This window comes from Chiroxiphia lanceolata, chromosome 2 (assembly GCF_009829145.1).
Source record: "Chiroxiphia lanceolata isolate bChiLan1 chromosome 2, bChiLan1.pri, whole genome shotgun sequence".
Taxonomy (NCBI): Eukaryota; Metazoa; Chordata; class Aves; order Passeriformes; family Pipridae; genus Chiroxiphia; species Chiroxiphia lanceolata.
The window spans coordinates 84567758-84840621 of record NC_045638.1 but is presented as its reverse complement, the minus strand read 5'-3'; the positions used below and the strand labels follow the sequence as shown (position 1 = coordinate 84840621).

General features: G+C 39.3%; 2 protein-coding genes across 3 annotated transcripts; one reads left to right on the top strand and one right to left on the bottom strand.

Annotated features, from left to right (window-relative positions):
* Positions 1-29056: 29056 nt before the first annotated feature.
* On the bottom strand, positions 29057-33581 carry FZD4 (frizzled class receptor 4). The gene is made up of 2 exons (XM_032680038.1): positions 33334-33581; positions 29057-32189 (listed from the first exon to the last, which is right to left on the bottom strand). The coding sequence occupies exons 1-2, from the start codon at positions 33463-33465 to the stop codon at positions 30861-30863; spliced, it is 1461 nt and encodes a 486-aa protein (XP_032535929.1). The 5' UTR covers positions 33466-33581; the 3' UTR covers positions 29057-30860.
* Positions 33582-52408: 18827 nt separating this feature from the next.
* Positions 52409-223068, top strand: TMEM135 (transmembrane protein 135). 2 transcript variants are annotated; one of them, XM_032679423.1, is made up of 15 exons: positions 52409-52607; positions 65736-65863; positions 71539-71631; positions 90236-90269; positions 124333-124398; positions 160816-160862; positions 203809-203850; positions 205557-205703; positions 207819-207888; positions 212659-212826; positions 215357-215420; positions 216121-216197; positions 217793-217891; positions 219013-219080; positions 220697-223068. In XM_032679423.1, the coding sequence occupies exons 1-15, from the start codon at positions 52467-52469 to the stop codon at positions 220827-220829; spliced, it is 1377 nt and encodes a 458-aa protein (XP_032535314.1). In that variant the 5' UTR covers positions 52409-52466; the 3' UTR covers positions 220830-223068. The 2 variants fall into 2 exon arrangements, with proteins under 2 accessions (XP_032535314.1, XP_032535315.1); XM_032679424.1 differs by lacking the exon at positions 124333-124398 and having other exon boundaries at positions 52416-52607; positions 220697-221122.
* Positions 223069-272864: the final 49796 nt, after the last annotated feature.

Here is a 272864-nt window from a genome sequence, read left to right as displayed (position 1 = left end):
CGAATATAGCTGGAAATTCCTGCCCCTGGGAAGGAAGAACTCATTGTAGTGTTGCATGCTGGGCATGACTAACTGAGAAACATCTCTGCTGAAAAGGTCCTAGGAGGGCTTGGTAGAAAACAACCCAAATGTGAGTTGGTGGTGTGCCCTGGAAGCAACAAAAACTAGCAAGACACTCTGCTGTTCTAAGTTAGATATTAGAGGGAAGTGATTATTGTTGCTTTCTACCCATCACTTATTACGTGGCGTATTATGATGTGATGTGATCAGTTTTTGGGCCCCCAGTAAAAGAAAAATATTGATAAACTTGAGCAAGTCAAGTGGAGGTCCATCAAAATCATTAGGGGCATGGAGCATATATTCTGTAAGGGGAGGCAGATGAAAACAGGCTTGATAAGCCCAGAGAAGAGTAGTTTTTGGAGGTACTTAACAGCACCCCTCCCATTGCCATGGGGAGGTCATCAGAAAGACAGAGCCAGACTCTTCACAATGATTCATGGTGGGAGGGTAAGAGAAAGTGAAAAAAGAGGAATGGTTTTTCAAGAGTGATTTGGTTGTATATCATTCCCATAACATAAATTTTTGGGTTAGGGTATCCTGGTATTTGGCACATTTTTTGTTTGGATATGGGATTTTCTTAGTATTGTAAGACAATATTTCAACATCCAAAAGGCAGAACTGGAACGTAAGACTTGGATTGGATGTTTTTAGTTTTCTTTCCTTTTTTCAAAAGCAACAAGCAAAACAAAAATCAATGATTCCAAGAAAAATGTTTTTATATGAATTTTGACAGTTTGGGCAATCACATAAGTAAAAAGTTGCCCCTGTCTTCTGTAACAGGATAATTAGAAATGTTCTAGTTTACTAGCCTGGATATTCTGTGCAAAACTGATGACACACTCACAACATTAACTACCAAACAGTCTGCCTCATGCATTTGATTTCAACCTATTGGTTGATTTCTGCTCAGCACAGAAGTTTATTTTGCAGGAGTAAAGAAGTAAATTCTCAGAACACAGTTGGAACTTCTGGTGACCTTTTGGTGTTATTTTTGTTTGTTGTAGAAATATGTTGGAGAAAAGTACTCAGCATTCTGGCCTTAGTTCAGCAAAGCAAGTGCCTGTTCAACTTCAATCTCAGACACCAGTGCTTTGCTGGATCAGGGCCAGAGGGGTTGACAATCCATCCCAAAGGTATGCTTACTCTATAGCTAAACAAAAAATACAGTCTTTTCAGTGGCTCTCCTTGCCTAATTTTTCAATGTCATTTTTAAATAAAAAAACCCAAACAAATTAAATTAGCCATCCTTCTACAGCTATATGACAAAGACTTTCTCTGTATGGACTTGGAGCAAGCTTGTCATCTCACACGGAGAGGCTAAGAAAGGGGTGCACAGGCATGTGATGGTGATGATGTTGGGATTGTGACACTGAGTTTTCATGGCAGTGTCTCGTTCCAAGGAGCAACATAATTTTATATGATGTTAGCAGCTATTTAGTCTTAGTTCAGGTTTTTCTGATGCACCCCAGCACTGCATTTTTGTAAGAAAAAAATTATAAATTATCTTTTTTATACACCCGAATAAGCTTAGTTCATACCTTCATTAAAAGACAAGCTTGTAGTATATTTCCTCCTCCATATATATATATATAAATTATAACTCTCACCTCTAGCCTGTGTACGTTTTTTGTGCAATGTGGGTATATGTATTGTAGGGTTGCAAAGAGTAGGAGTACAGATACTTCCCGAAAGCACAGAGAGCACACAGTTGCTTCTGCAGCACTTGAATGCTGGAGCCAGTGGAATGACGAACACACTCCAGTTTATTCTTATATTTACAGCTAAACACCACTAGATGTCCCCTGTTGCCAGCCCTGATGGGATAGCCACAGCTGGGGTGCTGTTAGCAGAGCCTCTCCGTGCAGTTATACCCCTACACTGAAAAAACACATTATTAATTCCAGATTATTGCTGCCTGGAGAGGGTTATGGGGAGACTTTATTTTGGCCTTCCAGTACTTACAGGGGGCATATGAGAAAGATGGGGAAAGACGTTTTAGTAGAGCCTGATACCAGAGGACAAGGAGTAAGGGCTTTAAGCTAAAAGAGGGTAGAGTGAGACTACAGAAATAGAAGAAAATTTTTACATTGAGGGTGGTGCCGAGATTGGTGGTTGATGCCCCATCCCTGGAAACCTTGAAAGTCAGATTGGACTACCATTGCACATTAGTGTCATATAGTTTGACTGAATGTGCAGGAAGGTAAATGGAAGATTATCCTGAGAAAACACTAGTGATCTGAATTCTTATCATAAGTCATCATCAAGCAGCCCAAACAACCTTCACTTGTCCTTAAATCTGGGGTCATAAGAGAAACAAGTTAATGCAGCTTTCTTTCGATGGAGGTGATTGTCCTGCTCTGCTCTGCACTGGTGTGGCCTCACCTTGAATATTGTGTGCAGTTTTGGGCAACCAAATATGAGAAAGATATTAAGCTATTAGAAAGTGTCCAAAGGAGGGCAATGAAGACAATTAAGGGCCTTGAGGGGAAGCTGTATGAGGAATAAATGAAGTCACTTGGTTCATCCTGGAGAAGAGGAGACTGAGGGGAGACCTCATTGCAGTCTACAACTTCCTTGTGAGGGGAAGAGGAGGGGCAAGCACTGATCTCTTCTCTGTGGTGACCTGTGAGAGTACCCAAGGGAACGGCCTGAAGTTGCCTCAGGGGAGGTTTAGGTTGGATATCAGAAAAAGGTTCTTCACTCAGAGTGAGGTTGGGCCCTGGAACAGGCTCCCCAGAGAAGTGGTCACAGCACCAAGCCTGATAGAGTTCAAGAAGCGTTTGAACAATATTTTCAGGCACATGGTGTGACTCTTGGGGATGTCCTGTGCAGGGCCAAAAGTTGGACTCGATGACCCTTGTGGGTCACTTCCAAATCAGACTATTCTGTGATTCTATGATTCTGTGTAAACAGAATCACACGGAAGTGAAGATCTGGTATGGACTTTTTTAACCCTATAATTCCTCTCTTGAAAAATCAACCATAAAACAGTGTAATCACTGACTTAGCTGCTTCTTGGTTATCCACCTAAAGAAGGAAAACTCCTTTCTTACAGAGCTCAACAACTTGAGCTGGTTCTGTTGAGCTCAACATTCTGCAGTTGATGAGGAGCAGCTGAGGGAACTGGGGGTGTTTAGCCTGGAGAAAAGGAGGCTGAGGGGAAACCTGATTGGTCTCTACAAAGGAGGTTGTAACCAGGTGGAGGTTACTTCTACCAAATAACAAGTCATAGAACAAGAGGAAATGGCCTCAAGTTGCACCAGGGGAGGTTTAGATTGGATGTTTATCCACTGAAAGGATAGTCAAGCATTGAAACAGGCTGTCCAGGGAAGTGGTGAAATCATTGCCCCTGGAAATGTTAAAAAAATGTGTAGATGTGGTGTTTACAGGCATGGGTTAGAGATGGACTTGCTGGATTAACAGTTGGGCTCAATGATATTAGAGGTCTTTTTCAACCTAAATGATTCTATGACCTTCAGGTGAGTTAAGAAGCAATTGACCTCAGCAAGTCCCATCAGCTTATTCATCTCTTTACCAAGCCTGGTCAACAAATCCTGATGGGGCAGGATGTTTCAGGCAAACACTACCAGGCACAACCACTTTTCAGAATTTCAGAATTTCTCTCTCTGTCTCCTCTTATTGCCTCATAATTAAAACCACAGTGATATAGAAAGTATTTGTATGATCAGGCTCATATGGAGTTCATTTTCAATCTTTCTATACATTTTAATGAAGGTCATATCGGGTCCTGACAATATAAATATTCAACTTTCCAGACTGTTTCAAGATCTCATGATGTTGGCTTTTTTTTTTCCTTAATTACCACTACAGAAACTTATCTACTCAAGTACATCTGAAATGTGAATATTGCCAAATACAAATGAAACCATGAATATTAGCTAATAACTGCTCTGAGGGCACTAGTCTGAATGATACACAAATTGCAATTACATCCTTTCACCATATGCCTCTTGCCTTAAAGAAGTGAGTTAGGAAAATAGTTTTCTTATGGTTTATCTAAGCTGCCACTGACATTCCCTTTTTCCCTAATTGACGATGTCATATGAGATAAAGCTTGTCACCATGCCAACCAACTTAGAAAGGTCTTGGACAGGAAATACAGCCAGTGAGGGACAGAAGTTCATGAGAAAGAGTTTCCAACATTTGTCCATTGACAGGAAACTACAGTTACCACAAAGGATTTCTTGATCTATTCGCTCCAAAATATGGGTCAATAGTCAGACATTCAGCTCATGACTCAAGCATGAAAAATGTAAAACATCTGGCTCAAATCTATGCTATGTAGATGCTACAGAGAGATTCAGACTTTAACCTAGAGGCTCATTAGATTGACTTTTAAAGACAATCAGTTTTATTTGAAAAACAACTGTGTAGCAATATTTTGCAGTATTCCAGTTGTTAGGATTGATCCTGCGAAATGTCTTCCTTTGATCAAGAGCAAATGAAGAAATAGTAGAACATACCACTATTCTGCATTATTCAAAAATAGAAAATAATCCTTATTTTTTCATTCTATTGTATTAAGGCTCATAATGACAGTACAATAGTGACAACAACAATTGCATAGAAGTTGAAGCTAATAGGAGGTCTTACTTGCAAGGTGGGTGCTTACTTTATTCACAATCACTGTAATAGCAACCTAGTTCACAATCACATTTCACATGACAGATGTTTTTCTAAACCCAACTTCAGGTGAGGAAATATTTAACCTTCTTTTGCAGATAGAAGAATAAATGGCATGTCTGAAAACAGAGCCAGTATTAGGTGTGCTAGGGAACAGACCTAATTCTCTTCAGAGACAGTCCAACATCTGTATAATAGATTCACAAACTGAGCATTGATCCCTCAACACACTGTTTCTCTTGAAAAATCTTTTAAGTAGAAGATAGTCTGAAATGCTCATTGTGCAGTCACAAACAAATTAGTGCCAATATGAAAACTAGACCTGAGAAGGTAATCCCAGAAATTTGAAGAGATGTATACAGATCTGGAACAACAAAACCACATTCATCTTGTTGATACTTGGCTAGTTGACAGCACAGCAAGGCAAGCTCTCACCAGCCTGTATGTGTCTGTGTAGACATATCCATAAATTCCAGCTTCATGCCTAATTCTCTCACTTGCACTTCATCAAGAGTGATGCAGAAGTGTGTTACTCCTACTGTTCCTCACCATCACTCAGACACCAAAAAAGGAATGCAATGGAGCAGTTTTATTGGCTCCCTGTGCTCAAGGCTGATTCACATCCACAGATTTGTGATTCAGGCAGCTGGAGGAGCGGCTTGAAAAAGTGCCTACAGAATCTGCCTGCTTATGCTCAGTCCCTACCTCCATTTGTTTTTTGTGGCCATGCAGCATAGGAAGAGATGGCTGTAGTGGGGTCTGGGATTCAATGGCAGCATGACTTTTAATTACTGATATATTCTTCTATGCATAATCAACTAGCTTTTCAATAAAGGATTCACAATTATGGGAAGAAACACTCATTAAATATCTCTAGGTAGTGAATTTTAGGCCATTATTGTAGCCATCCTGTGAGCCTTTCTTTATGTGGCATGGCTTTGTTTGGAATTTCAAGGTCCTCAGCCTATCTCTTCAAGCAAACCCATTTCCCCTTGTTCCTGCTTCTCACTAAACTCCTTTTCACAAGAGACTTTTTCAAAGGCTTTCCCAGTCCTGGTGATAGTAATGACTTTCTCACATTGGTTACCCTTAATTTTCTTAAAAAATGAGAGCAGAGTTGAAACCGGGACAGGGTAGGTGGGAGAAGTGCTCACTCAGTACCAGGATCTGTGCTGGTTAGAGGACAGCATTTAATGGAAACAATAAATAGAAAAAACTCAGGAAGTGGTTTTAAATGTGTATATTGTTCAAGATGAAAATATTCCCATGGGAACCAGTGCATCAGCTGCTTCAAGGCTGACAGGGAAACATAATTTGGATGGGAACAGGTGCAATTCTTCCCAATGTGTGAGTCATTTTTTCTCTGGCTCTCCTTACAGACTTTGGTAGAGATCCTAATGCAACACACACACTATTCTCTTGAGTTCTTTGTTTTGTTCTAAACCCAATCAAATGGGCAACATGCATGATGATTAAGCGGGTGGACAGCACTGTATTTTTCAACGTTGTTGATTTTGGCTGAAAATGAACTATCTGGGGTTTGTCTCTTTGCTCAAACAAAATACAGATGGATAACTTGGGCTGAAGATAAACTTTTTTTCCTCCAGAAAAAGAAGAAAAAAGAAAAAAAGGCTTATTTCATGCCTCTCTGGATCATGAGCGCTATTCTTACAGACTGCGAGAAAGACCAAAGAAAGATGTAGTAAAACCAATATTATTTGGTCATTCCTGAGTAGTCAAAATTTGATAAAAAATTTAAAATCAGATCAGGATCTGAGATCATGAAACATCAGGAATGTCTGCATTTGATATTTCATTTCAAATGAATTACAGGTCCTGGAAAGGCAAATAAATCCTGCTGGAGAAATATATTAAAAAGGTTAAATGTAGCATACTCCTTTGATGTGTCTGCCACTGTTCCCCTAATACTGTTTCTGTCAAGGTCCCATCATTGCTACACAGAAACTGGGAATGGTATAGATACTACAGCACAGAACAGATGAGATTTAATGAAAAATATCCAACACACTGAGATCCCCTGACTGCAGGAGTCTCTCTTCCATTGACTGTCTTGAGTGTTAGCTCTGTGAGAAGCTTGTTTCTTTCTTAAATTTTCACATGTGGATTTTTTTTCCCAAGCAAGAGAAGCAAGGAGCATCATATACTCAAGTACTTCTGAGATAAACAGAAGAGAGAGAGCTGCACCATGAAGTTTCTCACGCTTGTGGCTTCTTCAGCTCTCTGCTGCTGGCTCCCTCCTTCCCTCAGGGTACCTGAAATGTAAGAGAGCAAAAGCCCTGAATCTTCCTATTTAGTGAATTTTCTCCAAGATTTGAAGGGAAGTGGCATATGAGTGGTGAAAGTTCAGAGAGCTACAATGGGAAGTTCCCTCCTTAGGTGGAGCTGGAGGAGCAGGAAGCATTGGTAACCAACACCTCCCCTTACAGAACTCTCCAAGAGCAGAGCCAGTGCTTTTATGGAGCTTCCCTTGACAGACGTTTTTCACAGAAATCGCCGTTCCATGAGGAAGGATTTCTCATCTGAGGTTTATGTCATCTGAGGTTTGTGCACAGTGCCATGAGGCTCTTGTTGCAGTCAAGGTTTTCCTCTGCTTCTAAAGGTGTTTGCTTTGCCTGAGTGAGAGATTGGAAACACTTGCGCACCATGAGTATTTTCACTGAGGGCAGGAAAAACATTTCCTGGTCAGCCTTAAATATAACCCATGTCTAGAAGTGAACTCTATCTCAAAAATCCTCTAGTCTGAAAACATCAAAAAAGAAGAAAACAAACTCTTCTGTCCCAGTTTTATAGGCGACAGGCAGATGCAGATTTCGAAAAACTTACCTGAGATGAAGCATCAATGCAGCATTTTGTAGGCTGCCAGGAGCTTTTGAAGGCTGTCCAAAATTCACATGTAGAACAGTTTGGGCATTCTCCAGCCTATCTAATGGGTGATGTGTCAGTAGGTACATGTCAGTCACTCATCCCATACGGGCATCAGATGGGGAAATTACTGGCTGTACTGGGCTTACAGCTGGTCCCATATCTGCCCACAAAGAGTGTCATGGATCCTCCTGTGTCAGTCAGAATTTGAACCTCCAGCTCATTCCCATACAATCGTCCTTCAGACTGTTAAATATAGCATAACTAGGTGTATGGAGGTATATTTAAAATTCAGTGGGAAGAGATTTTTTCCAACTTACGAAAAAGTTCACAGTTTCACCAATGCCCAGGATGAAACCAACACCTTCAAAGGTATAATAGAGATAAATAAAAGCAACTACCATAGAAAGCCTTGAATTTCTTGAGTCTTCTATTGTGTATGTGGGAAATCTTTCTTCTTTATTTGAAAAATACACAGCAAAAATATGTACTTATGTGTATACATTTGTATTTATAAACATAAGTCTTTTTCTGAACACATCTGAAGTTACATTTGCAGGGATGCTTATGTCTAAACCTAGGGCTGTTTTGACAGGGAATATTATGTCTGGATACAAACATTCTCAATGAACTTTTTTTTCCAAAATAAATGTACAAAGCAGATAAATCACTGATGAAACTCCCCAGAAATTAAATAAGAGATTAAATTTTGTCCCATTTTCTTCTTTATTAACAGCTTTCAACAGCAGAGTTGGTTTCTTTTAAAGGTTGAAAGACAGAAAAACCTACTATGCTGAGTGTTGCTTGTGCTTCTCTATGCATTCATTTTATATAGGCTGGCATTGGAAGAGTTTTCTCTCAGGATAGTGCATCCTGATCTGGGTTTGGTGATCCTTGTGTCTATTGTGCAATTTTCTCAGGAGCATTGTGGAAAAATCTCACAGACAGGCAGGTAATGTGGCTATATTAATGAAAATATAGTTATAATGGAAGAAGGCACAAAGCCTGTGAAAGGCTCCCATTTGACATTTCTATTATAGCAGTTGTCTAGCAACACTGCCTGAACTCCCTGGAAAGGAGATTTCTGTCCAATCTCCTCTATAGTCACGGTTGCCAAATGGCAACTAAGACCTTTGGATAATGAAAAGATTACCCATAAGTGTTGTGGTGTGGCGTAAAATCTCTGCTGTTGCCTGAGTTCTTTCTTACCTGGCTGTATCCTTCAACTCTGACCTCGAACAGCTCATTAAATAGGTCTTCTCAATTGAGAAGCTCACAAGAAGTACATTCATTTGAAGCCTTGAGGTCTTATTCCCTTGGCAAGGCTTCTCTCGCTGCAGCAGTCCTACCAATGCATCTTGAGCATGATCTGCCAGCCTGCTTTTCTCTCACAAGTAGTAGATATTCAAATATTAATTCTGCTTCTCATTCTTACAAGGAGTGAGGCCAATCCATGTTATGTCAGACTATAAAACGGACTCTCCAGAAGTTTGCACCCACATGGCTCCTAGCCAAACATTATACAGTTCCAGCTCTGAAAAATGCTCTTAGATCTCATTTTGTAGGCAATTTTGCTTTTCCTACGTTGTGGGCCTTATTTATTCAGGCTGCAATTTAATTTTTCTGTTTTAAAGATGGTGGGGGATGTTGGTTATGACAATTTGTATCTGGTATTCTGGTATGTTTGCTTTTATGGTATGTGGATGGGAGTTGGTTGCATTTTAGAGAGCTATTTGTAAAATTATGAGGTATAAATAGGATTGAGGGAAAAGGTATGCCAGTCTCTTCTTCTTTATTCACCACATTGTACAACAGTGCCATGGATGGGAAATGTATGCCTTAGGATCCCTAACAGATTGTGGGGTTTCCAATCATAATTAATATATATTTGTGATTGATTGGGTTCATCCTTCAGAGTTAGCTTTGAAGGTTTTCTCCTCAAAGGCCACTTCAGTGTTACCTGTCTAATTCCAATGATATAGTTTTTCTATCTAGAGAGACTGAAATCTCTCAGTTGATGAAACATTGGCAAGGCTTGACAGATGTCTCCTCTAGGCATAGAACAGTATTCTGTTTGGCTTGCAATGTGAGTGGGAGCTATAGAGATATGGAAGCTTGCATTTTGTGGGATATATTTCCAGGAAATATATTTTTGTAGCAAACATTTCAATGGTCGAACTCAGTAGTAAAAAATTCAGAGTCAGCATCTCAATTACATTCCCATCCTATGAATTCTGATGAACTAAAATGTTTTTTTAGTTAGTAATCCCTTATCAGGGATGAAGTTAACATCTTCTGGAGTTTGTAATGAGAAATATGAGACAGATCACCAGAATAATCAATAATCTGGGAACGGGGACACTTTCCTCTGACTTGATGGAGCAACCTAAATTTAAGCTTTTGGTCTGAATTAGGCAGAGTTGGAGCTTACAAGATACTCTTCATGTCCAAGATGCATAGTATGGTCAACCTGTTGTTCTGGGTCAAAAGTCAATCAGTTTTGACCAGTGAAGTTGAGGAGAATTTTACAAAAAAATTTGAGAGGCCTTTGGAGTTTGATTCAAAGATATGAAAAAAAGTTCATACCAGCAACTTTTTCCAGTCCTCAGATTATAAACCACTGAGTAATTGCTGACTTGTTTGAGTTCTGTCCCTGGGTGCTATCTAAAAAAAAATAAAATCTTTGTTTTACTCGCTTCATGTCCTCAGCTTTGGAAGTGGAATTCAATTTACTAAACAATCTGTTGAAGCTAGCAACACAAACATACACCTGATTTCCAGGAAAAGCACAGGCTCTTACCTAATTATATTCTCTGTGCTGAGTTGGAGGGCTCCTGAGCCTTTCAACAAGTAGCTTTGCTTAGTGATATTTGGCACTGAGTCTCGATGGACAGGATTTTCTGTCCTACAAATAGCACAGGGACTTGAGACCAGCAATGATAAAAACTCATGAACAGACTGGCTGCCCACACAGGAATACAACACCCTGCAGAGAGCTCGAGCATTTGTATGTTGTATTTTTCATTATGCTTGCTTAATGTTAGGACCAGCTGCCCTTAAATAGCATAATTAATTTCTAAAGATATAATGCTAAGCTGGTTAAGCTACATTGTCACAAAATTTATAAACACAGTCCACATACAAACCTAATTTCTTTCGAAGTATTTTGTTCAGTTTTCTTGTAGACAGGCATGTCGAGCATCACCAGTGCCCCCACTTCTGCTTTTTAAATCATTTCTTAAAGCTTCATCTTGTATAAATAAGTAAAATGGACTGTATGACTCATAAGTGAAAAGAAAGAAACACAGGTTTATTTATGTAGCAAAATTCAACAGACTTCAATTTTAGCTGTCAAGGGCTCCATATAGAAAGCAACCTTATCCCAGAAGGCTTCCTTCTGCAAGTTTAATTGCAGGCTTCTGACAATTTATTCCCTAATTGGAGTACAGCAAGTTCTGTTCATTTCTCCTGTCCTTTTAATGCTGACTTCTGTGCACTTTGCATGTGAAGCCATCCAAATAGATTTGCAAACTCTCTTGTTTTCACACAAAGATAGTGCTCTGGGATCCTGGCACCTACATGAGGCAAACACCCACCAGTGCTTCCAAATCAGAGGAGCTTGCAATGCTCTCTATCAGATCACTGCTGCACTTGGTGGCCTTAGCTAAAAGGCAGAAAGGAAAAGACAGCGTGCCATATAAAAAGGTGGTGTAAAGGAGGAGTGATGTTGAGATGCAGTGAGATTAGATGATTGGCTGATGGACAATCCATAACAGGACTATGAACCACAACCAAACTGGTATTCCATTCTGGGATAAAGACCTCATCTCACACTAGCAAAACTCTTGGCAAAATGCCATAAATGCAAGCACAAGTTATTGAAGCTGAATGCAACTCTTGCTTGCATCGCAAAATGACAGCCTCCTCTCTTATTTTGTTACATGCTTCCTGTCCTTGTATGCCAAATCACAGTGAACCATAGCAGTGAGCCCACTTAGTTTCTCTAGGAGTGAAAATCAAAATGATGTTTCATTTCATTAAACTGTTAGAAAGAGACAGAAAAGCTATTAGGCTGTCTGAAGGCTTATGCCAGGAAGCAGCACGCTGTGAGCTCCCTGTGCTGACTTCAGTTTTCTGAACACAGTCTGATAAGCGAATGGGCTCAGGAGCTCCCTCTGAAATGCTGGGAGGATGGGAACAAGTGATACTCAGGCATGTCAAGCTCATCTGCTATTGTCATCATTATTTCTCTGGTGCCAAGTCTGTCTGATGTTAGACAATAGACCTTAAATTCACCCATGATGTAACTCTGCCAAAGGCCAACACAGCTCTGCCACTGGAGGGATTAGTCCCTCCTAAATCTTTTTCAGAGTGTTAGATGTGCTGCAGCTGATGTGTTAATGACTTCTGACATACGCTGCAGGACTGTCCTTGCAGAGCAGCTAGCAGGGAATCTCTCAAACAGCTCAATTGCTATTAATTTACATTACTTGGAGGTGGTGTGCATTTCCCACATGTCATCTTGAAAACAGACCCCAAAAGAAGCTTTACTAATGAAGCGTATCACAATGGGAAGCAGCTGATCCACACAGCCTCCCAGTGAGGGTAATCCCAGCTCCAGCAGCAGAAAAGTAAACAGAGGGGCTGTCTGAATGTGGGCATGTGGACTGTGTTAAAAGAGAACAGGAGACCTGCAGGGTGCTTGGTATCATGGAAGAGGATGCTTCAGGGATGGAGTAAATGTTTGAGCTGCCTCCTTTCTCACTGACGCAGCCTAGATGTATGAAATCTCTATCATAATCCTGGCTGAACACGACAATATAAACTCATAGCAATGCCTTTAAGAACCATTTCTCCGAAATGCTGGATTAATGGTCTGTGTGGAAATTACAGTATGTAAAGTATTCATCACATTTCCTTTTGTGGAGAAGCCAAGTACCATGGTTTAACTCCAGCCAGCAGCTCGGCCTGACATAGCTGCTTGCTGACCCTCCACTGGTGGGATGGGGAAGAGAACTGGAAGAGTAAAAGTGAGAAAACTCATGGGTTGAGATAAAGACAGTTTAGTAGGCAAAGCAAAAGGAAAACAAGGAGTTTGTTTGCCACTTTCCATGAGCAGGTAGATGTTCAGCTATCCTCAGGACATCAGGATTCCATCAAGTAATGGTGACTTGGGAAGACAAATGCCATAACTCTGAATGTCCCCCACTTCCTTCTTCTCCAGCCTTATCTGCTGAACATGATGCCATATGGTCTGGAATATCCACTGGGGTCGGCTGTCCTGGCTGTGTCCTCTTCCCAACTCCTTGCGCACCTTCAGCTCCCTTGCTGGTGAGGTGGGTTGAGGAGCAGAAAAGGCCTTGATGCTGTGTAAGCACTGCTCAGCAATAGCTAAGCTATCCCTGAGTTATCAATACTGTTTCCAGCACAAATCCAAACCATGCTCCATTGTTAACTATTATGAAAAACATTAACTGTATCCCAGCCCAAACCAGCACACAGTGTTTAAAACATGAATCAAGGAAGCTCACTTTTGGAAAATACACCACAGAAAGGGAAAAGGTTTGACACTCTTAATAACATCATTGAAGGATATGTGTGAAACTTAACCAGAAGCACTGGCTACAACACCCATTAGACATGTGAGAGAAATATTAAATTTTCCTGTAGCATGCACACAGACTGTACAGAGACACTAGGGGAATATGGATGCTGTATATGAGATGGTTTGCCTTATGGATATACTTTTTCAAGTCAATCTGAAAAGTCAATCCTGGAACTCCAATCTCCCGCCCTTGGCATGCTGTGCTGAGCCAGGACATGGCTCTGGTGACATCCGGAATTGTCCCACCTTTGGTACTCTCCATGGAGGCAGGGTACGGCCAGGCACGGGCTCTGCCTCCTCCGCAGGATTTTGTCAGGACTGTGTGGTTTCTGGCAGCTGCCAAAAGGAAGGGACTCTCGCTGCTTCCTGGGCTGTGAGACAGGGTGGCTTCTGTGGGACAGCCGTGACACCTAGTGGTGACACATGCGAGGTCCCGGGCAGCCAGCAGCTGCTCCCACGGCACTCGGAGATCACCTCACAGGTCTTCAGAGCCCACCAGGTATAGGGAAAGGGCATCAGCTTTTTGTAAGAACACCAATGAGAGCATCAGAACATATTTTCAAAGGATCTCCGCATATTTAGGAAGTTTTGCTCTGCTTGGACGTCCTGCCAGCCTTTTGAGGAATCCTGTTTCCTGGTGTCACCCTCCTGATCCACACACTGACAATCCCTGTGAGCCAGCCCCCCTGCAGTGGGCACACAGCAACCACTCAGAGACCCATCTGCACACCTTGAAACCAGTCTAGATGATGGTGGTAGGTGCTGGGTTTGGATCTAACATCCACATTAGCCTCTGTGCAATAACATGTCACTTAGAGTCAAAAAACTTGTGCTCCGGCTTGATCTAAGCAAGTTTGGGATGTTCTGCATGGTTTTTGGATTTTGTGTCCACGTGCTCTCGAGTCTCTGCAGTCCACCTGCAGTTTTGTCAGGCAATGAGTGCTGTGATAGTACTTCTGACCTGTAACTTAATCCCAGGCTCAAATGGTGTGGACAATAAACTCATGAACTTGTACTGGTAGGTTTGCCCTTTCACTCGGCAAACAGTTTGTGTATCACAGTGGGTGGTTTACTTTCCAGAATCTTATCCCTAATATTATACTAATTTTTCCAGCAATGAGATGAGCTGCTGGTCTTGATTATTCTCCTAAAATATTATTTTAATATCCTAAATTCCACTACAGAGTGTAATAGTAGACATTTCTGTTGGCAATCTCATCTAGGCATTCAAAAACAAGGAAAAAAACTAGGAGACTTAGATGCAGCAGTACTGGGAAGTGAAACATTAAACTTGTAGTTTGCAGGCATTCAGAGTGGGTTCTAAATGCCTGGTTTAGGTCAGATGCTGTGGCGATGCGTGATTACAAAATCATAAAATCATTGAATGGTTTGGATTGAGAGGAATCTTAAAGATCATCTTGTTGCCCTCCCACTGCCACGAGCAAGGACAGCTTCCACTAGACCAGGTTGCTCCAAGCCCCATCCAGCCTGGCCTTGAACACTTCCAGGGATGGGGCATCCACAACTTCTCTGGACAACCTGTTCCAGTGCCTCACTATCCTCTGAGTAAAGAACTTCTTTGTAATACCTATCTAAATCTCTCCTCTTTTAGTTTGTCAGCTGACTGAAGACATGCACGTGAGCCATGGACAGAGACAGGACATTCTCTCTAGGTCTGGTTGTGTTTCTTACCATAGGTCTATCTGGATCACAATAACCCCAGGCAGTGCTACCGGCTTGGGGCAGGATGGCTGGGGGTACTGGTCAACAGTGACATGAGCCAGCAGTGTGCCCAGGTGGCAAAGAAGGCCAATGGCATCCTGGCTTGGGTTAGCAACAGTGTGGCCAGCAGGACCAGGGCAGTGATCGTTCGGTGTACTCGGCACTGGTGAGGCTGCACCTCAAATCCTGTGTTCAGATTTGGGCTCCTCACTACAAGGAAGACATTGAGATGCTGGAGTGAGTCCAGAGAAGGGCAATGGAGCTGGGGAAGGGTCTACAGCACAAGTGAGGAGCAACTGAGGGAGCTGGGGTTCTTTAGCCTGGAGAAAGGAGGGTGAGGGGGGAACCTTATCACTCTCCACAACCATCTGAAAGGAGGTTGTATCCAGGTAGAGGTAGGTCTCTTCTCCCGAGTAACAAGCAATAGGACAAGAAGTGGCCCAAAGTTGTTCCAGGGGAGTTTTAGACTGGCTATTAGGGCAAATTTCATCAAAAGGGTGGTCAAGCATTGGAACAGGCTGCCCAGGGAAGTGGTGGAGTCACCATCCCTGGAGTTACTTAAGAAGTATAGTTGTGCTGCTTAGGGACATGGTTTAGTGGTGGACTTGCAGTGTTGGGTCAGTGTTGGACCTGATGATTTTAAAGTTCTTTTCCAACTTGAATGATTCTAAGATCCTATGATACTACCTAAGGCAGTCTTCCAGAACTGTGTGCCAGTGATCTACACTCCTTCATTCACATGAGCTACTGCCCACTGTGCATTTATACGTACCACAGTTCATGTCCAGAATCTTCCCAATGCAGCCAATCACCTGCTATACTGAAGATGAGAAGCAAGTGCTGATGCAGCCAAGGAGATGTGCATGAGATGCCAGAAAATCTCGGAAGCCTAAACCAGAGCAGAACTGCAAGTGAGCTGTGCATGCCTCGAGGGATACACTCAGTGCTCTGCAAGTGCTGGGTGAATCATTTACAGCCAATGGTAGTGTGATGGAGATGCTGGGGCAGGTGGGAAGAGACAAATTAGACCATGGGAATGATGGACCACAGGTAAAGGTCACAAAACTCTGTAAATGTATGGTAGAGACTGAGTTAATGTGGCGAAAGATTTACAAGGCCTGATTAAGCACAGGAAGAGGGCTGGGGGTGGCAAATTTTGGACCAGTAAAAAAGTTGACAGCCATTTATTGGCAGGAGATGATCAAGCCTGGTAGATCCTCAGTAGCAAAGAACCAGACCTTAGTCTCCAGTGTGAGAAGGGAGTGGCACCTTTGGAAGCCCCAGTTTGGACGGTCTATGGAAGTCTTCATGTCACAGATTGTCACAGCCTTAAATAACTTTTAAAGCATTTCCTTCTGGTTCTCTGTGTAGGATGGCCCTGCTAAGGAGGTGCCTCAGAACCTACTCTCAAAATGCCCAGAAATTGCATAAAGTAACATAGTTGAAAAGCATGAGGGAAAAAATGATGAAGAACAGCTTGGGAACAAACTTTCATACAGGCATTGTGAAAATGCCAGCAAATGGAGGAACTAGCTGAGGCATAATTCACACCACTGAGAGCAAAATGCAAATAAAATGAGTTGGTTGTGAGCATGGCAGCTTGCTGAAGTGAGCCATATGCAGTTGACATGCCAGACCCCTTATCAAAGGCCCTTTATCTGCCCAGAGCCAAGGCAGTGGGTGCATTTGTGCTACTGGGACGGAACAAGTAGAGGAATAAGTTTCAGCTCACCCATCAGTTGGTCCCACCTGTCAGTGGAGCATATGCAGGTTTTAGAGCTGAACACACTTTTGCCAGTAACCAAGGGAGCTCCTGTGTGCCTGGGGCAGGGTATTTGCAGCACTAATCTACAAAATGCTCATCCCTTAGACTTAAACCAGGAGAAAATAGTTCCAAACCTATCCTGAATCAAGATATGTTAGATTCCTATTCTCCAAATACCATTTTCTTTTAGTTGTGCCAGGAGCAATAAAAATTTCTCTTGACAATTTTTGTGGCAATAAGACTTAAAAGTCATCTTTCCATGTCAGAACTTACACCAAATATTTTTACTTCTAAGCAGTGTAAATTGCCTTTGTAATTTCAAAAGTGTCAAGAGAACAAGGACCCAAAGGGTGGCTGGAAATGAATGCCACTGAGCTGGGATTATAGAAAGCAAAGAGGTAGAGAGAGTGGCATCTCTGAGCAGTCCCTCTCTGTTTGAAGACTTCATTTGCATACCCTGAAACTAGGTGAAATTCCAGGCATTCTTACTTCATTTGGCAAATTTTTTCCTCTTTCCAAGTAGTCAGCCCTGTGCCTTGGAATAAGGCTGTCCTTTTACTACTGAGGGTTAACCTCTTCAGTTGCTTCAACAGAAAAGCTTTCTACACAATCCATCAACCTGAACACTTAAAACATTTAATGTAAGTCTGAGTATCCTAGGACTTGGAGAAATGCACCTCTTGGTTCCCTCTGTAGAGGGGATGGGATAAGGTTGCTGTGTTCCTGCCTGTAGGACCACACTGCTTATGTGTAGCTGACCACAGAATTGGTTCATTATTCCTCATTCTTGGATTAATGTATAGTCAAAAAGGATCATGACAGATGCTAACTGGAACACAGGCTTTAATCTTATTTTCAGTTTTCAGATCCCCACAGATTTTCAAGACATGATGCAGGCTGCTGATGAACAGCAGACTTGTTTTCCTGTACTTGCTCTTGCAGGCATGGTGGAGGTTACATACAGGACTGAACCAGTCTGTGATCACCAAAGGAAAGGGGCTGCTCAGAAATTAGAAGCTCCTCTTGAATTTGCAGCTCTTATAGTCTGATTTGGTGAGAAAAAAAAAAAGAAAAAAGAAAAAAAGTGTTTCCTCATATTCAGGTGACACTTACTGTGTTTCGGCTTTATGCTCTGGTACTGGGCACCACTGAAAAAAGTCTGAGTTCACATTCTCTTTGCAACCTTCCTTCAGGTATTTATATACATGCATGAGATTCCTCCTGAGCCTTCTTATCTCCAGGCTGAATAGTCCCAGCTCTCTCAGTTTTTCCTTACAAGAGAGAGGCTCCAGTTCCTTGCATCGCGTTTGTGGCCCTTTGCTGGACTGTCTCCCAATGCAGGGACATACTGGAGAGAGTCCAGTGGTGGTTGATGGCATGGGGCTGCCTTGGCTCTGCTGCTGAATGTTGAATGCAGATTCAGAGGGGTTGTTTTCTCCAGACTGATGTTCCCAGAAGGGAAAAGAAGTCATTCCTTTCCCTTTCACTGAAACTGCCTTGATGAATGAGCGATAGCGAGTTAGTGGGCAATGAGGTCTGTCAAGCCCACATGCTGGTTTCTCACGTTTCAGTCAGTTGTTTTCACTTTTTGGCCAAATATAAACAACATGTTTCCAAGGGGCTTTGAGTCTGGTGATGTGGGAAGAACCACCTGTTAAAAAAACACCAGAGAAGTTTTCCTGCTAATTTGTCAAAGGCAGAATTTTAATCTATCTTTGTGGAAAAAGGACCCTTGAAATCATTGAACCACCTGCTTGCTGGGGGGCTTGACATGTGACAAAAGTTACAGGAGCAGTCAGGAAACTGTGGCAGTTTATTAATGAGGGTTTGCAGCAGTTCACTGAGTGCTCTGCTAAGGTCAGAGATGGTTTTCACCTCTTATTCCAAGGGAGTGACATCATGGGTTACAGCAAAATAAAGCTTTCCCTAGCTCTGATATGTTTGGTGGAAAGATCCATCCCAGACTGGGCAGGTTGGTGTTATTTAGCTGTGTAGGGTACACCAGCAGGACAACCCAAGCTTTTGGCTTTTGCTGCTTTGGGACACCCTTTTCCATCCATGAGTAGGTGGCCCAGCAGGCAGAAACCCTGGGGGATGCATCTGTGTATGGGCTGTGCCTGGAAGGACCATGTGGGAACATGGGGAGAGAGTAATGCTGTCACAGCAGTAATATCCTCTGTCCCCTGGACACCCTCTCAACACCATGTGGGTCTGAGCAGCCCACTCACATTGCATACTGGGAGAGTCCAACCCACAGCCTTCCCTAAGCAGTGAACAGGGCCAAAGTCCTGCACCCCAAAGGAACTCAGGGCCTCCTACTTTATTTAATGGTAGAAGTACGACTATCCTGCTTTTTCTCGACAGAAGAAATGGAGGATGGGAAATGGCTGAGCTCCATAGTGGATCTCTAGAATATCCAAAGCCTCAGTCCCAGTATGGGAAGCATTCTGCTGGTCTTCAGGATCTAAAACTGAGTTTTCAGGGCTCACTGTTAGAAAAGACTTTCTGTTTAGAAATAGACAGAAATTAAAAGTCCAGCTATAGCACTGGTGGGATATCAGTGGGGTTTCAGGTCTCACCCAGTTATTTGCAGTGGTGATGTGACATCTCCATGTGCTGGTAGAACTCAGGCAGTGTTGCTCAGCCAAGCAGCCACAGTTCCCACTAGCACAAGTGCAAGCAGGTCCATATCCTCGTAGAATGATGTTCCACTAGAGCTTTTGCAGTTAGAGGTTTTGCTGTCTTTGAAGAGAATATGGCAATTCTGCACAAGGTTATCATTAGGATAACTTTTAAATTAAAAATACAAATATATACTATATGTATACATATGTACCCTGCACTTGCTACTTACCAACTTACGATGTTTGTCCTCAGAAACAGAGGCTTCCATATCCATCTATTTCTCATGATAGATCTGGCCTATATCATCTTAACTGCAAAATCATTATGCTAAACAACAAATTGCAGGGAAATTTCATGGCATAGATAAAGACGACACTAAAAATAACACATACAAAACGTACAGATGCCAGATGCTGGACATTTGGAACATTCAGCTTATTTACACACATAAAAATGGTATTTCTTTGCTTAATCCAGTGCATGCTTTCTATTATTTTTTATCAAACCCAAAATCTGTTGCAAATGTTTCATGTGTCTTTCCAAGGACACGCTAACTGTCATTTGAATAAGCAAAGTGCATTTTCCTTCATCCCTGCCTCTGCCATAGACTTTATCTGGAAACACCCATGAGGAACTTTTGTTTGCAAAGCTAGTCACAGAAAGATAGCAGTGTGAATTCTGTCCAGCAGTGTTTGCACAAGCACTGGTGGCAGAACTAACACAAACACTCTTGGGAATTTGTTTCTGCAAGGTTAATGTCAGAAATGATTTATTGAGGCCTTCCTCCTGCTCACCAGTACAGCATCCATCAAGTGAGTAAACAGCCCCCCCCATGATTTCAGATTGCTCTAAGACTGGTCAGTGAGCAAACACTTCATTTCAGAGTCAATGTTTTGGGAATAATCAATCAGATTATATTTATTGCTACAAAATTTAGGTTAAAATACTTTGAATCAAGAGTAAAAATCAGAAGATTTTGAAGATAAATTGAAGGTAAATTCATTTTTTCTGGTTGATGTGGAAAAGTTGTTTAGCAAAGTTGGTGAGACAGTTGATCCAACTAAAGTTACAGTCACATTATGCGGAATAATTTAAAATCCCCCATTTTTTAATTTATTTTTTGTGAAATGACAGAAATGAATATGTCTGTCCTCACGTGTTCCCATTTCAAAAAGAAATAGGATTTGCATGGTTTTGCCACACATTTGTGACATGAAAATGCCCCCTCTAATGTTTTCACTATTACTTCTTGTTCCGGAAAGTTTGATACTTCTTTTTCTTTGTTTGTTTCTCTCTTTCTTTCTTTCTTTTTTCTTTTTCTTTCTTGCTTTCTTTTTCTTCCTTTCTTCCTTTCTTTCCTTTCTTTTCTCTATTTTCTTTATGAAGTGTACACTGAAATGAATTCTTCCGTTTCCATCATGTGATAAGTATAGAAATCAGGATTTATAGGGCCCTGCTTAATTGCAGGTAGAGCTCCCAAAAGCAAGGTAGCCCTCAGAGAATTTAATTTATACATTCTAGTCACAGCCAAAACCGCTTTCCCTCACCCTCAGCAGATTGCAGGTGGTTTAAAGTATCAAAGAGGAACCTGAGATAGTGGCTTAAAGCTGGCAAGTACTTCTGTGTCAGTATTCATCTCAGATTGAAATTAAATGCTAATTTTGCCCTGTTCAGATGCCAGTTTAAAGTGTTCTTGTTAGTGTGAGAACATGATTAGAGCATGTTAAGCCATAAATAAGAAAGGGATAAAGGGTGTTAAGTTTATGGTTGGACTTTATGATCTTAGGGATCTCTTCCAACCCAAATGATTCTGTGATTCTCTGATCAACTGTGCACAGACATGCACTTGGCAAATGGCTGCATTTATTGAAAACCTTTCAGTTTTTGGCCCTGCTGGCAGCTCCTGACCCTTCAGCTCTGCCAAGACCTGGGTGCTGCTCCATCTGCTTTGTGCAGTGATTCCCAGATCAGTTTAAACACCTCACGCTCCGGAGGTGTCCTGCACTGTCCCCTTGCTGGCAGCCCTGTGGGAATGTTGAGCAGCCACAGCTGGCCTGGGACAGACCTGCCCACACTCTGGGGCACCTTGGAGCTCTCCTTCCATGCTGTTCTAGTTTGCATCTCTCTGGTGTCTTCCTGCCTCCTTCCTCTGCTCTACAGGGCTCAAGTCCAGTTTGCTTTCCAACCCCTGAGACAGGAGTATCTAAGAGTTGTCTATGTGCATGTCTGCTTGAGTTAAAAAAAACCCTCTCAGTCAAATTTGTGTTTAAATTCATAGATGAAGTAGAGAAGTTAGATGGAGAAAGGACTTTGCAGTATTTTTTCTTTAATAAGGTAGATTCTTAACCTCATCTTGTAGAACAATTCTCCTTCCTTAAGTGTAAGGTGATGAGCCAACAGGTGCAGTAGGGAATGGGATGTGAAGTACCAGGTTTTATTTTTGCTGGGAAACTATTCACATGGAGATTCTTCTCTGCTCACCCTACTACGTGTGCCTCTTTGGATCAACAGACCCTCAGACCTCTTAGTCTTTCTTCTGTTGCCTGAAGGTTAGTTAAGTACTTCTACACATTTTTTAAACACCCCCAAGGATGGTGACTCCACCACTTCCCTGGGAAGCCTCTTTCACTGCTTGATAATCCTTTACATGAAGAATTTTTTACTAATGTCCAGTCTAAACCTCCCTTGGTGCAATTTAAGGCCATTTCCTCTTGTCTTATCATCACTCATGTCCCAACAGCCATGACAGCTCCTGGACCCTACTCTGTCTATCCTAGTTCACCATGGTGGGGTCATCTCTTTTGTGACACAAGACAACGGCTTACCAGCAGATTTGGGAATAGGGTTGCAAACTCCTGGCAGGAGTCCAGGCTGTCAGAGGTAGTTGTGGGGCTGGAGAGTACAGTTACTGGAAAGGCCACCCAAGGGAAGAGGACTGGGCTGGTGGTTGTGTCTCTTAGACTTGACTTTTCACAGCCAAAATAAGAAAAAGTACCTGATATCCAGAGGAGAAAGGGAGGAAGGGATATGGCCCTGTGCAGCCTCCTGGTGTATTCCGAAGGCAGCAGGGCTCTGGCAGAAGCAGATGCTGGTCTTAGGCATTTTGGAGAGCGAGGGACCTTGAGAGTTCACAAAAGTGAAACCCAGCTCATCCTGTCACAAACACAGGGCTGTCTTTGCTGATGCTGACAGGGTGAATTACTGGTGCTTCAGGATGAGGCCTGCCCCTTTCACTGCTTTGGTTATAAAACCATCCTCCAGGGAGGCAGGGATGGCTCCTCCCTTCTTTTGGCTCTTCTTGGGCCACAGCTGTAGAAACATGATTGTTTTGTGAGGGGAATGGTATTATTGTTTGTCATAACTTTCATACGCTGGGGCCTCTGCAGCTGATTTTTTTGTCAGTGTTTTATATATATATATATATACTCCCTCCTCCTCTAAGAATCCTCTTCCACATCTCCAGGCCTCTCCCACACCCCTATCTTTAAAGATGTTACAGTTGTATTGTGGTTCTTTTGTGCGTGCTTTTTGCTTTCTTCCTGAGGCTGACAGCCTTTTGCACAACTGCCAAATGGCAGCAGAAAGAAGAAAGGCTGTCATTCCAGGCTGGAGGCTTTCTTTTCTGCTGTCCTCACCCAGGTCTTTTTTTATATAAAAATAAATAGTGTGAGGCCAAGGAAGAGGTCCTGTTAAGTCTTTCAAATGACCTTTTTGGACTATATATGCTGCTGGCTTCTGCCAAGAGCAGCTTTCCTCACCACAGCAGGGGACAGATGTCCCATTGACCTGTTTGCCATTCTACTTTACCAGGTCTTTTTTTTTTTGGTCCATTAGCACTGTTATCAACCCTACAAGAACCATGCCAGTCTTGATCTCAGGGCTGAGAGATTAGGAGAATCATAGAATCATAGAACGGTTTGGGTTGGAAGGGACCTTAAAGATCATCTTGTTCCACTCCCCCAGCCATAGGCAGGGACACCTTCCACTACACTAGGTTTCTCAAAGCCCCATCCAGCCTGGCCTTGAACACTTCCACAGCTTCTCTGAGCAACATGTTCCAGTGCCTCACCACGTTACTGTGCCTCACAGTAAAGAATTTCTCCCTAATATTCCATCTAATCTCTTTCAATTTATTAAACAGAGGGTGAGCTTGTGATTTCCTTAGCTAATGCACTTAGTACAAACCATCCTGTATAGCCCAGAGCTGGTAGCTGTGCTGCTGGACAAAGCCTTCACCACCAGCAGCTCAGGTACCTGCCCTGCTTTGCCCTCACTTTTCCATGGGCTGTTTTGGAGCTTTGATGGAGGGAGGGGTGGATGGTCCTCCTGTTCCTGTACACCACTGCCTCTGAACACCTGAGTAAGGGGTTCAATATCAGGAGCCAGGAAGAAAGCCAGGGTGGTAAGGCATTGGCACAGGCTGTTCAGAGAGGGGGTGGATGCCCCATCCCTGGAAACAGTCAAGGCCAGGTTGGACACAGTTCTGAGCAACCTGACCTAGTTGAAGCTGTCCCTGCTCATTGCAGGGGTGTTGGACTAATGACCTTTTAACGTTCCTTCCAACCCAAACAGTTCTATGATTCTATGAAAGTCTATGGTGTTGTTGATTTTACCAAGGAGACAACCAGCCCTCCCAGGAGAATCCAGCAGGAGTCGCAGTGCAGCCTGGCAGGGCTAGGGAGCAGGCAGAGGTGAGGAGCCCCACTCTGGTAGTTTTCCCACTTTATGCCCCAGCCCCTCGGTGCTACGAAAACCAAATCCGTCCGGGAATGGCAGAACACAAGGGGAGCAGGGTTGTGAGCGGCATCGAGCAGCTGGGGCCAGGGTGCAGCTGCCACTAGATGTCAGCCATTCCTTGCTGCAAAGCAAAAACTTTAAAATGCAAGAAAAATCCCTGAAAAGCCCTAATTGCTGCTTTTCCATGGCACTCCTTTTATCATCCCTTACCACATACCTGAGTGAGAGTGTCTCTGAGTTGCTTCGGAAGAAAACACTTAAGCCATTAAGACATTTACTGTTAGGCTGTTTCTCTGCATAAGAGTATTTTAAAACTTAATATTGTAGAAGCAGAAGCAGATTGCCGAATGATTGCACCTATTTTGCAGGAAGGATGTTTTTCCCTTTCTCAGAATAAACTCAGGAAATGAAAGAATCAGACAGGAAACTAGCTAAATGCTGATGGAAATATGAAATGAAGATATTTATATTGCCAGTGTATCAACAAGCCATGGGTAATTGTTTGGGGTATTTGGTTGGGTTGGGTTTTTTGTTTGTTTGTTTTTGGTTTGGTTTTTTTATGTTTTAAGCCACTGATTTAAAAATGGGCAAAATTAAAATCTCCCTTCCCTGAGCACTCTGAAGTTGGTCTAATTAATAAGCATTTTTGCTTCTGGCAAGAAAACACACTAAAAAAATCAAAGTTACAAATTACAGTAAACTTTGTGTACAATACTTGCCTTTGGAGTTTAACCTGTTTCCTCTGGTGTTGTACCTAATATCTGGCACACAGGAGTTCCCTGCTCCCCCCAAAGCTAGGAAAAGAGAACAGCAGTTGATACCTTAGCATGTGAGTCCTCGTTTGCTGTCACTGCCCTCTCAGCCACCTTTGTGCTCTTTCAGCCCCGTGATGACTGTTTGGTAGGCTGTTCCCAGAGCATAAAACAAAACATCTGGTTGCTAACAACACAAAGCTGTTACAACAGCTGGAGTCTGCCAGGATGTGCAGGACCTCTGGCCAGAAATCATTTCCCAGCTGCAAGAAATAGCAGTGATACAGGATCTATTGTACCGGCTTGGCATCAGACGGGAGCTGCCTGGCCTACACCCATCCTCTCGTCCATTCCTCTTGGAGAGGTGCAGGAAGATGGCAGGATGCAGCTCCAGCCTGGACTGTGCTCTACCTCATTTCTGTTGCAGTCAGTGTTGGCTTTGCAAACATGAAGAGATGCTTTGCTTTGCACTCATGCTACATTAATATTGGAACCATCCTAGGTTGAGAAAGAGGCTGCAAACTCCTGGCCTATATTATGAGCCAACTAGTCTGAGTGTGTCAAAAAGGGCACTGTGGAGCATCAGTGTGACACAGCTGCTATGGGGCTGCTGTGAGGGCGTTCACCTATAGGTGAGCAGTTCAAAGATGGACTCAGTCATCCCAGTTAAAGAATCACACTTAGGGAGTTACCAACAGCCCTATTGAAGGCTTTGTTATTTTAGCCAAGGCTAGGGAAGCTGGAAGTGGTCAGGTAGTTGTCACTTCTCTCTCTTCCATTCCTACAACCTTGCAGGTAGATACAGCTCTGGCCTGATGGGGATGATGGTGCAAGAGGGCTTGAGGAGCAGCTCCATAGGATAATGCCTGCAGGACTCAAAGCAGTGTAGGCCAGACCACTGCTCCCCCTGCAAATCCCGATGCCTCACTTGCAACAGTACAGCCCTAGGTGTGTCTGCCACAAGACCCCTGACATGATCCAAGTTAAAATTAAACCTCCATCATAAAACAAAGCAAAAACCTTTGGTGTTTATTTTTATCCCGGATCTTCTTGCTGATCTGCTTTGTAGCACCACACAAGTTATTGTACTGACAAAGTGAAGGAGCTGAAATGCAGCGCCATTGTGGGAATGAGCGGCTGAGGACAGAGGAGGTGTGGTGGAAACTCCACCACTGAAGTCGGGGTCTCATGACACCATATTTTCACATTACTGGAGGTTAGGCTGCTCCTGATTTTTGGCAGCAGAAGTCTGGTCTCCTTTGCTATGAACTCCCTAATATTTGCTTTCTTTAAAAGACAGATTTAAAAAAAAAAAAAAAAAAAAAAGACAAAACCAACCAAGCAAAAAAGCCAAGGCTAAATAGCAAAACAACCACAGAAAGGCCTTATAAAGGCTAATTTTTTGAGTTTTGTATGCAGATACATACTCCCCCCAATAGGTAAACCTGGGCTGATTTGTCATCCCAGTGGTTTGAGGAGGTTGTTCACCATTCAAAGCCACTCCAGAAATCTACCGTCACTTCATAGGTGATGCTCGGAGACACCTTCTGTGAAGGACATGTGTAAAGGCAAGCAGCCATAAGAGACCTGGAGCTGCCAACACTGTCTGGTATGCCACACCTGAGATTCTCTCATGGTGTGAACAAGAGGGAGGTCCTCCTCCCTTTCCCAGAAGCTCTTTTATGTTTGCTACAGTTAACAGTAGCTTTATTAAAGATTCCTTACGATAAGTTTCAGAGATCTCATTAATCACCAACCTGAGAACATTACAATGATGAGCTGCAAAAGGCATGAGCAAATCACTCATAATTACCAGTTTTAGGTGCTGCTCTCCAAAACTTGATTAGCTACAGATGCACAGGTGATATTTCCTACTGTCTTCTTTATAGCACACCCTCACTATTATCCACTCTAGTCTGATTTAGGTTCTTATTAGAATAACATTGTGCTAATTAAGTTATCGCACACACAGAATGTTTCATGATGGAGACGATTAAGTGGGTTAGATGACTAATATTGCAAACCGTCCTATCAGTGGCAGAGAAACTGGTGAGGGATGCACACAAAAATGAACTCCTTGCTGTCACCATACATCCCAACTGTGAACAGAAATGAAAAAAAGCAATGAAAAGCGGAGCAATAATAAACTTATTTTTTAGAAAACCATTGCTAGAAAATGTAAACATTCCATTGAAACTGTCCTCTGAATGGCTGAAATCACTGAAATCGCCCATAGGAGTGAACTCATTTCAAGCACATTATTAAAATTTGCCCCTTCCAAAAGCTACTAATATTTCTGATATATATATTGACGCTGCCCTCCTCTACCATATACCTTGAATTTGAATGCTCAATGCATCTCTGGATGCACATATTCCATAATACCTGAAACAAAAGGGAGCCTTACAGGAGGTGCTGCTCTTCTCAAGAGCCACATCACAGCAGTGCTAGAGCAGCAGATGGCTATGCTTTCATCTTGCCATCCCATTGGGATCCTGGGACATTCTCAGACAAGCCTAAAGTTCCAGGTGCATCCCCAGCCAGAACCTGGGACACGTGCACTGTCTTTGAAAGGGTTTCTGTCCCCACCATATGCAGAAGCATGAACATACTTTCACTGTTGCCCAATGATGTCTTGTTCTCTTACTCCTCACATTGCACATTTAGATCCAAATCATGCTGGATCAACCCATTCAAAGCATCATTTCATTCCAGCATGAGCATTTCAGCCCTTCTTCCTTCAAGGGAAAAAAGCACTTCCAAAAAAATGCTGAAGCTAATTTAAGAAACAAACTTACCAAAAACGTGAGGGCTGCCAGGAATTCTTTAGTTATCCACAGAGGTTAAAGTTTTATTTTTATATAAAAATTAAATAGCAAACTTGCTTTGGGTTTTTTTTACAGTGATAAATTAGAAATTTACAGTACATACATTGAAGTAGATATATTTTTTGTACACCCCAAAATAATCAGTATCTATTTCCTTAAAATTCAGAAAAAGGAACTGACATGTCTGTTTAATGTAAGAGCTAAGCTTGTACCTCTCAGGCAGACACTTCCAGAACCTGCAGTGAGAAGAGCACATGCTGAGGGGGGAGATGGGAGCAGGGACTGCATAATCCAAGGAAATGCCTGTAAAGTTTCTAGTTGTATAACCACAGCAACTGCGTTTCCAAGACAGGATTAGTCACACTGGTTTTGGCTTCAAATTCATAACAACGCTGAGATAAGAGAACCCAAGAGTTGCTGGTACCTACCCTATAACCACCAGTTTTTAGGCTACCTGCTGTGACTTCCCACTCATACAGACATAAAGTGGAGCAAGGTAAATGCACATGGATGAATGCATTTATGGAATGGTTTAATTGCTGCAACAACTAATTTCACTTTGGGTCAGTACAGCTTGCCCCCGACTGCTGGGGGAAGATGTTCAGGAATAGCAGCTGGTGTCTCCCCCCAGCCCACCTCCTTCCCATTGCATTTGAGTTGCTTACATGCTTTAAATGGGGATATCTCCCCAGGTCCCTCATAGGGCTACACAGTGTCATCCTCATCCAACTCACATCGTCTCACAATACCAGGGGCATTCCTCTGTCACAGTTCACAGGGTCACAGGCAGAGATGCAAGGATTTGACAACAAGGTACTACTTAACATTCACTTCTGTATAAATAATGTGGTTAAAAACTTCATTTATTGAATCAGTCTGGTCAAACACGGGTCATATTAGCCAGGAAAGCATCCAAAGTGTTTCAGAGTGAAGGACACTTGAGTGAACATGACACATTGGCACAGCCCAATACTACTTTACCAAAAAAGACTCATACTGCATCCTCCCTCTTTGAAAGCCAACATATAGCTGCTGACTTTACATTCCTTGCTGCACCAGCACAAAGACTGCATGATGGAGAAGCTCAGCCACCTGAAGATCTCATACTTGCAGAACTCCTTGTCCACAAAGGCATAACCAGACCCAAACAAACCACTAATAGTGAGAGACTTTATGGAAAGGATGAAAAGGCCTGGCTGGAATGTGGCGTTGACCAAGACAATGCTTATGAGTCTTGAGTAGAATGTGTCAAGTTGTCACTTGTTCTGCTGGAGAGGGAGCTCAGCTGTTAGGGTTTGGTTTTTAGTTTAAAAAAAGAAGTGCTCTAGCACATGTTTTGACACTGACACCGAAACAATACATGCTTGGACATATTAGTGTTCACTTCCAGAGCTGGAGTGAACTGTGGTTTGGGAAGCACATGGGCACCTGTGTGAAAAGCAAGTACTTTAATAAAGCAACATCTGTTCTCAGCTGCCCTTGAAGGTCATGTGAGTTGGGACACCAGGGGGAATGCTCTGCAGCAGATCAGGTTCACACAAAGAAATGAAGTAAAACTTTAGAGCACACACATAAAACCAAAGGTCTTTCAAAGGGATAGAACATCAGAATGGTGTTCTCTTAAGTGCTTGTGGAGTATTTCTATTTGTATCATCTTTCTTATTAGCCAAACAAACCCCTGACACTAGGTTCAATCTCCCAATAAGCACAAGCTGATGCCTCCTCAAACAAAAGGATAAGAAAACTCAACAGTTGCTTTGAAACAACATTATTCACCAAGAAGTTGGATCCCTTTACAAAAACTGGAAAGGTCTTTGTTGTTCCTGAGGACTGAATGCCTGCTCACATTCTGTGTGTAAATATACATTAAAAAAAACCCTCTCCATAGCCACTAGTGAGCAACTGAAGCATCACTGTGAGGCAGTCAGCTGTACTGCAATGTCATGGGCTGAGAATGTTCTTTTAATTGGAACTGACACACATAATTATACAACTGATCTGTGTGAACATGAGGTTACCAAGGAACTTAACATTTTGATTCTCCCCAGACTGGTGTCTGCAGAGATACCATCACACTGAACAAAATATATTAAGACTTAATTGCTTTATGCAATGGGTCTCCAGAGAGAGAGGGGTAAGTTTACTTGGAGAAAACTGGCATTGTTTAAAGGTACCCTCAACTCCTTTTTTCTCTTTCCTTGAGGAAGGAACACTATATTGTAAGACTTTATTTAAAGTTATTAAATGCAGCAGAATAAAGTAGTCTGCTGGAAATAGCAGGAGCACCTGAAGGGACAGGAATGGAGGCAGATGGATAATAATAATTGATGTAGAAGACCATACACAGTTTCTCACTTTCTGCTGAGTCCTCTACATCTGGCATTGACCTTGAGTAAAGCTTTTAAAAAATGAGAAATATTCATAGAATCATAGAATAAATCAAGTGTGAAGGGATGCAGGGAGGTCCAAATTCCCACGTGGCAGAATCAACACTCAATTCAGACCAGGTTACAAATGGTAAAAAAAATGAGTTGAAATTATTATTAGGCCATCAGGTGACTTCAAGAATAATCCTCACTAATACCTCACTAAATCCTACTCATCATGGATAAAGCTCAGACCTGGAAAGCCCACTTGCTATTTGTTGGAGGACTGATCCTTGGCTGACTTGTGCAGTGTATAGGAACAACAGAATTCCCCAGGGTATAAAGACATAATCCTCATCAAATGCTTCCTTCTTGATGCTGAACTAGGAAAGAAGACATCTAACTGAGGTTTGGGTACTTCACCTTCCGGTAACTGGACGCTAAATAAGCCCAAAATTTGGCCCTGGACTGCCTTTCCTCCATCAGCTATAAGATGATGAAAGAAAAATATCATCCTACAGCTGTGGGCTACAGCCCCTCAGCTTCTAAGGACTTCAAGACTTCAGCAATTGCATCCTGCTTTAAAAAAAAAAAAAAAAAAAAAAAAGGAAGATAACACGTTTGTGTATTTCACAGCTTTTAAAGCCTCCCTGGGCTCTCCTATTTTGGGCAGCATGGTTTATGGCTATTGTATCTGCAGCATGATCTTTTTGCTGTTTATTCTTTAAGGTTTTTTTTTTTTTTTTTTTAATCCCCCAGAGAAAGGTTGTGTAACCGTCTCCCTATTCTATTCCCAAAATTTACATGGCAATGCTTACACACCATCAGTCCTTCACAGGAGAGCAGTCAGACCACTGGGGTGTCGTCTTTTTCTCAGACCACAGTCTCGTTCCCTTTGCCGGGTTTCACCCAACCATCTGCTCTCTTCTCCCGTTTCACTTTCCCTGAGTTCACCAGTCTGTTCGAGCACTTCTGCCACGTGTGCAGAGTTTTGGCTGACCAGATCCACATACCTGATGTAATACCCACCAGAAGGGACATGAAAATTTTGAGCATCTCCACTGCCATATTGGAATCATCTGCTGAATAGCGGAAAATGGCCCAGTTGGAGATTTCATAGAAATAACAGGCGATGACACACGTTGCTGGGACGGTGTACAGCACTGAAAAGACACCAATTTTGACCATTAGTCTTTCCAGTTTGTCAGTTTTAGTTCCATCTTTCTGGAGATTAGACCTGATTTTAAATAAGGCCACGAGTCCCGCTGCAATGAATAAAGTCCCAATGACCAGGTAGGTAAAAAGCGGAGCGACGACAAAGCCTGTCAGTGCATCCAGGTTCTGGTTCCCGACATAGCAAAGGCCGGTGAGCTCGTCTGCATCTACTAGTCTCATAATTAAAATGACGATGGTCTTCACCGCCGGGATAGCCCAGGCTGCAATGTGGAAATAGGAGCTGTGCATTTCAATAGCTTCGTGGCCCCACTTGAGTCCTGCAGCCAGAAACCACGTCAGTGTCAGAATAACCCACCAGATGGAGCTAGCCATCCCGAAAAAGTACATCAGCAAGAAAATTATAGCACATCCTGTGTTCTTAAGACCTTCTTGGATAAGAACAGGTTCTGCTGCCTCCTCAAAATCACAGGATATCCTTTCCCGGCCCACAGTTAGCCTCACAATATAAGCAATGCTATAAATATTGTAGCACATGCTCAAAAATATGATTGGGCGCTCCGGGTAGGAAAATCTGGATGAATCAATCAGGAAGGTCAGGACTGTGAAGGCAGTTGAGATGAAGCAAAGACTAGCCCACACAGCCATCCAGATATCTGTGAATTCTTTAGCTGACCTGCTGTAGAGACCAGCATCGTAGCCACATTTCAGGACACAGTTCAAGCTTCTCTTCACCCAAATGTACTGATCTGAGTTAGACCCCATGCTGTGGCACTCTTCTCCAGGCTGCAAGGAGGTCTTGCTGTGAAGGGGAACCTCTTCATCTCCTGGGCCCTCCATGCACATGTGGTTGTGATCATTCTGGGGTGGGAATTTGCTGCAGTTTAGGCTGTCTGGCCAGGCAAATCCAAATTCTTTTAAAACGGGTTCACATCTCCTTTTGACAGAGAGGCACATGCCACCACAGGGACCTATGGGGATGTTAATCTTCTCTGTGCACATTGGGACGTAGACTGAACACAGGAAGAACTGGAAGAGAGAAACAAAAATCACAAGTGCGTCCGAGGAAAATTAGACAAGTTGATATATAACAAGTTTTCTTTTTTTTACTTTTTAGCAGTAATATTTGGTCCTTTGCCTTAAAAAACAGGAAGCAGCATAAAACAAATAAACCAAGAACAATAAAAACAAAAGAGAAAAAATAACAATGTTGTCTTCTTCAGTTCAAATGTGGTCCCAAGCCAAAGCCTGAACGTTTTACTCCCTAGATAAGCTCTATGTAAATTTAGCCCATCAGTTTCAATGAAGCAAGTGGGATTCAGCCAGACTTGAAGCTCAAGGGTGCAATTTAAGAAAGCAGAAAAAACAAATTAAAGTGGCTTAAACAAATACATATATTTGTTCTGGGCATTGTCTGGATATTCCAGTTAAGAAACAAATAGAAAAAAAAAGGCATTTGTTGAACTACTTTGATTCGTGATCCTCCTAGAAGAACGTATTTCTTTTACAATGACTTCACGCATGTATTTACAACGGTAATAAAACATTGTAGTTTTCTCCTCTTTTGAATAATCGCAATTCAGCGACGCGACACCGTGAGAGGAATTGCGTGCGGACTCGGGAACTCTGCCCCATGAAACAAGTTGGGTTTTGTTTGATGAAATCCATGCCCGTGGGGAGGACAGCGATTTTGCTATTCGCTTGGGAAAGAAATTTCCGCGGTGAAGTTCCCGGGTGGTAGGGGGGGGGGTCCCAAGTCGCCACAGCTTCCTGCAGCCAGCTCCGCTCGTTCCGCATGGAAGCGGGCGCGGCACCTGGGGCACGGCCGGGACAGAGGGCAGAGCCTGGGAAAGCTCCGGGAGCCGCTGCAGCCTCCGCAGGAGGGCGGGTGGGGAGCACCGCGCCGCGCTCCTTGCCGCGGGCAGCCGGGACAACGCCGGGACGCCGCCGGCTCCCTGTCCCTCCGCCCAACGTGAGCCGTGCTCTCCCCAGCCAGCCAGGAGCGGCACTGCGAGCCGGCGGGACTTTCAGGTTGGTTTTGTACTGAGTCGAGGGGATGGGGATGAGGATGGGGATGCTGGGGGACAGCAGCCGGCCCGGGGACCACACAGTCCCGCTGCGCGTCGTCCCCACCTCGCCCGCGCACCCAGGTCCCCTCGGAGCCCCGACCCACCTGGAGCTGGCTGGAGCAGCCGTACTGGATGAGGGGGGTGAAGGTGGTGAGCTGCAGCTCCGCGTCCGCCTGCAGCTCGTGCCCCACCAGGTTGGGCATCTTGGTGACATTGTATCCCAGGTTCTGGCACATGGCGATGCGGATGGCGTCGCAGCGCCGCTCCTCCTCGTCGCCGAAGCCCCGCGCCCCGCCGAGCAGCCCCGCCAGCAGCACGGCCAGCAGCCGGGCGCGGCCGGCCGGCCCCCCGCCGCCCCCCGCCATGGCCCGCGCTGCGGCCCCGGCCCCGGCCGCGCCGTGCCGCACGGGCCGGCTCCAACGGGGCGGGCCGGGGGCGGCCCCGCTATTAAACAGCCTCGCCGAGAAACGGCCCAGGGGAGGGACGCACCGCCCGGGCCGACCCGCCCCGCGCCACCGCCCCCGCCGAGGGAGCCCGCCCCGCCGCAGCGCCCCCGCGGCACGGCGCGGCAGGGGAGGGCAGGGAAGGGGGTCCTACCTGCGCCCCTCGCCCCGGCACCGAGGCGTTCGCCTCCATGGGGAACGCCGACCCGCACCGCCAACCCCGAAAAGCGCACTTTCACCGTCTGCATCCCACCGCTCCTCGCAAGGACCCCTTCTCTTCCTTCCTGGAAACCCCTTACCTGCACCCCCCATCCTTCATTCCTTCATCCCTCAGAAACTCCGGGAAGCCTTGCCTTCTCTCCCCACAACAGGTCCCCCCTTCCTTCCGTCCCGCCCCTGGGGGACGTCGTCACTGTCTCCAGTGTTCCCACCATGCCTCCCCACCATGGGTGCTGGTCCCAGGGGTCCCGAAGTCCGGCTCCCCAGGGAATAGGGTGGGCTGAGCCCCTCGCAGATCTGTTGAGGCTCACCGTACCACAGCCCTCCCTTCACGTCTACCCTTTCTTCAGCCCAAAGTGATCAGCTTCTTCACTCAGGTTAAAAATATCCGAGGTGGCTTTCTAAGCTGCCACTTTGTCTTCCTAATGGCTTAAACTGCACCGCTGGGTCACATCTGAGCTTTAGCATTGTTTGTTTTTTCACTGGGGCCATGAAACCTATAGAGCACTGCTAGGTACCTCCTGGATTTGTATAAATCCCCGTAAAATAAGTAAGTGTGGATGAAGCATTTGTGAATTTTGGAGGAAAGGGCTGGATGATCAAGCAGACCTTTAACGTGTCAGCAGGAGGAGGGATTAAGAGGAAAGAAATGAGGCTCACATTTAAATTCTCTTGCTATTATTTACACCTGTAATAAAATCTGGTTGAGCTGGTTGTGCCTTTAGCAAAAATATGTCATCTATTAATGAATTGTTTGTAAAGCACTTTGAAAATATTTGTAAAGCCCTGGTTAAGCGACCTCTTACTGTGTGCTTACGGCATGTGGCATGTACATGTGCTCCTGAGCATGTCTGTCCCGGGCAGCTATGCCTCCGAACGCACCTTGGGGCCTTCGCTTCTCCCTGACATCCCCTGGCCACATCGCTCAACTAAGACTAAGATTTACAGACTAAGGCAGCTCTCAGCTACGGCTCCTTACAGAGCACGAGATTGTAAATCACGGCAAAGCCCATGCTATGAAGTGCTCCGTGCTCACTCACTGCGGGTTTCCCCTCTGAGGCTCCGTCACCATTGGGGTTTTCTTCACCTCTGAGAGGGGGGAAACGTGTGTGAGTCGTACCATGATGTTGTGGGGACTGATGGGCATTAAGTGTGCTTTCCTCTGACAAGATGGATAGTGCTATAGCTGAGGTTTCACGAGCGTAGGTATTTACACAGCTCTCATTGCTTTACAGCTAACTCCAATAAACAGTGCCTCTAACCTCACAAAATCCTTGTGAGGCAGACAAGTAAAATTATCTTAACTTTTTAAACACAGAGACAGACAGTGCTCCAGTCCCAAGGTCAGACAAGGAGTCTACGATGGAGCCAGCAACTCAACTGTATCTTGCAAGGCCCATATTTACCCACAAACATTGCTGCCCGTACCCAGCAGTGCTCAGCTGCTAATCTGGGTGGATGATAATGCTGTGAACGCACACAGTGTGCTGCACATGTCCCAGCATCGCCAAATTTACCATCTAATTCCCATTAAAAAAATCACCTACTGCATATTCAGAAGTTACGAAGAAAAGCCCTTGGTCCTTGGACTCAGTAAAGCTACAGTGGACATAAGTACCTTTGTAGAAAAAGAACTCTCCCTCCCAAAAGAAAACCCTACCACTATTGCCTTTTCTTTGAGAATACAAAATAAATATTAGAAAGTGCTACACTGCTGTGTTTGCTTTGGAAAGTCTTTTAGATAACAGGAATTAGTTTTCAAAACAAGAGTGCTGGGAGAGGCGGTGGCAAATCATACAAGAGGTCGGAACTGGAAAAAATGGTAATTACCCTGCTTTGAACCTTATGCATATATTAACAGTGATTAAATCTCACCATGATAAGCATGTAGATAATAGTTTCCTTAAACAGATCAAAATAAGAAACCTCCTTAATAGTGGATTTATAGATTGTGAAATTACTGGGCAGTGTGAGACGCTAGACTGAATCTGGCCCAGCACAAGCCATGTTCCTTCCTCAATTATTGATTATCTGATTTACAGTATATTTTTTCCTAATAAAACTGATTTTGAGGGTTCTTTAGTAAAAGAATCATCAGCCACCCTGATTAGTATTTATTGCTGCTGCCAATAATTACATTTGGGTTCTAGTTTGAGTTATCTTCAGCTTCCAGCCACTGACTTTTGTTCTGTCTTTGGCAGACAGATTGAGAGGTCATTACTGATATTATCCCTGTAGTAATGTCAGGGTGTGATTATGTCACCCTTTGGCCTTTTCACAGTAAGTAAAATAGATTGAACTTCCTGAGTTTCTTATTGTAAGGTGTCTTTCCCAATTCTTTAATCATACTTTTGATTTTAAAGGAGCAAGATTTGACCTTGCTGTTTGAATATCACTTTCAGCCCAAAGGATCCTTTATGATATTAATGAATGTGTCTGAATTAGAAGCCTAAGCACCCCTGGTCCTTTTAGAGTCAGCTAGGATAGGCAGACACTTGAAGAAGGCAATTCACATAATAGGCATTACATGAATACAAACTTATTATTTTCTTGTTATTAGTATTTCCCCCTTAAGTTTGTATGGAGTTTTTTTGCATATTTATTAAAGCTACAAGCATATTTTTACACTACAAAAATAAATAATGCTTACCAGCATCTCTCAGTCTTCCATCATCTTGCAGGGTAGCTGAGAAGGTTCATAACTCTTCTCTGAACATTTTCAATGCATCAACATTTGCCTGAACTGTAGTATTAGAACATGGCTCAGCTTTCCCATTGGAGAGACACTCATGTCAAAAGCCCAGTCCTATAGAAGATGACCTTGCTTAGACCTCCAAGGACACGATCTACCCCACAGCATCACGTGGAGATCCAGGACCAATGTCTTGCAGGCAGATCTGAGAAAGCTTAGGCATCTTGTTGGTTTTTTTAAAAGAAGTGGATACCACATTAGGATGTGATTATTTTAACCAAATAGAGATGTGAGCTTTTGGTCAGATGAATTTCACTCTACAAATGCCTCTACCTCTCAGTTGACTGTAGAGAGAATGTAGGATGACCAGCCCAGAGGTGAAAACTCACAAAGAGGTGTCTAGTGCTGGATGAGAACAGTCCCTGCCTCCCAGCCAGTCTCCTCAGACTTGGTCAATGACAGAGAATATTGATATTGCCTTTCAAAGAGTTCTTCTAAAGATCTTGGATATAAGCTATCTGAGCAGGCAGGGTTTTTAAAATTTGTAACTTCTAGAGCAATTTTGGGAGACTGAAATTTTAAGAATGCATTAATTACTATTAGTTATCTCTATTATACAATCAATATTTTTTTTTTCAATATACAACAAAAATGGCTGTTGGACCCCTCTGTTACCTGTTTTGTTTACTGAATATTCTACAGCTTCTCTTAAGTAACAGACCTCTACCATTAGTGACTTTCTCTTGGTCTTAGTTTACATATAACACTATTGTCTTTGACTATCTGTCCATTAATTTTTTGGTTTTGCATATTTTATCACATACTTGTCATTCCTTTTGGATTTATATTCCTTTTTACTCTGTGATGTTTATGCTTTTCTTAAACTTAATTATCTTTATAATTCTTTAAATAATAATAAAGATTTTTTCTTTAATTTTTCCATCTGAATTCCAGTTGAATTTTTAAATCAAGATCCTCCTTCTCAAAATCAAAACCTAAATAAATCATCTTCTTTATTCAATCTTTTCAACCATCTAGTAATATATTTTAAATGGATTCTTAGTTACCATTCACATACTTAATATAAATTCTCTCCCTTACTTCTGTACTTCACGAGGCTGACTTTTTTAAAGCAGGAAATAAATATTCCCCAATATGCATTTATCCTGCTGTATTATCATCAGCATTTCAATTGTCCAGTAACAACTAGAAAAGAAATTGTATTGTCATGACACTTCCAGTGAACATGCTCTACTCAAACTCAGAAAAAAAACCAGTGCAGAGCTGCATATGTATTTATGCATCTATCTATTGATCTATTGATCTATGTATAACATAGATATCCATATGTATAACATATCTATCTATGTATAGATAGATAGATAGGGCAATAGATAGATTGATAGACAGATACACATGCAAATACATACATATATATATATATATATATATATATATATATAGGGTTATATATATAAAGTATTCATAGAATCATAGAAACATTGAAGGTGGAAAATACCTTTAAAATCATCGAGGGCAAACACTAACCCAGTCCTGCCAAGCCCACCACTAAACCATGTCCGTAAGTGCCACATTTACATGTTTTTTGAACACTTCCAGGGATGGTGACTCAATCACTTCCTTGAGCAGCCTCTTCCAGTGCTTAATCACCTTAAAAGTGAAGAAATTTTTCCTAATATCCAACCTAAAGTTCCTCTGGTGCAACTTGAGGCCATTTTCTATTGTCCTATTACTTCTTACCTGGGAGAAGAGACCAACACCCACCTGGCTACAGGTAATGGTAGAGAGCATACACAATATAGGTAATAGCAGTGCACAGTGTATTCAGTGACATTGAATCAATCAACATTGATCTCAGTGGGGCAGAGCGTGTCCCAGACTTTAAAATAAAATGTATATTATGTGCAAATTTACCTGCTGTGGTGCACTGCAGCATCATTCTGGGCCTGATCCAGTGGGATTTGAAGCCTGATGCTCTTAGGATACTTTAGGTTTCTAGCCCTGGTGTCTCCATATGAGCCATCTCACTCTGCAAAGGGAGACCCAGACAATTATCAGCAGTGAGTCTAGAGGACAGGTCTCCTGACAGGCTGTGACTCTCTGTTTTCATGCAGACATGACTGTAACTTACTTTAACATACTTTGGTGCAGCTAAGCTGTAGTGCATAGATCCCGTATCTAGATTCAGATGTGTAATTCCTTGCATGCCAACATGGGTCAATAGTTGTTCCATGACCCCTGAGAGTCAATATTTGCGTTACACAGAGACCTCAGAATTTGGTTTTATAGCATTGCAAACAGGAAATTTCAGTGCTACTTAATATGTATCATTTTGAGAAATCCTTTGCGTTTAGATAGCATCAAAACATCTGACAATGCAAGAGGATTTTCCAGATGATGGGTGGGGTTGGAAATCCAGGAGGCGCTGAGTTATCACACACAATGTCCCATGGGGCATGGGGAGCAAAGCTGTGCATAAATTTCATAAGACGAAAGGTGTCCATAAAAAGGTAATTTTATCTATGTTAGTATCCTTTTTCACACAGGTACTTCTCCTTCTAGGCTTAAGAATAGCTTTAATTAATTTTTTAACAGTTTTCCCAAAGCCTCTTTCCTCAAATAATTCAGAGATTGATATACCTCTCCGGCCAGATTAGCGGAATAGACAAGAAGCTGCAAGGCAAAGTCACTGTCAGAATCTGGTGAGACAAAAGCACTTACACAATGAGTTTTTCACAGTGTAGCTACATTTATAAAATGTTTTACTAAAATATAAATCCCATCCTAAAAAAAATCATCCTTCTTCCAGTGTAGCTACATTTATAAAACGTTGTACTACAATCCAAAACCCATCCAAAACAACCAGTCCTCCTCCCTTGCCTAATTTTGCCAGACTTCTCTGGAAAACTCTGCTGCAGAGATGCAGCATGACCAATTTCAAGAAAATCTCTGCCCTCTGGGAAAATTAGTGGACTGTTTTGAAAATCAGACCCGCAGTAGAGGCAAAACTCAGCCTGAACTTAGGAGTTAGTGTTTTTGTCTCCTAGAATGACTTTCAGTTCGAACTGCTACTCACCATTACTTCTGTAGTGATCAGAGATTTACATTTTGGCTTGAAATTTCCCACACTTGACCTCTGCCCAAGTGATTTTTTTTTTCTGGAAAATGATGAACAGTTTTCTTCTGTTCTGAAGCCCTTTTTTTTGGATGCTCAGATAACTCCAAAACAGCTTGGATTTATAACTTCAGATTTGGCGTGTACAGAGTGCAATCCTGAAGGAGGAATGTACTTTTTGTCTCGTTTGAAGAAATTTCATTTCACAATAGCAAATTAGCCTGAAAATTTTGGAAATAATAGACTGATCGTTCACAAGGCGTGATTTAGCTGTGGTAGAAAATGACTGAGTTCTCTCTCTCTGAGAGGTCACGAGTCTTGCTTTATAAATAAGGCTTAGTTTCCTTTTTGCAGAGTCATCTTTCCCACTAAACCTTTCTGCATCCTGTTTTGCTTTAATTCTAAGGCAGTATCAAAGGTTATTTCCTGTATGTTTGCTCTCCCTAAGCAAGGTTGTACTTGGCTCTTGGTGCCATCTTGCATATTCTGTAAAGCAAATTTCACTGGACATGATTTAAGAAGGACTCTTTCTGCCTCATGTGGCACACTGAGATAATTTACTGCTCCTCACTCACCCAGGTTGCACCCAGTCCTGGTCCCCACATCCAGTTGTCACCTGCATTCCACAAACCTGCTTTTGGACATAGGGGATAGATGTTTTTGAAAGCATCCTCTAGAGCTTTCTCCTCAAATGTATTACTCAAGAAGTAACCACTAAGATTTTAAACATTTAAATTAATTAATTTATTACCAAAGAAGCAAATATCAAGCTTTTAAGCACAGAATTAAATAATTTTTTTTTTTTTTTTACTTTGGAAATTACATGAAGCTGAGATACAAATCCATAAAAATCAAAGGTGAGAAGGTGGACTTGCTGATACACTTTGGCTGGTTTGCACTGCTCCAGCAATACCACAACAAGCTGGTTTAATCAATCAGTTATTGCAGGCTGAAGGCTGTTCTGTGTCATTGGAGCAGCACAGAGCTGTCAGGCATGTGATGAATCTGGCCACAAATCTTAAAAAGTACTATTTTCCCCCATTAAAAAGGCCATGTGAACTGATATGCTGTGTTTAGTTACATAACAGCGAGTATTGACTTGCAGGGCATGGCTGGAAAAAACCCTTCTTTGTATTGTGTTAGGCAGGCGGTGGGTTATTCTCCTGAGAAAGAAATTTGACATTTGCCAGAAGGTGAAGTTTGCTGCATTCACTTCACTTTTGTAGTGCCTGTGAATAAACAAAGAGGGAACTGGACACAAGAGTGAAACCTGTCCCAGTGCGGATTTGGGCTGTTGGCACAGCTCTCTTGAGGAGCCATTCATGCACCCATAACGTGGCTTCAAGTTATGCACACAACTGCCTCCAGGTCCTTATAGAATCGCACAGAACTTTAAATAAGCAACAATACTTGACTCTTCCAGTTCTGGCTGGACTGTCCAGTTTACAGTGGCACTGTTCTTCACTTTGTGGGCCATTTAAAACACAGTCACTGAGTGTTGATCATTTCCAAATTCCTGTATCCTCTGCAATGCTTCTATTTTTTTTTTTTTTAATTAATGGTTGTTTGCTCTTTAAATGATCACAGTATACACTCAGTTTGTGAGCTGCTATAATAATTTCATTTAAGGAGATGAGTTTTTGCTAATATATTTATACACCTAGCATAGATGCAATTGCAGAAGATATCTGCTTTATTCTACTTCCTCTTCCAGGATAGTTTATTCCCCTTTCTCACACAGACAGAGTTGCTCTTCCATAAACCATTTGTATACAACAGTCATGATTTTCCTTTTTCTTTACCTATTCCCTCCTATACACATAAACCAGTACTCCATTCACATGAGGACAAACACATAAATGTCATACCAGACAGTGAGAAGGACTGGTTTGGCAAGTCTTTGGCAAACAGGTTTCCTAATTTCTATCCAAGCTGGCAAATTAATCATATGGATTACTGTTACACTAACCAAAAGACTTGTAAATTAGTCTGAGCATAAATAATGTTATTCACTCTTGTCCAGAAGGCTTTGCTGCCAGTCTGCATTTACCTTGTGTTCCTTGCCTGTGTACAGGTGATTAAGTGGACTGCAACCCACCTTACCCGTTGCACATATATGCTCTTCCCCTGACTCACTGGCAGGGCAGGGTAGGTCCAGGTAGGTCCAGTTAGAAAACTAACAAAACAAAAATCCCCTGATGACAAGGAGGGGTGGTGTGACCACAAAAGGAAACGGATCAGCTTAGATTGGCTCCAACTGTCAAGGAACCGCACCCTTATTCTTTTACATTGTGCTGATCACGATGGTATTTTTGCACTGTACTGAGGTTTTGTTATCAATGGAACTAAAGCAGAATTTTATTTTTATTATTGCTGGATCTGGCATTTGAGTATGTACTGATCTTTCATTCTTGAGCAGTGTAATTTATATTTGGAGGCTGCCAATTCATCTAGTTCCCCACAGACACATAGATGAACTTAGAAAATAATGAGAGTTTATGTGAATTCCGTTTTTCTCAGGCATTTTTATTCCTGGGAGAGACTTCTATGGGCCAAATTACCATGAAAACTAGATTACCATGATATTTTAGTTCCTTATAGTAAAAGTTCATGTCATTTATTACTGTTGACACTATACACACATCCTTGGGGAACAATGGAGAATATAAAAAGAAAACTCAAAAAAATGTGCATAAAAAACATAAGAAAGATGCCATTTAACCCAAATGTTCCCAGAGTAAAACTAAAGTCAATTATTTCTCAAATATGAAAATTTCAGGCCAGACCTGGGCATAGTGCTGAATTGAGAGGTACCTGCTTGAGAAATAAAGTTATTACTCAGTTTATGACATAAAATCACTTCATAAATATCAAGAAATTAGTTGGAAAGAAGATCAACACACAAACAAACTCCTCTGCTCTTAACATACGGTCCAAAGCAGTGAAGAATCAGGCTCCAAATTTAGACAAAAGCCACTGTACTGCTCTTCCAGTGCAGCCAGTTCCTGAGGCTAAGACCTAATTGACCCCTCCTCATTTTAATCCTAGAGGAAAGGCTCTCAAGGGTACACTTTCCCACCATACCAAGACAACTGCAGTGGAGGACACTCCACTGCAAAGGCCAGTGATGCTCTCCATGCTGCCACAAAGCCTGCCTCTCCTTTCTACACATCTGATATAGGGGTTGTGCAGCCAAGGGGAAGTTTTTTTGTAGGTTTTGCTGTTGCTAGGTTAGTCTCTGTCAAATCCTGTGTAGTCAAGGTAGAAAAGGTATTTGAGAGTCCAGATCAGATCTGAGGTGGCTGCACTGAAGATGCTCCACTCTCCCTTGACTACCAAAGGATGCATATCTCATTCCTTAGCTGCTCCAGGTAGTTGGGTAAAGGTAAGATGAACTAGCATAGGGTCAAGTGTAATAAGAAGAATTTATGCAAGAACCCTTGGGCAACAGTGCAAGGTTGATTCTTGATTTCAGCCCGACTAGAGGATCATTTTAACACCTTTATTGTAAGCCTTGTAAATAAAACATAATACCATACCCTCCAGCCTTTGAATTATGAAAGGATGAACTGGGTCCAAAAAGTAAATGCTCTGAGTAAAATGCCAGTATTTCCAGAGATCATTGATTAAGTAGACATATGGGAAAAGAGGATTTCAAAAGTCCTTGTAGTCCTTCTAGAAAGTTGTACTGGTAAGAGATGGCCCTGGGCTTTCCTTTCTTCAGCTAAAACAAACTGAGATGCTGGATGTTAAGTTTTGAGACAGTGAGTTTCTGGTAAGCCTGTAAACCTGTATATCTCTTTTTTTGGATCATCAGTAATTATAGCTCCTTTGTACAGTGGTAAAAGCTGCATACTCTTTCAACCCGGACTATTTAGCTAACTTAAAATTTCACTTCATTGTATGAAAATATGCTTTTCTGGACTATTTTTACATCTCTCTCCCTAAGCAGAGATGGATACAGTTCAGTGGGTGTGAGAGTGCCAGAAAGAGGTATAATTTCTTGTATATATCTTGTGATTTCCCATGTGAAGTTTGCTAAAGTTCTGCTATGAAGGAACTTATTTGAAATATATCATTTGGATTAATCCTTTTCTGTGGCATTGAAACATAAATTGGACATCCATGGACATCAGGTCATTAGCCACCCTTGCTGCCTTGTTTTTAGCATATCATCCCAGCCAAGGCTGTATCCGTTCCCCTCTGGGCTTTTGATCAAAGAAATCTGTATAAAACATTACCATTACATCTCTTCTACAAAAAACCAAACAAAGCAAAATTATTTTATTTTCTATTAATAGGATGTGGAAAGGAGGTGCTTTCCTGGTGTGGGAGGGGAATGTAAAATGATAGTATGTCAGACTAGTTACCTTATTTCTATGCACAGACATATGCATATGCATACCGAGCTCTAGCCAGTGCAGTAAGCTTTCTGCTATCTTCAAAATCTTCCAATGCTAAAAACCACTATAAAAATGTCAAGAGAAGCCTTCTGATGGTGGCATACATCAGGCTGCAAAACGACCTCTCCCAGGGAGTGGTGAAAGCCCTATCGTTGATGTTACAAACAATAGTAATTCTTAACACATGATGTGTACAAAGCTGGACATTAAACGATCTGCAAAACATGCCTTTGAGATGTTACTGCCACACAGAAGCATGGATGTAGTATTGGGCTTAGGGCCCAGAGAGGAAACCTATTCTTAATAAAGAATTTACAATCAAGTTCATCTCTTCTAGCCAGGTACCCAGATACTAATATAACCCCACAGCATTTACTTACAACTAGACAAAGAAATAACCTATTACTTTAAGGAGGGGATTTTTTTTAGTGACACAAGGTTAGGTGTCCAACCTGCAGTGAAATTCAATGAGATCTGAACATCTAGCTCCCACAGGGTTCTCTGAAAATCCTGACCTTAAAATATTAGGTTTTTCTCTTGGCCATGCCAGAGTAAGTAGGAGGGAAGCCTCTGCAGGAGGTGTCTGTAAATGAGATCAGAACTCAAGCATAACAGTGACAAAGTCATCTGGAGCACAAAGAGCTGTGCTCAATGATAAGTATTTAATTTAATTTCATTATTTCTGTATTTATTACATTTTTTTCCACTTGTGTTGGTTTTGGTTTATCAGCAGTTTTTATTTTGCTTTGTATTTTATTATAATTTACCTTCATTTGCTAGTTCTCAGTCTATTTACAGAGAACAAAAGAATGAACAATGCAGAACAGTAGAAAAATAGTGTTTATTTTCACAAATTTGGACTGATCAAATAACTCACAAGTCCCAAAGTGGAACCATGCTTGAGGTAGGTTAGGTCATCTTGAGTGTGGGGAAACAAACAGAAATATCCTATTCTTCACTATTGTTTATTATATTTATGCCACTTGAGAGTTTTAACAATACCACATATATAAAATATTTGTGCTTTCTTTCTGCACTATTCAGAGTTTTCTCAAGGCTCTTTGGTGCTTTTTTTTTTTCCTAGGGACACTGCAATGTTGCTATGCTTTAGTGACTTTCTCAACTGATTTATGAGAAATGTAAGAAATGGCTCCTAGGAATGAGCCAGAGGTGCTGAAAAGGAGGTTTTGTTCTCTGAATGCTTCTGTGTTTAAAAATGGTTCTTTTGAGAGTTTTAAGTAGTTTCCTTCATCTTATTTCCTTGATTCTTGTTCATATACATTCAAAACTTGGTCCAGCAGAGAGGAACCAACAGCAGAGTCTGATGCTGCAGTCCCATCAAATCCACAACTGTTTTTTATACTGCCTTGATTTTTGACAGGAGGTCTAAATGTGGATGTCTAAAGCTACATCTGCCCACCTAAATACAGTATTTCAAAAGCTAATAGTATCCATGGGTGTATTGTTTCTTTGATTTGCAGTTTAAAGTACCTTCAAGACACCTTGCAGCACAAGGTGGCTGAGCAGCCACCCTGCTGAAAATAAAGGCAAAGAGAGCAGTTTGCCTCAAAGAGCCTTCTCGGAGCCATTCACCCTTCTCACAGCTTTGGACACCCATAGCCCTGCTGAAGGACGATGTAGTTTATTAGCCCAAGACAACTTAAAGTCACTGCCAGCTTGCTTGAAAATACAAATCTGCAAAATGAAATTGTTTAGCAGCTGCTGCTTAGGCTGTTGAATTCTACTGCTGTGATGTCCAAGTGCTGGCAGCAGGAGTGATCAGAGGATATTTCAACATGAGCATTTGAAAATGACATGGCTGAAATTTACTGTTCATTATTCTTATGGTAAAAAAAAAAAAAAGAAGGCTTAAATTGAAAGCCTTTTCAAAAGTTTCCTAGAAACTATCATTAATTTTCAAAGGAGCTGTTGGGTGCTCAGTTGCTTTAGAATAACTAAATTTCTGTCTGTGGCCTCAGCAGCCCAACTTGATGGACAGACCGTTTTGTTACAGAACCTTTAAGTACACTAGAAATGCAAAACACAGAGAAAAAATGTCATCTTCTGAATGTTTTCAAAAAAAAAAATGCTTGTGCTTGAAGTATAAATAATGTTGCAATAATAACCTTGAAAAAGTTGGGAATGGGTGAAGAGGAGGGGTAAACAAAAATTTTTACGTGAGGATGTCATCATTCATTCCTGCCTCCTTTTTCTCTCCTATTTTCTGAAAGATTCTTTGCATGGACACTGCTGAAGAACACCCAACCATTTACTGCTGCTCCTATAAGCAAATGGCAATGACTGGCTGGTGTCTACCCTACTTAGGGCCAGAGCTCTTTATAGCATATTGATCTCAGATACCATTCAAAAGACCCAAAAAAGAGCTAGAGCATGAATTAGCAGTCAGATGTCACAGACAATAGAGGTGCAAAGCTCTACTTCCCTTCTTGGAACTCTTTAGGAGTGGAGACCCACCTAATGCTGCCCCTGAGCTTCCTGTATTCAGCAGCATGCAATCCCAGCCTAATCCCATCCTTCCCAGCCATAGTCTTGGAAAGGTGAATATCAGCTGTATGTTTGAAGGCTGCTGCCCCCACCTGGTAGGCAGAAATGGAGGATGTGGAAGCTAAGTGGGATAGGTCTTTCCTGGCTGCTCAATCTGATAAACATTGAGACAGAAGGATGGCAGAGGAAGGACATGAACAGCACTGTGACTGTAGAGCATAAGCAGACGAACCTTTTGATAGCACTAGAAAAGATTTTATTTTGTCTGGGTGGTGTAAAGGTGGGTCGTAATGGTTTCAGTCAAACACAGGTAGGGAACCAGGCAAGGGAGTTTCAAGCACAGGAGTATGCTGAGGTACCCGGATGATGCAAGGTGTGATTTTTGCATTCTTTCCAGAACTGCAGAAGGCACTTTCCTGGAAAGCAGGAAAGCAGTGAAGAATCAGCAGGGTCACAGTTGCTGTTCTGGGCTGCTCTTGGGATGGTGTGTCCACGTGCACTGCCTGTCATTCCTTCTCTAGTGAACCCAGTGGCTTATTTTAGCCTTTAATAACCCACTATGTCACCTGATTTAGAAAGAAATCACTGTCTCCAGGAACAGCAACACCATAGGCTAAATACAGTTGAAGTACAATTCTACTGATGCCAGTACCATGAATATGGCTCAGTATGACATCTCTTGGTTTGGCCCACAGAGTCAGCGTGGTGAATGTTATGATTTTGTTTTCTTAATATAACCCTTGGTACCTCTGTAAGAAAGACTGCAACATTTATGTCTGGAAAAAATCCATATTCGTATAAACAAGAGGGTATTATTTTGTGTATTAAAGGGTTCACAGCATATTATCCCACAGTCCATCTTGTATTTACTTTGGACATTATTATATCTGGAAAATGGGAAAACTTCCAGATAATTCCTTTACCTTGAAATATCAGCAAACACAAGGGTATTTTGAGATTATCTGCTGCTAAAAAATGAACAAGTATCATTCACGGTTGCAAGCCAGAAGAGAATCCCTCTTCAAATAATGCAAAATGGGTTAAGTTTAAAGTGTAAGTAGTTTTGGGGACAAGGGTGAGAAGTCGTCCTTAAAGAGTCTTTCTTTCCTTGAAGGAAGGTAAATCAGCTCCATTAATGGCCATTCACTCCCATTCAATACAGCCATTCCATGTAGTAGTGATGTATGTTACAAGCTTGTGGTTTATTTCTACAAAACTAACTGTATACTCTACTTACCATTTGTCCTGGATTTTGAGAAGAGATGGAAATTGGAGCAACATCTCCAAGTTCCTATGCATTTTACTGAAGGAAGTAGATATCCGCATGTACACATCGTTACCACTAAACTATGAAGAAGGATGAATTGAATCCTTAGTTTTTTAGCAGCAGAATATTTTTCAGTCTGGATTTCATATTCGTAAACTTTATGATGGAGGCATGAGACAACGGCACAGATGGCAGGAGAACAAACTGAAGGGTAATAACAATGAAAGTGGAAGAATGAGAAAAGCTGGAAAACAAGTGAATGCAAAATACCCTTCTGCTGGAAAGAGCAGTTCTTATCATCAGACAAGAGAAGTTACTTCCAGAACCAAAGTTCAGGCACTGAAAACTACATGAGTAGCAGGGAAAAGCCAGATCACCTGCCCCAAGGGAGAAAACAAACACGTAGCAAAAAAAAGCACACAAGTTGGAAAGCAACATGAGGGACCAGAGAGGGCAAAGCATAACATTTCTTCCAAGTTAAAATGTTTCCAGACTGTTTTGATATTTAAAAATGTTTAGAAGTAAGATTTCCCAGATCCCGATGCATTCGAAAGGCCAAGCCTCCTGCAATGTCAAGTTCCCCGGTTGGCTTTTTTCCTCAGTTTATTTTTTTCTGCCTGATTTTTTTTAATTAGTTAAATTCTTTGACTCAGATTCCCAGTTAGACCACTTCCTAACACTGATAGCTGCTCAGTGTGAAGGCAAGAGAAAAATCTTCACACCTCCAGTTAGTCTCATGGGCTGAGATATGCTAATTATTTGCAGATGTCAGACTCAGCAGATGCTGCAGATAGCAGCAGAGAATGTTCTCAGACTGCGAGACCAACTAAACCCTGGAAAGACAGGCCCTACTTTTCTTCATTCAGCGATTGCTACCCAAGCCATCTGACTCCCTAGTATAACCAGTACAGGTAAACTAAAGGATTGCAGTGCTGTCCATCAGTTAAGGTATCTTGCTAAAGAGTGAGTCTGGGACTTCTGCTGAAAGTTGTGTTTTGTTAACCCAGCTTCAAACAGGTATGTGGGCAACTGGAACAGAGAGTCTCCATGCAGTGAGAAGCTGCCACATCGGTCCCTTCTGTGGCACAAAGCATGGAGCCTGGGATACTGTTGCTCTCCTAGTCTAATGAGGCTCATGCATCCGATATTCTTGCCACACTATATTTTTCTTCAGGTACATTGCTATATCTGACACTGCTACATCAACAAGGACCAGGGAGTAAACTGAGCACTCTCAACTCCCCCACCATTTTTATTGCTTAGCAATTAGCTCACTCCTGGCTTTGTTTTTGGGACTACACTGAGTAGCATTCTTTAAGGCACCTAAATATTACAAGGCAAGTCCTGGACAGTGTGTGCCACATAACCTGGCTTTATGCCACAGGACTTACCACTAGTGTTTGTTTAAGTAACATTATAGACACCCTCTGCTATTCCCAGTATAGAGCCTTGTTCATGCAATAAGGAGTGTTCCTGAAAACCTCATGTACTTACAGAGCAAAACTAAAGGTCCTCAATGTCTTTTTAATTAATGAGATTCCATCCTTTTCCAAGACTATTCTGTCTCTGATCCAACAAGGGTAGGTTTCTCCCAGGACAGAGTATCCTGGAGTGGCATCCAATGCCAATTGGGCCATCAGCAGTATTCCACTGCTGTTTTACCCCCAGGGCTTCTTCCCAGAATACTGCAACCCCATGGAAAAGGGCCTGGAGCAAGGTCAGAGCTGTGCTGCCTTCTTTATCAGTGCATCAGCAGAGGCTTCCTCAGCTGACTCAAAAGGAGAGATACAAAAGCCTCCAATTCTGAGCAGGCAACTGTTCATCCAGATCAGCGGTGCTGCACAAATGAACAAAGTATCTTGTAGAGTCCCTCTTTACGAGTTTTCCTTAACTTGAGCAGGGCAAGTCCTCCCAAAATTAAGACTGTCTGCAAAAACGTGTGTCAGATGTGAAATCACTGGTTTGTGCAATTATTACTATCATACGTGCCACAGCTCCCTGCCTACAAGGGAGCAAGCAACCCTTAAGCCCAGAGTAGTATCAAAGCCAAAACATGCAAGCAAAGAGAGCCAGAATCCGTCACTTAGGCAATAATTGCCTTTTCTGCCCACAAGCAGTTTTTTTACAGACTAATAAAAAACCAGCAAGCAACGTCCCAGCCAAAGTCCAGACAACACTGTAGCAGGTTATCTTGCTAAGGCTGCTTCCCTACGAGGGTCAGCACACAGCAATTTCCACTCCGTTAGGCAGCCACACAACCACAGCTGCACCTCAGCACTAAAGCTGAATTTAAAGTTATCTGTAGGGTCTTCTACTAAATTTTAAATACAGACTGTCATAGACAGAGTTCTACCTAAAGCACGCTTGACTGAAATAGCATAATTGAACTATTTAGGCCAACAATCTCCTACTGCAGATTTATTGGGAGTTTGCAAACAGTCTCTCAGTGGCCCCAAGTTCTGTGAATCATCCAACCTACACATCTATAGGCTGCTAAAACTGAAATGCAAGTATGTTCTTGCACCTACAGCAGGCTCCTTTGGAAGAACGGTAAACGGGTTTGCAAAATCAGTGACAAATTTGCTCTGTATTTTTGGCAGTGCTACAGGCTCAAGTAGCACTGGTCAGGGAGGGGAACTCAGCAGGCTCAGCAGGACAGCTTGGAGCCAGGCTGTAAGGAGGATCTGTTCCAAGTCTGCATTTGACTGCAGGTTCGTTTGCTGATCTTCCTACAGACCTCAGGATGTATCTCTCACCTAGGTTTTGAAACAATATCTTCCTGACTTCACCATGGCACAGGAGATAGAGTGTGTACTTGCTCCATCAGAACAGAGCATTTGCAAACTGTTGCTTAACAAATACCCAAGTAAAATCCCCAGGTCCTGATACACACAGCCCATTTAGGACCTAAATTATCAAAATTTAGCTGGAACCAGATGCCAGTTTTGCAACTGAGCTGTAACCGTGTCATCAGTCATTGCCTTTGTGGTTTTGTAAAAACTCTATCGTATCCAAAGGTAATTAGGAGACTGAAGCATCTCTCATATGAGGAAAGGCTGAAGGGAGCTGAGGCTGTTTAGTCCAGAGAAGAATGAGGGCTCCTCATCATTGTAAGTATCTGAAGGGAGGTTGTCAAGAAGATGGAGTTAGGCTCTTCTCTGTGGTGTCAAGCAGTAGGACAGGAGGCAACAGGCAGAAACTGATGCACAGGAATTTCCACCTGAACATGAGGAAGAACTTTACTGTATGGGTAACCGCACACTGGAACAGATTGCCCAGAGAAGTTGTGGAGTTTCCCGCACTGGAGATATCCAAAAGCTGCCTGGACACAATCCTGAGTGATGTGCTCTAGGGGACCCTGCTTAAATAGGGATATTGGATGAGATGACCTCCAGTCCCTTCCAGCTTTAACTCTCTGACCTTAATTAATCACCTCCCTCTCCATCTGTCTGTCTGTCCGTCCTGGCTGCTGCTGTGGCACTGGAAGCTGCTGCCAGCCCCACTTCATGGAGTGAGCTGTGGGAGGCTTCTCTTTATGCTCATTCCCTGCAGGAGTAACAGGATGCAGGGGGCACATGGGACATGCAGAACATGCACATGTGTGTGTGTGTGCGCGCGCGTGTGCACGCATTTTTTCTATTTTCTGGTATTACTCTCTCTCTTCATAATTAAGCAGTTTCGTTCTCTGAAGACTTTGCACTTAATACATAGTTCTACACTAGGACCCATGCAAAGGGCCAATCTGCTTCTCAGGAAGTCTATCAAACTCTAGTCTAGAGCTGGCCTACAAACATTCTAATCACAGGAGTGAAACCTTAAATTCGTGAGGAGGCCACACCATTTAAGACAGGAAACAGAGTGTTTTGACACGACCCAGGGGCTCAGGAGGAAATGCAGAATGACATGAAAAACAGGAGGAATAGGACTGAACAGGTGGAGCGAGCCGAAGGAGATGTTGCTGCCCTTGCAGGCTATGAGAAGACTGCGAGAAGGAAAATACTTGAGCCCCGTGATGACCTTTGATGCTGAGCTCCGTGCATACCCCTTGCCTACACACCGGAACCTTTCACCAGCACGGCGAGAACCGGCCAACTCGCGCGAGCCACTCTGGCAAGGGACATCCCGAAATCGGTACCGCTGCGATTCTGACCTGTTCGATAGGCAGAAGCCAATCGAAACATACAGGGCACCTAAATGCCTGTGCCGCGGGGGTTGACGGGCCACAGGGGACACAAGGGGGACAAGAAGGGACACAAGAGGGACACGGAGGACACGAGGGGACACGAGGGGACACACGGTGCCCGCAGGAGGCCTCGCGCCCCCCCCCCGCGTCCCCCCGCGGCTCGAGCCACCCCCGCCCCCGGCCGCTCCCCGGCGGCCGCCGATTGGCTGCGGGCCTCACGCGAGCGGCGTGCGGGGGGGGGGTGTGTGGGGAGAGCGGCCGTGCCCGCGAGTAACCCCGGCGCGCGCAGCGCCCCGCGCGACCTCTTCCCCGGCACCGGCGGTGACGCGGCGGCCGCGCGCGCCCCGCGCTCCCTCCCTTGCGCTCCGCTCCGCGCGCGCGCTGCAAAGATGGCGGCGCTGAGTAAGTCCATTCCCCACAGCTGCTACGAGATCGGGCACACCTGGCACCCGCAGTGCTCCTGGGCTGTGCTGCACGTCACGCAGAGCGCCCTGGCTGAGTCCCTCCGCATCTACGGCACCCTCTACCTGGTGGGTGTGGGTGTGGGTGTGTATGTAGGGCGGCCCGGCCTAGAACGGGGGCTGGCCTGGGGGGACAAGGGCAAGAGGGGTGTCAGAGAAGGGGGAGCTTGGCCTTGGTTTTGGGTGGAACGTCGTGAAGGATACCAGGGCAGGAAGGAGCCTGGCCTGGGGTGAAAGAGGGGAGTATAGAGGACAAGGTGAGAGCGTGGCCCGAGGCGAGCAGGAAGGGCACTGGCGGTGTTTGGGAAGGGCGAGGGGAGTCTGCCCTGGGGTGGGTGGGAATAAGTTGTGTTAGGAGGGAAAGGGCAGGGGAGAAGTCAAGGGGCAGCCTGACCTTGGGGTGAGGGGGCAGAAGAGCAAAAAGGGTGCACTGGAGGGAGGAGGAGGAGGTCTGGTGCTGGGGACAGAGGGATGGCAGTGGGGGCAGCTTGGTTTGAGGGTTGGAGGATTGTCTGCGGGGGAGAACCAGATGTCTGAGGGGGGAAGAGCATGACGGGAAGTGTGTTGAATCTGGGCCTACGAGGGCAGAATAAGGGCATAGGGGATGGTGGGGTCTGGAGGCATAACATGCTGTGAGAGGGGTGGAGCTGGTGGGATAGGAGGGCATGGGCACAGCCTGAACATCATATTTTTGCCCTCTTCCATTACATATGATACCTAGATAAAAAGACTTAATGTTTGCCTGGGAGGCTGGCATTGTGTCTTCGGCAGTAGCAAGTGTAATGCACGTGTGTCTTGCTGTTGGAGACACCTTGGTAATCAGTGCCTTAGGATCTAGGAGAGTCCATTGCATAATGAAGCAAGACTAAAAAAAAAATACATCAAGGCTGAAGGAGTCTAGGTACTCAGAGAGTATCCTACAGGTGAGGTATCTTAGCTTGGGCATGCAGTTAGACTTGGTTATATCACCTCAGTTGCAGTTGGTACACTTCCAGCAAATTAGGGTGTCGGTAGAGGAGCTGGGATCTATTTGCATCCGTCTGTGTAAACATATTCTGAAAGCCAATCTAAGCTGGAATCGCTGCAGGTGAGCACTTCAGTCTGTCTTCACCTCTGTGCTTCTCCTGTAGTGGCACTTGGGGGATTGAATGGGAAGCTGGCTACTGAGCTGCCTCCAAACTCTGCACTTTCAACTCTGTACCAGGGCTGGTGCAACAAAATTATCAAGCTATGTAATAAAGAGAAGGGAAGGAGTGGGGCTGCGGCAGTCCTGACATAACTCAGTTAAGGTCCCATTGAAGTGCTCTTTGAGTAAAAATTGTGACAACGTTCATTGGTATGATAAAAAAGAGAGTAACTGGTAGCAGTGTGAACCCGAGGAGTTGTCGTGTCTGACAGTAAACATTTTCACTCTGAACTGATGCAAACACACGTGGCAGCTGTTTGTGTGAGCATACAATGAGCTGGATCAGGAAATGAATGTAAAGAACACTCCATCTCCTCCTCTCCCTCTCCCCAGTATTATTTTCTTTGTATCTATTTTCTGATCTGCTTTGCTCTATGGGAGCATAAATACTTGTACCAGCAGAGAATGGACGTGAAATGAGCCATGAGAGGTATAGTGGTGATCTGTCAGACTAAAGATAAAGCAGCTTAAACAATTCCATAATTAAATCAAAGTTCCCCAGCAGCCAAACCTGGTCAAGAGATTCTGCTCGTAACTCTGTTACAGTTGACTCAGTTGTGCAGTCATGGGTTAGGGAGAAAACTCCCGCTTTTTATTTCTCTGAAAAAAACCCCAAACCTAAAAATCCAAAATGTTTTCCTCGTATGTTTTGCATTGTGACCCCATAAACAGTTATATCTTGTCAGAAACCCAGAATGGGGTGGGAACCTTCTCAGCCAGTATACTGCTGTACTGTAAAACCTCTGCATCAGTTTTTACACTGCCTTCTTTGCAGTTTTTAATTTCTCCTAGGTTTTTGTTGACAGTGTTTAACTTGATTAAAAGCTGAGTTGCTCTAAAATCTTGCTGCTATCTAATGAGAAGGGAAGCACTTGCCAGCCTCTATTCTCAGACACATAACTGTACTTCTTCCTTTGTGTGTCCTGGACCTCATCTTTCCATGAGCAGGTTTGATTCATTTGCTGACCTGGAAGAGGCTACTACCCTGCTTTTAGCTTGGCTAATTTTCAGCTACATTAATGAATAGAACTGATTTATTAAGCAGAATTTGACGAGCATCAGAGCCAGAAAGGGTGCAGTGGGGACTGCAGAGGGGGAAGCAGAGGCTTTCCACATTAAGTAGCTTGGCAGGGAAAGGACAGTCCTGAATTAAGAGACTCATCACAAAATTCATTCTTTGCTGGACTTACAGCTGTACTTGAAAACCTTGTATTTGTAAATGAAATATCACAGTTGGACAACACAAATGATCAGACCTTTTCTGTATTCTGAGGTTCACATAAGGGGATGGACTTAAGTTATTTTATCTTAATAGTTATATCAGTGCATGTTCAGAATGTTTCTGGTAGTGCTTAGTCCCAGTCCTTTGTAGAGCTCAGCAACAAAAAAATGCACTTCATTTTTCTATGTCAAGCCTGTAAAATGGCTTCTGATTGTTCCTCCTGTTGCCACAAGCTAATAACTAAGGAAGGGAGATGAAAGAGTTTCCTTTCACAAAAGCTTGTGTAGAGATGAATGAGAATGAATAGATGAGAATAAATTGTCAGAAGTTGTTCTCTGAGAGAACGTGGTTAGGGACAGTTACAATCCAGAGTCCAAATTCAAAACAGTTACACTCCACAGCTCTTAAATGTTTTGTTGCTCTTCGGTCAGTGGGGACTGATGGAGTCAAATTAAGTGGTGCTAGTATTTGATAAGTGAAATACCAGCTCTCAGTAAGTGGTTGTATAGAGTCTTTGCTTATAAGTAGTTCTGTACTGTTTGTTTAGTTGTTTTTTTCCCCCTCTTTTTAGTAATTGTGCTTGAGTTTTTTTTTTTTAGTTGGGAAAAGGATAGCCTTGAGTCGTACTTTCACTGCCTTTATTTTTGCTCCAGTACGAATTGATTGCTTTAGCAAAAATAGGTTTTACATCTAAATTTAATTGCCCCTCCCCTTACGAAGTGGCTGACAAGAATGCCTGTTTTGTAATTAAGACTGCTTGTGTTTCACAACCCAAGTGTCCCAATATGCAAGTCTTCTGAGACCCACTTAAAAACAACAGTTAAAGTGGCTTAACATTTATACCTCCAAAAGAAACCCCGAACTTCCATAAGCCTTATAATTACAATTTTTAAAAGCTTTCTGCCTTGATATCTTAAAACTTCAATGAAGTCCTTTGTCAGAGTTTGCTGTACTTCGTTCCATTTATACTTCTTTTTTAGATTAGTGAAAGCTACACAAAACGTGAAGCTGTCATCTTGTATTTTTGAAGTTGAAGAATTCAGGTTTCTAGGAATTCAGAGAGGTGAGGAAAAGAGAATGATTGGACAGGGAAATGGCATGAAGTTGGGGAAGGGCTGCAATACTGGCTTTCAGTTGTCTCTGCTTCTGTTTCCCAAGATTTCTGTTGATTTCACATGGGTAATCTGGCATTTATCACATGCATTAAAGCAAAGTCCACTCTTTCCTGAGTGTTTTTATGTTTTAGACACTCATTTGATGATAGTTTTGCAGTAGATAGGTGTACTTAGTTGTTTTTATGAAGTCTTTGTAGGGTATCAGAGATAATCTGATCAGGTGGTAACATTTTCTCCTAATTAAATAAGGTAAAACCCATTTGTTTGCTACTTTGCTGTTGAGGTAATTCTTCTGTCTTTTTGCCTGCAGGATGGCAAGGGTCATTTGTGCCATTCACCTTTTCTTTCTCTTAGTCTGATCATGTATTCTCCTCACCTAATTTAAGATAGGGTCCTTCCCTGCCTCTCCAGTTTAACTTCTGTCCTTCTCCTTTTCCTTTCAAACACAGGTATTCCTCTCCAGCACCAACCCCTCCGCACCCTACACCTGCTGCCTTTCCTTCACCTCTGCTGCTGAAGGACACAGCCAGGGCACAGCTTGAGCACTGAACCATTTTGTGGTTCAAGCTGACCCTTGGCTTGCTCCTGGCTGACTCCAGACGCGTCTCTCCCAGGCAGATGTGCTGGCATAGAGAGGAGCAGCAGGCCCAGTGCTGTGTGGGTGCCAGCGGGTCTGTTTCACATGTCCTCTGGACCGAGGGATGGTTCAGCCAATTCCTTAGGAGAACAGATGTGACCAGAGTCTGCTGCTCCAGTACAGTTTTTAATGTTCCTTGGGGCTTGCTCTATTTTAATATGTCTTCATACTTGCACCATATCTGCTTCTTGCTGTGCTTATAAATAACCTTCAGGTTCTTAGATGCCAGTTGCTTTTTTCTCTTTTTGTGTCAAAAGGTTTTTCTCCTACTCAGGATTCCAGTGCTCTTGTCTTCCTAGGCCCTATTTGACCCCTCAGTATCTGTATTCTGTATCTTAATCTGCATTATTTATTTTGTAAGCTTCTTAGGAATAGGACAGTGTTGTATATCATACTGTCAGAGACACAAATGTTGCCAGCAATGGACAGTATCAGTGGGAAGGACGTGGGTACGAGTACAGCATGGGCCAGGGAGCTGCAGTGCAAGGTGCACGTGGCAGCTGGCAAGTCCCTTCACGGGTAGATCACTAATTGACTGGAGGTAATAACAAGAACAACTCTAATTATTGCACTACTGAATTATTTTGAGAACTGTTGTATGGAAGACAGAATCACCAGCCAAAGGTCGAGGTGAGGCAGAGTGAAGTGTGAGTCTCACATCACTTTCCTGGCCATGTGCACATTGCTGTAGGGTTGGGCTGGAGGTTGTCCCCAAGGATGGGCAGTGCACACTGGCCATGCTGCTGCTGCTTCAGGTGTGCTTTGTGTGCAGTTTCTCTTGGGCAGAGCTGTTTGAACTGGTCCTGAGCAAAGCTGGGGAGCCAGCTCACACTAAAATGGATCCTCTCTTGTCTGCCACTGTAGGCACGGTCGTCACGTGTCATCTTTCTGAGGTGTGCGAGAAGGCTGCACTGGCCACATTGTGTTCTAAAATAGTCCAGAATTGCTGGGTATATTAAAATGTGCTTTTTGTTTGTTTGTGCTGCAAACCAATGTGTATTTGGAAGTAGGGTGGGGAGACTAAGAAGGATGTTATTGTTATTCTGGAATATGCATCTGTGTGCCCGCTTGGATCTCTGGGTTGGGCCATTAAGAATCTCTGTTCTGTCGGGACAGCAGCTACCTGTAGTTGCTGTGATAGTGGTGTGTGATTGCCTTGTTTTGGATATCTGCTCATCTTAGTACTGTGCAGTGTCCTGTATCTCTGCTGTTTTATGAATGACATGCAGGTCAGTGTTTTCTTGCCCTTAGATTCTTCTGGAAACTGGGTTAAATATGACTAAAACTAGCCGAAACGTTGCTGAAGTAAGAACCTGAGACTTCTTCATTTCAGGCTGTGATCGTTCTGCTCTGCTCAGGTGGCTTTTGGGCCACATTATAAAATTCTTTCATAAATTGAAAATAAGCTTTTACTGAGGTACTGAGAATTTAGAAAGAATCACACAATGAATTTAGGTGGACTGAAGAATTAATGCTCAGAGATGCAAGGAACCTGCATCATGGAATGGTGGAAACCAGGGAAAGCCTCTGCCTTGACTGAACTTTGGCTGAGCAAAGATCTTGGTAAAGACACTGCAAATACTGGGAACCAGCAGAAGTTGTTAAAGCATCTTTTTATGGGGGAGATGTAAATCTGTTCCCTTAAGTTGTTACAGCTGTATAGTAGAGTGCAAGATTTTCAGGGTGGGAGGAAGATGCTTGGAAATTATGCTGAGTTAGACACTTCAAGAGGAATGAGAAATAGTCCCCTACTCATTTAAGTAGAAGGGAAACAAATGGTAAAGATAAGTTGTCATGGAATGAGAGTGATGCCAGGATTGAACATAGTTTAGGTGTCTTTCAAAGAGCACATGAGTACTGTTTGTTTCCTTTTTAGATCCATTGGATGATACGGAAAATTTTAAAAAAGCTGAACTGAAACAACCCAACCCGCTGACAGAGATCCTCAGATAACATCTTGCAAGAGACAGGGGAACTCAGAGAGCAGGAGGCACACACTCTTCCTCAGAGTATTGCAGGAACTGAGTTACGAAATTAAACAATCTGGAAGCCAAGTTTTGTAATCTGTGAAATCAGGAGGGACGAGCTAATTGACGAAAAACAAATCTGAGTGTTTCAGAGGAGGCACGAGAAACAAATTACTGATTTGAACAAGTGTCTTCAAAACCCAAATGTTACCTGAGGGCACTTTGAGGTTAGGTCACTCCAAAGCACTTAAAAATAATTTTTATAAAGCAAACGACTAATGTTCTTGTAAAATTCATAGAAAATTGCAAACGGATATAAAAAAATGTAAATAGTTAAGTATAATTATGAAAAAAATCTGACATAAATTTGTAGCTCAGCCTGCCACTTGAGAAATCTGAGATATTTTCTTAACTGGTTTAAATACTGGGTATTGCTTTGCTTTTAGCATGCACACGTGGCTTAATTTATAAAATTTTCCTTGGGTTTTTAATGACTTGGAGCATACGGATTGTATAAACCATGTACACAGCATTATTGATCATCTCTAAATTTGCATTTTAGAGGTGCCTAAACATGACAGATAGTCATGCTTATAAATGTTATTGAACTCTGCCTTCCTGGAGATTTGGCAAACTGAATATTTCTGTAGTTTTTTTTTTTTTCTTTTTTTTCCTTTTTTTTTTTTTTTTCCTTTTCGATAGAAGTTTGTTATGATGTGCTTGATTTTAGTTGTGTATTGGGAGGGAATGGTAGAGAGACAATAGTGCTTTTTCCCATTTTTCACCAATCAGTGCTGTATGTGTTGTCTAATTTCATTAAAATTTGATGGAGGGGTAGTGTTCTTAAAGAGATATACCTTGTACAAACTTAAGAAGTGGTGGTTTGATGGAGGAGGCGGAGAAGAATGATGTTGTACATGACGGCATAGTTGGCACAAGGTCTGTGGTTCTTTTATCCTTCCGTGTAACCTGTCAGACTGTGTATATTGGTCAGCCAATTAGTGCATTCATTAAGTCAAACCGTCCTTAGTGTGCAATGCCTCTTGTGGAATCTGTAGTTCCAGGGATATAGGTGAAGGCTGAGGGTACTGGAGGTGAAGCTGAGGTTACTGCGGTTGGATGATAAATACTTGTAGGCGTTACATGACACATCGTTAAAATAATCGGGCCTGGCTGCTGCCTCAGATCGTGGCAAAGGTTGGGTTTGAGTCTCCTGTTCCTTTTCTGCTGGAACACTGATAGCCTGCTTCAAAGTCTTGCTCTAGACCATGTGGCTGTGTTTTAAGGATGGTATTGGAATTGCATGTATTCTTTCGGTGGTTAGGCCAGAATAAATACTTTCTGATTTCTTAGTTCTGTGGGGCTTAACATTTGTATATAAAGACTAAATTAAAAACAAAAAAAAAGGACTTAGTAATGCTATTCTGCAAACTGATGGTATCCTGAAACTGGTGGGCTGATTTTTCATAGTTACATTTTTTATGTTGGAGAGTCAAAATGCAGTTGTGTGAATTCTGTTGCTAATGCCAGAAAATATTTTTTTCTGTCTATTTCTTTATTATTACTGAGCAGGTTTTTTTTTTTTTTGTGCTTCAGACATAAAATACAGTAGATCTTAGAGTTCAGATCATTAACAATGTTTATTCTTGGAGTGACTAGTGTATTACTTCAGGAGTATTTGTATTTGATTTGAGGGGTGCTCTCATTCCAACTTTCCTCTGTATTGTACTGCACATAAAACGTCTAAACCCCACATTGCTTTCTTCTACCCTCATTTCTATTCACATGAGAACAGTCTTAGAGATGTTGAAGCCTATCTCTTGTGGTCTTTCTACCCGTTCAAAGTATAATTTCATAGCAATTTGTTAAATGAGTTAAATAGGGTTTTTCATGTATATGAACACTTCCTGTTTGTTTCAAGATGGTAATGGCCAAAGGGTTTTAGTAAGAGTTACATCAGAGCTTGTTTTAAACTGTAGGGGAAATGGGGCAATTACCATTGGAGAGGAAGTCTGTGGGCAGTTTACATTGGGTTTGTGAGCAGGAGAAGGAGAAATCTCCCAGTTTGGGCTAGGTGTATAAAAGATAATCAGCGGTTAGGGGATAGTTTTGGTGCTTGGGTATCTGAGGATTTTGGAGGGTGGGTTTGTTTTTGGTGATGTCTTTGGCTGTGGGTTTCAAGTTGTGTGCAGAAGCAAGGAAAGGAGTTGCTTTTCTTAAAAATAAGACAAGAGTTTTTCTGTTTTCAGCTTTCCCACAGGTGGTAATGGGACACCAGGCAGTGCTGGATCAGTCTTCAGGTGTGGAAAGAAAATTTTCTTTCCTACATGCTTCACTTTTCTTATTCAAGAGGCTTTGCATGACCACATTCTTAGTAGCAAACTAATCATGTTTGGGGCCAGAAATATTTTCTCTGGAAGTCAGGCTGGCAGGTATTTAATACCCTGCTCCTTCCTCCTGCGTGTGTAGGGCATAGATGTCACACAAGATATGGTTTATCAAATCAATTTCTCACTTTTATATGTTATTAAAGAGTATTGTATTTGTCTTGTCTGACTGCAGCTGCAAAATTTTGGTTGTCTGAGAACTGCAGTGTTGTGATCTACTTGCATTTTGTCCAGACGCACCTACTCTTACCCTCATAAAATCCAGTGATACACAGATTATATAGTTTAACAATGCAGCTTGAAATTTTTCTGACTATTTCTTAATATTTTAACATAACTGATCTTTTTAGGAATTCAGTATGTTACTTTCAGCTTTCTTACTGAAACTTTCTCTCTGTTACCTTTTTTTATCTCTGCTCTTTATGTTTTTAATGACATATCTAGGATTCTTTCAGATTAATCCTTTGTACCCCTGTTGATCCTTTTCTTTCCTCTAACTGCAGTTAATTTGTTTCTTCTTCTGCAGTGTATCTGCATTTTCTGCAGACTACTGGACTGAAGGGGGGCCAAGAGCTAGAACTTGTGGATGTAAATGAAAGAAAATTACAAAGTTCTAAAAACTTTGGACATTCTTAGGCCATTTGCCCTGTGGCAGTGCATGATTTGTTTTAAATTCCCCTTTGCTCGTAGTTGTTGAGTGTTGGGCATCTAGGAAAGTGTTCCTTATGGGAGATTGGGAAAGACAGGATTTATTAGCTGTCTGTATTAGAAGATGAGAAGGTAAAAAAACAAAGCTGGACTCCCTATCCTGTTTCTAGAGCTCTGATAGCTTGAGTTCTGCTGGTTTTGAGAGAGAAGAAAATGGATTTAAATAGCAGGAAGGGCTGCAAAAGCTGTTATGGGCAAACAGCTCAGCTACTGGTATGGACTGTGGGTAATAAGTACTCAAGTCTGTTTACTGCTTACATAGGCCAAATGAAGACTGCTTCTGCAGGCTGTACTACTGCTTAAAGTTTCTCTTTAGTGCATGAAACATCATAGTGTAAGAAAACTGAAACTGTGGTGAAAGGAAAATAATCAATTTTAGTTTTTGAAATGTGGGTTTTCTTTATTACCTTCCAGGTGTTTTGGAATTCTTGCAAATTAAGTTACAAGGAAGATTATACTCTACCTTGATGCAAATGCTTAATTCTTAATAGGGTGGGAATTCTTCTTGAACAATAAATAGCTAAATCTTTAACATTATGTAAGTCTTTCAAACCTGGACATTCTTTACCTGCAGAGAGCAAATCTGCTTGAGAAAGTGTCATTAATTGTTACTTTAGTGTCATTGGCAAGCACAGGAGATTTTAAGAGTGACTTAGTATTTTGTGGAAAGCCAGAGTAAGAAGTTGCAGCAGATCTGTATTCCTAAGCTGCTGTTAGTTAGGGCAAGTGCTGGAGCATTCTTCTCCCTGAGGTGGGTAAGGCTGCATTGCTATGGTCTGCCTGGAGAAGTCATGAATAAAGTGAAACCTGTTTCTGAATCCACTGGCATTCAGTGGAGTCTGCTCTCCCTGGTTCCAGACATTCTTTTAGGCAGTCTTCTTCTTGTAAAGGGTAATAGCCAGGAGAAGCACCATGGCTTCAGAAATAAAGAGAGATGCAGCACTGGACATGGATTTCGCTTTTCTCTCCGCTGAAATGATGGTCTTATAGTAATGTTGCTTCTGTTCCCTGGATTATGGCGGATTGGCTGGGTTAGGAGGTGAGATGAGGCAGCACAGGCAGTGGGAGATTGAGGGGAGGCAGCATTGTGTCTGTGTTTCACTGAGCAGCAGACACTTGTGGCATTCTCTCACAAATCAGTGCCCCACTTGTTGCAGATATGCTGTACTGAATATCTACAACAATTTTTAAGTACTGAAGAATTTTATTCTGCAAAATTATTGTTGCTCCATCTCAAAAAGAGTGAAACTAAGAAATTATGGGGAGGGTGAGAAGAGTAATGGGTGGTATTGGGCGGTTCCTGGATACAAAGTAGTAAACTGTTTGGATGAGTTATGTCAGAATTATAGTCCTTCATTCTCGTAGGGAGTAACAGCCCAAACTAACTTTTACAGCTATCAACACTAAGATCCTGGTACAGACCACCCTGAGGTTTCTAAATAAAGGTGTCCTAGGATTCCTGTGCTCCTTTTGTAGCTGGAGAGCCAAGACCATAAGGTCAATGAGACATTCTTTTCTGTCTGTCTGACTCTACAGGGAGTCTCAGGTTACTTACAAACCTCCTACATCTGTTAGCATCTTCATGGACATTAATAGTTTGCCAAGGAAGTACCTACTGGATGTCCTGATGCCTTCTCCTTCCATGCTGTCTGCTACCGATGTCCACTGCTAAGCCTGAGCAGTGCATTTTTGTAAGAGTTTGATTTTCATCACAATGTCCTCCCAGCTTGCTTGAGTGAAGTGTATCCCAGTGGGAGCCATGAACTGCTGCAGTCTGACGTCAGATTTTATAATCTTTCTGTCTTTACAACCTCAACTTTAATAATACTTTTCTGAAATGTGTTGAACTGATAGGGAGAGCAAAGTGGTGCCAGGAAGTATCTCTGGTATATTTTCCATGTAATTGCATCATTGGTGGTGGAGGAGAGGAACTCCATAGTCTGCTCCTGCCTGTTTTCAGCTGTACACAACATTTAGCTTAGTTGGTGTCTATAAAGCCCTTAGAAAATGATAAGCTTTTTGTTTTAGTGGGTGTGCATCAGGCTCTATTGCTCTCACGCATACATCTCTTTCAATTACTGTGAGCAATTTTCTTTTGAATGGTTTGTGTGTTGTTGTTTCTGGTTCTTTGCTATTTTTCACTTGGGAGTAGGATAGTAAAGAGAAGGGAAACCAGAAATTTACATTAATCTAAAACACGTTGGAGACATTACAGAAGTAAATTTTTTACTTTGATTTAACATTAATATATAAGATACCAGTATTTTTGTGTTGCACTTCTGACACTTTGGTCTGAGGAAGCAAGGCTTCACACTTCAGGTATAAAGGCTATGTTCTTAAAATGAAAAAAATGTTATTTTGCTCCAGTGTTGTGACCTTCATACAACATGCTAGAAATAGCTGAGGAGATAGCAACTAGTTATCCAGCGTTTAGACTATGTTAAGACTTTCCTTCAACAGATAGATTATCTGGATTGCATTATTGCCTAATCCATTATGCTTTAAGCAGTCTTGACACTTGATTAAGTAACGTGTAAATCTGTTTTCAGAAGTCTGTTCATGCATGTATTTTTTCTTAATCCTTAGTTCAAGCTTCATTTTGGAAACAGATTTTGGCAGCACTTTCCTTTAGTTAGTTTTACCAGAATCCCTGGCTCATCTCTGATTTGATGTTTTGATGGCATCTGCTTGCTATTCAGTACGAGTGTTTCAGAAGAATAGCTCTCTCTTACAACCAAGACTTTGAGAGAAGTTGGCAGGACCAATTTGACAAGACGTCTGTCTTTGTTCTCGTCAGCAGTATGTAGCTTGCTCTGTTTGGAACTTCTCTAAGCATTGACTGAAAACTCATGCCAGTTTAGAGACTCCCTGGGAGATAGTGCAGATAAAGATAATAATGCTATTAAATGAAAAAACAATAGAATCTGTCTCATGGTGGACCCAAATTATACTTTCATGGAGTCACAGAAGCACACAGGTTGAAGGGACCTTTGACCTGTGGCCAAAGCAAGGCCAGTTAGATGAGGTTGCTCGGGGACTTTTCTCATTAAGTTTAATGGATCTCCTTTATAAAGATTAAAGTGATGGAGAGTCTACAATCACTCTGGGTAACCTGCTCCAGTATTAAACCACCCTCAAATGAAAATTTTTCTTCTTTAGGTCTGATCTGAGTTTTCCGTATTTGAACTTGCCTGTTGCCTCTGGTCGTACCCCTGGGTACCTCTGAGATGAGCCTGGTTTGCTACACCTCCACATTAGCTATTTGCGGAATTTCTGTAGAAAAAAAGGGTTTGAGGACCTTCAGTGTTTGAGTCATTAAATAGATATTCTTTATAATACATGGGACATACATTAAACTGGCCAAAAAGAGTGTTCATTTTTTAGATTGATCCAGTTTTCTGCTATAGGCAGTTTTTTAGATAATGCATAATTTCAGTAAAATTTATCAGGAATTTGTTGTTCTTCCCAGCAAATGGTGAACATTTTTTGGAGGACTCGCAGTGGGTTAATTGGAGTAGAAAAGATTTAAAAACGCATCATTACTTCATAGACACTGTGTAAGGCCTGTATTTGGATTACTTTAGTGATAATGACTGACCATAATTATGTGACAGTCCAATTGTCTTGAAGATAAAACTCAGTGTAAATTTACCACATCTTAGAAGTTTTGATATCTGGCAGACAATGTTTCTGACAATTATGGCCAATGGTAACAAGGTAATAAAATTCCTCCTATACTTCCTATTTAGGATTGCTTGATGTATTTCCTGGTATAAACGTTGTAACGGCTGGAACAAGTTCAAAGGAAATCTTTGTGGTATTTTTCATAAACCCAGCAAATTTAAGAGGCTTTGTTTTACTACTCTAAGTGGGCATGTCTCATTTTCCTTTCTTATTTTTCTTTACAGTGTGTAAAAAAGCACCTAACTGAATTAAACTTTGTCCTCTCTTTTTTTTTCTTTCTTCCTTCCTTAGATTGCAGCTATTCTCAGGAAACGAAAACTTGACTATTATTTGTACAAACTTCTACCTGAGATCTTGCAGTCAACTTCCTTTCTGACAGCAAATGGGACCTTGTATATTGCTTGCTTTTGCATTCTAAGGTTGGTATACTGTCCTAAAAATGAAACATAATAGTAAAGCTATTTTTGTGCAACTTTTCAATTTAAATAATAATTTCTCTTTTTGTAGTAGGCTTGTTTGTAATGTTTTGCAGAAAAAAAGCTACAGCTGTGCCATCATCTTGATTTCTGCTCTTACCAATTGAATATGAAACTCTGCTTTTTTAAAAAATTATTTTCTTCTAATTTTTGTATTTTTTTAAATTAGTAAACAACTCAATCTATCCACTTTGCTTCTTTTTCTCTGTTTTACTAATTCAAAATACATTCTTGCAGGAAATTCAAATAGATGCTAAAGGGGACCTAAGAAAGCCTAATCTTTCTTTCCTAGAAATAATTGATGTAACTTGATATTGATTTCTATTTTCCTGATGCAGGGGCTGTGATAACTTTTAATTATCCTAAACTTTATCCGGCCATCCAAGTTTGTACTTGCCTTATTGTGGTCATAAATGAAGGAAATCCCAGCACTGCTTCTGGGGTTCTTTAAGATACAGACTTGCTCTGAAAAATGATTATAAATGGCACTTCTGTACTCTGAGCTGTTTCCAGTGTATATTGCAAGTAACTGTCAGGATAGTTAATAATGAAGCTTTCCTGTTTATGAATATGATAATGTCCTATATCTAAAGGCATTTAGTGTAAGAGATGTTACACATAGACATGTAAAGCCTGCAGTAGCTATGAATTTTTGAAAGTTAACTGTCAGCACACTCAATAGCCCCACTAAAAGATAATAAAACCCATTATGCCCTAATTCTAAATCTATTTAGAGGCCTCTAAACTTTGCTTCAAAGCTGAAGGAGAAGACTAAGAAGAGGAGGAGCTGCCTGAGGAGCCGTGGAATGCTTTTTAAGTAAATCATTTGCAAAGTTCAAAGTGAATATATAAGTAATGAGCTCTAAAGAATATGTTTTCTAGCAATCTAGGTTGTATTAATACTGATTTATCTTTACTCTTCTGAGCTCTAGAGTGCTTTTCCTTATGCTGCTATGTATTTGCCTGTAAATCTACAGTGCCTTACTTCAGTGCTGTAGTTAAATGTTACTCTCTAAATTAAGCTAGTATGTTTTTAAGTTTCATGGTTTTCAGCTATTCCCCTTAGAGAGGATATTAGCCATCTAGCAGATCTATGACTGTGTCTGTGCAAGTAGGTAAGAGATGAGTGTATTCCAGTGGAGGCAGCTGGTATGGCATCACTTTCACCTATATGAAGCATAGGTGTCTAAAGCTGTTCTGACCTCCCAGGGCCAGATGCAGACTGGGTAATGGAAATGCTTCTTAGTCCAAGTGCCCTCCAAGTTCCCTTGAGGCATTGTTTGGGTTGACCTAGGCCAGAGCCATGCAAAGGATAATTCTAGCAATTTAATGTGACAAGGGATGCCTGCAGATGTTTAACCTGCCATTCTTACAGTTGTGCAGCACAGTAACCCACCAGCATCTCAGGAGCTGTACATGTTTTTTCTGTTGCAAAGAGATTCCCATGAAGAGTTGTCAGCTGTGGCAGAATCCTTGCTGGCAGGGTCTCTGCACAGTGCCCACCACCTACAATTGTGGGACATGCAACTAAAAAGTTGTTGGCTAGGGAGCTGATTGAAACTGGTGAACTGGAATCATTACTAGAGGCAAAAGAACAAAGTGTTTAGGCAGCCATAGGAATTGTGCCTGTTTTGAAGTACATGAATGTCCAGTTATAATGAGTATTTTGCAGCTGTTCTGACCATAATAAAATTCAGAGCCTCAGCAAGTAAATGACTAGGATATGTAAGAGCTATTAAATGACATTTGAAAAAACAATGGATAACATGACTATTAGAGAAGTCATACTTTGCAAATTTACTAGTATGCTTTGAAGAATAAATATGTACCTCGTGATGATTCACCTGGTGCATTTTACATGAATTCCCAGGTGACTGTGACAAGATTTCTTGCTAGGTCTCTTCAAGAAGAAGGGTTCTCTGTTTTCCAGGAATTAGTAAATGAATAACAAATAGTTAATATATGTGAAACAAAGCAAGGGATAAATGATTGATTTTTGTAAGAGGTTGAGGAAGAGGTTGCCAGTGAAGTTCCTGTTATGTCCTTTGTTTTGGATATACCTAAAGAATCTGGAAAAGGGGATGAAGACTAGTATGAGAGATTGTATGAGATTATTTAGGTTACAGAAATCTAAAACCGACTCTCACCCATTTCTGAAATATTTGTTGATTAAAGTCACTTATGAAATTTCATAGAGAAAAGTACAAAGTAATGCTGTGGGAAGAGGAAAAGCAGCTCTATCCTCACTCAAGGATGGCCTTTAAACTAGCTGCTATTAATCAGATGTTTGAGGGTCATCATGTGTGGCTAATTTGAACAAGTCACTTCAGTACTTGAATATGGTCAAGGAGTGAGTAAGTGTTATTTGGAGAGAAAATGAGAACATGCCAGGAAGCTGAATAAATACATGACACCTTTACAAATTGAGTAATGTATGCCTTTTTCTTTTTAAGAGTTTCTCCTAAGATCATAATGTTGACAAGTCGTTCACTTGGAATTACTTAGTATCAACATTGTCATGCAGCTTAAGCCATATAAGCTTGCTTTTTTTTTTAAACCAATTTATGTTTTTTAAAAAAAAATATATATTTTTAATATTTTGGTTTGAAGTCATATTATTCTTTGAATTTATTGCTGTGTATTTTCAGTAGCCCCTGAGAATAAAAGTAATTGTAAGTGATTTTCCAGGCCAGAATGCAATTTGGTATTGTATCTTTTAATCCATCAAAGAAACGCCATAACTGGCCTGAGTATTTCTGAATCTGATTTGCAACCATGGAAAGAGATTGTCTGAGACTGTGGAGACCTAGATGCTCTAGATCTGGTCCTATATAGTAAGGAGAACTTGGGTCTGATAGATTTGTATAGTAGGATACATGCTGCAGATTTTGTATCTTTCTTTGGTTGAAAGGTGTATTATAGCAGGAGCAGCAGTAACTCAGAAACAAAGTTGTCCAGCAAGTTGTCCCGTGCAGTTGACTGCTCTTACCCTCCTGGAGTTGTAGACCAAAGCAATAGGGGTTTCTAGCTGCTCATGTTAACTCATATTTACCTGTACAATTCCTAATTTGAGGAGAGCTGCTTGTTTCCTTCTTTTGTAGCACCAAGGAGAAGGTGTGCTGGTAGGCATATAGGGTGTCCTGGATCAAGTGACTACTTGATCTGTTCTTACCTTTACCAAAGTCGCAGTGAATCTCCAGTCCTTGTGTGTATTAGTCATCCAGTAACAATTAAAAGGTCTAAGTATGAAATGTAATTGGGACTGAGACTTCCGGCTTGTGCTAATATATCTTATTGATACTCCTGCAGTATTTGCTTCTTTTCAACAAGGGAAAACCACCAAAATTGAAACTGCTGCAAATATTCTCAAGGATGTACAATTTCAGGCAAGAAAATGCAATTAAAATAGTTTCAGGGGTTGTTTAATATTCTCAGCATTTCACAGGTGGGCAGAATTTCAAAAACATCTAAATCCAGTATCAGCACTGATTTAGGCTGTGTATAGATGTTCTTGTTCTATAAGGGGTTGCCAAGCTAATGTGCCTGACTGTTTTTAACTCGTGTTTTTTTGCTGAAGTGAACTAGGGCCTATGAACAGCCTGTTCTTTGGCAGAGCAGTGAGGGTGATGTTCTCTGTTACGGATGTGTGACAGGCCAGCTGGGGCTTGTAATCTCTTCTGCTGGTGAGATCCAGAAGACTACATCTGTCTGGGCTTCAGATGGAAGTGCTAGGCTCCAGTGCTGACAAGGATTACATCTGTTAAATGAAAGGTGTGATTTTTAGATGTTTTGTTCTAATAAATGCAAAATCTCATGAAGACATGGATCTCTTAGTCTAGCAACTAGAGTAATTACTAGAGTAATTACGTTTGTCCATGTACAGCTTGTTCATTGAGGAATTAGGTGAAAAAACTCATAGTTCTCATTCCAATTTCTGTCCATACACCATGTGAAAATAACTGCAAATAATAACAAAAACTCATTTTCATTTACTTTAGGAGTAGTTTAGTTGTTTCACTTACTGATTGGGCATTTTGATTTCCACTAGGCTTTATTATGTAAAATATGCTACTGTTTCCGAAATCTTGTCAACTCATACATGTAAGGATTTGTAAAGGGATTCTAAACCGTGCCAAAAGAACAAATTCTTGTTTCTTTCCCACAGAAAAGACATTTGTTCTGTTACTTAACAGGTGTGTCCGGTAAGATGTGTTCATACTTATTAAGATGTTTAAAATGACTTCTCTGAAACTTCATACAGTAATTACTTTCCGAGGGAGTCCTAATAATGAACTTTAGGTCCTGCAGCATTTGGCATTGTCATCCTGAGAAATTATCCTTTTGCAGCCGTGGGAATGAACAGTGTGTGTAATTGCCATTACATCACTTGCTGCTGATACACTGGCTCTCTTTTCACTTACAAACATAAGCTGGCATTGCTTGCTGGTAATGTTATTTTTGCTGGAGAAGTATGAAATGAGGCTGCTTATGCGTTTTACAGGAAGAAATAAAGTGAACTAATCAGATGGTGTTGATTAATTATCTTTGTTCTCTCTTCTGTGTTGTCACCATGAAATTTTATCTAAGAAAATGTCCTTTTCTACCCTGTTTGTGTTTTCCATTTTGTTTGTTTATTTTGTTTGCTGTGTTTTTGGAAGGGTAGACTCCATTGTAGCACTGTTTTTCCACCAATAGTGATTATCAGCTGAACACCATTGATACAGTTGAAGTATATTTATCATCACGCTACCAAATGTCATGACTGTCTGACTATTGTTTGCTTCTGTGATCAGCCTGAATTAGTTTGAAGGTGCAGGTCTCCTGAGCAGACCAAATGTGGTTGGTGACATTGTGTCAGACATGCAGTTTGATTTTCCTCCTTTAACAGTGACCAATTTATAGAAAGATTTTCTTTATCTATAGAAAGATACTGTCATTTGTGTAACTACTTTTTTTTTCAACTGTTATTGTTTTAGGAATTTCAGTAGTTGAAATTGTGGGGGCTCTGAATGAAATCCAGATCTAATTGCAAAAAATGAGAGCTTTCCCAGCTTAATAGGACTGGGAAGTCACTGTTGCTTCCACTTGTAATGTAGAGAGTGATTCCTTGACTTACTGTAAATGTGTGTTTTCCTGTTTTTAGCATCAGTGGATTATCTCTTTGGAGTGTGATGTATATTATAATTATTTGATTTGATTTCTGCCTCACCTGATTACATTGCTGCATTCCACAAAGCACGTCTTCCTGAAGATGTATTTGGACCAGTAGCAGAGAGATAAGCAGATATAAGTTCTTTTAGAAGATTTTTCTGTAATTAATATCTACAACTTTTCAGAAGCTTTCATGCTTTCCTGGAAGAAAAACTAGTAATTTAAATGAAATGAATACATTTATGAAGTGTTTCAGGTATTTAATGTTTATGAAACACTTGGGGAACTCCTCTGAGAATTATCCAACTGTAAAAATATAGTGTCTATTAGTATGTACAGATTAATGTAAAAGGACAAAATTAAGAAATCATTTGTAATTTTATGATAAAGATAAAATATGGTGTTGTACGTGAATGTTCCCTTTGCATGTAATATGTGTACGTGTTACATATATGTTACTTTTTCAGGAAGATACTTGGAAAATTCTACTTTTGGTCTCCTGGCTTTGGTGCTGCTTTACCAGCTTCTTACATGGCTATTCTCATCGAAAGGAAAAGCAGGTAGGGTTTGTGTTTATGGATTTTCAATTTTATACAGTAATATTTCTTGTTGTGGTCATTTGTTGAGCGACGTTTGACAATTCAGTAGTTTTGTTTCAGAATGCTGGAAATATTTGAAGCAGTGTCTTTTGGAACCTTATATTTCAATCTAGAAAGCTACAGTGAGAAAAACACTTTACAAACATTCAGTTTCCTGTTTATGGTTTGGTTTTGTTCTTTAACATGTAATTGGTTTGCTCAGGATTGCCTGATGAATCTCAGTTGCTAGGGGTTTCCTAATGAAACTGTTATTTTTTGTTTGTTTTTTAAAATATAATTTGAATAATATTTGCAGTTAGTCATAGAGAAGGAGAATGCTGATGGAAGTTGCTGATGACTTGAGTTAACAATGTGAGATTAGTTAAGGTAGAGGAATGCTAGGATGTTGTGGAAAAAACTGTGGATGAGCGAAAATAATCCAAATTATTCAATCACGGAGTAAACATATCCCAAGCCAAGTTTTAGGTATGTCAAAGTTGTGTCCTTTTGAAAGAATGCATTAGCGATTGTTTTTGAAGACTGAGGATGTGTAAGAGGTTGTGGAAATGTGGAAGCACTTCTAAATCACTTTCTTTAATGTAACTATAGAGAAAATAATCATAATCAAATTACCAAATAAGTTAATGATCTTTTTGATGTCCTCTCTAGCTGACTGATTTCATCTTACTGTAATTACTTCCTAAGAGGTTGGATACATTTTAGTAGAACTTTATCTAGTTACATAGACTCCAGTGCTGCCCTTGGCATCAGTGTTTCATTTTGTCACGTGAGCAAATGCATTTTTCCCTTTTGATCAGTGGCAACACTGGCTTAACTTTTCCTACAGACCTGTTACAATGTGGAGCTTTTCCGAGCCAGACTTCTAATATTTCTAGATAACATTAAAGAAGAAGAAATCAGGCTGGTTGTCCACCTATGAACTTCTTGTAGCTTTCAGAGTATTTGTGAGTTAACAGTTGGAACTGCTTATGAGCCCAAACCTGTACAATGTTTTTGCATAATAGTAGAACAACTATGAGAAACTTGCAAAGCTGAGCTTGTTAAGCGTAGCAAAAAGAGTAGGAAACCAAATTTTATATCAAATGGGTTTTTCTAAAAGTCTTAGTGGCAATGTGAAATGAAAGCCTTGACATGTTAACAGGCTTGTGGTTAGCATCTGAAATCTGAAAGAAATAGAAGTTGAAAGAGAGGTACATGAAAATGACAGAAGTGGATTTGTACAGCACGTATGCCATGAATAATGCTGGAATACTCAGTTCCTGAAGGGTTATTCTCCTTTCTGTCCAAATTCATAATGTGTGACCTAAGGTATTTTGCCTACAACTCCACATTATATTGCATCAGTTAAAGAAAAAAAGGCAGTGTTGGTATTACAGTGTAACACCTGTATGAAAATGTGGGGTCATTGTTCTTAAAGAAAAAAATGTTAGAGACATCAAAAGTATTTGAAAGTTTAGATTTTTTTTTTTTAAATATGAAGTTGTTTTGTATGTTCTCAGATGGCAACTATGTATAATGTGCAAAATCCTGCTGCTGACAGTGAAATATGACTTTCTGATTTTACATCTGTTAGCCTGTTAGCTTCTGTTACTGGCAAAATCAAATTTTAATAGACTTGCAGTCCCATAGGAAACTGACGTTTCACATGGAGACACAGGGACATTTTCAGTTATCTTCTGAGTAGCTTAGAACAGATTGTAGGGAAAAATCAGGGAGGTGGGAAAAAGTCCTGTTTTGAGTTCATAAACATATCTCTAGCCCTTCAAATTGCTACTAGCAGCTGGCAGCAACATTGAACTTAATCACTTAATCTCTTCCCAAGTGGATACTCTATTTTAAGTACCACACTGGCATTTGCTTGCACAGCATCCCTGTCAGTCCTGAACTTGGGAACAGCAGGCTTGTAAATCAGATTTTCTTTCAAGTGTTGCTGTTCATGTTTGCCAGCCTTGTACATTTTATAATTTTTATGAAAGAATGGGAAAAAGAGATGGATAGCTTGGCTAGATGCATTATAACCCTGAGGAGGAACATGTTTTTTAGTGTGTTACAGAACTAGTTTGATTACAGTTTGTATCTATGTAATATATAATTGCAAATTTGCATGACAGTGGCCATGAGGAGAGGAGGTGACATTGCATAGAAATTTCAAATAGACTCAGGAAATGATCTGCATTATGTTATGCTGTTACAGTTCTATAAAGATATAAATGGCACGTTAATATGTCCATGTGTATTCTATTTGGTGACTATAAAATATAGTTATCCTGTCTATGAAAACTAGTTTATTAGGATCTGTGGAAAGGGCCAAGGAATAAAAACACATTAACTTTTTTGCGTCTGTATCTATAAATGTTATGTGAGAACTGGTCACATTATTATGATTAAGTAATGTTTTGATAAAAATTATTTCTTAGATAAGAATTGGATGTAGATATATAAACATGGAGATTATGTGTTTGCAATGTGTAGATTCATATTCTGTGCCTTTCATCCTTTACTCCAGCAGAAGGAACCCAGAATTTTTGTGTTTTTCTGGAGCTGTCAAGCTCCTGTTGGGTTAGGTTGCTTGTTAGGGTTAGAAAGAAGCAGGATTTATAAATGTCACTGACACTTGTTACCTGCATAGTTGGTATATGTTTGATGCTCTGAGTAGAGTGAAGAGGGGCACAGAGTTAAATTTCAGTTGATTTACATTACCTCGTTATCTCATACAGTACATATCTTTTTAATCACGTTTAGCATTAGTCCTGGCATGTTATTTTTCTTCTCTGTATTTGTGGCTCTGGCAAAGATATTGAAAAATGAAGCAAAAATATTGTTACTGGTTTGTTATGTGTTTTCACATGCAAAGAAAATGTTCTTGTAAGTAAGGGAAGTACTCCCTTTTCCTAGGGAAATAAATACAATTCATAGAATATGTGGTTTTTTAATTTAATTTGATTAATTGTCAATGTTTTAGTTACTCCATATGTATATATTGTCACAATAACTATGGCTATATGAAAAAAAAGTAAGCTTCTAACAGGTGCACTTGCACAAGTATACTTTAAAGAATATAATATTCTTTACAATTTAACCTTTTTACATCTTCTGTTAAAGAAAAATGTGCAATTGTTTTGTCATAGAATTCACTTTTGTAGTGTTAGACATTAAAAGCTGTGTTAGTCTCCTCAAAAATAGAAATATGACTCGGATACATTAATTTCATTAAACTTCCTCAGGAAATTTTTTCATTCTCTTTATTAACCTTTGTATGAAGTTGTTTAACCATATAATCTTTGTTAAATCCTGTAGGTGTTGTTCCCAACTGTTGATAAGAAGAAATTTTATTTGTCGTTTTGAAAGAAAAGTATTTTGTTTAGGTCTTTTGGCCTCTGATTCTAATTCAAATTTACAGTCAGGTGTTGTTTCTTTCAACACCTATTAAATGTTATCATAAGAATTGAGCATATAGTAAGGAGGAGATATGTGGCTTGGACTGAAAGAAACATGGCACTACCTTGTTGTAGAAGTGCCGAGGGTGTTAGAAAGCAAGGAAGTAACTGAATATACTTGGTAAAATTGTTGTGAATGAAGCTGTTGAAATGTGATTTGAGGCTTGGCTGAAGCCAGCCTGCTACTGGAAATCTGATTAGATCAGTTGTACCTTGCTGATTTCTAAGACAAAGAAGTCTCATAGATAGTGGAGAGCCTGTATTTAAGACCTCTGTGATTATTCTCTAGGAAAAGAATTATGTTCTCTTAAGGGTTTTGTAAATGTGCTGATGTTTCAAAACCATTTATGTTGTACTTTGCTAATAGCTAAATGGCAAATTTCATTTTATTGGACTCTTGCTCAGGAAATCATGTATTAACAAGTTTCAAGAACTGTAAAGCTTTAAGACGGGGACACAATTCCAGGTTTAATGAAATTAATTGTCTCACTGCCTGGCTAACTTTTTGTTTTCCCCCCTTGCCTTTTTTAAGTAATTAAGTCAGAGAAAGTTTAACTACAGCCACCTAAAATTTCCGTGGCGGTTCTGAAGGGACTCTTCTGGGGTTGCCCCCTGCTCCCCCTTAGGCCGCATTAATGTTTACATACTGGCTGTTAACATTATAGTGGCGCCTGTCTCGTCGCTACAGTTAAGACTCTGTCACTGATGGTATTATAAAACTTGAGATTTAGGGCTTTTATAATTTGGCTGTAAAATCTTGCTCTGGGCAATTATTTGCAACATGTTTTTAGTTGAAAACTTTGTGCATTTTTCCTAAAAAAAAAAAAAAAAAGTATACTGGACTCTTACAGAAACATGTAAAGCATGTTCATTTAAAAAGTGGTACAGTTCAACAGTGCATGTTGTAGAGAACATCTATATATATATATACACACATGTATTTAGTGTTCCTGGAAACAAAAGTATTACTATGTATTGCTTGGAAAGTGACAGAAATATTTGTGGAAGAACAATGTGGAATTTTTAGACAGTATATTCTGATGAAAAGTTCAGTGTTGTTGGGATTATTTGCTTGCCATAAATGCCATTAGTCTAAATACATTATAAAGGAGCAATGTGGCAGCACAGTAGTGGTAAAAAGTATACACTGTAAAGAAATACGTAATTTCTCTAAGTTTGTTCATTCAAGTACAAATTTGTTGGTATATCCTTCTCTATAGTAGTATAGTATATTTAGACTTGAGGTGACAATTACCTTTCAGAAATGTTTTATGGGTATTCAGTTTGATGTTGTATTTTAGGGAAAGAGAGAAATAACCAGTAAGGATGGGGGGAGGGTGAGTGATCAAAACAGGTAAACAAGCTCTTTTAACACAGAAAGTGGAAGTGTTAGTCTTACTTGCTACAGGTAAGAAATTGAGAAAGCAAGCTGCACTGAGGATGACTTTTTGCCTATTTTTTGTGTTGTAGTGAAAAAAAACGCTCAAGTTTGAATCTGGTGTAATCTGGTAAGGAGAACTGGCAAGGAGACAAATTATTTTGAAGTTGTACTCCTCTAGAGTGATTATTACTGTGAAATATGGAGTCATGGTGTAGAAGTTACTGGGAAAGCTTTTTATTTTTAAACCAAAATATGTTAAATTTGATTGTACTTCAGCAACTGTTTTGGTGAGACCCGGAGTTTGAAGGATCTGTGTTTTTGTAGAAACAGCACATAAACATTTGAACATGTTTTGCTGCACGATCTGAGGGCTGCTACTGTGCTGTAGTTATAGAATCATATCAGAGAATGGTTTGGGTTGGAAGGGACTTTAAAGATCATCTAGTTCCACTCCGCCTGCTGTGGGCAGGGAGACGTTCCACAAAAACAGATTGCCTTAACAGTTATTGTAAGAAGGGAAAACTGATCATTCAAGGTTGCCTGGGAGCTCAGGAGTCAATCTGGAAGATGCTGTGATGGTGGCAACATTGCGAAGGGCAGTTAGCTCAGGATGGGCAGCTCTCAGGAGTGTTCTTCATGCAAAAGCCCACATTAGTCTGGTATTTTATGCTACAAGGATTGATGATCTCTGTAGGGCGGAGACATTCAATGCTCCTTTTCCTTCCATCTTCAGTAACACTGACAGGCCTTGGGCTGCTCGGTCCTCTGATTTGGAGGACCACAGGTGTCAGTACAGACTTTCCATTTGCAGATGCTGAAATTGTAAGGAACAAGCTGTATCAGCTGGATGTTTACAAGTCCGTGGGGCCTGATGGGATTCATGCCAGAGTTCTGAAGGAGCTATTGGGTCTTACGACAGGACCGCTCTCTATGTTACTCCAGTGTAAAAGAGGGGTCTGAGGGAAGACCAAGGAAGCTACAGACCTGTTGGTCTAACCTCAGTTCCTGGAAAAATTCAGAAGATTATACTGGGTACTGTTGAAAGGTATTTAAAGGAACAATGTGATCTTCAGGCGTAGTTAACATGGGTTCACTAAGGGAAAGTTGATATCCTTCTGTGATGAGGTCACTCACCTAAGTGGATGAAGGGAAGGCTGTCATTTAACTTGTAGCCATATTATGAAGCTGTCCTGTGTAAAGGAGAAGGATGTCCTCTGTGGGTCATAAAAAGGTGCCATGTTAGTGGCAAGGTATAAACTGCTCCCTTTGTAAAAGTAGCTGTGGTGTTAAATTTGCTTCATTTAAATGAACTGTGGAAACCATTTTGTTTATTATATGATCTTCTCTCCCATACAATATTCTTAATTATTCCTATTGTCAGTCTATCCTGGATCCCTGCCCTTTATTCCCCATGATTCTGTGTATGCATATGAAATGTAGGTATAATCTTTATACTTCTGGATGTATTCTTGAAAGAAGTGGTTACAGTCAACACTTGGACTTTTCTAACTATCTGAAATGTGTGTTTCTATTTCATACCAGTCATCTCTTTCTAATCAGTTGAGTCATTCACCATGCTGTGTTTCACAGTGTAGATAACTGTCTTAAACTAGATTTCATCCACTTGAGATGGCAAAAGTTTGGCAAGACGAATTCTGTAGTTGTGAATAGAGCAAGAAGGCTTCTTGGCAAGCAGTGATTACAGTTCTATACATTTGTAGTCAGTCAGTTCAGCTTATAAACTAATCGGGATTCCGAAAAACTCTACTGTGTCTGCAGATGTATTCAGCAACCAAGTTTAAGAAATTTTCAGGCTGTAGCATTTGAATGTTGGAAAAATTTGGTTCAGCTTGCTTGTGTGGTGTCCTTGAAGTCTTGCACAAAATGAAGAGCAGGAGAACAGCTACAGCTTTATAGTTGACAGTCCATTTTCTGGGATAACACAGGCAGACAGAGTAAGAATAGTGAAAGATCTCATGTGAAATATACACCTGTGATTCTGAACACGCTGGAGAATGTGTTGCAGCACCTGGGTGGATCTGTAGAGACTAAGTTTATTTTCTCTTTGTGTTGTTAGAGTCAGGGCTGAGCTGGATCAGTCAGGACTATTTGGTTGCATTTGTTCAGTGGTCTCCAGATCCCTGAGTTTCAGAAGGATTTACTGGCTTAGGAAGAGCACCAGCCATGTGGTTACTTCATGAATAATAGTATAAAGACATCTTGGCAGCACCCATTAAACTCTGGACTACTCTATCAGTACACTTGGGGCCAACTGGGATGGACAAAGGGCAGTGCTAAGGTCAAGGAACAAGCTCTGATAGATCCCAGGTGACTGTGCCGATACCTTCCTGTCTTCCTGTGCTGCTCCATGAGTAATTGATACTTGATTATAGTTAAAGTTTAATTTTTTTAAATTATTTTAAGGACCACTTTTGGCAAATCTGTTTCTGAAATGTTCACTTTGTAGACTGAAAACTTAAGTAAAAGTCATCTGCATATTAGTGTAATTTTGTATTTTGTTTTTCATCATTAACTCTAAAAAACCCACTAAAACCCCTGTAAAACTTGCAGTCCTGTTGAAATGCTGACAGATAACATGTTAAAATTCAGACTGCTGAACCCTGGACTATTCTGCGAGTCTGACTTGGAGTCAAATGGCACAAAACGGTGGATTAATCACTCTGTTCTGTCTGCTCGGCACTGCCATCCAGGACACGCTCATTTGGACTTCCTCAGCTTAAGAAAACACTTAATACATCCTCTGTGTCTAAATGCTTGCATGTAACATGCGGGTCCCAGAGGGGGAATAATAAATACTTTGCTAGTATAGAATAAACTTCAGATGCTGCTTAGGTGAGCTGGCTACAGTGCTGACCTTTACCTGGCAAGATAAGATTCATGCCTAGCATGCCGCGGCTTCAGTGGCTGGAAGTCTTGGAGGGAACTTTTCTATGCTGTGTTCCTCAAGTCTGCTTGTAGGATATTGTTTCTAGATACCACAGATGAGAGCAGTTTAAGTATTTGTTTCAGTGAGAGCCCCACCTATTAATCCTCAGGAAATGCAATTACTGTTTTCTGTAGCCTCATTGCTCCCAAGAAACTGAGGTGATAGTTAGCTCCTGCAGCAGGAAAAGTGTGAAGGTAGAAAATTAGAATGGTTATGATTTGCTATATTTAATCATGCAAAACTTTTCTGTGGTAAAGATTACAGCAGTGTACTTAGGTCAAACATCTTACTTCCCTTTCCTGCCCTCTCCCCTCTGTATCCTGGGACAAAAAATGGCATGTTTTTATTTCCTTTGGTAAGGAAATAAAACGCCGTGTGTGTGTAGTGTTTCTTGTAATCTAATGACCTCCACTCCAGATTGAAGCTTTTTCGATAAAATAAGTGTATGCCATTAAAGCCTTCTTCTAAAGATGGTCTGTCTGAGAAAAAGGAACAGCAGTGTCCATGGCTTTAAAGGCAAGCATAAAACAGGTCTCATGAATTTGGGCCAGTACGCTGTCATCACAGTCGAGACTGCTCCAGCTTTGGTGAAAGACTGAAACAATATGGACTGTCTGGTAGTACAGCATAATTTTGTCTGCGTGAAGGAATTTATATGGGCTCCATCTTGCTGCTTCAGTGATATGTTTTTCCTTTTCAGCTCTTCAGTATCTGTTATTCATTCCTTGTGAGCAACAGACTGAGGAACTATAAAAAGTGTTCTAATATCAACTGTTGGCAATTTGGATCTTTGCGCTTAGAGTGAGAAAATAATAGGTTCAAACTGGACTTGGCAGTAGCTTATTTCTGTCTTTGGTAGGTGAAATACCTCATTAACATCTGTCTGTAGTATCTGGCACAGTTCATCATCCAGTACTGATGTTCTGCCAGAAAATGGCTGCTCAGTCTATAGGGATGTGTTGAAACGACTCTCAAAATTTAGTATGGCTTGCCTGCCTTTCTAGAGAATGTTCACATTGACTTCTGACACTGCTCTTCCTTGTGACCCCTTGTGTTTCAGGCCATTACAGATGTAGGCACACTCTTAATAGTATTTGTCTGTCTTCTGTGTGATTAATTCATAGTTCCTAACTGGATTTAAAGCCTGCTTTTAATATAACTTAGTAGGCTGTCATTGGGGGTCTAAAGGGGAGGGAAAAAAAGCAAATTGTCAGTGTGTGTTGAGAAGTCCGTACCTGCTTCTCTTGGAAGTGCTGGTCTGCTGTTTCTGAATACAAGAGCATTTAGAAGTTAGTCACACCACATGAAAAGCTGCAGTAGTTCTCTGAGTTGGATTGATTTGTCATGTTAGCTTTTTTTGCATATTGCTTCAGGTACTTTGTGAACAGTGTAATCCAATCACAAATGTAAGTGTTAAAATTATATGAGTCTAAAGAGAAAATTAGCTCTAAACATGCAAACAAAACAATAGCTACCAGTGTGACAGACTAGAAAGAGTATCAGGCTGCTGAAGTCTTTTGAAATAGATGATTTGAGTAGCTTATAAAATAAAACTTGTATTGTGGAATGGGCTGTCTCAAACTGGCCACAGAATATGACTTGGGGAGGGAAAGGCAGTTATTCCAAAGGGCTTCTTGGGAAGCCTCTGGAGCTGCTTCTCACTGAGCTGCTGTGAGCTGGGTTAGGGCTGTGCAGGTAGGCTGTGGCTGAATGGCACTTAGCCTGGGAAGGACTGGAGGGTAGAGGTGGAGAAGAACAGATCAAATACTGGTATTGGAACAGTCCCAAGCTGTCAACTGGAGTAATAATCTTATATGAGCAATTTTTTCTCCTTCTTCCTGTCCTTTTCACTCTCAAAATACACTGAAGTCCAAGGTCTGTGAATATTGCACATATCTGCAACTCTGAAATTTTTCCATGCCCTGTTTTGCACTTCTCCCTAATTTTTAGTAACAGTTCTGTCCATAATGTCCTCTTTTTGCTATGAAGTGGTAGCGATTGCCAACAAAATATGTAGAAAAAATGACCAACTGCTGCTGCTGAACCACAAAGCAGTTTTGCTCACAAAGAGATTATTTGGTTTTGTGCCTTATGCTTATACCTTCCAGACAGAGTGGCCAAACAGCACATGTTGTATCCTGACTGAGAAAATGCCCAGAAAGAACTGTTTCCTTTGTGATTGACTGAGCTGATTAGAAACAATTCTGTGTTACTATCAACAGTCCAAAGAAATAGTTATTTGGGGCCTTATTTAACAGTAGGTAAGTGTTAAGTAACACTAGACCTTCTGTACCAAGAATGCGAATAATTTAAAAAATGCCTGGAAATTCTTCATTTTTTTTTAAATGAGGATGTTATTCTTCTGTTATCTCGTAGTCAGTCTTTTTATGAAACTAATAAGCTTTTTGGAATCTCTATATCTTTTAATGGAATCTTGTGAGGTTACATTACACTTTAATTAAGAGGTTTTTTCCCCTCTGTATGTCAGCCTTTGTTTTGGCTCTGTAGATACCCTAGAGAAACTGGGAGAGGAGGAAGAGGGAGGGAATGTTGAAAGAAAATCTGTATATAAAAGAGTATAAAGCAGTTAAAAAAATGAAACTATAGATGTTATCTTGTGTTGCACTAGCTGAAAACTCTGTAAGAATTATTGGTACTAATTTAACTGGAATGTATTACTGTAGATATATTTTCTTTTTGGCTTCTCTCCCTTCCCAGTTTTCTCATACCCTTTCTTTGGCATGTGTTCAAATCAGGGAACATGTTGATTTTATTTTATTTCCTTTTAAGAACAACAAATTCTGAGTATTTGCATGAAACCATTTTACTTAACTTGTAATGTACTCCAAGCAAGGATTACTGATTTGCAGTTTTGAGCAATTTCAATTTCCCCAACCTGTGAAGTGTCCGTTTCCTACTTTAAACAACCCCAAATTTTGCAATACGATATTCCTTTAAAAAAGCAGTGGGTCACGAGTCCTTAAACTGTATATTTCTGAAATTAAGTTCTGTGCCTGAACATTATCTTTATGTGAAAGACTTGCTACTGGTATTTACTAAATTCAAAACGTTATCATGTTCTTTTTTGAAAACTTACTTCTTTGGTCTGTTTTCATAATTTTCAGCATTATTTTGAAAGCTTATCTGTTCCTGCTGATTTTAAGTGAACTTTTGCACCAGGACTTCGCTGCTGACCTCCAGCTGTCAGTAGGAAATTGGTGGGTGTGAGAGATTAACGATACCCTAAACATAATCTGTAGTGCTTGTGTTATTACAGGGATGCAATCACAACTCCAGATCTATAGTTGGCTTGCTTGTGGTGTCAAGCTGCTGTAAAAAACCTGCCTCTTACCTCTTCATTTTAACTTCTTTCTTTTTAGGGGAAACATGTGATTTGTGTGTTTGATATAATTCTGCAGGTTATAAAATGGTATGTTTTACAGTGAGGAGGGGTTGAAGCTGAGGGGAGGAATTCTTCCTGTTTTTGCAGACCACAAGTCCTGTCTGGGGAGCCATTACAAACTATTATGTTAGCTTCTTAGTTTATGTTCAGAAATTAAAGCCAGAGTTAACTCTTTTAAGTCTTTCTTTTTCTTTTTTTTTTTTTTAATTTAAAAAAGGACAAATGTTCTCAAATTTTGCTATTTACTAAAATAAACATATATAACTTTATATTTTTTTCTATGAGATATACACTAGGATATATGAAAATATTTACTGTTAAAATTACTGTTTTGCTGTAACAAGTTTTTGCAGCATGTTATGTGCTCTTTACCTTTTTTTTTAACATTCCACCCCGTATATACCTTTGAATCCGCTGATTCCCATGAAAGTAGTTATATTTGTGATTTCTTAGACTTGTAAAGAATCCAAAAAAAGATTATCTGTTAAAATACAGAGATAACTGTCAGAATGTGCAGCAGATTCAATGAAGAGTAGCATTCATATAAAATTCAAACTTGATTTTGTAGGAAACTAACATAAGGGATTTATGAAAAAATCATTTCTATAGAAGTCATGCATAGTTCAGATTTTGTTGTATAGGTCACAAGGAAAGGTAAGTTTGACTTGTTTTATTCTAGTACCTGTTTATTCTTGGGTCAGTCTTGTTGGTTTGACAACACTAAGAAGTTTTGAAAAAGCAAATTGTAGGAACATGATATTTTGGACTGGGAGTGAAGTTAGAAAGCTTTGTACCAAAGCTGAAACTGCTCTTGTCTTAGCAGTGAGTTGGATATTTTTGTGTGTGTTTGCACCCTAGCTGTTTAAATTTATTACATATATTGGAGAAACGTAACCCATCAATTAAATGTTTAATCAGAGAACATAATTGCATGCATAAAGATTTTTACCATGCTGCTTTATCCATCTTCAGGCTCCTTCTACACACGTCTGCTCCTGACTGCTGCTGAGCACTGGGTTACAGGAGTGAACTTTGGAGGGAAGGGGGCCTGGGTGTCCCTGCCCCAGTGTTGCCTCCCCATGTGGTGTGAATTCATGGGTGGGGCTCGGTCAGTGTGCTGTTCCTGCTGAAGGAGGTGCCTGTTCAATTTGCGTGAATTTTGTAGACAGTGGTATCCATCTTGCTGTGGTTATTTCCTGTTATTTCTGACTCGCTAACTTATTTCCCCCTTAGTTTTGAGCAAGACAGAAAAAGTGATCATTAACCCCCACAATTTACATAAATATATAAAAAAGCACATTTATAGTAGTTCAAATATGTTTAATTAATTGCAGTGAATGTTTAGATTTCCGGATGTCTACTCAGAAGGGTTTGTGGTTTAATGAAACAAGGCAATGGAGAAAACAATTTTTTAAACTTCGTATTACTAAAAAAGTTCTTTATGAGGGAATTGTAGGAGCTGTAGTGCTGTTATTAGACATATAAAATGGGCATGGCAAGGCAAAACATATGAAAGAAGTAAATATTCAAAAAGAGGAATGAATAATGAGAAGGAAATAGCTTAAAAATGACAGGTTCTACGTCTCTTCTGTGCTGTTTAGAGAAAGAGAAGGTGTTTGCTTTCTGCTGGAAGTTTTCTTTGAGGGCTACTGTGGTAACACTGGTTAATTTATGATAAAATTGCCAGGAGCATAAGCGCTTTCTAAGGATTCATCCCACCTTCAGGCAAGCTTGGTTGGTTTTTTTTTGTGTGCTGTTGGTGCTGTTGCTTTTTAGCTTAGCAACACTCTGTATTTAAGGAAAACCATAAGTACATTGAAGGAAACCCATAAATAAGGAGAGAGAGAACTGGCCATGATTTTTTAGGAAAACACAATCTAGGTTGTGTTTAAAAACTGGTATTTTGTATTATTTCCTATTAGATGAAGAAAAAGCTTATGCTGCTTGTGAAACTAAAGTTATTCTTTGAATTTTATAGCACGTCAAGCTAGGCAAGAAAACATTCTTCAGCAAAGTGTTCCACAAACAATATGTTGGCATGCAGATTTGGGCAGTTGCTGCTTCTATTGGCGTGAATAGGATGTTTTACTCATGTGTTAGGGAAATTGGACTTTGGCCTCAATCAAATAAGTTTTCCAGAGTTTTTGGCACTTACATGAAAGTATAAATACCTTGCTCTCAGGCAAATGCATTCAAAGTCTGAGAGTGGCCCTTAGTGATTTCTTTTACTTCAAAATACTATTGATTAAACAAAGAATAGGAAAGCTTTGATCTGTTTTTTTATTTTCTATATTTTCACTTTGAGTCCTGAAGATGAGTTCTGAAAAAATGAGACAGTTTCAGTAAAGAGCTGTAAGTGTGATTAAAATCTTAGGGAACATTGTTGGAAAACTGAAGGAGTTCAGTTTTTGTTGAAGAAATGATGTGTGGGTCACTTGGTTGGAGTCTGTAGTGTTACAGGGGAGGTAAAGATGTAACCATTTTCAGACGCCAGACAGATTCTTGTAGAAACTAGAGTGCAAATTGTAAAGATAAGTACCCTTAGAATAATATATCAATGATTGTGGTGACTGGAAATACTTAAAAGACAAATTTTTTTTTAAAATATGTGACTAAGTCATTAAGGAAAAGTTTGTGTTTTGTTTTAGTTATTATTTATCAGTGTAATCCCTTGTGATTTTATAATCTATGGAAAAAAAATTATATATAGTATTTTGAAGTTTCATTCCACCTTTTTTTCTGTAGAATAATAGAATTGTTCAGATAAGCCTTGGGAAGTCAGCTAGTGCAGCTTCCTCCTGCTTGGAGCAGAGCCGGCACTGAGTTCAAACCATCTTGCTTAGGGGTTTGTCCAGTTAGCCTTGCAAACTGCTGAGGACAGAGGTCCTCAGGGACAGCAACCCCTCTGAGTCCCTGTTCCAATGTTCACCTGTCTTGATAGAGAAAATGCTGTTTCCTTGAGTCAGGTCAAAATCTCTCTGACCATGCTCCTGGTCCTCCCTGCCAGCTGATCAATGCCTGTTTTGTATTGGGGATCGCAAACAGGCACGGGATCTGTGGTGTAATGAGTGCCAAGTAAATGGGATTAACCATTTCTCTTGACCTCCTACCTACACTTCTCGTAATGCGGCCCAGTACACTGCTAGTTTTCCTTGTTATTTTTATCCTGTAGGTTTTTGGGGTTTTTAGCAGTTATTTTAGACTCTTTTCTCTGAGCAGTGCAATAAAAAAAATGAGTGGTTCTCTGTTGAGGTTTATATGCCATAGTTTAAGAGCTATTGCTTGCTAGAATTTGGTCTGAACATTACCAAGTTGTCTGAAAAGTGACTTTTATCAAGTGAAACTTTTCTTTGAGGAAGGCAGAAATGAACAAGAGAATTATCTTCTGGAAGCCTGTGGTCTGCTGTAATTTAAACATTAGAAGTGGAATCTGCAAGATTGGAATAATTCAGCCATAGATAATGTGACCTGTGCTGAATACCTAAACTCTGAGACATTGCCTGCTCAGTTCTCTAACAGGCATGAAAGAAAATTCTTGTTAAAGTGTGAATTGGGAAGAAAAAGGAGGAGAAACAAAGTGAAAAGTATATTAAACACTACTACTCTTTGATACTTGAATTAAAGGGCAATTAAACCATGATTGCTTTCATGCAATCCTCCTTTCCAGGTAAAGGAGACCAGTCTTGTTAAGACTTTTTCAGAAAAAAAGTTCTTTAACACAAGAAACTCTCAGGATGGACCTTGGTCTGCTGCTCATGAATTTTGGGTTACCCCTAGCTCATGTTTTTCCTTCTTGAGTTAAAGATCACAGATATCATTAGAAAAGAGCTGGGTATGGGAGATACTGTCAGTTGAAGAGGTGACTGGGAGACAGTGGGAAACCACGATGAAGATCTTTGTGAAAGAGGCCTCTGGAGGAAAATGGCATAAGACAGAAACCATGGAGGAGGAACGGGCAGTAAGGATTTGTGTGCGTCTGCTTGGGCTTTACCGTAGTGACCTCACCTGACCATCAGTGGTGTAGCCACGTGCTGATGTTGGTGTTCCCAAGATTAGTGTTTAACACTGGTTCATGGACTTTTAGGGTGAAATGTAAGCTGTTTATTAGTATCTTTAAACCTTCCCAAAGCATGTGGTTAGACATGGCTGGCTAATTGTTTTTATTGTTTAACTATTTCCTGCTCTTCTAATGCCATTTCCCAATTATATTTTCCTCTTTGTTTACCAGCTGCAGTTTTAATACAGTCCTTGGGTTGTCCTAGTGACCCTTTTGCTTGGCCTGCCTCCATCTTTCTGTCCTGTTTTCTGTCAGCTGTCATTACCACAGAATAGCGCAATGTTTTCTGAACTTCCACCTGCTTTTTAACAGTGGAGTTCAGGGTTGGGTTAGGCTTGTTGGATCACATTTGCACAGGGCCAGGAAGACTGCCCCCCTTCCACCCCGCCTTTTTTTTTTTCCCTTCCCCTGGAAGAATGGGGCTGTTTATTTTTTAAACAGTCACAGAATTAATTTGGAGGAAGAAAACTTTCTGCTTGGAGTCAGGCAGGACCTCAGAGACGGGCTTGTTGGAGGCACTTTGAGATGACGTCATCTAGCAACTTTGCTGTATTTTTGGTTCCGGAAGTTACTTCCTTTCGCAAATTTATTGTCTGCACATTTTTCCTTCTCCCAACCACCTACTTCTTACATTGGTCTTGCTGCAGCTGCACTGCAGCTTCTGATTTCTTTCCTTCCTATTCTTTAGCCCCTTTTCCTTTCTTTGTCTTTGTGGTTGGTGTTTTACACTCAGGCCAAAGGGACTACAATAGAAACTAAAGCTCATTTAGAAGAAATTCTTAGCTTTAGTGTTTAAAAATAAGAAAATTAAATAAATATTCATGGGAGACTAAAAGACCCTGGCTGCATGTCAGCCCTGCTTGCATGACAATAAGGACTGCATGAGAGAATCCACTAAGTAAAGTATGTACACGTACAATTATCATCCTGTTTTGTGCACATTATATATAATACAGTTGTGAATACACATATATTCTCTGAAATATGAAGTATACCCTGAAAGCTGCATCTGTCACTCAGTAGCTGGTGAAAGCTTCTTGCAGTTATGTTACTGCAGGATATTATTGAAGTTCTGATGTTTTCCAGAATATTCAAAGTGTGTTGAGTTACCAGGTTAGCTCTCATGGGTAATTTATTTCTGTGTTTCCAAACAGCTGAGTGTTTGGGTATTTATCATAAATTTTCAACACTATTACAGGGATAAAAAAAAGAATCCAAGAAACATGAAATACCTGATATTTTTCCTGAGAACAAAGTAAAATAAAATTTACAGTATACACAACTGTATTGACTGCCAGTTTGGTAATCAAGAGGGTAGGGCCACCAATATTATCACTCGAGCTAATCAGCTGAAAGATGGTGACTGTTTGCAGACCAATGTGAGAGTTGAATTTATCTATTACATGAGGTGAATTTTTACCCCTTCCTGGTGAGAAATGTTGTACAGTATTTTGATGCTTTATTGCAAGTTGTAGGGCTTGCTTTGCTTAAATGCTCACAGACCCTATTCCTTCTCTGTTGTCTTCTTGTTTCTTGTGTGCCTCATCCTCATCAACTCTTTAGATTCAGGCTTTCTTTCCTCTAGGTTTCTATGCTAGAGTTTTGTTTCTGGTATCTGATACAGAGTGATGGTAGGTGGAGAAGGATAGCAGATTCGTAATTCTGCTTTAAAAAAACCCACAAAACAAACTGATTTTGCTGGTTAAAGTTTTGAACCTAAGCCAAATTTGAACCTTCCCTGTGAGTAGAGAGCAACTTGTGGAAGTCAGGATGCTGCATCATTGCTTCCCCCAAGTTCAGCATGATGTGGAAGCACTAAAGCTTTTGAGTGGAATATGTCCCCATAGCTTAGATATCTGCTCTGAAAAACCTTGATCTAGATGCGTAACTTGGCAAAATTATGGACTTGTAAACATGGGGATTAGAAAATACTGAATAAATTTCTTTCTGGATGGATCAAGCTTGGTGACTGTGTGATTGGAATTTCTCTATTTCCTGCTATCTGTGCTTTTGTTTTGTTCCCTTCTTCAACTGAACTGATAGCAAGATGTGCTCTGTTAACATACTAGTCTCTTAAGCAGTCTTATGAATGCTTGAAAACTTAAAATGTCATGACAAAATGGAACATACAAGCCCAGGTTAGACTTTCTGTTATATGTTACCTTCTGTAGTAGCAATATAAAAAAAATCCTGAATAGCATGAAGACAAATATGGATTCAGGTTATAAGCTCAATTCCATGTTGAGAAACTCTAACAGTTGAATGTATGGTGCCTTCACACAAATTTTCACGTTATATGTGTAAGACCAGTGGGGACAATATGAAAAATCCTGAGTGCTACAAGGCTGATGGTAAACTCAAAATGTTAAGAACACCAGTCCAGTAGGAAATAATGAAACTGAGCGTTCCAACCTTTGACCATAGTCTCTAAGCAGATCTTTGCAGAGGAGGAGGAATGACTGAAGGCAAAGTAGATCTGCGGTGGTAATGTTTCCCACTTTCTCAAGGCTGATGGTGGCTTGTGACCGATGTACAGAAAATAATTTTTAATTCACCTGGATCCTATAGTGACATCTAGTGCAGTCTGTTACTGGAGCAGCTCACATCTGCACAGTTGAGTTCAGTTTTGGTCTTGTGCTGCAATAGAATCAACAAAAGTGTGAGAGCATGAGCCCAAGTTTATACTTTTCCTAAAGTGCAGTGTGAGCTATGGGCTGAGACACAGGGACAGACCCAAAAATAGAAGGGGAGAAAAAAATTAGATAAAGGTTAGAAGAGAAAATGGTTCCAGGACACTCTTAGCGCTGTGATTCTGAACTGGCTTGAGCCAAGATTTCTGCATCATCAGTCTCAGTAGAAAACTTTTCATAATATTGTAAGCAGAAGGGCTAAGGTGTCTCAAGTTACATAGCAGTGGTCACAAAACAGAAGCTAACACACAAGCATTTTTCTGTAAATTCACAATTTAACTTAGGCTTAGGTCATTGTTCGTATGCCTACATTAACAGCTTGTGTGTAGGCTTTTATTTTATGATAAGTGGTGTATAATTCAGGGTGCCTTGCCCCTCATGACAGCTTCAGGACTCATGTGCAGTAGCAAGCTGCTATATATAACAACTTGGTTCCTGTAATTCCTCACTGCTTTGGATACTGTGCTATCAAGATGCTATTTTTGGTTTTGTACATATTTTTTTATAGGGTGTAATGATTCATCCTCCATCAATAATCTCTGTTTTTAAACTCTCTTCTTTAAAAAAGTATTCTTAATGCTTAAAGTGTTTTTCTGCAGTCTGCAAAAAATGTTTGATTCCTTCACTAATTTTATTTTTTCTGTTTATAGGAGAGGCCTCCTCACAATTTACATGGCCAACCAAGTAAGTAGTCCTTTATTTCAAGAATAAAAGCACCTAAGATCCATTGGAAATGTGAGATTCATCGCCTGTTTTAATCATTCCAGGATTTTTCTTTGAAAATTTTACATTACTAGATAACTTAAGAGCAAATTGTGACCTTAGGTCTTTGAGAAGTAGCTGTAAAGCATTGTATTATGCTCAAAATTTCTTGTATCATAGCCCCAAGAAGATGAGTAATTTTATATTTCTCGTCTGTAGTAGAATGGCATCTAGTACTTTGATGGTTGTTATTTTGCAGATGAGAAATCCAACACCATATAGTTTAGTTTTGTAATTATTTTTTTTTTAAACTGGTATCAACTGTTGTGTGTGCAAACATTTTTGTTGCATGTTTGTATCAATTTAAATGTTGTGTCATATTTCTTATAATCTCATTCAAATAAATAAAATTTCTCTAAATGATGTGTGATGTTAACTTACTCTAAATATAAAATACTTCTGTTACTTGATTATACTCCTTTAGGAAAGATTTTATTTTGCTAAAGGAATTATGTAAAGTTTTTGTATAGTTGGAGAAACTGCAAAAAAGAAAACAACTGAAAGTTGTGTTCAGACCACTGGGACAGTTTGCTGGGGCCTCACAGTTGTGCAAGAGTAGAACTCTGCTGGTGATGAAAAGATTGATGACTAAAACTGATAAGACAAAGGCAATATATCATAGTACAGATTAGGGTGATACAATTGATACCTTCTCTTCTGTCTGTGTGAAGTCATTGTTGATGACTAATTCTGAATATTTGTGGTAGGAGGTGACATCATATGTATGTTAGCAGGTAGATATCCTGTAAAGTCCCTTTATGCATCTACCAAACCCATCATGTAGTTCTCTCTCAGATTCTGGTGTTTAACAGTTTCTTCCAGGCAGAAATTTTTTCTTGAGTTATTCTGTATTTGTAGACTGTCTGTCATGACAGACTCATGACGAGAACTTCACAGACTTCAGAAGAGAAGAAATTAGTATTTACTTTTAAATTCATTATTGTTAACTACCATTTTACCTTCTATAACTGCCTAAGTTATATGGTTCATACCCTATCTTTTAGGATTCCTTTTCTTTACAAATGTTTTTAACCTAATTTGGAAAGATGACAAATCCTCCTCTTGAAATTTAATTAATTAGATGTTCGGACTCCCAGTAACACATGGGAACAAGGTTTGATTCCTGAAAGGAAGTCCTAACTTTGGAAATTTTCCTTGAATTCAGAAGACCAACTGTGTGGAAACTCCTCATTCGGGAAACATAGGTTGTAAGGACGGTGGTATTTAGTTGGACATGCCATCACTCCTTTGGAATGGACTTTTCAAGAGAAGGGGGGAATCAGTGTGCCTATATAGCAGCACCTCTGAGTATCCAGTTCTGAGAAAGCTGTCACTGTCTTTCTGGCTCTTAGGCTGCAGTGCCACACAGTCCATGTGGTGGTGGACGGTCTTAGAAAGGAAAAGTCAAGAAATGCAGTTACATTTTATGGATGCCATTTGGTGCAGTGGATATTCTCTTTAGCGTGATCGGTTATTTTAGGCACAAATCATTGGTGGACCTGGGGCTGCCAGGATTTGCTTTGTTAAACTGCCTGTGATCACGCCATACTTATCTTGTTAGCAAGCTGTGTAATCACAGAAAATGTTTCCCTGTTTGTGTTGCTTATCTTTTGTGTAGAACTTTTTATGCTTTGGTGAGATTCACTTATAAGTTTACTAAGCCTTTAAAGCATTTATTTCTGTCATCTTTAGATTGCAGCATGCCCCGTTCTGGCACATTTTAATCTTCAGTGATTATAGCTAGATTGTGGAATTAGACAGCATTTCTTGCATTCTGTAAAACTCGTGTCAGGACCTGTTAAGATATTCATGGAACTAAATGTATTCTTTTGTTTTGTTTCATATTTTCCTAAACTTTGTTTTGCAACCTTGGCAATAATAATTTAGGCTTGCTGTGTGATTCTTCTTGTGTGCTTTTGCCTAGTTAGACAGGCAAGAGGGAACTGTAATTCATGTTGGTTAGTATAAGAAATTATCATGAATGTTGCTGCAGTGAATTTTTATAGCCAGATTAGGGCTTCTAAATCAGAAAATTTTATTTCTGTTGTCCTGTTGGCAGTACGTGACAATTTGTCCTCAGAGATAAATTTACTTAGTGGAAAGGGGAAAGGTTTGTTAAAGTCTTTATGTGTGGCTGCTGTTTCTCATTTCAGCGAGTGAAATGCAGTAGAACATGAAAGGCAGTGGGTCTAAGGACTCGTGTTCTAAAGGTGACATTTTTATTGTTTTTTACTCTGGAGCTACTAGAAACTTGTGAATGGAAACATGTGAATAAATGTCCTGGCTCATTTTAAATAAGTCAGTGATTATAGATTTATGTGAACCTGAACTCCTGAATTGCATTTCCTTTCTGCTTACACAGTGAAATGACAGATCAAAAATTAACTGTTGAGGCTATATGTGCTGTATGGAAAAACAGAACAAAAATGCTTTTTCAGACTAACTTGCTGCAGAATTGAAGCTATACAAGAATGCACTTTAGGGCTTGGATTTTCTTTTCTTTTTTTTCTTTTTAGTTTCTTTAAAGATAAGAATGAGAAATAAGTATAGGAGTGAAGCATCTGTAGTTTTAATTTTGATATGCAGAGTGTAAAATCAACTTCTGAGCTTCTGACTGGAAGTCATTTAAGTTTTTAGAAGTAAATTAGTATGCCTGAGCCCTAGCATTGTTGAACATGTGCTGTTGAGACCCGAAGTTTCTGTGATAGCCCGGAACAGAGTAGTGTTAGTCAGTACTGTGGACCACACAGAAGCACGGAGCTTTCAAGTTCTATTTTGGATTATACGTGTTTAAGTCAAGAAATTTCTAGGATTATAAGAGATGCATTGGTAGGGAACATATAAGATGATCCTTCATGGATAATTTGAGATCAAAAGGAACCCCAAGATTCCAGCAAAAGGTGGAAAGTGAAATGGAATCTCTTTCAGTTATTTTTATCTGGAAAAGTAGATGATATTTATGACTGTCCCATGAGGAAGACCTATAGCTCTTATGTTTCAAAACAGTTAAGGCATACTTTGTTGTGAACAGGTCAACAGTTGAATTCTTGCTTTTACACTGAAGAAACTGGGTCTTCGGGTTTGGATTTTTTTGTGTTGAAAACAAAACAAAGGTGCTACCTTCAATATGCAAGATAAGAAGATGAACTAGGACTGATTTGATATAAAGCTTTTTGAAAAACAAGAGTTTAGGAAAATTGTTATGTTGTCATTGAAATACTACACCATAGGGGCAGTTACCCTAGTGTGTGCTGAGCTATGTGCTGTTTGAAATTCAAACTGCATCACTACATCAAAGGCTTTATTCATTCTGTACTATGACTTCTAAGATATGGTGGGCTACTTGAAAAATTGGAAATATTAATATTAATTAGGTGCTCTTGAGGGTCACAGATTATATGATAAAAAACTTAATCATAAGGTGAAGCAGCTGGATGAAAAAGACAGAGTGGTGCTGTTGAGGACTGGTTCTTGAGTGTGATGGGAGGAAGTAGTGTAGGGATCTATCTCAACCACAGAGAGAACATTACTGAGTGGACAGCTATAAATTTGAAAAATAAGACAAGGAAGATAGAAAGACAAGGAAGTAGAGAAGCACAAGCTGTAAGTGAGAAATGAGAATTCACTGTGGCAAGAGACATGAAGGGACCAGAGCTATGCTGACATAACAGCTGTTGGTTTGTGGGGAGTGTTACAGGTAAAACAAGAGGAAGAACATGAGAAAATGTCTAGTTCTAGTTAAAGCAGAAAGCGGATGATAAAGAAAATCATGGGTTTTTCAGGAAAGGATTGGATTAATTTAATGAATTAATTAATGTGAAGAGAAATTTAGGAAGACCCCAGAAACAGAAAGAGAGGGTATTTTTGGTGACCTGGATATAGAAGTTGGAGAAATTGTTGTCAGCAATTGCATCTGGACAAAGTTTACACAGAAATAGGAAGATGCTGTGCCTTACTTATTGCTATGGTGATGTTAGGTCATCAGTGCATCTGCCAGTTATGGAATACTGCACACAGATCCTCATATATAGGGGAAATGATACTGTTTAAACGAGTACTGAACAAGTGATCAGTGGCATTCCAGTAGGTAATGCTCTGCTTCTGTATGTGATAGAGAACAAGTAATGCAGCTGAGCACAGTTTCTTGCAGTTTTAAAGTAGTCCAGGCAGTTTCACAGTTGAATTGTTTTTCAGTTGCATAGATAGACTAAATCTGGGTTCATTTTGGCTGTGTCATTGTTTATTCCAACTAGTCAGTGTGAAGGCTGCATGTAAGTTGTGCTCTTAAAGTTTGAAATATTTGACCTAGGAGCATGCAAAAATGCAGACTTAAAAAGAAATCCTTCAGGATCTAATGGAGAGATGAGTATCCAGTGCTCTTCAGTCAGCTTTAACTCCAGATATTTGTATGGTTTTTTACAGGATGGAAGTCATAGTGATTCAAAATATTACTAAATCTTCATGCTCTGCAATATTAAAAACAAAAATCAAAGCTATTGGCCTAATTTCAGATATCTGGCACACATAGACAGCAAAGTAGATACCAAACTTGACAGAGATATGGCACAATATAGAACATGGTTCAAATGTCTGAGGCCAAGGACCCTCCGATATCACTTTTCATATACACTAGATTTGTTGTCATTGTTTCATGCTTTGTGGAAGTGATATGTGGAGGGATGAAAGAAAGAGGAGTGGGACTTGCTGTAACAAAAGAAAAAGCAACAACATAAAGCCACTTTTAAGCTGTGCTTTTGCTGATCCTGTAGTTTTAAGATTTTGCGAAAGTGTTTTCATTTTAAACTTACTAAACTGAAATTTTATGAACAAGACTAGCTGGCTCCTGTTCTTCTCCACTGGGAACTTTTCTGTTTTAATCAAAAGATGGAGACAATCCAGAATGAAGAAGAACAGGTGGATTTATGTTCATACAATATGTATTTTAAGCTTTTTGAAGCACTGGGTTCTAGTAAAATGGATTTGACCACTCCTCCCTTTTCTTTTTAGATATTTAGAATTTTCTTGTGTGCTTTTTTGTGATTCTTAGTATTAACATTATACAAGGACTGCCAACATGGGAGATTTTATCTATTCTTCTAACATATTAGCCAAGATAGGAATAGTTAGATTTTTTTTTTTTTTAAATTTTCTAACATTTCAAAAGTAATCTCTGTAACTGGAAGTGCATCAAGTAAATGGTTGAGACACTTCCAGGATGCTTGCTCTCCTCCTACCACTTGTCTGGTGCTCTTCTTCTGGGATGTCAGTGGCTTTGGTTACAGCAGCAGCTGGCAGGAAACATGTATATTTGTTGTCTAATGGTGTCCAGATTTCCCTTTAATTTCTTGTGTTGTCACCTTTTAAGTTGATAATGTGCTAGTTAAAGTAAAACTGTTGCTTACCAGGGTACTTCTGTTGTTAGAATAGTAAGTTGCCTTACTGTCTTATTTTCTCGGTTTTATAAGTTATTGTTGGAATAGCAGAAATACTTTGATATTTGGTTTAGATTGAATATTAGGAAAAATTTCTTCACAGAAAGGGTTGTCAAGCACTGGAACAGGCTGCCCAGGAACATGTAAGAAAATTGATGTGTAGATGTGTCAACTGGGGATGTGGTTTAGGGGTGGACTTGGCAGTGCTGGGTTAGCAGCCAGAGTTGATGATCTTAATGGTCTTTTGCAGCCTGAACAATTCTGTGGTTCTGTAATATTCTACATCTCACGTGGTTGATTTAAAGGGGGACAAATCCTGTTTGAAAACTCACAGGGAAGGATTTTCCTGATTGAAAATGGCATTGAACTGGAACTCAGGATTGTAAAATATTTCCTACCTTATGGAGGACAAAGCCCAGTTTTGTGACAGTGTTCTGAAGTAATGTCCTGATCTCCCTAGTGAAGCATCCAGCACCCAGTCATTGCTGCTTGGGTAAGGGAAGAGCAAAAAGGACAGAATTTAATCCTATCTGGAAAGAAGTCTCAGGTGCTCACTTAGTGCAGAATTTCTACTTTTGCATGGAAAAACTGTCTCAGGTGATGTCTTGTCACTTGATGTAATTGATAATTTTTGTAATTCTGCTACAAATTAAGCCTTTAATTTTAGTGCTAACATGAAACAGGTCTTGTCTGGTCAATTTACACATTGATATCAACTGACTGGTGTTTTCCCTGGAGCTGCAGTTCTGTTCTAACACATCTCAAATTTGAAGCTCAACAGAGAGTCCTGAATACCTGCTTGTAATAGTGGCATTTTTGCAACTGTTTTGGCCCACATTGTAACCTGGGATTTTGTCAAGAGTTGTTTGTGTCTTCTGTCAGGTCATGTGATGTTCCTTGGTAAGTCCTGCCTTCTGTTGTGGAATGGCGCTTTTATTCTGTCATTTGGACTTAGGAGGAGAGACTTTTTTGTAGCTTCTGCTTCGTTACTGCCTAGATCTTAGTGGAAAAATAAGGTAGAGAATGAAGAACTCACATCTTTCCCATTTCATAGAAGGCATGTTCAGATGGAGCTTATCCAGCGATTGTTCTTCCAACATGCCTTCATGTTTATGCTGCCTCATGGTTTAAAGCAAGGCAGAGTCAGCCCCATGTTCTCAGGACACTCAGGTTATGGCTGATTTCACAGCATAGACGGTCAGGCATCACAGATGCCCTTTATAACAGTGACAGTAATCTGGTTTACAAAACCCAGGAAGAAGAACCAAGATCCATGGATTTTTATCCTTTAAAGGGCAAATCTCAAAGAAGGAAGCTAATCACGCGTTAGTTTACCCTCAAAGACTGTGCTGGAGTGAGAGATGGGATTTGGTTTTTTATGTCATTTCAATGGGCAATCCCTAATGCTCTATGATTAAATGGCAATAAAAGATAGCATTCTCAGACACTTATGGCACTTAGGTTATTTTGCAAAATAAAGCTTCAAATTTTGAAGTTATTTTTCAGATACATCTCAAAGGAAGGAAACAAAATCATTATGAAAAAGGTTTATGAGTCAAGGATATGAATAACTAGAACATGCTCGTTACTCCTGCTGATCCCTTTTTCCTTTGACAACTTGAATGAAGAACTGAGAACCAGCTTTTATTAAGCTCTTACTAATGCTCCTTATTTGCTGTATACCTAGATATATATAGGCACATTTGCAGAAATAATTAAAAAACTCCAGATAAGAAATAATTAAAACTAACTAAACCCAGTTTTGAATAAGAATGTGGAAAACTCAATTTCTCTTCTCTGAAGACTTGTAACTGTTCTTAACCTTATTATGCTTCTGCTTTTGTCTCTCTCTCTGTGTCCGAGGGGTACAGAACAGCTCAAGAAGAGATGCTGTTAATACCATCTACCAGTTGTATACTGGGGTGGCAAAGGCAGTGTAACTGTAGTAGTAGCAAAAAGTCAAAATTTCAATTAATATGTTAATAAAGTTAGTATAGAGGAGCACAGTTTGGATGAATATGGACATTATTCAAAAGAAATGGGAGCTTTTTATTGCTTAACAGTAATGTTCAGATTTATTTCACAGGCACCTAAACAGAAGAAAAATTTTACCCTTTCTTGGAATCACTGAATTTATTGTGGTGACTGTGCAGGGAAGTGTATCGTAAGATCAACGTTTCCAAGCTCCTCACTTAGAAATTAAATGCAGATGTTTTCAAATAATCAAAGACTTGGACATGCTTTAGTTTAGTTGACAAATACTCAAGACACTTTCCAAAAATTTTATTTTATAATTCAGAGTTAGATGTCAGAAATGGGTAAGCTATATACTTTACACATATCACGTTCTGTGGGATAGGCAGTTTGGCAACTAAAACAGGCACTATTGAAATAAATTGCTGCTTTTAAATATAAACATTACATAGAATTCGTATGAGGAGTAAAATAAGCCGAAGTCTTACTTTCTTTTGAATAGAGCATAATGTAGACTAATTTGATTAACAGAATGCTTTACTTAATTAAATTGTGGGTAATCATGGCACTCTGTGAGGATTTTAATAAGTTGAAACTTAAGGTCATTGTCACTGCCCCAACCCTAAATCTAAAAAAGGCAGGTTTTAAAATTAGGAGTCATGTGAACTTAAACATTGCTGATGTCTTCACTTTTAAGTAATACTGTAATACAGTTAGATCCTGGCAGCTGGCGTTCTTGTGGATTGACATGGCTAATTAGCTCTGGCATCTTAGCCTCAGGAAACCTCATCCATCACTTCAGAGCAGGACTTTTGGCAAGAGTCAGAGAAAATATTCAATACTTTGTCTCTTGCTTTCTGTGCAAAGCTGCATTGCATTTTTGAACTTTCCAGTGTATCTTGTTAGAAACTTGATGTAACACTTATCATTATTCTCCTTTAACATGATCTTTTGTGATGAGTAACTATCCGTTTGACTTTCCAGAATTAGCGAGTGTCAGTATCACAAATCAGTTTTGAGACTGAACTCTCAGCCACAGTTTATAGCTTATACAGAGTTTTGTATCAGAAATATACTGAATGGTAAAGAAAGGTAGTTGACTTTTATAGTTAACTCCTTGCTAGTCAGTAGTTTCCAAGTTTCCTTGGCTTCATGTTCTGAAGAGCTCCCAGACACCCATCTCTAGTGCTTGTAGCATTTCTGATTATGAGAGCTGCTGTGGGCAGTGATTTGATAGGTGAAAAAGACTGGTCAAGAGAAAAATTCTAGGCTTCCCAGCAAGGGAAATCCCAGTAGTGTTTTGAGATGGTTCAGAATTTTCCGGGTGAAAGGAAAGGGTTTTCAGAGGTCTTTTGTGGAAAGCTTGTGAGTGCAAGAATCTCCTGCTTTTCCTATTTCACAACAATCTTATCAGTCCTCTCAGATCTTCACATTGTCAGACAGTCCTATTTTTCTCCTCAAGCATCTAAAACACAGGTATTATTCTCTTTTCCCAGCTTCAGTCCCTGTTACCTGGCAGTTTCTGCTTTCTTCTCATGCTTCTAAGTTTGTGAGGTTTGGAAAGAAAGGGAAATAGCCCTGCTATGGGAGAAGTGGGGGAAAGATGCAATCCCAGGACTGAAAAAGTTGAGGAGGAACTTTAAGCAAAATTAATGCTTTCTTATTCTGATAATGTAGATGTAGATATGTTCTTTGGAAGGGAGGCATTTTTTCCATTTCCAGCAATATTTGCATCTCCATCTACTTTAGAACAGCGCTCAGGGTCCAGGTGTTGCTGGCAGAGGCGAAATGCTCTGAGTGTTCAGCAAAGCAGGTGAAATGCTGCTGCAGGCTTGTCCTGCCTCACCCCAGACCCTGAAGTCCTCTTCTGAAGCTTGAAAATCAAGTGAATGTCCTGCTGTCTATCGGAGTGGGGCATGGCAAGACCATGTTTAAGGCAGAGGGTTGTTAATGTCTCTGCTTTATCAAATGGTGAACAGAGGCATAAAGAATGAGGGAAAAGCTCTTGAACTGGGTTATCTGCAAACTCTTGATGCTTTGGGGAACAGTTATAATGACCTGTTGTCAGATACCAGGTTTACCAGGAACGCACAAAAATTTAATTGCCTTCCTCTTGTTGGAGCACAAAAATGGGCAAAAGCATTTGTGTGTAGTCAAAAGATACAGAGGTTGGTGGGTCGACAGAATGGCTGACTGAGTGCATTGGCTAAATCTGTAAGTGTCCACTATACTTGTGTCTCTCTAACGCCTTTCAACAAAAATTGTAATGTATAGAATTTTGGAATCTTTATTTTTTGAGGTTTTGGCAGTCCTACTTAAAATCGTCCAGTTATTGTGTTGATGACAGTCTTGACAAGCTGTTTCTTTATGGTTTCTGGGATCGATCGAGTATTATGAAAACTAGTCCTGGAGTACTGATTTAATTTGGCAGAAGAAGAAAGCTTCAATTCTGTGTTCAAAATATGCAGAGTGAAAGTGTTTCTAAGAAGAATTCAATTTGCAAAGTTTAAGTTTATCCTGTTAGTTGGTGATTTATTTTTTTTCTTTTTAACACAGTGTTAATCTTGCTGTAGAACTGGCCAGTGGAACAAGGAGGTGTTCTTTCTGATTAATTATCGGAGGTGTTCTTTCTGATTAATTATCTCTTACATTTAATTATTATTTTCTGTGCTCCACATGTTTCAGTTGAAATTAAATCCTTCATGTTTTAATTGCCTATATCCACTCCTAGTATATTAGTGCCAGTTCTAGTTTGATATTGTTCCTGACGTCATTTATAGGATAATGATAATTAAACAGAGCAGCAGTTTCAGCCCCCAAATCATTTTGCTCCTTTTGAAACTCTAAGCTGTCAAAATAAAGTCGATTGTTCATTTGCAATGCTTGAATAAAGTTCCACAAAAAGTTTTGGAGGAAAACCAGTTTGGTCTAAAAATTATAAACAACTTTTTCTGTACAAAAATGAGTTGTTTTGTAAAATCCTACAGTTAGCTTCTCTGATTTCACAGTTTCTGTGATGCAAACCGAAACCTATACCTTTGCACATACAATGTGAAATAATGTTCTTATTTTCACTTCTACATTTTGAAGTGATATTGTGAAGTGTTAAAAAATGTTTCTTGTGGCTATGTATAAAATGATTTTAGAAGTCTTATTATAAAAGTGTAAATATTTTTGCTTATGTTTATAATCAGATATAATAGATGTGCTGGTATATAGCTATAACCTTGTGTAAACTAAAAAATGTTAACACATGGCTGCTGAAGCTCTTTACATGATTCTGTTACAGGATATGTAGATTTTTAAACAGTGCTGAGACTAAATTTTTTAATTGTTTAAACAGTCACTGGTTTGGTATTCAGGGGGAGGTGGTTCATTTGAAATCTTGTCTCTGTGATATGCTCCTTATGCCTCTAATAGGGTTAGAAAAGTGGAGGAGGAGAACTTCTAGCACAGCTTGTAAATGTCAGTCTGGATGGAAGACAGGTCAGCTTGAAAACTGTATCGGTGTTGGAAAATGAAAGGAAAAGAATCCTTTCTTGAAGCTGAGCTCTAGCAAGGAAATGTTTAAGAAAATGTAGAATTTCTTGGTAACACAGAAGGAAGTAATTCTGAAGTATCAATCTACATCTGGTAAATGTGGGGAAAGCTGAAGACAGAATAAGTTTTATTTTACCTACATCTAAATCTGACTGGTTTTCCTAAGGCAGATTTTTATGTTGGTTTGAGCCCTGTTCACTTGTGAAACTTTCCGGTTAGTGTCTCGTCTTTAAGACTTGTTCTGTCTTTAGAAGACAAACTGACTTTAATAGCATTTTTAAAGGAAAATCCAGCAATATGTGTGACAGTAGAATCTTTTCTGAATCTCCTCCTCTGTCTTTTCTACCCTTTCCACACTGTAATGCATTGATCAGTAAATCAGACCATTAGTCACTATGGAAATTTCAATAGTACATCAGTTACCATATCTTAGTACAATATTCTGTTAAATAGAGTTATTTCCGAGGAGCTGCATCATTTAGATTGGTCTCACCTGGTCACTTCCATGTGAACTATTAATGTTTTTATAACCTGAGTGGTGTGATTCCTTAAGGAGTTTCTTTCTGGTTCAGTAACCTTTCTCTGTCTGCTCAGAAGTAATAGAGTGCTTCAATAGCTGCTGCTCTCCTCAAGTCTTGAGGATTGGAGATTTTTGCAGACTTGATTGAAATAAGTCTGGAAATGGAAATTCCCAGTTCAGTATTTCTAGGGAAAAAAAATGATCTGAAGTGCGAATCAGGAAGAGGGGCTGAATGCCATCTTTAAATACGTGTTTCTCAGCTTTAGTACCTGGTCTGTGTTGACAGAACTTTCAATGAACTGGCACATATACCAGTGGTTCACATGTTTCTGAGTTTTTTGAAGTACATCTGCTGTAAGTTTGGGTTACAAAAAATGTGGGCATTGGTTCCAGTAAGATATGTTAGATTGACTTTCCGTGAATTGTAAATAACTTCATTAAAAGTGTCCTGAATTTGCTTAACACTCCTCCAAAGTCAAACTTAATAAATTGCCACCTTTGAATATTTTAAAGTGTTAATGATTATACTGTTTTTCAATTGCAGATCTCTTAGTCTTGAAAAGTTATGTTTTTATTTATATAAAATTGTTTGTGTCAGTAACTTTGTGTACAGTAAGTGTTGGCTTCACTCCTGTTCAAATTTACTGGTACAATTTCTCACACAAAATTCTGTTAGGAGGATTTAATTTACATAATTTATGTTGTTTTGCACATCAGTGTGTTGATTAAAAGGTCTTTAAATATCAGTCACATTGCAAAATTTTCAATGAATGCTTGTACAGTTGGATTGGAAATACACGTTCCCTGTATGTGTAAGCTCACGCCCCACTAGCTGCTTAGAAATACTTTATAAACAATTGTAATTGCTTTGAATATTTGAAAATTTTAAAATCTTTAGATGCTTCTGTAGTAATTTTTTTGTCTGAGAAGTACAAAATCCCTTCCCTGCTTCCTGACACGCATAGATGCACACATGCACGCACATACTGTCTTTGTCTCTATTTTTCTCTCTGTCTGGCTTTAGGGATGTTTTTTTTAACCGACAGGAGCTTTACAAATTATGGTCATTCTCCTGTATAAAAGTATGCAGTTGTTTTTGGTGACAACAGTTCTTTTAACACACTGCAGTTCTCTGCTGCCTAAGAAATGTCTTCTTGCATAACCCTTTTGCTTTACATTTAAACCCTGATGTTCTCCATGTCTCTTATTCTGAGCCTAATTAAGACTGCTGGGAGCTCAACCACGTTCCTGAGCATGTTAAGCTGTGCAAACTGGCCCCTTGAGTCCTGAGCCAGGGCTCTGGCATACAATATCAACCATTTTCTGTCGAAATGGATACACTGAACTTGAATATGGTCATTGTTTGCTAATGCTTGCAAATCATAGTAAGTTAGTGGCCTTAGGCAAAGCAAGAAGTAATAGGAATTCAGTGAGGTAAATAACCTTGCTGGAGAACTTCGTCATGGTCATAAATAACAAAGCTCTTGGACGCCTCGCTTCCTTCCCTAAAAGAAATTCTATATTGGATTTTTACTGGATTGCCCGACTGCCTGCTTATACAGCATTTATGAATCTGAATATACCAGAGCTTGAAGATGTTTCTGTTTTGATAAATTTTGAAGTAAGGCCTCTCACTGATTTGTTAAGAAAGTTTTACAAATATGTAATTTTTCACTCAGAATTCCAGCCTATATGCAATATAGGCTGTATGTTATGCATGTAGAGAGTCAAAGAATGGGTGTCAAGCTGGAAGGATTATTTTTGCAACTTTATTGAATGGAGTTACTACAATCTGTAGTTTAAGCAACAGCTTAAACCAAAGTAAAATTGATTTGTGTTAAACAGTATTCACTCGTGAAAACGGGGTTGGAAGGAAGCCTCAGACGTTGGTCAGGGGTATGGAAAATCTTAAACCTTAAAAAGTGAAAGATTTCCAAAATAGTTGTGAATTGAAAATACAAAGGTGTTATGAGCAGTATTACAAAACTCCAGCTACAGGAATTTTGCCACTGGGTTAAGAAGGGCCAGCATAACAGTCTGTTGGTGAGCGTCGTTAGCTTTAGCAAAAGTAGATTATTAAGTACGTGAGATTTACTTAAATTATAAGGTCAAGTGAACTGTTAGGCACTAAAATGAAGAAAATGAGTCAGTCACTGTTTTGCAATACCCTAAGAAACAAAACATGTAGTTTATGCTCTTGTTCGTATTTTTAACATATTTTTTCAGTTTGTGAGTCATCTTGTGTGCAAAATCATTGACAGACTGTGCACATGAATCCCACACTATGGGCATATCTAAATTAAGACATAGGACCATGTATCTTATTTTTGGCCGTAGTACAGACGTGGTTCTTTTCAATTCTTTCAACCTGCCAAGTTGTCTTCACTGACTTGAGTGCATTGTATTGAAGTATTTGCAAATATTTGCAAATGTAATAATTCTGTTTTGGTCTGTGATTACTGTTGTTTTGTACTCAGTTACGTACTATATATCTTACAGCAACGTTCAAAACATTGCTTTAAATTTTGACTTGTAGTTTTAAATACAGAGAATTAATTAATCTATTACTTCACTGATATTTACTTGTTGATGAAATAAGAAAAATAAGAGAAACAGGAAGTCTTACTGATTAGAGGTTTTTTTTGTTAATGAAAGCAAGTTTGCAGAGTGTGTGTGCGTTACCCATGAAACCCATTAAACTTTAATGGACTGATGTCATGATGACTTTGCTTTTAAGGAAATTGGCTGGGAAGAAATGAACCAAGAGTTTACAGGCCACTTGAATAGGTGAATGAGAGAAAAATACTTTGAAGAATTGGTAATAGTGTTAATACTGAATTTTCAGGACAGAAAAAAACCTAATAGGGAGCTCCTGGTACATTTTTCAATAATCAATTAGTATGTATTAGATGGATAAAATAACAATGAGAGGAAATTCATCTCACTAAAACACAATAACTCTGACAGCCTCTGTGCCACTTTTCTCATGAAATATTTTTAGCCTAGCTATTGAGATTAGATTGATGAATGTTTAGGTAAATCACATATGATGATCCTTGAGATCAGTGTTCAGGTCTTAAATAGCAACTTTATTGTGTGCAACCACTCATGACTCCCAAAAAGAGGCAACCGATGCAAATGCATTCTGAAATTGTGGACACTGCTGGAAGTGGTGAGGCTATAAGGAGTGAAGGTGAGTTGCTGTTCTGTACATATTGCCACTGAGCAAAACTGGTAGTTGCCCCCCTTTTGTTACTAGATTGGTAAGCAGTGGCATAGGTGATAGAGAAGCAAAAACAAGCAGAAAGAGAAGTCTATGAATTTTGTGATGTATTATGTAATGGCTAAGGAAGAAAACTTAAGGATAAGAAAAAAAGGGTAAAGTATATTGTACTTTGTGTGCTTATCTCAAAAACTTGGGGGTTTTATTTAAAAAACAACATTTAGGAATTTTAAATATGGATAGATTTTGCTCTTGTATAGCAATCTGAAAAACTTAAACTCGTAAGATATGTCTTCAGAAGAAAACTGGAAAAACAGATTGGTCAGAAAAAGGGAAATAATTCACAAAAAGAATACCAAGGTTGGTTGGTAAAAGAATTGATATAATATTCCTGTTCTGCAGGAAAAAAAACAAATACAGGGAAATTGTATATAGATTTTTATACTGACATTAGTAGCACAGAATCTGGTATTTTTTAACTTTTTTCATATTGTTAATTTTAATGGAACCACATTCACTAACTCCATTTTTACTACTTTGAATTCAGCCACAGAATTTCAGGTTGGCACTGCAAAATTGAAGATCATGCAATTATGGCAAAACAGTAGGTAATGGGGTAAAGTACTGATTGTCAATGTCATAAACACTGTGAAAAAGGAAACTGAGAAGACAGATTTTTTGCTATTTGTAGTTTGTCCAAGATTATAAAAATGGGATCTGGTACCGGAGCTTGCAGAAGCCTCATGAATACTGTTCCATTGATGAGTTGGCAGTAATGCAGTGCATGTGGGGAGAAAACTCCTTTTTTATATATACAGCGTTGGAATATGAATTGTCACTTGGAGAGACAGGAAGTTGAAAATATGAGGAAAATGTCAGTTCAACATTTTTTAGCTATTAAACACCTCCCACTTCCCTTACCCCCTTCAATTTAATATTGAGGATGATTGGGAAAGGAGTAGAGAATAAAAGTGAAAAATCATTATCATGTCACTATATAAATCAAGGGTGTGCTGACAGATTTACTGCTGTCTGCAGTTCTGGTCCTCTTTAAAGTGTAATAGAAGTAGAGAAAGTACCTTGTGGAAAAATAAAGATGCAAAGGTGTTGAAGAACATGTGTAAGCAGAGGAGCTAAATTCAGTAAACTTAGCCTGGGGGGGGAGAATGACTAAGAAGGAGTAGGAGATAAGTAATGTAAAATCATGTTTGTATGGAGAGGGGGAATAGTGATGAATTATTTACTTGTAATATGGGAATGAAGGGATCCCAAAGAAAATTGTTAGCAGCTCAGAACAAACTGATGCACACACATACAAAGCTATGCTGTACATTGGGAGTGCCAAAAGCTTTCTCGTGAGTAGCAAGAGAAATTGTGAAAGAAATAATTCATTAGGGCAATTAAATGTGGAGATCTCATCTTGTTCTAGCAGCTCCGCCCTGGAGTTTGCTGCAGTGTATAGGAGGAAAGGTATTTTTGAGGCATTTTTTACTGCTGGTTTTTGAAACAAAGCATTGAGTCGTGGACCTCTTCTGCTGTGGCCATTTTTGTGCTCTGGGACTTAATTCAGATATTTCTTCTTCCGCTTGCGGAGCGTGAGTTCAAAGACTTTATACATCTACATCTGGAGAGGTGAGTCTTGTACCTTGGGCCAGTTCAGCTCCAACAGCAGGAAGGCATTTTGTGATGTGTGTAAGTTGAGGAACGACTCCCGCAGTTAGCTGGGTGACCTGCTGGACCCCCAGAGAGAGCTTGCTGAAGCACATGGCTCCATTTCCACTGCCTCTTACTGTGTAGACTCTTACCTGTGTATTTGTTTTTTGTTATTGTAGCTGTGCATGGAATAATTAATTGAGTGTACATAAGCAGGGTTTTCTCCATGCTTAATTCTTAATTCTTCTTACCTTATGTAAAACGAACAGGCAAAACAGGCACTAACAGAAAACGGCAGGGAAGCCATTTGGTACTTTAGAGAACATTTGGTGTAGTCCCTGGACACACAGTTCATGTTTGTTGTTAGCACCCAGTTATGCAAAGATGGTGCATGCTCGGGGGGGATGTAGCTTAGCTTAGCTTACCTTACCTTACCTTTGTTAATGTACACACATCGGGAAAGTGCTCTGTTCAGTTAAGGCTGTGTGTCTCTGACAAGTGTGGGAGTCTCTACTCCAGTGGTTGGAGATGGGGGAGCTTTTAATGGGGTGATTAGTAAGACTTCTGTAACACTGGTCCTGTAGTTTTACTTTACCTTGTCAGATAAAGCAGATATCTTCCCCTTCCCTCCTCGCAAGTTTAAAAGCACTTGGCCTCTTTAATTGTGATAGAAAATATAGACAGGAATTATATTTTTTAAAAAGAAATATAAAGAAATACTGGATTATTTTAGAGAACCGTAAATACAATTATCTGAAAGTGTAAAAGATTATTTAGGCATAATAATGTGTATTTCCAAAATAATTATAACAGGAAATGAAATAATTTGGGCAATTAGGGCTGCTGCATCTTTCAAAGGCTTAAATGGTAATTTTTACTGGAGACTTTTAAGTAAAATAGATTACATTAATGTTTCCCTGAAGTAATACGTACGTCTTCCCATGACACATCTGATTCTTTGGCAATAGTATTAAAAATTTCCTAATTTTAATTGAGAATGGTCAAAATGTTAAGCTTTACAAACTTCACTGTATAAGAAGTTAGAAGTAAGGGAGTTTTTTTGATTTTTATGGGTTTGAGCATCTTTTCCATATGGATTCAATTCACATTTTTATCGGAATGTGGAAGTCATTACTCTGACATCTGAAACTGAGGTAGCAGTAAAAAAAATTATCACAAACAAGACAGCAGACACAAATTATTTTGTGTTTATTACTGGGTGGCCCTTTTGAAACTTTCCCAAAGTTAATTGGTTCCAGATATTTGAGAATTGAAATTGTATTATGACAAATTTATTTCTGGTCATATTTAACTCAAGTCTTCTCAGTAAGGCGGCTTAAACAAACAGAAAAGTTGTCAACCCACTCATGTCTGTCTCCAGTTTTTGTTGTAGTAGCTTTAATCCCAGTGATTTGGTTTAATAAAGATCACTGAGAAAACAAACACTGGTGGTGACTGCACTGCTCTTGTAAGTTATTTATCGTATCTCTAAGGTTTTACTGTGGCATAAGTGCTGCTGTGTTAGCTTAAATTGTTCACAAATATGTCATGTTGGATTAAATGCCTGTGTAGAGTTTATGTGTGCCTGAGAGCAATGCTTCCTGCTGTTTGGGATGGGATTGGGGGGTGTGTGTGTGTGTGCAATGCTGTGGGCAGGCAGACCTGTCCCTGCTCTTGCGGTGAGTGTGTGACCACAGCAGGCTAAAGCACAAAACCTGGCATTTCATGCCTTACTTGCAATACAGTGGATATCTGCCTTACACAGGGCAGTCCCTCAGTTATTTTGTGGTTGTAGACATTCTGTGAGATCTTGGGTACAGGTCAGTGATGGAATTGTTTTGCTGCTCACCTCAAGTTATGTGTGCTAGGAGCCCAGGGGCTTGGTCTGAGGGAGGCAGGAGCTCATGGCAGGGTGCGCAGCACCTCAAGTTGTTCTGCTTGTGAATTGGTACGATGTATTTTCTGTAGAAAGTATATAGCACATTTTAAAATATTTGCAAATAGGAGAGAAGTATGTCTAAGTAGCATATTAAGTGCATATGACATGTTGCCATATATACGTCATATGTATCTTCCTGTACTGTTGTGTAGTCTACTGCTATTGATGTATTTATTGAATACTATACAATATATTTATTGAATATTCATATGCTGGTATTGTATAACAATAGCTTTTTTTTCCCTTTTTAAAACTAAACTTGGGCAGAAAAAGCATTACAAAAACAAAATTACCTTAGTATTACTGTACCTGTCTATCAATATGTACCTCAAACCTTCCTTGTTCCTATAAGAAACAAGCCTTTTTTCAAATTTCCTAAACTTCTTTTACAGGTCTCAAGTTTTACTCTTTAAAGACTTTAAATATCTACGGTTAGAAATAGCTAGAGGTGTTTCTAACAAGAAATGATAGTCTTGCAGTGGTAAAGTCAAGAGTGGAAATTGCTAAGAATTAATTAAGTTTCTCTTAATGAAAGGATCTAATTTGTAGCTCAGTATGCCAAGTTCTTGGAAGACAGTCTTTTTCCTCTCAAAGATTATCTGTTATTGGCTGTGACACACTGGTAATAAGATACACATACAAACCTCCACATTTATATGTATATTTAAACTTTAAAACCACACCTGGTGAAAGGGAAGAGAAAGCCTTTGTCCTTCTTCACATTTTCCAGAATTAGCAGTAAGTAAAAACGTTGAAAGGAAATGTTAGATTTGTGTAGGCATGGCTTTAATTAATACAAGTCTAAGTTCTGTAAGTGTTTGTGTTTGTAAAATTTATGAAGGAGCACTAAACTGCATTAGGGTAATTTATGGATCAAATAAATGTCAGTTGCTAAGGTAAACTAGTATAGGAAGAAGTGTAACTAGGATAAAAAAGTGAAGAACTAGAGTAAATTGCAAACACTGTAAGAAGAGTGATACAATTCTTTCTTTATATTCACCGAAGCAAGTATAAGTTCATTTACAATAAATTTATTAACAGTCTCAGGCTAATAAAACAACACTTACAGAGCAATTTTGGACACTTTCCAGCTCTCTGTATTGTGCAGTGAAAAGTTGGGCCAGTCTTTTTTTTTCTTTAATAAGAAAAAAAAAGGAATCTGTATTCCTGGCTCCTTTATAAGGTTGTTAAATGTGCCATTTGGCATTTCAGAGCAGTGATTTGCATTGTGCTCAATTAGTGCAGACGAAGCAATCGCAGCACCAGTTTCAGAAATGTGCCTAATTACTGTAAACCACTGAGGGGTCCATTCATTCTGGGTTTCTGGCTCTGTGGGTGCCAGCCACAGAGACTCCAGCAACTTCTGAAGCCTAATCCCGAGTCACTTCTCCATGTTTCTGTGGCACTTGCATTTTGGAAGCTGTAATGGAGTCTGGTTGTTTACGACCATGTGTTGCTCTGCCTCCCATCTGTAGTATATTCTGGAAATGAAACCTTGGTGCATAGGAAGAAATTGAGAAAGACCCTTCAGCCCTTCCTGCACACACGCACACTCCCCTCCCAAAAAAGGAGATGACATTTTATGTTTTATTTTAAATTATTCTGACTACTGCCACAGAGAATCTTTCTTAGTTATGAGGATTGTGGATCAATTTTTGGAATAGGATTTACTTGCAGTCTCTACTAGCCATTATGAATTACTGGCTAGTTTGATGACAGCCCTCTCCCAGCTTGATGACAAACCTTTCCCATTAGCCTTTTTTGGACATTTCTGGTTGGTAGCTTATTTTTAAACAGCTACTGTGCCTTTATACCCAGACTTAGCACAAATGAGTGTTGGCTGCTTCCTTTGGTAAGACCAGTGTTTGAAACAACAAATCCAAACGTCACTGCTTTAGTTGAAACTCTTTTATTTGTAGGGTTTTGTAAAATGGCAATTCATCCTTCTCTCTTTCTGCTGAGGGAAAGACTTGTCTGCTACCAGAAAGTGTTCTCGTATAGACAGTTGTGTTAGCATAAAGCCTGTAACACAGCTGCCTCAGTGGAGCATCTTACTGTTGACAATTCATGCTGACAATTTTTCTGATGTTTTGATTATGCAACTCTTTAAATGCCAGTGAAGCCCATCTGTTTTAGCAGTTCCAGCACCAGACTTCTTCAGGCTTTTTTTCTGTACATTCTGTAAATGAAGAGGGGAGACTTTAAACATCTGATAGATTAGAGAGGAAAGCTTGTAGTGAAGACCTGACCTCATATATGATAGTTAACTTGTTAGCTGCTCTTAACATTTGCAAAACAGAGACATCCTTTCTTCAACCATGTTTTGAAAGCTTTCTAAAAAGTGAGCCCAGATGAAACAGTCTGATTTATGTGCTTGTTTGATGGTTCTGCACTTATGAGGATTAATTTGCTCATTCAATGGGGAGCACAGCATGTTTTAGGCTCAGTTGATTGTCTGCTGCAGTTTCTAAATTGTTTTTAGTATTGCTACATTCCTTATACAGTTCATTCTGTAACTGTGTACTTGTTGTAATTTATATACTTTTTCCCGAAGAAATATGAGCTATTATTTGGCTGTTCTAACGTACAGGATGTTCAAACGAACATGCCTATCCATGCAGTCCAATGCAGTTTATATAACTAACCCACTACATGTATTTGGTAACTTTTAACTTTGCCAGGAATAACTGTACATTTTGTTCTTGGTCAGAGATCCTCTTTCTTGTTATTTTATACTTGATTAAAATGTTTGCTGTAAATCTTAAAACCCAAATAGTTTTTTTAGGTACCTTACATGTTTAACATAAGGAGAATAGGTAAATGTAAGGTGAATAAATTGGTCTGGTAAAGGGATTCTGTGGTTTGTCTGCCCTGGAGGGGGGTTGCGAGACTTTGGGCTTATATTTGAACTAAAGTTTAAGCCATCTCCTCATTACCTTCCCTGCTTTCCCAATATTATGATACAGCTCTGTGTTATTTGAAGTAGCTGTAGTGGTTTGAGAACCCCAAAAATCCAATTTCCGAGTCCAAGCCCCCCTCCCACAACTCACCCCAGCGTGAGAGGGGTTTTCCAGACGCAACACAAGACTCAATATGGGGGGAAGGGGATTACATTACAATGATTACACAAATAAATATTATAATACATTATATACACAATTCTAACTATCTCTCCTATGATAAAGCAGTATTTACATTGGATCAAATCTCTTTTCCCTCCAATAAAAGTCCAGAAAGGAAGAAGGAAAGATCCTTTCCATGTTCAGGGCAGCAGTGTCTCTCTTCTTCAATGCAGCAGTCGTAGCTGGAGTTGTAGCTGGATCTCCTTCCATTACACACAAGGGGATCTCCTCTCACCCCTCTTGGCCCTTCGACTCCAAGCAAAGGTTTCTAGGTTTCTCTCCTGTAGGTTGCGAAGCAGGGACAAGGCTCGCCTCACCACATCATATCACAAAGTGCAGAGGTCTTTGTGACAGTCCCTTCCTCAGGGGATTTAAGTTCCCCCTGAGTCAGAATGTTTAGGGCAGCTTTCAGTTTAGTCTTTTGCCCCAAGCGTTCTATCAGAGCTCCTGTGCTTTGTCTCAGCTGCCAGCCTGGCAGCAGCAGCAGGGGGGGAACAAGGTCACTTCCCTTGCATTCCATCTGGCCATCCCGGTCCAGCTTTCAGGACGTCTCTGAGCTCTTAGCTCCTCTCTCTGTGCTGTATGCTGCATTTTAGGATTTCCATCATGGAGGAGTCCACCCCATTCTCCTAGGAGGGGTCTCACAGGGGTTTTGGGGAGAGCTGATTCAGTTCTTACCCCGAAACTGTCTCTGTTGAGCTTAGTCCTCTCTCTTTCTCTCCATCAGACATCTCTGTGTCTCTCTGTTTAGCTGCATGCCATCTTTACTGCGTGTTTCTTATCTTCTTGGCTTTCTGCCACAGTTCTCTGCTCAGTGCTGCTCCGCCGCCGCTTTCAGTATCTTTGGCTGTCCACTCACAGCAAGGAAACTTCCCCCAGCCCTTAGCTACAGTACTTGGTCCAGTTTAACACTGTTTCTAAGTTTCTGCAGCCCCCAGCCAAGGGCTGGGGGGGCTCCTAGCCCCTCTCTCTCCTGGTGGTCTCAGAACATGGCTACTCTCCTCCAGCTACATCATCATCTTTCAGTCTGGTGTGATATGCTTAAATTTTGCAGGGGTGCTGATTGGGTCAACATCAAGACACCACCTCCTTGGGGGTTACCATTTTTTTAACTCCAGGGGGAAAAACACTTTTTTTCCCTACCACAGTAGCTTAGAACTGTGCTGCAGTTTCTGGATTTCGTAAATCTAGCAGTAGATTTACTGGTAGTGCCTCCTGTGTCATCTGGACCAGTGGTCTTTAACTGTGCGGTCACTGGCTTTTCCTTGGGAACATTGCTTGTTCCCAATAAATGATTGAAGATGTCATGCAGATTAGCATCTATCTGCTCAGCTTCATAACTGTAACCATTGGTGTGCTCAAAACTTCTCTGAAATGCAGGTTATCAATTCCTCCATTGGCTTTTATGTGATGCTCCTCGGCTGTAGTCTGTAAATACTTCACAGACTCTTAAATTTATCCTCATCGGTCAACTGTAAGTGGCAAATACGATAACCATTTTTTGCATAAGAAGTAGAATCGTAGAATTATTTATTTAGATGGAGTTCAAAAAGTATTCAATAACTTGGTGGGATTCAGTGTTAGAAAGCTGAGACATTTGCCCCTCACTCCTTCTAAATTTGTTGGCTTATGTTTTTTTAGCATAATGGAATTTTAATAGGTCTGTATGTTCTCAAGGTGTAGTGGATGGAAATAGCTAAGTCAATATTCTTCATGACTTTGGGAGGTAAGTGAAAAGTATTATTTCTCTTTTGGAGGAGGAATTGCCATGGTAGTATCATCAGGAGTAGATTTTTAGGATCTCTTAATTGAGGATCTCCCACCGTTGGGAAAGAAGACCACGCTGCCTATTTACAGAAAAATCCTCTGTATTTCAGTTGTCTTGCCTCATGTCAGATAAGAAGAACAAAAGCTAGAATCCGTCCCTGCTTTGTGAGCTCTGCTTGTTTTACCAATAATCTAATTGTTGTTCCTCTTGATTTACCTTCCAAATTTTAGAGAAAGTGAAGCAGCGTTTTACAGACCTGGCATTGATTGTCACGTGGCTTTATTTCCTTCTTTTACTGTTGTGTATAGCAACCATCCAAATTTTGATGAAAGTCTTATATCCCCTGAGACCACCGACACATGAGAGTAGAAATCAAGTCCCATACTTCTTGTGTTAGAGTAGGCTACACTTTTTTTCCCATGTAAAACCATGCCCAGTTAATTGTTAGGATGACAAAGCTAGTTGGCAGTAATTACCAGATTGTTGTACATCAGACAAGAATTTTTCATAGTGTTGAAGTCAATTCACTACAGTAATTTTGGAGACTGCAATGTTGTCGAGCAGTTCTGACTGAAAATGTCTTTGGATTTAATGTGTTTCAGGACACAGAGATTGTACCCAGATTCATCTCTCGTGGCTTGAGTCCGAGTCTAGCTGATATCTTGATTTTTAAGGGCATTTTACTAGTTTAGCCTTCCTAAAGGTGCTTTCTTCTGCTTTGACATTTGGTGTTTGTCCTCATGTCTTGTGACTGGGCTGGCTGTAGTAATTCATCTGTTGCAGAGTCAGACCAGCTATCTTCCCGTCATGGAAAATGTTCAACGGCAGGAAGGAGGAGTATCCAGCTCCTGGCATGACAGAGAGACAAAAGTAAAGTGTTTTAGACTTATTCTGTACATTGATAAATCCTGCATTTTTTGAAATATAGGATTGTTTAGCTGCAAAATTAGAGGTCATAAATTCTCATACCTTTTGTTTGAGCAGATTTGACAAATTTTACTACTTTTTGCTATTGTATTTGTGCATAATGCTTTAATGATTGTGGGTGGGTGTTACCTCAAACCCTTGATTTATTAAAAAGCAGGGCTTGTGGAGTACAATTGCACCCTGGGTTCTGTCAACAACCTTAGTGTTGAGAACAGATGTAGCCCTTCCGATATTGTATGTGAAGAAGTGTGGCTTCCTTCTGAGATTGGTCTTGTGATAAAAGCTTCCTGCCTTTCTTGAAAAGAGAAAACACCATGAATGCATGCTTTGGTGTGGGCCCTGCACTGCTTGGCAGAGAAGGCGATTCTCAGACCTGGAGGTACTGTTGTGTCAGTTTTGAAGAAAGATGCTTGGGAAGAAGAAATCTTGCTCATTATTTGAAATGGCTTCACTTGAGAACTGAGTGTTATGCAGCCTGCAAGTGAGAGTTTCTGTTAGTTCCTCGTGGCCGAAATACGAACGGCTTTCTTGAGAGCAGTACTTCCGCCAGTTCTCAAAATACTGTTCTAAGCTCTGAAACTTTTAGGTCTCCTTAAAAGAAAAAAAAAAAAGTTGATTAAAAAAAAAAGCTTGAGAGTGATACACGATGTTGGTAGCTAATTACCGTTCCCCATATAATATATGACTTTCTGAATTTTCTTGCTGATTATTTTGGGTTAAGTGGTTTTAATCAGTTGAAATCAGCATCTGATTTATTTAATTATTTTATGGATAACAGCATGTGATAAATAAAATCACAATTCATGTTTTCTTAGGCCATCACCAGAATAGACGTATTCTTCATCAAAAGCAATTTAGCTATTGTCTAATATCAGTGAAACTTTTCTAGGCAGAGTAGAGAGGCATTTTTATAAGCCTTTGTACCAAAAATTAAGTAGCATTAACCTGTGTATTCTGCTCCTAATTAGTTCAGAAAGATTGTGTGACATACACACGTTTAAACGATAACATTGGGAAGTGAATTGAGTGTCTCTTTCAAAGTCAGTGTAATCTGTAGTACTGTTTACACTGTGGTCATGATAAATCACTAGTTTGAAAATGTTTTTTAGATTAGTTTTGTATTAGTTTAACTCATAGCATAGTGGGTAAATTACAATACGTGGTAACAAACCTATTGAGACAAAGAAATTTTTGTTCGATTTGCAAATACTGAGAACTACTACTTAAAATTGCTACCAGTGGGAAATGTAAAAGGTGAGGTAATCCCCTAAAGAAAAAGGACTGTGGTTGTGAAACATATTGAACGTAAATCTTGTAAAGCTTGTAGGGAATGTACTGAATTGAACCTGCTCAGAGTTCATGCTAACAAGAAACTCTGGTCAATGAAGGCAGATAAAGGAATTGTAAATGACTATTTAAATTAGTCTGGAATTCCAGAACATGTGCTTGGATAATATGGAATAAAGCTGTCTAAATATGCGGCTCTCATTAATTTACTGGTCAGAGCGAATGTCTATGTTACAAGACCCAAGGCTGCTGCAATAGCTTGCTGGTGTTTAAATCTGCTGTTTTTCAGGGATTAGAGTGGAGAATAGGGATCAGGGATCTTTTGATTTTGCTCTTTGTTGTCCCAGTAACTCACTGAGGAGCTACAGGTGGACCATGAAAGCTCACCTCAGTCTGCTTTTACTTGTGTTGCAAAAGAGTTTGGCTTCACTTGTTTATGATAGCTTGGGAATGAATTCCACAGGAACATCCTGGTGCTCATTGCTGTGTCATACACCCTGTCTTCTTGTCTGTTTGCTTCCTTTCACCAATGGTCTTCAAACCACCAGGGCTAGGTGCTATAAAGTCACAGCAAGAAGTCAAAATGAAGGGACAAGCAAAGATGTAGTAATAACCGTAGGATGATCAACAAGGCCAAATGCAAGGTCCTGCACCCAGGTCGGGGCAATCCCAAGCGCAAATAGAGGCTGGGCGGAGAATGGATTGAGAGCAGCCCTGAGGAGAAGGACTTGGGAGTGTTGCTGGACGTGACCTGGCAATGTGCACTTGCAGCACAGAAAGGCAACTGTGTCCTGGGCTGCATCAAAGGCACTGTGGCCAGCAGGTCGAGGAAGGTGATTCTTCCCTTCTGCTTCACTCTGGTGAGGCCCACTTGGGGTGCTGCATCCAGCTCTGGGGCTGCCAACATAAGAAGGACATGGACCTGTTGGACAGAATCCACAAAGATGAGGAGAGGGCTGGAGCACTCCTCTGGTGAAGACAGGCTAGGAGAGTTGGGGTTGTTCAGCCTGGAGAAGAGGCTTCAGGGAGACCTCACTGTGGCCTCTTAGTACTTGAAGTAGACTTATGAGAAACGTGGGGACAAACATTTTACAGTGTGTCTGTGGTGCTAGGATAAGGGTCAGTGGTTTCAAACTGACAGAGGGCAGGTTTAGATTAGATGTTAGGGAGAAATTCTTTGCTGTGAGGGTGGTGAAGCACTGGAACAGGTTGTCCACAGAAGATGTGTCTGCCCCATCCTGTGGAAGTCTTTAAGGATAGGTTGGATGGGGCTTTGAGCAGCCTGGTTCAGTGGGAGGTATCCTTGCCTATTTCAGGGGATTTGGACTTCTTTAAAGGTCCTATCCAACCCAAACTATTCAGTATAGTGTTGGAGTTCATTATGGTTCTGAGCTCAGGGCATTGTTACCCTTTTATCCTGAAACTTAGTGGCTGCATCAGACCTGATTAGACCTGTTGTTTCTGCACATTGTTTTTCCAGCAGCCTCTGGCCAGGCAGCAGCAAAGTTCCCTGTGGGTCAGTTTCAAATGGGATAGAGCGAGGTGATGCATGATAGGTGCATATGCTCCTTCTAAGCATTTTAGAGCTGAAAATCTGAAGATTTCTCTGACCCCAAATCCTGAGGGGAACTGTCCACATGCAAGTGTGCTTGTATATTCCTGCTTGGCCAGAGTGGTCTTTTGGCCACTATCTTTTATTCTATCTGGCAGCATTACTAATCAAAACCATGTTTGACAATTGTCATGTGCTTTCTGCAGGCGGGCTTGCAGCTGTTTGCTGTCCTTCTGCTGTGTGATTGGAAAGAATGAAGGTTTTAGCTGGCTTCAGTGGATCATTTCTCAGATGCAGAAACCTCTGCTCTGTGATGGTGGCGGGGCAGGCTTGCTTGGACCTCCTTTCTCTGGCGTTTCTGTTGAGGCAGAGGAGATTAAATGGCCTATTTCTCCAGTTTCCCATGCTGGCTGCTGGCCTGGTTTGTGGGTAATTCAGTTCATAAGCATTATACTGCTGGATTTAATTTTTTTTTCTGGCTTTCTGTTATGTAGTTAATTGCAATGCTGAACTGTTCAATCCTTTGTGCAGAGAAAACTAGAGAAAGGTGAAAGTCAGTTACAGGCTGGGACCAGGAATCCCAATATAAATACCAAGCATTTTTTGGGCCGGGGGGGGGGGTGGGAGGAAGGAAAGGGAGAAAAGTAGGTAGAGTAGAAGTCAGGAGAAGAAAAAAAAAAAAATCATAATCTTGGAAAATGTTACATATACCACAACTGCAGACGACTGAGTTCAGACTAAGATAAATAAATACAAATGCTTTCATTTCACTCTCTTAGCAGCACACATTGTGTGATTATTTTTATGCTTGGTTCATTTGTTGAGCGCGTGTTCTGCAACTTTAAATTATAAAGCCCTTTTAAGGAGAGGCTGAGGTTCCCGAGCAGAACTGCATCAGGGAGGAAGATCAGGGTAGTTTAGTTGTGTAGAGGGTAGAGGTAAATTAGTTCGTAAGGGAGTTTATTAACCCTGAAAGTGCAGGATGAGCACAAATGGAATTTGTAAGTGTAATAGAAGTTACCCTGAACTGTTTGTAAATTTGAGCCTATGTTTACATGACAAATATGCAGATGTTCTCAGGAAGGAGCAAGACTTAATTCAAAAAGAGTTACTGTGCTATTAGTCTTGTTAATTTTAATACTGGTTTATTTATACTGTATTAGTGATGAGTTTTGTTAATCCCCAAACATCTAGTTAGGGAATCAACAGTGGTTTATCATTTGAGAAAGAAGAACAGTTTTCATATAGTGTTTCTGCTGTGTAAGATACACGGCCAGGTGTGTACTCTGTTTTTACAAATGTTGTGGAAGTAACCAGAGGAAAGGGAGATCAAGTATTACGGAATGCAGAGGTGGGTGTTTGATGCGATGTTTTCTCTGGGTGTTCTGAAAGCTGAATTTGGGAAAAAATTAGAGAAGTTTCAGAAAATGGATACAAGGCTTTAATGAACTCTGCAAAATATGCTTTATCATGGGGTTTAAATTGCTTAGTCTTTAGAGAATTCATGATTAAGTTGCTTTTGTAGAAGGTAAAGGTGAGAAAGTATTTGATCTGTTAATGGGTGTCTGGAAAGAACTTGTGTCTTGCAGAAGTCAAATATGTGCTGATCTACTCATTGTACAAGTAAGGGTTCAACAGTTCAGTGATGAAGGTGGACACATTCAGACTCCTTTTAAAAACTAGAAGATGGAGGTACATGAAATTCACATCTGTAAGGTGGAATGAATTGAATTTTTTATGGTTTTTCAGAAAGTAGGAACTTAAATATCTGTCTCTTTAAAAGCTCCAATTCAGCTTCAGTATTGTATTTAACATACTTAAAAATATTTTAAATCTATAAAATATATAGGATGGGAGCACATTCTCTATTGGTATTGTAGTAATTTCATCAAAAGTTGTAACAATAATTAAGCTTCTCAGTTAAGTTAAATCTGTCATCTGGAGTAAGGTTCCCTTACACTTGACATTTTGTGTACAGAATTCAGGAGAAAAAATTCAGAAACCTCTCTGCATTTTCCTATTTGTTGTTGCTTCGGAATCTCACCATTCTGAATTTCACTCATTCTTACTTTCAAGAGTTGTATGATGGTGAGCTAATATGGGCTATAACAATAGTTCATACGTAATCAAGTTGAAAGATGTTACTGATGATTTTGGATCATCTGTCAAAAGCCTTTTTATAATGTAATTTGCTTTTCATGAAGAAGCATGCATTTTACAGGCCGGAGCTGTCAGTTAGCTATTGTGTGCAAGACCAGCAAACCTCATAGTGGAAAAAATGTCTTCTGTGGTATTCCATCCATTTTTGTTCTTATAAACAATTTGCACCATTTTCATTTTAATGAAATAGTTTTGTTTTCTGTTTTGCTTTTTTAATGCACAATTAAAAGTAGATGCCAAAAGTTGTCAGGTGATTAAACAGCATGCTTTTCTAAATTCATGAATTCGTGTGAACAATCTCCTCCACTGCTAGCATTTGCAGTTTCAAGTTTGGTAAAACAGTAACTATTTTGATAAATTATTATAAGACCATTTTATTTTCATGAATACCTAGAAAATTAGAAACATCTGGAATCTAAAGTACTGGTTTTTTTCTGTTTTTCCTACCATTTCCATCAATAATGCACAATTATTTTCCACTTTAGTTCTGTGTACAAGTGGTTTCTCTCTTTTTTTAAACATATTTTTTAAACCCACTTGCAAGGAATTCGATCAGAAGCAACTTCTATTTTTGGAGTGGGAAAAGTTGGTCATCTTTGTCTGGAGATGACATTAGAGCTTGCGTGGTGTTACAAAGCAGTCAGATACATTAGGCTGCCATTTCACCTCTCATATAATGTAACACACTGTACATTCTTTATAATGAAGAACAATTTTAGGATTCAGTAACAATCAGCTTGGCAGCACATTTATTTCACACTGAGGTCACTAAAACTATGTGTTCATAATTTGCTTTCTCACTCCCATCGCTGAGTAGAAGTATCTGAAGTCATCGCCTAAGCCTGTAATGATTCTTATTTCAGGCTTATTCACAGTGAACTCAATGCAAATAAATCTCAAATTTTTAGATCTTCCTAAATAATCTGATTATAATGTAATATTTAGTGCAGAAGCAGTTAAAAATGAGCTACATTTCTAGTCAGCAGTGTCTTTGAGAAAATATTATTATTTCTTAAATGGACAGTTTTTCCTGGCTTGATTTGTGTCAACAGTACTCTGAATATTTTTATCAGATTTAATACAATGAAATAAACTTCCCGGTTCAATATACTTAATACCTTTAGTGCATTATTTAAAATTCTTAAGACATTTGTGTTCGAGGGATTTAAACTTAATCAGTATTGGAATAAGTCGTATGTGAATATTATGCAGCATGAATATTGACTATTATTATACTAATAACTCTGGTAGATTTGAAATTAGATATCAAGAATAGACCAGGCAAGATGTGTTCAATAACCTAGATTTTTAGTCAAAGTAGGTTTGATGTCCTGTAGGGATCCTCTTACTCTTAGCAAGATATTATCACATACAGAATTTCAGAAAGTATATGAGGTATGGAAACATATTGTTATTTTTTCATTGATGATGTGGGATTCTTCATTCATGCAGCTTTTTTTTCCTCTATTCTTTATGGAGCATTAAGGATGATGGAATTTGTCTGTAACATTTAAAAAAAAAAATTGTACATTTGTATTTTAAGTTTTTCCACACCTATACTTATTCCTCCCACATCCAACTTGTGCAGCTTTGAATGCCAGCAGGATGCTCTGTGTTTTTGCATTTCCTTGTGTCTTGGCTTGTCACAGCTAGAAAACTGCAGGGTGGCCTTCCACTTGACTGGCCCAAAGCATTTCCATCACTTGTAGAGAATTTGAGAAATTGGGCTGTGCTTTTTTGGGAAGCACAGTTGCTTTTTTTTTTTTATGGACTTGTCACTGAAAATGTTGATGTGAAATACTGAAACAGGTTGGTCAGAGAGGTTGTGGGACCTTCAACCTTAGAGACGTTGAAAACAGGCCTAGGCAACCTGAGTCCAAGGGAACCTGAGCAGGACCAGATAGAATCATAGAATTCTTTAGGTTGGAAAAAGCCTTTAAGTTCATGGAGTCCAACCTTTAACCCAGCACTGCCAAGTCCATCACTAAACCATGCCCCCAGGTGGCACATACATGCATCTTTTAAATACCCCCAGCTATGGTGACCCAAACGCTTTTCAGGACAGCCTGTTCCAGTGTTTGACAACCCTTTGCAGGAAGAAATTTTTCGTAATATCCAATCTAAACTCTCCTGCTGCAACTTGAGGCCATTTCTTTTTGTCCTATCACTTGTTATCTGGGAGAAGAGACTGATCTCTGCCTCACTACAGCCTCCTTTCAGATTTTTGTAGAGTTATAAGGTTCCCCCTTTTCTCCAGGCTAAACAGCCCCAACTCCCTCATCCGCTCCTCATAAGACTTGTGCTCCAGACTCTTTCCTAGCTCCATTGCCCTTCTTTGGACATGCCCCAGTAAAATTCTGTTTGTGTCTGCATTTACAGAGCAGAAAGGAGAAAGATAGAAATTGAAGACTGTGCAGAAACTTTGAAGAAACAAAAGTGTTACACATATTAAAGACTGGCGAAATTTTGCTAACTGATTACTTTTATCCTTAGTCCGTGTGATGTTATAGTCCTATGAAGGTGTTAAAAAACTTTCTGAACAGTTCCATCATGTTATTTTTCCCTGTAAGACATTGCCTTACTTAAATCTCAACATGTTGTTCACATCTAGTTTGCTTTGTCAAAAGGATGCAGGCTTGAAGTATTTTCTGCCAGTGTCCACCTCCTTCACCTTAAAGATTACACCAATAGTAAGCTTGGGCCCATTATGCCTTTGAAAGATAAACTTCTTTAAGTATCCTCTAGGATTTTGCTTGCTTAAAACCCCAATAGCTCTTTCTCTGGCCCTGTCATTGTCAGTCTGTGAATGAGTATAGGTGGCCTCATCCTCCCATGCAGTTTTGGTGGGAAGCTGTGATTGTAGTGCTAATCTTCTAAGTGATGCTCTGCAGATGAAGGGTGGACCACAGGAGGACATCTGTGGTGCTACATTTGCTATTGCCGTGATGTTTCTTTGTTTCTGAATGGCTTTGACATCTGGCATTAACAATGTGAGTACAACCATATTAAGGGAGAGCTTTTACAAGTAGATTGAAAAGAAAGTCATGCACACCAGTGGTTTTCAAAAGAAATGAAAGCAGCTTAGCTGTATTGACAGAATGCTCAATTCGGTTGAAACATGCCTAAAAATGTTGGTGAAAGGAGCCAATTTTTGGAAATACAAAAGGCTGTATGGGGTTCACTTCATCTCTCAGAGAAGAAAGGGTTGAGAAACAGAATTCAGTGGGGCATTGCCTTGCATCCTCGTGGCTGTAAATGAAGTAATAGCTATTGCAGCCCAATGTTCTGGAGTGCACACATTCATTTACAGGTATGTGGGTGGAACCTAAGTAGTTAAAAGCTCTTTTATTAAGTTATTTTCTGCAGAAAATTATTTAGAAAAGGGTAAAACTCACATAATCTGTGTCTAAGAAGACTGAGGAATTAATCTCGAGAGATGTCTTCGATATTACATTTGTTGAGATACAGCTGTCTTAAGGTAGTGTAGCAGGAACCCAGCAAGTTTTGCAGTCATGGAAGCATTGAGCTGCTTATTTTTTAAATCACTATTTAGAAAGATGATCAGCTACTGCAAACTGCTTTTATTTATAAACTTTCTAAATGTGGTATTTTTTTTTCCAAACAGCCTGCTAACTGCTCCTTAACATAGATCCTTGTTGGAGTATTTTTTAATTAGAACCAGATATTAGAACCATGTTTTGTTACAGTTGAAATTGAAACCGGCTTCACTGTTTGCTATGGAAACAAGTCTTTAAAACAAATCTGTTCACGTGTACTCTGATGTGCCAATCCATGAATTTATGTAATCTGTGAATTTTTTTCATGCCTTTTTGCAACCATCTTGTAGAAAGAATGGTGGTACAGAACCTATTATAGTTTGCATTAAGCCAGTAATCTATTTATAATGTCAGAAGTACATGCTAATTTTCCCACTGGCTTAAAGAAAGGATGGGCCAACTAACACAGAAAGGTATGCAACCTAATTAAAGATTAACTTAATTAAAGATTTCCCCAAAGTTGTGTTCCCTGTCATTTGCACATGACGGGGTTATGTTTTGTGATACCACCTTTACTAAGAGTTTAAAAATTATCTTCATGAGTTGTGAAAGACCATATAGCTATTTTTCCCTCAATAGGCCACTTTTACCTGACAGCCTCTGGAAGACCATTATATGGCTGAGCGTCTCTGACCTGCAGAGAGAGTCTTGTGGAACTGCTGCAGCGTTGGGGAGGTTGGTGCACTGTTGGTGCACTGTTTAGGTGGTTACTTGTGATGGGAACAGTTCCAGGCGTGGAGAAAAACATACAGCAGTTGACAGGATTTTATTATATGGACCTTACAGCTATTATATGGACTTTACTGTTATTATGTGGTTTCACTGTATTCACACTACACAGTGCACAGCCTGGACATGCCCAGGCTTGCCATGAGTTTGCCTGCTCTCTGTTTCCCCCACTCCTTCCCCTTTTGCCCGTGTCCCTATCCTGGTTTGTCCCCCTCTTGTCTGTCTCATGCTCCGCCCTATGTTCTGGCCCTTTCCCCTCCCGAGCAGATAAAAGACCACGTGCACGCGTGAATAAAGCACTCTACCTGCATCCCACCTTTGTGTCCCGGACCCGTGCGGTGCCACGGTCCCATCCCCCCTTCGGACCGTGGCAGTTACTTATGCTGGGACTGAAATCCTTGATACAGGTCTCACCTTGCAATAAACTTTTGCCTAAGCTGTGCAGATTGGTCTAAATTACTTACTCGAGGGATTCAATTGTAAAATAGGTGCTTGAAGGTAGCAGAAAATTTTAAAAATATTATAAGAATTGAAACAAATCTTCATGAGCTGCATTGTCTGGTTTTTCAGTAATGAATTTGTGTGTGTGTTTGTTGATGCAGGCCACAGAAACATTGTTCCGAATGGCAGTAGCAAGAGGAGCTATCACACCTTTAAGACATGGAGAAGTAAGGCTGATTATATCTGTATCTTTTGGTTTCTTTTTTTATTTATAAGTGATAAAATACTTTATTAATATAATGCTTTATAAATTCTTGGGAGATGTACTGTCTTTATGTAAGTGAAGAGAGCTGGACTATATATAACTTGCATACCTACATTACAGTATTTTTTTAAAGGAGAACAGGAACTTAAATCTTGTCCAGCCAGAAATTAAGTATTTTTGAAAAAACATTCTGTTTTTCTCTTTGCTTCAATCATGACTTAGCCTTATAATAGAAGTGACTCACAAGAATGTCCTTTCAGCTGGGTTGTTTTTCATTGGATTTTCTCTATTAAAGATTATCAAGTCTAGAGAAATTCACATGATGTCAGTATTTGTTACTGAGTAACTGTGGAGAGGTTACTTCATCCTTTGTTCCTTTCAAGAAATAGTAACTTCACATAATAAACAAAGTATTAATACATTATTATTCTAAATAGGATAAATATATCTGAATATTATGTTGCTCATGCATGTTGCTGTTTTTACCTTCTTTGTGTGGTTTTATATCAGGTAAACATTGTTTTGAGCGTTGATGATTAAATATCTCCAATATGAGGAGGTGCAATTTATACTTGGGTTGAATTCAATTTTAAAATTAAAAATAATAAAATTTAAATAATATTATATAAATATATAAATAATAATAACTATAATAAAAAGAAACATAATATATAAGTAGATAATAATAAAGAAAAATAAAATACTGTAGTCAGTCATGATACTGGAAATGAGGACTGATCTGGGCGTTGCCACAGCTGGATGCTACAGTGTGTAGGGTTTTAAATATAGAAACCTTAGTGTTTTTTCATGATAATCTGATTAGATCAAATTTTTAGATAACTTTGTCTGTTGAAGATACAGCATTCAATCTGGAACGTAGACCTAGATTGACCCTGGAATCCCAACTGTGCTGTAAAGTGTTCTTTATGCTGATGAAGTCTGTGGAATCTCCATCCTTGTAATTACTCACTAAATGGTGTGAATTATGGACAAATCAAATGATGTTTTATTTTATAGTGTAACTAATTGTACTATATGATGTTTTATTTTATAGTGTAACTAATTGTACTATTTGCAGTGCAAAATACCAGGTCAACTGCAGACATAATGATCTCTGTTGTGAATGATATTAGTAATTTCTGTATCTGATATATCTTATGTTGAGCCAGTTCAGCTCACTGATGTGGTAGAAAAACTTTTGCTTTTTTCTTCAGATATTCCTTCTGATCTTTTATCAGTTAAACCACTTCAGGGACTAGAGAGAACCAGATGAGAATCAGCAAGATAAGTGGTGAGAGGATGTAACCATGATTATCAAGAAAAGAACTGAGAGAAAGTGCATCTGTTTGATGATGGTGAACTTTATGTTGATGTACAGTGTCCTGTGATACTATTGACGAGGTACTCCTTGGGCTTCAGTGGAAATGGAGTTAAAGCTAAGCTAGATAATCTATAGATAAAACACTTTCCAGAATTGACTTTTTGTGTAAGAAGCCGGGGGAAAAATAAGAAAATACCTTTTTTTCTCTCATATATTTCTATCGAGCTTTATGCAAAGGGAAAATGTTTTTGCTCAAGGGAGATATTTTCATTAAATTCCATTGTGTAATTATAATTTCCTTAGTCTGAAAATGGGAAATTACATTATTCAAATGAAACTAATTTTTCCAGAAGAAACATATAATCATCAGGAGTCATATTAATTAATTTTTTTTTTAGCTTTTCCAGGAAATTACTGAATGTTTGCACAGTGTGTGAGTAGAAAGGGAACCAGAAAAAAAGTTGAATATGAACGAAAGTTGACTGTATTATGTTTGATAAGTATGAATTTGGCAGTGAAAATCAAAGCAGAGCAAGCTGTTCATTGGAAATTTCAAAATACGGAGGCAGCAGTCCAATGTGCAAAAGCACTGTTCAACTTTCACACCATAACTTAAAAATGTAACACCATTTAAAATTTGAGAGGGGGTGAAACTGTTCAGTATTAGAAGGCAAAAATCGTATCTGTTTGTTTGAAATTCATAAATGAAAAAAGTGACAGTATTCTGTCTGCACCACTGAACGGATTAATGTGCAAATGTTTCTTTTCTGCAGGCAAAACAGGATGCATGAAAAACTACCCATTATAATCCAGTTGTCATCACCAGCTGGATTTCTAAGTTATAATATTGAATGTCCATGGCAAATCCCTTTTCTCCTCCTTTCAATATTTCCTCATTCATTGTGCCTTATGAAGGTTTTATGCATATAGAATTTTTATGTTTTTCCTTTATTATCCTTGAAGAAATTGAAAAATTAGGCTGTACATGTTTGGGTTTTTTACTTTTGCATGTGGTTTATAAAATTACTGTTAAGATTTTAGAAAACTGTGCTGCCAAAGGTATTTATCAAAATTGGGAACATAGTGCCAAAAATTATTTTAACTGTGGGATATAGATCATAGGTGTTCCTGAAAAATCTTCTCAGCAGTTCTCTTGCTCCTGATTTGACTGAAGTGTAGCATCCATGGGGGGGATCAAACCCAAAAGCATACTTGATTCTAAGAATTAAATATGTTGTAGTTCATCTTTATTTCTGTCAGTTATTTTGTTTTGGGTGTGGAGCTTGAGGCAGAGCCTTGTTCATTTCTAGCTGATTCCCAAATGATCCAAAAATTGTGTGAGCAGATGTGCTCACACCAAATCCCATGACTGTGCTTCTGTGTGGAAGTCTTAGGGTGCATTTTATTATGGACACAAGGTTTAGAGCTGCTGATCAGCGCAGCTGAGAGCTGTACATTCAGGGAGCCTGGACCTGACACCACCTAGAGAGCTTCTCCAGCTGTTTCTTCTGCTTCTGGTATTCGTGCAGGTGGCTCAGATCTGCTGCCATCAGTTCCTCGCACTGTCCAGCCTTTTCCAGGCAGACCTGCTGTCTCTATAGGTACTGACTGATGTTGCAGCAGTGATGGTGTTGAGGAAACAAGAGCAGCAACAGCCTGCCTGCTGAAGAGAGTGAGAGGAGGAATAGGAGTTTGCAGCTGCTTCGGAGTTGTCTGTGCTTCCCAGTTCTGCATCCCCTGGAGCTTCTACTGATGTGTGCTGAACCTCCAGGGAGAGCCGTAAGGAGTAAGGGTTGGCAGCACTGGGCTGTGAGAAGTCACGGGGTGCATGGTAGCAGGATAGAATACATCTGACAAAGCTAAGGTTAAGGTTGATGACTACACCCAGAGAGAAAACTTCCCTAACTTTAGCTTGAAATGACCAGTTTTATTTACACTGAGGAAATGATGTACCAAACCCAGTGTGTCATATAAGATTTGTACATCATGTGGAGATACTGAACAAGGAGAGAACTGACTAGGACACTGGCTTACTGGATTGATGTTCTCAGTCCCTATAGATGAGGGAAACAAATGCACACAGAGAAGAAGCAGGGGGATAAAGGAGAGGGTGGAACCCTTAATGGAAAAACTAAAATGAGATACATAGAATGAGATGGACAACAGATGTAATGGTAGAGGCATGATTCCCAGAGAGCCAGAACTGATACCAGCCATGCATGATCTCTGTGGCTGTTAACTCACTTCTTGCAAGATCTTTATGAATTTGTAAACTGTCTTAATCACTTTTCATCTGGAAAATGTTTGGGGCATTTTTTTAAGGACACGTATCTATAGAATTCCTTGCTACTGCTGATTCCTGATTCCTTTGAGAATTACCAGTTCTATTGTCCTTATGGAAGAATGAGTGAAATTTAACAAATGCACACCCGTGCATGTGTGTCTTGTCTTGGGGATACAGCAGCAGTGAAGCTTAAAGGGAGTTACCAAACCAGTGCCCTCTTGGATAATGAGGCTTGGAGCATTTGTAGGTGTAAAAATATCATTGTCAACCAAATTTGAAGCATAAATATATATAAAAATAGAACTAGTTATTGTACTTTCTAGCTTAAAATGGCTTATGGCCTTATGGTGTAATACATGTAATGATGTGTATTGCTGTGCCAGTACATACTCATGAATGAAACTTCACTTTGTTGAAAGGAGACATGTCTCTGCTTTTGTTTAAAGCTATGTGATGATTAATTAATTTCTGCTCTGTGTGTTTTCTGTAATGTAAGTAATGAGAAGAGCAGTGTTTTATGAATTTAACCCAGGTATCTGTAAAAAGTAATTTCTATGGATTTTGTATTCATATTAAATACGAATGATGTGATTACATTTTTAGGTAAAAATTAAACAAGGGAATTAGTAAGGATCTTTAAAACATGGGGTATTTTATATTTTTACATGTTCATACATAACAATGGGAACAGCGATATGAAATGCTCCTTTGTGCAGCATTTCTGTTTATTCCACAGACATACAGAATTAATTTCAACGTAGGAAAGGAGGGTACACTATTGAAGTGACATTACTGCTAGCTCAGGTTTTCCTTGCCTTCCTTCTTCCCAGTCCACCTTCTCATAGCAGAGTGCACTGTAGAGTCCTGGAAATTCAGCTGTGGAATTAAAGTCATATAGACATGAACGTTTTTTTTATGGTTAGCAATAACTGTAATACTTTTTTTCATGATAAGGTACTTTGCAATTTTACTTGTCATTGGTGCAATTTGAAAGAGATATATGTCATGATATTTAGTTTTGTACTGTAAAGATGACATGCAACTGAGTATTTGTTAAGTGATGATCTCTTTGCCGTATAAGTGTGTTCTAGATTTGATATTTAAATTTTGGGTTTTGTCATAATGATGTTCCTACTTGTGTTTTTGACCAGCTTCATTTGTAATACGTGAAACCTAGGAAGATGTCATAAATGATCATATTGTAGGCACTGAAGAACTGCCAAGAATAATTTGAAATTAATTTTCATTGAAATAAAATTGCTTTCGGTGCACAGTTTCCCGTGGTTTCAGCTTGGGGGCATATCAGGAATAATCACTTGCAGACACTTTAGAAACCAAATGGCAGTGGGACAGTGGACATCTGATCCCCTCACCCTCCTGCCTTCCTATCACAAAGATGCCTTTATTATCTGGGATTCAAAAGTTCTGTTCTCACAGACTCCCCCAGCATCTCTGATTTCCATGCTTTTTACTTGAATACTTTGGTGCTGCCATGTTAATATGTGAGGAAAGATGTTTTGTCAGCTTTATGTAAACCTTGCAGCAGTAGAGACACTGTACTTACAGTCCCAAAGGCTCTTGACTTTTTAAGCTTTTTGTCTTTAGCCAAGGGCATGTTTAAAAGGCAGCGCTGTTGGTCAGGGTGCACCTTGTCTATTCTCAGTGCAGGGAAAATGCTTCCTAGCAAACCAGACTTGGTACAAGGAAACTTGAATTTTTGTAGGGCCATTCATGGGCTTTTTCTGCCTTTGGAATAGGATTGTCAGTCTCTTGGATCTTATCCTCTGGGTTTTTCCCCTCCTGGTTAAGGGTTTCTGGTACACAAAAAGAAAATGTATATTTTTTGAATTTAATATGTTGCAAAACAGCATCAATTTAATTTAAGCAAATCATATTTTCTGTATATGTGGTGTAAGATCCAAAGTACCAGTAGATTTCAGTATTAATTTCTCTTATAATTGCCCACTTATTTTTGGGAAGGTGTTTGCAAAACTAAAAGGAAGGAGTTGTTTGCAGGCAGCTCTGAGACCCATTTCCCCTAAAGGCATGTCTCTCCCTGTTCCCAAGAGAGTAATCTGTACTTTGATTTTTAGCTTTTTCTAAAGAACTATGCTTTTGAAAAAAAAGATGAAGATATCCTATAACAGTGTTTTGAAACATCAATTAAAAACTCATTTAAATTATCGACATACAGAGTTACAGCTTTCTCATTAGTGGAGTCTATTTTGGAAGTAGTATTGAGGTTGTCTTTTATAACTTCTTGTAAAGGAGCATTCTTGCAAATGGATAAAATGTAGCCATCAGAATAGAACTGTTTTATAGTCTACTGACTTAAGGTTTTGGTTTTGGGGCATATGTGTCAGAAGTATTTAAAAATAGTGCTGGGATCTGGAAAATCCTTCTGGCAGGTCACAATGGGTAACAGTTCAAAGGTAATTTAATTGCCAAAGACTGGCATACCTTATCTATGTTATCTGGAAGTAAGTCAAAAGTAAATAATTCTTTTGATTAAATGTAGTGAAAACTAAAGCTTGATTTGAGAGAGAGAGAGATTGGGAATGCCACTGAACCCTGGGGAGGAAAACCACCAGACTTTGAGGTGTTCCAGTGTACAGTGTTCCAGTGATGTTTTTGCTATGTTTTCAGTTGCTTGCCCTGGGTTATTCATCTTAAGGAGTTTTTAGGTTTTTTTAATTAATTGTTATTCAGGAAGAGGAAAGTAAATTTGTCTCAAAACCAGAGCTGAATATGAAGATTTTTTTCTGCTCTTTTAATAAGCCATTCTGCTTCTTACTAAAAATCATTTCAAGCCTTAAAAAATATAGACCTACTCCAAATAATTTTAAAAAGAAGTAATGGAATTAATTAATTTGTTAGGGAATGGGGAAAATTGAAGGTAGAAATATCTGGAAGTGGGATAGTAGCTACATCTGTTCCAAAGTACAGAGGGGTACCACTGAAGAAAGGTAACACACAAGTTTGGAAACTTGGAGAACTTAACTTTCAAAACAGAAGTAAAATAATATCAAGGTGATTCATGCTTTGTATTTTTCTTTAAAGTGTATGGAAATTATAGTCTGTCTATTTTTCATGCAGTGAAACAGTGGAATTTAGTACTTTAAACATTTGACATTTTATGCTAGGCATTATTGTCATTATAATGTAATTTTCTTTAATGCAGGCTGATGGTATGTATTTATCTTAAAATAGTAATAACTTCCCTTTGTGATGTGAAACGCAGGGGCTAAAAAGTAAATTGAAGGTAACTAAGAAGTATTTGCCAGACATATTTCACCAAGAAGTTTTTGTCAAGGAGTAAAGTAAGGAAGGAATTGCCTATTTTAAAGGCTTCTCTTTTAAAGACTCCTCTTTTTTTTTTTCTTAATATTTTGCCTGTATGTTTTAGATTTTTTATTCTTTTCCATCAGCAAAGCAGTGAGTGCATGCATGGCAAAAGTAGATAATGAAAAATTATGGCAAGAAAACTAAATATAAGGAAATATATTTAGTTCCCAATATAGTTTTTGATTTAACATGACTTTGGGTGGTCAAGATATATGATACTGGGAATATATGAGATTGTTTTCGTAAGAGATTGTTCTTCTTATTTTCTTTCTCATTAAAAAATGTAGTTAGTGATTGTCATTTCAAATATAGACATTTATTTTCTGTAACCCAACAGCATTTGTTTAATAACTATTCAAATTGTGGTCTTCTATGTCATGGCCTTGGAATGAAGCTGTCATCTTGCTTTATACTTAAAATGTGCCCCCAAAGCTGCCCCCTGCAACTCCATTGTTCTACCGGAGCAAAGATCATCTGTAGGGAGAATTTTACTCCCGTACATGAGGAAAGGCAGAGTAGGTGCTACTGGAGGTTAGAACTTGAATAATGCTACTTTCTCACTTCGGTGGTGTTGATACTGATGTATGTTAATGCATTCATAGAGTTGAAGAAATACAGTTGAGGCAACTGTAAGAAGCTATTTAAACTGATAAAGCTAAGAATTTGTTCACATTCTTGTGTGCTGAATACATGCTGAAGATGTTACTAAAACATACGCTCAAGTGATCTTCAGTTTCTGTGCAAGATGTCTGATTCAAGTTCTCAGAATAACGGTCTTGAATGTATGAATGTATGTCGTTTTCTCTAATGCTTTACAGTGTAAATTCATGGGTGTCAACATTACTGTACATAGAGTCATAGAATCATAGAGCAGTTTAGGTTGGAAGGGGCCTAAAAATCATGTAGTTCCATCTCCCCTCCCCGCGGGCAGGAACTCCTTGTAATAGACCAGGTTGTTCAAAGCCCCATCCAACCTAGCCTTGAACACTGCCAGGGATGGAACATACACGTTGTCCAGCTTCTCTGGACAACGCGTTCCAGTGCCTCACCACCCTCACAGTAAAAAATTTCTTCCTAACATGTAATCTAAACCTACTCTCTGTTTGAAGCCATTCCCCCTTGTCCTATCACTGCAATGTCTGATGAAGAGTCCTTCTCCAGCTTCCTTGTAGGCCCCCTTCAGATACTGGATGGCTGCTATGAGGGGGTGCAAAGGTCTCCATGCAACAACCTTCCCTTTGAAGCAGGGATATCTTAACTTGAGTGTAAACATTACTTACATTGAATGATTTCCAGCTAATTAAACATAATATCCCTATTGGAAAACTGTATTCTCATTCAATTTAAGGTTTTTTATGCTCCTTATCTATATATATTAGACTTATTAAAGTATTGTCGAACACAAAAAAAAAGTCATCTTTGGTAACTTTTAATTGCCCTGGAGGTAAACATTGCATAAATCAAAATGCAATCTGAAATGCGTCATCTTGGTTTAAAGTTCTGTAGTGACTGCCTGCATTGGTTTGTTTTAGTAATTTATTGTAATATTTTTGCGATATTAAATTGCTGTCTTCTTAGAAAGGATTATATTGTTTTTCTTGACTAGTGTCTCAGTATGAGATGATTACAATAGGTGAAGATCTGGTCTGCCAGCACCAGGAATGTTAGGGTGCATGAATTGCTGGAACAGTTCTGCCACTCTGAACCATGAAACCAATCTGTTCCTGTCAGATACAATTCTATGGAAACTAATTCTTTGTTGATGGAATCAGGTGAAAAATATGTGATTCTGATTAGCAAACAGTATGCGGAGTTTCTTAAGGTCATGCAGAACATTCCTCTGGCCATGTGCATGTGTTCAGATGTGTGTGTGACTGTGCATATATATATTACATATGCATCTTCCTATATTAAAAATGATGAGCAGTTTAGTTTTTTTTAAATATACTTGGTTTTAAATATTTGTACTGTGATAAAATTATAATTATTAAATATATGTTTATTATAGTAGAATAAATATTCAGTTTCATTGTGTCTTAAGTTTCAGAAATTCATGTTTTTAAACCCAAAAACTCTCAAAATAATATTTAGTAGAACTACATAACAAAAACTCAAATAATGAGTCTTTTTGAAGCAGCACTGTTTTCTGTAGGAAATATGTATTATACAACTGACTGCCTGGATAAAATAATTACCTTTCATTTATAAGTGTCCTGCAGAGCTGCAAAAAGTAAACTTGTATCTGCAGTCTGCCTAATGGACTGTTCACCACATCACTGCATGCAATTAGGCATAAGTGATTTTTCTGCTCAAGACAGGCTCAAGACTGATTTAGCAATGAAACTTAATTACTTCTAGCCCTTAGAGAAAATGGCCCAACAAGGTTGAGGTTGTTGGCAGGGCAGTGTGGGAAAGCTATTGCTGCAACTGCCTTCTGCACTTCTGATTTTCTGTTAGCAGTACTTAGAGCACAGTTAACCTTCAGTTAAGCAAATATTCCTGCAAAAATGGTGCATTTTTATTTGTTACAAGGCTAAAGAGAAAGATAATTAAACATTACAGCTTTTTAAAAGCAAGCCTTCTGATCATATCCAACTGCTTCAGAGTATGGGTGAAGTTATGCTGTGCTATTGGAAAGGAAGACTTAAAAATTAGTTCTCAAATGCCTGTCCAAGGTAACCATTCTCTCTTAGCCAGAGAAATCTCAGGCTAAGAGCTAAAGCTAAGTGCATTTGTGCTTCTTGACAATGTAATATGTCATACGTAAATTGCTTTATTTTGTACTCGGGTTATAGGAAAAAATGCTGAGGGAAATGAGCATTACCAAAAAAATGAATCTTATTAACAAACTGTACTGAAAATTGCTTCATTTGATTTTTTAGGAATGTGTTATTTTTAAAGGAAACAGGAACTTCGATTCTGTGACTCCAAGGAATACAAGGAATACATCTGGAATAACAATTCAGAGGGACATATGGCATCAATTGACTTATATTTTCCTATATGGGGGGTTCTGATTGCAGTAAGAGGGAAAACTGTTTGTTAATTATGCAGGACTAAAAATGTGAATACTATGTCTTTTTGGATTCATGTTGAAGAACTGTGAGTATGGAAAAGATGTGGAAGTCGAGCAAAGAAAATTGGCTTTTCCGTTTGTCAGCTGTGACAAAAAATTGCTTTGCTTTTGTGGTAAGATTTTCCCCTTAACGGTTTTGACTCCGTTACTCTTATTTTTTCATATAGATAAATCTCTCATTTGTCTCTGGGATTGTAATTTATGAAGAGAAGCAATATTGCAATTGTAATTTGTTTGTTACGATTGCCTCCTCAGTAGTGCTCAAGGTCTTGTTCCTGTTAACAGCTAAGGACACGTTTATCAATGGAAATATTCACGGTAACAAAACTAAACATGTGCCTGAATATTTGCGAGAGCGTTCAGCGTGAGACACTAATTCCCAAGGGCATGTTTAGCACATGCTCTATTGCTTTACTCAGTAGGGAGTGAATTTAAGAGTGTGTATAGGTCCCCTTGATTTTAACAGTATTTAGCCAAACGAGTGACTTAAGCTTTTTGCTAGACAGGAAATAATAATTTAAGCATGTACTTGAAGTTAATTTGTTTCAGTTTTTTTAGTTTTTTTTTTTTTTTTTTAAGATCTGATCACTGAAAGACTCATTGGAATGAGCACTGTCTTAGCCGTATATTTAGAATCCCTGGAATAGTTACCAACTCTGGCTTATATTTACCATCCTTGGGATATTTTGCATTGTAATGAAAAAGAATAGGTTTTTTTTTTTTAGTATATAGCCATTTTAAAAATAATGGTGAGATTTCTCCTTAATTGCATAAGTATAGCTTTCAATAGTATATTTTGTAGATGGGCTTTTAGCACCATCAGGGAGGAGGACTTACCAGTCTGTCCCTTTCTATACCCATTTTCAGTTGGATATATTTTTAATTTTAACTACTCAGGCTGACATTTTTGAAGGCAAATGAGGATGGTGCCCCTCATCTTTGCTTTACAGTCTTGATTCACCTCTTTTTATGAAGGAGGCCTGAGGTCTTTTGCAAAACCCACCACGTGACAAAGTAATGAAAGACACATGCACCAGAAACCTGAATTACAGTTGTACCAGTAACGTGTGTCAGGAACCATATAAACTTTAAAAGGGGCGATACCTGCTTTTAACAGTTAACTAGCTAAATAAACTTGGGAAAAGGCTGGGTAAAAGTGTAGTATTAACATCTCCTCGTGAAGCTTAGGTAGGTAAGTGACTGACTTGAGTACTAGAAATACATGTGAAAAGCAAACTTTTTATCTCTTCACTGTATGGGCAGAATACCACTGCATATTTTGAAGATGTCATACAATAGCTGTACTTAATTCCTATCATAAACTAATTAATGGGGTTACCTGCAGTGAGAGAGCACTGGTCTTGATAACCAAAGTGGTCTCCTGCAGTTTTGGATTCTGGTGGAGCTGGGCCCAGTGTCTTGGCAACCTCTACTCTTTGCAACCATTCAGTGATACAAGGTCATGCTCAGGCCGCCCTTAAACTTCATGCTACAAATTTGTAGCATGAAGTTGTTGGGATATAAGATGAATCATTCTTTGCCTGCCTCTTGAATTTCACTAAAGTTTGGAAGCTAAACTTCACTCCTCATGAGAAGAAAAGGTTGATGTTTTATTGCGTTAACAGTAGGAGCCTTGCTGCCTCCTTTCATACATTACTGAAGTATTTGTAACACAGGGAGAGATAAACTGTATTCTTTACAAAGTTCCTCTCTGGCAGGTGCTTTCAGTCCTGTGCATGTGTTGGATCTTAAATCTGTGTTAACTTGTTTGTAAGAACAGTTCAACAGTCATTTTTAATTTACTTCTCTGAGTTGACTCTGAGCTGTGTCAGTTTGTGGTCTGTGCAGGATGGAACTGAACAGAGGCAGATGTGGAAATATTTCTTTTCAGTAAGTGCGTTTTGTACACAATGTACTTCTCTCCTGTGGCATTCATTACAGCTCATCGGACTTTGTGTAAATTCAGGACAAAAATGTAGACAAATAAATTTCCCTGTGTCATCTGCATGCCCTTGAACTCAGTTTCACTTTCAAAGGACTGTGTGAGGAGACCATGAGTGGGTACAATTTTCCAATCATAAGGAAAATGCTTAGAATTCCAGACATTTGGAAGTGTGCATATATTTTTAATAAAACTTGTTTGGTTTTTTTTCTTTTTAAAGGGAGCTCTTTTAAGTTGCTGAAACTCAGAACTTTTATGCGATCAGATCTGACCCTGGAGCTCTTTGTCAGACTTAAAGAAAGTGTCCTTCACTGGCTTTTTATTTGAATGGTAGTGATGATATGTAAAGGAAAGATTGACTGAAATCTCTTTTCATGTTCTTGGTAACCACTGAAGATCTTAAAGTTCATTCTCTTGTTTTATCTTGAAGTAGAAAACAGCCATTTAAAAGCAGCAGCTGTTGAGCAATTCAGGCTGGTAGAGATATTTCTTTATCAAGAAATAATTTTGGTGTGAGACACTAAATGTCTGTTTTCCCAAGCATATTCTTCCAGCAGTGAGCTGTACTTGTGAAACTGGCTTAAATTAGGGTTTTTTCATACCTTAATAACCCAATAATTATAAATTATTTCAGTTCCAGTATATGAAATTTCTAAAAACAGCATTTGGCATCAGGATTCACAAAATATTTTGATTATTTTAACATGACAATAATATGGGAAATACTGTTCTAAGTAATGGAACTTTGTACACAAAATACAGAAAAATACCATTATGGGAAATTGTATTCATTGTCTTGGTGGAACTGTATTAAATGCAGTCTGAGTTGAGTTTAACTACATGATACTGTAAAATATCACTCAGTACTTTGTAGACATTGTACAGATGGTTTATATGTCAATTGATCAGTTATTGCAAGAAGTAAAAGGTAATTTATCCAAAAATAGATTAAAAAGAAATTTAATTTTATTGACTCTAATGAATGTTTTGGTATGTATTAAAATATCAGTACATGATTTTAAAGTGCTGTTAAAGCACTGCTCAACAATGGATGGAGTGACAATTAACTAAGAAAAGGTTCCTCCCTCGGTCACTTACCTCAAGGCATTTTTATGCAAACAAAATCACAATTTGAGGTTACATTACTGATAGCCAAATGAAAAGTGTTGCCTGTTTAGCATTTAAAATGCTGTGCTTATGTCTGAAGCAGAGAGAATAGTATATGCATTTGAAAGTTCTCTCTTTGCATCTTCTCCCCTCTCCATTTTTGTTTTCTCCAGTATTCAACAGTTGGGTCTTTTAAGGTGCTGTCAAGATAGTCTTTTCTTATAATCAGTAGAAACAGCTTGCTAGATTTCTGCTGCTACAGCTTTATCCCCAAAGGGAGAGCTATGGCAGAGAGATGTGGTTAGAGAGTGCAAGCCTTGCTGGGGTGGTACTGGGAGAAATTTGGACTAGTCTCACCATCTGATCAGAAGACTGTGGGAAAGATTGTTTGTGACTTACGACATAATTTCTCTGCTGCCTGATATTGTCTTCAGTCCTACAGCACTGAATGTGAAAGGTTCCCTAAGGAGGGATCTTAGGAGAACTAAACTTAGACAAAGCTGCTTTTACTGCTGGAATACCTAATTCAGTCGTTTTGCCAGTACAGATGAGAGTTCAGATTTGTCTCTATTAATTCCCTCAGGATATTTTAAGGAATTTTATGCAAGATCTCTAAAAAAGAAAGAATTGTGTTTCTATTTCTGGTGTTCTTATCTGGCATTATATTAAACATTTGAAAATATATACATTAAGCATTTAAAGATATAGTCATGAACCAGGGTTGCTTGAATTTTTCTTTGACCTATTCCTGTTTTGTAGGCAGATTATAGTATCAAAATACTGTAGTAAATCACTTAATAATTAAATTCTTGGTTGATATCTCAAGGGTTTGAAATTCCTTTGGGTTTTCTCACCACCACCTTTGAAGATAAGACCTGATGTGTCATGTTTTACATGATTCTAAAGTAGTTTCTGCTCAGATGACCTAACAAGAAGATAAAAATGGTGCTATATTTGGGGGAGAGAAAATATTTTAAAAGTTATATTTTATGTAACCATTTTCCTTTAATTTCTATAGATTTAGCAAAATTATAGCCAGAATATCCAGGAATGTTTATCCAGTTGTGTCAGGCTGTCTTTTTATTGATCAAAACCTTTCAGGAGTAAACTTTATTTTTTTAATTTGCAAGGAAGAACTCTTTGCTAGAGATTCAGTACTTACTATAGGGAGACCTGAGAAGGCTCCTAATTTTTATATCAAAGCTTTCCAATAAAAGACATATTTTCAGAGGAAAACAGAAGATAACAGAATTTAATTCTCAAGTATTCTTTTTCATTTTTCAGTTGCATAATCTTGGCTATCTTCTGTCTTGGATTTGTTTCTGCTTAAAAGCATAGGGACCTCAGGCTAGATTCGTATAGGCTTCTTACATTGAACTTGCTAGTAACAAGCCCTCATTTGGTTTTGTTGTGATATGTATGTGTTGTGAATTTAGTTTATGTTTTAAGAATCCAAATGGTAATAAGGGTCTGTGATTTTCCCCCCAAACAGTATTTTTATATGTGCTTCTCCCTTGGTAATAAGCCACAATGTTGGTCAGTGTTTGAAGAAGCAGTTCATTGCCCCAGCAGTGAAATAGGTGTTCTAGGAATAGTATGAAACGCTGCCAGAAGTTCTGGAAGCAGTCTGAGAATTGCTTTGATGTTACAATATATGAACATGGATACCAAGCTAAGGATCCTGTACAAGGCTTAGTTTAGTTTCTTCTTTTTGCAGTTTAAACTAAAGCTCTTGGGCACAAAGGAAGCAACAGAAAACCCATAACACGTGTTTTTTATGTTTTGGTGGGTTTTTTTGACAGAAGCAGGGCAGCTTGTAATTAGGATTGAAAAGAACTCTTAATAGTGTACTAATTTATTCTTCTTCCTTGTCCTGACAGGTTTAATTATTCCTAAATATCAGTGAATAGACTGATGGCTAGTCCAGAATTGACCGGCTCCATTGATGATGGGACAGCAGTAAAGCTGTTCTTTCCATTTTGTTTCATTTTTTTGAGTTGTACTAGTGAATTATTCTTCCTCAGGTTATCTATGTTTTACTTAATTGTAAATAAGCCATTCAGACATTTTCTTTGATTCTGATGAGTGTTTTTTCAATTCCTCTGTTCATCATCCTGGCTGCAATTTAAAGGGTTTAAATCAGTTTTACTGGCTGCAATATTTCCTCTTAAAGTTAGATTATAACTTTCTTTCCAACACATTTTAAAAAAAGTAAACTAAAATTGCCTCCCTCTTGTAATATTTTTTCTTTCCTGGATTCCTAACATTTTTTCTAAACTTAAAATAACTCAACATGTTGAACTTTTCCATATTGTCTCCATCAATGTCTTCATCGTTATTTCCCTTTTCCCTTTTGCTTCAGGAAACACATCTTTCATGTCACTCTCAGGCTATGGAGTAGCCAATTTATTCAAAGACTAAACCCCCTTCAAAAATGATCCTCTTTTATAATTTCCAGAAAAATTGAAATCCTTTTCTGCCTCCCTGTCAACATTTTGCTGTTGCCTCCTTCAGTATTTTACGTGTTATGAAGGGCTATGCTGTTATTATCACACTTCTGAGTGATCTGTCTCATCTGATAATTAGTTTCTGGTTGTATACTGCTCTGCTTGGTTAAATCTTAAGGAATGTGGGAAGATGCAGATTATCAGTTTCACTTTTTCCAGGTCTTGAATAGCATAATTCTGCAATAGCATTTGATTTATGGCATGTGATAAGGAGGTAGGGCATAGAAAAGTGAGGAGGGGATATTCCTGGCTAAAAAAATAAAGTCCTGTGTGAGTAGATGTAGGAAAAAACCTTGCTTAATGGGAGAAAAAAAATGGATTACTCTGTGAATCAGAATAGTTTATGTATTTTATTAAGTCTTCATGAACTCATCTCATGATGAACAGATTTTTGTCCAAGTTATGTTGTCCTTGTAACAGAAGCAACTGAATTACACAAGACCAAAACAGCATCAGTGAGTGCAGCAAATGCAATAAATAAGCTGTTCGAAGGGAGGGCCTTGGGTGTGTCCTGAACTCACCTGGTGCTCCAGACTCTGTGAAACAGGCTGTCTCCCACTTGAAAGCTTTGTCATTACTACAGTTTAAATGGAAAATTACAGTGTTTGATCTGAAGATAGCAGTTTGTTCAAAGAAGTGGTGTTCTGAAGTTCAGAAAAAAACCCAGAAACCTATAGAGCATATGGGTGCACATCAAGTATGACGAAAAAAACACCTCAAAGACATAAGCTTATGAACTGAAACAAGAGCATGTTGTAATCCCCTTGGTTGACATCTAAAATGTCTTTGTAACGGTAAAGACTAGACAGTATTCAGGCTCTAGTCAGTGAAGAAATTGGATGCACTCATCAGTAAAGTGGAGTAGGATCAGAAAATCATTAAGGTTGGAAAAGACCTCTGAAGATCATCAGCTCTAACCATTAACCCAGCACTGCCAGGTCTACCACTAAACCATGTCCCCAGGTGCCACATCCATACACCTTCTGAACACTTCCAGGGATGGTGATTCCACCACTTCCCTGGGCAGCCTGTTCCAGTGCATGACAACCCCTTCAGTGAAGAATATTTCCCTAATATCCAAACCAAACCTCCCTTGGCTGCAGCTTGAGGCTGTTTCCTTTGACTTTTGCTTGTTCCCTGGGAGAAGAGTCCAACCCTGCTGGGAAGGAAGTTTTTTTTTAACCTCCCTCCAGAAAGCTTTAAAACCAGCCCTGGAAGGCTGGTGCTTTTACTTGATACCTTTTCTCTGTGTGAATCCCTTTGTGTATCTACTGACAGTATCTTTTCACCAAAGAGAATATATTGAGGTCTAATGTGCTTCTCTTAACAATATGTTGAGTTTCTTTGAATATTTCTGTTTGTTCTCAATGGGGGTTGGAATTGATACTAAGTAAGTAATCTAAAGTGTCAAAAATATTTAATACCCACTGTTGTTATATGATAGCATCATTTTAATTGCATGAAAAAAGTATCTTAAAAGTATTATTTGCAAGATGTTCCTTTAAAATATACTCATGTGAGCACAATAGTTCATTCTAGTTCACAAAAGCTATTATATTTATTTTCAAACTTTCAACCAAATATCTCTAACATGACTAATCCATTAAAGTATTGTCCAGATTAAAATTTTGTCCATAGTGGTATTGTATTTCTACAAGATTTTTTCCCCTGTAATTTGATAGCTGAAACTATCAGTCCGTGTTTTACACTTGTGTATACTTACTTGAATATGTGTAACCTGATCTGCTCATCTGAATTTTGACTGTTTTAGGGCATGTGCTGCCTGCTTGGCTCCACTCTGCCTTTGTCTCCCTGGTTTTCACTTTTGTAATGATTCCCTGCAGTCCATGAACATTAAGGTCCGTGTGAGGTCAACCATACCTTGCAGATAGTGACAATAGTGCAAATAATGACAAATATGGGAGGTGGGGTCACATGGTGTTTCCTGTTTCCTGTATTTAATTTAGAGGCCAGTGATTTGTGGGAAACCTGCAAGGATGCTGCACAGAGTTTGATTTGTCTTTAGGTTCAGATTTGAAACCATGCATCCAACCTCCTTTTGTTTTCTGCTGTTTAAATAATTCCTTGAACAGGAGCGTGTTTGGGGATCTTCTCTCTCTGATTTTGTATTTTTTGTACCTATTTTTTTGTATGTTTTGTACATATTTTATTTCTTTACTTTTAATGGACGTGTGTTGACAAAGCTGTTTCTATTTATCCACCACCTGAACTAGAGTAGCGTGAAAAGGAAATTGGTCCAGCTAAGGAATAATTTTAGTCCCTAATGACAGTTGAGAACCTTTGGAGGCAATACTAAATATTTTCTTATGTGTTCCAAAAAGAAGAGATGGCTCTAGGCTGGAAATACCTTTTGCAAAGTAGGAAGTGAGGTATAGATGTGAGTGATTTGAAAGCTCAAAGGGATTTCTCTCTCCACCAGCTGATGCTAAGAAGTAATTTAATATTACTTGTAACAGTGCTAGAAGGCAGCAAGGCAGGCAAGTTATTCTGAAAAGAAAATAAAAGCAAGAGCAACAAAACTCCCTCTTCAGCTTTTTAATAAGCCTATTCTAAATTGTAAGATCATAGACCTGCTTATGCTCTGATGAGCAGCTGTTGTTGGTTGGTGGAATATAGGGAGCTCTTGACCTCCCTGTGAGAGTCCTTTGTCCATGCAAAGGTGAGCGCAGATGTTGTGGTACTGGAAATGAAATAAAGATTAAATCCTTTTGTTACTTCCTTGGATTCAGAAAAATGACTAAAATCTCTAAATCTCTGGAAATTGTGATATAACAGTTTGCTCAGAGTTTTCAGGAGTGTTTGTGAAAGCATTCCCTTAAATATGGAGTAATGAAATTTGATGAGGTAACCTAAAATGTCTTCTTTACCTTAGTTGTCTTTGTTATTAAGTTAGCAGAAAGAAGTTTTTGTTCCAAGATACTTTCACTAAGATATGCTGAGATTTTTTTTTTTTGGTTGATTGATTTATTCTTATGTGCCCTATTGGGAAAGGAAAAATTACATTTTCTGTGTGTGATGGATACTCTGATATTACACACTGTGTCATTTTACAGAGTAGGATGTGCACTTAAGCTGTTTTACAGGTAAGTCTTTTGAGACTGTTGAGGAAACAGGCCAGAAACATAATTGTGCCCAAACTGCTGATTTTTAAAAAGGAGTTTCCAGTGATAACAGGATTTAAACTAAGTGCAGTTTCATTTCAATTCCATTGCTGCAATTTGCAGGAAAGAAATTTTACCCTGAGTTTACATTTTTCTGGATTTGAATTTGTTAACCCATTGATATAATAACATAGTGAGCTGTGTCACTTTGTTTAGCTCTTGTTTTCAGTGTTAATGATATAAAAGTGATAAATCTGTGATTGGAAGGAGAAGATTATAGTGTTGTAGCATTGCAGCTAGATGTTCTCGTAGCTCTTTTTGCTGTTGAGTACAAGTTATGTCAAGATATAATTTATTTTGGTGAAGTAGCGAACTGGCCCCACAATTTGTTCCTAGTTGTGTTTTTGCAGAGCTTGTCTAGGAATAGGTGAGAGATGAAAAGGTGTTTTCACCTGGTCATCTCGGTACCCAAGGATGTGGGTTTTTTGATTTATATTATAATCATCCATTGTCTTCAAAGTTTAAATAGTATTTTCTCTGTATAATCCCATTTTGAATGTCAATTTACTTCATTAGCTGGCAGTTCATTTCCTCACACACCTTGCTTTGGGAAATTCTGAAGTTCTCAGTGGAGATTTGGAAAACTTGAGTCAGTTTAATGGACCAAATATTTCATGACCATCTGTGTGTGCTTTCACAGTGCCTGTTCTGTAATCAGAAAGGCCTTTAACTGCTGGATCTTAACCAAATCATTTGGTCTTCTGCACCATTTGTGGGCTGTAAATGCAGAAGATACAGAATTAAATCCTGTTTCCTGAAAAAGTGATATGTGGAGCCCTGTAATCTTTGCTAGCTAGAGCTCGGTGTCGTGCGCTTCAGAGCAGTGCTTAATGAGACAGTTCAGAAGGGCAGCAGGTGTGTTCTGGGAAGCAGAAAGAAATCGTTTGAGCTCTTTGTTGTATTTGAAGAGGTTCGTGTTAAGTCATTTTACACAGTTCAGTGTATTGAGTGATTTCGTGATGTACTTTCTTTCACTTTTTCTCTTTATCACAAGAAGTCTTTGTAGAATTATTGCACTTGACTAGAGGTTGTTCATCCTTTGCTGTCAACCAAACCAAACAGGTCTTTCAAATGTACATGTGTTGTGGCTCACCAGGCAAGCCAAGGTGAGGTGGACTCTGGTGACATTTAGGACTAATTCAGTGCTGAGAATTGTTTTAATGCAATATTTGGGGGGAAAAAGTATCTTGTAACATCTTGAAAATATGATGTTTTTGAAGAATCAAATCTATAACATTAATTTTACAGGGAAAAATGTAGTCGATGATGTCTTTTAGAAGAGTAATCAACTGTATTAAATGCAGATGTTTCATTAATGAAAGTGTTTAAATAATCTCTGTTTTTCTCCTGTAGGAAAAAATCATATGTATCATAAGCCTTTAAATTTTTTACAATAATTGAAATAACTTACCTTATTTTTCCATAAACTAACAAAAATTAATTTAAAAAAAATTTTTTTAAAGTTATGAGTGGAGTAAGACATTTTTCAGAAATAAATTGTTCTCATGAGATAATTGTTGTGTACTCTATTGAAATTTAGAACTTGTGTATTAGGAAAGAGTTGAACTCACTCATGCCATGTTGTACTACGTACTCTGCGTAAACCTGGTACTTTCACTCAGTTTTAGCTGTGGTTCTGCAGCAAAATCAGGTGTGAAATACAGGTCAGAAATTCATAATTAGCAACAGTTCAGAACTTTGTTAAAATGTCATGTTTGTGATATAGTCTCCTCAACACTAAATCTAGACATCAGTTTAATGTACTTACAAACATTTGAGAAACCAGTGATACAGTGCTTGATGGCTCTATGCTCTGTTGTTTAGACTGGAAAAGATGTGAGTGAAAGAGATGCTGCTGCAAGGAAGAGCAGACTTCTCGGTTTTAGCTGCTGGAAGGTCGTCTCATTTGGACTAGCTGTTTTCTCATCTCAGAGGTGCTTACTGAGTCTCCTTACTGAGTAGAGAGCCTAAATAAAAGAGAGCTTAAAGTAGATCCTTAGCTCTGTGGCTAATATTAGATAAGGTGGGTTCCCTGACATGTATTTTGCATTGCATTTGTAATATTTTACATTATTTGCTTAAAATAATTAAAAACTTGGAATTTTTTAGTAGCTTCCTGAAACGCATCCAGAAATTTGAAACAACAGAGCATGGAGACACTGCAGTAATGTCAAGAGGTCATTAGATTTATCTGTGTGATTGACTGTGTGGCCAGTTATAAATGCAGCTAATCTCCCCATAATAACTTTTTCATGTTCCAAGTAGATCATATTTGGGATGCAACACCATACTGTTGGATATGGGTGCTGTCTGTGGTTGCCTCAGTGTTACACAGCTATTTTCTAAAATAAGATTTTCATTAATTTGCACAGTAACAATTAATTTTCCTAAATGAAAATAAACTTTGCAAATGAATTGATTTAGATATTGATAACCAGTTCTTAGCTAGTTATTTGCTTGTAAAGTTTTTAACTCAGTTAATCAAGATGAGTTCTTTCTTTGAATTGTTTTGTATACAATGTTATATATATAATATATGCACATTATATATACATATGTTTTAATCTTATTTTTTTTGTCTTGTAGTAGGAGTAACAATAGCAGAAGGAATGAAAATTAATCTGCCTTCTAGTATTTTCTGCTAGTGCCAAGACTTTTTCCTGAACCTGTAACTTTCATGTGAAGAAGTAGGTGGCAGATCTTCTAACATTTAAATGTTTGTTGGTAAAACAAACAAGACAATTTTAAAACTTCTGGGAGAAAGAGGAGTATAATAATGTAAACAGTTATCCTAATCAAGTTGTAATAAAGTTCTGTAATGGAGGAAGAATGCATGTTTGCTGATGTGCGAGCCTTGGCTGTGTAATCATTTAAAATGAAGTATTTCAGTAAAGCACCATTATTTTTCTACTGATTTCTCTATCAGTTTTTAGCCTCTATTTATTATGCCTAATAATCTTACAGTTTAATAAAATCATAGGAAAAGGCACCATGAACCTAGCTAGAACGGTTTGTAATAGTGCTTGTCATAGCTTCTGCTTAGCTTCTCCTCTTTCCACTCAGGCTCCATGTAGGACGTGGTTAAAAGGAACAAATGAGTGGCTCTTCAAAGCAAAATGAGTTGCTCTCTGATGCACAGCTGTCAGCAGCAGCAGCCTGAGCCCCTTCCCTGGCTTAGGGAATTGATGTGGATGCTCAAAGAGAAGGAGCCTCCAGCAGTGGGATGGGACACCTGTGGCGAGAACTTGAAGTCCTTCCTTTTGTGTGCCGTAGGAGTATCTACACCTTCTCAGGAAACCCCTGAAAAGCGATTCCATTGCAGCATGAGCTCTTTCATTCAACAGATAACACAGTCTCTGCTTTCACCCGCTTACAAACAGTTTTGATTCCATGCCTTTCCTAGTTCACATAAAATGTTGGTTAAGAGCCCTTGTTACCCTGAGGAGTTGGCAGTATCTTACGATGACAGCCAATGTCAGCTGTACATCCTGGAGGCTCCTGTCTCGGGAAATGTGAGAGGTACTTTAGCTTACTCTGCTGTTCTCCCTCCTCACATTCTCAAGGGGGCTCTTACTTGCAAAGCAATGCATGTAGTTCACAATCTTATAGAAAACTCTGCCAAAATTGTGGAGAGATACGGAAATACTGATGTTAAATGACATGATTTGCAAGGTGCCAGGATTTATGCATAAACATAAATAATTATAATAGATTTAAAATATTTTCTCCTCGGTTAGTAGGAATACCAGAATACCACTGTATAGGTATATATATATCAATAATATGTTTATATATATAGGTATATATATCAAAGCATTTGTAGTAGGTGTCTACTAGTTTTACAGCATTTTTAAGAAAAGAAATCCACAGTTCCTGAGCATGTTCTTGTGTATTTGTCCTGGCTGCCACATTGGCATCCTCACTCCCTTCCTGCAGTCTCAACAGCAGAACAGAAAGGGCAGCTGTGGGCTCAGGCATGTGGGACAGGAAGCTCTGAGTCTGAAAAATAACTGTTGTAACTAATGTCTGTTGTAACTAATTTGCAGTAAATCTGAGCATGCCGAAATTTTTAGTAATTTTAAAATTTGTTCAACTAATTTACTCTAATTATCAAATACACCACTTTAACTAAGAGTTAAGTGGTTGCAATTGTGGAAACCCCCTGCTGTTTATTTCTAAATTATGAAAATAGATTAATTATTTCTACTTCTTTAAACCTGTTCCTTTACTAGTTTTTAGTGCTTATCAGAAATTCATCATATTCTGCTACCGTTTAAAAATGTCACCAGTATGAATGATTACTGGATACAGTGATTTGCACAGTATTACACTTGGAATATTATTTTAATACGTGTACTTCACAGCAGGAAAAGTATTTCAACACCTGTAAACTTTTAAAGATAAATAGCTCTTGCAGTTCTTTTTGGATACTAAGGTAATATCAAACCCTGTAATACTTCAGTGATTAAGAGCTCTAGAAGGAAAAGAGACAGACAAGCAGAAATTCTCATGGTGGAGATGAAATCTTGTATGATATTTGCAACATGAGCTAAGGAGTTATGTTCAGAAGCCCAGTATGAGACATCTGCACAGACTACTAAGAAAATCTATTGTTTTTTTAGTACTTACACATTTGTAATGCTCTTGTAGGATAAGTAACCAGATTTAAATTTTGTCTTACGCATGGATTTAATATTTAGAGATGTCAGTGTTTTTGTAGTTTTCAATTCTGATGTATTTCAAGTATATTTCTAATATTGATTTTTCAGTGTATCCTTATTTGAACAATTCACAATTAATTCATGTTTATTTATCCATGTCATAAAGATGAGAGGTTCAAATCATGCTGGTTGAATTGACTGTGTTGTTGGTATCAGGCTAGGATTTGATTTTGGTGTGGCTTAAGCTGATTTAGGCAGAGATGAGCCCCAGCTGCCTGCCTGTGACCCCGTTCAGTCCTTGTGAGCGGAAAATGGTTACTTTCAGGTGCATCACATCTGTGATTTGTTTTTCTGTGCATCTCTGTGCCAGCAGAAGACACATGGCAATAATCAGCAAAAAATAAGGTGCTGGAGGAGGAGCGATGACTGTGTAAGTTGACATTGTCTGGAAGTAATTCATGAAACTTCAGCCTGAACTGAGATCATGGTCCAGCAATGGGCAAACCTGCACAGCAAAACATGTAGCCATTATGAAGAATGTGTCAGCTTGTAGTAGTATCACAGTGACCCAATCTTAGACGTTAAATGTGGATTTGAAATGTACATTTTTAAATGTGATTCAGTACAGTCTAGTGGTATAATACAAAATTTTGCATGTTTTGGTGATGAAGATACTGGAACCTACAGCATGTATTAGCTATAAAGATAATTTATATATTTGTATTACTCTGCTCTCCATTGCTGGCAAAATCCTGGCAAGAATACTCTTGAACAGACTAATACCTGCTATAGCAGAAGGAATTCTACCTGAAAGCCAGTGTGGTTTCAGAGCCAACAGGAGTACCACAGACATGGTGTTTTTTCTCAGACAAGAGAAGTGTAGGGAACAGAACAAAGGTCTCTATGTAACCTTTGTTGACCTCACCAAGGCTTTTGATACTGTGAGCAGAAAAGGTCTGTGGCAGATTTTGGAACGTTTAGGTTGTCCCCCCAAGTTCCTTAAAATCATCATCTCACCCCATGAGGATCAACGCGGCCAAGTCAGTTATGGCAATGAACTTATTTCTGAGCCCTTTCTAATTACCAATGGTGTGAAACAAGGCTGCATTCTCACACCAACCCTATTCACAATCTTTTTCAGCATGACACTCCAAAGGGCCACGGCAGACCTCGATGATCAGGACGGTATCTACATTCGATACTGTACTGATGGAAGCCTTTTCAACCTAAGGTGACTGAAGGCCCACACCAATACCTTAAAGTGTCTTGTCCGGGAGCTGCTTTGTGCTGATGATGCTGCCCTTGTTGCCCACACAGAAGCAGCCCTGCAGCGTTTAACATCCTGCTTTGCAGACGCTGCTGAGCTCTTTGGGCTGGAAGTCAGCTTCTCTATCAACCTGCACCTCAGGAAGTCTTCCATCATCCCCCTATCACCGTTGGCGAATCAGAGCTCAAATCAGTCCAGCAGTTTAATTACCTAGGTAGCCTCATCTCCTCGCATGGTAAGATTGATGGAGAGATAGACAACAGGTTAGCAAAGGCATATAGTGCCTTTGGAAAGCTTCATAAAAGAGTTTGGCAAAATAAACACCTGAAGAAAAGTACAAAGATCAGTGTTTACAGAGCCATTGTGCTGTCTACTCTTTTATATGGTTCCGAATCATGGGTCATCTACCGTCACCACCTGCGACTCCTAGAACGGTTCCATCAACGCTGCCTCTGTACAATCCTAAACATCCACTGGTGAGATTATGTGACCAATACATCTGTTCTAGAACAAGCAGCAGTCACAAGTATTGAGACCATGTTGCTGAGAACACAGCCGCGTTGGGCAGGACGTGTCTCAAGGATGAAGGACCACCGCCTTCCTAAGATCTTACTTTATGGTGAACTTGCCACCGGCTGTTGCAAGAGAGGAGCCCCGAAGAGAAGATTCAAGGACTCCTTGAAACAACATCTCAGCCTTGGCCATATTGGTCACCATAACTGGTCTACTCTGGCCTCCAGTCAGGAGGTCTGGAGACACACTGTCTGTAACACTGCTGGTGGTTTTGAGAAAGCACATAGGATCACTCTCAAGGAGAAAAGACAACACAGAAAGAATCATGTCTTGCAGAATATACCACCTAAGGAGTCTTTCTGCTGTGCCTTTTGCAACCGAATGTGTCTATATCGTATTGGCCTTTTTAGCCACCAGCGCGCTTGTAACAAACATGGGTAGAGCCCTTCCCAAATCTTTGTTTGCGAAGCCCAACCGTGATGTATATAAATATCTGAAAATTTCAAATGAGAATGATTCTGTAGGTTTTTGGTAGTTCTGAAGTAAATGGATATTTAAAACAGCAAGAACAAAGCCCTGTGTAGCATTTTAGCATTTTGGATGATCAAATTCAGTTAAATGGGCCTATTTAAGGTATTTCAGAAGTATTTTACTCTGATGTAATGTGATGAATTTAAAGAAATGTGGAAAAGTTTACTCCATGTAGAACATATATTTTAAAGCTATTCCTCGCAAAATTTAGGATAAAGTTGGAGTTACATGTAGAGCAAATGCTAAAGTGTATTTTTCTTACTATCTAAAGTTTTTCTTGAGTGTATAGGTTTGGTGGTGTACTCAGAAACATTGCATGGTATTTAGGGTGTTACTTGATATAGAGTAACTTTATTTTGTGTGTTATTTCCTCAAGATTAAGCTGGATGTCCACCAAAAGGCTGTTTGTTATTCTCTTAAAACACAATAATGAATATCAAGATTTCAAGAGTAGTTAAAGCTCTTGTCCACCCTGACAAGCTAATGGAGCAAGACTTGCCCTGAGGGCATGCAGATTTTCTCAAGAGGCTTCCAAAACCAAAGCAAATCTAGAAGGCAAAAAGTCCCCACACCTCCAACTGTCTGAATATTAAAGTCTTGGGTGGGAGGACGTAAAGCTGAGATATGTCAGGAAATGGGAAATGAACTGAAAATATGGCGCTGTCAATGTTCAATACATTTCTTGTGGTGTGTAAACTGAGAATTTACTGTGTCTTGTGGTAAAAATCTCTTGTGGGGACTAATGAATGAAGCTGTTAATTTTTCCATTATTGGTCAGAATCCACGTGTAACCTTTCAACAGCAATCCATTTGACAGTGCGTTTGTTAATGTCTAAATGTGCGACGTACGAAGGTACAGTTCTGAGAGGAGGGAGCTTGGCTGTGTGAGGGAGGGTGTGTGAGTGCCTGTGCTGCTGTGGGCAGGAGGGAGACCCGGCATGCACACCTTTCAGCAACACTGAACACAACCCTCTTGTGTCTTTTTTTTTTCCTATTCTGGTAAACATAAAATTGGGGGGGGAAAGGTGTACTCCACCTTGATTTCATGCAGTGTCTCAGTGGTTACTGGAGACATACTCCTTGACTTAAGTTGAGGGTGTTTCATTTTAGTCCTGTGACTGAGGGATAACTAATTAAAATGAGCTGTCTTTAAGGATGCATCATGTCTTTCAATTCTGTTCATCTTCTTTAAATTGTAGGTTACTCACACGATACCCTGTGTGTTTCTGTACTGAGCACTTGAGCTATAGTGTTGTGCAGCCAGATGAGTGGGGAAAAAAAAAAGATTAATTTAAATGCATCTTACAGTATGGAAAAAATAAAAGACTCTTTTTTAAAGTAATTGTCTTTAGAATATTTGTTGTGATTTTTTGGGGGGGTTTTTTCCTTCTTTTTTTTTTGTTTGTTTGCTTGTTTGATTTGGATTTTTTGTTGTTGTTGTTCAAGGAAGAGCAATGCTCCCAAATAATTTGATATCTTTGTAGCCCTAAGGTATTGTACTTACCATCCATGTCTATTTTTGTGTGTGCATGCATGCTATTTTCCCCTAATTAGATACTGTTTGAAATGAGAAGGTAGCACTGGCAGCCTAACAGAATAGTGGTTTTGCAGCTGATAATTAAGGGTTTGTTTTATAGCCTGGGATGTGCTTGGAGATGTGGGAGTACCAGAAGATATACAGGATAGGATTGGAGGTGTGTCCCATTGCCCAGTATCGGAGCTGCCTGCGAGCTGTGTGTCCAAGGGTTAATTAGTTTCAGAAACAAACCTGGACCAGCTCTTCCATGATACACTGAAATAGCTCTTCTTTGCTCTTTTAGGAAGGTGCAATAGGGAGGTACTACTGTTTCATTTGGCAACTACATTTTTGTGCTTCAGTCTCTCAAGCATTGTGCATCCCTGAAAGCAGACGTCTCTCCTCAGGAGCTTTCAGAAAGGCTGTTTCGTGGCTCAGTCACAATGTGTTACAGCTCTGTTTGCTGTGGATAAAAGAATATGAAAAACAAGGGAAGAGACTGACAAGTGTTTTTTGAGAAAACGAATTATGCTGAAATGCTTAATTATATGTATGTGTATATATATATGTATTATATATATATATATGGAAATTCTGAACTAGAAAATAAAGGGTTTAATTTCCTTTTATTCTTTCATGTTCATCTGAGAGTGGAAGGTGCTCCCCATCTCAGCTCACTGTCTGCATTTGCCAATTGTAATCTTTTAATCATGATCAAACAACAGTGCTTTAATAAGACTCTATGTAATCTCATGTTTAGTAACACATACTAGTGTTTCTTTTGATCTTATCAGCCTAGAGATTGCTTGAGGCTTGCTGGCAGAAAAGAAATCAGGAGCCTCTAATAGCTGAAGTGTTGTAGGTGTAGCTGAACTGGCTCCGTGCCCAGTAAGGTTCTGACAAATTGTTCTCTACATTGTCATAAAGCCTGTCAGTTTTAAAGCAGAAGCAGTGTTGCATTGCTTCAAAAGTTATTTGATTTCAACTAGAAAAATAATAATTTTGGGGATAACCACAGTTATGATGAGTTTTTGCCAATACTTTTGATTGCTCATGAAATTTTCTCCAAATATGCTGGATTTCAATTACAGAAGGAGATAAGGTATTATAAAGGTTTTGATTTGACAGGATTGACTCCAGAAAGAAGGTAAAACATTGCATCACTTGAAATGTCCAGAAAGAGATGGTTCCATTTCAGGATTTCCAATTGGCGTATGTGTTTTGGAATCACTAGAAATTTGAGTGTATTTTCCATAAATCCTTATGCTTAAGACCATTTGCCATATGTCCTTACCCTTTTGTACAGAAACAAATTACCTGTTTTCAGCACAGAATACCTTTGTTTTAAAAACTTTATTAATGACATTTCTGTGCAGGAATTAATTGTGTGATTTCTTTAATAAGCAATGGCAATACTGAAAATTAAGTAGCATATTTTTGCTGCTTACTGCAATTCTTAGTAATTGAGGGGTGTTCCTAATAGAAAAATAAGAGGTATTATAAAAAGATATAAATAGAAATTAAAAGTAAGTAGATCACAATTTTTAATCAGTGTGTAAAAGAGGTATTATATGACTTCACAATAACCAGACAGTGCCACACTTTGTAGGTAGCTGTACCCAGCACATACAGACGGTAGTATTTGATGGTTGCCTGTGTTTCGTTAGAGCACTGTCAGATCTTGGACTTGGAGTCTCATTTGTTCCAGACCTGTACTTGCTTGAAGAAACTGAGAGTGCTTAGCATTCGCCGTTGGCTTCTTCTGTCTCCATGGGGGATTGAAATACAGGAAACTTGTAGCATGATACAGAGATGGTAGCTGAAAACCCCCTGGCCCTGTCTAAGGGACTGTTTGATGCTGTAAGGTGCCATCTGTGAGACAGCACTGGCCTTGGAGAGAGGAGCAAGGGACTCAGAGACACAAAAAGCTGGAGAGTTGCAGTAGGGCTGGAGCTGCTGCAGGATTTGGGAGTATATTTTCCTTTCAGTTTTCACTGTATTTTCCCCACAGTCTTAATAAGTCGTTTGACAGACCTGAAGTATGTATTTTGTCCACTACTACAATTTAAATAAAAGTAAGGGATTCAGGAGCTTTTGGTAAGGTGTGCACAAATGCATGTTTTAGTATATGTAGTGCATTTGTTTTAAAGACACACCTCAGTAATATGTTTTTATGAATGCTGATGCCACAGGAAACCATATAATCATCTAGTGGAATCCAGTGGGGTTCACTGGCCAGTGAATCTCACCACACTGTACATCGAGTGTACACAAACCAGTCTAATCACAATTCATTGGTTAATCTCGATAACTGGAGAAAAAGTTGTGATTTTACTAGTCTGAATTTGACAGACTTCAGGTTCTTGCTGTCATTTGCAGTCATTTCTACCGAATTAAAGAATTGTCTTTACTCAAGCAGGCTCTTACAGTGGTACTTCAGCCACCTCCCTGTCTTCTCTTGAATAATCTCAAAGCATTAAGATACTGGCAGCTTTAGTTTTATTACACGTTCTTGTAACCTGAGCATTGAGTTGCTTGTTGTATTTGCCTCTTCTGGAGTTTTTTAGCTCTCTAGCTGGTGACAGTAGAGTTGTGCTCAGGAGAATCTACTGTGCTTGCCCAAAAAAATCAGGAGTTTAGGGGGTGGGGGAGGAGTGATGAAGGATGCAATAAAAACCTCACCAAGTGATTTTTACTTAGTTGGGACGGTAAGTAGAGAAGTGATGTGGAGAGCAGGAGAACTAATTCAGTGCTCAGAAAAACCACTTGCCAAACCCATTGCTAATATAATCTAGTAGTAAGTGGCTGTATCAGCCTTCCTCTGCACTGTGTCAGTGTAAGTACTGTTCGTGGCAGTGGTCTCTGGAGGTAGAGCTGATGATCTTGGCACCTTGTGGGTTTTAGGGCTGAAGTTCTGCCCTTTAGTCCCTTATAGGTTATGACGTAGCTGTTCTTTAAGAACTCCTGTCTCAGCTAAAGATGACTAATTCCATCAGGTAATTGTTTACTGTGGTAATTTCTTGCATGAAGTGTTAAATAATGGTAGAAAATAACTATTTATATTAGTAAGAGTGATTATCAGATCAGATTTTAAGAGGCTGAACATAATGTAACACCTATTTTCACATAAGTTCTTATACAGGTTTTGATATCTTTGGTGTCTTTTAAATAACTTCTGGTATCTTTGTCTAATTACTCAGAAAGACTGTGATTTCCATCCCCTTTAACTATTAGAAAATTACTGAAAAATGTATGCTTTTTAAACTAGCTATTTTGTTATTGGAAAAGAATAGCATATGTATATTTTATAAAGACAGTTAATTGATTAGGATGTTATGTGTGTAGGTGGAAAAGAGATATTCCATGTGTATATATTTCTTGGATCATGAAGTACAAGACCATGGCATTAATCTGCATAGCTAGTTCCATTTTAATTTGTTTTGTTTGGTGTGGTTTTTTGTTTGTTGTTTTAGTTTTGTTTTTTTTTTATTGTTAGAAGGGAGTTTACTTAAGAAATAATCTTAGTGTTAAAAGCTGTAGAAAACATTTTTATAAATCCATAACACATCCTGAAATAAAATTTAGAAACCACAAGCTAGTGTAGCTCCGTGGATTTACCATTACTAATTGATGGTTTGGGGGATTTTTTGTTAGACTGATTAATATGAATGGAAAAACCAAAATGGCTTTTGGACACAACAAACCCTTCTTCATGTCTGAAGTAGAGGTAAATCTGAAGAATGGATTGTGTGTAGTCAAAAGTCCAATGGAGCATCTCCCGTCATCCTTGGTAATGTTAGCTGATGTAATAAAAGATAGTACAACTACCATGGTACTATTCAACTAGGTGTATAAGGGGTGAAAGAGGACTTATAACCTCTAGCAGCAGAGACAACAGTAAACTCTTCTGTGGAGGAATGGCTTCTTTTAAGGAATAAAAAAATGTGCAAAATAGTTGGGTTTTTCCACATCATGTATTTTGAGAGTAAAAAATTGTGACCACTGTACAAAGCTCCTAGTTATATTTATCCCAGTTATATATCTTACTTGTAACTTTGGAATAAATTGGCCTAAGTAATAATTACCGGGGGCTTCTTTTAGCTGAGTTTTTAATTTTTCATGATTTTTACGACTAAAAGTTCCCTCAGGCCTTACCTGGCAGTTTGTTTTTCTGTAGCACGCAACCTCCAGGAAGTAGGAGTAATAATTTTCTTTTTATCAAGTGTAGCTGTAGCTCTCACATACATTGCAAAGTGGTTGATCGAGAAGGTGATGGTTTTCAGGCATCCTGAATGCACTGGAAGTCCAGTGTGGATGTGCCAGTGGTTGAAGCTGCCTCAGGTCTTCTGTGAGCTGGATATGTAAGACTATTCAGTGTTGAACTGTAGCTCTGACACTCTGGATGCTTCTACCAGCTGATATCACTGATCTGATCTTTTAGCTCCTCCTGTCTTAATTTACATATATTATGTGTATCTTCAGTACTTTTCCTTTTAATTACAACGTCTGAGTTACTTTATCAGTCCTGCTCATTATTTTGACTGTAGAAGAGAACCACCAGCCTCCAATCAGAGACTTTTTGTACCCCAGGAAATCGGACTTTAATGGAAATGCTTAAAGAAAATGCACATAAGCTTAGGAATGTAGGAGAAGTCTGAGTACAGAAGACTCAAGTAGTTTTGATAGTTTCAACTGTTATTTTTAGTTTCTCTGATCCAAGATTTTTATCTGGCTATGAGGTCAAGTTATTCAAGTTATTTGTGAGTTACTGGGTCTGCTGGTGTTACTGGGTCTGCCAGTGTTCCTAGGACAGCTGGTAACCACTGTCACCCAGAGCTTTTGTTTTGTGCTCAGTGCTGGGTACTGCCAGATATCACTTCCTGATGCTGGTTATATGAGGGCTAAATTTTCTTGGAAAAAAATAAATTCTGGCTTTGTCAACCAATAGAGATCAGAAAAAAAGTATCAGTTTTGTTAGCAACTTTCCTCTTTTTATATTAAGGTTCAGCATAGTACAGTGAAGTGTAATGTAATCAGTTAAATTACAGTGCTCACATACCAACTATGCTAACCTGTCCTTAAATTCACTTAATATTTAGAATTATATTTCTGTAGTACTTAATGTTTTTTCCCTTTTTAATACAGTTTTTAAAATCTAAAATACGTGTTGTCTATTGTACTGAGGATGTTACAAAAAAATTCTAGAATGGAGAAAACTTGAAAAAAAGGCTTATTTTGAAAGCACCTTAGATTTGGAGCATGGCCACCATTTGCCTTCTGTTTCTCCCATATTTGTGCTATGATAAGGCAATCCCTGGGCTTTCCCTTTTGAGCTGTGCATTTCATGTAGAAGAGTCTTGTTTAGCTGCACATCTTGCTGTAATTCAGTTGGGTGAATATTGGAGATACTCTGTCAAACATGCCCAGAGCATGGAGAAATATTGTTTGCCTCTCCATTTCTTGGAGAAATATTGTTTACCTCACTGATCTTAAACACCTCTGATAAAGGAGATTACACAGTCTCACAGGCAACTTGTCCTGGTTTATCACTTGCCCTGGAGAGAGAGCTCTTCCTATTATCTAACCAGTGCTGTCTTTGCTGTAGGTTTAACTCTGCCTTCCTTCTTCTGTGCTCGATGAGACAGATTTATCAGTATATGATAATTATGTGAAAATAGTTGTCATACTCATCACTAACTACCTCTTTTATAGTTTCAGAGGTTTCCCAGCAGTCATACCCTCACATCTGTTATTTCCATCGTAATCTTCTGGACTGGTTTGTTTTGTATATGCTTTTCTTTAACAGTAGTGCCCTTAACACTGTATTTTGGGGTGGTGCTAGCATCAGGTCGTTAGTGTGATGTCTTATATCTGCTTCTACAAGAGTCTAGTATTTTACAGTGCTTTCCACAGCATTGCTTTGCTTGTGCCTACTTATTTGCGATGTCTGGAATTTGTTATACTCTTGCATGCATACTTGTTGTACTCTTGCCTACACAATTGTTTTTTATTCTGTTTTTTATGTACATGATTTTTGCTGCCAACTACTTCATATTTGTTTTTTATTGAGTTTCATCTTGTTGACTTTGGGCAGTTCAATCACTTTCCATCATTTAAACATTATTGAAGAGGGAGGTTAAAACCTCTTTGGTTACCTCACTTAAAATGCCTTTTTGTTTGATAATGAACTGCTTACTATGGGAGTTTTCTCCTGCAGTGTTTTTGAGCAGCCATGTGCCCACTTTCTTAATTAACATAAGCAACTGCCACAAAGGTACATTGAAGTTCACATAAATTACACCTGCTCCTTTCCTTAAAGCATCTGTCAAAGAAGAAAATTACAGTAGTTTTAATTTACTTCTTTATTGTGTTGGTTGCTTCTTATCTTGATATCTAGAAGTTATAAGCTGCCCATTTCAAATAGTTTATTCTAGTATCGTTGTGGATATTAGAAGTGGTATAGTTGACAGTCTAATAGTCCCTGAACTTCTAATTTACAAAAAGTTATATTGGTTTTCTCCTTTCCACCTGCCCAAGATCTTCCACACCTTATTTTTTTCAAAGAATATTTTTAAGTTCTTGACAACATCTAGAAATTATAGATGCTGATTAAGCAAGGCCTTCAAGTATTTTTAGTTTCCAGATTTTACTAGTAGAATTTAGATAATAGACAAAATGATGATGGGTGGATGGTGAGGTGGGTTGAAAACTGGCTGAACTAAACTGGCAAGCTCAGAGGGTTGTGGTCAGCAGCACAAAGTCAGCAGAAGGTCAGTCACTGGTGGTGGACCCCAACAGGCCATACTGGAGTCAGCAGCATCTTCATTATATGACCTGGATGAGTGGATAAGAGGCTTTACCCTCAGCAGCTTTGCAGGTGATACAAAACTGGGAGGAGCTGTTGCTGCACTAGGTGGTTGTGCTGCCATCCAAAGGCTGAAGAAATGGGCCAGAATTGGGGGTCCTGGTGGACACCAAGCTGAACATGAGCCAGCAAAGGAGGCCGGTTGAGTAAGGTGATTCTTCCCTTCTGCTCAGCGCTGGTGAGACACATCTATAGAGCTGTATCTGGTGCTGGGTTTCCCAGTACAAGGCAGACATGGACATACTGGAGAAAAGGGCCATGAAGATGATTAAAGGCTTGGAGTATCTGTCATACAAGAAGCTGCTGAGAAAGCTAGGGTGCTTTAACATGGAGGAGAAAGAGCTCAGAGGGCATCTCTTAATGATGTGTATACATACTTGTTAGGTTGTTTTCAAACTTACTGGGAAAAAGGTAATAAAAGGAAAAAAGAAAAAAGGGCAAGAAAACATTTAGTGAAGTGAGCATTTTTAGTATGTAAAGGCATACTTGGTTTTTTTTGTTGTTTTGATTTGTTTCCCCCCGCCCTGAAAACTGGTTCTTTGCCATTTCTCACTTATTTCCCAATATCATTGCTCAGGCTGTCAAGCCTTCTTGTCCTTTCTGTCTCTCAGAAGTAGCATCCAGAGAATTGATGGTTGTTGTTTGGCTGCTTAAATGTGGTTTGAACTTTGGAGGATTAGGGCAAATCTTTTTAAGGAGAACTTGGGTGTAAATTGATCATTACCATGAAAGAGGTGAAGATATATACCATTGCCCTCACTTTACCCTAATGATTTCATATAAAATTATTTCAGATGTTCACATTTTTGTTGCAGAATAATAAAATATGATAGTACTGGTGAAGAAAAAGTTAAAAATGGGTAGTTTACACAGCAGATGTTATAGTGTCTTGTGTGACCTAATTTTAAGTCACGTCAGAGGACTTAGAAAAGGGAAATGTTGTCATTATAAGATTTTTAATTCTCTGAAAGTCATTGTAAACATTTCCTATTCATATTTTTATCACACTTTCTGATCTGTATTAGTGTGCAGCAGCCTACTGTTCTACATGTTTATAACCTTAAAATATGCACCTCTGCCAGCATTTCCATTTCTTCTTACATAAGCTATCTGTATCCTCTCATGATCACAACTTCTTCAACCCTTGAAAATAAGTGCAAATATTTTATGAAAGACTTTAACTATCTCTGTAAGGTTTTTGCCTCCCGAATGATGGTACAAATATGGGCCAGTATATCTAGAACAAAACAGTGTTTCCTCACCAGTGAGTTGTATCTAGCAAAGACAGGCAGGTTCTTAACTTAAAGCCTGGTGTAGTTGTTCCTGAAACAGCTGTATTTACAGGCAGTTCTACAGTCAAGGTACAGCAGCTTGTTGGTATCTTGAGGAGGACGATAGGTTCATCCTTTCTGCCTGTCTCCTCTCCTTCCTTTTCTCCTGTGACTGCTCCACTGCATTTACATTCTTCCAGTGATTTCCTTATCTCACCAAATTGACAGAAAACTCTCCACAGCGTTGACTTAATTTGTTTCCTCCCTGAGTTCATTTTGCTCAGGATTTGTCAGTCCCTGTGTAGGTGGCAAGGAGGAGGTAGGAGCGCTAAGCCCCAGCACAGAGGATGGGAGGAAGTGATAGGATGTTCCCTTCTCAGTGCTGGAGAGCTGCCAGGTTTGCTCAGTGCCTCTGAGCAAATATAGAGCAAGATAATTATCAACAAACTGATAATATAGAGCAAGATGGGATTGTTCAAAGTGAGTTTAAGACTAAGATAAATGACTAGAAAGGATGCTCTTAGTCGGGCACAGAATTATCTACTCAAACTTACTGGAAAGCAGTTCAGCAGAAGCACCTATCCATACCTTTTAAACTGTAACTAGCAATATGATATTTGAATAAATCACAAAAGCGAAGACTGGCAAAATAGAATGTTTAAATTTCAGTTCTAGTATGTTATTGCTTAAATTCTGTTGTTTTATATTTATTTTATTCGAAACTGTTTTAAGTGGTACCATTTGCTGTGTCTGTTGTCCCACTGCCCTGGTTTGGATTTCATATTCTTTTAGCTTCTACAGGAACAACTCAAAGTCCACTAGAAACAAGGCAATCCTGTTTGATGGATTCAGACAAGCTTTCATTCTGGCCCATCAAGCATATAATGTAAAAGTGTAACTTTTACAGTAACGGTTGTAAAATCTTCATGATCCAGAATAAGCAGTAGTAGTGTGATGGTTTGTGTAATAACACTCTGTCTCCTTTTTGTAGGTCCTTTTGTTCTGCATCACAGCTGCTCTGTTCATGTTCTTCTTCAGGTATGTTGCTAGTATATCTGTTTATGTTGTAAAAATTATTTTAAACAGTTTTTCTTAGAGCTTACTTGATTTTTGGTATTCATCTCAAAACTTTTATGTTCTCAACTCAAACTTTCTGAATAGAATGGAGTACTTCTGTGGCATCAAAACCCCAGTGCTTTGAACATAATTGAACTTAAAGGGGAAATGTTGAATTTAGTTTGTTAAATCTTCTGGAGATTATACTGATTACTTAGGGAGTCTCATCTCATAATTATGACTCTGGAGATCTAATGTTGCATAGTACAAAACCAGCTGAAATCTTGCTTTTCGTATATGTTCTCACAAGTTATGAGTTGTATTCCTTTTTTAAAACATACAGTAATGGGGATGGATGAGACATTCATTTTAATTACTTTTTTCTCTCTCACTTTGCAAGATATGTCGTTTGCCTTGTCACTGTTTCCCTTTAAATAGTAGACCTCTCAAATTTTATTATATCTCAAACTGGAAAGTTGCTTTTCAAAGTAACCTTTGACTATAACCCTTTGACTTAGAATTTTCTGTGGCACATAGCCATGTATGGTTCTTCAAGCTGTATGATCCCCTGGTAATTGCAAAACTCTGGAAGCTGCAACTTGTTTTTTTTGTAATTCCATTACTTACGGATATTGGCCAAGAACAGTCTGTGGATAGAGGAGGGCTGTTAATTTAGAGGATTCGAAGAAGCATTCCTCCTTTCATCTATAACCCATTAAGAACCTTGCATTGGCAGTCTTCTTGCTTTATTTTCTTCTATGTCCCAGAGTTAAGCTATAACAACCTCAGAGAATTTGACTTATAAGTTTGAGGTTAGACACCTGTCTGCATGAATGCTGATCAAACAACTCAAAACATTAAAATTCTGGTCAAAACTATAAATATTGTATGATTTTGGAGGAAGCCAATTGTCTTTATATATGTCTTTGGTAATGAACCAGTGTTTTAGAGAGAATCTGCAAGTTAAATCACAGAATCCTAGAATAGTTAGAGCTGAAAGGAAGCTTCAAGATCATTTAGTTCCAACCTCCCTGCCATGGGCAGGTACACCTTCCACTAGACCAGTATTCATAGCCCCATCCAGCCTGGCCTTGAACCCTTCCAGAGATGGGGCATCCACACCTTCTCTGGGAAACCTGTTCCAGTGGCTCACCACCACATGGTATCTCACATTAAAGAATTTTGTCTTAATATCAAATCTAAGCTTTCAGTTTGAAGCCATTGCCTCTTGTCCAGTCACTGCATGCCCATGTAAAAAGTCCCTCTCCAGCTTTCCTGTAGCCCCTTTAGGGGTAAGAATTGATGCAGACCTAGAGGTATTTGGTGAATTTTCCCCGATCTGACACAGCAATCCTGGCAATTGAATGGGCTCCAAACCGTTTTCTCTTCTAAAATTAGTTGCTCCACGCCAAGGTTGATGGATATCCTGTTGAGCAATCATCAACAACATTTAACTCCTTTTGTCTTTGTGTTTTAACCGAGGAATTAAAATAGAATATCAGGTTTAGTTTAATTCTTGGGGGAAAAGAATCGATTTGTAAACACCAACAAAAGTGCTAAGACAAAGGTAAATTTGTAAAAAATAATTAGCACAGACCAGTTTTGGAGGGTTTTTTTTTTCTTAGTGTAATGAGTGTTGTGAATAGAACTTCTTCACAGTGGTTCATGTGCTACTTTTCTCAAGAAACAAGATAGATGGGTCTGGGTGAAAATACCTCTGGGCATGCACAGAGTCTACTCAGCTGCTCATGGAGAAGAGACAGCAGAGAGGTCACTTGATCAGTTCGTCTGGACTGGCTGTGACTGTGGGTTGGTTGTTGTCTTAACCCGTACATGAATTAATGATTGATCCCCTTCAGTAAGATTTTGGACAGCCCTTGGAAGAATCCTGTGTCGATCCATCCAGAGTCCCAGGGGAGGCAGTCTTCCTATCTGTTGGAAACAGAGAATAATTGGGAGAGTCGTTAAACTGCATTTCCTGTTTAATGGCTCAAAATCACTTCAACCTTTTTCTTAATCATAAGAGGATCAAACTGACAATATCATGTTCATACTTTTGGAATAAACACCTTCAAAGTCAGATCTGCTTGGCTTATAGAATGTATTCCCATTGACTAAGAAACACTGTTTACTGTTAACAAGCCTTTACCGACCTGAAAAACAGAAAATTCTCTCTTGTTTTCTATTTAATCTGTTTCCAGAGTGTCCTCACCATTTTTGTCCTCCCCACCCCACCAAAATATCCAAAAAGGTCTGAGTGCAGTAGCAGTCATGGTCACCAAGGTCATATATGATTCCTTTCATCATTAAACATAAAATCCTAGTATCTAAATTGTGTAATTTGAAGCTTAAAACTTTTCTGAAAGAGACTTAACATAAATCTACCTCTGAGGTATGAAAATCTGACTGATGCTTGGAAGTCAGATGTTACAGGGAATAAAGGCAAAGTAGGCTTTTATCTTCTGCCTTATCCAAGGTTATGAGGTTCTCTGAGCTTAAAAGTGATGACTGTACCCAGTTGGTAGCTCTGGTTGGCACTGCATTCCTGGAAGGTCCAGTTTTAATTAAACCTGGCTATTATTTCTGCTCTGGGTAATTTTGACCTGAATTATTCTCCCTGCACAGCTTGTGCTGTGACGCACAGTAGCTCGCATTGACACTGTGAGGCAGCGGTGGTCTCTTGGCCAGGCAGATGTTTCACACTAGTTGAAAACTTCACCATCATGAGCCTTGATATTTATCACTGGAGTTTCTCCCAAATTTTGTTGGATTGTTCGAACATAATTGCATCTGCTACAGGACAACAAGAAAAAGAAGGTGCTAAATCTCAGGAGTTAAGAAGTGAGGTTACAGAACTGAAATGGTAGAAGAAAAAAACCAGGAATAATTACTTCAGAATTGATAAAGTGAAAAAGGAGTCAGAGTGAAATGTAAATTCAGAAGAGCAATATAAAAAGGAAGACAGCAGGAAGAGGGAAGGAGAAAGTGACTGAAGAGGGGAAAAAACAAGATCATGTCAGCTGACAGGGCAAAAAATAGAAGAATAAACTAGGAAAAAAGCAGCTGAAATGCAGCTGATAGGTTTGCAAGCAACAGAGTTATATTTACAGACAGAGAAAGCATATTTTACTTAAGTATTTTTTTCTTTCTTCTCTTCCATCCTCCTCTTCTTGGAGTTTTCTCCTAGCTTACACCTCTGTTTTTTCTCAAAATGCTTCTGTTCCACTCCACTGGAAGTGATGAAATTAAAATGCGTTACTCATTTGTGGGTAACTGTGGAATCTGACATATGTATGTTTAATTCACAAATATAGGTAACCACATTTGGCACAGGATTCTTCCCCCTTCCACTCATTTTGTTCTAAAACACTTAGATAATGAAGTGTGTCTGTGGGTGAGGAACGTTCCTATATCTGTAGGAATTAATTGTTAGGTCTCATTGAACTCCAGTGGGGCTTAGTATTCACTGCTTACTCAAAAAAATAGTAGTTTGTGGTGTCATCTGATGTCCTGTATGATTTGTTTTAAAATGCACCATTCTTCAACTGTCTTGTAAGAAAAGCACACGTTTCTTTAATGCATCTATTTTTTTTTAAAAAAATTAAATTTGCATTGAATTAAACTTATGGGTATATAGGTTTTGATTATACCATGGTTTCATGCCATTTTATTTCAGTCTGGATAATTCATGGTACTGACTTTCTTGAATACTCCTCTAGAATAATTGAATAGAATGAAATAAAGAAGTAGGAGGATCCTACAATGTGTAAAATAAGTATTTGTAAAATGCAATTGAATTGTTATTTTAATAGCAGTTCTATTTTGAATATTACACTGGGGATTTTTTGGAAGGGCGATGTAATGGGTGTGCTTTTATGTGTTTGAAGAAATCCACAGAATATAAAACTTGCAATCTCTGTACAAAAAAGGAACACCTACATATAAATCCTATCCATATAAACTTAGAAAATCCAGCAATTTGTGTGAATATGTGTTGGCAGACTACAGTACTGGTTGCTATAGTAGTTAATCCTTAGACCATGTACTACCAGTTTATAATATGCACATGTTAATTCATCTGCTCTGAATCCTAGAAAGGAAAGTTCCATGTATGAGCTGAAACTAGCTATTATGGGAAGCTGGATGTTTCTGATGATTGACTGATCATAAGTTGAGGATGAAGGCTGCCTTCTCTAGAGATAAAGGTTAAAGTGTTATTTTCTGAAACAATAATTTTGCGTAATCAGAAGTTACTGCTGTGATTTCACAAAGCAGAGCATCATGTTTTTCATAACTCAGGATCTTGATCTCTTAATGTCATTTACATATTATGTACTGATTAAAAATGAATAATGAACATCTAAGAAATGCAGATGCAGTGTCATATACTGCCACTAAGTATATGGAGTATTGAAACTGGAGTATTGAAACTTGTGTGAAGTCACTGAAAACCTTTAAGAAAGGTCCTTTTGTTTGCAGAGCCCTTTATGCTGTCTCATTAAGGAAATTCTAGCCTCCCAAATTACAGCTATTTGCTCTTCTTTCCCTGTGAAACACATATCCTGTAATTTATTCAGTATTTTCTATGTGATATTTCAAAGTGCCTTTATTTTCTTTTAAAAATGTGTGGTACCAGTACCATGTTATTGTCTTGTTTAATCACCTAAACTGCCTTTTGTACCAAAGTAACTACTTGAAAGATATTTTTACCTTATACTTCTACTTTCCTTTATACAGTAGAATGAGCAAGCTTAACAGTTGGAGTTGCTGTTACATGGATTTAGTATCAAATAATCTTCCCCTCTTATAAGGATTATTTTGAAGTCTTTTACGTTTGCTGTAGAATTACAGGAGTACATTAAAAGTCCTCTGCTATTGAATTATTAGGTAATAAATCAGAAGAAAAAAACAGATGGGGATTTTTTTCCATGTTTATATATGTTTTTTACTGTCCTTATATAAACATCTCAAAGTTAGTGATTCAAAGCATTGTTTTGGTAACTGTCATGAAACTTGATTTCTGAGGTATTTTGGATGACCTGGTGAGTAGATGAAAACATGCAGCATCCTAAGAAATGCTATAAATATCAGTTTGCTTTATTTAGTGTGAGCAAAAGTAAAACACGGATTGTGGGAGGGGGTTGGGGATGAGAAGATAACTTCCTGGGCTGACTCAGGCACTTCTGCCAGAGACCTGCTGCTGGACTTGCTTAGGCTGGGTTCAAATGCAAATATGGGTAGAAGGGTCTGATAATCCATCTTCTGTTTATCTACCAGTAGATAAAAAGTGAAAAGGGATTTTTACTTTTTTCTTTTCATGAACCATTTTTTTTGTTCTCTCATAGGCTGTTACTAGACTTCCTCTGTATTTTGGTTTTTCTTTTTTTTGTCCCTTAAAACTTGCAATGCCATATAGTACTTTTGGGTTTGTTTTGAAGGGAAGTTTTGTGGACTGCTAAGTTTTGCAGAGCTCTGGTCTCAGCTCTCTGCTGCATTCAGAGGAGACGGAGGCTGATCTCCCAGGCTAATGCTGGGTACTGACCTTAATCTCAGAAATTATAGAGTTAAAGATGCATTTTAAGCATATTTTTTAAGTGCAAGAATTCGATATTATTAGATTTTTGTACAGGTAAGAAGAATGTCTGGACCTAGAGGTTTTACAAAGAAAATGTATATTAGGGTGGAAAATTTCAGTGTCCAATGGGAGTAAGGAGGGGCATCTTTATTTGGTTTGTGACCTCTTCTGACACTCTCACACCTTCATCAGTCATTTGTGGTGGCTGGTACTCAGTATCCATGAGCAAATGACAGTTTTGCTATTTCGGTGTTCTTATATGTGCAAGTGCAAATCATTATTTCTCACCTGTTCATTTGGGTAGTACTGGAGGAATAGGACAATAATGGTATTCATGAAATTAGAAGAAATCAATTTTGATTTCCAGTCTAGCATTAAAGAGAATCTTACTACAATTAGATCTTTAGTGGGGCCTGTTTTCAAGATGTCTTCAATTTTAGGCACCTATCTGAGATATTTAAGTTAGGAAATAGGAGGGAAAAATGGACAAGTCAAGAGAGCAGTTCCCATCTTGTGTAGGTTTGATTTATGTTGCAGAGCAACCTCTCTCTAACTGATGATATAGATGATTGTGCACCAAACTTACTTATATAATTCTAGGTGAAATAAATCTAGGTTAACATCTTTAAAGTTACCTAGAAACCATACTAAAATTATTCTGAGAGATGGTAAGTGTTTAGAAATAATGAAATGCTAAGATAGAATGATTCTATTTTTTTTCCTAACTTATTCTGCATACATGGCCCATATTATCCTTCTATTTCATGGACCCATTTTTAACTGGAAATTACAGGAAAGAGACTTACTGGAACAAACTGCATTCGTGCATGAAAAAATATGTGAAATATTTGAAAATTTACTTCTGAGTTCTAAATAAAATTATTATAATTTCTACAGTAATATAAAGTGCAAAACTGTAGTAAACTCTGTAGTCTCTTTAGATCCTTGTCAAGAGTAAAAAGAGAAAGTATTTTTACTCCTTTTGTGTCCTACAGGTGGATCTTAGGAACTGGAAAGGCAGTTTAAATTTGCTGTTGTTTGTTTCTGTCTTTCAAAAATGCATGTCAATTTGGTAATAGCATTTAAAATATTCCTTTAAATTAGAGATCTGTCATATAATGTTAATTTTACTAAGGTTTTTTTTCCTAATACCTTTTCCTGAGAAAGTATGTGCTAATAGTACAGTAAGTTTAGTGATTAAAATGTAGCATTTAATATTAATATTTACCTTCTGAATATACACGTTTGTGATATTGAAATGTTACTAGAGCAGACTTATTTAAGATACCAGGAGTTACTGGACTACTTTCCTGAAAATATCCTGAGAGAAAAGTTTTGACATTTTGATGATGATTGTTAATTGTGTGATGCCTGTTGCATTTGAAGTTTCTCCCAAGGAAATAGCTACCACACGAGCCCTTAATCCTTAACACTCATTATTTTGTGGTCAGCCATGGTATGGCTACCATGCCAAGCCAAGCAATGTCATGATGTCATGCCTTATTCCCAGGTGTAGGTTGCAGAGTGCACATCCATATACATCATAGGAAACAAAAGCAAACCTGAGAGCCTCCTCTGCAAGATTTAAATGTTCAAAGGGATAAGCATAAATATCTTTACAATATTTCAAACATTCCTTTTGATAGTAAGATCAGAGCAACAGTTACCTGGTGCTGACCTGTGCCAGTGCCGTCTCTGCCTCCCCCCATCCCAGCCAGCAACTCTGCAGTCTCTCCTGAAAAGCAGGTGAGAGGATAGGAAAGGTGAGGTAGAGTCTACAACAGTGGCAGTGTTATTGTCAGCAGAGAGAGATGATTAGCATCGCTTTCCCAGAGTTGTGATTGATTGTTGGCAGTGGTGGTGGGAACCAAGGGGAGGGAAGGGACTGGGAGGAGGCTCTGTCTGGGGCTGTGTGTGGTGGGAAAAGGGGTGCTCCTCTTGAGTACCTTTCAAAATGTTTTTTTTCTTTGGATCCCTCTCACTCCTTTGACTTTGTATACACTTGAGAATGACTGATGGGCTATGCTGAGTTCCAAAACTGCCTGCTTCCCCTTTACCTGCTCCTGTTATTAGATGCACTGCTTGACCAGAGAAGAAAACAGAAACATGAGGAGGAGAGATCAGACAGTGTCCACAGTGAAGGAGTAAGAGGCCAAGCCTGTTCAGACCAACCATGAACCGTAACTAAAGGAGTAGGAGAACATGGATGGTTGTGTTATTAGGGCTGTAGTGCAGCTTTGTGTCTTTGGTTTTACTGAAGCTCTTAGTATTTATTCATAGAATCATAGAATGTTAAGGGTTTGGAAGGGACCTTAAAGATCATCTAGTCTCAACAACCCCCTGCCATATGCATGCACACTTCTCACTAGATCAGGTTGCTAAAGGCCCCATCCATCCAGGCATTGAACACTGCCAGGGATGGGGCACAACTTCCCTGAGCAACCTGAACATATTTTAAAGCATATTGGATCATTCAAGTAACTAATTTACAAGTCACCAGGTAATTTTTTTTCTTTTTTTTGTTTCTGCCTCCTAATCTAACAGAGAAACATTATATGCAGTTGTGGCACTCTGTCTTCAACTCTGTTTTTATATGCCTAAGCAGTATCTAACCTTTAATATGCTCAAATGATAGCCTAGAATAAAGGTGATCATTGTCCTTTTGACTTCTTAAAAAAAGTCAAATACTGCCTTGAATCCCTTGAACCACCTTTCTTGTTATAGGAGGTTTGCTGGTCTCAGTACATTCTATTTTTCATTTTTTTTGTAGTTGTAATTTTTCATGTTGAGATATGCTGGTACATCTGTTCTATGGTAATATACATGTCAAAAGTCAAGAAGATACTTTAATGCATTTTTAAAGTGGGTGACTTCTCTTTTGTTGGGCTTCACTGCTTTTAAACAGAAAGAAAACACATTTACACTAAACTCAGATGTCTCGCTTCATTGCTCCCTGTGGATTAAGTAGTACAAATGATTTTATGGTTATATGGGAAGAAAGGAATAAATTTTGATAAAAGTATCATGGTATACATTGCCACTTTGCATGGTACATGTGCTAGTTTGCATGGTAGAAAATAACTGAAATAGAGATTTTAGTACTGTATATACACTATTAAAATTGTTACTAAATAGCCTGTAGGAATAATTAGTTACTTTAGGGAGTCAAAATGGAACACCAGTTATTGCAAATAGTTCATTGCTTTTGCTAAATCAGTAAGTTTACTCTTATATAGAAAATACTAACTTTCGACTGTAATGTGAAGAGATTAATTTACCATGTTTGGTCACTTTTGGACATATGGTACATAGGCTCCTGGAATTTATTTGAACTTTTTCTTTCCAACAGTAAATCTTGTCCTCGTTTTAACAGATTGCTTTACATGTAGCTGGATCCAGTTGCGCAGCCTCCTCAAGAGAGGAAATGCATTGCCTGCAGACAAGCGGTACAAGAATTACGGCTGTACAATAGGGAGTATTTTTCCACCATTATCACTTTTCAGTGGAGATTCTTTTTCAGATACGTAACAGCAACTCAATGAACCGGGAAAGTGTTTACCTGCAAGGTGATCTGGTGGTAATGGGAGAAGCTTTTGAAGGCTAAAATTTCAGGCGTCTCTGTCCAGAGTCATCCCCAAAGGAAGAAAAAGAGGGTCTCCTCCCCTTCTTTAGGTTTCATCAGTCAATCACAAAGGGCTTTTGTCCTGCTAGCATATTGATGTGTCTGGGCTTTGGCTGTTTATCATCTTCCTGTCATTCTTAAATGCAAAATAAAAGAAAGGAAATAGCTTCTGGTTCTCAGACTTTGAGAATAAACTGCTTGTGGCTGCTGGGGACCTTGATGTCCGAGCTGCCCTGGAATGCCTTCTGCGGGGATGCGATCTCTAGCACTGCTGCGCACATCACCCGTGTAGCTCCCAGGCACTGGCCAGAACAAGGCTGATATTACAAGTCAGATGATGAAAAAGCAGTTGAAGTTCACAGATTCGATTTCTCTCTTTGATCCTGGCATTAAAGTGCTCAAGCTCTGTGAGTGGAAGCATAGTGCAGACAAGATTTCTGGTTGCTTTAATCCTACTGCTAAAAAGATCCATTCACATGGTATAGGGATTGGCTTGTATTTTTGCAGGATTTCAAAACTGTTAGATATATTTTGTCTGTGTTTATCACCAAACACGGCAAGTTTGGGGGTTTTCTCCTTATTTAAAATTACTTTCCTGTAGGATTTTTCATGTGCGTATACTATAAAGATTTGGCAGCTCATTGCCTTACCCTTTCACATACATTTGAAGCACTTTATATTTATATGCAGAGTACTAAGGGAGAAGATTAAATAGCCTGCAGAAGGTCAGAGGCAAAATTTGTGTGCCTTTGAGTCATAGAGTTCCAGTCCAGTTCTTAAATCATAGGGCTATTTCTCCTGCATTCCTGTTACAGGACATAATTTAACTTCAAAAAATGGGGCATGGTAGAGAATTGCTGCCAGAGAGTTGAGGTAGGAAGTAGTAGATAAACAACTGTACAGAACCATAGAATGAGACAAGAGACAAGGATATTATGCAGGACAGTGTCAAATGCTTTGCCCAAGTCCAGGTGGGCGACATCACTCGGTCTTACCTTATCCACCGCCACTGTAACCCCATCATAGAAGGCCACCAAATTTGTCAGGCACAATTTGCCTTTAGTGAAGCCATGTTTGCAGTCAGCAATCACCTCCTTGTTTTCCGTATACCTTAGCATAGTTTCCTGGAGGATCTGCTCCATGATCTTGCCAGGCACAGAGGTGAGACTGGCTGACCTGGGTTCCCTGGGTCTTCCTTTTTTTCCTTTTTAAAAGTGGGGATTTTGCTTACCCTTTTCCAGTCAGTGGGAACTTGACCAGCCTGCCACAACTTCTCAGATACGATGGATAGTGGCTTAGCAACTTCATCTGCCAGTTCCCTCTGGACCTGGAGATGCATCTCCTCAGGTCCTGCGGACTGGTGCACCTTCAGGTTCCTTAGATGATCTGAACCCTGATCTTTTCCTATAGCAGGTGACTCTTCCACGTCCCAGTCCCTGAGTTTGCCTTCTGCAGCTCAGGTGGTATGGCGGGGCCACTTGATGATGAAGACTGAGGCAGAAAGGTCATTGAGTACCTCAGCCCTGTCCATATCCTGGGTAACCATGTCGCTTCGTTTCCTTCCAGAGAGGGCCTATATTTTCCCTAGTCTTCCTTTTACCACCGGCGTACCTACAGAAGCTTCTCTTGTTGCCATAAATGGCTGTGGCCAGATTTGATTCTCTCAGGGCTTTAGCTTTCCTAACGTGATTCCTGGCTGCTCAGGCGATCTCTCTGTATTTCTTTGAGGTTATCTGTCCTTGCTGCCATCCTTTGTAGGCTTCTTTTTTTCGTTCGAGTTTGTCCTGTTCATTCATACAAGCCTCCTGGCATTTTTTCCTGACTTCCTCTTTGGAATGCATTGCTCCTGAACCTAAAGGTAGTGGTCCTTGAGTATCAATGGGCTTTCTTGAACCCCACTTCCTTTCAGAGCTTTATCCCATGGTATTATATCAAACAGATATGTGAAGAAGCCCAAGTCTCCTCTCCTGAAGGGTACTGAGCTTGCTGTGCACCCTCCTTGCTGCGACAGCAGGATCTTGAACTGCACCGCTTCATAGTCACAACAGCCTAGGCTGCCCTTGAGCTTCACATTCCATACCAGCCCCTCCTTGGTGAGAACAGTGCAGCATAGCTCCTCTCCTTGTTGGCTCCTCTATGACTTGGAAGTTATCAACACATTTTTTTCTCTTTATTTCTCTGTTTTCTTTACTGTCACAGCTCATTGGCTTAATATCTTTTGCCCAAAGTTTTTTTCCTGTCAGTTTTTCCTGGTTTTGCTGCTGCTCTCTTAAAAACAGTTACCTAGTTTTGCTGAGCTGAGGGTCTGCGTAGTTGCTTATTTAATTTAGAAAAAAAAAAATATTCTTCTGACATTAAAGAAAGAAAGAAAAGATCCCTTTGAGCTGCAGTTAGGAAAAATTTAAGAACCATCTATATATTTACAAAATGCACCTAGGAAAGGAGAGTCACACCAAGAAATAAACTAATTCTTAGAAGATGGGTTAGATTTCAGAAATCTCTGCTTGTCATTTGAACGTTACCTGTGTCTGTTTGATTACTACAATCCTTTGCAGCGAAACTGAGCTGTTGCAGACACCATTGTGGTCTTGAAATACAAGTCCTAAACTAGTAACTCACACTCATCACATGTTTCTGATTTGATAGCAGACAGGGCAGAAAATCTCCGTTTCACGAAAAGCAGAAGGCAATTACATTACATTAGAGTCTACATGTTTTGGTATGTATTTTTAAAATAAATAGTCTTTCTGTTTATGTAAGGGTTGCACATGATTAAATATTTTACATGTAACTACTGTGCAACTTGAATATATGTTTGTAGCCTAAAGACTGCAGTCCCAAATATGGTTTTTAACATATGACATTTATATTTCATTTTAGAAACAGACATATTTTTAACTACAGACATTGAAAATAGTTGGAATTCTGTTCCTGTGAGCTAATTGCTGACTAGAATAGGAAAATAAGAGCTACTTTGTGGTTAGATGCTTGTGGTCTTTCTTTTGGCTTTTGTCCCTAAGATAAAATGTCAGGGAAAACACAGTAATGGATAGTAGTATCTATCAGTGTATCCTGGACATAATTTGAAGCCTGTCAAATGTCTACTACTTTATAAACATTGAATTACATCGTCCTTCTTCATTCTACTGTCTGCTTATATGTTATTTGGTTAGAATATAAATTATGTCATAGATGATTTTCACAGACATGCTTCAGTTCATAGTCTCGATTTCACAGAAGAAGAAACTGCTGCGAAAAACCCCAGTTTCTTCTGTGAAACTGAGACTTTATGGTCCATTTAAAATATTCGAAAGAATGAGACATTCTTTATTCTCTTTCATGTGTTTGATACATTGTCTAGAAATAGTACTGAGGAAAGGTTTCTAGTCTTACATCTTTAGCCTAAATAAACCTTTCCTCAAACTAACCAGATCTGATTAATATAATAACAAACTATAACTCAGAATCTGACTCTTCTCTTACATTAGTATCAAACCATTTGTCTAATCATCAGGTGAAACTGTGGTTCAGAAATTCAATGGCAAATCTTTAACTGATTTTTAAAAAACTTGAGTTTCACGTAAGTTGTGGATAAGAGAGTTGCATAAGTAAATAGTAAGTGAGGAAAAACCTGAGAAAATGTTAATTAAAACAGTCATATTTGAGATTTTGCTCGAAAGAGTGAGATTACAGAATCACAGAATATACTGAGTTGGAAGGGACCCACAGGGATCATTGAGTCCAACCCTTAGCCCTGTGCGGGACCATCCTCAAGAGTCACACCATGTACCTGAGAGTATCATCTCTTCTTGAACTCTACCAGGCTCCTTGGGAGCCTGTTTCAGTACCCAGCCACCCTCTGGGTGAAGACTCTCTTTCTAATACCCAACCTAAACCTCTCTTGACGCAACTTCAGGCCATTCCTGTCATTGGTCACCACAGAGAAGAGATCAGTGTCTGCCCCTCCCCTTCCCCTCACGAGGAAGTTGTAGACTGCAATGAGGTCTCCCCTCAGTCTTCTCCAGGCTGAACAGACCAAGTGACCTCAGTTATTCCTCATATGGCTTCCCCTCAAGGCCCTTCATCATATTCATTGCCCTCCTTTGGATGCTCTCTAATAGCTTAATATCTTTCATATATTGAGGTGACCAAAACTGCATTAGTGCATTTTAGGTTAAAATCTATGTTTTTTAGAGTAGGTAGAATACCTTAGGTGTTTTTCTGATATATTAAAGGGGTTTTTTTCTTATAAATTTGAGTGAAAGCATTTTTTTAATGAAACATTAAAATAGCGTTTAGCTCAGGATCATGCAAATGTCAAAAATTCTGAGATGATTCCTCAAGTACACGCTTTGAAGACACTTAGAAGAAACAAGGAGATGAATAACAGTATGCACAGTTATTGTGAAGAATGAATTGTGTCAAGTCAATCTGGCTTCCTCCTGTGAAGATTAGGGGCTTCGTTCATTCAGAAGTAATAGAGGATATCGTATATCTTCAGTAGATCTTTAGACAGACTCTCTTGTGACATTTTCACAGGAGAGGCCTCAAAGAATGGTGTAGAAAAAAACCTCCTACTTAAAACTGGCTGAAAAACATGAGTACTGAATTTACCATCAGAATGGAAGTATCATCCAGGGATAACTGGTTCCATTCACAGATTTAATATCAAGCTCTAAGTAATAATCCTGGTCATCATTAAAGTTGTTGAACAGTGAGGCCACACTAGTCTTCCAAGATGTCTGGTTTTGTTCACGGATATAATAAATATGTCATTCAAAACAATTGGGCGAATTGGAAAATATTCCCAAGATGTAAAGTTCTACACTTTAGAATAAAGAATCAACTGTACTGATGGAGAATTTGGAACCTCTTCCTAGGTCGTACCTCTTCATAGCAGGGCACAGAAGTTCGATGGCAACCTGAACATGTGTCAAAGTATTGGGTTGTAGAAAAAAGCAGTTGTAATTGGGTATATGTGGTTGATGGCTGGATGAACACAGACAGAGGGTTGTGGTCAATGGCTCTGTGTCCAGGTGAAGCTGGTGATGAGTGGTGTCCTCAGGGCTCTTTAATATCTTCATCAGTGACACAGACAGTGAGATCAAGTGCACTTCCAACCCTGGAAGTGTTCAAGGCCAGGTTGAATGGGGCTTTGAGCAGCCTGGTCTAGTGGAAGGTGTCCCTGCCCATGGCAGGGGAATTGGAACTAGACTTTAAAGTCTCTCCCAGTCCAAACCATTCTGTGATTATATAGATAAGAGTACAGCATGCAAAACACATGAAGTTACCATTGACCTCTCCTTAGTGTTGACAATGTCAGCTGGAGTAACAATATTTGTCTATACTTGGACACATTGTGCAGAACCCAGAGCAGAATGAGAGTGATCAGACATTCGTAGACCATATTGTTTGAGGAACTTGAAATTACTTGAGATATTTTGTTTAGTCTAGACAAAGTCTAGACTGATGAAAGTCTCTCATGTGTGCAGTACTTCTGTAGTGGGGACAAGAATAATTAATTCTCTTTTGGGTAAAAAGTAAAATAAATAAACTGAAATTGCAGGGAGGTAGATGTGGGTTAGAGATAATGATATTGGAGAAACTTTCTATTACTAATACTCACTAAGTAGTGGGATAGTTTGTTCGTGGGGAGAGTCCATCGTCCATCATGGAAGACCAGGTTTGACATGAATGGTAGAACTGCAGTCCTTCTTTTTGTTGGACAGTGGAGTATATGAAATTTCTTCTAAAATTTTATGTGATGATTCTGTATAACTTGTTGTCTGAGTTTGAGTGTGATTATGATTCTGTCTCTGAGACTGCACGTTGATACAGTCATTTGTACATGCATGCAGGTGTTCATACGTGGAGACTAAATGTGTGGTGTCTAACGTGGAAATTTTGGTATTTGTATTAGATTTTTCAAAAATAATAATTTCTGTTCCGTGAAGTAACTGTTCCTGCATAAGAAGTGAACCATCACTCCTTAAAGAGAATCTCTTGGAAATACTATGTTTTATGTGTGTCACCTAGGTGCCAAAGAACAGTAGATTGTATGTAGTGGTAGAGTTTCTGAGGAAGGACTGGTGGCAAAATAAATGATATGTCACTGGAGCAACAAAGATCAGTTGTGAAGAGGCAGATGATATGCTAAGAAGTGACTGGAACACCTTTGTGATTTAATGCAACATAAACATGCATGGTAGTGTCCATGGGCTGGGTCTCTAGTACCTGCTTGTATGCATTTATTCCAGGAGGTCTCCTGTAGAAAGGAAGAAAAAATACATGATTGTAGCCCAAATCTTTATTTAATAACTGCTCTAGAAAGCTTTTTGAAATCTTGTCAATCTTGAAATCTGATCAGTTGTACGATGGAAATACCCAGGAGCTTAAGGTTTCTCCAATTATTCATTTCCTGGTTTAGAATTTATTTTCTCCCTCTGTTGCTGCATGAAGATTTACTGAAGAGGTAACTGCCTATAGCACTTGGGGAAAAGCTAAAGTCATAAAATGCTTGAAACCAGAATGAAAGAATAAACGGAAAAGCTTCTTTCTGGAATTCTGTTTCAAGATCATTCTTTTAATTTTGTAGAGATCAGTTGATAAAATAAGACAAGAAAGTGATTTGATTTGTCCCTGTCTTTTGGAAAAGTTAAATTTTAGACCCAGCTAAAGGTAGCGCTATTGGATTTTCGGCATTTGTGACCTTCCAAAGCTGATTTAATGAAATTGTAGTTGAACTCATCCTCTGTTGTCACTCTGTAACACAGACTGATGGGTTACTGATAATTTCTTGCTGATATACCTCTCCTCTCAGGGAGGTAAACAAAGGGTAAGCCTTTTTTTGAAAGCTAAGCTTTCAAATCATTTAAGAGGTTTAGAGCTTTATTTGTAGCTTCTGATAAGAATGTGAAGTGTGAACGTTTTCACTGTACTGTGAGTAGGTGACAGGGCAGTGTCAGTGTGGTGATTCTTAGCTGCACTTTCACTCTCAGCACATCCTTATTTCAGTCACATTTGATTCGTAGACAACTAATATTAATTTTAAAAGACTCATGCGTAATTCCATGCATTTCCCTCTTTAAAGTGCCCTTGCAATCAAATAGCATAGCAACAATTAATAGAAGTATGTTGAACGTGCCACCTGGTACTCAGAATTATAGATCATGCTCTGACTGATATGCACATTTGCACTCAAATGTATCTGTTGACAAGTGGTTATCTAGGTTTCAATGAGAGACATTAAAGAAAAATGCAGCATTACTCAGGAAGGAAAAAATTAATGTGAAGTCAATTTTCTTTTGAATATTCTTAAATGCTGTCTCCTTAAATAATATACTTGAAGGTGAAAATGCCTAGACTTTGAGTTCCTTTTCAATTTTGATTTTGAAGAAGTCATCTGTCATTGGATCTACAAATGCATTTTAGGGCTTTAATTTTATACTACTGTATTAATATAAAATAAACAAGACTTCGGAAAGCAATCAAGGCTATGATGGTATGTTTTAGGACCTACAGTTTGGTTGACCATCTTCCCCTTACTGAGTTTAATGTGCATTTGTGTTATTTGCCCTCTAATTGATACCTCTCTTTTCCTCCTCATAAAGAAAAACTTTAGCTCAAACTATTCTTTGAGTTTGAGCAAAAATATTTTATATATAAATACTATATTGTGTGCTTATATTTATATTCAGAAGCCCTCTATTACTTGAAATAACTTAAGATGCCATATTAGAGGAGATCTGGTGCTTTAAATTTTCAGACCATCAAGATAAGATTTGCAAATACTTAAGTTCAGGGTCTTGTTTTTTGCAATCTTTTGTGCTCTGTTCTGTACATGACTCCTAAAGAAGTTATCTACTTAGAGGGGCTTTTTGTGTCAGGAAACTGGAAATGTTTAACCCTCAGTTCTGCTCATGTTATCCTAACCTGCCCATTAGATCAGTCCTGGAGGTTTCCTTTCCCCAGATGCGATGGTCTACTAGGCTTGTGTTTTTTCTATCATTTTATTTGCTAAAGCAGGCAACAAAGAAAAAAAACACACACCCTTCAGCATTTCAGAAACTGTCTGGTAATATACAGATAAAATTGATTCAGGTCTAAAATTCTTTAAGTTGTGTGCAATGAAAGATAATTTTTCACTTCCACAATTGCTCCTTGTCATCCAAGATGCCACTGGGCTCCTAGTAAACCTTGATGTGGTATGTGGACATACCTCTTATTCTGCCACTGTGTAGAGTGAGCTTTTGGGGAATGACTCAGGCATTCATCTCAAGAACTCAATACCTTTCCTGTTCTGCTTGGCATCCCTTCTCCTGTTCTTTGCTCTTTTCATCTTCTGTCACATCTAACTTGATGCAGATACCTCGTTTCAGATGTCTTGTTAGGAAGAAGATAGGAAGATAGAGAGACCTTGTCTGCGTTTTTATATTGACAAAAGTTTTCCAGAAGTATCTTTACCTAAGAGTTGTCAAGTATGTTATTTTAAAATGTGCACTCAAATGTCCTTTCTAAATAGCAATTTCTGTGTGTTTTATTTCATGCTGTATGAGCATTGCAACTTAAAAGATAAAGACAGATGAGAGCAAGAGAAAGTACAAGAAAATGAATCTAAAGTGTCATTGCACTGGTGCTTCAGAAGGCATTGCCACTTAAGATTCATTTAGTATTTTTTACAAATTAATAGTAAATTGCTTTTTTTTCGAATACCAAATGTTGTAGTTCTACAATGACATTTCCTGATTTCTAAGAACTTTTTACTTCTGATACTGAGTATGCTAGCAACTAAAAAAAAGGGCAAGGAAGGAAAAATAAGGACTATTTTAATTTTGTTTTTAATTAAAGTATTCTTTGCTGTTATTTGTTGGAATGATAGATGAGCATTTTTTTAGATTTATTGTTTTTAACGACTGTTTTAAGTGGAATGTTGCCTGAATTATTTTGTCCGCTACATTAAAAGTAATGCTTAGGAATTGGATATTTAATCTAATATAATCTCAAGTGTTTTCTGATATGTACATCCAGCAAACGTACAGAAATTGCTTAGTTTTCACTGTCAAATAAATTGGTAGTTGATGGTGAATGCGTTGATGCCCTCTACCTTAACCAAGACTCAGTAATACAAAATATTCATTATTTTCTTTGCATAACTGTATAGTGAATACTTTGTAAATAACATCCTATAAAATCTCAGGCATTCTTGGATATGTACAGAAAAAAATTGCGTTTGCGTTGCATGTAGTATTTCTGTAACCAGATAATTGTCTCTCCTTTATACTAATTGCCAGAGTTGCTCAAGGTGGTTCACTGGACATAAAATGCAGCTGTAATGATGAAATTGATCCTCATATTTCATTTGAGGAAAACCAAAGGGAAGGCAGAGATGCAAACTCAGTCTTTTTGGAGCCAGTGAGGGGGCAGGAGGGAAGCAGAGCTGTCTTGTCCTCAACCTTGTGGCACCCACCTGCGAAGAGGAGGTCAGGCCTTCCCCAAGGAGCCTGGAGGTCCTGGTACTCCGAAGGCTTCAGAGATCTGTCTGTAATGGTCATTAAGGAAATATACCGTGAGTCTTGAGCTGGAAAATGTTGATGTTCTCCACCATATGTGGAGTACACAAGATGGGGGTTTTCTCCTGTGCAGAATAACAGGAAATTTCTTTAGCTCATTATAATTTTTTTTTCACTTGTTTTAAAAAGTGATGCCAGTGGGCTCCTGGCTGCGCAATGGTAGAGTTATTAGAGCTCTCTGAGCATTGGCAGTTGTAGTTACTTTCATTTGTGTATGACTTTCTGTTTGTGTCTGACCTGCATGAGCTTGACTGAGGCAGAATTCAGAGAAAATGGTCAAGGACTGGCTGTCTCTCTTGCTACATTTATTTTATTCAGTAATTAAATTAAGCTTTTCTGGGGCCAAGGATTTTATAAGGGTAACATTGTCTGACACAGTTAATTTATGAACTGTTTATCTCATAAAAAATTTAAATTCATATCTAAATTAAGATCTAAATGATGATTGTATTTTTCTAAAATTAATTTTTTTAAACATTCAGATATAGGCTGCAACAATGTAAGTATACAATTTGAATAAAATTCGGCATTTAAAGCTGAGCACTGAGCAAGCTAAATGCATGTTCAAATTTTACAGAGATTCTTCCAAGGTTATGAACATACGTAGAAATTATTGTACTGGAACAGATCAATGATTCATCTATTCCTGCTGAGAAGCACCGGTGAAGCACGCCAAAACATAAATCAAGGACTTGATCGGGATTTCAGGTCTGTCACGCAATGCTTAACCCAGCTGGAGACCTGGCAGCGGAGTGCAAATCATGGGTGACTAACCTCCCCCCACCTCCATCTTCCTGCACCACAAGAAATCTTGCTGCTTCATTGAATTAAAAAGTCTCAGTGCTAGAAGGTACTTTCAGAAAAATCCGTAATAGAGAAGTGGTCTTCTGGGAGGCCACTGCTTGTGAGGCCTTGCTCTGTGCTTGCAAGAAGGGGTCGTATGGCCAGCGGTGCCTGTTAGAGCCGGCTCTGTGCCACAGGTCTTCAGTACCTTACCTGCCCTCCCAAAAAGCCAAGGTGGTAGCTCTTCATTCTCATATCTGTGCACAGTCCTGGAAGGGTAGGATTCTGATGTAAGATGGAAAAGAGATTGTGTAGTTAGGGGCAGGGGGACAATGTGTATCGAACTACTGTTTTGTTAAATAAGGTCCTTATGTATTTTTCTGCTAATAAACAAGCATTTGACCCGTTCTTTGGAGGAAGATGCTCAAGTGGTGACTTCTGAGTGGCAGAGTATGGCACTTAACAGAGTGAAGCGTGTCTTGTGGAGATGCAAACCAACCCTCAAGGTTCTGCTGTAGCTACAAGAAATGGGAACAGTCTTCAAATCTGTAGTCAAGTCTGCCTGCAGTGAGGCCCTGACGTGTGTAAACCAGTCTACAAGTGGTTGGATGTATGGTTGGTCATGAGTTTAGAAGGAGATACCTGAGTGAACCTTTCCTGTTGAAAAATAGTAAAGTATCTTCAGTTTGATGTAGCATCTATTGAGTGTGACAGACAGCAGGTTGCTGAGTAGTCCATGGTGTATGGATTTTGAGTCCTCTTTGGGGGGATGGAAGAGAAGGAATTTTTCTTTCCCTCTTGGGAGCAACTGGGAGAAAACATGAATAATTATTTAAAGCCTGGGGAGAAAACATGAATAATTATTTAAAACCTACATTGAGGGAATACAGGGGAAGCCATGTAGAAGTCTTCCTGCAGGGCTACCCAGTCCCTTTCAGGGTTGGGAAATTCTTCAGTATTGAAGAAATGAGTGTTGTTGGCGGTGGTGATCTGAATTTAGGTCACAACTAAGTCATCTATTAGGCTCCTGTGGAGTCCCACTTCAACAGCACGTGTCCTACTGTGGTCTCTGGCAATGGCATGTTTTGGTGAGTATCCAGCAAGACTATTGTTGGATGTATGTTGTTAAAGATCTCATAGCAAGTGCTCTGGTTCATTTCAGTTGAAGTTGTTTTGGTTTCAAAGCTGCTTGAAAACCTTTGGGCAAAATAATGTGTTAATAAATGTTTGCTGGTGGAAGGATGCAGCACAAGTAGTATATGTGTTGTTGACAGACTTGAAGAAAATATCAGATTTTAGATTAATTCTCTCCCCATTCTTCCACCAATTACTTTTTTTTTCAAACCATAAGCCCGTGACAACGTTTCTTTAAATATAATGTTTGACTGGTGTTTGTCGGGTGGCATGGTGTTTTAATGGTTTCATATGTATACTTACTACACAGTTAAAGCTGACATAATGTGGATTTTGGTCTCAGAAAATCCAATGCTGTATTTAGCAAATTTACTGCTGAAATATCAGTAATACCGAAAAATAAAAAATTCTCTTAATAATTACTAGTACTTAGCAATTGTTTCCTGTGTAAAAATAATACATAATTGGGAATTATGAAATAAAAAATAAAAATTCAAAGCAGTACATTTGTGAGATACATAACCAGGAGTGTAGTGTGACTTAACAAGATTGGATTGGATGGAATGTTAATTTTATATTACAGTTAAGAATTCATGAAGTGTTGACTAAGCTTGAGATGCTGTGAAGATATTTGAAACTCTATACAGATGTTCATATTACTGAAAATATGATTTTTTGACAGAAAATGTCTTAGAGGAGGTAGTAGCTTGGTGCATTGATTGCTTCAGCAATTTATGGCAAGACTCAGTTTTACAGCTCTTTTCTGCCTTCAGCAGAGTTCTGCCTACACCTTGTGCATAGCTAATTTTACAGAGGGAGAACTACCTTTTTCTTTCCTTTTCTTAGGGCATGATTAAAATAAGGCTTTTGATCTGTTTATGAAACTGTATAAAAGCAACATCTTCCAACCTTTTATCTGCTCATAAGTTGTAGTAATAGTTTTACTGAAGTGATCCCACTATTTTGAATTGAAGAGGCAGGTGAATGTTGGTGACACACACACAGCAGTAGCTGTAGAGGGACAGTATTATCAGACTCTACCCCATGATTTTATTGCAAAAGTGGATATAATTTGTTGTTTGAGGAAAAGAAAGGAGAAAAATATTATTTTGGAGGCGAGCCAGTTCATATATTCCTGGACATTATACAGACCACCCAGATCTGAAGCCATGTTTTATGTCTCTTAAATCTCAATAGATTCAAGTGAGTGTTGAGCTGCCGGCCCAAGGCCAACAGAATGCTTAGAGAGGGAAAATTCACCTTTTCATTTCCTTTTCTTTTCATAACTTCCTTAGTGAAAGGCTTCACAGCGAGCAAATCTGAGGAGTTTCTGGAATAAGAAGATTTGCTAATCAAAAGTATAGTGTTCCTTGCTGAGAATTAAATTTACTTACTTTTGGGATAATTAATCACTGAAGAAAGAAAATGAGTGTAATCCTGCAGTACAGTCTACTTCCAACCATGTTTCTGTATTGCCAGAATATGTGCACAGCATCTAACAGAAGTTGTATCCCTGAGGACAGGTACCTCTACTAGGGGACAAGACCAAAAAAATGGTTACGTGCATATATTTGTATGTGTGTGTGTGTGTGTATGTATACACACACACATATATATATGTCTCATTGATTATGATTCATAAAGGAATTTGACAAAATTCAGTAAAACTCCACACCTTTCTGACATGCCATGTCATATGGTAGGGTGACCCACCAGATGTTCTCCAGTTTAAAAAGCTCAGTTTTAAAAAAGCATAGGTAGGTTTCTCTGATATTGGGAATCTCATTTAAAGTTGAGAAAAGTATGGTTGTCCCAAATTGTAATGCTTTACTGTTTCATTCTGCTTTTATCTGCATATAAAAATGTTGTTCATGATGTTTACTTTCATGTTGTAACTGTGTGGTTTGAGCTGCAGCCACTAACAGGCTCTTTCTCAGCTGATCTAACCTTGAGAAAAAGCCTCTATCTAAACAATACTAGAGAAACAGCATCAAAAACCAAATCTTCTGCTCCGTCATATTTTCTGAAATTTCATTGGGACCCATCTCAGAGAAATAAGTCAGTGCCAGTAAAGTGAATGATTCTTTTGACATACAGATATATATGAATTTATACCTATAGATAAATAGGTATTTAGGTAATATAGATAAAAAGATGTGCAAGGTGGTATGATATTTTAATTTTTCAACTAACACTGGGAACTGAGGAGTAATTTATAATGTAGATTATATTTAGTTTATATACACATCCACAGTTAGCGTTTGGCATAAATGTGTGTTTTTTTCGTAAAGCACTTACAGCTCAAGTTATCACACTCATTAGAGCATTGTTTAAGGATATCTGTGGCAAAGAAACAATGGCAATTTCCTGTTGCTTTATATAATTTTGTGGGGTTTCCTTGAATGTTTTGCAGAAGAGGAGGCACCTTGTTATGACAAATTCCTGTAGCTGTGATATATCTGTTTAAAAAAATGGCTCATGTAAATTTTAAAACTGCTCATTAAATGAGTTTTTAAGCAACAAATGGTGTGATTTTCAACTTCACTGTAGATTTAAAATTGAGCTGCTTTATGCGGACAGAGTGAGGCAGTCTGGGGGGAAAAAAAGGGTAGAAAAATGATTTATGGGAGTGTCCCATTTCAAAATATAATAGATTGAATTTAATATGCAACTTTTTAAATGCAGATTGTGAACATATTTAATGGAAACTTCTCACAAAAACAGATGACAAGATGTGAAAAAGATAAGAATCAGGGAAAGTTTGTTGTTCTTAAGTATATCTTTTTCACTTTAGCCTTTTAACAGGCATAATTTCTGTTGGGGAAGATAGCTGCAAAACTTCATGTGTATTTGTCAAGTGAAATCCTGACCTCACCTGGTTTTTAAAGAGGAAAGATGTTTGCCATAGCATGCCCTTGTGTTTCTGCTAGTCTCCTTCCTGGGAACCTTTGAACCCTTTAGAGCCAGGTTTGGTCATATTTGCAAAAGCATAAAGGTCCCAAAGATACAGAAAATACTGCTTTTTTTGGTAACAGTAAGCAGTTGTGTAGACAAGACAGCTGTGCTGGTGATCACAGGTTCCTGGATGAACCCGGTCCTTTGTAGACCTCAGGGAGTGCACAGGGGTGGAATATGCTTTTGGTGCAAATGTCCCAGAAACCAGGCACTGTGGATTTGCTTGCTCCTGGAAGAACTTGCTGGTTTAACTGAAAAAACCCAAAACATATGTAACCTAACTGTTTTTAAACAACTTTGCTGCTCTCCTGTTGTTTATCCATAACTGGGAAAGTTCAACGTAGATGATCAAAATGCCTTAAAGCCTGTATGGTCAATAAGAGGCATTTAAAAGTCTTGGTATTTTTCTTGTCTCTAAAAGGGCATAACTGTTTATGTGCACTGTTCTCAGTATAGATTACCTTTTTTTTTAAGGAGTAATAGAAAAAATTACCTTATAAAAAAAACTGTAAAGGAAAGAAGTTCAGCAAGATACACTTTGATGTGCTGGCAAGTTAGGTAAATAACAATAAAAATGCTCTCTGTGTGCAGATACTCAAAATCTGAGTTGTATAAGACATGACTTGGAAGTATCAGAACAAAAAGTTGATGAATATTGCTTGACAAGAAACTCTACATGAGCCAGCAATGTGCCTTTGCAGCCCAGAAAGCCTACTGTGTTCTGGGCTGCAGCAAAAGTAGTGTATCCAGCAGGTCAAGGGTTGTGATTCTACCCCTCTACTCTGCTCTCATGAGAGCCCAGTTGGAGTTCTGCATCCAGCTCTGGGGTTCCTAGCACAGCAACAACATGGATCTATTGGAGCAAGCCCAGAGGAGAGTCATGCAAATGATCAGAGGGCTGGGGCACCTCTCCTATGAAGACAGGCTGAGAGAGCTGGGATTGTTCAGCCTGGAGACGAGCAGGCTCTGGGGGGCCTTAGAACAACTTCCAGGAACTCTTTACAAGGGCATATAAGAATAGGACAAGGGGGAACGACTTTACACTGACAGAGGGTGGGTTTAGATTAGATATTAGGAAGTAATTCTTTACTATGAGAGTGGTGAGGCATTGACACAGGTTTCCCAGAGAAGTTGTGGATGCCCCATCCCTGGAAGTGTTCGAGACCAGGTTGGATGGGGCTTTGAGCAACCTGGTCTAGTGGAAGGTGTTCCTGTCCATGGCAGGGGGTTTGGAACTAGATGATCTTTAAGGTCTGTTCCAGCCCAAACCATTCTGTGATGCTGTGATCGTTAATTCTTAATTTAAATTAATTTGGAACATAATTTCAATTTAACTTTTAAAGTTAAGTTACTGTTTGTAGCCATACAAATTCCATATTGATGAGACAACAAAAAGATGTGTGTACAAACCTCAAAAAAGAAACTGGGCAACACTAAGAGAATCTGAGTTCTCCAGGAGTGCAACATAAATCTGAGAAGATAAAAGCTGTCTTTTCTCCATCATCTCTCTGTCCAGCTTCATTGTACAAAACACCAGCAGCTTTGATGTGCATATGCACACTTTTCACAGTTTCTTAACATCTGGAAACCTCTTCTGGCAAGGCAGTGGGTTTAATGCAGAGGTGCAGCATTACTCTGTCTTTTTGACACTGCTACCACAGAGCCTCTTGCATCTTGATGAGCCTGCCATGTGAGAAATAGCATTCTGCAGCCTGTGTTACTTATCTGCAAGGCATAAGAAGGTCTGGGACATATTCTAGATAAAATAAAATTATACAGTTTGATCAATAGAAAGCTAAAATGTATGTGACCAAATCAAAATGGCTCTATGGAGCCTCTGCGACTTGACCACACAAATATTCTGAAGCTTCAAGGCAAGTGCTGCTTTGTCAAGGTTGTAGGTAGAGGGTTCATGAGCCTCCTAACATCAGCATGGCTCGCCTCTGCCAAGAAGCCTCTTAGTTCTCGACTATTTGCCCTGAGAATAGGAATACACAATATTTTGGAGGATTGCCTTCCAGAGAAGATCTTTAAATAGTGTAATTCTGTCCACATTATAAACACACACCAAAAAAAAACCCCATGGGAACTTTTTCTGAAACATCTCTGAAAGCACTGAAGCTATTCCTGGTGCAGATTGCTTGTAATCAACTTTCCTCTGCTCCTTATATGCTAAACTTTCTTGCACATGTTTTCTTCTGGCCCACAGGGATGGATCATGAATCTGAAAATGAGCAAAGAATTACTTAAATACTCTTATTAGGATTTGGCATGAGTAAGGCAGACATTGGTTATTTTCTCTTTTCAAACTGCTAGGTTTAGATTCCTCTGCTTGTGCTGCAAGACATGGCTCTTGAAGAGGATGGTGACTTTAGCATGTTTAGACACACCATTAGTAGTAGGATTAGATATACAGCTAAAATGTTCTCCCTAATGAAGCCTAAACTGATATTCCAGACCAGAGTGTGACTTTTTCCCCTAAAACTCACTTGGCTGCATTCCACAGGTCAATTTTTCACAAGCTCACCATGAAACACATTCATCACTGAATGCCATATAATGTTGTTTTGCAAGATAAAAATGCACATATTTTTATGTATTTTGAAATGTATTTATGAAAGAAGCAGTTATACTTAAAATACGGAACAGATAAATGAATATGAAAAACCTCAAATCATCCCAAATCCCCAGACTCCACCCTTTGCTCCATCACAGAAAAATCAACCATGTAAAATTGTTGTTTTTCTCTAGAACAAAAGTTTCACAGCTGTATTTAAAAGTATGTTGATGAAAAGTGATTCATAAGGTGAAGTAATCATTTTTATACAGTGCATTTGGCAGACTCTAGCCAAATTACACCATAAAAGAAATATTATATTTGACAGCAGACTGTTAGCAATGTGAAATTTGAGAATGAAAACTGACCATCCAAAGACTTATTTATGACTATGCTGCTCTCTGATGGTACCCTGGTGTTTCATAACCAGTTGTGGTCAGTCTGTGTTTTTCCCATATTTGTTGTAAATTTAAGCTAATGTTTTTCCATTATAAATTAATTCACATTTGTTTGGTGTAGACGTAATTGGAGGCTATTATATCTAATTTGTCTACTACAAATTGTTTACTACACAGAGTTCTTACCAGCTAAATATGAAAGTAATTAAACTTACAAAGTTTTGGGCTACCTTAAAGGTTTTTAAATTACATCAATTTTGATTATTGTATTTTCATTTGAAAAGAGCATGTGTGATTCACCAAATTACTATGTACACACTGGCTAGGTAACTTAAAACTGTAACAAATAATTACAAGGATTTAACAGAATGGGATAAACCTCTTTATCCCCCTTGGCATGAGTGACTTGGGAGCAAAAGGTTGCGACCTATAGGGTCAAGAATACTGTGTCGAGTGTTTGAGGGTAGTAGATTATCAGGCAATCCTATTCATGCTCTGCTTTTCTATTGAAACTGTCCTGATGCTCTGCAATTAGTAGACACCAGTTACTAGGGATGTTAATGTTCCTTCTGGGCTTTGTTTGTTTTGTTGTTTGTACAGAGTACTGATTAGGGCTTTTGAGTGTGGAATTCACTTGCAAGTGATTTATTTTGTATCTCTAGGAAGGGTTCCAGCTGTTTGGGGAATTTTTTTTTTCCTGGTAAGTCTTAGTTTCAAATAGCAGCCAGAATAGCAAACTGAGAAGTTGCGACCAGTTCTTTTTGTTAAATATTTCTTTGTAGAATGAGAGAATTTAATTTTCTACTTATCATTGACTTTATTTCTATTTTTATTATCCTCCTCAAAAATAATTTCTAATATGTTACTCTTTTAAGCATTAAATGAAATGTTCATGATGGATTTATAAGAACCTATTGAATAAAGTTAGAAGTGAGGATGTCACTACATCTGTGTATTCTAGGAAACCCGTGGGATGCTTTACAAAAGAATGTGCCCTTGCTTAGCTTCTCATGCAGAAATTAAACCCCTATTGATACATGGAAACAGACTTCTATTCATATGTTCCATATGATTTGTAGCATCCTAATCCTTGCCATGAATCCTTTCCTTATTCTCAGCATCATAGACTGAAAACATCAATTCAAGACATGGCTTCTTCACATTTTTTTTTGAAAACGTCAGCTCTTGGTTGAATACGATTCCAATCGTCTCTTTTCACAAGTGCTGGGGGTTTCCTAAACCCTGTTGAAGAGTAGTTTATTTTCAGTTATTTAAAAACTTGTCTTCTGTGAGTATATATGTAAAATTTACCATGAATATGCACATTCGTATAATTACCTAATTTCATAAACTTTTAATTTCTTTAACTAGTAATTGCATTTTTTACCTTCAATTATCAGTGTACTTTGGGTGAAACATGTAAAACTCTACTGGTTTTAAACAACGTTGTGTGCTAGTAACCAGTGGAAACTAATGAATAAAATTACTTTAGTAAGTAATTGGTAGATTGAAAGACCATGCAGCTGGTTCGCATACTTAATAATAACCTACCTGACTTAGGTGTAATTTTTTTGACTTGTGATTACCATACTAACATAAAACTTTCGCTGTAGTTCCTTGCTGAATTACAAATAAAATTTTGAAACCATAATAATCTTTTCCGCAGTTGGCCTCTGTGTGAATTACATTTTGTAACTTTATTATAAACACTTAAAATGGTATAGGTCCAGGAATTACAATCTGCTATATGAAATTTGGAATACTATTTACATAACATTGATGAGTATATGAAAGTGGTAAAAGACCGCCAAGAACATGCCAGTAGAACTTGGATTCGTCCCCACCTAATGGCTGCAAATTAAAAATTAAGCAGCCTTGTGTAATCATGGCTTTTCGATGTCCAGAGCAGTCCGTGAATCAGCATCAGGTGCAGTTAGAAAAAAAGGCACATTTTGGCTTGGGGAGAGATAGATGGAGGAATGTAATCCCCTAAAGAAAACAGTCCAAACATCCTGGATTTACTCTAAACTGAACTATTTCACTGGAAAACTGTCAGAGCTGAAGGAAGGTTCGTGGTGCAAATCCTTTGTCCACTGATTTTTTTTCTTTCCTGTTAAAATGTGTAGTATTAGCAGGTCAAGTGGGCCAGAGGTTTCCTTTGCATATTACACTCTTTATTCAGTTTGCCTTATTTAGTTTGGTGCTTCTGATGGAATTAAAGGGACATGTCACAGGCAATTCCTGTTTGTTTAAAGCCTTGTAAAGGGAACTCCTCTCAGAAGCAAGACAGAGACATGTCTCCTGAAGCACTCTTGGCAACAAAACTTGCAGGAAAAGGAGAGAAAGCATGGCCAGCTTAACGAGATGAGTACATGCATGACCCATGTCTTCTTACGGAGTCCTTGATCTATCAGTCACAGTTGACATAATTTCTTTTGAAATGTTGACTTTGAAAAAAGTCCCTGGCACAGAGCAGCAGAACAGTTAATTTCTGTTGGCTGCACGTTTTTATCAAACACAAAAGTAGTGGCAGATGTGCTTTCTGGCCCTTATACAGCTGTCTCAGAGTGCGTTCCACAGCCAAGCCAGTTGTGTCGCTTCTCCAGTTGTGTATTGTGTTCATGGGGATTTATTTACCTGGCTGTGCCTCTTCCATTGGCCCATAGCTAAGAGGCACTGGACAACACCTTTACTTTTTCTTCATGAAGTTAAGCTCTGAAACTGATCTTTACTTTTGGATAACAAGCACAATCTAACACCTTCTGTTCCCAGGCCTGCTGGGTTTGTTTGCCACACCATTTTATGTGACTTAATATTTTTAGTGACTTATTTCAAGTGTTTTGAACTTGTTGGCTAAATTTAAAAGGAGGGCAAGATGAATTTTATGGTTGCATTTGTGACTTGAATATTAAAAGTGAAAGAAAATCCTGATAAGAAACAGGTGAATTTAAAGTTAATTTATTTTTTCTTGTTTAGTATTTTTTTGAGCGTTTTCTCAGCTGAAGGAACCAAGGACTGGCCAAGTGCTGATCCCATCTAGATCCTCATTCACTGCAGTGATACTTCTGTGTTATTAGGACAAAGAAACTTTCAGAACAGCTCTGGAGGATTTCCACTTTTCCTTACCTCCTTAAAAGGTTCTGTAGTTGGTTTAAGTTTTGCTTATGGAAGGACATTTTAGTTAAATGTTGGCTAAATTTTTGAACCTTTTAATACAGAATAAAAGGACTCAAAGTCACGAGAGATTATCTGATTTTCCTTCCATTCATGTCAAATATCTGACTCACTTTTTCTTTAAAATCTCCAGTAATGGAGAGTCCATGACATCTTAAATAACCTAATCTTATTCCTAGACATTTTTAGGACAAGATTTTTAGAGTGTCTAATTGAATATATTGTGATACAGTTTTGGTTTATTACTTCTTCTCCCATCCACAAACACAAGGAAAACAGATTTTACTTTTCCCTTTACTTTGTAGCAAACTTCAGTAGTGAAGACTTATCACATCCTTCCAGATTTTTCCCCCTTGTCTCCCTCTACCCTGTTCCCCTCTGTGATGCACAAGATGGTTTATTTCAGCTGACAAAACTTGATAAAAGTGATAAAGCAAGACAGTCAATTTAGTGTTTTGCAGGTTGTAGCCTTTCTTCTGCATCTCAAAGCAGCTTTTGCTTTTTGACCCTTCTCAGTTCTTATCCTGTACTTGTGTAATTTATTGTTTCTACATGCATATAATGCACATACGGTTGATGAATAGCATCCTGTTTTTTTTCTGAGCCAATCTCTTCCATTTCATAGAATCAGAGAATCACAAAATGGTTTGGTTGGAAGGAAAGTTAAATATCATTTTGTTCCAACCCCCCTGCCATGGACAGGGACACCTTCCACTAGATCAGGCTGCTCATCCAACCTGGCCTTGAACACTTCCAGCGATGGGCCATCCATGGCTTCTCTGGGCAACCTGTGACTGTCTCACCACCTTCACAGTAAACAATTTCTTCCTAATATCTAATCTAAATGAACTCTCTTTTAGTTTAGTCATTCCCCCCTGTCCTATCAAATGTCCTTCTAAAATGTCCCTTTCTGGCTGTCTTGTAGCCACCTTAGGTAATAGGTCTCCCTGGAGCTTTCTCTTCTCAAGAAGTCCTTGTAGAAGTCTTCATAGTCCTTGTAGCCCTTTTCTCCTTGGTATTATGTGCAAATGTAGTAGGCACACACTTTTTTCTCTGTCACCACTCTCACTACTGAAATTAGTAAGTAACAGACATCCAGTATTGGTCCCTGTGGAGTACCACTTAGTATGTCCTTCCAGTTTTTCAGGAAGCCGTTGACAACTGCTCTCTCACTACTCTTGTCTAATCTCTTTTGTATTCATTCTAGGTATCCTCCATGAGATTATGTTTCCCTGATTGTTTTTAAAAGAAAACGTCTCACGCTGTAGCTCCAAAGCCTGAATTAAGTCAATAGCATATGATGCATACTGTTTTGCATCTCTAGTCACAATAGGCTACCCAGTGTTAAAACGGTGGCTTTTTTTATGAGTGCGTGTTGATTGTTAGTCATGTCCTTGTGATTGTCTTCCAGGTGCTTACAGTGTCTGTTTACATACAGTGGTTTCTCACAGTCAGCACCTTCCTGTTTAGTAAGCCAGTTGAATTGCGGTTTTGTCTAATTCCTCCTTTCCCAGACAGGACGATAGTTATTGTTTAACACTGTTTTTTCTAAAAATAACTAAACATCCCAAAGTTATGTTAGATTTCTGACTACTGAAGTCACATGGGTGGCTCACAATCAGTCTGTAACTGGCTTTCTCTGGATATGAGATGACTTGCTACCAGGAAGATGAAGATTATGCTGCATACTTTATAGTTGATAAAAGCAGATGTGAGTACATCACAAGTATGCTATTAGTTATATTATTGCCCGTGCTTATCCTAAGGCTGAATAGGATCTTTTGTTTTTCCAAAATAGCAATGGTTAGGCCTTATCTATTATAAAAAACCAACTTTCTATGATTTTCCAATAGTAAGTTAATTTTGAGTGAACAGATCTTTGATGGAGACATGAGCATTCATTGTCATTGACTTGTTAGGGTCTCCAGAAGCTTTTTATCTGTTGTGAGATATCAGCACATACACACTGGATTTTCCTGATTTCCTTGTTTCAATTCATGTGTTCATGCTCTGTGTCTTGGAGATACTAGAAATGGTTCTGTAAAAATTAGGTAAAGAAAGTTGATAATTTCCTGGAACCTAGTCAACCCAAGAACTGAGGCACTGTGATGGAGTGTGGACGTGGTGGCACTCTCTCTGTGGCGATAGGAATTGGCAAGGCTTTGATATTATCTTGTAGCTGTAAATGCCCGTGGTGTATTTAAAGAGTGAAATAATTGTGTGGGGGGGTTTATTGATCTCTCAAATGATATGAACATTAGTTAACTTCCCAGCATAATTTTTTTGAAGATTGTTTTCATGAAGCCCATGTTCTTGGTTAAATTAGTTAATTGCGGAAAGTATTCCATGTAACGTAATTAATTTTGGTTTTCTTCATATTTTTGAGGAGATTCTTGGTATGGAGTTAATTTTTTCTTAAAAGTTGTTTGTTGTAAAAAATCAAAATTGGAAACAATACAGATGTTCAGAAGCCACATTTATGTGATTATTGGAACAAGAAAGGACCAGAAGTCCATCACAGAAGTGACACTTCCACCCACCAACTGTGACTTGTAGGCTTGGCTTTGTGTCAGGTCACTCCAGGTTTCATGACCAGTCTCTCAAGTTGGTCTTTTGGTTATTTTTTGGTTTTTTTTCGATGATGCAACTTTCTATTTCAAATGCTGCAGCTGGATGTGCAGCACTAAAAATATGATCTAATTGACCAGTACTGTAGTAATTTAAAATAAAACTGTGTTAGAGTAAACTGTAGTCCCTTGCTACAGTATATGCCAGCAAGGGAGTTACTCAGGAGTAAATTTCTGTGGTAGCACTGAAATTTGGGTTTCAAAATAGTGTTTTCTTGAGGCTGTGCACAAATACTCTATTCACTCTGCGGTTCTTCCAGCGCAGTTTCAAGATTTTAAAGTCTTTTCAAGACTTCCTATGATACTTATGAACATCAGAGGCACACACTACAGTGTCATGAAGGAGATCTGGGTGTAAATTCCAGAGCAGAAGGTGAATCTGCCTAGGGCAGTCATCATCACAAAGAAATACAAGTTGAATTTCAACAAACTTTGCAACATTTGCTTTTAGTTTGGGTGTAGCAACCTGCTGGTGTTGTCCTTATGCTTATGTCTCAATACTTGTAACTGTCATGGTGAGTTTGGCACCATTCTGCATTATATACAATTAAGATTATTTCTGAATAACAAAATGAGGATCTCACTTCAAGTCAATGCATTACAAATAACTCCCTGATCTTCACTCTGTATTCTAGCTCAGCAATGACCAGGACACATTCAGAACGATTGCTAATTTCTTTACAATATTTTTATAGCTTTTCATTTTGTTATAAATTTATTCTGATCATGTATTTTGTTAAATGTCAGATATAAGGTTAATAAAATATAAAAATATAGATGGATTGTCTCCTCTTAATCACATTTTCCCCAAGTTGAAACGAAGCAAACAGCCAAACATTTCCCTCAAATCCAATTATGGGATCATTTGGAAAATCAAATGTATCAATTTCTCTTGAATGCTTGAAATAATCAGTCAATCTATGAGAGAGGTTTAGGCCACTGAAATTTTGAATTACCTGCAAATAGCATGAAATATGTTTACAGAAAATGGTTCCACCAAGCTCAGACTTTTATTTTTTTCTTTTTTTGAGTTGCAGAGAGCCAGTAGAAAAAAACCAGAGGAGAATTTGGCAGTCGATAAATTTAGCACAGGTCCCTGTGTCAGATAGAATCACTGCAGGTGCAACCATTATTTAATAATGAGCCAAATCCGATGTGTATTTAAGATTATTTGTTTTTTAATCTCGTAACAGTGCATCCTTTTAGTGAGTGACTCATTGTTCTAACAGCAATGAAACGACATCAGTGCAGTCCCGACTGCAGAGGTGGACGTGGGTTTGTACATGCATCAAGGTACATTTCTCTGTGTACTTGTGGCCCTAGAGACAATTTGACTTCCCATCTTCATGTCTCCAGGGGTTTTTTTCCATTTCCTATTTTTGTTCTGTGCCCAGTTTGGAGAGAGTGTTTGGGGTTTGCTGTAGCAGAAAGTTACTGTTTTATGATAAAATACTTGTGAGAAAAAGGTTAAAATTTGGTAGTGGAAAAATGACATCACTTTTCAAAATTCAACAAACCAGTTGAACTAAGCAGATAAATCCTAAACTTCATTATTTAGTCACCTCTTTTAATTACTTGGAGGACTGTTTCCAGCTCTGGAGTCCTCAGCTCAGGAAAGACACGGACCTGTTGGAGCAGGTCCAGAGCAGGCCACGAAGATGATCACGGGGCTGGAGCATCTGTCCTGTGGTGGGTGACAGGCTGAGAGACTTAGAGTTGTTCAGCCTGGAGAATAGGAGGCTCCGGGAAACATTATAGCACTTTCCAGTACTTAAAGAGGGCTTATAAGAAAGATAAGAACAGAATTTTTAATAGGACCTGTAGTGACAGGACAAGGGTTAATGGTTTTAAACTAAAAGGGTTGATTCAGAATGGATATAAGAAAGAAATTTTTTGTGATGCGGGTGGTCAGGCACCGGCACAAATTTCCCAGAGAGGTGGTAGATGTCCCATTCCTGGAAACATTCAAGACCAGGCTGGGCAGGGCTCTGAGCAACCTGATCTAGTGGAAGGTGTCCTTGCCCATGGCAGGGAAATTGGACTAGATGACCTTTAAAGGTCCCTTCCATCCCAAACTGTTTCTATGTTGGTTTCTTCTATTAGCTTTGTGAAGCAGGACTTTGATTAAGGATTTTGAGACGGGAGCATGGCCACCTCAGTGATTCAGTTGCTGCTCCTGAGCCCACAGTGCAACATTGTTGGTACACAAAGAAATGGAAGGGCTGCATCCAGCTAAAATAACAAAAAATATTTTTTGTTGTTTTTTGAGAACTTTAAAGAGAAATTCCACTTACTCAAAATGCAGTTGCTTGCACATTTCAGGAAGTGCTAATCTCTAAAGAAATAAGAGCACTGTAAGTAGTGGAATAATTAACATTACTAGAAATCTAACTCCATATTTGACAATGACACAGAAAACTTGATTAACATTCAGATGAGAAGTGTTGATTGATAGCAGCTTTGGTTTACAACTCTGAATCCAGTATTGTAATTTAACTTCAGTATAAACAGCTATCTTTTCAATTGTGGTGTCACATTCTTGACAGAATTGCAGAATTTTTCTTCTAAAATGTAATTCCCTGGATTTACATGAAAGCTTAATGGGACCATAGTTCAATGTTGATTACACTGTTTGTCATCTCCATGCACCCTTTCTTTCCAAGTGTTGTAAATGATGCATTCAACATATGTTGAGAAAAACATGATGTACATCCTCTACAGTGCTACTCTGATCCTTCTCCTTGAATGTTGTCCTTACTTGCTCTTTCTTTGTTCATTTACTTTTTTTACAATATGGTTTTATATTCGCTGCATGTACTGGGTGCAAAACCACCGCCTTTTCAAAAGGTCATTTTATACTTCAAGCACAAGTAAAAGAAATGCCATGGATACATTCTTTCATGTTTTATTTAAACACACAAAAGTTAAACTATCTGATTTGGAAATACAAGCAATGAGAATTCAATTTCATTGAATTTTGATCCCAGTTTCATTTGCTAGAATCAAATTTAAAAGTTGAAAATATAATTTTTATAAACTACAGCTCTTCTGACTTCAATTATTTTTAATATGATTTCTGACATGTTTCCCAAAACCTGTGTGTGTTCCGTGGGGTACAAGATAAGATTTTTTTGTTTATAATTGCTTCTCATAATTTTTTTCATAGTTCTATCTTGAATAGGTAAGACCTGTGTGTAAAGACAGAAAGAAAATAAATGCTTAATCCAGAAAAGGGGAAATTCAAAGTAGAGAGAATCTGGGTATAAATAATTTTTTCCCTTAAATTTGCCTCTGGATTTTATCTGCACAGGTCACAAGTTGTGCCTCGTGATTCTATTGAGTCTTGGAGGAGGCAGCTTTTGGGGTGGTGGTGTGTTCTCTGCCTGTAGCTGTAGCTGGTTCTCCTGGAGTTATGTGGTCCAACATGGTGGGGCCTCCTTTCTGACCCTTGGAGGGAGGTGGCTTTTCCGTCAGTTTTTCCATCCCAGTCTTGTCAAAGTCAAGGAAGAGGATAGTTATTCCTGGTCCTGCATCATCTGGGAAAAATTGGAATATGGACACATAGCGTGAAGGAAGGCATTAGGTTTTATATTGGGGGAAATGTTAAAGTTAACAGCAACTGGTGCATGGAACAGACTATTTTTACTCTCAGCATTTCCAGCTCTCTTGATATGATGATTTTTCAGTGTCTTTAAGAGATATTTCTATCTGGATGGATGGGCTGTAGCATACTATGAAATACGGATATAGTTTTTGGGTTATCTTTCTGACATATGCAAGTTTTAATGTCTTTAATATGACACAAATAAAGGTGATTAGTTGAAATGGATGTTATTACAAAAGAGAAAGCAAAATAATCTTGTTGAATCCATGTTAGAGCAACCTGGCCATCAGGTGTCCCTGCCCATGGCAGGGAAGTTGGAACTAGATGATTTTAAAGGTCCCTTTCAATCCAAACTATTCTGTGATTCTGTGATTTGTTTTGGCTAGGGTAGGGTTAATTTTCTTTCTAGTAGCTAGTAGTGCTTTGTTTTGGATTTAGGATTAAAACAGTGTTGATAGTTCAGGGATGTTTTTGTTGTTGCTGAGCAGTGGTTACATAGCATCAAGGCCTTTTCTGCTTCTCACCCCACCCCACCAGTGGGGAGGCTGGGTGTGCACAAGGAGTTGTGTGGCGACACAACTGGGACAGCTTCCCAAAGGGATGTTCTATACCATAAGGCATCGTGCTCAGTAGATAGACTGAAGGGGAAAGCTGAGCAGGGACCGCTGCCCAGGAACTGGTTGGGCATTGGTCAGTTGGTGCGTTGATCATTACTTGTTTTATATATTCTAACCTATTATTATTTATAGTTATTGTTATTTCTTTCCTTTCCTGCCCTATTAAACTGTCTTTATCTCAACCCATGAATTTTACTTTCTCTTCCAATTCTCTCCCCCATCCCACTGTGGGGGAGTGAGTGAGCAGCTGTGTGGTATGTAGCTGCCTACCAGGTTAAACCACACCATCATCTATAAAGGAAGCTTCCTGTGTTTTGATCTCTTGTGCCTCGTGTAGATTTAGAAAGGAATCTCCTTTGTGTTTAGGTTCTACTCAACAGTGAAAGGAATCTCCTTTGTGTTTAGGTTCTACTCAGCAGTGGGTTTGATCCAGAGGAATTGCATCTAAATGCCTCTCTGTTTCCAAGTAGGGTGCTGCAATTTTAGATTTCATGCACTTTATTTCTGATACAAAAATATATAATCAGAGTAGTTTTTCTTTTTAAGATAATGTGAAAGTCACGAGTAGTTTCTGAATTCAGAAGACTCTTTTATAACCATATCTACTGAGATATTTGGGATCCAGTTTCCCACAGATTTATCTAAATTAGGACCAAAATATCTTTCTGCAGCCTTGTCATAAACCACTGACAGCTCGATGGATTTGGGTACTGTAATTAGCACAATAATCAAATTGTTCTTTGGTCACTGAGAAGAATCTAGATACTCTTCAGATAGTTGGAAAGTTCACCACAACTAAATAATGACAAGTTAAAATAGATTTTTTTAGCCTGTGCAATCATAATTTTTAGAAATCAGATTTTCTGCTTGAAAATGTGTGTTCTTGCACTGGGAATAATATTAGCAGTACGCATTTCTGAACAACCTTTGCTTTTGGTTTCCTTTGTCTTACGAGATTTTACTGGATTAACTCTTATTTTATATCCAGAAGTATTAAATACTTCATTTTAAAGTAATATTTTTCACATAGTTACAACATTGAGGAAGGTCTAGGTGGTTTGGAACTGTTCTTGGATCTCAGAGCCTTTTGGAACACTAGTATTTCCAAAATGTGATTTTATGTTGCAGTCATCATATAAACAAATTAGTCTCAAAACAGCTTAGAACTGAGCTTGAACTAATTCTTTAATTTCTCTGATTCAGAATGATTGTGTGTCTGATTCTTGAATTTCTTTATAATCCTGTTTTTCACTGGTGCTTGCTCCACATTTTCAATCTTGTAGCCACAACCCACTTGATTAGAGTAGTGGGCAGTGTCAGACCATGAGGAGGTATGGAGAAAGTATTGATTAATTATTTTTTAAGAAAAAGAAATGAGCTTTTGAGAATAACATTTAAAAGACAAGTGGGGGGAAATATGAAAGAGGACCTTGACTTGCAGGAAGAAAGGGCAAAAGAGAACATGGAAAAAGTAGGGAAATGGTTGCAAAAGGTGTCTCAGAAAAATGGCATCTGTTGCTGTTGACTGTTAACACCGGGGAGAGGATGAGGAATGAATCATTTCAGACCATGGAGTCCAACTGAAAAGCAGCCTCTCTGAGGGTCTCTCCTCTAGAGATCAGCACAGATCACAAAGTAGTGTAGATAGCCTTTAATTCCTAAAAGCAAGGATTTAATAGGGTGTAGCAAGGGTGTAGCTCACATGCCCAGACACAGTCACGTTTCATCAATATGATCCTCCCTTCTCCATAAAACAAGACACCTTAACTCGGAAATGTCCCCCTGACCACTTTTTACAGGCAGATGTTCTTGTGGCAATATGCCAACACATGTCCTGTGCTTGCAGTGTTTCCTTCTCATGTGGCCATAATGAGAGCTCTGCATGTAGGAGTTTCTAATTTACTCTTACCCTGAAGGATAACATAAGCAATATGTTGCGGATGTTGTTAAACATGGCATGTTGTTACTCCTGTAGGCTGCTTTCTCCCTACAGATTCCATGGGTGAAAATTGGCTTGTTCCCTCAGAAGGTTTCTTGTGCAGTGTATATCAATAGGTCAGAGAGAAAAGCTTCAGAAGAGCTATGACAAGGCATACTAATTAAAAAAACCAAAACATAATTGCTGGCATCCAGCATTACAGTTCAGTGTGGGAAATTCTCCTTCCCATAGGATGGAGGGAGAGTAGAGTAAACACATGTACAGCACCTCTTTACATACACAAACGTAAATAATTGGAGTTAGTTCGTGTCTTGTTAGAAGTATAATTTGTATCAAGTCTTGGCTCTATTCCACTTTTGCTGTTTTCTTTATGAAAAAATAAATGTGTGTGGTCGTAAGTTAAATTTATCTTATAAATATGCATGATTAAAATCGACCCTATTTGCTCATGTGCCAGAATTGTCCCAGCAGGGGAATTTTTAAGAATCAAAATTTATTGCCTTGGCTCCTTGATTCTTCTGCTCCTTTGGCTCCAACCAGGGCTCTGGCCAAACACAAGCTGGAACAGAACAGAGCATTTCTGCTGTGTGATCAGGTACACAGCACCCAGCAGGGACAGCTGGCAAAAGTCACTGGTGCTGTTGGCTTTGTACCAGGGACAAATTCCCCATTGATGGGAAAATGTAACCAAATTATACACCATTTAAATTATTGCTTGCTGGGCAAAAAACGGTGTTGCCCTCCCGCAGCTTGGGGTTTGGTCCCTGGGACATCCAGGGTGGTGGGAAACATAGAATGGTAGCATGGTTTCATTTTGAAGGAACCTTAAAGATCATCTAGTTCCAACCCCTCTGCCATGGGGTTCCTTGGCACTAGACCAGGTTGCTGAAAGCCCTATCCAACCTGGCCTTGAACACTTCCAGGGATGGGGCATCCACAGCTTCTCTAAGCAACCTGTGCCAGTGCCTCACCACCCTCACAGTGAAGAATTGTTTCCAAATACCTAATCTAAACCTACCCTCTTTCAATGTAAAGTCATTCCCCATTATCCCATCACTCCATGCCCTTGTAGAAGGGTGAGCTACACTGAGTTTCTCTGATGGCATAGAACTCACCCGTTACCTCAGACCTTCCAAGTTGAATAATACCCTAAAAACAAGCTTATAATTCACTGTTTAGATTTTTCCTGTCCCAGGGGTGTCTGCAGTGCTGGACACATGTAACGCATTGTACTGGGCTCATTTGCAGCTTGAATGGCTCATGCAGGTCAGCAGCAGAGTGCAGGCTTTTTCACCCCTTGAGCAATGAAGCATTGAGCAAAAGTTATTATAACCAATTAGTGGTGGCATTATTATTACCAATTAGTGGCTGTATGAAGCAAATCATTAGTCTTAGTTCAGTTATTAGCAGCCAGGTGTTCATGAAATGTGGCATGTGCAGCCAACATTGTGCCTCAGCGGTTGCCGTCGAGGCCAGTCACTAAATCTGTGATGCCTCTCTGCATGGGGGGTTGTCACCCCCCTGCCCACCCCCCCTGCATTGTGTTTGGAGTCAGTGTGTAGGGTTTTCTTGATCACTGCTCTGTTGTCTACCTAGTGAGTGAATAAATAAGGCCATTTCAATCTCTAGACCACTATTCTGAAACCTTAATAAGTCATGATGTAAAGCCAAAAATTAGATTTCCAGTTTTGTTGTTGATTGCTGCTTCATTTGTAAGAGCGAAATGACCATGCCAGAGCAGGAGAGTTACATTAGAAAATTATTTTTGATTGAAAGTATTATTTTTCTAGGATGCCTGTTTATAAAACCCTTAATAAGCAATATTTCCACACACCCATTAGTTTTGTACGATGACTTTCCAGAAGACAGTTTAGACAGCAAGGAGCATTAATTGAATTCTATTTAAGAGCTTAAATTACACTTTTATACTGTGTTAAAATTAAAAAAAATAAGAAAGTGCGGAAAAATTATAATTGTATCTTTAGCATTAATTCCGTATTGAACTACGTATTTAATTTTGGCTTATTTTGCAGGGATTTTCATAGCTGTAGCTCTAGAAATGTATAGAAAACTAATAAGTAAAGTAAGCATAGCTAATAAAATTCCAATACACTGAATACTTATTGCACAGAGTTGACTGTAATCATGTAATTAGAATAGGCATTAGAAATATTTTTTTTCTTGGAGAAAAAAAGTGGGAGGGTTAGAGTGCTATTTTCTCTTTTGATGAGTTAGATGTCTTCTGATTTTCAGTATTAGTGAGGAAAGGATTTGATGGTTTCTTTGAGGCATGTTTAAAGGAAATTAATTGTAGGATAGCATTGGTCAGGGCGCTTCAAGCACAGCTGGGCAGGGACATCTGGTGGTGCACTGAAGGAATCGATGAACGCTTACAACTGGTAGTGCAGTTGCATTGGAATGATTAAGGAAAAACATCATTATGGTCATACTGTGGTTACTTTTCTGTTTCAATATTATTGTAGAAACACTTACATGTATGTTTACATTTCAGTTTGTGTATGCTTTTAATTTACTGGAAAAGTAGGAACTAAGGCCCTATTCTTGAGCTGGCAGCTTGCAGGCATAATGTGTTGGACACCCTTAACTCAAAGGGCATTTAACCTACAGTTGGTTGTAGATCTAAAATCACTCATGAAACTGGACCGTGGTTCTGTGGATAGAGTGGGGTAGATGTTAACCCTGTGCATTTGGGCTCTCTTTGTAGTTCTGCTAGTGGTTCACTGTGCTCTCTGGGCGAAGCTGATTTTATTTTTTTCACTCCATCACTCATCAATTGTTTCAATCCATCTTTGAGTCCATCTTTGTGTAAAAGTGCTATGATAGTGTTCCAGCTTCTGTATTGTACATATGGGCAAAGAAGCATATAAAGTAAAATTATTGCATATCTTTGATTTCTCATTTCTGTGTTAATTAAAGATACGGTGAGCAATTTTATTTGTGTATGTTTACCTTGGACCCCTATTGATCATAAAAATGTGACCAGTATTTTAACTTCAGTCATTTTAAAAGAGGAACTCTTTGGGATTAATTTTCTGTTGCTATGTGTAACTGTGCCTGATACTTAGCACTGTGCACATGCTAACAAAACCAACTCCTTGGAAACATATGTGTTGAAGGTCATACCCTTGGGAAGAGTTTCCCAGGAGTGTTTAATGCTGTGACATCTTACTAGCTCCACAGCAGGTGCTCCCCTGCCAGGGCAAAGCAAGACTTTCTTCATTTGTGAACATCTTTTATCTCATTATGGTTTTCCTGCTCTTCGTGTGTATCCAACCATTGCTAGTACGTGTTGACCACTCATGGTGCCTTCTGGGAGGTGGTGTCACCTGCTCTTGGGGGTGTGTGGGCACAGTATTTCCAGGGACAACGTGGTCTCTGTAGGGTTATCTCTATCTGCTTCTGTTTACAAAGCTTTTGCGACTGCTCTTCTGTCTTCTCTTAGAGTAGGTGTGCACTTGAAATGATAATAAGTTACTAGTTTGTTATTTGTGTTTTGTATCAGGAATGCATTTTTATCATCGTGTATTCTCTATGCAATTCTATAAAAAGAAAAGGGGATAAAAGCATGAGTGTCTGCTCTTTCCTTTGCTACCAACATGGTTTTTCAGGAGGAATCTGTAGCAGCTGCAGGCTTCAGCTCCTTTCATCGTATCCTGGGCAGAAAAAAATTCAATAACCTAAATCTTTCATAGCCAATTATGGGCTCTTTATTGTGGTTATTATTCACACAAAGAATCCTGTTAGTCAGTAAGGAAGGAGATATAGATATAGATATATATATGTATATATAATTAAGCTCAGAATCAGAGCAACCACTATGTAATTGAAAAACTGGGACTTTCAGATTGAGAGTCTTTTTAAAGTAAGGAACTGCAGAGATCAGCACTTTGCAAAGTAGAACAATTTATCTCAAAGTCAGAATAACTATTCCCTGGAGCTTTTCATGAGAGAGTGGGTATTTCATTGAGATCCAACCCTCCTTTCTCTCCTTGCAATAAAATTTATATTTTGTAAAACTCCTCATGACTTCTTTTCCATAAAGCAACAGTTCTTTGTCATATTCTGTCATCACCCTCATGGTTCTGTCACCATCCTTTAAAAATTTCTCCACTTGTAGTTTGGATAAAAGAGCGAAGCACTGGCATTTGATGCTATATCCTTTGTGTCAGAGCTGTCCCAAGGCTGTGGTGGCAACTGTGAACTGAGAATAGCCACAGAGTTGTTGCAGATGTGCTGTTGTCTGTTAATGAAAAATTTGTGTTCATCCACAGCCCTTCTATGCATTATTTAATCTGTAAGACTTTGTAATGCAAGCAGCCCATTATAGAGAAAACTGTTGGTTTTATGTTTCAGATGCAAAGACGGCTTGAAAGGATTTACATACTCTGCACTGAAGTAAGTAAAGCTTCTGTGAGTCTGTAGCTTCAAGTCAAGATTTTGAGGAATCATGCATGGTGGCAGATGCATTGTAAGAAAAGAGTGTCCCTAAGAAGAAACATACTGTCGTAAAACTTTTCCAGCTTCTGGGGTATACAATATATTTTGGAGAAGACATATTCATAGAATCACTAAGGTTGGAAAAGACCTCTAAGATCATCAAGTTCAACCATTAATCCAACACTGCCAGGTCCACCACTAAACCATGTCCTCAAGTGGCACATCTACACATCTTTTAAATATCTTCAGGGACAGTGACTCCACCATTTCCTGGGCAGCCTGTTCCAATGCCTGACAATCCTTTCAGTGAAGAAATTTTTCCTAATATCCAATTTAAACCTCCCCTGGCACAGCTTGAGGCCATTTTGTCTTGTGTGCTGGCAAGAGAGGAATCCTTTTATATTTAGGACTGAGACATATGATTGCATGTTTTTAAAGGAACATTAATCTTCTGTCTTTCTAAAACTGGGATTCTGGATAACCTATATTTTCCTGGAAGCAAATGGCTGCTGTGTTTTGACCTGGAGGTTATTTGCTGCATTACAAAATGTTTAATAAATGCAACGATAGTTCTGTACTCAGCATGCAAGTAAAGCATGGATTTGTGTCATATTTCTTTGCAATATCGTCATCATGCAGTAAACCTTGTGTCTGCCATTGTGGTCCAGCCTCTCCTAGAATTTACTTTGCTATGGGACCCTCCGGTGTTAGTCACTAGTGTGTTATACAAAGTTTCCCTATCTTTGTGCCTTGCATGTTATCACCCAGACAGCCCAGTGCATGGAGAGTAGCAATCCACTGGTGAAGAAAAGAGCTGAAATCAAGCAAAAGAGATTTGCATTGTTGGTTTAGGAAATATTTTACAGAGCTTACAGCCATGGAATATGATAGAAGGTCCCAATAGTAAATTATTCAATTTATAGTCAGAAATATGGACATGAAACAATCCTGTGACAACATGCAGAGACAATGCTTTCTGAAATCACCAATTCACAGTGACATGTCAAATTACAAAGTTTTTATACCTTCGTCACCCTCAGCAAGACTACCATGGTACAGTGTAACTTGGATTATAGTGCAGAGTGCTAGGAAACATCTTGCCATTGTGTCCTGCATTGCCCTTCATACACAGTAATTCTACACCTGAGATGAACCAATATATTGACAACATCAACTTCTGAGTGAAGAAAGAAGGCTGAAGATGAAGCCAAGCAAAACCAAGTTGCTGCTCTTGGTGGGAGCAAAAACATTTTGAAGATTTTGTAAAACAGATATTTTATAAAAATATTATAGTAATTATCAACCGTTATGTAACCCTATTTTGCTGGAGATAATTGAGATATTTCATGTGCCTTTTAATGTTCTTATTTAGTGTTCTTCTTTTGTCTGAGAGATGGACTTCCTTACTAATGTTTTTGTTCCTAGTTTTAAAAAATTCCTGGCAGCAATTGTGTCCATTAGCTGAGGTTTAAATATGTGTTGGTGGACTGATCTTTTCAAAGAGGTGTGGGGTTTGGCAGCTGTATAGGATGAGTTTTTACTGACCTAGGAGTAACTTCAAGCTTTTCTTAAAGACTTTGAGACTTATACAGGACTTGATATATTTTTTTAGTTATTTAGATAATTGTTTTGTTCTGTTTTTTTTTTTTTTCTTTTTCTTTCAGGTTCATTGTAGGGAAAGAAGAAATCCCCACTCACTCTTTTTCACCCGAAGCAGCGTTTTCAAAAACAGACAGAAAAATCAAGCATTGTGAAAAACTATCACAGCCAATGAACATACTGGCTCTAACGAAAAAGCTCATGGACAAAGTGTGAGTCAAAGTAAACAAAAGAAAAACAAAACAAAATTAATCATTGTTGCATGGTGCATTTTAATGTCTTGTTACGTTGTATTTAATAATGCTTTATAATACTTTCGCTTTGCATTTAAGTGTTTTTCTATTTAGTTTTTCACTGGGTAGCTGGCAGTGGCAAATGATGAATTCCAGTGAAAGCAAAACTTACGACCTGTATGTCATAGCTATGACTTGCAATGTGCAGTTGTCTTAAGAAGGAGAGTAAATTCAGTCAATGCTGAATGCGGACTGGTGGTTGCTTTTTCTGCAGTTTTCAGCAAAACCAGTTCATGGCATGGTTCTGCTGGAGCTAGTGATGATATTAAGGAGAGAAATTACACAGCAGCAGACCTTACTGATGTCACCCTAAGTAACCGTAACATTGTCTTTTGGGGGACCTACATCCCTGTGTTGCATAAAGGAGAACTACCTAAAAATAGGATTAGGGCTGCCTCTACTGTCAGGAGATAGGAAATTGAGAAGCAAAGAGTGAGTTTAAAACTGTTTTGCACAAGGTCAGATCTAGACACCTGAAGTTAGGCAAGGTAGGTTCCCTCCCTGTCTACAGGATCCAATTTATTGTCCTTTAGTATAAGCTTAAAGAAGTGACAGCAGATAGCTTTTCATCTACCACAAGGAGTCATTCATTTATAGGGAAGATGGAGTGAAAAATGGACTAAATGTGTGTTCACACCACACTTATGAATCTTCACTTCCATTCGACCTCTTCAGGAGCAGTTTTATGACCAGTTCTCTATCTGCTGACATGCAGGAGAGAGTCTTCCAAGCACAGTGTGTCCTCAGAGTAGTGGCTTATCTTACTTGCTCAGTTGATGAACAAAAATGAAGTGACCCCCATCATACGGCAACTTCGTATGATTTGCTGTAGGTTTTAGTTGAAAAATATGAGGGAAGTCAGCAGTGGCTTTTCAGGCGTGACTGTATTAGACAACAAAAGACTTACAAGGAAGAGGCAACTCCAGCCATGTGCAGATTCTTTTAGCTGAGTTGCTTATGCCTATTTTGTCTTAAATACCTCTTTTTCAGTTTGCTGGAGATAGTTCATAGCTTTTCCACTGTTCATTAAATACAAGGATTGAGGGATTATAGGTGAAGAAGAGCATATTTTCTTTAGGGTTTTGAAATTCCCAACTCAGACATGCAAAAAACTTGCAGTTTTCAGTTCCAGTGCTCTTAAAGGTTTCTCTTCCATATGGTTCTTTTCAGTATAATTGAGTCTAAATGCCTGTAACCTGAGCACATTCTCATTACAATTTTTGCTGCATAAAGTGACCTCACAGATGATTTATGGCCATTAGACTTTATAGTACACGATTCAGAACTTCCAAGATATTTGACACAGTATATAAATTGTGTAATTTATTTTACATTAAAGCTAAAATACTTGGATATAGCAAAATACAATGTTCAGACCAGGTATGACATTACTTCTTTTAATGCTACGTAATACAGGCCTAGAAACTGTATAATCCACACATCCCAACATCCCAAGCAAGTCTCTTGTAAATGCTCAAGGTCAAATTCTCAGTCCAAAGGAGGAGCTACATAAAAATCCACATTGTAGAAGAAAGAGCCAAAAAGTGAAAGGCTTGTGATTGAGAGAAGTCTCACAGGGTATCTATGTGTGTTTCTATGTTCTGCATTGCCCTTCAGTGAACCTTACAATGGTATGAAAGATGTAAGGATGCAGGTAAGAGATGCTTGGTCACATATCCTTCTAGAACCCTGCAGGAGAGGCAAACCGGGAAGGGTCATGTCACTTCTCCTTGTTGACCACAGCAGAAAATCAGTCCTTTAATTTAGCATTTAATGTGTAGCATGGCAAGAGATTGGATCCAAATAAGTGTGCAGACACCTTTTCTTGGTATACAACTAAAGTATTGTTAGTTTTTATTGTCCTTTTATGGCATCATAAAAGTTCACAGTGCCCTTCAGTGGGGTAATGGGGAGAATGAGCTCTGGGCAAATAGCACTGTATGTATTTTTAGGCAAGAAAAATTTATGAATTCTCCTGTCTCTGATGCTGAAAACAGCTATGAGTTAATACGTGTTTCATTATGCTTTTTGCAGGTGCAAACATGGCCCGAGGCATAGATGCTGTAAACACTATGGAGATAATTGCATCTCATACTGTATTAAAGTAAGTGCAGAAAAAATTCGATTGACAAACTCTGGTAAGGACAGGGTAAAAGTCTGTAGTCAGGAAAAGCATGTGCTTAGGAAGTGAGAAAGGAGCCTGTTACTCATTCTTCTTCTATTGAAAATGTGACAAGCCTGAAAACAGATTTTCTCAATTTAGGATGAGGTGGTGATGGGGTTAAAGTTCTCTGGTCTTTCAGATTAGCTGTAGTGAATGAGTAACATAAAATGTGTGGGAAAAAATGGACTAGTAAGCAAGGCTCTTGTTTAACTATGTGATGCACTTCACGGCTGAGCCCACTTGTGACTCCCCCCTAAATAAAGCACCTGGAATGTGCTGCTGTGGCAGGTGACCCCCATTCACGTGCAGCTGCGCAGCTCTGGCACGTCACTGCCGGGCACTGGGCTCGTTCCCCCAGTCATTTATTTTAAGGGTTTGGGGTAACGAGAGATTGGTCACAGTTGCTGCACCCAGGAAGAGCTGTTTATCTCTGGTGGTATAATTCATCCTCCATTATTAATGTGATCAGCGCATTTTTTTTCAGAGAAGCACTGTGCAGAGATTTGCCTTGGCTGACATTGGTTTGGCACAGGTGGTACCACCTGCTATGCCTGTTTTAGGAGTTGGTAAGACTCCAGACAATCTCAATCACTTAATAGTTGACCTGTTTTTATATAGGGAGCAGCAAAAATGGATTTGAGTATTTTCAGATGCTTTTGACATATATTACTTTTAAAAATAACTCTTTTAAATTAAAATTTTTTATACAGTTAATGTTATCTCAGAAATGCCATGCTTAAATTTAGCATCAGAATAGATGTAGTACAACATGTATTCATGTGTGTTTACCAACATCATGATTTTTTGTTGCGTTAACACTCTTCTTATGCTGCAGTGTGTTGGCATAACATGGTGTAACATGGATATAAGTTGTGCTGGAGTTGATAGAATTTGAGATGGTGCTTAACCATTCTGCTGAATTCTGATGAGAATATTCAGTAGAACAGTCATGAATAGTTCAGGATAGTTATGTCACTTTTCTGTTGTAGGTATGACATATATTTAACAGACCCAGAAAAAAATTACAATTTTACAACCTGTCATCACTGTCTCAGTCCACTTAATGTTTCATTCATGAGCTCTTTTCTTCAAGGCATAACATCTTTGGGGACACAGACTTTCCGTTTGCTTTGTGCTTGTTCAGTACCTTGCCCAGTATGTTTGCTGTTCAGTGCCTCCTGGCCCATTTTGTCTGCCATCTCTTGAGTGCTTATGTTTGGTCAGGTCAGAATCCTCTGGGGAGCAAACATTCCTGTGCCTCCATCTGCAGGGTACTCTGTTTTCCCCATAGATATCAAATGTCTGGCCTTCAGAATCAATGTCCAAGACTGCAATGAATATTATATTCAAAACAAAGATTAAAATTAAGCAGGAGTGATTTTATGCAGATTTGATATGCTGCATGTCCAGATCTCTGCTGATGGTAGCATCTCCTGGTGTGCATCTGTTTTTTCATGGTGCTTCACTATAACTTCAGTCTGCTGCGCTTATTTACATAGTGAAAGTGCTGTCTTTCATTACTTAGGCATGTTTTACAGTAATTAATTCTTAACTACAATTAGTCCAGACTTACTTTCATAGCTTTTTATTGATATCACACAAAATCCTTATGCATCTTATGCTGCATGCTTAGCATTCAAATCTGTAAGTACTGCCATAACATTATATTATTTTACAAACACAGTTAGAGCAAACAACTAAGGATTTTTGTTAGAGTGCTCATCATGGAAGGGATACCTCTTCTATGTGGAAAACTCATAGTCTGCTGGAAGAATGTGTGTGAGACTTCAGGGGTAAAGAGGTGATTTGACCATTATGAAATATAAAAGCTTGAAATGGCTTTAAAACGGAAGGGTGAAAAAGAGATAGGAGTTAGTCTTGTTGAATTACTCTAGTTGAGAGCCCCAAATTTGATTTCAGTTTGTGAGTTTCTTAAATTATAGTAGACCAGCCCCACACTGCTCTCTCTGTCCTTTCTTAGGTGAGGGGGGAGACATGTTAATGATTAAAAGAACATAGGAGCAGGGCAGAAAGTGGATATTCAGGAGTGCTCTTCCTCTTCATATTTAAATGTCCATTAGCTAGTTGACATCATCCATAATAGCTTTTATGTAACATTCAGTAGTGATGTACCACCTGATTTCATCTACTTCCCTTCAAACTAAATACTTAAAAAGCTTTGGATTTGCAAATGTCTAAAAAGAGCTGCCAGAAGCAGTCAAACAATATTTTTCCTTCTTTGGATTCCACTCAATTACAGTGAGGAAACATTAGCCAGCAGTAGAAGTCCAGTTCATTTTTTTTGCTGGTGCTGCAGATGGGACCGGATAACCCTCCCAACTTACTAATGACTAGAATAACCACAAAATAGGTCATAGAATAATGGAATGGTTTGGGTTGGAAGGGACCTTAAAGATCATCTCGTTCCAACCCCCCTTGCCATGGACAGGGACATCTTGCAGTAGACAAGGTTACTCAAAGCCCCATCCAACCTGATCTTGAGCAGTTCCAGGGATGCCCCAACTTCTCTGACATTATTTTCTGAAGATTGTAGTCTCAGTGTTCTGTCTCTTGAAGGAACATGGGCTACTGTATACCCAGACTAAATATTAATTATCTTAATTAATTTTAAATACCTTATCTAGTTCCTAATGTATTACAACAGGTTGTCTGAGGTTTTGGTATGTTACTGAACTCTCTTTATGTGCACACATGCTTTTTTGAATTTGAGTTAAAGCCAATATCTTGACTGTATTAAGAAATTTGTTTCTCAAAAGCAGAAAAAAGTTTTATTCAACAATATTGGAGATATGACGTTACAATGTGCTGCTACTTCTGGCTGATTTGATTTCCAACTCAAAATCTCTGTAGAGAAATGGCTCTTAGCAGAGTTTTCTTTTCTCACTTACATTTATTATAGTGTCCTACCTATGCTTTCCTGTATTCTACCTCCATTCTTCTTTGAGGTCTTCTTATGGAAGGCGAAAGTTACAATATAGTACATTAATTATAAGATATAATACTTCCTGTGACTCTGAAACAAACACCAGTAAGTGTGATACGCTTTCACCTGGTAGATGTAATGAGATAAATAGATAGATTTTGTGCAATACTCACTGCTTTGTGCACATCAACACTAAACCTCATGATTCAGTTCAGCACTTCTAAGTTGGCTACTAATAGAAATAAAATCAGGGATACATTTGAGTGTTTTCAGTTGAAGTTTAGATGTTTCCTCACCCCATCAGAGTCACCTTTCCTGGATAAAAATGTCATAAATAGCATTCTGTTGTTTGTGGTTTTGTTTTGGGTTTTGTTCATAACTGCTGGGTTTAGGACTTTGTTTTTGTGTAATGGTACCTGGCATCATAATTATGCCTTTCTTTGGAAGATGAGAGCTATGTACTATGCTGTGAGGTACCTCTTCATTTTAGGTGCAAATACACGTTCATCTTAACTGTGATATTTTAACTACATGAAATTCACAACACATTTACACCTCTGCCTATCTCACATACCTTTTGGTAGGCATTTTCATTACAGAATGAGCTGTGCAATATGTACAATTTACGTAACTTTAAGAGTAGCAGATGAAGGAATGGAAATTTTTCATTCAAAAAAAAGTGCTACTGTATTATTGGATGACAGAACATATTTTCTTCCACTTGATTCTCATAAACCACTTATTGAATACCACAGAGAGTAATTGCTTCAGGAAGAGTTTATTACTAGATGTTTAACCACAATAAAAATTTTTGAGCTTTATGATGTATTATGAAGTTCTGCAGGAGGTAAAAATAGTGTGAGTTTCTGAGCCTGAAAAGTTGCTCAAACCCTCTACCAGTTGTCCCTGTCACTGGAATTCTGTCTTTGTCACTGGAATTAAATAAGGTGCCTGCCTTATTTGCCAATGATGAGTGCACAGATAGTTTTCATGTAAGGCATTTTCCAACCCAAAACTAGATTTTATTCAGAATTAATAGAAAAGTTCAGCCATAGGGTAAGAATAATGATGGGAAGAATTGGAGGAAGTTATAAGAGAAACTAGGGGGAATAATATGGAAAGAAAAATTCAGTGTGGTTTTGTGAAAAGGTAAGAAAAAGCAGATCTGTATCCAAGGTGGAGTGGTAAGTAAATTCATTGGAACCCATGTTATCCTTTCTCAGTAGCTCCGCACATAAACTCCCAGTTTTACCCTTTCCCTTTCTACAGGCAAGGAAAGTCTGTGCCAAGCCACCAGGGTTAATTTCTAATTCTCACACTTTCTGAAATTTATTTTTGGTGGACTTTCTCCTCCTTAGTGTTTTCTCCAGACATCTGAGTGTATAAGTACTCTTTTTTTCCACCACATTGCTTTCCTGTATAAACACATTTGTGGTTGAAAGCTGGTCAGTAACCTGGAAATGAAGTCATCAGGATTATTTCAAACAACAGAATTTTGGAGTAGAAGAGAAAAAGAGTTTCTCCCTTGAGGCCTTTCAGAAATCCATAGAAATTAAAGAGGAGTCAATTGTCTGTGATTTTATTGCTTTTGCTATTTTACAGGGGAATGAGGAACAGGGAAGCATTTATGCATTTTTACATATTCTCTGCAGAGTGGCTTTTAAATTGCTCGATGTCAAAAACAAGTCTTTCTGTAGATGCTTTTGCTTTTCCTTTTTCTGAATTTATGGTTTCTTACCACAAAAATCTTTGTTTCTTTTCTCTAGGGCTTCATTAGGATGTTTAGCATTGGTTACCTGATCCAGTGTTGCCTTCGGATTCCTTCCACCTTCCGGCATCTGTTTACACAACCATCACGGCTATTTTCCCTCTTCTATAACAAGGAAAATTTCCAGCTTGGAGCTTTTTTGGGATCTTTCGTCAGTATATACAAAGTAAGTGTATAGCATACAGAAATGATAAAAGCCATGGCTTTCATTTCACTTTTCAGAATATCACAAAGAGCTAAAAAGTCCAGCTGCTTGATAGTACTGATGCTGTTTGCTACAGCACGTGACTGACAAATTCTATGCTATTGCAATAATCAAATTGTAAACAGAAAACTAGTCTTCCATTTCCTGGGTTTTTTTCTATCATTTCCAGATAAACCAGATGGATTGTGCAATGTTGTTTCGAGATCAGGTGATAGGGAGTACTTCAGAGAAAGTGCATTCAGATTTCAAAAGGAATTGCTGGTACACAAAAGCATTTTAGTGCAGACACAAGTAGTGACTGCAGTAGCGGCAGTGTTGCCAGAGAGAAGCCATTTGCACATTTTGTTGGCTCAAATATCTGGAATTCTTATTTGACACTAAATAGCAGGAAATTGCAGAACATACAATGCGTAGTGAGGAGACATTGCACTTACAGCTTGGAAGTCTGCCCTTCTACACTAAGATGACAGATTGTGAACTGATATGTATTCATATATTATTGTTGGAATTAATCTAATTATATTTATTTATGCCAAAAGAGAAGATGGCAAGGCACATGCCCTAAAGGCAGAATACATTGCGCAGTGCAGTGCTGAAGTGGCTTTTGCACTTTTATATTCTTAATCACACTTGCAGTTTTTCACCTACCACTTTATTCACACTGCAAAGTTATGATCATTCTGTATTATTAAAGGTAAATACAAGAATTTATAAGGTTTAAAATTTTTGATGGCAAAATGCAAATAGGCTGTCCGAAGTTTATTTGAAAATTAAATTTTTGCTCAAACTTTAAGAACAGAACCTTTACAGAAAAAAATACTTAAATTGGAAAAGCTGAAAAGACTTTGGTGTTTTTAAAAGCTCTTTGCTAAGTGTAATTTAGTCTTACAGATGCTCATTTTATGAGGGTGACCTACTCTGACCTTTATTTACTATTTATTAAGTACTGGCACTGGTGAGGCCACACTTCGAATCCTGTGTTTGATTTTGGACCCATCACTACAAAAGACATTGAGGTGCTGGACCATGTCCAGAGAAGGGCAGTGGAGCTGGTGAAGGGTCTGGAGCACAAGTCTTATGGGGAGTGGCTGAGGAAACTGGGGATGTTTAGTCTGGAGAAAAGGAGGCTCGAGGAGGACCTTCTCACTCTCTACAACTGCCTGAAAGGAGGTTGTATCCAGAGGGGGGTCATCCTCTTCTCCCAAATAACAAGTGATGGGACAAGAGGAAATGGCCTCAAGTTGTCCAGGGGAGTTTTAGATTGGATAGTAGGAAATCTTTCTTCATTGCAAGCATTGTCAAGCACTGGAACAGGCTGCCCAGGGAAGTGGTGGAATCTCCACTCCTAAAGCTGTTCAAAAGGTGTGTGAATGTGGCGCTTGGGAACATGGTTTAGTGGTGGTCTTGGTGGGTGCTGAGTTAACAGTTGGACTTGATGATCTTAAATGACCTTTGCAGGCTAAATGGTCCTATGAGTCTATGATTCTATTAGATGTTATTGATTGCATTTCATAACTTGAACAGATCTGGGTTACATTATATTTTTTTTTCAGGTTGAGATAAGCATGTAGGGCAGCAGAGATTCTATTCACTCAAAAAAATTGGACTACAGACAAAAAAAAGGGAAATGCTTGGGGCGTTTTGAATCTGAAGGAATATGTTAAGTTAATATGTTTTTGTGGTTCCAGAATTTATTGGATGTATGGAAAAATCTCAAGGGGTTTGGTGTGTAATTGAAAGTAGCCTTTATCATAGGAAAGAGTCTAAGCAGCTACAGCAAATGAAGATGATGTGAATTCAAGATTGGCTTTGGTATTAGATTTGTATTCAAATTAGATTGATCTGCTCTCTGATTTTGAAAGAAATGATAGTGGTAATCTGTAAATTAAAACACTGAAATATTTTGGGTACGGTGTCCAACTCTCTGACTTTAGTATCACCAGTGCTTTTAAAGATTGTTCTTTGGTTGTGTTGATGTCTTGTGTTTTTGTTGATATAATTCAATGTTTCTTGATGTGGTAAAGAGGATTACTGAATCAGACAGAACATGTCCCAGTAATGAAAGTTTCTACAGCTCTTAAGAGATTTACAATTGTGATTTTACATTTCTCTTACAAACCTCTTATGATGGGAAAGTTTTCTGCCTCCATATCAATTAAATTCCCTTCTATTATAGCAGTCTTATCAAGTAGAAGAATGCATTATCCATGGAACTGTTCAAAGCCAGGCTGAATGGGGATCTGAGCAATCTGATCTAGTGGAAGGTGTTCCTGCCCATGGCAGGGGGGTGTTGGAACAAGATGATCTTTAAGCTTCCTTCCAACCCAACCCATTCCATGACACTATGATTATAGGTATTATCATACTACACTCTTATCACGCTACACTCTTAATTCATACTGTGTGCTGTATCACTAGCTTATAGAGTTATATCTGCAGTCTATGTGTTATGAATGTTATGGGGCTAATCCTTTTTTCTTTTCACCTACAGGGCACAAGTTGCTTCCTGCGCTGGGTCCGGAACCTAGATGATGAGCTTCATGCACTTGTAGCTGGTGAGTCCATGAAAAGCACTTTATTTTGCCTGTGTTGGGACTCTGCAAATACTCATCTTGTCTATCCTCCCATTCCCTTTTCAGACTTCTGTGCTGAAAATAGGACTGTGTACATCATGATTGTGTCAAAGTGACAGTGATGTTTCAAGTAGCTTCAAAGAAAGGGTTGCAATTAAAATTGTAAGGCAAATTCAATCAAATGGTCAGCTCTAAGAACAGTATGTCATTGTGTGCACAAATATAGACATGCCCTTTAATTTCCAACTGTAGAGATGTGAGAGAGATGTGAGAGATGTGAGATGCAAATAGTAATTCTTCCATATGTGACAGAATACACATTGGAAATTATGGGCTCCACTGGGTCCAAAGAAGAACCCTTTTGCCATGAAATTTCTGTGGTGGTGCAGGCCCTTCTCTGCTGTTTGTGCATCTGTCACGTGTTGGAACCTCAGAGGTCTCTTATTCCAAAAAGAAGAGAGAAGTTTGATACTGTGCTCCTGAGCACTGAAGTACAGATTTGTTTCACAGTTTCAAAACTTTCTCTTTTTAATGACAAAAACCATATTTGGACAGGCAGCACAGGAAGATCACTGAACTGTGTTGTAGCAACAGAAATAAATAGCCTTGTGCAGTGTGTGTTTGGCTGACATACCGCAACAGCAACACAAGTAACAGTGCTTTTGTTTTCTAATTGTTACAGGGTGTCTAGCAGGGATTTCTATGATGTTTTACAAAAGTACAACTATCTCTATGTATCTGGTGTCCAAATTAGTAGAGGTAAGTTATTATCTTTGTAACAGAGGTCTTCATCTATTTTCTCAAGGCAGAAAAAAGGAAATGAACTTCATAGGCTTTGTCTGGCAATTCTAGTAAAATACAAAGTTGTGTGGTGACGGTGTGTTTCAGTACCTGATGTGTGCCAAGAGGCATTGCTGTCATGGGGTCTCATTTCTTTCTTATATTCTTTTCTCTGACTCATTTTAAAAGTCCTTTATCCACTGGTCTCCATGTATATTCTCCATGAATTTTCTTAATCTCCTGATAACCCTTTGCTTTGTAGCTTTTGCATATTTTTTAAATCTGAAAGTTCCAAGAATGTCTGTTCTGCCAGAAACATAAATCAGACCTAGTCCTTAATTGCAGATTTATTGCCAAAAGCTACAGCTTAACTTCCTGCCTTTGTTCCCTAATTTTGGCATTCAGCAGTTTATGGTAACTGAAAATGGCTTAGATTTTAGTCTATAGCTGGAGTTGTTTGTCAGTGTGCTTCAACTGATTGAATTCCCAGCTTTGGAATGAACTTTGTTCTAGTTGCTAATCTTCAAGCTTGAATTATTTCTATGAACTTGTTAAAATTAGGAGCCCAGGACAAAAAGTTATAGGGTTTGGATATCTTGATTATAATTTGCTAACCAGCGTTTGATTTCTTACTGTGATTTTTCCATAAGATCGAGACTTAGTCATGATTATTCCCCAAACAGCACCACTGGAATGAGCTGAGAATGTTCTCTTACTATGCACCATCCTGAATCACATATTTCTGCAAACGTTGAGGGTCTCGTTCCCTAGTGATATTTATCCACCTCCATTACCAGAGCAGAGTTCACTTAAAAGAACATAAATAGAAGGAACTTTTTTTTTTGTTATGCATAAAATTAAACATAAAAATGGAAGATATTCTCTGTTTATTCCTGCTCCTTGTTATCCTAGACAAAGCTCTGAAGGTAGTTCAGATATTGGTGATATAAAAAGAATTCTGAGTTATCCATATTGACTTTTAGAATACCAGTTGTAAAAAAACAATATTATCTTGTATTGCTCATGGTTTTCTCTGGACTTTGAGACATCGTGGCTGCAATGAAATGAGGAAAGTGCTGTGTGTTGTTTCTTTCCTTTTTTTTTTAAACTACTTTTATCATCATATGCAAGCCAAGGGTAACTGACCAAAGAGGCGTGTGCTGCTTTGCAAGGTCAAGCTGTGCTCAGGAAAATAAACTTTACATGTTTTCTCAGAAAGTAAAGTATGTGATTTCAAGCTGTTTAAGAACAGTGAATATTCACTTTGTTGGAATAGTTATAGCATTGTTCTTTTGCTTTTTTAAAATGAAGAATTTAATAGAGGAAACTTTCCCTTTTTCGTCTTTAGGATCTCTAACACCCAAGCTGTTGCTAGTCCTGTTCTATGCATTAATAGCTTCTTATTAGATTGATCTTGGATAACTTCTATAAGTTATCTCAATCAATTTCACATTTGTGGACATATAAAAAATATATCAGCATAGTTAATAATGTTGACTTTTTTTTTTGAATTGTAAAATAAAAAATAAAAAATTACTTTTGTTTTACTCAGCATTTTTTGTCTATTTTTATAGACTATATACTTCAAAGGCATTGAAGCTGGGAAGGTTCCCTATTTTCCTCATGCAGACAGCATCATCTATGCCATTTCTACATCGATATGCTTTCAGGCAGTAAGTATGTCATTCTTTAACAGAACATCAAGTTCTTTAAGTCAAAAGTTGAATGAAATGAGGAGCACAGGAACACAGTTATATAGAAAAGATGGTATGATGTAGTGATTGCAGCAAAATGCTGTGAATCGGGGCTCCTGCATCCTGTTTTTGAGTGTCACTGTGGAAAGGTCATTTCTGGGAGTCAGTTTCTCATATGCTTATAGTTGAATATATTATACAAAGCATTGAATTCTTTGGAAAGGATCTTAAAATACATTGACCCAGAAGATGAAAATACATGTATAGACTTTCGTAAGCACATGAAAGGACAGTTTCTCAAGGCAAACAATACAATAGAGTATTTTATGGGTTTTTAGATCAGCTGAAAGCTTTGACTTTCAGCTGACTTGAATTAATTGAAGTTATTGAATTAATTGCCTAGTTGAAAAAAAATCTGCAAAAAAATAGTAAAAAACCCTGAAGTTTTACATTTGAAATAAGCTTTTGCAGTTCTGAAGTCAGTTCCATGCCTGTATCCTCAGTCCATTTATCCTCTGCATCATCTGGAAAAGCAACTTTTCAGTGGTACACAAATTACTATTCTATTTCTGCTGAAACATCCCACTGTATGTTTTCTGGACCTCCATAACTATCTGTATATGTATTTTCTTAGGGATCTATGCTGAGATGTTTGTTATTCACTATATTCATAAGTGAGATGGAAAAATAATGGAATGGAGAGAAGACAAGAATTTTGGTTATAAGACATTATTTAAGATAATGTAACGTTGAATGTAAATATGACTACAAGAAATGGTAGACCACAAAATGCAGAGTAGGTGGGTACAAAGTAGCAGGTAAATTTTGCATCTACAAGTGCAAAATCATGTACATAAGACTGATGATTGCTGTTGCTTTCTCTGCAATGAGATGTAATTAAATTGCCACCACTTGTAAATGATACTCTTCTGGGAATATCAGTCTGTGCTGGTGGAGGTCACACAGAGCATTGAATTCAGCAGAAAGCAGTAAAAGTTATTTCCACAGAAATCCTTTTGGTAGTTTTGGCAACATAATGTAGCAGACAAAGCTCTTGCCTGATGCTGTCAGCTGTCTCTGATAGAATACTCTCCTTGCAGGCTGTCATGGAAGTTCAGAACCTGAGACCTTCATACTGGAAATTTCTTTTACGACTAACAAAGGGCAGGTATGTAATCAGGGGTGTGTTATGGCTTGTCTAAACATGTCATTGATCACATTTAGCTTTCTGTGTCATTCACTGTCAACAGCAGAGCCATAAAAGTACATAAGGGCTAATTTCCTGAGGATTTACTTCACTTTTTAAATGGTTTCCAGTACACTTGAAGTTCTTTGCTGCTGAAGCAACATTATTGGGTTTAATCTAATGACAGGAGTAAAGACTTAAATCTTGTGAAGACTCTTCGGCAGATGAGTGTTTTACTTGAAGCCTTTTTTATCTTTAATTCACTTGGAGGGTGGAATGCTTTCAGATTTCAGTGGAATATGAAGAATCCAGTAAACAACTATACATGCTGAAGAAATCACTCACTATGTGCAGTGATCGACAACATGGAATTACTCTGTGTTTTAAAGCATTACTGGAAATGTTGGAATGTCTCTTAAGAATACTTTACAGTTTCAGTAGTTTTTTTATAGGACATCTGTTTCAGTTGGAAAAGGATTTTTTTCTCCCCCTGGAAAAATGAAAAATTGAAAAATGAAAAATTTTCACCGATAATAATCTTAAATTTACACTTTAATAACTTAACTGGATATTTTGTCTATTATTTGCTGCAGGGATCTAAAAAGTTTTTTTTTTTAAATAGATTTTGCTGTAACTGATTTATAAAAATACAATTTAGTGAAGTGTACACTGTTATGCTGGTGCAGTATGTGTTGGAAACATCTTGATCTTAATGGCATCCAGATCTTGATGTAGATCAGTTTATGAATGGGAATGTAAGAGGTAACATTTGTTGTGACAGCAAACTCACTGGACTGTAAAAATAGAAGTGAAATTAGAGGCCAATCCCTGGGCCATGTTGAACCTACACTCCCCATGGCACAGTACACACACGAGATGACTGCATGCATTGCTAGATGTAGTGGGAAGTTTTCCTTGGGATGCCTGGAGGCCATCTGCAGGCAGCCTCTGAGGCCATACAAACATGATACAGGGGATGATGTTAGTGCAGATATCCAGTTTTGTCTGCATTTTTCCATCTTGTCTTAATCTTAAACTTGCCTTAGGTGAAAGAGAGGAGGGAAAAGAAATTCTGTTCTGCCCATTCATTTTATCTGAAGCAAATCTCTGTAATAGTAATTTTGACACTCTCTTCATAGAGGCAATTTCTTTTGACATTTCATAAATTTTTCAGTCTATGATTTTGAAGAGTAACGAAATGGAAATATGTTGTAACACCCATAAAATTGTCATCCAGACTTGGATAGGCAAGTCCAGAGTTTGCTTTGCTGGAATGAGAGAGAACAGTAGTATATTTTGGTTTGACCTTTTTTTTTTTGGAGTTAAAAGTCGAAAGGGATTCTCCCCTTTTTCACAAGTTGCATTATATGAAGTATACCTACACAAAGACTATTAGTCACATTTGTCAATTTTTATTTTTTTTTTAAATCTTTATTGCCTGAATTGAAAAACTTGTGATCTCTGAACAGTGCAGGTTGAAGCCTGTATTTCACAGATTTTGGTAGCCTTTTATGAAGTGAAATAATTTTAACAATGATTTTATTTTTTCATAAGTAAATTAATCTTGCGTTCATGCTCTCTTGTCTTTTCTTTTTCAGGTTTGCTCTCATGAACAGAAAAGTTTTAGATGTATTTGGCACTGAAGCATCTAAGCACTTCAAGGATTTCACACCTAAGCTTGACCCAAGATATACAGTTGTGCCACCAGAGCTACCGCTGGAGCTGTCTTGAACACAACAGCCTGGCTTGTCATTGAATGTGATTAGCATTTTGTCCTGAAAAGTTAATTAACTTGACAGTCGTATGTATGGAGGAGGGCTAGGGCTCCACTTCAGTATTATTTCAATGAGAAATGCTTTTTACCAATCGAAAATACTGCAGCTTTGCAGGAAGGTGTGGCTTAGTGATTTAACCCCTTCTATAAGCAGAAAATATTTTTGGATTACTGTAGTTGGTTGACAGTATGGTAGAATCCTGAATGATTTAAACAAATGAGTAATATATTTAGAGAAGTAAAACATAAATACACATCATAATTTCAAAAACTCTGTAGTTCATACCAATAGAATATTTCTTGGTAAAACTAAAAGTTATTATTAATTTAGAAAGAAAGACAATTGGCATAGTTTAGGTCCAAAATTTTACCTGGTCTTAGAAATGGGTGAAAATGCCTGCGTGGTTTTCTAAATTGCATCACTGATTTGTCTCAAAAGAGCCACTACCCACTCATTAGTTAAAATTAGAGTATTTTTGCACAGCTGTGGTTGCAAAATAAGGCATTCCTTAGGAAAAGAAAATGCATATTGATTCAGAAATCACATTCCAGGGCTGTAAATTCCACTGATGATATAGATAACAGACAAGGAAAACAAGAAGGCGGTCCTGGTGGCTGCTGCACTCCGAGGAGCAGCGGGTGTGGTGGTCAGCATCTGCCAAGTGGAAAAGGACGAACTGGCAGAGGAAGGAATGAAACGTTCCAGCCTCTGAGATGGTGCTGGAAACAGCAGACAGTTACAAAAATAAAAAAGCCAAGAACAAAACAACAACCCACCCCTCCCCAAATATACTGAAGTGAAATGTTTATTTTTGAAAGGGCTTGACATTGTCTCCTTAGATGGCATCAGGTTGTTTGTCAGGCTGCAACGCCAGCCAGTGTTTCAAGCATTTCTTTAGAAGAGAGCTAACCCCTGAGGTTAGACTGTTACAAGAGAACAGTTTTGACAATCGTATTAATAGTGTTTTTTCCTTGTAGTTGGTGAAGAATGGTTTTGCATCAGGCCATCAGACAGCCATGACTGGCACAGTTACATTGAATTTGATATGGTACTCAATGCAAATAACTACCTACACAAAGTCCATCTCATTTTTACCGTGCGTATTTCTGCAGATTTGTCTTCTAAAGTGAGACCTTGATGTGCTAATTGCCTTTTTTCTTTTTTAACCTCTTTGGGGCTTTTTTTATTTAGAATCCATTCAGGTGATGCTTGAATGATGTTCATTACCCTAGAACTTAATGAAAAATGAACTATATTCACACTCAGCTGAAAAGAGGCAAGATAAGCCAGGGAATTGAAATTGCAGTAGGTTGCATGTATTTTAAAAATAAAAGAAGAAGAAATCAGTGTTTTATTGGAAGTCTTTGTCAAGTGACATGAATTGGACTAACTAATAGACTCATCGTCTTGTAACACTGTAATCCTGCCCCAGACATAAGCATATTTTAATTCCGGTTAATTGAATACAGAATATGCAGTAATTTTTATCAGATTTACAGAATTGTTGTGAAAATCGTACCAATTTGTGCATAAAATCTGTTTCTTCATCAGCTACACTAACAGTGATGCTTTATCACTGTTACTAAAGGTGCTTCATCCTTTAAAACAGTGGTTGTCCAGGTTAGTGTGAATAAATTTTGGCAAGCTAGTTTGTATACAATATTTTATTGCTTGAAATATTATATTAAAATTCCTCAAAAGGAAATAAAAGTTAATTCAACAAGAACTTTAAAATGATTGTAATAGGTTTGTAGTGTTTTTCCACTGGAATATGGTCTGAAATATTTGACCTTGTAAAGTTTGAGAAGCTATATATTTTAGGTGGTATATTAAAACTCACATACTATATTATGGATACTTTCTAGTGTAACTATATACCATTCTCAAACTTAAAGATATTTTATAGATGGATTAAGTTTCTTCACTGGAATGACAATTGTGATTGTTTCTCTATTTGAGGGTTTTTTTGAGAAAAAAAGAAAATCCAAGAACTACATCTCAGCAGCTAAACAAGAGTTTTGTCTATGTTTCTTGCTTCCAAAATTCACAGTCCTTGTTTTGAGTTATTCTCATGTAATATAAAAAGAAACTAAAATTTTTTAAATTATTTTTATTCAAATCGAATATATGTAAGAGAAAAAAATAAAGTCCTAATGTTCTTCCCAATAATAAACAGTTGCTGCTTGAAAAAGTGACTTTTTGTCCATGTTGTTACTAATAAGCTCCCTGGAGTTGTAAGTGAAATAGAGTCATAGGATCATACACTAGTTTGTATGGGAAGGGACTTTTTAAAGGCCATCTAGTCCAAGTCCTCTGCACTTAACAGGGATACCTTCCACTAGACCAGATTGCTGAAAGTCCCATCCAACCTGGCTTTAAATGTTTCCGGGGATGGGACATTGACTTCCTCTCTGGGCAACCTGTTCTAGTGTCTTGCCATCCTCATTATAAAAAGCTTCTTTCTTATATCTAATCTAAATTAACCCTTCTTCAGTTTAAAACCATTAGCCCTTCAAGTAATACTTGGTGGTGAAGGAATGCCAGGAATGTGACCCAGCATTTAAATTGTGGGTATTTGTTGCACAATAAAGACCTAACACAGTGTAAGTGATGAGGTTAACACCAAAGCAGTTCAGCTGACAACCTCTGTGCTTCCACGGGTCATTATTATTAACTCATATGAGTTAATGTTTCTTTTTTAAACACAGAAAAGCACATTGCCAGGTCTGTTGGCAGGGAAGAGCCACAGGGAAGAGCCTTCGGCTCTGTCCACTGCATGGCCCAGATGGTTGGGCTGCATGGACTGAAATGGCAGCATTTTCTGCCACCTGATGTGGCACGACTGGTTACTTTTTTACATCATTTGATGCATGCCTCTTTGATCACATCGAACTTCTTGCAAAAGTTGATTTTGCAAGGGGAAATACAGAGGGAGGCTTGTTCAGGAAATGGTGGGAAGTGGTGGGTCAACCTGGAACATCACAAATCTGTGATAGAGAGTTGTATGTCCTTAGGGAGTCTGCTCAGGGCAACAGGCTCTGCTCAGGCTCCCTGCAGGCATCTCAGGAGGCTGATGCCCTATCTGTGGTCCCCAGAAGCAAATGCCTGTGGCATTCACCTTTCCTAGAGGTTGATTGCATGTATGGCTCCTCTGGAGTTCCTCTCTGTCCCCACTGCTGCCCTTACTGTGCATCTCACTCTGTGGCTAAAGTCTCCATCTTGCACCCCGACCCCCACATTCCCTGTCAGCAGCCTTTTACCCCAGTTTCTCTTAGTTCTTCATCTTTCCCTCAACTCTGTCCACCCAGTGTTAGCTGTCCCCTGTCTTCTCTTCTGTCTTATCAGTTGCAGTGACAGCCCTTGGGTGTCTCCTTTTGCTTCTACTCTGGAACAGCTCCTTCACTGGACATCCAGGGCAGTGCTTGCTCCTGCCCGAGGGAGCAGACAGGCAGGGATGTTCCCCCATGTACCCATCTTTTGCTGCCACCCTGGGGTTTTGGTTGGCAGAGCTACTTTAGAAGCTGTGGAATTCAGCAGTCCAGATCTTGAGTTTTCCTCTCCCAATCCATGACATTCTGGCCTGACTAAGATATATGTGGAAAATCCCACAGCAAAGGTTGCAATCTTTCTTTGATGATGTATGATCATTAATATGCTTTGCCTGCCCTCTTTCAGCTGCTTTTCAGGCTGTATGAGTTTGCTTCCATTGCAAACCTTCATCGTTCACCTTGTTGGAAGTGATGGTGAAGATGTTGACATCTACCACTGAGGAGAATCCTCCACTAAAGGAGAGGTGTTTGTTGGGTTTTTTTTTTTTTCAGAATCACTTTAAATCAAGCACAAGGCTGAGATTACTGCAGATTTTTTGGGTTCTTGTGTGGTAGATACTTCCACCAGGGAGTGCATGAAGGCACATAGAAATTTTCATCTTTTAGAAAGCTAATAATAAAAGCAGACTGCTTACAATAACAGATTTTTAGTTTTTATAGATAATGTCATCTCTGTTCATGAGGGAGATGAGTAAACATCAGATCTCCTTCAGTGTAGATGGAGCAATTTCACTACTGAAGGTAAAATTGTGAGTGTCCTTGTATTGCCTCACAGCTGGATCTCCAGAACAATCGCAGCTCTCCCTTCTGTAGGTGACATCTCTCCAGGCAAGGCTGCTCTCAGAAAATACAGGTTTCTGTTGTGTGGTCAACTAGGTCTGTGCTCCCCATCATTTCTTAAACATAAGGAGAATCAAGATGCCTTCTGTAATATGGACAAACTGTTCTAGTAGCTTCCTACACCTCTTATAGCAGAACTGGGACCCTTTTAACTGACGCTGCTCAGATGGGACGTTTCTGAGAAATGCCAGTAAGACTCAAAAATAATTTTCAGGAAACTTTTTGGGTCATTCCCCTTTGAGAACTTCCCTTTCCAAGCCACCATACTCTCGCTTTTTTTTTGAGGACATGGGAAGGGGTTTTTTCCAGATACTTGGTAACATCCCAGGCAGAGGAGTCTGCTCTGTTCTGAGCCCAGCCCTATGTTCAGCGAGTTAAAAATTTTGGACAGTTTGTGTGAAGCTTCAATTTTCAAATCTGCCAGAGGGAAATATTTCTGGGCAAGTGGTCCTTGGGGGTGTGTGCATTGACAAGGCACAAAAAGACACCAAGAAAATCAGTGATGCTTATACTGAACTTTTACTTTGTTTAGGATTTTTTCCTACAACTCTAACATGGAGTGGAGGCAGGGTCCAGGCTGTCTATGGCTGCAGTCAAATGGTTTTAGAGGTCTTTATCAACTTACGTTATTCTATGATTCTGCATCAGGGTTATGAATCCTCACTGTGATGCAGAAGAAGCATAGGACTAGGGAGAGAGGGCAGGATGTAGCAAAATGCAGTTGGGGGCAGCAAAGTTGTTTTGGTGTTTGTAGCTTAGTGCCTAAATGCCAGTCTGGAGATTGTCATTTCCAGATTGACTTTTCTTAGCAGTGTAGCCTTACCCAAGGAAACTGCTATTTCCCTCACTCCAGCTCAGTCCTCGTGCTGCACCTGGGTGGATCCAGCACTGGTGGGTAGTTGCAGGTTACTCAATTTGTGTGTTGGGGGATTGTCTCACAAGTCTCCTCCTTTTACAAAACAAATACATTTTCCCCCACACCTCTGAGAATGCAATAGAAGAATTTCACACTTTCCCTTGAGCTACACAGTTTCATAGGTTTTCTTATTATTTAATAGCAGATCCTGAACGATACATTAACAGTAAGATTTAAGGCAATAATTTTTCCCCCATAAGAAGCCTAAAACTGACATTGTGAATGTACTGGCAAAATCACCCAGTGCTCTCCCTTGCCTTAAACCACATTGAAATGAGATCACATCACTCAGGACACAGCACTCAGCTTTTGCAGCTGAATGATTATGTCCTTCTATCTTCATCAGAGGACACTTGTTTTACCAACATGTTTCTTTGAATGTGGCAAGCAGAAATGTGAATTAGAGCCTACTTTGATCTTAAGGATTTTTTTTTTTCCTGGCAAAGGTCAGGCAGTTTTCCACTTGCTAATTAAAACCTAGAGCAGTCAGAAGAATTTTAAATATTAATGCCAAGGTTTTACACAGGGTGGAAGAGTCTGGTTGGAAATCCAGGCGAATGATTAATCTTCTCATGCCAGTGGAATCCAATCGATGTTTTTTCCCTTCAGCTGCCACAACAGAGACATAAAAACATTGCTGTGGCTGTTGGAGCAGGAGCTGATGGGACTGTTCCCAGGACTGCTTGAAGGTTACAGAAGACCTAATCACACAGGGTCAGGGACAAAGGCAGGGCTTTTTTTTTGTATTTTCCTGGTATTTTAGAGTGAAAATCTGCTTTCCCATTGCAGGCAGTAAAAGCTCGCAAAAAGGGACAGGTTAGGGTGGGGTGAACAGACCTGATGTGAGAGTCCCACATTAAAACACTGCTGCTTGCACCAAATTGATACAAACATAGAAAAAAAAATTCTAAACAACCCATAAATGTTTTACTCTTTGTCTATTGGCTGTGAAAAAAAAATAAACCCAGGCATTTCCAGCCCAATTCACTTGTGATTGATTGTATTGACAAGTAGATTGAACATCTCAAACCATCTTGCACTGAGATTCTCTTGCTCCTCCTTGGAAACAGAAAATAATATACTTTAGGCAATTTGAAACCAAGTCAGAAAGTGATTCCCTGGATGACCTGTGACCCCTTCTGGATGGTGCCCATGGCCCTGTGCAGGGAGGGGGGACAGCTCTCAGCTGACAACACTGGCTGTACGGAGCTGAGGTCTGGTCTCCTCTGCAGCATTGTGGGATAGGCACTCACCACCTCCTCCAGTGAAAGACCTGGCAGCACCAAGCAAAGTTTAAACTTAAGCAGATTTAAAGCAAATTAAAAAAAAAAAGAAACTTTCCCCCTCACCATGACGTGAAACTCAACTGGGGAACACCTTTTCTGTGACCATTTGCAGGAGATGAAAAAGTGACTAACTACACCCAAAGACTTACAAAAGATGTTTGCTCATGAGGTGCAATTCTCACCCCATTGCCATCTCTGCTGCGTGGGTTTGAGACTGCATTATCAGTACATAATGTTAGCCTAGAGGAACTTTGAGTACTCTGTAATGAGGAATGGTCACTTGGACAAAAGTCACCTTCCAGGACTGCCTGGCCATAGCCCTGCTTAGCAGGACTGGTGGGACGCTGGCAATCCATTGCAGCTTGTCAGACACCAGAGGCACCAACCCTTGTCTCTGGAAGGATATGATCTCTCTGCAGGCAGTAATATTCACTGTTTCTCATTGGTTTGGTGAGAGATCCACCAGGTGGGTATATTTCCCCACTCCAAGAACATAACCTGGCTGATGCCCACAGTGCTCAGGGCTTATGGAGTCATGGTGGAAAACAGGTGCATTTCCACCAGCCCCAGTAGTGCCTCCCAAAAAGGTGGTCCTGTCCCTGTGCCTTTACTTAGTCCCTCTATGTTTCTGTTGCCCAGTGCTCTGTGTCAGCTCCATCAGAGAATGAAAGAACGGTTTGGGTTGGAAGGGGCCTTAAAGATCATTTAGTTCAAACTCCCCTGCCATGGGCAGGGACATGTTGCACTGGACCAGGTTGCTCAAAGCCCCAACCAGCCCAGCTTTGAACACTTCCAGGGCTGGGGTATCTACAACTTCTCTGGGCAACTGGTTCCAGTGCCTCACCATCCTCACAGTAAAGGATTTCTTCCTAACATCTAATCTAAACCTCTGCTCTATTAGTTTAAAATCATTTCCCTTGTCCTATAACTATCTGCCCATGTGAAAAATTCCCATCATTCTGGGAATATTACTTTCTCGGGGGTAAAGGCAACTTGAGGCATTCTGGCTGGGGGGTCTCCTGTGAGAGTGCGCTGGTCATCTGCATGGAGCTGCTTGAGGCCTCCTGGGCTGCAGCCCCAATTTTATTATTAATGCACTTTTCACCACTCTCGGCCAAGGTGGGTCTGTCATCAGGGTGACTTGGAATAGGATTTTGCTTGGTCACATTTGGAAGGAGAGCTTGATAGCTCTGGCACAACTGCTCTTGTGTCTGCCAACCCTATTGTTCTGTGATGGATTGTCAGATTTTGCCTTGATAGCATCTTTGAACGCACATGGCCTTGATTTCCCAGCTCACACACTGAGGGTGATGAAGAAATCCAGTTGGTTTTCTACAACGGTTCAGATAAATCCTCTGCAGGGTCACATTGACAGCAAAGAGATGTCCTGGAAATCCTGTTTAGTCAGGTGCTCTGTTCCACAACCTTCAGTGAAGTATAAACTCAATCCCTACAGTTGATCCCAAAAACAAAACAGTGTTGCTCGTGCAGGGGATGTCAGGGAAGCCAAAAAGGTGGTATGTGCCTAAATATCTCTACTTCATGTCTACAGGCTTACTAGGATCAAAAGACATCACCCTTCATACGTGTTTTTGTGGATGGGACCAGCAGCAGAACAGCTTCATGTGCCCAGGCACAGCCTGCTGGAATCTAGGCAGGAAACCACTGGCCACAAGAACAAACTCGGGATCATTGAGCCCAAGGCCACTCACCACCACAGGCTTCCTCTGATGGCTTGGAGTCTGTTTCTCAAGGAACTACTGCAGTCAGCCAGGGACTGGATGGATTAGACCAGTCCCAGCCAACATGACTGAGCCAGACTCACCACTGCCATTAGAGCCATGCCCAGCGGCACCACACGATGTGGAACACACAAAGCTGCTCTGATGGAAAACCTCCCCTTTTGATAGTGCCCTTCACATGCTAGCCTGCCTGGGAATTGAGCTCTGTGGAGTCTCTGATGGTCAGCTGCTTGTAAGCATGACCTCGGGCTTCATGTGTCTCTGGGAAAGAGAGGGAGCCTGGAAAACAGCCTTCATAGTGCTCCTGTGGGAAGCCAAATGCTGAAGTCTTTCTCACCTCAGCTGGAGTTTCTGCTCACCTGCCTGTCCCCCTTCACCCTCATGGTCCTTGTTCAATCCCACAGTAATTTACAGCTGCTGAAGATTATCTGCATCTCTGTTCCAGGGAATGTAAAATCCAAAGATGATTCAACAGGGAGAGCTCAGCCTTCTTACTCAGCTGGGAACAGCAGCAGTGGGGCTGCCCTTCTCAGCTGAGGATGTCTTTGACTGTAATGCCGGCTTTGATCTGTACACAGACAGGGATGCTGGGCAGGAATTACTGCTTGCTCCAGCAGTCAAAATACCACTCAGCATGGGATTAATTTTTGATTCCATGAGTTAGTTTTAAATTATTTTGCTTTAATAAATTGGGAAGGGAGGAGAATATTCTCACAAAAATGAGAGTGAGTCCAAGTAAAACAGCATGTGTAGCAATGCAAAGTGATTTTCTTTGGAGCCTGAGGAAGCTGAGGCCGTATTTTCAATCTTTAGCTCAGATCTTTAGAACAAATCTTTCTTTGAGTTCTTGATTCTTAAAAGTTTTCTGTGCGATAGAGTGACCTTTTGCTTGCTGTCTTCAGAAATTTTGCCCAAGACTTGACAATTAAAGCACTTTATGCCATCATGTGGAAGAAAGATCTCCCTCTGCTCCTGTCTGCTCTCTCCTGCAATAGATGAGAGCACAGACTATACTCCTAAATGACTTAGGAGTTTCATTCTCCATTTTTAGAGCTTCCACCTCAAACCATGATTCTCAAAATCCACCCCAGCTGTAGTTTAACTTGCCATTTTTGGGGTCTTTTCAGATGTGAAGAACTCTGAGGACCCTCTGTGCTGCCACTTCTCCTGCGTGGATTTCCTCATGTGCGTGTGTCACACCTCATCTGTGACAGTGATGAGAAGTCTCCTGCCTTCCACATGTCAACAGGGATATGAGGGTCCCTTTGCCAAGGTTAGACCTCTGAGGCAGCAAGAAAACAGTCCAGTGGGAATGAGGTCTGGCCTGTGCAAACTCCTGGACATGTCCCAGGACCTTCTGGCTGTGTAGTGATTGATCCTGGCCAACAAACATCAAGGAGCTTGCACGCAAATCAGGGTTTAGAGCCCACCTGTTTCTAGTCCCAGGCACCCTTTGGTTCAGGGGCATGGAAAGCTGCCCATTGGAAAGGGACCTGGGGTGCTGTTTGGCAGTGGCTGAACAGTGTGGTCAGGTGGCCAAGAAGGCCAATGGCATCCTGGCCTGTATCAGCAATAGGGTGTCCAGCAGGACCAGGGCAGTGATTGTCCCCCTGTACTTGGCACTAGCGAGGCCACACCTTGAATCCTGTGTTCAGTTTTGGGCTTCTCACTACAAGAAAGAACTCGAAGTGCTGGGGCATGTCCAGAGAAGGGGAAGGAGCTGGGGAAGGTTCTGGAGCACAAGTTTAATGAGAAGGGACTGAGGAAGCTGGAGGTATTCAGTCTGAAGAAAAGGAGGCTCAAAGGAGACCTTCTTTCTCTGTACAACTACTTGAAAGGAGGCTGTAGCCAGGAGGGAGTGGATCTCTTCTCCCAAGTAACAAGCAATAGACCAAGATGAAAAGACCTCCAGTTTCACCAGGGGAAGTTTAGACCAGATACTAGGGAAAATCGCTTCATGGAAAGAGCAGTCAAATATTGGAACAAACTGCCCAGGAAAGTGGCTCCTGGAAGTGTTCAAAAAACATGTAGATGTGCTGCTTAGGGGCATGGTTTAGTGGTGGACCTGACAGTGCTGGGTTAACAATTGGACTCCATGATCACAGAAGTCTTTTCCAACCTTAATTATTGCATGATTCTATGGGGAGGGACAGGGTTTCCCGCATCTCCAGCACTCTCGAGGGACTGCTGCTGCGCTTGCTGCAGAGAGCAGCAAGAAGGGCTCAGTGGAGAGGCATGAAAACCTTAGCTGGCAGATTGGCAATGATTTCATTGTCATTTAGACTTGCCAAGGCAAGATTTTTGTCCCTTTGTTTTCACAGGAAGTTTCTGATTCCTAGTTGTCGCTTACTGCTGTTGAAAGGGAGGAAAGTGACTCATGGAGTTTCCCATTGGCCTGAGGAGATATGCAGAGAAATTACTTGCTAGACACTCTGCCTAGACAGACAAGGACGTGGCAGTGAGGGAGAAATCGGGCAAAGACCTCTCAGATTCATTAGCATGGCTGCAAATTAATTGCCTGAAACAGTAACGAACATAAACACATTTCTCCTGTGGGCAATCTTTCTAGGAGGGAGCAGTGCTGCTTTGCCAAGGGCCAGGATCAGACAGGGTGATATGTATTTTATAGCTTTGACCTCCATAATTTACTGCACTGACAAAGCAAGGGAGGAGACCGGATGTGTGTGGAACAAAGATGGATGTGCCCATTTCCTCTTACTCGCCCCTTGGTCCACTCTCTGGAAATCACTGAAAATTCACTGGGAAGTTCACAGACCTATATGTATTTTGCAACAGGAGCATGCTGACTGTGGTTCCTGCTGCATCCAGGCTTCAGAGCACAGCAGCCAGTGTGTCTCAGGCAGGCTCACCCTCATGGGCTGCTTAGGTGGGTGTTTGGAAGCAGCAGAGGCATCTCTGTCCTCCCTCCTTGTCCAGAGAAGATCTTCCCAGGGGCGATATTGAGCATAGAGGTGTATCCTGAAGCACAGAAGGAGCATTTTAATTTTTCAGAGGGAAAACCTTGACGAGAGGACACACTTTGTTCTCATCAACATCCTTTTACTCTTTCTTTAAACAGAAATACCTTTTCTGCCCTTAAACCAAAATTTTTTGCCCTTAAACCCCCTCCCTGTGAGGGAAAGCAGTCCTTCATGACACATATGAGATTTCTAAAAAGCTGATGATGGGCTGTGTGGACCTGTGTTAAAATCCAAAGGAAAGACAATATGTTTTGTGCCAAAAAAACCAGGAGGCAGAATAAATTGCGTAGCCTAAATAGAGACAGGGAGGAGAGGGGAGGGGAGAGGGAGAGGAGAGGGAGAGGAGAGGGAGAGGAAAAGAGCAAGTCTCTCATCCAGACACTTTAGGAAAGCTCACCCTTCCAACCTGCAACATGCCTGCAACATGCCATGGTATTTGTCCTCTGCTCTTGTCTCCTTTTAGAGGTTTGCTCCAGTTGAAAGAACTGAAGAAAATATAGTTTCTTATTACAGACTCAGTTGCTTGTACTCTCCAGCCACATGGTCCTTGCATATGTGAACATGTCATGAACATTCAGATCCAGCCCTGCTTTCTGCTTGGGCTTCTGCCATGGAAGGTGAGGAGTCCTCGCTGTGCTCAGATACCAAGGCAAGAAATATCTCCCTATCAATAAACATGGTTCCAAAACTCTACACCCAGGAATCTCTCACATCCCTAATTGCTTTGATGCCATGAGATGCCTTAGGCATATAGACACATGCAGATGATCACAGTGTGGGGAACAAAAGGTCTGGGACTCTGCTGACTTTGCTTAGTTTTCCTTTATGTCATTTAATTTGATGCTACAGTGAGAAGGGGCATTTGATTTTCTTTTTTAATCAAATGAATACAAAGGAAGCACATTTTTAATAAAGGTGAAGTGTGTACATATTACTCTCCCATCAATGCCTTATAAAATCTGTACTGCTGAGGGTTGATACCAGTCTTTTTCTGGTAAAGCTACTTTTATTACAAATGAACAACAGGAACTAAAATCATAGAGCTAACTTACCTCTGGCAAACAAATGATGATCAGACTAATTTCTTCCACCAATTCATGTTTCCTTGTTCTGTCTCTACAGACTATCTTTGAGAAGAATTTTTTGCATGAAGTTCTGCCCTATCGAAGTCTTTGAATTCCCTGGGACCAAAATTTTATCTCCTGATTTTTAGGTTGTCTCTAGCTGAGAAAAGAAGTATGAAATGGGTTTTCCTCTGGATGCAGCTTTGCCTGATTCAGCTGGAAAGGACTTCGCTCCAGCAGGAGCTGGCTTCTATTGAGTGTGTGAGCTGGACCTGGAGCCCACCCATCTCTTTAGAAATCTTCACTCTCACTCTGTGATGACCATAAAAACACATGATTTGCAACTGTTGATAACACACCAAAAAGCAGAGATCTAATATGATACCTATGTTCATTTTCAGTGACTTGCCTAGATGCATTTGGTCAGTGAGCTGTGTTGGGGGGCAGGACAGATGCTCTCACCAGATGATTTCCCCACATGGTAGGTACTGGGGTGCCAGCAGGTTTGATCTTGGGGCATTTTTCAGTGCAGTGAGTGCCACATTTTGTCCCCTTGAACCCCCCAGACAGAGGTGAGCCACCACTACCTGGGTCGACAAGCCCTGGTCTGCCCATGGCAGGGCTGCACTGAGACAAAGGTTAGTGTCATCATGGGAGGAGGGAGAGGAGTTGTCTGTTGTTGTTGCAGGATGAACCCCTGAGCTGGAGTTCACATGAGAACAAAAGTACCCCAGAAGTATTTCTGAGGTCTGGGTCTGCTATGCTGCACTTAATTTGTGAGGCTTTGGTGCAAGACCTTCCCTTGCTTCATCATAACAATGCTAAGCCAGATCCAAGTCCTCCACGGTGGCTGCTCCAGCAAAGGGTGTAAGCACAGGCTCAGCCCCACCACCGTGGACTGGCTGATGCTCACGTGTCGAGCCTGAGATTCCCACTGTTGCCCCTCCTGCACCCTGAATAAGTTGGGTCCTCTGCAGGACATGACTGGGGTCCAGTTCATCCCTCCAGGTACCATTGCAGCTGGCCCAAGTGACCCAGCTTGCTGAGCGGCTCCTGGGTGCCCAGAGCCTAATGGGGACACACCTGGGTGCTGTGATAATGACCCAGAGGGTGGAGGATCTTAAACAACTTTGGCACAAGCATGAACAGCTATACCCATCCTGAAGAACTGTTTGCACCCTCCAAGTACATACCTAGAGCTGAGGTGGGAAAAGTCATTGGAAAGAGTCTTTGGCAATCTATGCTGCCTTGGCTTCCTTCAAAATTAGGCAGCTGATTAGCAAAAGATATTCATAAAACTGAACTTACATTAAGGAAACAACTAACAAGTAAAATGCAAAACCTCTCTTCCCAAACTTCTGGAAGGTTTTCTTTATTTATTTCTACAAAATCCAGGGATAACCTTTTACGAAATTTATCAAGCAATCAATACTGATTCCTTGTGCCCTAAAGATCAGGCTCCCTGAGGAGGTCTCAAGTCAAGCAACCAACCAATGAAATACCCTGAACCATTATGCACAGCTTGAAATGCTTACAAGATTATTTATTATATCATAGAATCATAGAATTGTTTAGGTTGGAAAAAACCTCTAAAATCATCAAGTCGAACCATCAAGCCACAACCACCATGTTCACCACTAAACCATATCCACAAATGATATCCACACATGATATTGAACACTTCCATGGATGGTAACTCCACTGCTTCGTGGGGCAGCCTCTTCCAGTGTATGACCACACGACCAGAGGAGACATTTCTCCTGATATCCAGTCTAATAAACCTCCCCTGGTGCAACCTGAGGATCTTTCCTCTTGTCCTAATATTTGTTACCTCGCCTGGCTACAACCTCCTTTCAGATAGTTGTAGAGAGTGAGAAGGTCCCCCTGAACCTCCTTTTCTCCAGGCTAAACAACCCCAGCTTCCACAGCTGCTCCTCATTAGACTTGTGCTCCAGACCCTTCCCCAGCTCCATTGCCCTTCTCTGGGCACACTCCAACCCCTCAATATCTTTCTTGTAGTGAGGAGCCCAAATCCGAACACAGGATTCAAAATGTGGCCTCACAAGTGCCGAGTACAGGGGTATGATCACTGCTCTGGTCCTGCTGCCACACTATTGCTGATAAAAATCCCTCAAAGTGCCTGATTTTTTCTAATGACTGCAAAGGTATTCTAGATATAGGAGTGTCATACAAATCATGTTTCTCAGTGTGTGACATCAAGAAGTTGCTCATAAAATAGCTTCAAATTGGGAACAATAAGAATTAAATGCCTTTTATTCATTCAGTTACATTCTTACACGCACTATAACAAAAACACAGGGAAAATGGAGATAATGAATGAGCTCTGAGCATATAATCTTACTGCTGCTTTTCAGTAGTTGAAAAGCATTTTGGTGACAATGTGCCAGCAGACATTGATTTTTTAAAAAATATTGAGTGATATTTGGGCAAAAATAGGTTGACTAATACAACACTAGGTGGCATTGTATAAATACATATAAAGTCTTGAGCTTTTTCTATTTCAAAGGAATTATCAGGTGAGAAAATCTCATTGAAGTGTGTGGGAGTGGTTCACTGATTTTTGTTCTCTGTTATTTGTAGTCTGGGATTCAGCATTACTGAAATGCATGGAGTAGTCCAGTGATAAGCTACATTTTGTACTTTTATCTGCTACTGAAAATCTACAGCTCACAATCTGTCTTTTCTTTACATACGATATTTACTCTTGAACAACAGTATTTTCTAGAATATAAGTGAGAAGAGGTTCAAACCTCATGGCTACTCATCTTTTGTGAGTGGCTTAGAATGTGACTGATTCAGTCCCAACATGGCCAGTGAGTTTCTGTGAATCTCCATTCAGCATTCCTCTTCTGAAATAAATTCCACCTCCTTGTTTTTATAAACACTTACAGGGTAGGCTGTGCCTCTGAAAGATCATATCAGGACTGTGTGATAGCCCCAGTTGGTCTAAATGTGATTGAAATACTGATAATACCAAACAAGAGGTCACACACATCACAGGGAGAAATGAACCTACTTTGTCAATGGTGGGAGGTTTTGGGCTGTCTGAAGTGTAAAATTAGTCAGTAGGATCATGTCCACATTGGCAAAACAGGAGCATGCAGAAAAATGCAATGCTTGCTTTAAAGGTATCAGGTGAAACTTTTTCTTGGAAGTGGCAGTTTCACAGGTCTATTCTGAACTTGGAGTTCTACAAGTGCTTAATAAAGTGTACAGCACAGGAGAACAAATCCTCTTTGTTGCCCAGCCCTTCTAGGCAGATCCAGGTCATTGGGAACAACAGCTACAAGGAATGGGCTCTGGTGAACCTGTGAAAAACTGATTGAGTCAACACATTGGAGTCTTCAAAAACCTGGTCAAGACTTTAAGGCAGGAAAGTTTTCATGCCTTTTCTGGGAAATCAGTATGACTGGATAGCTCTCTGAAGTAGCAGGGCTACAACCTCTTTAGTGAGGTCATCATGATGACCTGGTGAGATATTTCACACAACTGGAGTGCTCTAAAGGTTGACCACAAGCTCTTTGGGAAGGAGGCAAGGAGTGGGAATTGCCCTTAATGCGAGAGAGCATTGGGAACTTGTGAAGCTCTGCCTTGGCACAATCTCAGCCATAAACTCAGATTTTATGGGTCTGGATTAGAAGGTGCTGTTGTTGCAGATTCACTGGATCAGGAGAAAGTATTTGAGATCTTCCTCAGACAGATGGAAGAAGTCTCACACTCACAGGTCCTGATCTTCAATGGGGAACATCCCGACATCTCCTGGAGTGACAATCAGCAGGTGAATGAGTTGTGGGTGTCGTAAGCAGACATCAGTGCACAGCTGTGCACATCATCTTGTGTAGCACTTGTATGGCACAGACCTAGTCACATATATGCCATGCGGCTGAGTCAAATTTATTAAGATCAACGCAACCTTATATAGACAATTTAAACTGTGACATGTGACCTCTCAACCAGAGAAGATCGCACTGCCGCCCCGCGGCGGGAGCAAAATGGCGGTGCCTGTGTTGCTGCCGCATGGCGGCCATGTGCTCATTGTGCAATCCGTGGCAGTGGAAAGGGCAGCTCCATTTTAGCTGCATGCTGGCGAGAAATCGGTGTGGCGTCTTCTACCCCCATGCCACATGGCACCGGGCAAAGCCTTCTTGTAGGAACGGTGGCCACGTGCTATCTTCCTCCCTTTGTTGGTAGCAGGAGAAAAACGCTGCTCCAATCTGCCTGTGGTCTCCCTCTTGCCCCCCTTCTCCACTCCGTTGGAAGGGACTTCCCGCACCCCCATTTTCACGTAACATCTCTGGGGGAACCCAAGATGGGGCGAGAGGGGCTGCAGGGGGACAGGAGGAGTGGGGTTCGCAGCTGTGGGTTGATTTGCTTTTCTGCTGTGAATTTTTAAGGCGTTCATTAGATCATTTCACGTGGCCAAGTTCTTAATTGCGTTTAAGTCTCCAAAAGTCTCTCTCTTATAAAGGTTAACACCATTTTTTTGCCAAGTAGTCACACTAAAAGTCTTGACCGGCAGGAATTCCGGTATAATTATGGTAATATATATTAATAATGCTAGCATTTTAGTTTCTGTTATACTATTTTTCTGCATTTTTAAAGTTTCGCTAATGGTTTCATCCTTTTCTTCCATTTTTTGGGAAAACCTCCCTTTTTGGGGAAACCCCCCCGACATACCGAAAGGTCACCCTTGGTTGCTGAAGCTGAGTTTTCTTCCTTTTTCCTTTTCAGTCCTTTTTCCTTTTTTTGTCCGATCTTTCCAAAGGTAACTGATGCGCGTGATGCCTTTGTGAAGAGGCCTTCCTTTTACCTTTGAATTCTTTCAGGATGGATGCTACCGGCAGACATCCCAAAGCCTAGTGCTTCTGGTTCACCGATGCCTGTTGAAATTCCCTGTTCAGGAGTGCCATTTGTAGCACTGCATGGCATGGACCCATTCACATATGTGCCATGTGTAGTGAGTCAATAACTAGGACAATCCCAGTTTGGAGCCAAGAAACTGGAATGGTTTATTGGATTCACAACTTCATATTTAAAGGGTTCAGGGTTTACACATTCAGGAGGGGGCTTGCATATTCATTCTATTACAACTGGGGACTTTCCAGGGATGAGGTAAAGGGGAAATCTTAAATTACAAACTTTAGGTCTTAGCACTTACATCATAGGAAAAACCCTACTTTATCTTGGGGGATTTTACAGGGGAGATTAGGTATTAGGCAAGGGATACAGAGTATACACATGCAAAAAAGGGGAGAACACAATGAGTTTTATGCAGAGGTCTGATAACATCAGAGCACCGTCTCCCTGTTCCTTGCCAGAGCATTCCAAACAGGTGACATCTGGTCTGTCCCTCAAACAGACGTTTTTCCCCAGCTTCTGTGACTCAAGGTTTTCTGTTTAAACCTAGCAGTTTCTTTTTTCATATCCAAAATTTGGAATCCAACAGCTATGCGGCTGAATCCAATTTAGTAAGATCAACACAACCTTATAGAGACAGTTTAAACCGTGACACGTGACCTCTTAACCAACGTCATTGAAGTATTCCACTGACCATGTGCAATAGAGAGCTAAAGACTACAAGTCCCATGGTGCTTTGTGGCACTCTGCCTGTAACATGAAATGCTACAGTCTTGCTTATCTGGAACAGTTCTAATTTTTACAGTAATGAAACAGGTCATTAGCAAATTGGATGCATGCTTTTGCTAGTCATGCTCTCTCAGTTCATATTTGTTATTTCCCTGCCCCATTGTCATTCCTGTCTTCAGATGGGCAAGAAGTTGGATTTCAGGAATGACAGGTTTCTTAGCCTCACCTTGAGAACGCGTTGAAGATAATAGTCCTGGAAACCATCTCCAGCATTAAGTTCAGAAGGTGTAGAGGCTGTGTCCCAGGGATGCAGGGGGATGTATTCTGGGTCTTGGAATCCCCGGGCAGCATACTGACACACACGAGCAGAGTGTGCTGTAGTGTCATCGGTCAGGTGAGTGACATGCCCCCAAAGGTATATAAGGGGGCAATTTCCTTTAAAGAAAAGATTTGGCTGTTTGCCATCTGAGCTGCTGGGCCGTGTTTTATTATATTACATTAATAAGCCACAAGAAGGTGGTTGGGAGTAGTTATTGGTGGTAGGTTAAAGAAAGGGAAGTCTTGTCTGACCAACCCAAGAACCTTCTAGAATGAAATGACGAGCTTGGTAGATGAAGAGAGACCACATGGCTTTCAACATTCTGTTCCTGCAGCATCATCATATGCAAACATAAACTATAGAGTAGATAAATAAACAGGGAGGTGGACTGAAAATTGACTGAATGGCTGGGGTAAAAGTGTTGTGAGCACCAGCATAAAGCCCATGGAAATATTAAAAATCCAGCTGTACCTGGCTCTTTGCAACCTGCTCTCGCTGATCCTGCTTTGAGCAGGGGCTTGGAGTAGAGAATCTCCAAGAGATCCCTTGCTATCTCAAATATTCTGTGATTTCATGAACAGCAGCTTCTCTGTTGGCATCATTTAGCATTGAACCTGTAGCTCAAGCCTCCAATTTCATAAACATATACTTACAGCAGCAGATTTTTGGGACTCATCCCCACTGTAGATCCATGCAACCTAAACAAAAAGAATGTGGATTGCAGCTAGAAGCTTGCACATGTGTTAGGGGAAAGTCATCCTTGTTTAACCTGAGGGACCTACAGAGGCAGACCAAACTACCTTGATAGTGTTGCTCATGGGCAATGCAACAAAAAAAAGTGATCTTAAAATTTTTAGGGAATAGAACTGGTTGAAATTATTTTTTTTAAAATATGGGTTATTTTTCTCTTGGTCAATTCTATTATCTTTCAAGTATATATTTCAAAATTTCCAAACAAATTTTAATTTAATAAAAGAAATGATAATCTGTGTCAGCGTTGTAACTCATAGCTGTGTAAGTTTATTTGGTTTAGTTAAGTTTAAAACAAAGCAAACTCTTTAAAACAATTCAGTGGTTATAGAAAAGGGTTCTGATTTACACTATGTTTTTCAAAAGATGAAAACAAAGCAATGAGAATATTAAAAAAAAAATCTAGTCAAGCTGAACTCTGTAAAACACAGTCTAATTATTTTTTTATTGTTCTACTTTAAAAGCTTAATTCAGTTTTATTCTCTCTGGAGGAAAACTGAATGCTGCAAGGATTATCAGACCTTAGCAATTAAACTGACCAAGGAAAAGTTTCCTGTACCTGCCTTTTCCTAATGCATTTTTGGCTAATACAGACTGTTTTACTGTGTTAATGGATTGTTGTTCCTATTTCACAGGAGATAATAGGAATATGAGAGTGCTGAGATCATGGGGCAATAAAAGTCAGTATATTAGCACAAAGACCAATTATTTCTGTCTTTAATAGCCAGAGGGAATGGTGCAACATCTGTTCTTTGCAACTATGGAAAGTCTTTGGTCAACCCGCAAATCAGTGATTATTGCATTGTACTGACAAGAATGAGCGTCACGTGTTTTCAGACATATGGAACGTGACTGTTGGGGTAAATTTCAATCTGAATTGCAGAGCTGAGCCAAAAATCCACAGTAAATGGTTTATATGGCAAATTTGGATTCCTTTCTGCCTGTGGGATATTCTTTCTATCTTTTTCAGGGTTTTATTCTGTCTTTAACTGCAATGATTAATTCCTTTCTTACAAAATTATACGGAATCTCCTGGGGCAGTTTTGAGTAGAAATGGAGGGTCCTGAGCTCCACTTTGGCCAGGGATTTGGGATTCACATGCACATATTGCCTGTACATCAAGCAAAATAATAATTCATGGATGTCCATAGATATATTTTTCTTTTCCTCAGCTTACTTTCAGAAAGGGCTGTTACACGGTAACCAGCGCAGTCCCCTCCCCTTTTTTTTCAGGACTAATAGCTGAAATAGATTGTTATTAATGTTTTAAGAAGTTACTTTTTCCCTTTGCCATGTTGCTACAAGGGCACAGAAACTGCTTATCTGGTCCTTGGTATGAATGAAGAGAAGAAAATGTGCAGGGCAAAACCCTCCCAAGCTACAGCTGGTACTTGAGGAACAGGGCCCTTGCACAAGCCTGCAGATCTCCCAACACTTTTCCATTTCCTCCTATTAGTAATTTATTCTATCTCTGCTACCCAGGAAATATTTTACCCCTTGAACTGAGACAATTAAGCTGTACCTGCTCCAAGGGGTAGAAACTCTGGCAAGGAAAGTGACAATACCTCTACTACAACTGTTCATTTTAAATGAACTGCCTTTGGTACACAGAAGACAAATTCACCAGCCTTGTTTTCAGAATTGATGATAGACTTTGTCCCACAGTTTCCGAAGAGGGAATCTGGGCCTCTCAAGCCCTCATGATCCCAGATCTCTCAGTGTCATATTTCCTTCTGTCTTTAAAATACAGGAAAAGACACTTCCCACAAACAGATACCAAACCACTTTCTGATGAGATTGTTCTAGAAATGCTATAAATCTTGCCTAGGCTTGTATTGGTTTTGTCTGGAATAGAGTTAATTTTCTTCACAGTATCTGTTATGGGGCTGTGGTTTGGATTTGTACTGAAAACAACTCACTGACTGCAAATGCTTTTGCAGCTTGCCTTCATGTGTACAGCACTGAAGTCTGTTTTCTGTGAATATCAGTTAAGGAAACAAGAATATGTGAATTTTCAGAGGGGATGATACAAGATGAGGAATGGGAGTTACCCATGGCAGAGCACTAGTGTTAGGTCTGGCCAGCTCTACTGGGGATCACAAAGCACTGCAACTCCACAGGCACATCACTGATCTTTTCTGTAACAAGTTTCTAGTTCATCAGATAAAGCCAAAGTTGCTGATCATCTGGGGAATATTTTCATTTTGACATTTTGGGTTTTGGACCAAGGCACCAAATGTCAGCAGAGTCAGCAGTTGTGTGTGTGTGATTGGATAAAGAGTAGTAATATTTTAGTCACTAAAGATACCATTCTTCAAATCAAATACCAAGTCCTCTTTTACATGCAGTGAAAACAGGTTGAACAATTTTACCATACAAAATAGAGACTTTGTAGGACCCTCTGTGGGTTACATGATATGCAAGTGGTCACAGAAATCTGTGTACAGTGCTGAGATCCCCACTTCTGAAAGGCAGTGGTCCTGGCCAGGTGGTGCATTGCAGCAGGTTCATGTTCTACTTGGGTTCTGCCAGTATGTTTGTCCTGATTTCTGGGTGACATTAATCCTCCCAGCAGGCTGGCATAGACACAGTTTCCTCTCCCACAGGATCAGCATTGTAGATGTCAAACAGCCATTTCTGATGTTGTATACGCTCTGCTTTTCACTATCTTCTGCTTCTGGATTTATTTTTTATGTGCTGGGGTAAAGTGGAATACAAGAGAGTGCCTGAAAGCATTCAGCTGTAGCTCAAGAACTACCATGTCTTGTATAGCAGCAGCTTTGATAGTACTGTCACACTGTCCTGACTTTGACATGGTGCTCCCTAGCTGGTATCTTCTGTGGGTGATTTTGATCAATGAAGGATATTGTGGCTGTAGACAAGATCCCCTTCTGTACTGCACAATCTCCATGTCATAAGTACAACCCATGAATCTACAGTACACCACATCTTAAATTAAAACTGACTCTTCACGTGGATTTCTAGGGCAGATACTTGCCTGCTTGTAGGTCCACTCAAAACCCCCAAGATTCTGGGCCTTCCTTTTGCTGGGGGGACTGAAAGCAGAAGAGTGTTGACATTCTGGGTTGTCCAATACAGTAATGGTAAAACCATATGAGTACCTAGTTGGATATAATTTGGCACAAATCTTGAAATAAAAGATGTTTGTGTACTTCCCTTGGTTGATGCTGTGAGGTCACTTACTGAAAAGTTGTTCCTGTTTTTCACGTGCAATCCATCAAGCTGATCTGGCTGCAGCTCAGCTGGCATAAAAGTGCTTGTTCCAGCATCCTGATGACCAGTCCACCTCACCTTTTTGTAAGTTCTTCTGGTGCAGTTTTTCTGAGTTTTGGGTTGCCAAAATATCCTCTACAAAGATCTGAACAAGCAAAATGCACTAAAAAGTCATAGATCAACCTGGATGTGAGCACAGTTTTTGCTCGTGGTTATGGAAAGGTAGTAACTGGTATCAGATACAGTGTGAGGGAAAGGCAGGGGCAAGAGGCCAGTGACATGGTGGGGCTGTAATCTCTTAACCCAAGGCAGCACAGCATGTCTGGCTGTGCCATTGGATCATGTGAGTGAGAGGACTCAGACAGTGAGGACTCCAGGGAGCAGGAGTTCAATCCTGATCCCTAGGTCCAGACATTGCTTGAAGGGCAAATGCTTGCTGCAGTTGACCTCCCCATCTTGTCTCTGTTAGTGTGTTGGTGTTTGATTGATTCATCACTCTTTCATGCTTTTGTACAATTAATTTAATTTTTCCTGGCATTTGAAAGCCCTTTGATTCCATCCCCTCGGTTAATATCCGTGTTCCCACAGACACATTAGAAGTGTGCTCTAACAACAGATAAGTGGTGTGGTAAGTACCCTTGGGTCTCCTTACCATTCATGAACTTACTGTTTGAGAATATGGTTCCAAATGTGCTGGTGAATGAAAATAATTAGTCATAGCCCATTATGAACAACTGCTCAGCTGTGCCCTCTGTGTGCACTCAACAACATGTGTGTGAGTACTACCCAGTGTCCTTTTTCCCCCAAGCAGGATCTGGCTTGAGGTGGTGGTTTCTCACTGAGCCCTTTTCTCTCACTTGGTTCTCACCTTGTTTATGACCATCTCTGCTTGGTTGTCTTGGTGATCCTTCATCTCACCACGGGGACCCTCACAATTCTTTACTGTTGGGGAACTGTTCCTGCCAGGAGACACCTTTCCTTGGTGTTCATGAGCGCTGATCTCTCTCTGGTGGGGTTTTTCTCCTGTAGCAGACTTTGCAGACAACGCTATGGATAGAACATGACCCAGAGAAAAGATTAAAGTTCCTCTCTCTGTTGATTTCACAGACTTGTTGTGCAGAGCTTTGAGGTTATTGAGTTCTTGTGTAGAAGCTTAGACCTCGGAGAATCTTTCTGGGTAAAAAACCTATATGGGAACATTTTATCTTTCCCATCAAATAGTTTTATGGGGAGCGTGTTACATAAATGTCATTTCCACAGCTGTTACTGCCCTGGAAGATTACAGTAGTTTTCTCAGCCAGTTCTCTCAGTCATTATTAATTTCTGGAGCATTTAATCAACCCTGTGCAAAGAGGCCTGTGAACACTCCACCACTCTGCATCTGTTGAATTTGCGGTGTGACAACCTGGGTTATTAAATAGCTGTGGCTATATGGAGAGAAAATCAAATCATGGCTCTGCAAGCCTTTTTATTACAGTAAGCAGAAGGGACTGCTTTCTTCTACATTTTTTTTTTTTTTTTTTTTTTTTTAGCTTTAATCCTTTCCCTGGCTCATTGCTTCTGAGTGACTGAGGCACTTTGAGGTCATTTGGAATGTCCTTCCCCAGTTGCTTCCTTCAGGCAACTCTTTTGAAAGAACTACTTTTATAATACTATAACAGTCAGAGGATATATTTTTTAAGACTTAAGGGATAAACACCCTTGTGTTAGGATTAATTTTATAGTAGAAAGAATAACTTAATATTTTCCAGATAATAATGCCAAGATTGGCTTAAAAAATTATTTGTGTTTGTGAATACTGGAAAAACTGCTGCATATAATTGAAAAGGTTTAAAAGTCATGAGAGTTTTGTGGATATTTGCATGAATAATTAATCCAGAAAGTGAATTATTCTTTTCTGAACCCCAGAAAACCATTCATAGCACAGTATTCTTTAGCTTCTGTTGTTTCATTTACCACTCACAGAGTGGAGACAATACTTTATGATTTTGTAGTTACTGACATGTAAAAAATAATGGATAATCACATGGGTCATTTGGAAGGAGTCCAGGATTTTACTGTACAAGTGCTCAAACAAGGTATTGACAAAAACCTTCTAAACAAGGAGACAATTTTTATGAAAAAAGTTCGTATGAATTGGTGGAAAAATATAGGGGAATCAGACAGATATTACTGTACCACTAATTTGACTTGTTCTATTTATAAAACAGATAAAACTGTGGAAAAGCTTTGTGAAGAAGCCCATAAACACACAGCTTTCATTCACTTTTAACTCTGAAATGGGAATATGTTCTTCTTCCTATTGCCAAATCTGTGTACAATTTATATTTTTCTGTGGAAACCACGTCAAGCCGAGTGGTGGCTTCATCCAGTTGTAGCACAGAACCAGGATAGTTTTGTGGGTTTGGCTGGGGTTTTATTTTATAATTTGATTTTAATACAAGTAAAAACAACCTTCTTGGCTGGGATCTCAATTACCTTCTCTCAAAATTAAAAAATATGTGCTGTGGGAAGCTGGTGTACATTGGTTGTCTGTGGGTGAGCCCTAGCCTCCACCTGCTAGATCCATGAGCAACCTGCCCCTGCCCTCGCCAGATACAAAACCCTCCCTCCTCTCAGTGTATCATCACTGAGTAAGTATTTAAGTTTTTCTTCATTTCCATTCCCTTGGGCTGGACCGATTTCATAATTATTTTAATGCTGATTTCCCTCTTCAGAGAATGGAAACCAAGTGGCTTGTCACTTTTCTTTGCAGTCAGATTTGCTTTCAGATGTCTGTGTTTTGGATTAAAACCACTGAAGAAGGATGTTTCTTTGCAGTGTTTCTCAGAGAGATTTAATTGCAGGAATTCATGTTAACTTATGTTAATATTATCTGTTCCCTTTTGATAAATGTAGTCTAAAATGACTGAAGAATTTGGAGGAACTGACCAAATTATTTTTCTGTTTCTGTCAGGCTGCTGTGTGTGAAGGGAGATTTCACAGATAAAAGGTCCTCTAGTGATCTGCCACGGTATCTGGTAAGATACAGTTTAAGAGGAGTTTTAACATGATGGAGAACAGTCTATTCCTGTAACTCACTCTTCTGTGGCTCCAGGCAGTTGATGGTTGCTTGACAATTTTTCCTCAAAAATGTAAAATCCAAATGACTTTGTTTTATATATATACACACGCACATACGCACAGACATGTATATATATGTATGAAATATATATCCCAAAGCAGAAAATCTTTTTGACATCCCTGGTAGTTACTTAGATTTATTTAATGCTCACACCAAAGGAAGTTATTCCAGTGTCACACTAGTGGAAGTGTCAGCAGAGATTATCACTGCTAAAAATTCCTCTTCTCTGCCCTTGCAATACAGAGTTTGTCTTTCAGACCCAAGTGATGGCGTGGATGAGTGAAGGAGCCGTTTAATATTCTGTGTCCACACAAAAACGTTTGATGCAAACAGATATGGGCTCCTTGCTGCTAATGTTCTCCCCTATCTGTTTGCAATCAGGGCAAAGCTGAGTAAGACCTCAATTCTTTGGGAACTTGGCAGACTTTATAAACAAGATGAAACACGATCACAGAAGCACAGAATATTCTGAGTTGGAACAGACCCATGAGGATATTTGAAGGGAGCTGGGATTTCGCTCGTGCTGTCCTGAGCAGAATGGAAGGCTGCTGAGCACTTTTCTATATTCTAAGGGCAATCAGAATAAACCAGCTGGATTTTTAGTGCACCAGGCAGAGTGTCAGTTAAACAGGTCACTTTGGAGTCTTATTTCTTGTTCTGCCCTTTGTGAAAATCTTAGACATTATTGCCTAAAATTCGCTTTAGCAAAACTGGCCTTGTCCTGTAAAATTTTGCATCCAAAGCACTAAGCATGATAAACAAGGCACATGTATGTGTTAGAAGAGCCCAGAGGCATAAACACCAGAGTTCTCCAAGATCCTGTAGATGTTTTGTTTCATTCCAACTGTTTTCACTTACCTTCTGAGCTGAACAAAAAAGATCTTTAACCTTACAGAAATATTATATATAGGTTTTCTCTGGAGAAATTAGTAGCTGTTCTGATAAAGTAAGGTCTATGCACTCTTAATTAAATTTAAAATAAAAATATTAAGACCATTTCTATGCTGGCTGCCTCTCAGCATGCATTTAGTCAGCTTGAATTTTGGTTACAGACAGTGCTGAAACCTGGCTTGTGACCTGCACTAAGCAAGTCTCTTTAGAAGACGTTTGGCTCACATAAAAGTAGTTGCACATTTAGCTAAAAATAAGGAAGAAATGGAAAATTAAAAAACTTTTCCCAAACAAATGTAATTGCTGTGTTTTAAACTGATGTCCTTTTTTTTCTCACCAAATTACTTCAGACAGAGCAATGAACGACAAATGAATTCTTAAATTAGCTGGGTCTTGGGTGTGTTATATTGTTTGGGAACTCTTGCAGTGTCCACACGAGGGGTAGGGTATTTGTCCTAAAAGTCATCAACATTTGTCTTCGTTGCTCTGTCAGATTTGCTGTGTCTCATGCTGGGGGCAGCCAGAGGACACACAGAGACTAGAGCAATAGATTCCTTGAGGGCTCACTTCATCCAAATATTGAGCCTGCTTTTCTCACATAGATCACAAAAGACAGTTCCTGTGTTGGACTCTATGAATATTGGTGTTATCGGCAGTGCGTTATTCCCCAGGTTCCTATGTCTCATCTCAGTGAGTGCTTGGCTGCCTCTCAACATCATTGCAGACCCTGATGGTGTCCTTAGAGACATTCTTAATCCTGTCATCTCTTCTGGCTAGCCAAAAACTGTCCTCTTTTGTCAAAACCCTGTTCTTCACCCCATGTGCCTTAGAATCCAAAATATGGAATCATAGAACGGGTTGTTTTGGAAGGGACCTTAAAGATCTTCTAGTTCCAAACCCTGGCCATGAGCAGGGACAGCTTCCTCTAGATCAGGTCGCTCAGAGCCCCATCCAACCTGGTCTTGAACACTTCCAGGGATGGGGCAGCCACAGCTTCTCTGGGCAACTTATGCCAGTGCCTCACCACCCACCCAGTAAAGAATTTTTTCCTAATATCTAATTTAAAGCTACTCTCTTTCTGTGTGAAGCATCTATCCCTTGTCCTATCACTCCATGCCCTTGTAAAAAGTCCATCTCTATCTTTCTTGTAGCCCTCTTTAGGTACTGGAAGGCTGCTAGAAGGTCTTTCTGGAGCCTTCTCTTCTCCAGGCTGATATCTGTTGTTTCTCGATGATGCATGGGATTGCCAAAAGAGGGGGTGTCTGTGTCTTCCTCTGGGCTGCCATGCCATGGTGGTCTACTTCAGGATCTTATGCAAACCTCTTTCTAGATTATGGACTTTCCAGACAGAGCAGCATCTGAAGTTTGACGTTGCAATTGCTTGTTACTGTCACCATCATGGTTGCGTTGCTTCTGCATCCCTGCCTGCTGAGTGCCCATCTGTGTGTTACTGATCAGAGCACTGAAACACACATCTTCAGCAGAGATAGTAATTTTGGTGATTGCAGCTATTTTATTTATAACAGGTAGTCTGTACTTCAGGGTGTTTTAGCACAGGAAACTCAAGGTATGAATGCCTCACTCAGCTTAAGGCCTAAGAAACACAAGTAAGTTTGAGCTGAACCTCTACCATGGCACTTGTTCCTCCCTCTCAATGTGTAGCTGCTTTTTCAAGCTTCTACTAAAACTTTTAACATAATCCAAATTAATCATGTCCTTGACTCCATTACTTACCTCCTTCTCCTCCATGCAAAACATTATGTCAAAAAGACTCCTCTAAGGTTTTCTGTTGCCCCTTGTGGCTTCCTGCAAATCCCTGGAATATAATTTATATGATCCAATACTTGTCAGCCTTCCTTAATTTGCAATGTCCAGCTGTGTGCTGTGGGACAACACTTCATCCTTTGTGTGTTTACTTTACTCCCTCTCCATCCACCTCCACAGGAAATCTCACCAGACTGTTTATCACAGGAGTGTCAGCCTTGGGACGAGAAAAGCCAGAAAAAACTTTTTTTCAAAGCCAGGTCTTCAGTAACATGAAGCTCTCACATCATGTACTAATTTCTACTGAAACATAATCATTCCCTTCTTGTCTCATAATTTCTTTCCTGGTAAAAATTTTGCCTTTGTTTTATTCATAATGGTGCTGTTTGAGGGTTTTTAAAAATTATTATTATTATTATTATTTTATTTAATTCCCAAATGCTGTTTTTATTTATTATCTATTACTGATGGCATATCTTGGAGTTTTGTTTTTCAATATATATTTCAATTTTTTTTATTTAATGGAGATAGTTTTATATTCTTACAACTCTCAAATATTTGCAGTTTAATAGCATGTACATATGTCTCCAAGAAAATGAGTTAGTGTGGCCCCACGGCTTACCGCTGAGAAATGGAGTTATTTAACTACCCTAAAATAAATTAGTTCATTTTGTTTTATATTTCCAACATGCTAGGAAGATATAAGTGACTGCCTAATAGAGATCGCCTCCAAGTTGTTCAGCAGTAACGTTGCTGCAATTCCGATTCTGGCATCTGTTTATTCATACCAGCTTTCTCAATATACTTTCTTGCTTTGTTCAATAGAGTATGGATGTGTCTTACATAACTAAATTACCCAGAGAGCAATAAGTCTGTGGCTTGCTGGTACCTCTGCAGAGGTACAGTTAATAAGTAGCTGTACTACAGTGTGTAATTTTGAAGTTGAATATGCATATAATTGTGTTGCTGGATCCAAGTCAGTGCTGGGGAAGATTTTGCCCTGATTTTAAAACCTGTTCCTTCTAGAAGGGTGAACACAACATGTAAGCACTGGATAATTGCTTTTCCAGGCTATATTGCTCAGCTGTGGGCTGGAGTGGCCGATGGGTAAGTGTAGCAATTCAGACAAATGGGATTACTTCCGAAGCAGGGTAGTAAATATATATAATGTGTATTTATATATATATATTTATATACATATATATATATACTGAGAGTAGGTTTAGATTGGATATTAGAAAGAAATTCTTTACTGCCAGGATGGTGGGGTACAGGTTTCCCAGAGAAGCTGTGGATGCCCTGTCCCTGGAAGTGTTCAAGACCAGATTGCATGAGTCTTTTAGCAGCCTGGTCTAGTGGAAGGTGTTCCTGCCCATGGCAGGGGTGTTGGAATGATCTCAAACCCTGGTATGATTCTGTGATTCCTTGATTCGGTACTTTTCTGTTTAATCAAGCTTCAGTGGTTACTTCTGTGCGTCCGGAACGAGGTGTGCTAGAATTGTGCCTTCTCCTCCATTTCAAGAACAAATGCATCTTTAGACAGATATTTTTTAGTCGCTGAAATACACAGTGGATGGCATGATGTACTAAGGTGACTTCTGAATAATGTAACGTTATTAATGAGGTTGTTCTCTGAACGTAAGCACCATGTTCAGAGATAACCTGGCACAACACAGGGAAGTAAGTACACTCCACAGAGAGACTGAACTATTACAGAGCCAGTCATGCAGAAAATTCAGTGTCTACATGCCAGCCTCAGCATTGCTGAGACAGCTGAGTAGTGAGGTTGCCATCTCAGTGCTATAGCAGGAGGAAATTAGTAAAGTCTTTGCCTCTACTTGTTAAGTAAATGAGCTATCCAGGGATCAGCTTCCTTTCTCAATGTATGTTACGTGCTCCTAATAGATGCCAGATACTGAAATTCCCCATGCACAGTGATTTGTAAGCTGCAGGAAAACGTTCCGCACTTTGCTCCATGAAAATGCTGGTGGTAGAAAATGCTTTTGAAAATATTCTTTCCAAATCCATTTTAGGGGCCTTAAATGTAACAGATGATATGTAGGTACACATGTAAATCTTGTGGACATCTTACACACCTTCTTGGCTTTTCTTACCTGGAAACTCTGAGGACTTGTCAGCTCCCTGCCTTTATGTGTGTGCTGGCTCAGTTGCTGCACCTGAATTCCTTGTATGAAGGAGATTCTGTAGGACTGTGGCCACTGGACATCACCTGAGGAGATGGACAGGACCTGGGTAGAGATATTCAGGTGATGGGGAGGAGCAAACAGAAGAAAAGATGTAGCATCGACAGACAGGTGCTTCAACACTGCTCTGCTGCAGGTAACAACCCTGCCCAAAACCCATACTGGAGTCAAGAATAGCAAAATAGGGTGAAAGAAAATAATTTTATGACTTTTTATCTCAAATTCTATATTCTAGTTGTTCTTAGAGTATTCTTACAGAATTCTAGTTCTGTATCAAAACGAATTGACCAATTTTTGTTGAAGTTTTTTTTCACACAGTCTATATTTTGTGTTGGAAAGATTTGTCTTTGGTTGAAAGTTGATTAAAATACAATTTAAAAAAAGGTCACATTTTACTTTTATTTATGAGGCTCTTGTCTAACACTTTGGTGTGAGGTCTGTGGTTTCTAGTCTAGAGCATCCAAGTGTAAAATCTCTATTTATTTGTCTCCTAGGTGATTATGGCTAGCTTGGATGGACACATACCTCAAACAGTGTTTTGTAATGTTTTTATTGTCTTTAAAAAGCAAATATGCATATGACTATAGTGAACTAAAAAAGTTGTTCTAATATTGCACCTTTGGATCTTAAGGCTATTGTATTATGCCTTAGTTTATGATAGTCTGCATGGGTAAACATTAATCATTCTTCACTGGAAGAGTTTTCTGGATGCCAAGGTGGCAGCAGTGAAAGCTAACTATGCATGGGGCTGCAGCAGCAAGAGTGGAGCCAGTAGATCCAGGGAATTGGTCTTCCTCCCTACCCAGCACTTGTGAGGTATATCTGGGTCCAGTTCTGGGTCCATAGTATAAGGCATCAATAAATAGGAGCAATATAAGCAGGGGACGCCCAAGACCAACAGACCTGGTGTACTTGCCCTCTGAGGGGAGGTTTCAGGACTAGGACTTGTTCAGCCCAGAGATGAGAGAGAAAAGAGACCTTACTGCTGTCTGCAGTTGCCTAGTGGGAGGTGATAGAAAATCATAGAATGGTTTGGGTTGGAAGGAACCCTAAAGATCATCTAGTTAATAATAATAATAGGGATTATTGTTGTGCTTATGAAGAATTAAATACTGTCAGCTGGCAACTTCTCCACTCCTTAATTTGCTTTTGATAAGGTAAGTTATTTTGTTCATGGAACATGAATTTCAGATAGTGGTGCACTGTATAGTGTTTACTTTATACATGGAGGTACAATACTGATATATTATACCTCTGTGATAGAAGATGGCCTTTTCCATAGAGAATCACAGATCTGTGCTCAAACACAATGGGGTACAAAACTAGCTGAGATAGCAAGATGTAAAACACTGCTTTTATGCATTTAAAATTAAATTCTAATTTTATCTTTTTCAGCTTGGCATCTATCACCAAAAAACTCCCCCCAAAAAATCCGACAGGAATGGTCCCTTATTAATGTGAAGAAAATAATTTTCTAAGTTGTTCCATGAGTAGCACTTTTAATATTTTTGTCCTACCTAGTTTCTTTGGAGAAATTTGAATTCTTACTACCACCTTTCATTTAATGAGGGCAGTGGTAGGGGCTTTACCTCATATGGGTGTTTGCTGAAATCTGCAGGACAATAATGGACTTGCATCTCTGTCAAATTTGGTCGTAATTAGAGGGTTCAAAAGTTATTAGTGAGTGTCACAGAGAGGAAGATGGATATACATATGAAATCTGAGCAGTTAGGCCTCATTTCCATAGAAAACAGGGCTAAAAATGTAAAGTATTAAGATTCTGCACTATATTTAGCTACATAATTTTTTATATGAACGTGTCTGTGTACAATCTTCCTAGTTAGAAACAAGTGCCAAATTTAAGATGTTCTATTAAAGAGCAGACTTGAATTGCTGAATCTTGAGAATCATCAGAGTTATTAAAGAAAATTCAAAGAAAAAAACATTCAGAATACAACCAAAATTACTAATTTAAAGCCAGTTTCCAATTCATCTTTTGATAAAATGATTTTTGCCAAATGGAATTGAAATTAAGACGCTCAGCATATTTCTTTTTCTCATAACACAAATGGCTGAGCTCTAGAAACCTCTTCAAAAATAGATATGAAGATTGCTGCCACCTGATCTTGGGACACATCTTTGATTTGACTGGAGAGAGTCATAATTATTCTACCTTCATTTTTGCTCTCTGTCAAGCACATTCACATGGGTGTTTCGTAGTGTAACATCATAAAATCATTTACAGGTTTACAACTTGAGTGTGCAATCAGCACATTTAATGTAATAATTGTATAAATTAACATTCAATGCAAAACTAAGCCTTTCAGTCTGTTTTTAGTCAATGAAAAACAGGAACCTGCAGACCCTGACTTGGTCAATGTCTAAGACAAATGGAAAGAAGTTACTTCGAAACTATCCACCTTTCTCCAGTGACAGTACAGATGGACTACATGGCCACCTATGACTAAAAATGTAACCCTGAGACCCTTAAGGTTAGGTGAGGTGACTCCTACCTTTACTGACTCAAAACTCCCTTTTGTCTCACAGAGAATGTTTCGGATTTTTTGCTTCTTCCCTCTTCTGAACATCATAAATCTGCTGTTTGTTTTTTATCCTTCAAATTCATAACCAGTACAGAGGCAATATAATTTTGTCAGTTTGCCTCTGAAAATAGAAATGCACATGCCCAATGTTTCCATATGTACCTTAACAGTGCCCTCAGACTTGGCTGAAGGAATATTTTAGGTTTTTAATCAAATAATTTTTCACCAGTCAGAACAGACAACATGTGGCTGTTCTCTCTTACACAGGGAAAATGCCTGGCTTTTCATTGTCTGGTTGTGTATTTAAATGCTGTAATTACCACATGATTCTGTAATTACCAATGATATTGATTTTTTATGCTCTATTTTCTTTTTAGAATAATACTAACAAAACCAACCCTCTAATACATGGTTGTCCTCTCAAGAGAAGCATGAGGGGTTATTCTGTAGAACCATTCAGAGTTTCTAGGGAAGAAAAACACTTGTGTGAAGTTTTTATCCATTATTTATTTATATTATTATTTGAGATATATTCAAAACCTGTTTAGACCTGGTCCTGAGCAGCCTTCTTCAGGTGACCCTGCTTTGAGCAGATAGTCTCTGGACTGTCTCACCTCAGCTAGCCTGTGAATCTGTAAAGTTACATGAAAGCTGAGGTAAGTACCCCAAGGTGAGTAGATTACACAGCTCAATCTGTTTGAAAAGGAAGGTTGAAAGGTAGTTTCATTATAGTCGGTAAAGTGCCTTCATGAAAAGGAGACAAGAGGCACTAGAGGAGCTCTTTAGGAGGAAAAGAATACAAGGACCAGAAATGGAAGCAAGATAATTCAAGTGACAAAACAAAGACTCAAAGGGACAAAATTTCTTTCAGTGATGGTAGATCAACCAGCACTTGATATATCTTTCACTGTCTTCCCAGGAAACCTGGTTTAGCCAAACTTTTTCTTAAAGACAATATTCATTCCAAGAGCAGATACAACCAGGTAAACTTAATAGAGTAGGACTTACAGGAAGCTTGCTTGGATGATCTAACAGTAATTACTAAAGGATCTGTGTTTGATAGCTGAAGGGAATAAAATGAAATACAGGAAAAAGGTTTTGTTCAGGCTGTTGCAGGTTTGTGGAGTCTTATTGAGGCTTCAACAACAAGTTTTGTTCCTCCTGGGTGCTGTTAATGGTTGCCAAATCTGCCTGTTGACATTATAACACTTTTCATTGAAGTCTGATTTATGAGCAAACTGAGGTGTATTTGAAGTAATGAAAATAAGATTGTTTCAGCATCTGTTTATGGGTGGGTATTGGAGTATAACTCTGTGATGCAAGGGACAGTATTCCCAGTGCCTGGGAGTAATATCAGTATTTTGCAAGAAGCTTCACTGATGGGGTCTTTTCTTTTATAATAAAATATCTACCTCATGCCCAATAAAATTCTCATGAGGCTGTACACCATTCCCAAGTGAGTGTCATATTTTCTTCCAGAAAAAAAATGCTTTGTGAAATGAATCTATCTGCCAACATAAATATTAATGTGCTGTTGCTTGACTTCCCATTCATATTGGCCAGACACTAGAGCTGTTATCTGAAATCTTGAGATCAACTGAGGCCACAGTGGAACCAATGAATGTCAATGAGATTGAAGCCTACACTGAACAACATCAACTCCTTATGTAAACAGTGGTTTGGGGACTGAATAAATCAGACCCCCTTAGAGACTGAGTGTCCTTTCCTGGTACAATTAGGATTCAAAAGGAAAGAGGGAAATAAGAAGATTCCTACCACACTGTTTTCTCTCTGAGGTAGGAGGATGCTCCTGACAAAAGGAGTGTTGGAAACAATCTTCATTGCACCCCATAGCACAGAGAGAAACCATCAGCACCACTCCAAAGCTCTTGGTTGTTTCCTGAAACCAGGGAGGGTGGTGACACTTTCCCTTCCATACACAAATGAGACAACTATTGAATTCCTTCAACTCATTCTGCTGCTTTTAGCACTGAACCCCAGAGATGGTGACATTCTCCAGAGCATATTTCAGTCAACCCTGACTGACTTTTCTGTTTAGAGCAATGAAAACAGGGAGGGAAGCCTCCCTGCTGTTAGGATACAAGTATCTGCCAGATGTTAGCTATTTCAGAAGGTCAGTGAACGAAGCCAGTGCTCTTCCCTAGAAATAATCGCTGGGCTCAGTAACCGTTCCTAATAGCCAACTGCAGTATTCAAGAGTCCCTATTTGCTCAACTAGTCCCAAAACAACAGAAGTCATTCCCTTCCTCTTCATGCTTTTCCCATCTCTACCAATTCAGTCTTTTGGAAGGTTAGTACAGAGAAACTGTTTCTGGCCCCTCTATCTTAGTGTCTATATCTGTACAAGTCTATTTCAGGGCTGGGGAAGTGACAATCTAGAACATGAAAACTGTACTGAACACAACTGAAAAACCTCTTGACTTCTTCATGTCAGTAGGTTTGGGTTTTGTATTAGAGAAGGCAACTGTACCTTTTCAGTATAACTGAAGTTTTTAGAGTTAAATTTTATAGACTGAAAAATAAAGGCACATAACTTATCCAACTGTATTATAAGAAACTCCTCTTTAGTTGAAATGGACTCTAGGGCTAAACCATCTAATAGACTTACTTTTGGTAAAATAATATATTGGAATCCTTAGGGTTTTTCTTTCTGTAGATTTTTTACGTATTTTTATGGGAGTAAGAAGAGATGACTTGAACTAAGGCATAGGACTTCTGCATGCAGACCTCAGATTGTGAGTTCAAGACACCACGCAGATGATGGGACTGTTATAGAGTGGAGCATCTTACTCCTGCCCCTCCTGTGAAGTTCAGTGACGTGCAATTCCCAGCCTTACTCTAAACAGATGCTTAGTAAGCCTTTGTTCTAGCTCAGATGAATATTGACAAGCTGTGAACATTGGGAGGAATTAAAAAGATCTTTTAAAAGAGGAAACAAAAAAAAGCTTCAAGATCCTGGGAAACTGCAGAAGTGTCTAAATAAAGGAAAACTGAGTCTAGTTTGCTGCAAGGAAAGAATAATTTTTCCGTCGTAGAATAAAAACACACTGCAGGGACCAAAGGCATTTTTCATTTGGCTGGTATAATCTTGCAATCATTCCATATCCACATCTGTTGATCAAGAGAGTTCTGCCCACAGAAAGGCTGCAGAATTGACAGAAATGCACATTTCATCAAATTAAAAAGAGAAAAAAGACACTGTACTGACTTCTCCTGTCAGTGTGTCAGTACAGTGTATTCAATTCTTTGCCCTCAGCCTTTCTTTGATAGTGCTCAACTCCATGAACTAAAATGCAAGAAAGCCCAATGGTTCATTTGCCATTGTGGAGCTTCATAACTCTAATACATCAGTGAACAACAAAGAAAACCAATTCTTCTTGCAAGATGTTTCAAAAAGGCAAGAATTCACACAGGGCTTTACAACATAGTATAATTATATTTAGCTAAATAGAGTCATTCTTGCAGGGTACTGTACAAGTAAGAAGATCAAGCCCATAAACCAAAGATGCACAATATAAAATGGAAAATTAATATAAATTTTAAGACATCATTAGGGTTTAGGTTGAACATTAACTAATAAATATATAGCTCATTTAGCAAACTACTATTGTTTAATGTCCCTGATAACAAGTTAGCTTAGTACCAAATTTTATACAGAAGTGGGAAGACATGAAAACAAGTCAAGAAAAGTAGTTAAAAATTTACCTAATCCTGAGATTTTACAAGGGCAGCTGCAAAAGAAACTTGCGCAGAATTAAATCTTTAGTCCACAAAAAAAAAAAAAAAAAAGAATAATTTTATATTCACTTTTAAAAATCCTTACTGAAATTAAGTTTGAAAAACCCCTACAGAGGAAACCCCTCACCAAAAGAAACCAGTGCTCTTTATCTGCTAATTCTCCTTGAAATAACATATGTTGAACATGGCTTCCCATTTTAATAGATATAAGAGAAGGACAAAGGCTACTGCTAAACATTTATTAAAATGCTCTTCATGTTTAAGATAAGAACTGGCATTAAGAGTTTTGAATTAAACATCTTTCTCCTTCACATCTTTTGCGAAAACTCTGCATTTCCACTATGCCCACAAGGCTCTCTTATGAATAAAGTTTGACTTTCCCTCATAGTACCTTAAAGTCAGGGAGGCTACCTGAAGAAAAAGGTACTAGTCTATGTGAATAGGAATCAAAGAATCTCTTGGAGGATATTAAAGAAGAGATAGTAGAAAAATGATGTTGTTCGTATTATATATGTGCATATTTATATATTTTCTTTGCTGGGTTCATGCACAGATTAAATGCATTCTGGTGCTTAGCTATAGAATTGAAATCTGAATACAACATTTAGAATATTCTCCATTATTCTAAATATGACTTAAACTAATTGTTGTTGGAGGGGAAACTAGGGAGGGTTATGATGCTATACAGAATCTGAGCAAATAAATATAATGCCAAATAGGAAACTCAGTTCCAGTCCAGGTCCATAGCATATATTTTACCCGCATAATTACTTGTATTGAGATGTTGTCAGCTGCTCCAGAACATACACTGCTTAACAGTCTTTGAATAGTTTCTGCACTGTTGTCCAGACATGCTTTCACTGACTTCATTGATGCAAGTTGTGCCATAATTGCAAGTAAGTCTCTGAAAAAGACTGAAAAAGACCTGTGTGGTGAGACACGGAGTCCACGCCACAGGGTGCTTTGCAGCTGAGGAACTGAGATACAGGGGGAATAAAGCACAGACTCTTCCGCACAGCTACTTTAAGTATTAACTGAGGAAGCGATTCTCAGATTGCCTCTGTATTAGATACAGCTCCAGAGGAATCCAGGGGAGAGTTTATACATACCAAGTCAGATTTTTGTAGAGGGAGACTGAAGTCCACACAGGCTGTGGCTGGGCTGCACTGTGAGTTTCTCTGTTGATGAAATGGGATACAACTCTTAGCCTAGTAGTTACAGCTTCATTGCTACTGTGGGAGGGTGCACCTACCCTGGAATAACTTGAAAAGTTACATGCTAAGTACATGCTACAGTGTCAAGTCTGGGACTAAAGGCAGTTTTTTCTTCCTAGGCGAAAGACAAGGTTGGCTGTATGATGTTGTCACACAAATGATACTGGGACAGACTTAAATGCTTTGAGTCTTATTCATGGAGTGTGTAGCTGGTGGCACACACCCACTCTAAAATTACCTCTGGAAAAAATGCAAAGGAGAGAAAGAAAAAGGAAGGTAAAAGCTTTCACCCATGGCTCGCCAAGTAGAGGTGCAGGAGAGTCTCCAATGCAGGTATCTTCTGATGATCCTCTCCAGGTGATGCTAATGATGATAACAATTTACAACCATGCTTTTCCATAGTGACCATATGCCTTTCATTGTGATTTGCTCAAACTCCGTTCTGGATACTCCTGCTTAGAACACTCTTTGCTCTGAAGGAGCACATGTGTTTCACAGTGAGGTTGGGTATATATTATAAGTCTAACTGGAGATTCAGATCACTGTCATCTGCTATGTTATTGAATAATTTCTGGTTTCATCTGATGTAAACTTCAAGCTGTAAAAGAAAGGGTGGGAAAGAGCAAGGAGAAAGGAGGAGTTATTCTCACTCTGGTAAGAGTTGTTTCCCATGACAAATCAGACATAAGAATAAAATCAGGGCTTGCAGGTGTAATACCATGAGAATAACAGCATGAAAACAACAACAGGAGAATAGGTTAAAATACTGTGGTGGCAGCTTTGGTGAAAGGTAACAGACCTGCAAGTGGAAGGTAAACTACAGGCTGCGAAGGAAAGGACCTGGGCAATACAAGATGAAAGCACTCTGCAACAGCTTGGTGTTTGCCCTTCTCTCTCCACTCCAGCTGTCTTCTTACCTCCTCTAACATCTCTGCAAGAAGCAGGTAGGACCTAAAAAGTTTATCCAAATGGATTCAGGCACAATAGTTCCATGTGCATCAGCACGAAATAATGGTCTTCTATATTATTACAAAATTTGCTTAGACTGCTGTATTAAATTTAATATATCTGTCTTCAAGAGTTTACACATCCGTCTTCTTCTAAATTTATTAGTTGTTATGCATTTCTTATGTTCACAGTCACACAAAATCACTAAGTCCATTTCTGTGTGAGAAGGTTTGCAACAGTGGGTGTATTCTCATGCCAGTTGTCCCACATTTAAAAGTCTGTTCCTGTCAAGTTTGTAATTTCCTCCGCATTCATGTATTTTACACCATCTGAGGATATAGCCCTCTGGCTAGAAGCACGAGCTAACTGCAGTTCCAAGCCATAAAATTCATTACAATATTAACTTGGCATGTGTATTGTACAATAACAATTTTCCAGGACAGTAAACTTTTCCAGGATAGTAAACTCATAATATTTCCCTGGTTGCAGTCTGCTTCCAAATGCTGCAGATCTTCCTGTGTCTGGCACAGTTCCACATGATTTAAAAAAATTGTTGTTGGTGTGTATAATTTCTTCACGTAGAATCCATTTGGAGATATTTATTATTATTATTATTGGTCAAAGATGTCAAATTCAATGGAAAGTCACAAACGGAGCCTTGAGAGTGCCCCTTCATTGCATTTTCAAATGTGAGACTCCAGCTAGTACTGTAACCACTACATGAGTCTCGGTATAAGCCTAGAGGCAGAAGGCTGTGAGGAGAGCAAAGCAGCAGTGAGATGATGGCACAGAAAAACACAATCTCAAAACGTCTAACCATATCAGATTTTGGATTTTGGATGAATTCAGCCCAAGCATATTTGGAAGGTTATGAGAGGCTTCTCTCACAGATGAAAGGTTATGTGGGAGACTGTGGAAAGGCATTTGCCTGCATACATAGCAAATGACAGCTGAAAGCTGACACCTTTCACAGAGTGACTTGAGTTTTCTTGCATTTTTTACGAGATGTTATTCCTTGAAAATACAGGTAATGAGGCAGGCCTGGGGCAGGTTCAGCAAATTTGTGAGTGACAACTAGTGAAAGAAGCTGTCAGCTATTATAGTAAAGCCTGTGCTGAAGTGGGGACTGATAAATACTGCTGGCTACATCAAGTACTGAGAAGCTGGTAGCAGTTGATGGAAGCCTCTAATTCATGCAAACTGAGCAGGACTTGGTCATAATGACAGATACACTAATTAGTCCCCAACAGCAAGAATATACTTGTGAGGCATCTGGTCTGGATGGCAATTGGTGTAGGTGATGAAAAGGGAGAGGAGGGGAAAAGTGCGTGTGTATATATGCAGATGTACATCCACCCATCCATACACAAACTGCTTGAGACCTTGTAGCAAATACATAACACGATGTACTAGAACATGAAGAGTACAGAAAGAAAGGGGAATTGGTAAATCTGGCTGAGTGCCCCAACTGCTGTTGTTGGACATTTTGTGCTGCTTTGCTCATGGCCAGTATGCCTGAACCAAGGAAATGTGAGTGATCATTTTGGTGCCAAACTGACTTCTTAGCAAAACAGAGCAATGATCATTTCTGACAAGCCAAATTCTGAAGAAAGCCATTAAATCACTCTGGGTCACATGACCTCTTCCTAGATTCAGTTATTATTGTCTGACACTGATCAAATGGGGGAAATATAATCAGAGAAGTATAGAGTAAAATTTACTGTTCTAATTTCTGGGAATCCTTAGTAGTATAAGATCATCTCTGTTTTTATTTCTCTCTCCTTAAAACTTCAGTGAACTTCTAAAAGTCGTATGTAGGGATTCTCATTGTGTTCTACATCTTGTGATGTAGAGTCAGTGAGGCAGAAACATGCCTTCTATTTCATGGCTGTATAAATGATGGATAAAAAGAGATGACATCTACAGCAAGCATTGTTCTGGTTGTAGGCAGGTACTTGTGGAAAATATGATGATGAATTTCTTAGAGTAAGGGAGTCAACAATAAACTTAATCAGAATTCAGTTTTCAATTCTTCAACATCTAAATATTTCATGCTGTACACAAAAACTGTGGTGACTTCAGGGACAGTTAGTACGGGTGTTTTTCAAAGAGGTCTTCTGTATTGCTATTTTGACATTTTCTTTGGTTCCTTGTTGAGCAAAGGGACTTCAATCATTCATTCCCTTATCCGTGCTCAGATTATAAGAAGTAACAGCTATTTGCCATTTGCCTGCCTCCAGTCCACCTGAGACACTCTCAGGCTCTGAATATAAGATCAATCTTGATTAGATTCCTACAGATATGTGCATTGAGGCAAGCTGTATCTCATTCTGCACTCAGGTCCTGCATCTCACTTTTGAGAATATTTATTAATGTCGTTGCTGCTTATCATCTCTTCCATTATTAGGACAGTAAAGCCAGGTAGTATTTGACTTTGAAAAGTCTATTTCAAGTTGCACCACCAATTCAAAAGTTTTATTTTCCACAACACCCAATAAACGTAGTATGTAGCAGATCAACCAAGCTCTCCATTGATGGATTTTTTTTTCAATCTGATACCCAAACTACTGTAGACCCTTGCAGAAAGCATTCACTATCAAAATTCTTTTATGAATGCTTGAAAAACAGATTTTGTTGTTTTATGTGTCATATTATATCACTTTGCAAATCATGTTAAGGACAGAATATGAACAAAATTGTGAATGCAATTCTATGGAAAGTAGTTGCTTAGGGAAACAAATTTGGTAACCGGTTGTCTCAGTTTGACGAGACTGGAATGTTTGCTAAAGAGGATGAGTTATCAGATAGACCAAACTCCTCTCTCTCAGCAATTGTAAATCCAAAATTAAGGGGCTCTAATCAAGGACGTATGGGAAAAAAAAAAAGAAATAACAACCCTTTATTAAAAGATATATATGTATGTTGGCAAGGGCAGTAAAAGAACACAAAAAACCAGCTAGACAACAGTCCTGTACCCAAAAAAGTCCCCTTCAAACGAAAGAAACAGTTTGAGTATTTCTCTGTCCTTCAGCGCAGTTCTAATCACGGTGGGCAGGGGGCACTGCTGGATCACTGGAGGTGCAGAGCCTGCAGTTCTCTGTCGTGGTCTGTAGGGGATGCTGTTGGGCTCTGGCAGTCACCGCGTGGGGAGTCTGGGGGGTCTTGGATCACGGGAGAAGCCGAAAAAAAAATGGGGACCCTTCCCCCAATGGAAGAAGAAGAAAAGAAAAGCAGTCCACCCCCACAGAACTCACTGTTGTTCTCAGATGACGGTGTTTCAAGGCTCCTCCTTTTCTCCCAGTGAGCACAAAACTCTCCGGTGAAAACACAGCAGGTTCGGGCTGGAGGCAAGGGGAACTTGCAAGCAAGCTGAGGCCAGCGGTCAGGGCTGACTAGGTCGGGAGCCAGAAAAAACAGCTTCAAGGCTTTTTTCTCCAAAATGCACACACACAGACCCCGTCTCCGTTCCAGAGAGAGAGCCAAAAAACCTGTTTTCTCCTTTGTGAGGAGGACCAGCTATCAAATCAAAACTCCTCCCCCCTCACTCCAGTCTTTGATGGGCCATCAGTTAGGAATGTGGCTCTGCCGGCTAGATCTTATGTAAAGCTAATTGCCCCCCCTTCTTCCTTCCCATTTGAACTCCATCTTTCTTACAGTGGAGCAGGGGAAGAAAAAGTTCCCCCCTTGGATTTATAACCTATAACACTGGTCTAGTAGAATATGCAACCCTGAGATCCAGAACCTGAATTTCAATTTTGACTCTTGAGAAATTGCACTAAAAACTTATATTAACTACTAGAACAGTTAGGTGTGGATGAGCTTTTTTTCATTGCCCTTTTATTTTTTTTTTCCAGGGACTTCAAAGACTTTTTCCAAAATTAATTCCTTACCTCATTTAAACCGGAATTCACTCTAGGAAGGCTTAGAAGATTCTTCAAAGAAAGAGAAGTACAAAACCAGAAACTGGTCAAGCTCGGTCAACATACACTGATTTAAACCACCAAGGGATCTGATCTGCTGCTTTTCAGCCTCAGAAATATGTTCGACTCTCCGTTAGATAAGTAGTTACTATGGCTTCCACGTGAGTACCTTGCATGGGAAAATGTCAATTAGCTCACTGCAGCCCAGTCTTAGGTAGATCAGAGTAAATGGTTATTGCAAACACAGAAAGCATCTAGCTGCTGTGGGTAAGCTTGTTATATCAGTCTAACTTCCTAACTAGGGTAGCAGTAATCAGTCAGAGACTTTAATTCAGTTTTAGGGCCTGAGATGAGTCTTGCTCTGGGTGAGATTCTCCAGTTTGACAAAGCTGTAGATAGCAGATGGCCAGAAAAAAATAAACAAAACCAACTTCATGCACCTGAAGTTGGTTTTGGTCTCCTAAGTGAGAGACTGAAATTGGTTAATGGCTTAAACATTGTTAAAATCACTGAAAGACTTTTGTACACTGTAGCAAATTGTGCAAAGAAGCAACTGCTCACCGAAGCCCACCGCTCCCTGAATATGCATACCAATTTGGGCTTTGATGGGAACTTAAGATAAAGGTGGTACTATTCCCCAGTTATCCCAGGAGAAGAATGTGTCCACAAGCGTGAAAGACTGGAATGCTAATGACTCAGACAATCAAATTACCCCCTGGATTCCAAGGCATTATTTTATAGGTATCCATCACAGAAGCAAGTTGTAATTCAAGTATATCCCTATTTGCTCCTGACATACTGGACCACTGTGCTTGGAAAGTAGGGTATTTCCTAGTGTCCTGCCATTTTAATGTTCCTTCTTAAGAGACAATCCTATCTCTGACTGCTGCATATCAAGTAACATCTATATTTACTATGCAGAAAATATCTTCATAAACAGTGAAAATCCACACCCATTACAATGTTTTAATTCTTGACTTGTTCTGGCTCCTATACCCTGAGGCTAAGGAAAGGTACTTTCTGATGTCTGTCAGCAGTACCTGTTTGATGAGAGAGGTGGATGTTTTCTGTTCAGGATTTTAATTGGAGGACCAAGCATGTACTTTACAAGGACAAGTCACTGATGCCCTTGGGGCAGCCCTGATGAGTATAATGCATTTTCTCATAACTGGAAGCTAACTAGATGTTTTCATATATATCTTTTGCCAGTATAATTAATAGATGCCTATATTTATGTATTAGGGCTGAGAGATGATGATAAAAAAATCGCTTAGTGTTCAACGTGTCAAAATATTAAATAAGACTGACATACCCTGAGCCCCAAAAGGCTGCAGTAAATATTCCCAGCTTTCCCCTAGTTCCCCTTCTAGCTGTCACTCTCTCCTTTGTTCTGATTAATAGAATCAACCTTCTAAATTTAAAGATAAGAAGTAATTTTAAATGGCATAAGTAGAATATCTACAGCGAATGCATATTCTGTTGAATCCAGAGAAAGTAAGTGATGTAAGAGACTTTGGAGTGGCTTTCAGCAAGAGATTTAAGAGTGTAAACAGACTCTGTGAACCGTATTTTCCTCCATCTCATCTCTGTTCCTATTTTCTTATGGATATGCACTCATACTTTATTCAAAACTTTATTCAAAACTTATGTCTGCTGTCTTTTACGCCCATTTTGCATGGATAACAGCTTTCACAGATTTTAGGATGGCAAACTCCATACCTCAGAGGTGTTTTCTATTGTTTTGTTTCCTATAATTCCTCAGTTTTTGAGCACATTGCAAATATGCTCAGAAAGAAGAATATTCACTCATTTTAGCACAAGCAGGAAGCGAATTCCCTTAGGGTCATGGAAGAGTTCTTCATAGAAGACTAAATTCTGCTAGCAGATCTTTAGGCATCAGAAATCTTGGACAAGAAATGTTGGTTCCATGATCCTGTCTGCACAGACTAACAATAGACTCAGTTCATATCATGTCCTGATATTGCCCTCTGCACCTATGCCATGGGGTTTATAGGAAAATCCCTCAGCATTGTGGTCTCAATTAGCCATAACACATATTGCCATTAGTTTAATGCATAATCTAGGCCATTTCAATTCAGCTAAATACCATATACATCTCCATATCTAGTAAATGAAGAAAGTATGACTTCTCAGAACCCTTCTGATGAGTTATGCAGTGGATCAAAGAAAAGACTTTAAGTATGAAGCCACTTATACCCATCCAAAAGGAGAATGTAAGGATGCTAGTTGTGCACAATGTGGACCATATTAACATTCCCAGATATTTCTGTCAACAAATAGCAAGAAGGTCTTTAGACAGTGACCATTAACTTAAAACTGTTACATTGACGAAAGTGAGTTTCTGTATTTTTAAATTGTTTTCTAAAATGCTTTTGAGGAATCTGCCATTACTTAATTAATTTTTTTGGACGAGCTTAAGGTAATCTTCATCTCTCCTAGTGTTAGATGTTACAGAGTAGGCATAAATACAGTTTAAGTTCCAGAGTTTTAATTATTAGGTAGATATCCAGGCTTAGGAGAATCTGTTTATCAGAATACAGAGAAGGTGTATATGACAATCTTGGCAAACACATCTACTTTGCAGACACAACTGAGTCAGAAGAGACTTAACCTCTTTGTTTCTAGACATACTGAATATGAGAAAACACTCTAATTATAGAGGAAAGACTAGCTTAAAAGGAAGTGTTGCCTAGCCTATTGGTAAATCATGCAAAGGAAGAGGACTGGAGGTTAGTGCTACTTTCACGGGTTGGTTATAGTGTTGATAATGTAGGCCCACAGGGAGACACTAGGGAGCACTCAGGTAGCATTGACATCTGCTGTTTCTCAGACTGACTGTTCCTTTAAGGCAATCAAAAGAAAAATTGCTGTGGTAGAAAGAGCTAACTCACTGGACAATAGAATAATGTACCATTAGTCAGAAAAGCTGTCAGAATAGTCATGCATGGGTTCCTGTTCATAATATTTAAATGCCTAAAAGTTGTTTGCACAGTACCTTGTCATGCTTTAAGAAAACAAAATCCTTAACAGTCAGGAGAATGTAGGACTTTCTATTGCTAACCACTAGGGATGCACCAGAAACACGGGAAATCTCACACAGTGGCTAGTGCTTGGCTGGACTCAGGGTTGAGGATGGCAGTCAGGTGTTGAAAGAAGGACAAGCCAGGGCTTGGAGTCAAAAAAATCAATGCTGTTTTTAAACTGGTGGGTGTGGGAAAGATGAGTGGTCAAAATTTGGGCAGTCAGGACACTGTGTAAACAGTGCAAACAAGAAGCAGTGGGTCCAGGCTAAGGAGAGCTGTTCTGTCTTAAAGTGTAAATCTTGGATATAGGACAGTCAAACTGGAATGAGGACCTAGGACCCTAAATCAGCGTTCAGAGTAAGCAGTCAGGGCTAAGTATAGAAGACAACTAACTACAAGGGTGGGACATATGCCAAACGCTGTGTTTAGCAGCAGAAAATACACAGGTCACATAGCTCTCCTGGCTGGCCTAAGAGCTGGAGAAAGGCCCCAATCACTGCTGCAGAGCTTGGTTTCCCAGGGCCTTACAGCAACACTGCTGAATTGCAACACAAAAAAATTCTCACCAAAGATGCAAAGATCATTCATAAAAATGTACATGAGCACCGATGCCTGAAAACCAGACCCCTTAATCATGTTCTGAAGTGCCTCTGAGAGCAGGGCACTCAGCCACCCCTTAGGAGAGTAGAAATCAACCTGAAGCTTATCAAAATTATATCCTGGTAACAGTATTCACTGTGAACATATGTTCTTTTATTCCATCATTTGAAGTGATCCCTGTGGACCTCAGAACAAAGCAATGTGTGACCTTCGTGGTGGAGTGAGTCCTGTCACAAATACCTTGTAGAACAAGAGTGGCATGACAGTGCTGAATGACTTGGTGGTAGTCAGGAATTCATCCTACATCCTTGGGAAAACCAGAAAGAATAATCTCTTTCAGGCAGTTTTTTTCCTTTGGGAATATACTAGAGCAGATTGTGAAGTCTTGGAATGAATTCCTTCTTGGAGCACATGATTCTTTGAACACTGATCCCAGTGCTCCAAATGAAGATTAATACTTTGTGAACAAGTTACCAGAAGACAAATGTGGAATTATTCTTTTTTCCTTAGGCTGTGCTCAATTCCAAGCAGCAGAGATACTGTACTTTGCTATTAATGATCCACAAGTGAAATGCAGTAAATGGCCTTATGTGGGCCTTGTTCTAATGCAAATCACATCAATAGCCTTTAAAAGGACGTACTTTTGGGAAATGAGGAATTTGTGGGACAAACCTGTAGCCTGTGTGTAAAAGGAGCGCCTGATGCCCCTTGTCCTGGCCTTCATCATGTCCATGTATGTGTGCTCTTGTCTCCAGTTTCTGCAAAGCCTTTCCTTCCTGTGTTCAAGCAACAATACCTCACGGACCTACCTCTATCATCAGTGTGTTGTTTTCAAGAATGGGAAGCATAATCTGAAGCAATGGCATTTCAATAGATTGGGAACAATTAGGTGGCTAATTAGCCGGACTAATGATTTGTACTATGAGGAGATTAGATCAGCTGGTTAGAGCCTGGTGCTAATAACACCAAGACTTTGGGCTTGATCCCTATATGAACCATTCACTTAAGAGATGGACTTGATGATCCCAGTGGGTCCCTTCCAACTCAGAAGATTCTGAGATAAGGAGACTTTTTTTTAATACCTAAGTGACCTAAATCTCCTACTCCTTTCCTTTAAGGTGCCACGCAGTAGTCTGGTAGGATGGAGGCAATATTGCTTGCAATCACATATGCCAGTTATGCACATTGTTTAATTGGCCTGAACAAATTCACTAATTTAAGAATGGTTTGAAAAACTAACACTGATATTCACGGTGTCTATCTATTTGCCTTATTGGAAAAAGAATCCCTTAAATGTACCCAATGTACAGCCTACTCCTCTAGTGTTTTCACTGTTTTCAATATAACCCTACCTTCATTGTAAAATCTTAGGAGAGACTGACTGGAAATTAAATCCAGCAATTTTGCCATACAAAAGCAAAATTCATTATGCTTGTTTTTCAGAGGAAGCATGACAATTTTTTACAAAATTGAAATAGAAATTTGTGGTCAACCTTGAGAGAAATTCACAGGAGTTTCCTGGCTCACAGTAAACACTAAATTATGGCTTGATGTTTTCTTATGACATTATAGGTGACTACTAATTTACAGGACTTATCTTGAAAATTGATAAATATCCTCAGTGCCAGTTAAAGACAGTTGTAGTGGGTGTAAAAGATGGTTAGTACCAAAAGGTATGGAGCCCCTGCTTGTTGATGTTTTTAAGTCACACTCTTTTCAAGCTTGTACTATGATCAAGAATTGCCCTTGAAGAGACATGCCTGAATTATCTCCTGTGCTTTTTCTTTTCCACAGCAATCTGTTTTAGTCATAACTTGTTTTTTGAAGCCATATCCCTCAAGTATAACTAAAGGACGAACTGTCTGAAGAACCATATAAATAATAAATCCTACTTTCAAATGTCAACCCTAAACAAACATCTTAAAATAAAGACCATTTAACTTGTTTTTAAATTATAAGGAATAATAGAATTTTTCAGAAAATCAGCCCACTATGACATTTCTTTACACCTCATATTAATGTCAAACAAGCAGATCTCCAGGAGTGATCCTGAACTTTTTATTTTCCCAGCTGTTTACTGCTGGATATTCAAAACAGCTACCATTTCTCCTGAAAACCAGTAGCCTCCCTGAGTCTTAAAAGCTTGCCCCCCTCCCACTATTTATGCTAAATGAGTTACTGGATTTTAAACTTCATAATCAAAATTACTATTTATATTTTCATTTCCTGAAATACTTATCTTCATTTCTTTTGTTTCTTGAGCCTCAGAATGCTTCATACTGCATTCTGCGTTATACCATCCACTGGTTGATTTATGGATGTTTCTCTCCAGAGTAAAAACCCAATTTGCCTTTATTACGGGCAAAATTTTTATATCATGGTGTTAGATTTGAAAACTCTCTCATTCATGCTGATCTAATAAGTACTTTTGGCTTGTGGAAACTAAGGATGCTTGAAACAAATTCTTTACTGAGAGGGGCGTCCCCTCGAGGGTCCATAAACTTTCATTGGTTATATTTCCTTCTTATTTAAGGTAGAAGTAAAACAGTTGGTAATAAAACTAAGAATGAGGAACACCTATACCCCATCAGAAGGTTTATCTTGATGAAATCCAAAGTCAGGGAATCAGGCTCTGTTTTAGAATGGAATAATCCTGGTGAAACAACTAGTGTTCTACAGAAATTTCTCTACTGTACAGTCAGTCCACACATTTTCAGTTTGACCTTCAAAATGTTGTGGTTCAGATTCTTTCCCCCCTTATTTCCTGACCAGGAGAGACCTGGCATTGCCATTTCTCTCCCGGTCCTAACAGATTGCCCCAGCTACTTAGCTTGGCTTGCAGATGTCCTCAGACACTCTGTCCCCACCCTTCTACCAAACCTCTTGTGTATTTTTCTCTGGATTTGATACCTCACCCACATCCTGGATGTTTGTACAGCATCTTTCTCATATTTACCACATTCCCTTCTGTTAGGTTTATTTGTTTCTATTCCTTATCAATATTATTATTTTTCCTTTTCTCACAAGATCTTCTTTGGGAATAACCCATGAGTCCACCTCCACGTGTCCTGTTTTCCCTGCTCATCTTTTGCCCATGAGGCCCATTCCTACCCAGCCAGCATCCCTACTTCATCTACTGGCCCACCCTTTTGATTCCTACAAGATTCACTCTTGTAGGAAACAGGTGCATCTGGGGATTCCTCTTTACTTGTTCTAGAAAATCATGAATATCATCTTCTGCCAATTGAATATCCTCTGGGATGAAGAAGGACTGCTTGGAAAAGAGTGGTGAGCATCTGTTTTCTTTTGGGGTAGGATACAGCTGTGGTTTTAATCTCTCCAGTGGTTCCTCAGGGATGAGAAGGGGAGGAACAGCACCAATCTCTGCACACTCTCATCCCTTGGGTGGCTGATGACTGGGGAATGGATTATTTTGCTTCTTGAGTAACTTCACTGAATATAGTAGCAGAGCATCAGAGTTTTTCTGCTGGCAGGTTGCACTTGTTAGTTGAGTTATCAAAATGCTTAAAGCAGCTTTCCAGAACAAGAGAAACCATGGGCCGGCACAGAGGATAGCCTGCAGGGAACCAAAGCCCTCTGCTTGGGGCTGAGATATGGGTCTTAGGGAAGTTATCTTTCACTCCCCTTACACAAGGAGAAAGAAGCTGGGCCTTTTTTCTTCCTGTTTAGCACTAATTAATGGGCTTCAATTGTCTAATGTGGCCTTTTCAAATGCCCTGTGTGGTTCCTGGTGACTGAAACCAACCTTAGAGACGTAAAGTTAATGGAGGCAGATCCTTGTGCCATATAAATCCACACAGCCTTTCTGGATTCAACAGAAGCACAATGACCAAGTGCATAAAGTCACTGGGAGATGCAAGTCTGTTACCACGAGCTCCCTGTAAATTACATTTCTTATCTCAAAGTGGTTATAAAATTTGAGGACTAGATTAGAGAGCGTAAGAATGCTTTTGTTCTGCTAACTCCCTTAGGGAACAAAAGAATTGAAATGAGTAATGAAGTATTCCTTGAATTTTCTGCTTGCTCCCTCCTGCTAGTTGTTTGTTCCACCAAGAGCCAGCATGCATGCATACTAGGCTTCCTTGGTATCTTTATAGCTTTTCTTTTTTGGGGGGGGGGGGGCATGTCTGGGACAGAGGGTGGCAGTTTCTTTAACCTCGTCTGTTGTTGGGAAACTTGTAGTATTTTGGGTCTGTACCTGTATCTGGGACACAGGAGAATATAAAAGTCCGTGTTATATAACACTCAGAGTCATCCATCTCTTTTTTATCATAACTAAAATTATCTTTACTTTTTCTTTTTTTTTCTTTTCTTTACTTTTCTTTTTTTTTTTTTTTTGGATGTTAGCATGTATTTTTACCTCTGTGACTCACTTGGTCTAGTTAGATTAAGAAAATGGGGAAAAAGAAATATGTTTCATTTTTTTTAAAATTATGCAATGGCTTTAGTCACTTCAAAACACACCTCAGTTGTCATAAGGTCCTTGTGGAATTGTAGCATAGGGGTGTGAAAAAAAGAGGTTGAAAACAAGTCATCCTTGTGTTAAAGACTTCTGCAACTGATCAGAAACACATATATTTTTTTCTGTTTTGAGTAGCTGAAAATCATCACTTTTGCTGACAACATAGCGCTCACCACCTTTATTAGCTAACCTAAGAAGAACTCAGTTTGCATGGAAATTCTTTTACGGTTTGCTCTTGACTGCGAGTGGCCAGAGTTTTTTCTCTCTGACTTCCAATCCTATCAAGTGGGAATTAGCTTTAAGAGCTGAACCCACTCCTTTGCCCCAGCGTGCCACAAGTCTGGGACACTCAAAGCTTTGGGCACTGCTGCATCGGGAATTGAATTGATTAGGCAAAGTAGCAATGGGTTTTCACAGGCATCTGAAGCCTTTCCAGAGCTGAGAATAAGAAAGGTGTTTGATCTGACTGAGAGGTGAGAATTTTCGTTTCGGTATAGGAGAACTCAATTTCCTTCTTTTCCTGAAGAGATTTTAATGTTCATCTGTGAGTTCAATGCTGGATGACTGCACTAATCAAGCACTAGATTGGGAACATTTGGTAGCTGTCTGTCCCTTCAGTCTCTGTAAAGAGTTTCCCCAAGGTCCTTGAGACAATCTCGCTTCTTGTAGAGACGTATGGAAATAATTTATTTATTTATTGATTCTATACACAGCTCCAGAAATTGTTCTGCTGGTCTGCAGAAGCCACTGTGTGCACTAGTTGCTTTATCAGTGGAAGGGCTGATATGGGTTGTTCAAACAAAACTGGAAAATGTAATAAATTTTGCCAATTAAATGAAAATCCAGTTATGGCGATAGATGTACTTGATGACTGATTAGGGCCTTCCTCTACCTCCAGTGTATTACTTTTATCACAGGCAACAAAATGTAGTTACATCTCTTATCTGTTGCAAACCTAGAAAGTTATGTGTGGTTAACAATACTATGAATTATATTACTGAACTTCAAGTGTCTAAATGCATCATTTGAGTCCTAAGGCTGATCTCCCCAGGCTCCTTCCTAGTCAATGGAGGGAGAAAAGATCCTCCAACAGACAATTCAAGAGTGTATGTCATGTTCCTTCTGCAAATTGTCCTTGGGAAGAATTTCTTCACTTCTACTGTTTAGTGGAGTCCTGAGGCTACCTGTCACCATAGCAGGTAGCTTTGTGGGCAGCTTGAAGACAGGCTGGAAACAAGGTTTGGTGTAGTATCAAAGGGTAGATTCAAGGACGTGTCAGCGCTGAAGAGCGCCCCTTCTTTTCTTAGGGAACTGGATAGATGATCTCAGAATTTCAGCACAACACAGAAATGTTTTGGACTGTGAAGCAAACATATTCTCTGCAGAAATCCCAGCACAAACCACCCCATAAGCCGATTCCTGGGTTGAT

Excerpts from the sequence above, each read along its gene's own strand:
- TMEM135 (XM_032679423.1), top strand. The coding sequence starts at position 52,467 with ATGGCGGCGCTGAGTAAGTCCATTCCCCACAGCTGCTACGAGATCGGG. Across the intron at positions 90,270-124,332 it reads CAATTTACATGGCCAACCAA|GCCACAGAAACATTGTTCCG; the intron begins GTAAGTAGTCCT and ends TTGTTGATGCAG. Across the intron at positions 160,863-203,808 it reads CTGTTCATGTTCTTCTTCAG|ATGCAAAGACGGCTTGAAAG; the intron begins GTATGTTGCTAG and ends TTTATGTTTCAG.
- FZD4 (XM_032680038.1), bottom strand. The coding sequence starts at position 33,465 with ATGTGCCAGAACCTGGGATACAATGTCACCAAGATGCCCAACCTGGTG. Across the intron at positions 32,190-33,333 it reads GCTGCTCCAGCCAGCTCCAG|TTCTTCCTGTGTTCAGTCTA; the intron begins GTGGGTCGGGGC and ends TCTCTCTTCCAG.